This window comes from Myotis nattereri, assembly GCF_964212035.1.
Source record: "Myotis nattereri genome assembly, chromosome: Y".
Lineage (NCBI taxonomy): Eukaryota > Metazoa > Chordata > Mammalia > Chiroptera > Vespertilionidae > Myotis > Myotis nattereri.
Window position 1 is genome coordinate 8,794,488 of NC_138094.1, and position 274,684 is coordinate 9,069,171.

General features: G+C 43.2%; 2 protein-coding genes across 2 annotated transcripts; one reads left to right on the forward strand and one right to left on the reverse strand.

The window, feature by feature from the left end:
• Positions 1–86,483: 86,483 nt before the first annotated feature.
• LOC308512477 (melanoma antigen preferentially expressed in tumors-like) lies at positions 86,484–89,450 on the reverse strand (the record flags this gene model as incomplete). The annotated part of the gene is made up of 3 exons (XM_081082208.1): positions 86,484–87,039; positions 88,166–88,771; positions 89,158–89,450. 3 exons carry the CDS (start codon positions 89,448–89,450, stop codon positions 86,484–86,486), a joined length of 1,455 nt encoding a protein of 484 aa, XP_080938334.1.
• A 7,746-nt stretch (positions 89,451–97,196) lies between these two features.
• Positions 97,197–239,638, forward strand: LOC308512320 (centriole and centriolar satellite protein OFD1-like; the record flags this gene model as incomplete). The annotated part of the gene is given in 20 exon segments (XM_081082100.1): positions 97,197–97,239; positions 186,824–186,931; positions 188,172–188,308; positions 188,934–189,014; positions 189,018–189,055; positions 189,057–189,096; positions 203,801–203,899; positions 207,397–207,426; positions 207,428–207,492; positions 209,495–209,568; positions 211,148–211,242; positions 212,146–212,335; positions 213,763–213,893; positions 214,421–214,516; positions 219,432–219,556; positions 221,020–221,132; positions 222,129–222,242; positions 229,773–229,924; positions 230,580–230,732; positions 239,573–239,638. Coding segments are annotated over 20 exon segments (1,950 nt in total).
• Positions 239,639–274,684: the final 35,046 nt, after the last annotated feature.

Consider the following 274,684-nt stretch of genomic DNA (forward strand, 5'->3'; position numbering starts at 1 on the left):
GGACTGATGGCTATACTCTGAGTTTGGGAAAATACGGAAGGGAGAAGAACCGGGTACACAAGGCTCCAGAAGCACAAGCCCAAGTTTGTTCAGAAGTTCCTCATAGACTCCACATTCATGACACCTGTGGGTGGATGATTTTCTTCATGCTTTCATCCTGGCAAATTAGGTGAATGCAGTTAGGAGGAAGTTGCTCAACAGACAAAGCCCCATGCTATCTTTTGATAGATGGGGCAAAGGAGCCAATTGGGAAATATTTCATCAAGATGGAAAGGACACTGTGCCAAGCTTGGTACGAGGGCAGCGGGTAGGGCCTTGGGGAAGTCAGTTCTGTACAGTTCACAGGATTTGTCCCTCCAACTCTCCCCCAGCTCAGTCCTCATGAAATATTGACTGATTGTTGTGTCAAAGGAGACAGAGAGCCTAAAGGAAGTTCTCATCTGTGGTGTCTCTTGTGGTACGCTTCTTTTTCAAGGGGCCACCAAACTGGAGTAGGTTCCTCGTGTCCATGATGAGAGGTGAGAGGAGTTCAGAGAGAACTCCAGCCATGGAGACATAAATGTCCCTGGACACAGGGAAACAGGAATTCAGTGAGCAGGAATCCTGGGAGCTCAGGCAGGTTTGCTCTCATTTCCCCCAGTTGCTTGAGGCACTGTGGTAAGTGCCACAGATGGGATATTAAACAATGACATCAGCCCCCTTCCAAGCTGGAGCCTAGAGATGATCACAGGGGCTGGAGTGCCGAACCAGTAGCCAGAGGAATGGTCTGAGATCCCTGAAGGCTACAAACTGACAGGATCCATCAGAGGTTGAGAGGCAGTGGCCCTGCCTTATTGGTGCTAGGCCACCTCATTATAACCCGCACTCCTCCCCACCCAGTGTCACTGGCTCTTCTGGAGCTTCTGCTTCAGAGACCTGAATGCTGAGGGAGGTTGAGTCATGAAGAGAGAGTTCATGAACTTGAAAATGAAGACAAAGGCACAGGCAGATTGCAAGTCCAGGACCATGGCTCCAGTTGAGCCTCAATGAAATAACTGGTCACCCAAGAAACAAACTATGCCTGTGCAGTGATCAAGGGTGGTGAGGAGCACAGGAGCCCAGCCATGCTAGAGGCTCTCAGAGTGCCTCCTGAGCCCAGAGCTGGACAGGGCAGCCTACCCCTGGGGTTATTGGTCTCAGCAGGGTGTCCTGTGTTGGGGGTGGAGGTGGGAAGGTGTTCATGCCTATTCATTCAGAGGCCTTCTCTGAGCCTGGACTGTCTTCACTGTCCCCCCTCACTTCAGACCCCTAAAGGTGGGACCTCAAAGAGTGTCCTGCCTCCTTGGGACCTGGCCAAGAGGGTGTGTCTGGTATATATGTTTAAAAATAAATCTGGGAGGGGCTCCCCATGGAGACAAGGCCCCTGAGCAGAGTTATTCAGGGCGAAGAGCTGAGACCACAGGACCCAATAAGTGTGAGCCAAGGTTTGTTCCAAAGTTCCACAACTGTCTAAACCAGTGTTCTCAACATTCCTAATGCTGCGACCCTTTAATAAATTTCCTCATGTTGTGGTGACCCCCCACCATAAGATTATTTTCGTTGCTACTTCATAACTGTAAGTTTGCTACTGTTATGAATCGTAATGTACATATCTGATATGCAGGATGTAGTTCCATTGTTCCTGACCGAGAGGTTGACAACAGCTGGTAAACAAACATTCATGATACCTGCGCATGATTCACTTTCTCATCTATGGGTGCAAATCAAATATAAGGAGCAGTTTAGGGAGCCCGGAGCCTCACCCCACACCCCCCACACACACCCCACTTGGAGGTTTGCAGAGCCCAGAGACCTCTGCTCAGCACAAAACTTAGTGAGCCCTGGACTGAGGTTGGGGACACTGGGGCCCAAACAAAGGTTCCCTGCTGTGTCCCTAATTGTGGCTGCAGCTGCCACACAGGCAAACAGAGCTGCAGCATCTACCCTTGCAGTGTCTCCCCTTGACCAGTGCTTGCAACATCTCCCCTGGGACCAGTTTCACCAACAGCAGTCCCTCCCCACCCCTGGAAACAAGGTACTCAGCCTTGTAGTACCTGCTGTGCTGCACATAGCAGATGGTCAGGGCCTCCCTGTCCAGTACGGTAGCCACCAACCCCATGTGATGATTAAGCCCTTGAAATATATGCAGTGCACTTGAGGAGCTGAGTTTTTATTTTAATCTATCAAGGTAACATATACTTTGGTTATTGTTTAGAACACCTTGAGTGTGTCAATGAATCTATTTTATCAAATGTTAGGGAATGCAAATACAGACTCAGCATTCCTGATTTAAAAAGATACAATTTAGCACTCAATCCTTAGTGAGATGGCCTGTGAGAGACATCAAACTAAGAAGACTTTGTGCAAAACTTGAAGGTAAAATACCTCAATAACATTTTTTCCTTTTTTTTTTGTTGCTTAAAGTATTACAAAGAGTATTACATATATCTAATTTTTTCCCCCCACCCTTGACAATCCCCTGGCCTCCCCTACCCCCCAGTGTCTTATGTCCATTGGTTTTGCTTGTATGCATGCATACAAGTCCTTTATTTGTGGCTGCTTGGTTCTTCTAGGCCAGGCGAATAGACAAATTAACACACAGAGATAAACAGGAGAACATCAGGGGTTAGTACATGTGCAAGAAGGTTTCACATAGAATTGACGTAGCCATAAAATTACAAACACATTGAAGCAACATTGGGTATATGACATTTTTAAAGTTTTTAAAGCAAGTTTTTTATTGATATCAGAGAGGAAGGAGTGGGAAAGAGAGGTAGGAACATTAACTATGAGAGAGAATCATTGATCCTCAGCCTTCCGTGGGCACCACCCTGGGGATCCAGCCTGAAAACTGTCATGTGCCCTGATAGGAAAATGAATGCTGATGCCTGGCTCATAGGTCCATGCTCAACTACTGAGCCAGGCCGATTGGACTATGTAGTATATATTTTGAACAAAGGAGAACGGGGGGACGTTATTTTTCAGAAGTGAGAATGGGCAATTTGCAGGTAGTTGAGGAAGAACAGAACACACGTGTCAGGAAAATTAAGAAACCATGAGACACGGGTTATCTAGCCAACTGACACCAGTCTGAACCCTCTTAGCCAACGGTTAAGAAATAAAGGAAACCAAGTTTCTGCCACCCTGAAGCTTCTTTTGGGGATATTGATTTTCAGCTGTTTATTAAGTAGCCAAAGTGTCAGAGAGCACCTTTGGGCACCCCAGCACCCTCCTGGCCAAAAGAGAGAGAGGGAGAGACCTTCTTCAGAAGGTTGTTGCCTTTGCCTGATTGGAGTGAAACATGGTAAACAAGAGGGCTTCAGCACATGTCTATTAGCTAGATACCCCTCCTCCCCTGTCACCATCAATCAGGAGTGTGGGAGCCGTTCCCAGACATTGTTGGTCCCAGGAGGCAGGGTTATAAATTCCAGTGGCTGCTGTGTCCAGTACTGGAATTGGTGGCAGTTCAGCTCACCCAGCACACCTCGTAGGCCCACAGCTGGACAGGGCAGAGGCTGGGTCCAGGATGGCTGGGCCCAGGGCCTGGAGAAGAGGGGGAAATGCAGAGGAGAAGAGGGGGATGACTCAGGTGAACCTGGAGGGGAGGGAGAGGCGTCAGTGCAGGCACCCACATGAACTTGCCTTGGGAACGGTCACATGTGTCCTGAGGAGAAAGAAGGGAGTAGAGCCCAGGCCATGGGGGAGACCCCGCCAGGACAAATAATTGCCAAATGCATCTAGGAAAGAGGTGGGAGAGCTAGGCTGAATATGTAGTTCCAATCTACACTAATAAAAGAGAAACATGGTAATTGGCGTACGACCGCTACCCTTCCCATTTGCTAATCAGCGAGGTATGCAAATTAACTGGCAGCCAACATGGCCGCCGGCAGCCAGGCAGTTGATGCGAACAGGGAGGCTTGCTTGCCCCAGCATGAGGATGCGAAGGTTCCCCATCTGCAGCTGGGGGGCTCTGAGCTCCTGAAGCAACAACTCCAAAAGATACAATGTTTTAATTATAGAGGCTAAAGGATGGCGGTTAATTTGCCTACTCAGGCTGCAAGCTGAGCGAAGCCATACAGCCCTGAAGCGGCAGGGCAGAGAGGCCACAGGGCCCTGGGAACAGTGGAGCAGACAGGCCTCCTGGCCGGGGATAAGTGGAGCCAAGAGGAATCAGGAACCCGGGATCAGCGGAGCTGAGAGGCCTCAGGACCCCGGGATGAGCGGAGTCCCGAGGCCTCAGGACCCGGGGATCAGCGGAGCCAAGAGGACTCAGGACCCAGGGATCAGCGGAGCCGAGAGGCCTCCTGGCACCAGGATCAGCGGAGCCGATAGGCCTCCGGCCCAGGGATCAGCGGAGCCGAGAGGTCTCAGGACACCAGGATCAGCAGAGCAAGAGGCTTCAGGACCCGGGGATCAGTGGAGCCGAGAGGCCTCCCTGTACAGGTTATCAGTGGAGGTGAGAGGCGTCCTTGCCCCTGGGATTAGCAGAGCCAATAGGCCTCCCTGTCCAGGTTATCAGCTGAGCTGATAGACCTACCGGCCCCTGGGATTAGCTGAGCTGAGAGGCCTCCCTGTCCAGGTTATCAGCGGAGCCAAGAGGCCTCCCTATCCAGGTTATCAGCAGAGCTGAGAGGCCTCCCAGCCCCTGGGATCAGCGGAGCCGTGAGGCCTCAGGACCCCGGGATCAGCGGAGCGAGAGGGGTCCTGGCCCCGGGGTCAGTGGAGCAAGGAGACCTCCCAGCACCGGGATCAGCGTGACAGGGGGAGTGACCAAACCCCTGATCGCCCTGCAGCTCTGTGCATGACAGGGGGCGGCGCACCAACTCCCCAATAGGCCCTGCTCTGTGCATGACAGGAGGCGGCACCCCAACTCCCCAGTCGGCCCTGCTCTGAGCCTGACCAGGGGCTGCACCTAGGGATTGGGCCTGCCCTCTGCCACCCGGGAGCAGGCCTAAGACAGCAGGTCATTATCGCCCGAGGGGTCCCAGACTGCAAGAGGGCACAGGCCGGACTGAGGGATCCCCCTCACCCCTAAGTGAACAAATTTTTGTGCACCGGGCCTCTAGTATAAAATAATAGAGTTGGTTCTTGTTTGTTTGTTTGTTTGTTTCTGCTTTTTATCTGCTCTGCTCTAGGTGACAATCCCAGATCCACTGGGGCTGAGAGCAGTCGCCTCATTTGTCCACATTCCTCCATCTATGTAGCTGGAAACCTTAAACTCTGCTCGTTCATAGGCATGGGGAACGTCTGGAGGAATGGCAGGGTAGGGACACACAAGAAGCCAGCCTCACCACCCTGCTGTTACGCTCTGCCCCCACGACCTCCCCACAGCCTATGGTGAAGAGATGCAGGGTCACCTGCATGACAGGGACACAGTGTCCTCTGCCCACTCTCCCTCTCAGATAAGGTCTCACAGTTTGCAGAGTCTGAATATTCCCCAAGTCTGAGTGGGGAAGAGAAAGGCAGCACAATGTGTCTGAGGCTGCCTGTCACTCCTTGAGCCAAGTTAAGCAGAGAGAGGGTTGAACCACACAATGAGTATTTATCCAAGGATGCGGTCAGTATGGGGAGAGCAGTCGCTCACCCTGGAAATTCGGCTCTCAGCCTCTTGGGGAGAAGATAGCTACCTGTAGCTGCCAGCTGCAAGTGTCACATGCAAAGGGGAGGGGAGGGCCTACTATCTGCCCTTCAGGAGCTCAAAGGCTGACCAAAAGGTGGCTAATCTTCCAAGACTTTAGGAACAGCTCAGCCCTTTCCTGGGATGAGATTGGAATGGTCAGCCCTCCTGAGGAAGACCCCAGGAGGGGGTCAGGGTGCAGAACAGCTGCCAAATCAAAGCAGGTCCTGTGCCTGGTCTCTTCCCAAAATGCAATTCTTTTCTGAGTAATGGGCCATGGAGGCAGCCTATGTTTTCAGTAGAGCCTGTTTCATCCTCCAGTGTCGCAGGGCCTCGTATTTATAGTTTGTAAGTAATGATTAAACAACTGCGGCTCTATTCTTATTACAAGCCCTTCCTCACTAAGAGAAGCTGATTTCCAAGGACACCCAGGAGATGCCTCAGGACAGCTTGGATGACAGGGCTGGGCCTCAGCTTTGCTCTTACCCTATCCCTCTCTCCTCACAAGCCTGACTTTTGTCTCCTAAAGAGACTATGGAAAAGCAGGCAGCAAAACCTGCCAGACTGAGCATGCCAGGCCCCCTGTGTGCCCTGGAGGCGTCACCTGAGAGGAGAAACCTGGGTTAAGGTTCAGCTAAGGGGCAGCTCTGCCAGAGCCTGAGCACCAGGCTGTGGCTGGTGCCTCCCCACCTCTCCTCAGCTTTGTTGGCCTGCTCCTCCTCAGGAGCCCCCTGCCCACTCGTCTGCTTTCAGGCCCAGGTGTGACTTTGCCAAAGGGATTTGTTGGTGAGAGGAGAACCCCTTCCTGAGGGGGCAGGAATGCAGGGAGGCTGCCATCACCTGAAGGCTTAGGGGAGGTGAGCAGAGCAAAGGCTGGATTCGGGGCTTGTCAAAGAGCTCTGATGACCCAAACCCCAGGGGTAGACTGAGGAGGGCACCTGTGGAGAGAGACAATGTAATTGCATCTGGCCAGCTCTCCTCTGCCCCGGGGGTTACTAAAATGTCCCCATCCAGACAGTAGGGACAGTGGGCTAGCCCAGGGCAGGGCGCTCTTTTCTAGACAGAGGGCTGCGGTGGGGTGGGAGTGGGGCGCCAAGCCTGGCCCAGGGAACAAGGTAGGTAAGTGGCAGCCACAACCACAGAGGGGAAAGGGGTCCCCAGAAACACAGACCAGGGGTGGCGAGTGGGAGGTTAGCTGGGGGTCGCGGCCTCCTGTTTCTTCCTCCACTTCCGCGACCGCCCCCACCCTCATGCCTGGAAGCACAGGGTCCCCCTGACAGTCCCCCACCCTCTGCCACCCCTTGCAGCCTGGTGGGTGTGGCACAGGCGCCCCTGTCCCACCTTCTCTGGGCCTGTTAAAACACGCCCCCCCTTCTGCCCCCTGTTCTTGGTTTGTTCCTGATCTAGTGATCCCGCGAGATTTCGCCCTGGCAGGAACCAGGGCACAGTCCCAGGAAGCTTGCCAGGCGCAGCCCCCCACCTCTTCCTTCCCACCAGCCTCCCTGCTGTACAGGAGTCCATGTGGTGAGGAGCACGGCCTGTGGAAAAGGTAAGAGCACACTCTGGGTTCTTGCTGTCTCCGGGGGTGAACTTGCTGTCTCCAGGGGTGAACTTGCTCTAGTCACTGGCAACCCGCAGCCCCGCCCCAGTCGGCTTTTTCCATCTGGAAATGAGTTCCCACCTGGTTGGAGTGAAGGCCTGAGGTCCAAACCTGGCTCGCTGGCGTGAGGCCTTCAGCTTGCTGCGCCAGAGTGGGAGCTCGCTGAGGGGACTTACACGCAACAATTCATGGAACTCTGGCGTCGGCCTTTATTGGGTGACCTCAGCTGGCCGAGTTTGCAGTTGACCAAGGGGACCCCCACAGGCCCCGGCGCCAACTCCCCCGGGATCTGGGTCCTCAAGTCTGTGGGCTCTCAGGCCAGCCCAGCCCTGCTCAGGGCGTGGGGACAGAGAGGGCGCACAAAAGTGGCTGCTGGACGGTGGGAAGTGTCCGGGAGGGAGAGGTCGCTTTCCGCAGAGCACCAGGGCCATCACTCATCATTGTCCTCTGGTTCAGCTGGTGAGAAAACGCTGGTCAGGCTGGGACATAAGAGGTGACTTCCACTGAGAGCTGCAGAGCCCTCTCCTGGTGTGAGTGTGCGGGTGCCTGAGTGTGCGTGAGTGTGAGTGTGTGAATTCTCACCTAATGATATGTTCCTGGGTTCCTTTTCATTCCTATTACTGATTAAGGTATTACATATGTGTTCTTATCCCCCACTACCTCCACACCCCCACCCCCACCCCGCAAGCATGCCCTCACGCTCACCCCCTGGTGTCTGCTTCCATTGGCTAGGCTTATAGGCATGCATACAAGTCCTTTGGTTGATCTCTCCCCCTTAGCCCCACCCTCCCCTACCTTCCCTCTGAGGGTGATGGTCTGATCCATGCTTCTCTGTCTCTGGATCTGTTTTTGTTCATTGGTTTATGTTGTTCATTATAATCCACAGATGAGTGAGGTCATGTGATATTTCTCTTTCTCGGACTGACTGACTGACTAGCTTTGCTTAGCATAATGCTGTCCAGCTCCATCCATGCTGTTGCAAATGGTCAGTGCCCCTTCCTTTTTTGTGGCAGTGTACTATGCAGTGTGTAGATGTACCACGGCTTTTTAACCCACTCATCTGCTGACCAGCACTTAGGCTGTTTCCAAATCTTAGCTATTGTAAATTGTGCTGCAGTGAACATAGAGGTACATGTATCCTTTCAGATTGGTAATTCTAGGTTCCTGGGATATATTCCTAGAAGTGGGATCACTGGGTCAAATGGGAGTTCCGTTTTTAGTTTTTTGAGGAAACTCCATACTCTTCTCCATAGTGGCTGCACCAGTCTGCATTCACACCAGCAGTGAAGGAGGGTTCCTTTTTCTCCCCATCCTCACCAGCACTCGCCCTTTGTTGATATGTTGGTGATAGCCATTCTGACAGCTGTGAAGTAGTACCTCCTTGTCCTTTTGATTTGCATCTCTTGGGTGATCAGTGACTCTGAGCATGTTTTCATGTGTCTCTTGGCCTTCCTTTTGTCCTCTCTAGAAAAGTATCTATTTAGGTCCGTTGCCCATTTTTGTGATTGGGTTGTTTATCTTCCTTTTGTTAAGTTGTATGAGTTCCCTGTAAATGTTGGAGATGAAACCCTTATCAGAGAGAACATTGGCAAATATGTTCTCCCATGCAGTGGGCTTTGTTGTTGTCTTGTTGATGGTTTCTTTTGCTATGAAGAAGCCTTTTATTTTGATGTCGTCCCATTTGTTTGCTTTAACTTTATTTTCCATTACCCCAGGAGCTGCGTTGGTGAAGAGATTGCTTCAGCATATATCTGAGATTCTGCTGCCTATGGATTCCTCTATATATTTTTCTGGTTTCCAGCTTTCTGTTTAAGTCATTATCCATTTTGACCTTATTATTGTGCATGGTGTAAGTTGGTGGCCTAGTTTCATTTTCTGCATGTGTCTGACCAAATTTCCCAGCACCATTTATTGAAGAGACTGTCTTAACTCCATTGTATGTTTTGGCCTCCTTTGTCAAATATTAATTCAGCTTATTGGTTTGGATTGGTTTCTGGGTTCTCTGTTTTATTGCATTGGCCTATATGTCTATTCTTGTGCCAGTGTCAGGCAGTTTTGAGAACAGTGGCTTTGTAAAACAGCTTGATATCTGGTACTGAGATACCTCCTACTTTGTTCTTTTTTCTCAGGATCGCTGCAGCTATTTGGGGTTTGTTTGTTTTTTAAATATATTTTATTGATTTTTTACAGAGAGTAAAGGAGAGGGATAGAGAGTTAGAAACATCAATGAGAGAGAAACATAGATCAGCCTCCTCCTGCACACCCCCTACTTGATATGTGCCCCCAACCAAGGTACATGCCCTTGATCGGAATCGAACCAGGCACCTTTCAGTCTGGAGGCCGACGCTCTATCCACTGAGCCAAACCTGTTTGGGCTCAGGGTCTTTTTTTTCATTACAGATGGATTTTTGGAGAGTTCATTCTAGGTCTGTGAAATATGCTGTTGGTGTTTTAATGCGGATTGCATTGAAGGTATAGATTGCTTTGGGTAGTATAGCCATTTTAATGAGGTTGTTTCTACCAATCCATGAACAAGGTATGTCGTTCCATCTGTTTATGTCTTCCTCTATCTCTTTTTTCAACATCTTCTTTTCTGAGTGTAGGTCTTTTACGTCCTTAGCTAAATTTATTCCTAGGTGTCTTAATTTTTTTGGTGGGATGATACATAGGATTCTTTTTTCAATCTTCTTTTCTGTAAGTTCACTATTGGTGTGTAAAAATGCCATATATTTCTTGGCGTTAATTTTGCAGTCTGCTACATTGCCAAATTCATTTACTAAGTTTATTAAATTTTTGAAGGAGTGTTTGTGGTTTTCTATGTACAGTATCACGTCATCTGCAAATAATGACAATTTACTTCTTCTTTTCCAATTTGGGAACCATTTATTTCTTTTTCTTGTGTGATCGCACTGACTAGGACTTCCAGTACTGTGTTGAACAGGCGTGATGAAAGTGGGCGTCCCTGTCTTGTTCCTGTCCTAGAGGGAAATGGTTTTTGTTTTGCACTTTGAGTATGTTGTTGGCTGTATGTTTGTCATATAAGGCTTTTATTATGTGGAAGGATGATTCTGCTATTCCTACTTCGCTGAGTGTTTTTATCAGAAAAGGCTGTTGCACTTGGTCACATGCCTTTTCTGCACCAATTGATATGATTGTGTGGTTTTTCTCCCTCAAATAGTTTATGTGATGTTTCATGTTCATTGATTTGCAGATTTTGTACCATCCTTGCATCCCTGGAATAAATCCCACTTGGTCATGGTGTATGATCTTTCTAATGCAATGCTGAATCCAGTTTGCTGAATTTAGTTGAGGATTGCAGCATTAATGTTCATCTGGAATATTGGCCTGTAAGTCACTTTCTTTGTAGTGTCTTTTTCTGGCTTTGCGATTATGGTAATGCTGGCTTCTTAAAAAGAGCTTGGAAGTATGCCGTCCTCTTGAAGTATTTGAAATAGTGTGAGAAAGTTTGGTTTTCCTTCTTCTTTGAATGTTTGGTAAAACTCCCCTGTGAAGCCATCTGGTCTAGAGCTTTTGTTTTTTGGAAGCTTTTTGATTACTGTGTCAATTTTATCAGTATTTATCGGTCTGTTCAGGATTTTTGCTTCTACCTGATTGAGTTTTGAAAGCTTGTCTTTTTGTAGGAATGTGTCCATTTTATTGATCTTGTCCAGTTTGTTGTAGTAGAGTTGTTCATTGTAATTTTTTATAATCCTTTGTATATCTGTGGGGTCGTTTGTTACTTCACCTCTCTCATTTCTGTTTTTGTTTATTTGGGTGCTCTCTCTTAGTTTCTTGCTGAGCCTGACTAGAGGTTCATCAATGTTTTTTATTCTTTCCAAGAACCAGCTCTTGGTTTCATTGATCTTTTGTATTATTTTTTTTTTCATCCCTACGTCATTTATTTCTGTTCTGACCTTACCTTTATTATCTCTTTCTTTTTGTGTACTGTGGGCTTTTTTCTCTAATGGAGAGGCACTCTGAAGCCCAGGACAAAACAGCTTTTATTTACTTGAATACACATTTGTCCTTTAGCAAAGCAAACAGGCATATCAATGGTAAAGTTTGGTAAACAATAGAAGAATTTTCATGTTAGGAGGTTGCCTTCAGCCATTTTTCCCACAACAGGATAACAAAATGCTGATTTTCTGCCATGCTGAACATCAAAGTCCATTCGCCTTCTGTGGGACTTCTCCCATTGATATGTTAACTACTTTTGGTCTTCACCCCACAATTTCCCCCTTTTTGTTTTCTTAATTAATTTAGAAAGGTGTATGCCATCTTCTGGGCTCAGATTCTTTTAAGACTTGTGATTCTGCTTCTTCAGACTGGAAGAAAACATAGAAGAACAAGAAAGAGAGACAATATTGGTTATTCTAAAAAGCAAATGTAAGGAGATTCAATGAAAAGGATTGAGTTCTTTCATGTCCTTTTAAATATCGTTTTCAGGTATTTAAGGAATTTGTCCATAGTAGGCTTCTTTTTGGGCTATCAGTTCTTTATGGGTCCCTTTCCAGTCACTGTTCCCTTGTGACATGACAGCAATGATGTTCGAGTTTTGGATGGTGGGCAAACGGTGAGAAATGACAATGCAGGTCTGACCTCTTTGGGCTTTGTCAAGAGCCACCGGCACCTAGGCACAGCTGATGACTGCTAGCGTGGCAAGGCGTGGTCACCATCCCCCATCTCTAGATGTTTCTCCTCTGTCTCCTCAGCATGTTGCTTGGGGCACTGCTATCTGTGGTTGGAGTAGTCTGGTCAGTTCCTCTCTCAGATTCATGTTGCAGGAATCCACACAGGCTTGGAGGAGTTTTCTGGAAATACACAAGCATATCCTTGACCAAAGATTAATAAAGGGACCCTTCCTTAAACCAGACTCGGTACCTTTCCATTTAACCAGACCATTTTGCTTTGGCTTATTCTGACACCAGTGTAATTCTATGGGTGTCTTGCCATCAGCATTACAAGGGTAAAATTTAAAGTAATTAAGGCTTGGTGTGATCTACTTACAAGAGATGTCTTCACTATTCCGCCACTTTTGTTTTCCAAGTTGGGATTTTAGAGCCCTTGTAGTAGATGTAACATGCAAGGAGGGCATTTCTTCATAATCTGTTTTGCCGGCTGTACAATATTTTGGCAGGCTGATGTAAAAGCTTGTGAAATTCTGTGACTTGTTTAATAAAATAACTAACTGACAGGCATATTCATTTCCTTTTGTTAAAGGACCAGGACTTGTTCAAATAGTATAGAAAGGCTTTGGTCGCTGAGCCATTTAAATTGAGTAGTTGCAGTTCTGTTTACCAAGCCAGCAGCATAAGCAGATAAAGAGAGAATATGAAGAGGCTTTTGGAAATCCTGCGAGTCAGCCTTGGTCATTTCTAATTCAATTCTTTGCACAGAAGTATGACTGGTCTGCATGACTTGGTCTGAATTCATTGCAGTATAAGCAGCTTTACCATGAGATGAACTATCAGTAAAAACAGTGACTTCTCCAGGAATAGGTTTCTGCCTATTCCAACTATGTTCCCCTGAATATTCTTTTATTTCCATTTGCTAATTTAAATCAGTCTAAAACAAGGCTTATTTCCTATCTTCCTTTCTCATTGGGTGGGGACAGTGAATGACAGTAATTGGATTTCTGCTATCAGTCTTTGAGTATATTGACATAATATTTTTTTTAGGAAAGCATAATGCAAATTGTTTTCTTTTTGAGGCCTGATACATTTATTTTTATATGCAGTTTTCTAGATATTTGAAGGGAATCTCCTTCCGTTTCTTCTTCCAGAGAAATTTCTAGGCCACAGTTATGGAGTTTCTTTTAAAAGCCTTTTTCTTTCTTTTAAATAGTGCTACAAACTTGGTTTCTTTTCGGAAATACCAATTGGAGAGAGATATGCTGGCCAATGCTGTAATGCATACAGATTAAATAAAACTATCTTTTTACTTATCGTGTCTTATTTTTTTTTTTTTTAAATATATTTTATTGATTTTTGACAGAGAGGAAGGGAGAGGGATAGAGAGTTAGAAACATCGATGAGAGAGAAACATCGATCAGCTGCCTCCTGCACGCCCCCTACTGGGGATGTGCCCGCAACCAAGGTACATGCCCTTGACCGGAATCGAACCCGGGACCCCTCAGTCCGCAGGCCGACGCTCTATCCACTGAGCCAAACCGGTGCTGGCCTTATCGTGTCTTATTAATGGTGAGATTTAATGCTTGAATGAGTTTTTTTGTGTTTTTTTTTTTAAGATATTTTTATTGATTTTTAACAGAGAGGAAGGGAGAGCGATAGAGAGTTAGAAACATCAATGAGGGAGAAACATCAATCAGCTGCCTCCTGCACAGTCCCCACTGGGTATGTCCCCGCATCCAAGGTACATGCCCTTGACAGTCTTCTTTTTTTGCTCTGGTGAGACTTCTTCTCCAGATGTCCCACATTGGGCGCCAGAATGTTGCAACCTTTTGCTGCAATGATTCAGGATCTGGGAAAGGAGCTGCACACAAATGAATACATTAGACAACAAATATAAATTTAGAAGGCATTGGGGAGCCAGGCGGAGACCTTTTTCTCTTGGGGAGAGGCTCTCTGAAATGCAGCACCCATCAGCTTTCATTTACTTGGCTGTAGGTTTCTCACATATGCCCTTTAGCAAAGCAGACAGGCATATCAGTAGTAAAGTTTAATCATCAGGTTAGCAAGATTGCCTTCAGCCATTTTGCCAACAGCCGTGTAATATAATGCTGATTTTCAGCCCTGCTGAATATCAAAGTTCATGTCAAAGTTCATTAGCCCTCCATACATACACACACACACACACACACACACACACACACACACACACATATACATACACACACACATATACACACACACATACTACTGTTGGTCTTTGCCTCAAGCACTTTACTCTGAGGTTTGACAGTGTGATCAATGCTTCTTTGTGTCTGGATGTCTTGTTCATCAGCTAATGTTGTTCATTATATTCCACAAATGAGTGAGATAATGTGATATTTATCGTCCTCTGACTGGCTTAATTTGCTTAGTGTAATGCTCTCCAAGTCCATCCATGCTGTTTCAAATTATAAGAGTTCATTCTTTGTTACAGCAGTAGAGTATTCCATTGTATAGATGTTCCACAGTTTACTCATCCGTGCATCTGCTAATGGGCATTTAGACAGTTTCCAAATCTTAGCTATTGTAAATTGGGCTGGTATGAACATACAGTTGCATATATCTTTCCTGATTGGCCTTTCTCATTTCTTGGGATATATACCTAGAAGAGAGAACACTGGGTCAAAGGGCAGCTCCATTTTTAATTTTTTAAGAAATCTCTGTATGGTTTTCCCCAGTGGTTGCAGCAGTCTGCATTCCCACCGGCAGTGCACAAGGGTTGCTTTTTCTCTGCATCCTAACCAGCACTTGTGGTTTGTTGATTTTTCTCTGACAGCTATTCTGACAGGTGTGGATGGTACCTCATTGTCATTTTGATTTGCATCTCTTGGACTGTTCGTGCCTTTGAGCATTTTTCGTATGTCTCTTGGCCTTTTATAGGTCTCCTTTTAAAAAGTGTTAATTTAGGTCCTTTGCCCATGTTTTGATTGGATTGTTTATCTTCCTATTGTTAATTTTTTGAGTTCCCTGAAAACTTTGGAGATTCAACACTTATCCGAGATACCATTGGCAAATATGTTCTCCCTATGCAGTGGGCTTTCTGGTTGTTTTCTTCAGGATTTTGTTTGCTGTGCAGGTTTTTATTTTAACGTAGTCCACTTGTTTATTTTCCCCTCTGTGTGCATTGCCTTTGGAGCTGTATCAATAAAGATACTGCGAAGAAATATCTGATATATTGCTACATAGGCAATCTTATAAGTTTTTTTTCTTTTTATAGATTCTCATCTGATGTTTAAGTAGATCCATTCTGAGTTTATTTTTGTGAATGGTGTAAGGTGGAGGTCTAGTTTCATTATTTTGCATGTATCTTTCTAATTTTCCTAACATTTATTGAAGAGACTGTCTTGACTCCATTGTATGCTCTTACCTCCTTTGTAAATTAATAATAGAGCTTAATGACTTGGGTCCACTTCTGGGTTCTCTGTTCTGTTTCAGTGGAGTATATGTCTTTTCTAGTGCCAGTAGCAGGCAGTTTTGAGAATGGTGGCTTTATAATATAGCTTAATATCTGGTATTGTGAGCCCGCCAACTTTTTTCTTCTTCCTCAGACTATTTTTACACCATTTGAATTTTTTCAAGGATTTTTTTGTGTCTGTGCAATATTCTGTTGGTATATTAATGGAGATAACAATGAATCTATAGATTGCTTTGGGTGGTATGGACATGTTAATGAAGTTAAGTCTACCAACCCATCAACATGGTATATGAATCCATTGGTTGATATCTTTATCTCCATTTCAATGTCCTGTAGTTTTCCAAGTGCAGTTCTTTTACTTTCTTTATGAATCAATAAAAATGTACAGTTTTTAATTGTAAACCTTGTTTTCTATCAAAATTACTTCTTGCGTGAATTGTGGGACACCCTTTACTTAGGCGACTCCTGTGAAAGGGCCATTTGACCCACAAAGGGGTCGCAACCCACAGGTTGAGAACCGCTATTCTAAAATGTCACGTAAATCTAATAGATCCAGTGTGTCCTTTAGAGGCTCTGCATCCTTGTTATTTTTTCATATGGAAGATCTATCCAGTGATGTCAGAGGGGTGATAAAAGTCCCTTACTGTGACTGTCCTTTTGTCACACTCTCTGTTAAAGTCTTCTAGAATTTTTGTTTGTTTTGATTTTTTGTTTATTTGTTTGTTTGAGATATATATATTGAGGTGCTCCTATGTTGGCTGAATATATGATTACTAGGGTTATATTGTCTTGTTGGTTGGTCCCTTTAGTATCATGCAGTGACCTTTATCTCTTGGGATGGCCTTTATTTTAAAGTCTTTTTTTTCTGATATGCGTATTGTTACTTCGACCTTTTTTTTCCTTTTCCATTTGCATGGAAATTTTTCCCATTCCTTCACTCTCATCCTGTGTGTGTCTTTTGTTTTGAGATGGTGCTCCTGTAGACAGCATATACTTGCATCATGTTTCTGTATCCATTTTGCTCCACTACACCTTTAGATTGGAGCATTGACCTATTTACATTTAGGGTTATTATTCATAGGTATTTATTTCTTTCCATTTTGTTTCTGTGTGGCTAAGTTTCTGTCTCTGTTTCTCCTTCTCATTACAGCAATCTCTGTAGCATTTCTTGTAAAGCTGGCTTGGAGATGATGTACTCCTTCAGCCTTTTTCTGTCTAGGAAGCTCTGTATTTGACCGTCTATTTTGAATGAAAGAATTGCCAGATATAGTAATCTTGGTCTCAGATCCTTGCTTTCCATTAACTTGAGTACTTCATGCCATCTTCTTCTGGCCTGTAGAGTTTCTGATGAGAGATCAGGAGTCAGCCTTATGGGAACTCCTTCATAGCTAACAGTTTTCTTTTGTCTTGCTGCCTTGAAGATTCTGTCTTTGTCTTTAATTTTTGGCATTTTAATTATGATGTGTCTGGTCACGTGTTTGTTTGGGTACTTCTTCTTTGGGGTTCTCTTTGGCTCTTGATCTTGTGTGGGATTTTCCTTTACCAGGTTAGGTAAGTGTTCTGCCATTGTTTCTTCAAAGACCTTCTCTATGCCTTTCTCCCCTCCTGCCTCTTTTGGCACACTGGCTATTCTAATACTGTGATGTAAGTGGTCCTGATATTTGTTTGTTTGTTTGTTTGTTTTAAATCTTAATTTTTCTGCCTTTTTTTTATTGGGTGATATTTTTAACTCTGTTCTATATCAGTGATTGGATCCTCAGCTATCCCTAATATCTGCCTATTCCTTCTATGTGTTCTTTATTTGTATTATGTCATTTTATATCTAGGACTGTTCTTCTTTTCGTAGTCACTATATCTTTTTTCATGCTGTTGAGCTCTTTTACCTTCATAACTCTGAAGTCAGATTCAGATAAATGTCTTCTGTGTGCTTCAATTCTCTCAATATCTGGAGAATTCTCCAGTTCTCTCATTTGAGGATTTTTTATTTAATTTCTCTTTCTGGCTTTCTGTGTGGGTTTGTGGTGACAAGTTAGGCAGACCTGTCTGCCTATCAGTCTCTAGTGCAGAAAATAGTTAAAGGATGTTTCTGACTAATTAGGTCAGGCAAAGACTCAAAGCCTCCAGAGACCTCCTCTGTCTATAGACTGATAGGATTCCAACTTAACTTGCCTCCAAGGCAATGGTCCTCAGGTTATAGAAAGAGTTTGTTTCAACAGGGTTGGACAGTTGCCTCTGCGTGGAGGTTAATTGTTATTTATAATCTCTTAAGTGTCCTCAGGGCAAGGTGTTTCCCAGTAGCATGTGTTAATTGTCTCCCCTCCAGGAAAGGTAAATGTCTGCATGGGAAAGATTTTCTCTGCTGCATGAGGAAATGACTCCTCCAAGGAAACTTGAAGTGTCTGTCTTCTGTGCTGGAACCCTTGACTCCCCACTTCTGGCTTTTTCCCTCACAGCTCCAGTCCACTTCACCCTCCCTTTGCCAGGGCACAAGGTGTGTGGCTCCACAGGGAAATTTGTGCGCTGGCCCTTTAAGAGGATACCTGAATTTCCAGCTGTCTCTCACTGGCAGACAGTGTCCTGCTGCTATTCACATCCACAGGTTATATGGGTACCCTCCTCAGTTCTGTGCTCTCTGCTAGGAGGCGTAGCTTGGAGATTAGACCCAGAGTTCTCAGTGGCAGTCCTCCATAGTTGAGATATCTCTCCGAGACTTCAGTTGCTGTCTGTGGGTGTCAGGCCCGCCCCTTCAAGCCTCCTCTCCTCGTACCAGTGTCTACGGGGCCTCCACCTTCGGTCCTAGGTGTCAGGGTTCTCTCCTGTGAGTTTTCCATTGATTATTCCGGAAGTTGTTCTGTATTTTAGTTGGAATATCAGTTTGTTCCTGGGAGCATGTCCCTGTAGCATCCACTTATTCTGCCACCATGCTTTTACATATATTTTTATTTATCTCAGAGAGAAACAGAGAGCATGTGAGAGTTAGAAACATCAGTGATGAGAGCGATTCTTTGATCAGCTCCCTCCTGCAAGCCTCAGACTCGAGATTGATCCCACACTCAGGCAAGTGCCCTTGACCTGAATCGAAACTGGGGCCTTTCAGTATGAAGGTCGTTGATCTTCCACTGTTCCCAACTGGCTAGGGTTCTGCCACCTTTTACAATCTTCTTCGGAATCCCTCTGCATTGTAAAGTCCCTGCTAACATTCTTGTCCAATACGCTCCTTTTCATGTGGTTTCAGGATGGAGTTGTGCATGAAGGCCCTAATGTCCTGTGAGTGCACATTCTGATCAGTAGCACCATCAGGAAATATGCACTGAGGCATGCTCAATAGGCATATAGTAACAGAAACCTGCCATGTATCTTACTGTTTGTTTCTGTTTGGATCATGATGGAGCTCAACTAAGGCTCTTGTTTCAAGTAGGGGTAGGCAGGATATACTCTTCATTTCAACCCGTGTTCTTCTGAGAAACTTTGGTAGTCGTGCCCTACTCTAATATGTATTAGGCCATTCAATTATAAGGCCAGATCTTTTTGTAAGGACAAGGCATTTATTTTTATTGAGTGAAAATTCTAATTAACACATTAATATATAAAGATATAATTTGTACTTCCAACAACCATATATGTATTGAAGAAATATGGAGACCAAATAACTACATCTTAATCAACAGGATACAAGTCCAGTAGTTCCTCACGTTACATTGTTGACACGTTCCTGCAGTGGGATGTAATGCAATATTCGCGTAAGTCAGAACCCACCTACATAAGCACGTATGTCACTCACATGGAAACACATACACAGCAGTAATGGCGTGCAACAGTTAAAAAATAATTAAAAGAAAGATAACAATTGCTGACCTTTCTTGTGGTAAATGAATAATAAGAAAACATAAAGCACATATGTACATACGTAGAAATGCTCAAACTTTTTTTTTTTAATAAATAAATGGGGAATGGCAACGTAACCACAAAACTTATGTACCTCGAGTCCAACGTAACCCAAGGAATGTCTGAATTATCACAACAGGCTGAAAAGTGATCAGTGTGGATTCAGATGGCCTGTTTTTAATGAAAAGAAGGGTGTAAAGGGACACTTGAAAGAGTCAGACACTGAAAGTTGCTACATCAGAGCGTGCACATAGTTGTGAAGAAATAAGGTAAAAGTGACTTATTCATATTAGTAAAGAGATGTTTTAAAGTCTAACATAGAGACCCTCACTATAAATTATGTTGGAAAATTGAAAGTATTGATAGCATCAGTGTAGTTAAGAAGAATATGCCTCTGCACTTGAATATAGACAAGCAGCCTTCCCATTTCAATTTTGGATGAGCTAGTGAGCAAAGAAAATTAGTGAAAGGCTCACTTAGGGGCATTAGTGGAAAGAATTAGCACTGAAGCATAGTACTGTTTGTGGGACATGTAATAGTTCTCATATTTTGAGGGTGATTAGTGCCCTTCATATAAGCCATTAAATAATACCGCTAAAGAGCAGTAAAATCTGAATGGCCATCATTACCAAAATTCAGGTTATACCTTTAAATTATTCAGCATTAGAAGAGAACCATGCTAAATCGGTGATAAATAATAAAATGACTAGAAGCCCGGTGAATGAAATTCAAGCACCAGTGGCGTCCCACAACCTGGTCTGCACCCTGACACAATCTGGGACCCCTTGGGAGATGTGGGACTGCCAGGTTAGGTCTGACACCTCCTGAGGGATGTAGCAGTGCACGAAACGGCAGGCAGGTGGGCAGGAGCCCAAGCTGGAGTCAGGTGCTCTGTTCCCGCTCATCCAAGCCCCACTCCACCTGCCACCACTGCTTCGTAGCCTTGTCACATAGGCAGCAGAGGCTCTTGCTGTCACAGCTGCACTTTCCAGCCTTTAGCCCGCCTTCTGGCTGAGTGATGCTCTCGCTGTGGGAGAGCCTTGACCACCTGGGGGAAGCTCCTGTGTTGAGCATCTGTGTCCTGGTGGTCGGTGTGCATCGTACCAACCACTCATAATGTCGCTTACGCTATTATATATATAGATATGTGTGACCAATTTGGCATGTCCTGGCCCAATAGAATATTAGTATTTACGGATGATATCTTGCCACTATTAGAATACCAGTGGCCAGGTGCATGGATTTGTGCACATTGAAAGGAGATTAATTAGAAGAAATATTTTAGTACTGCTATTTGCCCTTTCTCTATAATAGCAGTGTCAACCAAATTCAGATTGACAATGCCGATTTGAAACACATGCATGCAATTGGCGCCAGCAAGAGGTTCAAAATTATGGCACATGCACGAGTCACCTTAGCCATATAAATATGTGTGTGTGTGTGTGTGTGTGTGTGTGTGTGTGTGTGTGTGTCTTTAGATAGATAGAGAATAAACTTGCTTAATTAGACCTGCTTTCTGATTTAGCTCAACTTTTTCCAACCCATTGAATCCCCTTAACTTCTCTTCCAGGTAATTGTCAGCAACACAGCAGTAAATGTCAACACAAAGCACAATATTATTGTAGTTCATGCGGGGAGAACAACGGGTAAAATATTTAACTGCAGCAGTTTTTGACTTCATTCAGCACAGTGAGAAAACCTGAAGTCATTTTCAAGTTCCACCATTTCTTCCTTCTTTTCAGTCAGGTCAAGATTCTAAGCTTTCAAAATCTCCATTTTCTGGCTAATGAAGAGATAATAGGATACCTCCGAGTTACCATCTACCTACAGCAGAACTTTGAGTGTGGGGCGGGGTTGCGCAGGGTGACACCCACTGCCCTGTCCGTGATTGGAGGAGGCTTTTGAGGAGCCCAACCAGAAACAGCAGGCTGGGCCTGGCCAGGTGCCTTCTGTACCACATGTTCACATGGCCAGCGCCTGTGCATGAGCCCAGTGTGCACCCAGTCAGCACACCAGGGCCTGGTTGCATACAACAGTGAGCAAGCACCTTGCCTGGACTCAGCAGGCTCTGCACCACCTGCTCCTTCACAGCACCAGTCTCAGAGCCAGGGGGCATCCAGAGTCAGGCTGTGTTGGGAGACTGAGGGGCTCCCGGGGGCAGCGTGCTTCCTCTCAGTTCCACTGGGGGGCCTTCAGCTGCAGGGCGCCTGAGGATTCACAGGGCTCCCCAGGGCCATTGCACCAGGAAGGACAGGGCAAGCAGGATGATCCAGGAGGCTTTTAGCTTCACCTCGGTGCAGGGAAGTGGTGATACCCAGGACACAAGGGCACAGGAAGTTCAGAGGGCAGCTTTGGGGCTGGAGTGGGAGGACTTCATGCAGGTGGGGGAGGCTGAGACCCTGGAGCTGAGGTTGGACACAGGCCAGGATGTTGGGATTGATCTTGAGTGCGGGAGAGGGGAGGACTGGGTGGCTGCAGAGCAGTGTGTGCAGGGAGAGGAGAGTGAGGTGCAGCAGGGAACCCAGAGTGAGGAGCAAGGGGAAGACAAGGAGGGCCTGGGGGAGGAGTTCCAGGCACAGGCTCAGTTTATCCTGTGGACCGAGGGCCTTCTGCAGGTGGTGCCATGGCAGGCCAAGTGGGCAGGGGAGGAGGTTTTCCCAGATCTGCAGGTGGGGAGGCAGGAGGAGGTGGTGAGTGAAGAGCTGAGGCTGGAGGCACAGGCTCCAGGTGACCTGCAAGGGAGTAACCACCAGGAGGAGGGGTGGATGGAGGAGCAATTAATTGCAGGGGAGCAGTTTGTCCTGCAGGGGGAGGGGAAGTGCACCATGGAGGCAGTGGAACAGGTGGGAGAGGTGGAGCCTCAGTCCAAGGCCAAAGCAAAGCCAGAAGAAGAGGAGCCAGTGCAGCAGGAGCAGGCCCAGTCAGGGCCCGGGGCCAAGTTAACCTGGTCCCCTCTGGAGGTGCTCCAGGCCCTTCAATTGGAGATGGAGCCCATGAACGAGCAAGCCAGCAGGGCCTTCTCTCGGCTCAGGTGCAGGACTCAGCAGAGGCTCAAGCCCTATTTCAAACGGAGAAGCCTCAATATCCGGCGCATCCCTGGGTTCTGGCTCACAGCTGTATCCTTGAGGGTAGAGGAGCAGGATCACAAGGAGCATGGGACAGTGCAGGAGAACGGTGTAAGCGGGGATGGTTCCCATAGAAAAGAACATTGAGGACAAGCTAGGGGCAGTGCATCCCGGTCTGGCCCAGGATCCTGGAGACACCCTCTGTCTTGTACAGGAACCATAGAAGCATTACCAGGGGGTTCAGGGGCAGAGCTCCAAGGCAGAGGCACGCATACACCAGGGGCTGATGCCCACAGACAGGGCTGTGTTGCACGGGCTGTTCTGGGACTAACTAATGCTGCCTTACAGGCCGTCTCTATGTCCAATTCCTCAGTCAGAAGCAGGAATATGTGATGTGTAGCCTGTCAAGCCCTCAGCACAAAACAATCTGGTGGGCATCAGGGTCTGTCAGGAAACAGAGTGGTGCTGTGCCCCTTCCTGCCCTTGATGGAGAAGGAGTGGCCTTAAGGGAAGGAGAGGCCAGGCCAGGCTGCTCTTTCTAGCTGGTCCATGCCCAGCTCCCAGGTTGCAGGCTCCTTGACCCAAAGCAGTTTGTCAACCACCCAGAGTTGTCGGCCATGATCAGCGTCCAAGATGAAAATATGCTCGGCCATGTGATTGATTTGAAGGTAAGTGCACCTGGTCCAAGGAGTAGTGGAGGGCAGGTGGGGAAATGGCCTGTCCCTGAAAACAGCTACAGGCGGCAGCACTGGGCTGCGATTTCACTCCCTGGATCCATTTCCTTCTGCAGGTGAGGGAAGTCAGGCATCCCTGTGGTTGCTGCACCATTAGCCTGTACTTCCGCAGCAACCCCTACTTCTGCAACCATGTGATTGTGAAGGAGTATCTCATCACCCTCACAGGTAAGAGGAGGCTCCCTGCATGGGCTGCAGCTGGTGGTGGGCAGGGATGGAAGGCGATGTACCCTGCTTCACATACCCCTCTCCTGCAGGATACAGGGTGTCCTGTGCCACTCCCATTCAGTGGTACCAGCATTGTGAACGAGAAGTCTACAGCCACAGGCTCCAGGACAGCAGCGCCAGCTTCTTCTACTGGTTCTCTGACCACAGTGTGACAACATCTGACAGGATTGCTGAGGTGGGATGTCACTGGCCATGCCAGATTCCTGTGTCCGCCTGCTGCTTGGGTTTCTATTTGGGTCCCTGTGTTCTCCTGACCAAGCTCTGTTTGCCCTACCAGATCATCACCAAGGACCTGTGGCTCAATCCCCTGAAGTACTATGAGAGGACGATGGCCCATAGTGAGCGGACAGGACGGGTGAGGAGGGGCTGCCTGGGCTCTCCCCTGGTGTGCTGCCAGGTTCCTGGGCCATTATTTTTCTCTCACAGGGACACCTGGATGCTGGGAGGGAAACAGCCTGTAACACCAGGGCCGCAGGGTGTGTGCCTTTGACAGGAACTACCAGTACAACAAGGGCAGTGCAATTCCAGCTCAGGCAGGGGGGCTTAGGCAGGAGGAGGGAGTGTGCATGTGCACTGTCACTCATAGTCAAAGCAGATTACCTCAGCCCCTCCTCTGAACTCTCCCTCTAGGCCACCCACAGCACCTTCAGGCCTTTCCACCTGCCCCTCAACAGGGGCTGGCATGACATGTTCTTCCTATACTCCTTTCCACAGGTGTCTGTGAATCTTCCTCATGCTGAGGCCTAGGCTGCTGTGCTGCCACGCCACATTGCCCTATTGCTGCTCACCACCATCTCCTATTTCCCCAGGGTCTCCACTTCCTCCTGGGGCCACTGGGATCGGCCTGCTCCTGATCAGTATCTTAGGGGGCAAAGTGTGGGCCACAGAGCTGGAGGAATCCTTGTTTTGCAGCCTTGTCAGAGGTTCTTCAATCCTTTTATCCATTTAGGTTTTCCAAGGAGAATACCTCATTTGTTTACCCTCCCTAACTGGAAAACAGGGCAGCATGCCATGACAAAATAACACAGTGCTTCATTTTGTATGCAGTTCACTTCAAAGACTTTATGCACATATGGTCATAGACACCCTGGGAAAGTTAGGGCCATGAATATAACTCACCATCCAAACAGACTGCTTTTCTGTGTTTGTAGTAAAATCAGACAAGAAATCCCATGTTGCAGAACACTTTCTTCTGAAAATTTTTTGCAATGTTAGTGTTTAAGGTTTTACAAAAAGTAATATATATGTCTCTTTCTTTTTTTCTACTTACCTTCCCTCCAGCTTCCTCTATCTCTAGTCTCTTGTTCTTGTCACCCACTCCCAGTGTCTTGCCTCTGTTGGTCTGTTGGTTGTGCTTATATTCTGAATATGTTAACAATACAATATGTAAAATTTAAACATTTAAGTATATTGTAATTTAAATCAGCACTTAGGAAGCAACCTTGTACAATTCAAACCTTGCCTCCAATCCTGAAACTTCATAATGGTACCTACAATTCTTGATGCTTCCCCCAAACCTACCATTTGCTTTTTGTCATTCTTAAATAACAGAAGCCAAATTGCTTACAATAAAATATTGTCTGTACCTTATCATTTTTATTTTCAGTGTCTAATTCTTCTGTCACAATTCTTCTGTCACAGGGGCTTCCCCTCTGACTCCCCGAGTGCCCAATCAGGTGAGCTACTGTACTGCATGATTCACTCTCTCTTGTGTACATGGTGTATCCTGTGATCGCTGCCAGCACCACACTCAGGACCTCTTACAGGGGTGTCCCATCGGCTGTTGCAGTAATTGCCATGCCCCCATCATACCCATCTCCTGTGTGGCTGTAATAATCATCACAGGAACTGGGCCACCATAAGTCACAAGGGGCCTTCGTGGTGGTGGTGCCCAGTTTTTTATTGGAATGTTGATCTTCCTTTTGTTTAGTGGATGAGTTCAGTATGAATTTTGGAGAATAGGTCCTTATCTGATATAACATTGGCAAATATCTTCTCCCAGGCAGTGGACTTCCTTGTTTTGTTGTTGTTGTTGTTGTTGTATTTGTTGGCCGCTTCTTCTCTGCAGAAGTGTTTTAATTTGACGTCGTCCCATTTGTTTCTTTTCTCCTCAGTTTCCATTGCCCTAGGAGCTGTATCAGTAAAGGTATTGCTGAGACAGATGCCTGATATTTTGCTTCTTCTAAGATTTTCATGGTTACCCACTTACGTTTAAGTCCTTTATTCATTCCCAATTTATACTTATGTATGGTGTAAGTTGGTGTAGACTAATTTTTTTGCATGTATCTGTGCTATAAGTCCAACACCAATTATTATTATGTTTTTATTTTGGCTTTGTAATATCTTCAATGAAACAAAATAAAATTTCCTCTATGTTAATTGAGCCATACTTTCTCTAAATCTGGCCTTTAAAAAAATCCCCTGGGGCACAGTCCCATCCGTTCTTTGATTTTCCTTCCACTGATCCCAAACCTCGGCTGTAGTCTGCGTTCTTTCAAAGGACAAAAGCAGACCCGGAGGCCTCAGAGCTGCCCGCAGCACCCTCCTGCCCACGGCACCCTCCTGCCCACGGGAGGTGCAGTGCCCATCCCCATCTGGACCTTGGCTGCCAGGGAGAGTCAAAGCCTGAGAATCAAAGTGGCAGCATGTCATCGCCTTCACCTGCCGGAAGGCGGTCCATCCTTGCTGCTTGACACAGTCGCTGCAGGAAAGAAATATCTGCACAGCATATGTTTCAAGGGACCTGGCGTATATAGCATACTGTTCTTAATATGTTTGCTCCCCTTAGCGCTGTGTGTTTTAACCAAGGTCACCTCTCCTAGAAAGGTTGTTTCCCCAGGTAGGAACTTTTCCCTGAAGTCAGGGAGGGGATGCCTCTCCTAGAAAGGTTGCTTCCCCAGGTAGGAATTTTTCCCTGAAGTTAGGGAGGGGATGAAACTCCTTAACTAAGTGCCAGGAGGGTAGTTAATAACTACAAACAATCATGCTTAAGCTACATAATCTTTACTCCCTGGAATGGAGATAAGAAACACCCTAACCTTTGTAATAGAAATTGATAGGATTAAAATCAACTGGGATAAATACTGATGTAACAAGACAATAAACAGCAGAACCTCTCTGGAGATCGAGGCCAGAACTTGCCTGAAGATCCTGGCTAGGCTGCTGATCAACTGAACACTGTCTCCGTGTCATTCCTTCTTCGCCGACTCCGTCTAACGCCTTTGGGAACCCCTGGACCTGCTGGGTTGGACCCCGGCATTCACTGGCCTGTCTCCAGCAGCACAAAACCAGTCCTCCCTGCCAGTGCTCTGGGGACCGGCCCTCAGGGCGATGTGGTGGCACTGTCCCCTGGCAGCCGAGTGTCCCAGGCTTGTCTTTGGGGATCTCTGTGTCCATGGTATAAATGCAAGTGAGATCAAACACAATGTTATCAATGATTGGCTTGGTAAGGTCGCCACTAAACACTTGCCACCATGGCTTCTCGGCCATGGCCTCGGCGGGCACCTGGACCCCACAGACCTGCAGGGCCAGGTGGAGCACCAGCACCGCTATGTGCTGAGCCTGGAACCAGAAGCACAGCCCCCCGCGGTAGCTGTCCCGCAGCAGGGCCCAGGCAGTGACGGAGATGGGGGTCCTTTGCCAGCTGTAAGGATTCAGCCAGTTCTTGAGAGAAATCAGGTAGTGGAGCAGGTACCTGTGTGGGTGCTGAAAGGAGACTTGGAAGCGCAGTACCCGCAGCACAAGGAGCTCGCACTGCACAATGCTGTCCCGGATCACCCAGACTAGGGAGTCCATCTCCAAGGGCTCGCTGCCTGGGTTGAAGTAACTGTTGGACACGTTGATGATGTCACGGGTTCGCAGGGGCTGTTCTTCCACTTTGCCAGCCACGTAAAGGGCAGACATGGTGACCAAGTAGGGGTCATAGGCGTCCAGGTTGATCTCGCAGAAGAACTTATGGTAAATGGCACAGGCGGTGGCGAGGGGAATGGACTGCATCCCTAGCTTGACACCTGCCTCCATGATGAACCTTGTCACGCGGAAGTGCACCCTCGCCTGGGGTTCGGGCCACCCCTTGGCGCCTGGCGCCGCGTCCTCCTCTCTGCAGCTGTCCAGGCTAAGGTCCTCCATGGGGCCCTGCTGGGAGGCCCCAGACCCCGCGGGAAGGGCAAGAGTCTCCAGTGCAGTGCCTGTGCCAGCAGAGTCCTAGCCCAGTGTGCAGCCGCCCCGCCATGCCCCGCCCCGCCCCGCGCCGCCCCACCTACCCAACCCTGCCTAGGCCTCACTGCCATCCAGGTTCCAACACCAATTATTGAAGAGACTGTATGACTCCATTCTATGCTTTTGCCTCCTTTGTCAAATATTAATTGAGCATAATGGTTAGGGTCGACTTCTATGTTCTCTGTTCTGTCCCATTGGTCTTTATGTCTGTTTTAGTTCCAGTAAGAGGCAGTTCTGAGAATGGTGGCTTGTAGTATACCTTGATATCTGGTACTGTGATCCCTCCAAATTTGTTCTTCTTTGTCCAGATTGCTGTAACTATTTGGGGTCTTTTCTTAAATTCATAGGAATTTTTGGAAACTTTCTTCTAGGTCTGTGAGATACGCCATTGACATTTTAATGGTTAATACATTAAAACTGTACATTGCTTTGGGTACTATGAACATTTTAATGATGTTGATTGTACCAAACCATGAATATGGTATGTTCTTCTATTTGCTTTAGTCTTCCTCTATCACTTTTTTTTCAATTTCCTGTAGTTTTCCAAGAACAGGTTTTTACCTCCTTAGTTTATTCCTAGGTTTCTTAAATTTTTGTTGCACTGCTAAATGGCATTTTTGTTTGTTTGTTTCTATTTCTGAGTTCATTATCCGTGTATCAAAAAGCCATAGAATTCTGGGTGTTAATTTTGTACCCTGCTACATTGCCAAATTCATTTATTAAATCTCCTAGTTTTTTTAGTGGAGTCTTTAGGTATTTCTATGGACAATACCATTCCATCTGCGAATTATGACAGTTTTACTTCCTCTTTTCCACTTAGCATGCCTTGTTTGACTTCTTGTCTGACTGCATTGCCTAGCACTACCAGTACTCTGTCGAACAGAAGTGGTGAGAGTGGGCATCCCTGTCTTGTTCCTCTTCTTAGAGTAATTGCTTTTGCCCATTGAGTATGATGTTGTCTGTAGTTTTGGCACATAAGGCTTTTTTTAATGTTGAGGTATGATCCCTCTATGCCCAGTTTGCTTAGAGTTTTTATCAAAATTGGGTGTTGGATTTTGTCAAATGCTTTTCCTGCACCAATGGATATGAATCTCTCTCCATTTGTTTATGTGATGCATCACACTTATTGATTTCTGGATGTTGACTCATCCTACTTCCCCAGAATATATCCGCTTTGGCATGGTGTATGCTCATTTCAATGTAATGTTGCATCGCATTTGTTAGAGTTCTGTTGAGGATTGTAACATCTATGGTCATCAGAGATATATTGGCCTGCATTTTTCTTTCTTTGTGTTTTCTCTATCTGGCTTTGGGATTAGAGTAATGCTGGCTTCATAGGAAGTGTTGGGAAATGGCACTTCCTTTGAGTTTTATGGAATAGTCTGAGGAAGAAGGTTTTAGTTTTTCTTTGAACACTTGGTAAAAGTCCCTGTGAAGCCGTCTCGCCCAGGCTTTTGTTTGCTGCAAGTTATTTTTGTGACTGCTTGAATTTCCTGAGTAGTTATTGGCGTGGTCCTATGTTTTATTCTTCCTAATTGAGTTTAGGAAGATTGTATTTTTCTAGGAATATGTCCATTTCTTCAGGGTTGATCAGTTTGTTGGAGTAGAGTTGTCCATAGTATTTATTTACAATCCTTTTTATATCTGTGGGGTCTTTTGCTATTTTGCCTCTTTCATTTCTGATTTTGTTTACTGGGGTCCTGTTGGTGAGCCTAGCTAGAGCTTAGTCAATCTGGTTTATCCTTTCAAAGAAATAGCTCATGTCTTTATTAATCTTTTGTGCGGTTTTTGGTCTCTATGTCATTTATTTCTGCTGTGATCTTCATTATTTCCTTCCTGCTGCTGAGTTTGGGCTTTGCTTGTTGCTCTCTCTAACTTTTTAAGTTGTGCGGGTTAGATAATTTGTTAACTGTTTTTCTTGTTCTTTGAGTTAGGCCTGTAATGCTATGAAGTTCCCTCTAAGGACTACTTTCAGTGTGTCCCATAGATTTTGGACTTTTATTTTTAATTTTCATGTACTTCCAGGATGATTTTAATTTCTTCTTTAATCTCTTCGGTAACCCAGTTATCTATCTTTGTACATAAAAGCCCTGTGACCGGAATGGCAGAATGACCAGAATAGCTGGTGGCTATGACTTGCATTGCGGCAGCCAAGCAGTCTTATCTGGGCCCCAATCGGCCATATCCCTGACCAGCCTTGCTTCCCATCTGCCCCCAATCCTCCATTCGGGGCAGGACTGATAAGAAAACCACTCACAGCCTTTCCCCTGGTCAGCCACACCCCCTATATGCGCTAACGCCCAGATTGGAGGCATGGCCTTCTGGTTAACCGCCAATGGCCACTAACTGCTTCAGGCCTGGCCCCATGTGCCCCCATCTGGGGAGGCCAACCAGACTGCTTCCATACAGGAATTCATACCCTGGGCCTCCATTTATTTAATAAAAGACTATTTAGCCTCCAAGTATTTGAATTTTGTTATATCTTATTGTAGTTTATTAGCAATATAAGAGCCCCAGTGAACGAACTTTGTACACTTTGCGGAGTCCCTCACCCTCTGGCAGCCTGGGAGACCTCAGGGGATGTCTGAATGATGGCTTAGGCTTAATCCCAGTTGCCAAACATGCTTAGCGCCTCTGTGGAGGTGGGAGAGATTCCTGCCACTGCTGCTCCACTGGCCAGTCGTCAGCACAGGATCCAGCTGAATGGCGCTGCCCTGTGGGAGCTCACTGATCCCCAAGGGCAGCTCTTGCATTGAGAGTCTACTCCCTTGGGTGGTAGAACACATCATAGCAATCAGTCTTATCTCTTTTTTATGACCTTTACTTTGAGATTTCTTTTTTCTCTCTTTTCTAAATTGTTTTATTGCTTAAAGTATTACAAAGGGTATTACATATGTCTCCTCTTTCTACCCCGCCCAGGCATTCCCCTGGCCTCCCCTAACTCCCAGTGTCTTATGTCCATTGGTTATGCTTATATGCATGCATACAAGTCTTTCGGGTGATCACTTACTCTCCCCGCCTACCCCCCAACACTCCCCTGCCTTCCCGCTGTAGTTTGACAGTCTGTTCGAAGCTGCTCTGCCTCTGTATCTATTTTTGTTCATAAGTTTATAATGGTCTTTATTATCCATAAATGAGTGAGATCATGTGGTATTTTTCCTTCATTGACTGGCTTATTTCACTTAGCATAATGCTCTTCAGTTCCATCCATGCTGCTGCAAATGGCAAGAATTCCTTCTTTTTTAAAACAGCATAGTATTCCATCATATAGATGTACCACTGTTTTCTAATCCATTCATCTGCTGATGAGCACTTAGACTGTTTCCAGATCTTAGCTCTGGTGAATTGTGCTGCTATGAACATAGGGGTGCTTATATCCTTTCTGGGCTCAGAGGTGTGGCAAACTTTCCTGCCCAGATCCCTGGTTTTTACCTTACCAGAGGAACCCTGCCCTTCCTGGCTGCAAACTGTCTCACCACCTGAGTGTACTTTGCCAATTCCGGGTGGGTGTTATTAGTTTCAGCTGCTCACTCCATTTGCTCCAGGACGTGCCCTGGGACATGTATGCCTATTCCATCACCGTCTTGGCTTCTTGAGATTTATATCTTCAAATATAATTATTGATCCCCTAGTTTTTTTCCCCTTCTTTGCCTGAAAAGTATTTCTCTCCTTCCACTTTCAGTCCATGTGAGTCCCTTATTCTGAGGTGGGTCTCTCATAGACAGCATATATATGGGTCTTGTTTTATTATAATTTTGGCCATTATATATCTTTTGAATGGAGTGTTTAGTCCATTTAGGTTTAAGGTTATTTTGATAGGTACTGATATGTTGCCACTTTTTTCTTCATGTCTGTGTTTCTTCTGTCTCTTCTATTCCTTCTTTTTACAACAGTCCCTTCAGCATTCCTTGCATTGATGGTTTAGTAGTGAAACACTCCCTTAGATTTTTTTTTTTTTCTGTAAAGACACTGAATTCCCCTATAGTCTTGAATGATTGCCTTGCTGGATAAGTATTCCTGGATTTGGTCCCTTGTTTTGCATCACTTTGTATATTTCCTTTCATTCCCTTCTGGCCTGATGTGTTTCTGTTAAAAATCATTTGATAATCTAACAGGAGAGCCTTTGTAGGTGACTCTCTGTCTCCCTCTTGCAGCCTTTAAAGTTCTGTTTGTGTCATTATTGTTTGCCATTATAATTACCATGTGTCTTGGTATAGGTCTTATTGGTTTCATCTTGTTTGGGACTGTCTGTGCTTGTGTGACTTTTTCTTCCCAAGATCAGGAAGGTTTTGTGATTATTTCTTCTAATAGGTTTCCTAATCCTTGTTCCTCATCTTGTCCTTCTGACACCCTTATTATACACATGTTATTTGTTTCATGTTATCCCCAATCTCCCTTAGGATATCCACCTGCTTTCTATTTTTTCTCTCAAGTTGCTGTTCAGATTGTGTTGTTCAGGGTGTGTTACTCTGCCCTGTCTCCTAAATCGCTGATTCAATTCTTTGCTACTTCTAGTCTACTATAGAAACCTTCCATCGTATATTTTATTGTAGCTATTATCAATGTTTTTCATTTTTCCTTGATTCTTATGTAAGTTGTGGATTTCCCATGCATCTGGTGTATCAACTTTATGACCCTTATTCTGAATTCCTTTTCGAAAATATTGTATGTCTCTATTTAATTGAGTTCCTCTTCTGGCAATTCCTCCTTTTCTGTCCTTTGGGTGTTGTTTGTTTGTCTCCCCATTTTAGCTATCATGTCAGAACCCAGGTGCCAGGGTGTGATGGGCCAATGGCCACAGAGTGGATCCGCAATTCAATTGTACACTCCAAGACTCACAGGAGGCAATGGCAGTGGTGGGGGGCTGGAGTCCCGGTGTCCGTGGGTCTGCTGCTGCCGTAAAAAGGTCTTTGGCCAGAGTGGCTCTCAGGTGATGTGTGAGGCCCATCTGGGTAGAGGTGAGGCTGGGTTCCTAGTCATAGCAGCTCTCCCCTTCAAGATGGTTTGTTTTCTTAGAACCATATTTAACATCAAACAGTGCAGTAACATAAAAATACTAAAGATTGTGCAAAGAGCCGATTAAAAATAGAATGGAGAAACAAATCAGAACTATGTATACAGAGTTGCATTCATACTGGACATTGTTTTCTGTCATTTTTACTGAAGAAATAGTAAAACTAAGAAACCTGAGAAGCGGTAGAGGAGGAATAAAGTACCTAATCATTTTGAATGAACGATTGTTTGTTTTAAAAAATAAATAGTTTATGTAAGCCGGGTGCACTGGAAAACATGAAATAGATGTGTCAAAACATAAATGAAGTAACAGACACATTCTAAAAAGTAATCCACATTGCCCAGTCAGTATTGCTCAATGGTTGAGGATAGAATTGTGAACCAAGATGTCTCATCATCTATATCGGGTGAGGACACATGCCCAGGGTGCTGGCTGGTTTGCCAGTAGGAGCCATTTAAGGAAGCCGCTGATCAAAATATTTCTCTTTCATCTATGTTTCCATCTCTCTATCCCTCTCTCCAGATAACCAAGAATAAGCCTACTAAAAAACAAGAATGGAATTTATGTGCTTTCCCCTGGAATGTGAGACGTTTTCGTCCTTATTACTAGGGGTCTTTGGAGGACTTTTATTAACCAACATACATTTTAGTCCTTATTACTAGGGGTCTTTGGAGGAATTTTATTAACCAACATATATGGTTCTGTGTTGAATACTTCAATGGAATATTGTTAATAATGAAGTGTTTCATAAACTTACCATGAAAAAGGACTCTGTCATTTTTGAAGGAAACACTTGGTTTGGGAGAAGAATTTGAGGTAGATCTTGATTTTAGTTGCAATAATAAGTAGGTTTCAAACAGTTGCTCATTTGTTCAGGTTAAATGTCATGTAGTGTTGATATTATGTGTACTCATTTTAGTCTGTGGGTGGAAAAACAACTAAAGTAGACTACACCAAGAAACCATCTTTTCAAAGTGGGGGTGGCTAGGGGGCACCACTTCCATCAAGAAATAGAGGTGATGTGAGAAGTCTGAGAAGTGGAAGAGGAGGAAGTAAGAGAAGCAAAAGGACCCTCAGGTGGAAAACACTTAGGTAATGTTTCAAAATCTAGGGATGGTAGGAGATCTGAGGTAGGTAAACACATAATACAATATGCAAATGAGGTATCATAGACTTGTGTACCTGAAGCCTATGAGATCATATTAACTTCCATAAATTCAGTAACTTTAAATTCATAAAGTTACTGTCAGTAACTCAAATGTTTTTAAAAAATTAAAAAAAGATATGAGCATGAAACCATTATTTATGTGAAAACAGTAACATTGAATGAAGAGATACACCTCAATTTCATTCATATCATTCAGAGCAAAAGAAATGATACCTTTCATTAGATTGAGAATGTATACTGATGATCAAGATGATTTGTAATTGCTAAAGAGGTATCGCACTTCTAATAGTGAATGCAATATGTAATGTGTGAAACACTCCTAATGACCTTACACGGATAGGATTTAAACCTCAAGCTAAATTCAGTCTATTTTAGCATTACTGTTTGCCTCTAGTCACTTCAACAGTTCTCTGAAGAACTTAATTCTATTGATCATATTTTAGAATGTTACACTTTGGGAACAGGAAGTCATGTAGGTTTAAAGTGAAGATTCATACTTATTGAACTACTAAGAATTTGTTCTGAAAGTACCCTTCTTTCGTCTCAAAAAAGGACATCAGTTCACCTTGGAAAATTCCCACTGAAATAAAAGTTGGTCTAACTATATAAACGTCAAGGACACACACTTCATTATTTAGAATTGGATTTGAAATACTAGTTTTGAGTATAGGAATGTGCAACCCTGTACTGTGTAAAGTAATAATCTCTATTATTAAATTGATAAGATGATCTTGTACTTAGGTTTGATGTAGAAAACTTTCCATTTGGAAACTACATAAGAGAAATGTCTATGGTATTAAATAGATTCACAAAGGGGACTCTGACTCAGGAAAAGGCTAAAAACCAATGATTCACCAAGTTTATTGGTCTTTCTTTCCTTCTTTCTTTCTTGTATATGAGGAATATGAAACATGAATAAAAATGTTGACGAGCTATTTTCAGGGAGTTGTCTTTTAATTAATTTATCTAATTACTTATTTGACTGACAATGAAAGGAAAGTATATTCATTTCAACATATCTGTAGGAGGAAAAGTTGGTTTCATATTAACCAGTTTTCCAAATTTCAAAGATTTAGTGTCCATTTGTGATAATTAGGTGTGTGACATTTCACGGGAAATTTCCTAGTGTTATTGCAGGGTTTGTGCAAGATGAAGGTGAATGTTCCTGTTTTTACCATCTGGGTGATACTGAGAAGAGTTTGGCAGTTCATATTTGGCCACATATGAGGATGCTCATAGTTCTTCTTTCCCATGACGAATTACAGAATTGGAAGATAAGCCTCTTTTCTATTTGAAAATGAAAACAGTGATTGTTAATTATGTATGATTCAACATGTTTTCTTTAAATGCTATTAAAATAGAGTGTAGTATTCTGATCAAAGAGTTATTTTATAAATGAACTGTAGGAATTATGTGATAACATTCGTGAAATAACACTTTTTTGTAATGCATCATGTTTTGACTTTTTATATTTTAATTTTTAACTATGACATTACATGTTTTAAAAGCTTTTATTGAGATGAAATTAGTTTGAAGACTAGTTGAGACTGTTTTCTTGTATTTTTAAATAACTTCTTTCACTTAGTATATCTGGATTCTCTGCATTCAAATTCTGGTGTGTGTGTGTGTGTGTGTGTGTGTGTGTGTGTGTGTGTTTTGTTTTGTTTTATTGGCATGTATATATAATTCTGCTTCAGTTCTTTCTCAGTTATCCAAACTGATTTTCAATAACTCTGAGCACTGTACTGAAGACATGTGAAGATAGAATTTTATCATTTTGTGCTAACCAGCATGCTTATGACCATGATCCTGTTTAGTAAATATTTATACACAATAACCAGACTTGACCATTGAACAAATGTTGACCCTACTCACGTAGAATGATGTTATTTATGACACAGAGGATGGCGGACATACAATTAATCTTCACAGAAGTGGCTGCAGGGTGGATTCCCTTCCACTGAAAAGAACTCCATCTTCAAGAGGTTGGGATCCTCCACCTAAAAGACCTGCCCATTCTGATCCAAGGCAAAGCATTACTGGGATGGGATTTCAAGGTAAATGGTTCAGTCTCTCATGGATTAGAGTAATGAGCTGTTTTAAAAGGAATGCTACACTTTAATTTCTGGAAGCCATGTGGAATGTTAGTAGTGGATGGGCATCTGTACTGAACACTATCTTATTGTTTCATTGTTAGGAATAATTCTTCATCTTCTGATTAGTGAGGTAATAAGTAGATAACACCAGAGTGAAGAATGCATTCCTTTTAATCCATGTTGATACAGTGTCCCTCTTTTTTATATTTACTTTTTTAATATTTTAAGAAAAATGGTTTTAGTGTCGTAATGTTACATTGAAGAAATGTTAATATTTCCAGGAAAACTATTTTAAATGTAATAATTTTACATGCAATAAGCATTAATATTCCAAGAAAAACAATTTTAAATATAATAATACTGGAGACCCAGTGTACAATTCATGCATGGGTGGTGTCCGGCCTGCACACCCCAATCGCCAGGTTGGCCAGGGGGAGGGGATACAGGTGTTTGGCCGGCTGGCTCCACCCAGATCGAGTGGGGGATCAGATGGGGGAAGATGAAGGCCAGGGGAAGGGGCTGTGGGCAGATTACTGGCTGGCGCGTCCTCGATCATTGCGGGGGTGGAAGGGGGCCGTGGACAGAACAGTGTGGGGCTGCCTGCAGGGTGCAGCCCTGGATGCTAGCCAGTCTGTCCCACCCCATGGTGGATCTCCTGGTCAAACTCCTGTTTGAAGGGACAATTTGCATATTAGTCTGTTATAATAAAGTGTTACATGCAATAAACATTAATATGTTAAGGAAAAAATATTAAATATAATATTACCAAAACAGTGCAAACCTATTTTATCACAAAAGTTGTAGGAATTATTAAATATATGAAAATAATAGGATTCCTTTTATTATATTCTAAAACATATATTTTTTACTCTGGCTCTATTTTATTCATCTGTTTATTCTTTTATGTTTTGAAATATTTTTTATTGATTTCACTGAGAAAGGGAGAGGGAGAGAGATAGCAACATCAATGATGCGTGAGAATCATTGATTCTCTGCCACCTGCATTCCTCACACTGGGGACCAAGCCCACAACCCAGGCATGTGTCTTTGGCCGGAATAGAACCTGGCACCCTTCAGTCTGGAGGCCAATCATCTATCCACAGTGCCTAACCAGCTAGGGCTATTTTTTTCTTTATTGATTAAGGTATTACATATGTGTCCTTATCCCCCATTTGTCCCTCCTACCTCCTCCTCATGTCATCACCCCCACTGGTGTCAGTGTCCATTAGTCAGGCTTATATGCATGCCTCAAGTCCTTTAGTTGATCTCTCTAACCCCACCTTCCCCTACCTTCCCTGCAGCAACCTTTTGCAGCAAAGATTCAGGAACTGCAAAAGTGTATGAACTGAAATGAATACACTATACGACAATTACATATTTAGAAGGCGTGGGGGAGCCAGGTGAAGGCATTTCTCTCTAGTAAAGAGGCTCTCTGAAACCCAGGACCCATCAGTTTTTATTTACTTTAATACACATTTGCCCTTTAGCAAAGCATACAGGCATATCGATGGTAAAGTTTGGTAAACAATAAAAGTATTATCATGGTAGGAGGTTGCTTACAGCCATTTTGCCAACAGCAGGGTAGCAAAATGCTCATTTTCCGCCATGCTGAATATCAAAGTCCATTCGCCTGCTGTAGGATTCTCGCATTGATATGTTCACTACTGTTGGTCTTTGATGGGCTGACATTTCCCCCTTTTTGCTTTCTTAATTAGTTTAGAAAGGTGTCTGCCATTAGCTGGGCTCAGATCCTTTTAAAACTTTTCATTCTGCATCTTCAGACTGGAAGCAAACATAGAAGAACAAGAAAGAAAGACAATAGCGGTTACTCTAAAAAGGAAACGTAGGGAGATTCGACGACAAGGATTGAGTTCTTTCATGTCCTTCTAAATATTATTGTCAGGTATTTAAGGAATTCATTCATAGCAGGCTTCTTTTGGGGCCATTTGTTTTTTATGGATCCCTTTCCCAGTCACTGTTAGCTTGTGACATGACAGCAATGATGTTCGAGTTCTGGATGGTGGACAAATGGTGAGAAATGACAATGTAGGTCTGAATTTTTTTGGCTTTGTCATGGGCAACCTGCACCAATGCACCGATGATGAGTGCTAGCATGGCAAGGCGTCTTCACCATCCCCTATCTCTGGATGTTTCTCCTCTGACTCCTCAGCGTTTTGCTTGGGGCCTCTGCTATCTGTGGTTGCAGTACTCTGGTCAGTTCCTCCCTCAGGTTCATGTTGCAGGAACCATCCAGGCTTGGAGGAGTTTTATGGAAACACACAAGTATATCCTCGACCAAAGGTTAATAAAGGGACCCTTCTATAAACCAGACTCGGTATCTTTCCATTTAACCAGACTATTTCGGTTTGGCTTATTCTGACACCAGTGTAATTCTATGGGTGTCTTGCCATCAGCATTACAAGGGAAAATTTTAAAGTAATTAAGGCTTGGTGTAGTCTACTTACAGGAGATTTCTTCACTATTCCCCCACTTTTGTTTTTCAAGTTGGGATTTAGAGGCCCTTGTAGCAGATATAACATGCAAGGGGGACATTTCTTGATAATCTGTTATGTCTGCTGTACAATATTTTGGCAGGCTGATGTAAAAGTTGATGAGATTCTGTGGCCTGTTTAATAAAATAACTAATTGATAGGCCTATGCATTTCCTTTTGTTAAAGGACCTGGACTTGTTCAAATAGTATAGATAGGCATCGGTCACAGACATTTAAATTGAGTAGTTGCAGTTCTGTTTACCAGGCCAGCAGCATAGGCAGATCAGAGATAATATGAAGAGGCTTTTGGAAATCCTGCAAGTCAGCCTTGATCGTTTGTAATTCGATTCTTTGCACAGAAGTATGACTGGTTTGAATGACTTGGTCTGAATTCTTTGCATTATAAGCAGCTTTACCATGAGATGAACTATCAGTAAAAACAGTGACTGCTCCAGGAATAGGTTTCTGCCTATTCAACTAAGTTCCCCTGAATATTCTTTTTTTTTTCATTTGCTAATTTAAATCAGTCAAAAATAAGGCTTATTTCCTAACTTTGTCATTGGGTGGGGACAGTAAATGACACTAATAGGGTTTTTGCTATCAGTCTTTGAGTATATTGACATAAGCGTTGTTTACGGAGGCAAAATGCAAATGGTTTACTTTTCTTTATGAGGCCTAATACATTTATTTTTAATTCCAGTTTTCTAGATCTTTGAAGGTAATCTGCTCCTGTTTTTTCTCCCAGAGTAATTTCTAGGCCACATTTAGAGAGTTTCTTTTAAAAACATTTTTTTTTCTTTTAAATATAACTTGGTTCCTTTTCAGAAATACCAATAAGAGGTATGCTGGCCAATTGTGCAATGCATAAAGATTAAGTATAAGTAATTCCCTTTTTTCTATGGTGTCTTATTAATGGTGAGATTTAATGCTCCAATAATAACTTTTTGTTTTCCTTGTAAATAGTAGCAGAAGAGATTTAAAAATTTCTCCTTTTTATTGAGCTTAAAATTTACTTTTAAACAGCATTCTTTTGGCTAGTGCTCATTTGTAAAGGTACAGAAATTTTACTCTGGACTGTGTTAGAACCAATTGCTAATAAAATATCTGCTTCTCGTATAACTGAGTTTATATGAGACCATGATTATATTGTAAAAAGCTAATTAATTTAGTGACTAAAGTACGCATCTTTATTGAGAAAGCAAAGTAAGTAAACTTATACATTTGACCTATGAAGTCCAGATGTTGCACTACCCCCTGGCCTGTCTAAAGATCTGGCTGTCAGGGCTCCCATCTTAAAATTCTGCTGCTGAATAATCTGATGTTGCTTAAGAAGTATTCAGCAACTTTGTCCTGCCCTCCCTTAGAGGGTGAAACTTTTATCACATTTAAAATACGTGCATGTAAAGAGAACACAGTTATTAATTTTTATTTGATGAAGCTTCAAGTGATTTCAAGTATATTAGATCGGCATAATTTGGTTTGAAAATATTTCTTTTCCTAAAATATTTCTTTTAAGAAGAGTAAACCCTTGAATTATTCCAGGGCACTTGACAAGTGTCAAAGCTACCTCTTCATTAAAGTGTTGAAATTTAACATGGAAAGACTATCACAAATATGTGTAACCCAAACATTACATTATATATTTGTTGTAATTACTCTAAAATAGATCAATAAAATTTAAACTGGTTTTATATTAAAAATTTGGTTCAGACCATAGAATTAATCCTCTTTTTTAATCAGTCCAATAAAATAGTATATCCTAGGTTGAAATTTTACCACACATAGTACACATAAGGACTACAATATATTTTGTGCTACTAAGTTTTTCCAGAGAAATCACAAGAATTATTTTTCTTGATAATGAATTTCTAAACTTTATGCATTGTATCATTACGAGCATATAGTTTCTCCCAATTTAATTTGAACTTTTAACTATTGGAAGCCTTAAATTTTAGGTGGTAAGTTAAATTCTTAGCATTTCTTAGTTTAGTAATACCTTCACATTTTTATGGATATATTTCCAATAAAATTAACAAAGACTTATTTAATTAATAGATTCAAATCTGTCCTTTGTTTTTTCATTCGAGTCAAATTCAAATAAATATTTCAAAATTTTGTTATTTCAAAACATTTAGAGTTTTAATAAGTTTTATTACTTAATGTAAGCAACTCCAATTTTTTAAGTTACCAAAGACTTTAGAAAAGTATGTTTAGACGTATGAGGTTGCCAAAGAAGTAGGGGGAGAAAGGAAGAAGGCCTGTAGCCATTGGAATTTTAAAACCACCACATTTTTCCTTCAGAGATAACATCTGAGAGTGCTTTTCCAGGTTCTCTGCTTTTACAGGGAGAAGATCCACTGGCCCTTTCCTCCAACAGAGAGTGCAGTCCGCCCTCTCCTCAGGGACTGCACCCTCACCATCAATATATTTATTTATAACTATGGGCCCGGTGCACGAAATTCATGCACTGGGGGGAGGGGGGGAGAGTGTCTCTCAGCCCAGCCTGCCCCCTCTCACATACTGGGAGCCCTCAGACGTTGACCCCCATTACCCTCCAATCGCAGGATCGGCCCCTTGCCCAGGCCTGACACCTACGCCAGAGGTGTCAGCGGAGGTGTCAGGCTTGGACAGGAGACCCACATCTCCCCCCATCACTGGCTCTGACCCCCGCCCATGCCTGATGCCTCTGGCCCAGGAATCATGCCTGGGCAGGGGACCCTCATCTCCCTCTGATCGCTTGCTCCACCCCGCGCCCAACCCTAACGCCTCTGACCCAGGCTTCAGGCCTAGGCAAGGGGAACCTCATATCCCCCCCATCACCGGCTCCACCTCCCTCCCAGGCCTGATGCATCAGGCCTGGGCAGAGGACCCCCAGCCCCCTACAATTGCTGCCCCCCCCCTGCCCAGGCCTGATGCCTCGGACAGAGGAGTTGACCCTCATCACCCTCTGATCACCAATCACCAGATCGGCCCCTTGCCCAGGCCTGAGGCCTTTGGCCGAGGTGTCAGGCCTGGGCAGGGGACGCCCAGCTCCCCACAGTTGCAGGTGGCTCTGCCCCTGCTCAGACCTAACACCTTTAGCCAAAGGCAGTAGGCCTGGGCAGGGGACCCCCAGCTCCCTACGATCTCCCGCTCTGCCCCTGCCCAGGCCTAATACCTCTGGCCGGGGCATTAGGCCTGGGCAGGGGACCCCGAGCTCCCCACGATCTCCCGCTCTGCCCCTACCCAGGCCTAACGCCTCTGGCTGAGGCATTAGGCCTGGGAAGGGCATCCCCAGCTACCCACCATTACAGGCTCTGCCCCTGCCCAGGCCTAACGCCTCTGGCCGAGGCATCTGGCCTGGGCAGCGGTGACCAGCAGCGGCAGTGGCCCCGTGATCGCAGGCACTGCTTTAGGCCCAGGCAAGGGACCCCTAGCTCCTGGGACTGCCAACTTCGCCCGTGCCCAGCTCCCCTCACCGGCTCCAACCCTACTTCCCGCTATCACTGGCCAGGGTGGCAAAGGTGCCCAATTCTCCGACCATGGCTTGCGGGCAGGGCTCTTAGCTCCCCCCTGGGTTTCTGATCACTGTCAGTGGCAGGGGGCTTCTTCCTGCTTTCCCTTTTGCCTCCCTCCATTGTGCCTACATATGCAAATTAATCGCCATCTTTGATGGCGGTTCACTGTCATCTTAGTTGGCAGTTAATTTGTATATCGCCCTGATTAGACAATGAAACGGTAGCGGTCGGATGCCAATTTCCATTTTTATCTTTTGTTAGATTAGATTATTACTGAAAAGATTTGTCACAAAGCCTTCATTTTAGTTATATCTATCTATTTAACTTTTAACAATTTTGAAATTCCAAAAGCCAGTTATCACCATCTAAGGGCGTTTCACTTTGGCAAATTTTGCAGCAGAGAAAACTTACTGGGTTTTCATTGGCTTTAATGTTATCCTTGGAATATGGTCCATTATTATTTAAGAACTGCCCCTTCTTATGGAAACACTAATCTTATTGCTTAAACACAGCCTGTATATTTTCCTTGTGTCATTTTCACCATCTTATAAAGAAAAACAGTCTTGGGTTTGTACTATAGCATCTGTGAAGAGATGGGGGTCAGTCCAAGAGGCCACCCAAAATTGGGTGGTGTGTGACTTCTCTTAAGCTAGTGTTTTTCTCTTCATGGATACAGAAATCCCAGAGATATCCCTTAAATTGTGAGGAATGTCTCATCTATCCAAATTTCAAATGACGGTCTGGGAAATAAAATGAGACTTTTAATAACACTCTCGAGAGTGGGCATACATTTTACAGGATCACCAAAAGACTAGTAATTAATGGGTTGGGAGGTGTTTTAGATATTTAGTAATGGCCTGTCCATCTACTGTTTCTTTTCTTATTAAATTAAATTGAAGGCATGCTGAAAAGACTAACAATAAATAACCAAAACAGATTAATAATAATCAACTGACATGCGCCCATAACATAGAGACAAGGCTTTATGAATCAGAGTAGTTTTCATGTATCTTATCCTATTGTGCTCTTCATGACATTGGCTGTCCTCTAAAGTTATTTTACCTAAAATCTGCCTGTCCCAAGGTGTCATATGGTAATATTCAGACAAAGCATTAAAGAGTCCTTTTGTAAAATGAATGTTAACCCCGTTTTCTCTAGATGCTGTGCCTTTCCACACTAGAGGTGGAGGACCCAGGGCTTAGGTATTACACACTTTTGATCCCCAATATGAATTAGGCATAATGCAGTGTGAACAAGAGTCCACATAGTTCAAGATGGCAATGTTACTTTTTTTCCTTGAGCCTGATTTCAGAGAGTACCTTTTGGTATTTTAATTTCTTTATCCTTGATCATACAAGTAAATGTTTACAATTATTTATTTAATTTTTTGCTTTATAATCAAACTTTCCCTCATTATAGCCTGGCAGAAATGAAAGATTTTCCGCCCACTTTATGTTTCACAATTTCCAAAGCTGGCATGGGCTTTGTGCACAGAGAATTTTCCCCACCTTTTCAGTGCACTTCTCAGCTTTCTGGTGAAATGTCTTCATTTTTCACTCTGGTGAAATTTCCTCTCCAGATGCCCCACATTGGGCGCCAGAATGCTGCAACCTTTTGCAGCAAGGATTCAGGATCTGGAAAAGGAGCTGAACACAAATGAATACACTAGACAACAAATAGAAATTTAGAAGACATGGGGGAGCCAGGCAGAGACCTTTCTTTCTAGCAGAGAAGCTCTCTGAAACCCAGCACCCATCAGCTTTTATTGACTTGGCTTTAGGTTTCTCATATATGCCCTTTAGCAAAGCAAACAGGCATGTCAGCAGTCAAGTATGCTAAACATTAAAAGGGTTATCAGGTTAGGAGATTTCCTTCAGCCATTTTGCCAACTGCAGGGTAATATAATGCTGATTCCCATCCTTGCTGAATATCAAAGTTCATTAGCCCTCTCTGAGAGATACATATAGATATGTATATCTATATCTATATATCTATATCTATATCTATATCTATATCTATATCTATATCTATATCTATATATACACACATATACATATACATATATATATGTATGTATATGTATATGTGTGTGTGCATATCCTATCTAATAAAAGAGAAACATGGTAATTGGCGTACGACTGCTACCCTTCCCATTAGCTAATCAGGGTGATATGCAAATTAACTGCCAGCCAAGAATGCGGCCGGCAGCCAGGCAGCTTAAACTGAACATGAGGCTTGCTTGCTTCCGTGCCAGAGGACTGCAACATTCCCCGCCTGCCTTGCCGGCCTCTGAGCTTGCAGTTTAAGAAACATTGTAACATATAGAAGCTAAACAAAACCCCAGAAACCAGCTTTCAGCCGGCTGGGATCTCAGAGCTGGAGTTGATGCAGAGTTTCGATTATAGAACCCAAACAAACCAGACACCTGCTTTCAAGAGCGGAGGCCTAAGAGCTGGAGCCTCAGAGCTAAAAGTGGCTCAGAATAAAAAAAAAACAAAAACAAAAAAAAAGGAGCAGTTGGGAGCTTCAGTCCCAGCCTGAAAACAGCCCTCAGCCCCTCACCCAGACTGGCCAGGCACCACAGTGGAGACCCCCACCCTGAAGGGTGTGTTACCAGCTGCAAACAGCCATCATCCCCTCATCCAGACTGGCCTGGCACCCCAGTGGGGACCGCAACCCTGATCCAGGACACCCTTCAGGGCAAACCAGCCAGCCCCCACCAGTGCACCAGGCCTCTATTCTATATAGTAAAAGGGTAATATGCCTCCCAGCACTGGGATCAGCAGAGCCAAGAGGCCTCCGGGCACCCGGATCAGTGTGACAGGGGGCAGCGCCCAAACCCCCTGATCTCCCTGAGGCTCTCTGTGTGACAGGGGGCGGGGCCTCAACCTCACTATCCACCCTAGTCTGTTCCTGACAGGGTAAGGTGCCCCACCCCCTTATCGGCCCTGCTCTGTGCCTGATAGGGGAGGCTCCCCAACACCCTGATCTTCCCTTATCTGTGTGTGAAGGGTCGGTGTCCCAACTCCCCTATCGGCTCTACTCTGTGAGTGACAGGGGGGAGCCCCTCAACCCCTTGATGGGCCCTGCTCTGTGCGTGATAGGGGGAAGCTCCCCAACCCCCTGTTCGGCCCTGCTCTGTGCGTGACAGGGTATGGAGCCCCAACCCACCTGATGGACCCTGCTCTGTGCTTGACAGGGGGTGGCGCCACAACCACCCCATCGACCATGCCTTGAGTGTGACTGAGTGTCGCATTGCAACTTCCTGATCCACCCTACTCTGTGAGTGACAGGGGGCAGCCTGGCCAGTCTGGGTGAGGGGCTGAGAGCTCGTCTCAGGCAGGTGGGTGACTGAAGCTCCCAACCTCTCCTTTTTTTAATTTTTTTATTCTGGGATTTATTTATCTTCTATGGCTGTCACTGGAACTGAGGGCTGGCTTTAGCTCTTAGGCTCAGCTCCAGCTCTGAGGCCTCGGCTGCTGAAAGCAGGTATCTGTGTTTGTTTGGGTTCTGTTATCGAAACTCTGTTGCAACTCCAGATCTGCTGGCTGGCTGAAAGCATGGGTTTGTTTAGTGTCTATAATTGCAACATAGTTGCTTAGAGTGCAAGCTCACTTTCCAGCAGTGGCAGGCAGGGAACCATGGCTTCCTCCTTCACTGGAGCAAGATAGCCTCCTGTTCGCTGCAGCTGCCTGGCTGCTTTTTCTCTGCATCCTCTCCAGCACTTGTGGTTTTTTATTTTTTATTTTTTTCTGACAGCTACTCTGACAGTAGTGGATTGGTACTTCTCTCATTTTGATTCACATCTCTTGGACTGTTATTGCCTTTGAGCATTTTTTCCTATGTCTCTTGGCCTTATGTAGGCCCGCTTTCAAAAAATGTCCATTTAAGTCCTTTGCCCATGTTTTGATTGGATTGTTTATCTTCCTATTGTTAATTTGTGTGAGTTCCCTGTCAACTTTGGAATTCAACACTTATCAGAGATACCATTGGCAAGTATGTTCTCCTATGCAGTGGGCTTTCTTGTTGTTTTGTTCAGGATATAGTTTGCCGTGCAGAAGATTTTTATTTTGATGTGGACCATTTGTTTAATTTCTCCTTTGTGTTCATTGCCCTCAGAGCTGTGTCAGTAAAGAGATGCCAAGACATATGTCTGATAATTTGCTGCCTGTGCAGTCTTCTGATATTTCTTCATATAGATTCCCAACTAACGTTCAAGTCCTTTATCCACTTGGAGTTTATTTTTGTGTATGGTGTAAGGTGGTGGTCTAGTTTCATTTTCTTGCATGTGTCTGTCTGATTTTCATCATTTATTGAAGAGACTGTCTTTTTTTTAATTTTATTGCGTAAAGTATTACAAAGAGTATTACATATGTGTCCTTTTTGTTTCTTTGTCCTTGGCAATCCACTGGCCTCCCCTACCCCCCTGTGTCTTATGTCCGTTGGTTATGTTTGTATGCATGCATACCAGTCCTTTGGTTGATCTCTTACCCCTTTCCCTTCTGCCCCCCAACCCTTCCCTGCCTTCCCGCTGCAGTTTGACAATCAGTTTGAGGCAGCTCTGCCTCTGTATCTATTATTGTTCATAAGTTTATAATGGTCTTTATTTTCCATGAATCAGTGAGATCATGTGGTATTTTTCTTTCATTGACTGGCTTATTTCACTTATCATAATGCTTTCCACTTCCAACCATTCTGTTGCAAATGGTGAGTTCCTTCTTTTCTACAGCAGCATAGTATTCCATCGTGTAGATGTATCACAGTTTTCTAATCTATTCATCTACTGATGGGCACCTAGGCTGTATCCAGATCTTAGCTATGGTGAATTGTGCTTCTATGAACATATGGGTGCATATATCCTTTCTGATTGGTGTTTCTGGTTTCTTGGGATATATTCCTAGAAGTGGGATCACAGTGTCAAATGGCAGTTCCATTTGTAGTTTTTTGGGGAATCTCCATACTGCCTTCCGTAGTGGTTGCACCAGTCTGCAACCCACCAGCAGTGCACGACTGTTCATTTTTCTCCACCTCCTCTCCATCACTTGTCGTTTGTTGATTTGTTGGTGATAGCCAAACTGACAGGTGTGAGATGGTACCTCATTGTTGTTTTGATTTGCATTTATCAGATGATTAGTGACTTTGAGCATGTTTTCATATGTCTCTTGACTTTCTGAATGTCCTCTTTTGAAAGGTGTCTATTTAGATCCTTTGCGCATTTTTTGATTGGATTGTTTATCTTCCTTTTGTTAAGTTGTATGAGTTCCCTATAAAGTTTGGAGATTAGGCCCTTATCTGATATGACATTGGCAAATATGTTTTCCCACGCAGTGGGTTTTCTTGTTGTTTCATTGATGGTTTCTTTTGCTGTGCAGAAGCTTTTTATTTTGATGGAGTCCCATTTGTTCATTTTCTCTTTAGTTTCAAGTGCCCTAGTTGCTGTATCAGTGAAGAAATTACTTTGGCATATACCTGAGATTTTGTTGCCTTTGGATTCTTCTGGAATTTTTATGGTTTCCTGTCGTACATTTAAGCCCTTTATCCATTTTGAGTTTATATTTGTGTATGGTGTAAGTTGGTGGTCTAGTTTCATTTTCCTGCATATATCAGTCCAATTTTCCCTGCACCATTTATTGAAGAGACTATCTTGACTCCATTGTATGTTCTTGCCTACTTTGTCAAATATTAATTGAGCATATTCGTTCGGGTCGAATTCTGGGCTCTCTATTCTATTCCATTGATCTATATGTCTGTTCTTGTGCCAGTACCAGGCAGTTTTGAGAACAGCGGCTTGGTAATACAGCTTGATATCTGGTATTGAGATCCCAACTACTTTGTTCTTTCTCAGGATTGCTGCAGTTATTCGGGGTCTTTTTTTATTATGGATGAATTTTTGGAGAGTTCGTTCTAGATCTGTGAAGTATGCCGTTGGTATTTTAATGGGAAGTGCATTGAATTTATAGATTGCTTTGGGTTTTGTGGATATCTTAATGATGTTGCTTCTACCAGTCCATGAACAAGGTATGTTCTTCCATCAGTTTATGTCTTCCTCTATCTCTTTTTTCAATGTCCTGTAGTTTTGTGAGTAGAGGCCTTTTACCTCTTGACTTAAGTTTATTCCTAGGTATCTTAATTTTTTTGGTGCGATGGTAAATGGGATTGTTTTTGTAATCTCTCTTTCTGAAAGTTGACTATTGATGTATCGAAATGCCTCAGATTTCTTGGGGTTAATATTGTATCCTGCTACATTGCCAAATTCATGTATTAAGTCTAGAAGTTTTTTGATGGAGTCTCTAGGGTTTTATATGTATAATATCATGTCGCCTGCAAATGACAGTTTTACTTCCTCTTTTTCAATTTGGTTTCCTTTTATTCCTTCTTCTTGTCTAATTGCAATGGCTAATACTTCCAGTACTATGTTGAACAGGAGTGGTGAGAGCTGGCATCCCTGTCTTGTTCCTGTTCTTAGGGGAAATGGTGTTAGTTTTTGTCCATTGAGTATAATGTTGGCTGTTTGCCTGTCATATATGGCTTTTATTATGGTGAGGTATGATCCTTCTACTCCCACCTTGCTGAAAGTTTTTATCAAAAATGGGTGTTGGGTTTTGTCAAATGCTTTTTCTGCATCAATTGATTGGACCATGTGTTTTTCTTCTTTCAATTTGTTTATGTGATGTATCACGTTTATTGACTTGCGGATACTCTGCCATCCTTGCATCCCTGGGATAAATCCTACTTGGTCATGGTGTATGATCTTTCTGATGTACTGCTGGATCCGATTTGCTAACATTGTATTGAGGATTTTTGCGTCTATGTTCATGAGGGATATTGGCCTTTAATTCTCTTTCATTGTGTTGTCTTTACCTGGTTTTGGTATTAGGGTGATGCTGGCTTCATAGAATGAGCTTGGAAGTGTTCCTTCCTCCTGAATTTTTTGTAGTAGTCTGAGGAGGATAGGTTTTAGTTCTTCCTTGAATGTTTAGTAAAATTCCCCTGTGAGGCCATCTGGTCCTGGGCTTTTGTTTGCTGGAAGCTTTTTGATGACTGCTTCAATTTCTTCCATAGTTATTGGCCTGTTGAGATTTTTAGATTCTTCCTGATTGAGTTTTGGAATGTTGTATTTTTCTAGGAATTTATCCATTTCCTCCAGGTTGTCTAGTTTGTAGGAGTAGAGCTGTCCACAGTATTTTTTAACAATCATTTGTATTTCTGTGGTGTCTGTGGTTATTTTGCCCCTATCGTTTCTGATTTTGTTTATTTGGGTCCTCTCTCTTTGCTTCTTGGTGAGCCTGGCTAGAGGTTTGTCAATCTTGTTTAACCTTTCGAAGAACCAGCTCTTGGTTTCATTGATTTTCTGTATTATTTTTTTGGTCTCTATGTCATTTATTTCTGCGCTAATCTTTATTATCTCCTTGCTTCTGCTAACTCTGTTTTTTTTTTGTTGTTGTTGTTGCTCTCTTTCTAATTCTTTGAGTTGTAGAGTTACATGATTTACTACCATTTTTTCTTGTTTTTTTGAGATAGGCCTGTAGAGCTATAAACTTCCCTCTCAGGATTGCTTTCTATGTGTCCCATAGGTTTTGGATTGTTGTGTTTTCATTGTCATTATTTTCCAGGATGTTTTTAATTTCTTCTTTGATCTCATTGGTAACCCAATCAATATTTAATTACGTGCTCTTCAGCTTTCAAGTGTTTGAGTATTTTGGGTTGTTTTTATTGTAGTTTATTTCTAATATTATGCCATCGTGGTCTGAGAAGATGCTTGGTATGATTTCAATCTTCTTGAATTTGGGGAGACTTTGTTTGTGACCCAATATGTGGTCTATTTTTGAATGTGTCTTAAGAGCACTTGAGTAGAATGTATATTCCTTGGCTGTGGGGTGAAGCATTCTGAAGATGTCAATTAAGTCCATCTGATTAAGTGAGTCATTTAGGATTGCTGTTTCTTTGCTGATTGTTTGTCTAGAGGATTTATCCAGTGATGTCAGTGGTGTATTAAAGTCCCCCTCTATGATTGTATTGTTGTCAATCTCTCCTTTGATATATTCCAGGAGTTTTTTTGTTTGTTTGTTTGTTTGTTTTTTGTATTTGGGTGCTCCTGCATTGGGTGCATATATGTTTACCAGGGTTATATCTTCTTGATGTATTGTTCCGTTTGGTATTATGAAGTGGCCTTCTTTATCTCTTGTTATGGCCTTCACTTTGAGGTCTATTTTGTCCGATATAAGTATTGCTACCCCAGCTTTCTTTTCCTTTCCATTTGCCTGAAAGATAATTTTCCATCCCTTCACTTTCAGTCTGTGTGAGTCCCTTCTTCTGAGGAGGGTCTCTTGTAGACAACAAATGTATGGATCATTTTTTTTTTTTTTTATCCATTCAGCCACTCGATGTCTCTTGCTTGGAGCATTTAGTCCATTTAAGTTTAAAGTTATTATTGAAAGGTACTTGTTTGTAGCCATTTCTTTTTTTGTGTGTGGCTGTTTTCTTTCTGAGCTTTTTGTTCCTTTTTTTACACCAGTCCCTTTAGAATTTCTAGCATTGCCGGCTTGGTGGTGATAAACTCTCGTAGCCTTTTTTTGTCTGTGAAGCTTCCTATTTCCCCTTCAATTTTGCATGATAGCCTGGCTGGATAGAGTATTTTTGGATTCAGTCCTTTGCTTTGCATCACTTGGTAAATTTCCGTCCATTCTTTTCTTGCCTGATGTGTTTCTGTTGAGAAATCATTGGATAATCTAATGGGAGATCCCTTGTATGTAACTTTCCATCTATCTCTTGCAGCCTGTAAGATTCTCTCTTTGCCCTGAACAGTTGCCATGATAATTATGATGTGTCTTGTGTCGGTCTTTTCGGGTTCACCTTGTTTGGTACTCTCTGGGCTTGTGTGACTTTTTTCTTCTCCACCGCAGGAAAGTTTTCTGATATTATTTCTTCCAATAGGTTTTCTAATCCTTGTTCCTCTTTCTGTTGTTCTGGCACCCCTATTATCCATATGGTGTTTCGTTTCATGTTGTCCCAAAGCTCACTTACGCTCTCCTCCTGTCTTTTAATTTTTTTCTCCAATTGCAGTACAGTTTGGGTGTGTTTGCTTCCTTGTCTTCTAATTCACTAATTCGGTCCTCTGCTTCTCCTAGTCTACTGTTGATACTTTCAATGGTGTTTTTTATTGCAGCTATATCACTCTTCATTTCTTCTTGGGTCTTACTTAAGTTGTTGATTTTTTCATCTCTTACTTCTTGATTCTTGCTTAAGTAGTTGATTTTTTCATCTGTGTTTTCTTGGTTCATCTATATGTTTTTCATTTTTTCCTCCATCCGGTTTATGCACTCTAGGACCCTTATTCTGAATTCTTTTCTTCTCATGTTGCATGCCTCTGTATCACTTAGCTGGTTTTCTGGCGAATCCTCCTTCTCTTTCCTTTGGGGGTTTCTTTGTATACCCATGTTTGTTCTCACTGACATATCTAGACGTTGAGTCATTCATGAGCTGCTCCCTGGGTGGCAGTGGCTCCTTGGGCTGCGGTTGCTCCTCGGGCGGTTGCGGTAGCAGCTTTTCCTCAGTTGGCAGCTCCTCTTATGTGTGCTGTTCACAGCTTTGGTGACTCTTCTTGCTGGTGGGGGGAGGCTTCACATACAGCTGCTGATCCTCAGAGGGTATAGTGATCAGGAGGCTGCTGCGGCTTGGATCTGCTGCGTTGATTTAAGGGCACATAATGCAACATGTCAAGGCACAATGTAACAGGCACTGAAAACAAATATATTCACAATATTAATAACCCCAAATAAAGGAGACTGCCCAAATTAAGAGGATTAGGGGATAAGGAAGAAAGAAGAGAAAAAGATAAAAGAGAAACAAGAAAAGAAAAGTAAGAATAAAAAAAGGAGTTCAAAAATGAAATTGGGAAAAAGGACGGGGAAAAAAGAAAAAAAAGATTGAAAAGAGAGAACGAAGTAGAAGAGGGGAAGAGACTATTTACATGAGTAGAAAACTCTGATAGAACCGCCACTAATCCCACCAGATTCCAGCAACAGATCACTGGAGATGAATGCAAACTACAAATAATCAATAATATCAAGAGAGGCAAGGGAAAACTGAAGCACAAAAATAACTGTCGTAGAGCGGGGGTGTAGAGAGGGGAAAAGCCAGCAACAGAAAAATAAAAGGAAAAAGCAAAACAACCTCACAACCAGTCCTAAACCACACACACACACAAACACACACACACACACAAACAAACAAACAAACAAACAAACAAAAAAACACCCAAAATACTCAACAATCAAGCAAACAGCACTAAACATAGAAAGATAACAGAAGGGAAAAAATTTTGGATAGTGAAGAAAGATAAGGGATAGGTGTATAAGGATTTAGAGCAGTGGAGTGGAAATAGGATATATAATTAGGGTGAAATTTTGACAGGGGGAAAAAGAAGGAATCAGGAAATCTAAAGCAGGAATAGGGTAAGAGACACAGGACAACAAAAAGGGAAAAGTGGGGAAGAGGGTTTTAGCACAGAGGTAAAATTGAGGTAGGGAAAATTGATGCTATAGGAACGATGAAAATAGAATGGAGAACACTAATCCCAAAATAAAATAGAGAGACAATAAAATGTCACTTTAAAAAAATCGCCGAAACCGGTTTGGCTCGGTGGATGGAGCGTCGGCTTGCGGACTGAGAGGTCCCAGGTTCGATTCCGGTCAGGGGCATGTACCTGGGTTGCGGGCACATCCCCCAGTGGGAGATGTGCAGGAGGCAGCTGATCGATGTTCCTCTCTCATCGATGTTTCTAACTCTCTATCTCTCTCCCTTCCTCTCTGTGAAAAATCAATAAAATATATATAAAAAAAATAAAAATAAAAAAATAAAAAAAAATAAAAAAATGGTAAAGTGGTAGCAGCAATAATACTGGTTAAACATAAAAATGTGGTAATTAAAAGGATAAAATCAGCTGATGGAAAAAGAAGAAAAAATTGCTTTCTTAGTTAAAAGGTGAAAAAAGAAAAAAAAAATTGCAGTAGTGAAGGTAATTTGGTTCTTCTCCCTTCTCCTCTTCAGTCTGGCTCGCCTTGGTCTTGCCAGTTATTCAGGAGAGTGTTGAATTTCCCTGCGATACACTGTTCCTCAGTATTGTAAACCATAGTCCTGATTTTAAAGCAGGCCGTATTTTTGTCCCAGACTGCCTTAATTTGTGTTTAGCTGAGATTAAGGTTGTGGCTCAGCCTCTGGGTGGCAGTATTTTTGGGTTGGCCTCTGAGGCTATACAGCTTCTCTATCCAGTAGCAAGGGTTTATTTTCTCTATTGCACTTAAAACTGGTTTGGGGAAGTCAACTCCCCAGAACCGGTTCTTTAATCGTGGCCCTGGTCTATGTTATTGCTGGGACTGAAAGTCCCTCTATAGGCCAGACCCTGTTAACGCCCAGGGACTGATCAGATTATTTTAATCCTTCATCTCGTTCAGGGTCTAATCTGGGTTTGGCGGTGCTCCTTGCCTGGGGGCTAGGTGGAGGAGTCCCACACTCCGGAAAGAATGGCTGCCCGAGTCCTGGTCCCAGGGGTGTCTCAGCACTAAATTCGCTGGCACCTCTCCCGGCGCCCCCTTTCTCCCCAGCCTCTCCCCAGATTCCACTCATCTGCACCTTCTCCCTCTCTTCAGCACAGGTGAGTGTCTGTATCTGAAATGTCCTATGAACAGGGTTTAGTGAAAATAAACAAACAAATGCTGGCCACAGAAACGGGGAAGTCTGAATTTCTGTAAGCTCCTCTCTTACCAGCACTGCATGGTCTGTTCAGCTGTTGAGGCAGCCCCCTCTAGGCTCAGTCCTCCGTAATCACAGAACCCAGATCTCAAATCCCCCTGTGCCAGGAATCCCGCGGATCTCTTTTCCCCAGTCAGGGGCTGTGCCTGTCCCAGTGCCATGCGGTCTCCCTCTGACCCTCTGGGCTCAGAGGTCTGGCAAACTTTCCTGCCCAGATCCCTGGTTCTTTTACCTTTCCAGAGGAGCTCTGCCCTTCCCTACTGCAAACCGTCTCACCAGCTGAGTAATTTCGCCAATTCGCGGTGGGTGTTATTAGTTTCAGCTGCTTACTCCATCTGCTCTGGCACAAGACCTGGGACGCGTCTGCCTATATCGCCGCCATCTTGTAGAAATCAAAGAGACTGTCTTGACTCCATTGAATGCTCTCGCCTCCTTTGTAAATTAATAATACAGCGTAATGACTTGGGTCCACTTCTGGGTTCTCTGTTCTGTTTCAGTGGTATATATGTCTTTTCTAGTGCCAGTAGCAGGCAGTTTTGAGAATGGTGGCTTTATAGTATAGCTTAATATCTGGTATTGTGAGCCTTCCATATTTTTTTGTAGTTCCCTTGATTGCTGAGGCTATTTTTACTCCATATGAATTTTTGGAGAGTTTGTTCTTTGTCTGTGAAATATTCTGTTGGTATATTAATGGAGATTACATTGAATCTATAAATTGCTTTGGGTAGTATGGACATCTTAATAATGTTAATTCTGCCAACCCATCAACACGGTATGTTAGTCCACTGGTTGATATCTTTATCTCCTTTTCAATATTCTGTCATTTTCCAAGTGCAGTTCTTTTACTTCCTTAATTGAGTTTTTTCTTTAATTCCTTTATTGCAATGGTAAGTGGGATTCTTTTCTTAGTTTATCTTTTTGGGAGTTCATTCTTGGTAAATAAAAATACATATATTTATGGGTGTTAATTTTGTATCCTGATTCATGACCAAATTCATTTATTATGTGCTTTTCCGGTTGGGATGACTTTTATTTCTTCATGTCCGAGCACTATGGTAGCACTTCCTGTAATATGTTGAACAGGAATGGTGAAAATTGGCATCACTGTCATGTTCCTGTTCTTTCATGGGAAATGGTTTTAGTTTTTGCCTATTGAGTATGATGTTGGCTGTGGGTTTCTCATATATGGCCTTTATCATGTTGAGTATGCTCCCTCTATTACCACATTGCTGAGACTTTTTATCAAAATTGGGGGTTGGGTTTTTTCCAATTCTTTTTCTGTGTCTATCAATATGATCACGTGATTTTTAACCTTCAGTTTGTTTATGAGTTGTATCACATTTATTGATTTGTGAATATCATACCAGCCTTGCATCCCTGGAATATATCCCACTTGATCATGTCATTTGGTCCTTTAATATAATGCTGGATGTGATTTGCTAATACTTGGTTGAGGATTTTAGTATCTGTCATCATCAGCTATAGTGGCCTGTAATTCTCTTTCTTTGTAGTGTCTTTACCTTCTTTTGGAATTAGAATAATGCTGACCTCATACAAAGAGTTTGGAAGTATTCTTTCCTCTTTGATTTTCTGAAACAGTTTGAGGAGTATAGATTGTAGTTTTCTGACTGTTTGGTAGAACTCCCCTGTGAAGCTGTCCAGACCTGAGCTTTTGTTGGTTGGAAGTGTTTTGATTACTGCTTCTATTTCATCAGTTGTTATGAGCCTATTGAGGTTTCTTAATTCTTTCTGAATCAGTTTTGGTAGTTTGCATTTTTTACTGACTTCATCTATTTCATCCACATTGTCCAGCATTTTGGCATATAGTTGTTCATAGTATTTTCTTACAATCCTTTGAATTTTTGTGGTGCCAGTGCTTACTCCTCCACTCTTGTTTCTGATTTTACTTATTGGAATCATGTGTGTTTGTTTCTTCATGAGTCTTGCTAATGGTTTATCAATTTTGTTTATCCTTTCATGGAACCAGCTTTTGGTTTCATTGAATTTTTTTTCTCTGTTATTTTTTCTACTGTAATCTTTATTTTTTCCTTCCGCTACTTACTCTGGGCTCCTCTTGTTGGTTTCTTTCTAATTATTCAGTTGTAGGGATAAATAGTTTATTGCTGATTTTTGTTATTTTCTGAGATAGGTCTATAGTGCTATGAAGTTCCCTCTCAGGACTGCTTTTGCTGTTTCCCAGAGATATTGTGTTGTTATTTGTTCATTTTCCTTTTTTTCCAAAAAGTCTTTGATATTTTCTTGATCTCATTGTAACAAATTCATTGTTTAATAGCATGCTATTTAGCCTCTAAGTGTTTAAATGTTTTTGGGTGTTTTTACGCTAGTTGATTTCTCATTTCATTCCACTGAGATCCAAGAAGATGCTTTATATGATTTAAATCTTCTTGAACTTGTAGGGACTTGTTATGTGTCCTACCATGTGGTCTATCTTTGGGAATGACCCCTGTGCACTTGAGAAGAAAGTATATTCTGCTCTGTTGGGGTGAACGTTCTAAAATGTCAATTAAATCCATCTGATGCAGTGTGTCCTTTAGAGTCTCTGAATCATTGTCTTGTCACATGGAAGATCTATCCAGTGAAGTGATAGGAGTGATAAAAGTCTGCTACTATGACTGTCCTGTTTTCAGGCTCTCCATTAAAGTCCCCTGGAAGTCTCTTTGTTTGATTTTTGTTTGTTTGTTTCAGATGTATAAGTAATTCTTTCTGAATCAATTTTGGTAGTTCGCATTTTTTACTGACTTCATCTATTTCATCCACATTGTCCAGCATTTTGGCATATAGCTTTGAATTGGCATGTATATACTAGAGGACCGGTGCACAAAAATTTGTGCACTTGGTGGGGAAAGGGGGGTCCATCAGCCGGGTCTGTGCCCCCTCGCAGTCTGGGACCCCTCAGGAGAAAACGACCTGCTGGCTTAGGCCTACTCCTGGGTGGCAGAGGGCAGGCCCAATCCCTAGGTTCAGCCCCTTGTCGGGCTCAGAGCAGGGCTGATTGGGGAGTTGGGGCGCCTTCTCCTGTCATGCACAAAGCAGGGCAGATTGGGAGGTTGTGATGCCACCCTCACTCATGCTCAGGGTAGGGCCGATTGGGGGGTTGGGACACCGCCCCCAGTCACACTCAGGGCAGGGCTGATGGGGAGGTTATGGCTCTACCCCATCACACACAGAGCAGGGCCCAAGGGGGAGGAGAGGGTTGGGGCCCAGCACCCTGTCAAACACAGAGCAGGGCTGATCAGGGGTTTGAGGCGCCGCACCCTGTCACACACAGAGCCGCATGGCGATCAGGGGGTTGGGGAGCTCCCCCCATCGGCACCAAGCAGGGCTGACCAGGGGGTTGGGGCGCCTTCCCCTGTCAAGAACAGAGCACAGCGGATAGGGAGGTTGAGGTCCCATCCCCTGTTACACATGGTGCCTCAGGGCGATCAGGGGTTTTGGGCGCTGCCCCCTGTCACCCTGATCCCCGTGCGTGCCAGGAGCCCTCTCAGCTCTGCTGATCCCGGTGCTGGGAGGCATATTACCCTTTTACTGTATAGGATAGAGACCTGATGCATGGGTGGGGCTGGCTGGTTTGCCCTGAAGGGTGTCCTGGATCAGGGTGGGGGTCCCCACTGGGGTGCCTGGCCAGCCTGGGTGCGGGACTGAGGGCTGTTTTCTGGCCGACTGAAGCTCCCAAATGCTTTTTTTTTCTTTTTTTTATTCTGGGCCAGCTTTAGCTCTGGCTCCAGCTCTGAGGCCTCTGCTGCTGAAAGAAGGTATCTGGTTTTTTTGGGTTCTATAATCGAAACAATATAGAACTCCAGCTCTGAGATCCTGGGCTCACTGAAAGCACGTTTCTGGGGCTTTGTTTAGCTTCTATATTTGTTACAATGTTTCTTAAACTGCAAGCTCAGAGGCCGGCAAGGCAGGCTGGGAACGTTGGTGTCCTCTGTCACTGAAGCAAGCAAGCCTCATGTTAGTTTCAAGCTGCCTGGCTGCTGGCCGCTATCTTGGCAGGCAGCTAATTTGCATATCTTGCTGATAGCCAAAGGGAAGGGTACCGGTCATATGCTAATTACCATGTTTCTCTTTTATTAGATAGGAGATATACATATATTCCTATGTTGGATGAATATTTGTTTCCTAGGGTAATATTTTCTGCTGGTTGATCCCTTTGGTATCATGCAGTGACCTTTCTGTCTCTTGTGATGGCCTTTATTAAAAAGTCTATTTTGTCTGATATGAATATTGGTACTCCAGCCTTTTTTTCTTTCCATTTGCATGGAAATTTTCCCATTCCTTCACTCCAATCCTTTGTGTGTCTTTTGTTTTCAGATGGCACTCCTGTATACAGCATATACTTGCATCATATTTTTGTATCCATTTTGATACCCTATGCCTTTTGATTGGAGCATTTACCTATTTATATTTAGAGTTATTATTGATAGGTATTTATTTCTTTCCATTATCTTTCTGTATGGCTAAGTTTCTGTCTCTGTTTCTCATTCTCATTACAGCAATCCCTTTGCATTTCTTGTAATGCTGGCTTGGTGACAATTTACTCTTTTAGCCTTTTTCTGTCTATGAAGCTCTGTATTTGACTGTCTATTTTGAAGGAAAGAATTGCTGTATATAGTAATCTTGGTCTCAGATCCTCTCTTTCCATTAACTTGAGTACTTCATGCCAATCCCTCTGGCCTGTAGAGTTTCAGATGAGATATCAGGACTCATCCTTATGGGGACGACTTCGTAGCTAACAGTTTTCTTTTTAATTGCTGCCTTGAAGATTCTCTCCTTGTCTTTAATTTTTGGCATTTTAATTATGATGTGTCTGGGCACGTGTTTGGGTACTTCTTCTTTTGGGTTCTCTTTGGCTCTTGACCTTGTGTGGGATCTTTCTTTACCACGTTAGGAAAGTGTTCTGCCATTGTTTCTTCAAAGACCGTCTCTAGGCTTTTCTCCCCTCCTGCCTCTTTTGGCACACTCGCTATTCTAATACTGTTATGTAAATGGTCCTCCTGTTTGTATTATGTCATTTTATATCTAGGACTCTTCTTCTTTTCATAGTCACTATATCTTTTTTCATGCTGTTGAGCTCTTTTACCTTCATAACTCTGAAGTCAGATTCAGATAAATGTCTTCTCTGTGCTTCATCTCCCTCTATATCTGGAGAATTCTCTAGTTCTCTCATTTGGGGGTTGTTTATTTATTTCCTCTTTCTGGCTTTCTGTGTGGGTTTGAGGTGACAAGTTAGGTAGATCCTCTGTGCCTCTCAGTCTCTAGTGCAGAATATTGTTAAAGGATGTTTCTGACTAAGTAGGTCAGGCAAAGACTCAAAGCCTCCAGAGACCTCCTCTGTCTATAGACTGATAGGATTCCAACTTAACTTGCTTCCAAGGCAATGGTCCTCAGGTTATAGCAAGAGTTTGTTTCAACAGGGTGGGGCAGTTGCCTCTGCGTGGAGGTTTATTTTTATTTATAATCTCTTAAGTGTCCTCCAGGCAAGGTGTTTCCCAGTAGTGTGTGTTAATTGTCACTCCTCCAGGAAAGGCAAATGTCTGCATGGGAAAGATTTTCTCTGCTGCATGAGGAAATGACTCCTCCCAGGAAACTTGAAGTGTCTGTCTTCTGTGCTGGAACCCTTGACTCCCCAGTTCTGGCTTTTTCCCTCACAGCTCCAGTCCACTTCCCCCTCCCTTTGCCAGGGCACAAGGTGTGTGGCTCCACAAGGAAATTTGTGCGCTGGCCCTTTAAGAGGATACCTGAATTTCTAGCTGTCTCTCCCTGGCAGACAGTGCCCTGCTGCTATTCACATCCACAGGTTATATGGGTACCCTCCTCAGTTCTGGTGCTCTCTGCTAGGAGGCGCAGCTTGGGGATTAGACCCAGAGTTCTCAGTGGCAGTCCTCCACAGCTGAGATATCTCTCCGAGATTTCAGTTGCTTTCTGTGGGTGTCAGGCCCGCCCCTTCAAGCCTCCTCTCCTCCTACCAGTGTCTAAGTGGTCTCCAGGTTCGGTCCTTGGGTGTCAGGGTTCTCTCCTGTGAGTTTCCCATTGATTATTCAGGAAGTTGTTCTGTATTTTAGTTGGAATATCAGTTTGTTCCTGGGAGCATGTCCCTGCATCATCAATGATTCTGCCACCATTCTTTTAAATATATTTGTACTTATCTCAGAGAGGAAAGGAGAGCTTGTGAGAGTTAGAAACATCAGTGATGAGAGCGATTCTTTGATCAGTTCCTCCTGCAAGCCCCAGGCAGGAGATTGAGCCCACACCCAGGCAAGTGCCCTTGACCTGAATCAAATCTGGGCCCTTCAGGCTGAAGGCCAGTGATCTGTCCACTGTTCCAAACTAGCTAGGGTTCTCCACCTTTTTCAATCTTCTTCAGAATCCCTCTGCATTGTAAAGTCCCTGCTAACATTCTTGTCCAATAGGCTTCTCTTTCATGTGGTTTCAGGATGGAGTTGTGCATGAAGGCCCTAATGTCCTGTGAGTGCACATTCTGATCAACAGCACCATCAGGAAATGTGCATTGAGGCATGCTCAGTAGGCATATAGTAACAGAAACCTGCCATGTCTCTTACTGTTTCTGTTTCTGTTTGGATCATGATGGAGCCCAACTAAGGCTCTTGTTTCCAATAGAGTGTTAAAGGATACACCCTGGATTTCAAGCCATGTTCTTCTGAGAATACTTTGGAAATGGTGCCCTACTCTAAAATGTATTAGGCCATTCAATTATAAGGCCAGATCTTTTTATAAGGATGAGGCATTTATTTTTATTGAATGAAAATTCTAAGAAACACATAAATATATAAAGATATAATTTGTACTTCCAACAATCATATATGTATTGAAGAAATATGGAGACTAAATAACTACATCTTAATCAATAGGATAGAAGTACAGTAGTTCCTCGCGTTACATTGTTGACACGTTCCTGCAGTGGGATGTAATGCAATATTCCCGTAAGTCAGAACCCACCTACATAAGCACGTATGTCATTCACATGGAGCACACATACACAGCAGTAATGGCGTGAAACAGTAAAAAAAAAAAAGGAAAATTAAAAGTAAGATAACAATTCCTGACCTTTACTTGTGGTAAATGAATAATAAGAAAACATAAAGCACATATGTACATAGGTAGAAATGATCAAACTTTTTTTTAATAAATAAATGGGGAATGGCTATGTAACCACAAAACTTATGTACTTCGAGTCCAACGTAACCCAAGGAATGTCTGCATTATCACAACAGGCAGAAAAGTGATCAGTGTGGATTCAGATGGTCTGTTTTTAATGAAAAGAAGGGTGGAAAGTTACACTTGAAAGAGTCAGTTATTGAAAGTTGCTAAATCAGAGTGTGCACATAGTTGTGAAGAAATAAGGTAAAAGTGACTTATTCATATTAGTAAAGAGATGTTTTCAAGTCTAACATAGAGACCCTCACTATAAATTATGTTGGAAAATTGAAAGTATTGATAGCATCAGTGTAGTTAAGAAGAATATGCCTCTGCACTTGAATATAGACAAGCAGACTGCCCATTTCAATTTTGGATGAGCTAGTGAGCAAAGAAAATTAGTGAAAGGCTCATTTAGGAGCATTAGTGGAAAGAATTAGCACTGAAACATAGTACTTTTTGTGGGAGATGTAATAGTTCTTATATTTTGAAGGAGATTAGTGCCCTTCCTATAAGCCATTAAATAATACCGCTAAAGAGCAGTAAAATCTCAATGGCCATTATTACCAAAATTCAGGTTATACCTTTAAATTATTCAGCATTAGAAGAGAACTGTGCTAAATCGGTGATAAATAATAAAATGACTAGAGGCCCAGTGAATGAAATTTGAGCACTGGTGGTGTCCCACAGCCTGGCCTGCGCCCTTGCGCAATCTGGGACACCTTGGGAGATGTGGGACAGCCAGTTCAGGTCTGACACCTCCTGAGGGATGTAGCAGTGCACGAAATGGCAGGCAGCCTGGCAGGAGCCCAAGCTGGAGCCAGGTGCTCTGTTCCCGCTCATCCAAGCCCCACTCCACCTGCCACCACTGCTTCGTAGCCTTGTCACATAGGCAGCAGAGGCTCTTGCTGTCACAGCTGCACTTTCCAGCCATTAGCCCGCCTTCTGGCTGAGTGATGCTCTCGCTGTGGGAGAGCCTTGACCACCTGGGGGAAGCTCCTGTGTTGAGCGTCTGCGTCCTGGTGGTCGGTGTGCATTGTACCAACCACTCATAATGTCGCTTACGCTTTTATATATATAGATATGTGTGACCAATTTGGCATGTCCTGGCCCAATAGTATATTAGTATTCACGGATGATATCTTGCCACTATTAGAATACCAGTGGCCAAGTGCGTGGATTTGTGCACATTGAAAGGAAATTAATTAGAAGAAATATTTTAATACTGCTATTTTCCCTTTCTGTATAATAGCAGTGTCAACCAAATTCAGATTGACAAGGATGATTTGAAACACATGCATGCAATTGGCGCCAGCAAGAGCTTCATATGTATGGCACATGCACGAGTCACCTTAGCCATATAAATATGTGTGTGTGTGTGTGTGTGTGTGTGTATTTAGATAGATAGATAGAGAATAAACTTGCTTAACTAGACCTGCTTTCTGATTTAGCTCAACTTTTTCCAACCCATTGAATCACCTTAACTTCTCTTCCAGGTAATTGACAGCAACACAGCAGTAAATATCAACAGAAAGCACATTATTATTGTAGTTCATGTGGGGAGAACAACAGGTAAAATATTTAACTGCAGCAGTGTTTGACTTTATTCTGCACAGTGAGATAACCTGAAGTCATTTTCAAGTTCCACCATTTCTTCCTTCTTTTCAGTCAGGTCAAGATTCTAAGCTTTCAAAATCTCCGTTTTCTGGCTAATGAAGAGAAAATAGGATACCTCCGAGTCTACCATCTAAGTACACCAGAGCTTTGAGTGAGGGACGGGGCTGTGCAGGGTGACACCCACAGCCCTGTCCGTGATTGGAGAAGGCTTTTGAGGAGCCCACCCAGAAACAGCAGGCTGGGCCTGGCCAGGTGCCTTCTGTACCACATGCTCCTTCACAGCACCAGTCTCAGAGCCAGGGGGCATCCAGAGTCAGGCTGTGTTGGGAGACTGAGGGGCTCCTGGGGGCAGCGCACTTCCCCTCAGTTCCACTAGGGGGCCTTCAGCTGCAGGGCGCCTGAGGACTCACAGTGCACCCCAGGGCCTTTGCACCAGGAAGGACAGGGCAAGCAGGATGGCCCAGAAGGCTTTTAGCTTCACCTCAGTGCAGGAAATTGTTGATACCCAGGACACAAGGGCACAGGAGGTTCAGAGGGCAGCTTTGGGGCTGGAGTGGGAGAACTTCATGCAAGTCGGGGAGGCTGAGACCCTGGAGCTGAGTTTGGACACAGGCCAGGATATTGGGCTTGATCTTGAGTGCGGGAGAGGGGAGGACTGGGTGGCTGCAGAGCAGTGTGTGCAGGGAGAGGAGAGTGAGGTGCAGCAGGGAACCCAGAGTGAGGAGCAAGGGGAAGACAAGGAGGGCCTGTAGGAGGAGTTCCAGGCACAGGCTCAGTTTATCCTGTGGACAGAGGGCCTTCTGCAGGTGGTGCCATGGCAGGCCAAGTGGGCAGGTGAGGAGGTTTTCCCAGATCTGCAGGTGGGGAGGCAGGAGGAGGTGGTGAGTGAAGAGCTGAGGCTGGAGGCACAGGATCAAGGTGACCCACAAGGGAGTGACCACCAGGAGGAGGGGTGGATGGAGGAGCAATTAATTGCAGGGGAGCAGTTTGTCCTGCAGGGGGAGGGGAAGTGCACCATGGAGGCAGTGGAACAGGTGGGAGAGGTGGAGCCTCAGTCCAAGGCCAAAGCAAAGCCAGAAGAAGAGGAGCCAGTGCAGCAGGAGCAGGCCCAGTCAGGGCCCGGGGCCAAGTCACCTGGTCCCCTCTGGAGGTGCTCCTGGCCGTCCAATTGGAGATGGAGCCCATGAATGAGCAAGCCAGCAGGGCCTTCTCTCGGCTCAGGTGCAGGACTCGGCAGAGGCTCAAGCCCTATTTCAAACCGAGAAGCCTCAATATCCGGCGCATCCCTGGGTTCTGGCTCACAGCTGTATCCTTGAGGGTAGAGGAGCAGGATCACAAGGAGCATGGGACAGTGCAGGAGAACGTTGTAAGCGGGGTTGATTCCCCTAGAAAAGAACATTGAGGACAAGCTAGGGGCAGTGCGCCCCGGTCTGGCCCAGGATCCTGGAGACACCCTCTGTCTTGTACAGGCACCATAGAAGCATTACCAGGGGGTCCAGGGGCAGAGCTCCAAGGCAGAGGCACGCATACACCAGGGGCTGATGCCCACAGACAGGGCTGTGTTGCACAGGCTGTTCTGGGACTAACTAATGCTGCCTTACAGGCCGTCTCTATGTCCAGTTCCTCAGTCAGAAGCAGGAATGTGTGATGTGTAACCTGTCAAGCCCCCAGCACAAAGCAGTCCGGTGGGCATCAGGGTCTGTCAGGAAACAGAGTGGTGCTGTGCCCCTTTCTTCCGTTTATGTGGAAGGAGTGGCCTTAAGGGAAGGAGAGGCCAGGCCAGGCTGCTCTTTCCAGCTGGTCCATGCCCAGCTCCCAGGTTGCAGGCTCCTTGACCCAAAGCAGTTTGTCAACCACCCAGAGTTGTCGGCCATGATCAGCGTCCAAGATGAAAATATGCTCGGCCAAATGATCGATTTGAAGGTAAGTACACCGGCTCCACAGAATGGTGGAGAGCAGGTGGGGAAATAGCCTGTCCCTGAAAACAGCTACATGCGGGAGCACAGGGCTGCGATTTCACTCCCTGGATCCACTTTCCTTCTGCAGGTGAGGGAAGTCAGGCATCCCTGGGGTTGCTGCACCATTAGCCTGTACTTCCGCAGCAACCCCTACTTCTGCAACCATGTGATTGTGAAGGAGTATCTCATCACCCTCACAGGTAAGAGGAGGCTTCCTGCATGGGCTGCAGCTGGTGGTGGGCAGGGATGGAAGGCGATGTGCCCAGCTTCACATACCCATCTCCTGCAGGATACAGGTTGTCCCGTGCCACTCCCATTCAGTGGTACCAGCATTGTGAACGAGAAGTCTACAGCCACAGGCTCCAGGACAGCAGCGCCAGCTTCTTCCACTGGTTCTCTGACCACAGTGTAGCAGCGTCTGGCAGGATTGCTGAGGTGGGATGTCACTGGCCATGCCAGCATACAGCTTCCTGTGCCTGCCTGCTGCTTGCGTTTCTGTTTGGGTCCCTGTGCTCTCCTGACGAAGCTCTGTTTGCTCTACCAGATCATCAGCAAGGACCTGTGGCTCAATCCCCTGAAGTATTATGAGAGGACGATGGCCCCCAGTGAGCGGACAGGATGGGTGAGGAGGGGCTGCCTGGGCTCTCCCCTGGTGTGCTGCCAGGTTCCTGGGCCATTACTTCTCGCTCACGGGGACACCTGAATGCTGGGAGGGAAACAGCCTGTAACACCAGGCCCCTAGGGTATGTGCCTGAGACAGGAACTACCAGTACAACAAGGCCAGTGCAATTCCAGCTCAGGCAGGGGGGCTTAGGCAGGAGGAGGGAGTGTGCATGTCCACTGTAACTCAGAGTCAAAGCAGATTCCTTGAGCCACTCCTCTGAACTCTCCCTCTAGGCTGCTCACAGCACCTTCAGGCCTTGCCACCTACCTCTCAACAGGGGCTGGCATGACATGTTCTTCCTATACTCCTTTCCACAGGTGTCTGTGAATCTTCCTCATGCTGAGGCCTAGGCTGCTGTGCTGCCACGCCACATTGCCCTGTTGCTGCTCACCACCATCTCCTATTTCCCAAGGTCTCCTCTTCCTCCTGGGGCCCGTGGGATCGGCCTGCTCCTTATCAGTATCTTAGGGGGCAAAGTGTGGGCCACAGAGCTGGAGGAATCCTTGTTTTGCAGCCTTGTCAGAGGTTCTTCAATCCGTTTATCCATTTTGGTTTTCCAAGGAGAATACCTCATTTGTTTACCCTCCCTAACTGGAAAACAGGGCAGCATGCCATGACGAAATAACACACTGCTTCATTTTGTATGCAGTTCACTTCAAAGACTTCATGCACATATGGTCATAGACACCCTGGGAAATTTAGGGCCATGAATATAACTCACCATCCAAACAGATTGCTTTTATGTGTTTGTAGTAAAATCAGACAAGAAGTCCCATGTTGTAGAACACTTTCTTCTGAAAATTTTTGGTAATGTTAGTGTTTAAGGTTTTACAAAGGTAATATATGTGTCTCTTTCTTTTTTTCTACTGACCTCCCCCGGGCTTCCTCTATCCCTAGTCTCTTGTTCTTGTCGCCCACTCCCAGTGTCTTCCCTCTGTTGGGCTTTTGCTTGTGCTCATATTCTGAATATTTTAACAATACAATATGTAAAAGTTAAATATTTAAGTATATTGTAATTTAAATCAGCACTTATGAAACAACCTTGAATAATTCAAACCTTGCCTCTAATCCTGAAATTTCATAAGGGTACCTACAATTCTTGATGCCTCCCTCAAACCTACCATTTGCTTTTTGTCATTCTTAAATAACAGAAGCCAAATTCTTTACAATAAAATGTTGTCTGTACCTGATCATTTTTAATTTCAGTGTCTAATTCTTCTGTCACAGGGGCTTCCCCTCTGACTCCCTGAGTGCCCAATCAGATGAGCTACTATACTGCATGATTCACTCTCTGTTGCGTACATGGTGTATCCTGTGATCACCGCCAGCACCACACTCAGGACCTGTCACAGGGGTGTCCCATCGGCTGTTGCAGTAATTGCCGTGCCCCCATCATACCCATCTCCTGTGTGGCTGTAATAATCATCAAAGGGACTGGACCACCATAAGTCAGAGGGGGCCCTCGTGCTGGTGGTGCTCCAACTGAGCCTTCTGTAAAGTCAGGGACCAAATAACAATACTTGAACCTCTTTATGTATAATTTTATGTCAGTATGACATGACACTAGTAAAGTCTTAACTATTTTGAACACCTATGCTTTTATCTGCCTGAGCTAAAAAGGTATCAATGAGGCTGAGGTAGACAAGGGAGCTTACATTTATTTAAAATACAGCTGAAGAATAATGTTTTAACTTAAATAATAGATTATGAATGAATATGAAGGCACATTCTCTGGAAATGGGCTGAAATTCTGACCTTCATATTATTTCTATGGTTCACGCTGTCCAATGCTCCTTCTGATTAAAAGTGTTAAATTATCTCTTGGCTGCTGTGCCTAAGTCGGTTGAGCACCAGCCTTGGCACTGCGGGATCCCAGATTTCATTCCAGGTCAAGGGAATGTTCCTGGCTTGTAGTTAACCAATGGATGGTTCCTTCCCTCTCCCTCTCATTTCCTCCCCCCTTCCTCTCCCTCTCCTTCTCCCTTGCCCTCTCCCTCTCCCTTGCCCTCTCCCTCTCCCCCTCCTCCCTCCTCCTCCCATTTTCCCTCTCCCTCTCCCCCTCCCCTTCCCCTCCCACTGCCCCTCCCCTTCCCCCCTCATGTTGAAATAGGTCAACAGTGGAAAAGTTCCTGTAATGTGGATTAGCAAAAACAAAACACACAGATACATCATGCCGCTTAAATATAATAAAACCACCATTGAAAAATTCTCCAGGCACCTAAAAGTGACAGAAAATCCCAATGCACCAATGTCTCAGGGGAAAAGAGATTGAGAGGCTGCAGGGCCACAACACAGGTGTAGAGCTGAGAAGTGGCTTGAAAGGGGCTGGAGACCCAGCTTCCTGCCTGAGGAGGTCCTTATGGTACAGAGCCCCAGTTTTAGTTTTCAGAGTGGTGGTGTTGACTTTAATAAAGGGAGATCTGCTCACTGCTTCTGCAATAACAAGGAGGCCCCCAGCTTTCTACTGTTCCTCTGCTCCTTGCTCATCCCTCCCGCAGGCATGATGGTCATCTTTCATATTCACCATGCCAGGCCCTTCCCTGCCCCAGACTGAGGGTCAAAGTATGTAGCAACAGGAACTGACATTGCAGCACCACCCTGCCAGGAGCTTCAGAGCAACAGCCCCCCTGAGACTGGGAAAACACCATGCCCTGGGATGTCTTGGAGGCTTGGGCCCAGTGGCCTCCTCTCACCACCACATGCAGGTGGCTGTGATATTCCTCCTGTGGGCCCTCTGCTTGTGCTTAAGCTCCGAAGGTACTGGGAAGCGGATGTCCTCTGTTCCAGACAGGGATTCTGCCAGGACATGGCTGTTGGTAGGGGATCCTCTGCTGAAAGGCACACCCTCATCTTGTCCATGAGTGCTGTTCCTGTGTGAGGTAGAACGTCTGGGGGTACAAGATGTATCAAAAGAGATTTTATTCTGGACACCTGGGTGCTGGTGGGTTGAGACAGAGAAAGTCATCAGTCATGAGAGCAGAGAGAGAGAGTTTTTATTTATTTTGCTGGCTGCAAGCCGCTCTGCTGACATGAGGGTCTGGTCTGTCCTTGGGTCCTCCCATGCCAGGTGTCTTCTGGTTATCTGGGCTATGCTGTGCTCAAGGCTGCAAGCTTCTGCAAGATATCTGCTAAGCAAAATAAGGTTTTCTCTCCCCTGTTTTATTCTCTTTAACCCTTTCTACAGCCCCTGGGAGGGGAAAAGTAGACGGTCTAAAATGGAGGACTGTGATGCCCGGGTGAAAAGGGAAACTCACAGCACCCACAAAGTGGCTCAGGATTACTAATCTTAACAACTGACGAGGGAGAGGTAGACGAGGCATGATAGAGGATGGCAGGTGGGTGATGCATGGTGGTTGGCACCCAGGACAGATAATGGGTGAAGAGATGATGTATGCAAGACAGTGAATGGATGGGTGCTAAGAGATGATATACACACAGACATATGTTTAGTCTTTTAATAAAATTCTAGCACTGTGGTTCAAGTAATAGTATTTCCAGGTTTCCATCTTCTTGTTTTTAAAGTTTGATAATGCCATATGAGCCATGATTATTTAGCCATCACTATCCTTTTCTTTTCTTTTTTTTTTCACAAAAGTGCTGGACTGTGGGGTTGGAAGGATGTTGAAATGTCCGTTTTGTGTAGCAAAATAGTACATTAAGCTTTGTTACTTAGGATATGCATACAAATGGAATCGGGCTTTAAGCCTTCAAAGCACTTTGTAATTTAGAACAGCCTGTGCACCCCAGACATATAATATCAGCAGAAATCAGGTCACTGTTGGTAAGAAGCTATTACAATTGATGCTAACATTTCCATAGCATTAAAAAGGGTCTTGAAAATATGGTATGTGTAGTCCCTTTACCCTCAAGTTGGTATACCTTTTTAAAAAAGTATTTGTATTGATTTCATAGAGCAAGGGAGAGGGAGAGAGAAAAAAAAACATGAATGATGAGAGAGAATCACTGAACGGCTGCCATCTCCTTGTCCCCCACTGGGGATTGAGCAAGGGGCTTGGGCTTGTTCTTTGACCAGGAATAGGACAGTGACCTCCAGGCTCACAATTGGATGGTCAACCATCACAGAGTCACAGCAGGCGGGCTAGGTATTTAGTTCTTCAAGACAGGAACTGATGTGAGTTAGGACATTGGGTGTGCCATAACTAATTGACCTTCCCGCCCCTAACTAACTTTTCTCTGGTTAATTATTTTTGAATCATGCAACAAGACTGATTTTTGTAAAATATATATATATATCCTGATTTATTTTAAAGTAGTGGATAAGAGTTCCTTTCAATGAGTCTTTAATGTACTAGTGAGGGAAATAGTCTTATTTCTTTTTAATCTTAAAGTCTAGCCAATGTAAGTGTGTCCCATATCCTTCAAAGTTGTCGGTGCTCGTTGCACAAGTATTCCTTAATATTACCCTGAAAGTCACACCATTTGGGCATCGTTTGGTGTGGGAAACTGATATAGGGTTAAGCCTTGGACTGACCTGCTGGCAAAGTCACAAGCAAGTCCTAGCTTAGAGGGCACAGTCCTCTTAGCATAATTAGGCTTGACCTTATAACACTCCCTAGATCTTATCTGGGAATCTAATGGGCTGAGGAAGTGAAAGAAGTATAACCACGGTGTGAACAAGTGAAACTCACATGAAAAGTGTAATTTTGGTAACCACTACCTTGTTTACCTCTCACTATAAAAAGTTTGGTGAGGCCTGAGCACAGTGGAAGTCCTTCCTCTTGAGTTGGACTCGCTCGCCTGGTCCCCCAATATTCCCAAATTATCTCGTGTCTTTTCTTTTTCATTTGTTGTGTGGCTCCTCTTCCAGACCCGAACCCTGAACCATGCAGGACGTGGAGGGTAACACTTACGATAGTTTGGGGTACATATTTTCTTTGGTTCTGTTATATTTTGAGATATTTCCAACATATTATACCATTACTTTAAGCTACGTTCTTTTGGATTTATTAAGAATCACTTTTCCCTGGGACAAGGTAACATATGCAGATTTCTATGTCAATAATCAAGTTTGTGCTTTGGCTACACTTTTGATCTTTATTTTTAAGTTAATTTGTGTGTATACTCGTTATACCATATATTAAGTTGTTGATCTTCAATGACTTTTAGTACATAACTCACTTATGTCCCTGTCCTTTATTTGGAGAGCCTGTTTTATGATACATTGAAGGGGGTCGGTACATATTGACCCTTTTACTTTACCTTTATCTTTTAGGGTTTGTCAACAGCCAAGAGTGGGATTTGCCTCATGATTTGTCTTGAGTTCAGAAGTCCATTTATTTGATTTATGAACAATGGTTGATGTTGTTTCCCTAGTTTCTAAGCAGAAGAAATGTAGTTTGTGTAGATATTATTTCTAAGTGTCTTCTTTCAAGTGATGTTTTGTAGCCTACACAATGATTCTGAATAAGACAAAATCCCTACTTATTGGACACTCATTTTCTATGGTAAAAATAACAAACATGCAAGGAAATGTAAATAAGTACAATCATGCACAAAAAAGATAAGAGGAAAAATATAGGGGGTAATTATTTTTAGAAGTGGTATTGGTAGGAGATAGTGTTTCTATTCATAAAATTAAGGGGATCAAGGGATGTTTGTTGAATCTCAAATGTCAGGAAGTAGGCCATGGTGTATAAATATGTGGAAAACTTTTTGGAACCAGAAAACTCAAGTGATTCCTTAAGGTGGGAACTGTGTCCAGTGGCTGTTTAGTTTGTGTCGCTGCCCATCAGTGCCAGGCATCTTGGTGGAATATGTGACTTCAGATTTGTTTCCAAAAAATAGGTCCAGACATCCAAACAGTTTATGTGGAGCAATTACAATGACCTGAGCTATGTTTACTCAAGTTACATTGATTTGGCTAAAAGATCAACCATCATGAAGTTATTGGGAGATTGAGGAATTTTAGTATGTTAGCCAAGTACTATAGTTAAAGGTATATTTCTAGGAACTCATCTTTTTATATTCTTTATTGTTTCAAGTATTACATATAGCATTATATATGTCTCCTTCTCCCCACATTGTGCTCTCCCTGGCCACTCCCACCCTCATCACATGCCCTCGCCTCCCTAGTGTCTGTGTCCCTTGGTTATGGTTATTTGCCTGCATACAAGTCCTTTGGTTGATTTCTTACCTCCCCTAGCCTCCTGCCTTCCCATACTTCTGTGTCTCTGGATCTATTTCTGTTGATCAGTTTCTGTTGTTCATTATATTCCACAAATGAGTGAGGTAATGCAATATTTTTTCTTTCTCTGCCTAGATTATTCCACTTACCATAATGCTGTCCATGTCCTTCCATGCTTTTTGGAAAGGGAAGAGTTCTTTCCTTTTTACAGCAGTGTAGTATTCTGTTGTGTAGATGTACCCCACCATTTTTAATCCATTTATCAGCTGATGGGCACATAGTCTGTTTCCGAATCTTAGCTATTCTAAATTGTGCTGCTATGAACATATGGGTGCATATATGCTTTCTGATTGGTGTTTCTAATTTCTTGGGAAAGACTCCTAGTAGTGGGAGTACTGGATCAAATGGCAGTCGCTTTTTAATTTTTTGAGGAAACTCCGTACTGTTCTCCACAGTGGCTTTGCCAGACTGCATTCCCACGAGCAGTGCACATGGGTTCCTTTTACTCCACATCTTCCTCAGCCCTTGTCGTTTGTTGATTTGTTGATGATAGCCATTCTTACCAGTGTGAGATGGTATCTCATTGTTATTTTGATTTGCATCTCTAGGAAGAATAAGGATTTTTAGCATGTTTTCTTATGTCTCTTGGCCTTCTGTATGTGCACTTTTCAAAAGTATCTATTTAAGTCCATTTTTTGATTGCATTGTTTATCTTGCTTTTTTTTTAGATGGCTGAGTTCCCTATAAATTTTGGAGATTAGGCCTTTATTGGATATAACATAGGAAAATATGTTCTCCCAAGCCATGGGCTTTCTTGTTTTGGTTTGTTTGGGTTTTTTATTTTTGGTTTTTGTGTGTGTGTGTTTTTTGTGTTTGTGTGTTGCTGATGGTTTCTTTTTCTCTGCAGAAGATTTTTATTTTGATGTCGTCCCATTTGTTTCTTTTCTCCATATTTTCTATTACCCTAGGAGTTATATTGGTAAAGAGCTTCTTGAAATATGTCTCATATTTTTCTGCCTATGGATTCTTCCAAGATTTTTATGTTTTCCCTCTTACAATTAAGTCCTTTGTCCATTTTGTGTTTATTTTCCTCTATGGTGTGAGGCGGTGGTCTCGTTTCATTATTTTGCATGTATCTATCCAATTTCTCCAACCTCCTGTATTGAAAAGACAGTCTTGACTCCACTGTATGCTCTTGCCTCCTTTGTCAAATATTAATTGGGCATAAAGGCTCAGGTCTATTTCTATGATCTCAGGTGTGTTCCATTGGTCTACTAGTACACGTCTATTCTTGTGCCAGTTCCAGCGAGCTTGAGAACAGTGGCTTTGAAATATAACTTGACATCGCAATTGTGAACGGCCAACATTGTTCTTCTTTCTTAAGATTACTGGGACTATTGCGGGTCTTTTTATTTTTTATTGAATACGAATTTCTGGAGACTTTCTTCTAGGTCTGAGAAATATGTCATTGGTATTTTAATTGGGATTACAGTAAATCTGTAGAATGCTTTGGGTAGCGTGGCCATTTTAATGAGATTTAATCTACTATTACATGAACTTGGTATATTCTTCATTTGTTTATGTCTTCCTCTACCTCTTTTTTCAATGTCCTATAGTTTTCAGTGTACAGATCTTTTACTTATTTAGTTAAGTTTATTCCTAGGTATCTTCATTTTTTTGTTGCAATTGTAAATGGGATTGTTGTTTTTGTTTGTTTGTTTCTTTTTCTGTGAATTCTTTATTGGTGTATCAAAAAGCCATAGATTTCTGGGTGTTAATTTTGTATTCTGCTACATTACCTAATTCATTTATTAAATGAAGAACTTGTTTTATGGAACACTGAAGGAGTTCAATACATATTGATCCTTTTACTTTGCATTTATCTTTTAGGATTTGTCGACAGCCAAGATATGGATTTGTATCATGATTTTTCTGTCTTTTTTTTTGATAGAGCAAATTACTTGATCTTTCTTTCTTTTTCCCAATGATTCTTTTTTTAATTTTTTTATTGCTTAAAGTATTACAAAGAGTATTACATATGTGTCCTTCCCCCCCGCACCGACCTGCCTTTGACAATCCCCTGACCTCCCCTAATCTCCAGTGTCTTATGTCTATTCGTTATGCTTATATGCATGCATACAAGTCCTTCGGTTGATCTCTTACCTCCCTCCCTCCTGCCCCCAACCCTCCCCGGCTTTCAAGCTGCAGTTTGACAATCTGTTTGAGGCAGCTCTGCCTCTGTCTCTATTATTGTTCAAAAGTTTATAATGGTCTCTATTATCCATGAATGAGTGAGATCATGTGGTATTTTTCCTTCATTGATGGGCTTATTTCACTTAGCATAATGCTCTCCAGTTCCATCTCATGATTTTTCTTGAGTTCAGAAGTCCATTTATTTGATTTATGAAGAATGGTTGATGTTGTTTCTCAAGTGCTAAGCAGTAGAAATTGTAGTTTGTGTACACAATATTCCTAAGTGTCTTCTTTCAAGTGATATTTAGTAGCCTACACACTATGCTGCATAATGACTATGAATAAGACAAAATCCCCATTTATTGGGCAGTTATCCTCTACCAGAGGCCTAGTGCTCAAATTTGTGCATGGGTGCAGTCTGGCCGGCCCGTCCCTGAACCAGTCCTTTGGTCATCCCTCAATTTGGTCATGCCACAAGCAGCCTGATTGATATGGTAGCACTTCCAGTACTCACTCAAACAGGAGTGGTGACAGTGGGTATCCCTGTCTTGTTCCTGTTCTTGGGTGACTTGGTTTTTTTTTGGCCTGTTGAGTATGGTGTTGGCTGTATGTTTGTCATATAAGGCTTGTATTATGTTGAGATATGATCCCTCCAGTCCCAGTTTGCTGAGACTTTTTACCAAAAAGTGTGTTGGGTTTTGTCAAATTCTTTTTCTTCATCAATTTATATGATTATCTTATTTTTATCTCTCGATTTTTTTTTATTTTTCTCTCTCAATTTGATGTATAATGTGTATTGATTTGAGGATGTTGCACCATCATTTCATGCCCAGAATAAATCCATGTGCTCATGGTGTATGATCTTTCTGATGTAATGCTGGTTCTGATTTGCTAGGATTTTGTTGAGGATTTTAGAATCTATGTTCATCAGAGATACATTGGCTTGTAATTCTCTTTCTTTGCAGTATCTACATGTGCTTTGGGATTAGGGTAATGCTGGCTTCTAGAAATTGCTTGGAATTGTTCCTTCCTCTTGAAGTTTTTTGAAAAGTGTGAGGAGGATATGTTTTAGTTTGAATGCTTTGTAAAACCTCCTGTGAAGCTGTCTGGCCCAAGGCTTTGGTTGCTGGAAGTTTTTCAATGACTGCTTCAATTACCTTCTGTTTATCCATCTATTCAGACTTTTTTATTCTTCTTGATTGAGTTTCAGAAGGTTGTACTTTTCTAGGAATACATCCACTTGTTCTAGGTGACCAGTTTGTTGGAATAGTATTTTTACAACCCTTTTTATTTCTTTGGGGTCAGTTGTTATTTTGCCTCTTTCATTTCTGATTGTTGTTTGGGTCCTCTGTGCTTCCTGGTAAGCCTGGAAGAAGTTCATCAATCTTATTTATCCTTTCAAAGAACCAGCTGTTGATTTTATTGATATTTTCTAGTGATTTTTTTGTTTGTTTGTTTTTTTTGTTTTTGGTTTCTATGTTATTTCATTCTGCTGTGATTTTTACCATTTCCTTCCTTCTGCTCAGTCTGGGCTTTTCTTGTTGCTCTCTTTCTAATTCTTTAAGTTGTAGAGTTAGATAATTTATTACCAGTTATTTTTTGTATTTGTTTTTTTGTGTCTGTAATGCTATGAACTTCTCTCTCAGAACTGCTTTCAGTATATACCATTGAATTTGAATTGTTGTGTTTTCATTGTCATTTCTTTCCAGGATGTTTTTCATTTCTTTTTTGATGTTTTTGATAACACAAACATTGTTTAATAACGTATTATTTAGCCTGCAAGTATTTGAATTTTTGTTAATTTTTATTGTAGGTTATATCTAATATTAGAATCCCGGTGCACAAAATTCTTCCATGAGGGGTGGTGGTGTTCCTTCAGACCAGCTTATACCCTCTACAATCCGGGACTGCTGGCTCCTAACTGCTGAAGTGCCTGTCTGCCTGCCTGGTCACCTCTAACTGCCCCCCCACCCCCGCCCCTACAGCCTGATTGACCCTCACTGCCTCTACTTGCTATTCTAATCACCCCTAACTGCCCTACCAGCTGGCCTGGTCTCCCCTAACTGCCCTGTGGTCGACCAGGTCACCTCCAACTGCCCCCTACCTACTAGCCTGGTCGCTGACAACTGTCCCTTAACCAGCCTAGTCACCTTTCACTGCCCCCCCCCCCACACACACACTACTGGCATAATCGCCCCCAACTAAGTGCCTGCCAGACTGGACACCCCTAACTAAGCCCCTGCCAGTATGGTCAACCCTAACTCTCTCCCTGCCAGTTTGGTCACCTTTTACTGCCCCATCACCCGCTGGCCTTGGCACATTCAACTGCTCCCCTACTGGGCTGGTTTCATTCTACCGTCCCACTTGTCTGCCTGGTTGCCCCTCATATACCCCCTCATAGGCCTGGTTGCCCGACACAACTTGCTGTTCAGTTGTTTGGTTTTCCCTCACCAAGACGCAACTGGCCTGGTCGCCCCATGTAGCCTGCTGTCCAGTCGTTTGGTAATGGCTCATTAACCCCCCCACCAGTCTGGTCTCCCCATGTAGCCTGCTTGTTCAGTCATTTGGTTGTCCCTCACTAAACCCCCTGACAGCCAGGTCATAGGCAGCCATCTTGTCAGGGCGTGAGGAATAATTTGCATATTACCTCTTTATTATATAGTAGTATGCCTTTGTAATCAGAGAAGATGCTTGATATGACTTCCATCTTGTTTAATTTGAAGAGACTTTGCTTGTGTCTCAAGTGGTCTATCTTTGAAAATCTCCCATGAACATTTAAGTAGAATGTATATTCTGTATCTTTGGGGTGAACTATTCTGAAGATGTCGATTAAGTCTGTCTGATCTAGTGAGTTGTTTAGGATTGTTGTCCCCTGTGATGGCCTTCATGTTAAAGTCTGTTTTGTCAATATGTTTATTTCTAGTCTATCTTTTCTTTTCTTTTCCATTTGCATGCAAAATTCACTCTCATTCTGTGTGAGTCTTTTGTTTTGAGGTGGGTCTCTTGATGACAACATATCGTTCAGTCATATTTTTGAATCCATTCTGCAACCCAACGCCTTTTGTTTGGAGCATTTAGTCCATTTACTTTAAGGGTTATTATTGATAGATACTGATTTATTGCCATTTTAATTCTGTATGCCTAGGTTTCCCTCTCATTTCTTCTTCTCATTACAGCAGTCCCTTTAGGATTTCTTGTAATTCTGGCTTTGTGGTGTTGTATTCTTGAGCCATTCTTTGTCTGGGAAGCTCTTTATTTAAACATCTATTTTGAATGACGGCCTTATTGGATATAGTAATCTTGGTCTCAGATCCTTGATTCCATTACCTTAAGTACTTCATGTCATTCCCTTCTGGCCTGTAGAGTTTCTGATGAGAAACCAGGTGTCAGCCCTCATTGGAACTTTATTGTAGGAAACACATTTCTTTTCTCTTGCTGCCTTGACAATTATCTCTTTTTCTTTAATTTTTGGCACTTTAATTATTATGCATCTGGAATGGGCCTGTTTGAGTTCTTCTTGTTTGTGGTTCTCTGTGGTTCCTGCACTTGTGTGACATTTTCCTTTAAGAAGTTAGGGAAGTGTTCTGCCATTGTTTCTTCAAACACCTTCTCTATGCCTTTCTCCCTTTCTGCCTCTTTGGACACACCCACTACTCTAATATTGTTACATTTCCGGTAGTCTCACGGTTCCTTTAACCTGTCCTCTTGTTTATTAATTGTTTTTTTTTTCTGGTTTTCCTAATTGAGTGATATTTTCTCTCTGACTAACAATTCACTGATTTGATCCTCAGCTTCCCAAATATGATGTGTATTTCTTCCAGTGTGTTCTTTACTAGTGTTATGTCATATTTTTTATCTAGAACTTTTCTTTTTTCATAGCTACTATATTTTTTTTCATGCTATTGAGCATTTTTACCATGATTGCTCTGAACTCTGATTCAGATAAATTTCTTATCTCTACTTCATTTTTCTCTTCTGAGAATTCTCTAGTTCTTTCATTTTGGTGTTTTTTGTTTGTTTGCTACTTTTGGCTTTCTGTTTGAGTTTGTGATGATGAGTTATGTAGATCCTCTATCAGTGGTTCTTAATCTTCTGGCCCTTCCTCATGTTGTGACCCAATCATTAAATTATTTTCGTTGCTACTTCATAACTGTAATGTTGCTACTGGTATGAATCGTAATGTAAATATCTGATATGCAGATTGGTCTTAGGCAACCCCTGTGAAAGTGTCGTCCGACCGCCAAAGGGGTCTCGACCCACAGGTTGAGAACCGCTGCTCTACACCTCTCAGCCTGTCATGCAGGACAGTGTTACAGGCTGTTTCTGACTAATTAGGTCAGGCAAAGACTCAAAGCCTCAGGAGACCACCTCTGGCTACACACTTATAGGCTTCTGACTTGAATTGCCCCTGTAGGCAGTCATCCTCAGGCAACAGATTTTTTTCAACATGGTGGGGCAGTGGCTTCTACTGGAGACCAATTGTCATTCTTAATCTCTTAAGTTGCCTCAGAGCAAAGTTTTTTACAATCGGGTGTGTCAACTGTCCTATTCCGAGACAGGCAAATGTCTGTGTGGGAAAGATGTCCTCCTCTGCATGAGGGAATGACTCCTCCCAGGAGTCATGGGTGTCTATCTTCTGAGCTGTATCCGCTGAGTCCCTAGTCCTGGCTTCTTCCCTCACAGCTCCAGTGCACTTCAACCTCCCTTTGCCAGAGCACAGGGAAATTTGTGTGTTGGCCCTTTAGGAGGATGCCTTGGTATCCATCAGTCTCTCCATGTTTGATAGCTGGGGGCAAGAAGGGCAGCGTGGTTGGGAGGTGGGAGGACAGTTGAGGGTGAGCAGGCCAGTAGGCAGAGTGGTTAGTGGAGATCAGGCAGGCAGGCGGGCAGGCAGGCAGGCGAGCTGTTAGGAGGCAGTGGTGCTGGATTTCAAGAGGGATATGTGACTTCTGGATTGGCTCAATTCATAAACTGGCAGTCAGACATCCCCCAAGGGGTCCCAGATTAGAGACAGTGCAGGCCAGGTTGAGGGACACACCCTCCTGTGAACTAATTTCATGCACCGGGCCACTGGTATATCCATAAAGATATATTTTGTGATTCCAAGAATCATATGCTTGTTGAGGAAATATGACAACCAAATTAACGCATCTTAATAAATACAATATAAGTATTTTGTCAACAGGCTGAAAAGTGATATGTGTGGGTTCATAAGGTCTGTTTTTAATAAAAAATGAGGGTGGAAAGGCACACTTGAAAGAGTCAGGCATTGCCAGTTGCTAAATCACAGAGTGCACATAGTTGTGAAAAAATAAGGCAAACGTGACTCATTCATATCAGTACAAAGATGTCTTAAAGTGTAACATAGAGTCTCTCACTATTAATTATGTTGGAAAGTTGAAACCATTGAGGGAATCAGTGTAGTTAAGAACAATATGCCTCTGCAGTTGAATATACACAAACAGCCTATCCATTTAAATTGTGGATGTGCTAGTGAGCGCATAAATTAAAGGGTCATTTGTGGACATTTTGGATAAGAATTAGTACTGAAACATGGTAATATTTATGGGAAATGTAATATTTCTCATATTTTGAAGGAGATCTGGGGCTCTTCACATGAGCTGTTAAATGCTCGTAGTACAGCTAAAGGCAGTAAAATTTATATTGCCATCATTACCAAAACTAAGTTTATACATTTAAAGTAGTCAGCAGTAGGAGAGAGCCATGCTAAATTGGTGATAAATTAGAAAATTGTATGTGTAATGAATTTGGCATGTACTGGCCCAATAAAATATTACTATGCACAGGTGATATCTTGCCAGTATTAGAATAGATGCAAGTGCACAACTAGCACATGTGGCTTTTCCTGAGTCCAAAATGTAGTTGAAAGCGTAGCATAAAAGTTCTAAGGTAAGTGAGACAGTCAATTTTGAAAGTAAATGGATATAACTTGCCTCTATATTGTGGGCATCCAGGAGCAATGAAAGTGTTTTAACCTAAATGCTAATAATTCAATACTTGCATACCGAAATAACTATTAGTTCTTAGGGGAACGTGCATGAAGAAGTGAGTGTAACGGGAAAATTAGGAAGTTTTTAGTAATGTCGAAAAGAGATTGTGAGCAACAGAGCAAAGTAGAGAAGGAGAAAAGTCGATAGAGGCTTGTCAAGCTATAGGTAGGCACTGATAAATATGTATGTGGACATCATGGAATTCCTTGCACTTTGTTCAGAATTGGAAAGGTTTTTCCCACCAATGGTCATTTAAGAAATTAAGGAAGATGTACAGGGAGGACAAGATGTCAGAAGATAATACATTCCAGAGTAACATATCACAGCACATACAAGCATGAGCCTAAATAGAGTCTAAGAGTAAATTTAAACATTGTTGTGGAAAGAGGAAATAAAGTGTTGTTTTGAATTATTGTTTTCCCATAAAACATTGCTCTCCAATGTGATATCCTCACATAAATATTTGTCATTTACAGGAACGCTGTCACGTGGGAGAGGAAGTTATGCAGGCGTTCCTTGCAAAGAGACAATCCCTTCCAGGAGAAATTACCATATATCTCCAAGAGATGATGATTGCACTACTAGTTATAGGTAATGGGCAATAAAGCGTAAGACACCTAAACTATACTATACACTGTTTGTTGTTGAGGTGAATTTCATCTATCATAACACTAAATATTTACCATTGACCAACTAAGTAGCATGTAGTATATTCAGAGTCTTATGTCACAACTGTATCTGAGTATGTCCAAAACATCTTTATCACTCATACATAAAAGCTCTCCAGGTAAAGCAGTCGCTACCATTCTCTTCCTCAGTCCAGCTTCTATGAAAAACCAACCAGGGTTCTGTCTGTATTGATTCACCTGTTTTCCACAGATCATAGTATCAGAATGATACAGGATAGGACATTTTGTGCCTGGCTTGTGTCCATTACCATAAATGTGTCCAAGGGTCATCCATATGGCAGTAATCAGTTCACCGCCACTTTTATGGCTGGTTAAATATTCCCTTGCAGCTCTAGTGAGTGCACACAGCTCGTTTACCACTTCAACCGTTGGGGTCCTTTCCACCAGAGGACTGATGTGAGCATTTTGGACTAGTATTTCATAGAAGTCTCCAGTTATTGTGGGTGCAAAATTTAGAGTGGAATTTCGGAGTCATATTGCAATTCAGTGTTAAATGTTTGTTGTAGGAGTTTCCATTATTTTCCACAGCAGCCACGCCTTGTCCCCTTTCTGTTCCTTGTGTACAGGATTCCAGTGGCTCTAAATTCCCAACAAGCCCTAGTATTTTCCTCTTCAAACATTGGGACCTACTTAGGAATAAAGTGGTATCTCACGTAGGTTTTGGTTGGCATTTCCCTAACTATCCATTATTTTGATGCTCTTTCCATGAGCTTGTTAGCTGTTTGTGTATCGTGTTTGGAGAAATGACTCTTGAAGCCTTCTGTCCATTTGCCTTTTCCTATTTTTACAGAGGTTCATATGACAGCTGTGGTATGTGTCCAGATATACTGCGTGTAAGTGACAGGATTGGAATTAACAGGCCATCTTGTGTTTAACTGGAATTTTACTTTTATTTGCCCCAGGGAGTACTATATGCAGTATGTGTTTTGTATTATCTTGGAAGTCTTGTATTCTTTTCTTAGTAGCTCATTTGGAACAGTCCAAATCTTTCAGGAGTGAAGGATCATACTCATTTATTTTCCTTATTAAAGAAATGAAGTGCAACATTTTCTTTTTTGTTGTTTCTCACCTGAGGATATATCTCTGCTGATCTTGGGAGAGTGGACGGAGGGAGTGGGGCTGAGAGAGAGCTACATCAATGTGAGAGAGATACTTTGATTGGTTTCCCCATGCATAATCCCCAACCAGGGCCAGGGATGGACCCTGCAAACCAGGCTCATGCCCTTAACCTGGAATCAAACCAGGGATCCTGCAATGCCAAGACCGGTGCGCGACCCACTTAGGCACACCAGCCAGGGGTGTATTGTATAATTTTTTAATCAGAAAGAGCTTTTGACAGCATGAAGCATAATAGGAAGGTCAGAATTCCAGCCCGTTTTCAGAAAATGTGCCTTCATATATATTCATAGTCAATTATTTCAGTCAAAACATTATTCTTCAGCTGTATTTTAAATAATTGTAAGCTCCCTTGTCTACCTCAGCTTTACTGACATATTTTTAGCGCAGATGTATAAAAGCATAGGTTTGCCAACTATTTAAGACTTTACTAGGTTCATGTCATACTGACATAAAATTATTCGTTAAGATGTTTAAGTATTGTTATTTGGTCACTGACATTACAGGATGCACAGGTGGTGCACCACCAACCCAAGGGCCTCCTCTGACTTATGGTGGAAGGAGTCACTGGGATGATTATTACAGCCTCACAGGAGATGGGTATGATGGGGGGGGGGGTGTGCATAACAATTACTGCAACAGCCGATGGGACACCTCTTTAAGAGGCCGTGAGTGTGATGCTGGTGGGGATCATAGGATTCACCATCTATGCAAGAGAGTGTGAATCATGCAGTGCAGTAGCTCAGCTTATTGAGATTCTCAAGGGCTGCCAAGAGGGAAGTCCCTGTGACAGATGAAATAGAAATTGAACTTAAAAATAATGCTATGTTATGGAAGGCATTTATTTGAAAAGAAATTGCCTTCTGTTATTTAAGAATGAATAGAAGCAAATGGTGGGTTTGGGGAAGAAACAAGAATTTTAGATCCCTTTGTGAAACTTCTGCATAGAATGCAAAGTTTGAATTCTTCAAGGTTGTTTTATAAGTGTTGATTTTAATAACTATATACTTTAATGTTTAAATTGAATATCTGTATTGTTAAAATATTCAGAATAAAGTTTTCCACTAAATGGGATTTCTTGTCTCATTTTACTACAAACACATAAAAGCAATGTGTTTGGATGGTGAGGTGAATTCTAGGCCCTAAATTTCCCAAGGTGTCTTTGGCCACAAGTGCATGAAGTCTTTGAAGTGAACTGCATACAAAATGAAGCGTTGTGTTACTTCTTCATGGCATGCTGCCCTGTTTCCAGTTGTCCGGGGGAGGTAATCAAATGACGTATTCTTGGAAAACCTAACTGGAAAAAAGAATTGAGGCACCTCCAACAAGGCTGTAAAGCAATTGTTCACCTCCTTCCTGTGGCATTTTGTATGTCCTCAATCTTTAAAGGAATAGTATATGTAGGAAGAAAAATTACATATGGAATAATATAAATGTTTGAACAAATCTAAATGTAAGCATCCTTTGGCTTATTGAAATGCCATCAGCACCTTTCTGAAGTGGGAATAACAAGACTGAAACAGAATTTGCCACTTAACAAGCTTTCCTGAATATACCTCTGAATTAAATAAACAAAAGTGCCCGTCGATTGAGATATGTATTTTTCTATAGAACTGCTCATGCACTTCCTCTTCAACTTTTTGACATTTAATATATGCTCTCCACACATCGAGTTATCTTGAAGCCTCAGTATTTTTATGAGTGAATGTCAACAAATGTCCCAACTGGGAAAATTTTTAAAAACTCACCTGTTGGACTGTTGAGTGTATAGTTATCAACAAGCTTTCCAACTTCAATTTTAAAAATCTCCCCCAAAATGTTTTGTTTCTTAGTTATTTTTACTGGAATACTGAATGGGAAATTAATTTTGGAAGCTGGAACCTCAACTGTTGAAGGACTTTAATGTCTATCCTGTTAGACTTGGGGATGGTAGTGGGACAAACCCTGGTCGGTATGGCTCAGTGAGCCCCTTTTTCATTGCCAGCTGGAATGCTGCTGGATTGGTGAAATACCTAATAAAGCCATTTGGATGCCAAATTTACTCAGCTTAATTTTACCACTGTAGGTTTGTACTGATAACGTACTATGGTGTAGAGAAATACTAGACAAACAATACAAAACTTCACATCATGAAATAGATCACTTTATATACAATCCCATGGGGAAGTGGACTAGAAAGGAAGATTAAAGGGGAAGAAGGAACAGCATAAAAATCCTGACCATGACAAAAGGCTACTTCTTGTATTTCTAAACAGATATTCTGGGTATCAAAACCTTAAGCTATGTACATACTTTTAGACATATTTATTGTCATTGATTTCACAGAGGAAGGGAAAGGGAGAAAGAGTTAGAACCATCAATGGTGAGAGAGAATCCTTGATTGGCTGCTTCCTATAAGACACCTACTGGGCTAAGAGCCCAAAACGGGGACATGTCCCAGTCTGGGAATTGAATACTGACCTCCTGGTTCACGTGTCAAAACTCATCCACTGAGCCAAGCAGGCCAGGTTTTGGCTCTTCTTTATTCAGAGTCTTCCCTTTGACATTCGTGTGCTCAAGCTGCCCTGTATCCAGCCTACCTGACTGCTGTGCAGATTGGTGGACTCTGGGGTACATTCTAGTAGTAAGGAACCTACTATGTGTGCCTTACTCTCCGTGCTTGTTTTCTAATGCCCTAGAGACTCTGCCCATAGGGCCTTCATGTACATGATCTCTGTGCACCAGCAGTCACCTCCTATCCAGGTCTCTTCTCTGCCCATCTTCATAGATGCAGTCTTTATCTAAGGTTTCTAAGCATCATTGCGTTGATACTATGCTTTTCTGAATATTTTGATGGAAAAGTCCAGATTCCAATATAGAATTTTTCTGGATTTCTCAGTTGTGGTCTCGAGAACAAATAAAGCGTCAAGTGCAGGACACTTGGTTTTAGAGGCAACATGCAGCAATGAGTTTTCTTTTGTTGTGTCTTAATATGGTGGGTTTTTAAAATTGATTCTTTAGAGAGAGGTGAATGGAGAGAGACAGGCACAGAAGCATGCATTCATGTGAGAGGGAAACAATGTTGGATGCCTGGGGACTTAACCTGCAACCTGGACATGTGCCCTGGCCAGAAATCAAATGGCTAAACTTTCTGGTGCACAGGACAATGCCCAGACACACTGGCCAGGGTGCACTGACTTTTATTTTCTTCCTTATCTTGCATCTGGTGGTTAATAAATACCATCAATGCTAATAACAGTGGGCAATTCCAGAGGAGGACATGCTGACAAGAGCTTTACATAAGTTGGCCCCACAGGTGAATCTCCCCACAAGGCAATGGGCATGATCTCTATGTGTGGAGGAATTAACACCCTGACCACAGGATGTTTTGCCTTTGCCCTTCCTCCCTCAGAACCTGCCAATTTTTATGATTTTCCTCAAATGCCAGAGGTTCTGATTCCCATCATGGACACTACTCCCTGTCAAGGTGGGGATGGGAAGAAAAGATGCATGTCAGACAGAGGGACAGGGAGAGGGAGAGGGAGAGAGAATAATAGAGAGGAAGAGAAAGAGAGCGTTTGCTGTAAGAGATATACATTTTCTGACCCATGTTCTCTTATACCCTTTTATGGGGGGTGGGGAGCTCACCGACGGTTACAGAGACTTTGGCATTTTCTCTTCCTACTAAAAGAAGCAGATTGTGCCTGGCCAGTGTGGCTCAGTAGGCCTATGAACCAAGAGGACTTAGTTCAATTCTCAGTTGGAGCAGGGGCTGGAGTTTACGCCTGGATCTCCAGGTGGATGTGCAGGAGAAAGCCAACCAATGATTTTGTCTCATTATTGATGTTTTATCCATCTCTCCCTCTCCCTTCCTCTCTGAAAACAATAAGAATTGTACTAACAAACAGAAAAATGTGCTTATATGCTGATGGGCCCAAGCTAGAAGAGTGGAAGGTAGAAGAAAAAGAAAGGAATGGCAATAAAAAGAGAACGAAGGGCCAGGTGCTGTATGTGACAAGCTAGGAAGCTGCTGACACCCAGCAGAGAGCAGCAAGCACATGAGTGGCTGGCACTGAATGAGAGGCAGTCGAAGGAGAAAAACCAGGACTGACTTCCTCACATTTAGGGAGACATACAGGCAAATGGAGCCGTGCCCCGGGCCTGGATGTGTGGCCTTCTCCCTAGGTGGTCCTCTGGCAGGCGACTCAGTGAGCAAACTGAGACAGCCTAGGGCCAGAATGAGGTGGCAGGTGGGCAGGGAGCCTGTTCCATGCTGAGCAGCTAACTGTCCATTGACTGTGGGATCCAACAGCACACTAGGACATCTCCCTTTCACTTGGTTGTATTGCCCCTCAGGGTGGCCCTCCATACCCCCATCTCCCCGGTGTGACCTTCACCTGTGTCCACTTAAGTGCTCTCCGGGAACTGGCTTGACGTTGTCCACTCTTTAGAACCGGGGTCTGTCACTGGCTCAGAGATGCTTTACCACCTCCTTGATTGATGGGAAGGAGGATCATGAGGGGAAAGTCTTCGAACATTAGACCATCCTCTACAAAAGGATGTCGTATTCTTAGGACAGGACACAGAACAAAGCAGAGGTTTATGCCAGCTTAGTATTTTGCTGAAAAGAATGTAAATGTGTTTACAGGCCACAGGAACTTGAATTCAAGAAGGGGATGTATCCAGGGGAATGACAGGCCTGGACTTGTGAGGCCAGTGGTCTGGGTCCCTGGCAGGCTGATATCCCTTTCAGTACTAGGGGCCTGACTGGTGCACAGGGAAGCCCTACCATGGAGCGGCCACAGGCCAGCGATGGAGGCTCCCAGTGGGGAGGAGTTTTAGTCCAGGGACTGGACTAGTTACCTGTGATGGCCCCAGAGTAGTTGTACCACAGTGGTGCTCACTGGAAGCCACTTTTTCCAATCCCTGTGGACGCACCTTGTGTGCGCTGACCCACTGAACAGTCACAGAGGTGAGTGAGTAGGTACCGGTGCACCAGAAAGAACCACCAAACCAGAAAGTATAAATGGTGATGTGATCTCCTGGGACCAACCTCAACCAGCCTAGTGTCTGCGCATCACGATGCTCATGCCTTCTTACTTGGCCAGTAACTGCAGGTGGGAGAGTTGGGTTAACATGTCATGGAGGACACCAGATGGTTAACATCCAGTTCTCTTTATTACTGACATTTATTCACAACCATTCAAGCAAAGGTAATCCCCGCATCTACCACCCAAACCTCAGTCTCTCCCCCTGAGAGATTCAGGTGGATATTTCTAACTCCTTAGGACAAATCTCCCCAAAGAAACCATTGAATCCCCTGTCAGCATTTCCCCCCACCCTGAGTATTTGTCTGAAACTGGCTGCTGTGTTCCTGTACGGTATACTTATGTCCGGGTTTCAGTGCCCAAGGGCCCAGAGTAAAGCCTATGAGATGTACACCCAGCTGGACACTCAAGCAACAGGATCACAGAATGGGAGTTGGGTCAAGGAAAGTACTACAGCCACAGTGAGGACAGGGGTAAGCGCAGAGCCAGACCATGCTGGGCCGCCCCAACTCCTGCAGCATATGCTTCAGCACGGCATGCATCTGGGCAAGTCGGCCCAGGTTGATGGTGCCGCTCCTTTCCTCGTAACTCTCCAGGGGGGCCGCATAAATCACGCAATTCAGCTTGCTCAGCCCAACAATGTGGCGAAGCAGGTCCTCCAGGACGATCATGGAGATGGGGTTTTCACAGAAACTTAGGGTTGTGAGCTGGGAACAGTGGCTCAGGGCTGGCAGGATGTCCAGGAACTGGGCATCCATGATCCCACACTTATCCAAGTCCAGGTCCTGGAGAGTGGGGGAGGCTCTCTCTAAAAGAAATCGGAGTGACCCAGAACTGATATTGGTCAGGTTGAGCCCACTGAAACTCAGGCCTTTCAGCTGGCTGACATTCAGTTGCTGGGATAGATGTCTCAAGTCTCTTTCGAAAAGCAGGCAGTTAGTGATGGACAGGGTCGCCAAGGGGGTCCTCAGGCACCTGGGGAGACATAGAACAGTTACATGTGGGGGATGGACCTGGTGGGCAGAGGCAGGTGAGGATGATGCAGGCCTTCAGGGTAAAGAGGCCCATGTCACCAAAGCCTAGAGTGTTCCGGATGATGATCAAACCCAGGATGTTGCACAGTGAAAAGTGACATTCAAGTCAGAGCAAATTTGAGTGGAATCTTTCCCCATCTGTTATCTGCTCCATGATGGATTCAACTGGATGAAACCTCACACACTCCATTTACTCATCCGTCAAGTGGAGCACATCATACAGCCAAGCCCAAACACACAGGTGTTCTGAACATAAAGGTGGGAGGTAAAGATGGGAGGAGCTCAGAAAGGAGCCTGACCCAGGGTCTGAAGCAGGAGGCAACCAGTGCATTTTAGTATTGGAGACATGTCCTGAAATGCCTGCAACTCGGGCTTCCTTCCAGCCACACCCTAGACCCCTGTCACCATCATCTCTTAGCCCAATGAGGCCTCTGGCAGTTGTGCAGAAAGGGCTAACCTGGGCACAGTCAGGCAACATCAAACGAGAGCTGACACCCTCCAGGAACTTAGATCACTGCACTGTTTACAAACCACCTATCCAATTTCGTAATGACTCCCTCAGGAACCCTGCATTTACCACGCATTCTGTTTGCAAGAGCCTATGGCAACCCTTGGCAGACAGGTGAATGATGCAGGTTTGGAGTGAAAGGCTGCCATGGCCAAATCTCTAAGTGCGGAACTTAACCCCTGAAACCTCACCTCTGATTGGCTTTCCCCTTGTCATTGCAATCGTCACTTGGTTCTATTGCATCATCTTCCCTTCCACACCACTTACAAGGATGCCCAAAGCTACCATCCCCTGGCCTGAAGCCTCCATTACGCCAAATCCTAGCAAGGAGTCCCTTTAGTAGCCTCTGTCCTAGTGCATATGTCCTACCTTTGTCTGGGGGGTTATGTGACAACATGCAAGGTGACAGAGCGGTGAACAAGACACTGACTGTGTGGCCCGTCTAGTGGCTCAGGCACTCTAGCACTGCTGAGGGACTGCACACAGGAGAGCCCATCACTGTGCACTGAAATGGAAAGGGACTCGATCTGGTCGTCAGGGAAAGCTCGCCACCCCTCACCTGAGGATCTCGTCCAGGCGGCCTCTGAGGATGGAGACATCATCCAAATTGAGCTCCTGGAGGTGGGGCAGGCTGAAGAACTGAGAGGTGACCAGGCTAACACACTGCTCCTCCTCCTCCAAGGTGGTGTGAGAAGACGTGAAGACATGGGAGAGACGGAACCGGCGCAGATTGCCCATCTGGCCCAGGTAAGGAGCGAACTTCCTCAGGGTGGACAGCTTCCAGGTACAGTTTACCTCCAAATCCTGGACAGAGTCCAGCTGCACCATATCCAGGATGTTAGTGTTTTGCTTCGACATCGCAAAAACCTTCAGCTTCTTACAGCAAAGGTGCAGCAAACCTCTCCTCTCGCTGATTTTCTTAATCAGGTAGCTGAGGGACTCATCAAGGACACCTTTCTTGAGGCAAAGGTCTACTAACAGCTCCACGGGGGCCAAGGGTGGACTTGGCCTGGCTGTTAAGCTGCGCACTTTCCTCCTCTTCCTCATGGGCTGCGGGGCCTCAGGCTCCAGCAGTGAGCACAGATGGGCTCTGGTTCCGGCCCACACAATCCAGAACTCCTGATGAACTCTCTTCTGTAAATTAAGCACCTGCAGTTTCCATCTCCTGTGGAGAAAATAGGAGTTATGCTGGGGTGCATTATGATAACAAGGAATAAGACCATGAGTCTAGGAATCTGGGCAGCTGGGCCAGACACCTGACTGGACTTTTGACTCAATGTCCCAGAATCACCTGCTCCTGGTGCTACTGGGATCCTTCATGGTCCCCATTCCTGGTACATTTAGGTGCCACCAGGAAGGAGTGGGCTCATGTCCCTTCGGTCACCCTCGGCATTTTCACCAGCCGTATATATCCGAAGCCTGTTCCCACAATGACCCCAGCAGTGGCTCCAAGGCCTGCCTCAGTTCTCCCTTTGGCCCTGCACACTCCCGGATCCCAGCTGTAACTGCTCAGATCCCCAGGGTGCTACCAGGCAACTGAATCCCCCATACCTGTGTCGAGTGTCCTGGGCAAGCAGGACATCGAGTCCCTCGAGCACAGCCTGCAAGATATCCTGGTAAGGCTGCCGATGGTTCATCAGGGCCCCCAGAGGGAGGCAGGGGAAGGGCCAAGCCTGCACCATGGCCTTCAGGACTCTGCTGTGCTTCCCAGCGAAGGCTGCCATGAACAGAGGTGGGAAGAGCTCCATAGGAAGCCACTCCAGAGCAGCGATGGCTGAGGCTTCATCCCGCAGCAGGCTCTGACATGCCAGTTCCAGGAGTCTGCGTGGAGCTGGGAGGCTCATCCCCATGAAGCTGCTATGAAAGAGATCATGGGAGACAGTCAGGAGCAAGGCATCTTGTCAGGCTGAGCATGAGCAAACCCGGCCCTTCTCCCTTCAGAGGGACCAGCTGAGGGCCAAAGGCACTCCTCCAGCAACAACTGGAGCGCCCCCCAAATTACCCCAACCCCGTTTTCTGCTTAGAATCTCAAAGCCACTCAGCCCTGCCTCTCCTCTGCCACTGGCAGGACAAGAACCAGGCACCAAGGAGGGGTGAGATGACAACTGGACACCTCCCGCATCTACCCACTGGCTAGCTGGAATTCTGCTGTGCAGTGAGTACTGGGACACCATAGAGAGGATTCCACCCTTTACAGAAAAAAAGTTTCTGAGGATCACTGAAGGACTGAAAACGCCTGGAGTAGGGAGCAGCCCGTGGCCCAGGACTGCCTCTTGCTAATTTCCAGGAAATAAAACAGATGTGGAAGATTAAGGAACACCCACACAATGGGTACCATTGAGGCTTTTGACGCATTTTAAATGAGGAATATAAAAGCAGCACAAACGTTTCCTGAAGCAAGGGGGAGCTGGAGGTGAGAAAAATAACGATTAATTCCAACATGTACATTTTACTGTGTGTCCCTTCTCTGAATATTAGAATGACCACTTTATCCATGACAACAGATGGCTCACATGTCACCACTAAGGCTCCTCTCAATGAGAGGCTGCAAGCCCTGGTCAGTGTTGCTCAGTGCCTTGAGCCTCCTCCCGTGCCCGCCAAAGGTCTCTTGAGGGCTCCATTCCTAACCCCTGTAGGGGGTGGGCAGGAGCCAGCTGATGGATGTTTCTCACATCAATGTTTCTCTCTCTCTCTCCGCCCACTCCCTTCCTCTCTTTCTAAACATCAATTGGCTGTTATGAAAGACTTTCATTAAGACCTGTTTTCACACAGACAGCCCAGCCGCTAAAAACTACAAAAAGGATTTTGCCACTTTGGCCTACAATAGGTTCCTTAGCAATACTTGACTTTCAGACACAGCAAAAACTTACCCTATGAACCTCTATGAATGGCAAATACCAAAACAGAAATCAAAACATTTTAGAATAAGGCAAACCTGCATCCAGAGGCAAAGGCAAAGTCTGCTCATTTGTATGGAAGAAAGGACAAATCTCTGGGTTCTTGGCCTACAGGTCATTGGGGACCGCCTTAGGCTCCTGACTCACCAGAGCAGCATGGTGCAGGGAGCCCTGTGCTCAGAGCTGGACATTGACTCTCACGCTCTAGATTCTGTTTCCTCCTCTGCCTCCTCAGAAGCCATTATGCCCCGTCTGACCACACCTTCCTTCTGAGGTCCTAGCTGAAATGGCTACTTCCACCTGAGAGCAAAACCTTAGCCCTGGATCTCCAGGCATTTAATCCTGATGGGGTTTTGCACTCTCCACACCTCCAACTGAACCCTAGGTCCATTCATGAAAGGAAAAGAAAAGGAAACCAGCCTGGAAGTAGACTTGATGTGGGTGTTGGTGCCACATCAAAATTCCCTAATGTTCCCGTTAACACACCTTTAGGGAGACAGTGTATCATCTGAAGAGCGAAAGGATTTCAATGCAACTGTATTGAGTACCAAACAGCCCCTGAGACTTGATGTTACCTACAATTGCAAATCCCGTACCCATTCAAAGGGGAACAGAGGGACAGCTGGTCTTCCAGATTTTGAGGAGCAAGCCTTCCCTAGAGGAGGTCAGGCCAAAATCACATCTAGGGATTGATCAGGAGAAGGGAGGGGCTGCACGTTTGGAATGAGACAAAGGGAATTACCCAGGACAAGGTGAACATTGGGGAAACTCAAAGACACTGACTGCATCAACTTGAGAACTTAAAAGGCTAGTGGTGAAGTAGGAAACTGGGTGGATCCCTTAAACCCAAGCTGACGGGGCGTATAGGCAGGAGATTCTGTCACCCTTCCTCTGTGGAGGTAAAGGGCGTTTCCTCTCAGAAGAACCAGATCAGCTCAGCAACCTGGCTTGAGAAAATTAAATGTGAAAATGTGGGTTGTGGTGAGGCCAGAGGAGGGGTGTGGCAGCTGAACCTGGGATGTGACTTATACAATTCTGAAAGCCACTGAGGGCTGAGAGTCGTGGCTCTTTGGAATCTTGGAGGCACAGTAAAAAATAAATGTGGGGCAAAATACCTGTGTATCCTTACCAAGGAGCTACTACAAAGGGCATTCATTTTAGCTCAGGAATCCTATTCTACATCCCAACCTTTCACAGGCAACAGGTTATTCCCAGCCAAATTCCAGGGCCCGGGGCCCTAAACATGACTGCCAAAGTCTGTATAAATAACTAATGTTTTCTCAACCCCAGGGAACAATCCATGCAAATTTGGCTTCAGAAAGCTCCTTCTGGGCCCAGGCCTACAACTCTCACTCAGATTGTGAGGGAAAATGTCCTCTCTCAGGATTAAGCACAGTGCACTGATACACCTTCCCCTTCAGAAGATTTGAAGCTGTACTTGGCATGTAAGGATCTGCCATAGTTTGGGATATCCCCATGCTGTACTGAGTCACACATTGGATCTTTTGAAATCCAGGGAGACACAGACAGAGAGAGAGCCAGAGGGCGGGGGGAGCGGGGGGGGAGGCAAGAGAGAGAGAGACAGAGGCAGAGAGGAGCAACTTTTCTGTAGGCTCTTCTGTACCCCCTGCATTGTGATGCCCAAACAACTTTCATATTCCAGGCAGAGGGACCACGTGACAGATTACCACAGTGGTGTTGACCTGAAAATTCCAGACTGGCTGATGAGGTTTCTGGAAGTGGTTCAAACTGTAATGAGGTCAGCAGTTGAGTCTAGACTTGGTATCATGGGCTTAAAGCCGGAGTGGTGCCACCTGGGGTGAGATTTTCTCTTTAACACAAACATTACATGCACCAGGCAGAAACTGGAAAATTGGAGGAGCCCAAGCTCAGGCAGCTTCTATGAGATTCCAGTGTCCAGGAGATACAAGGAGGCAGGAGGGACCACTTAGAATGACCTAGAAACAAAGTGTGAGCGAACATGCCTTCTTCATGAGCAAGAAATACTCCTCTATCCACCACCCCCCCCCCATACGGAGCCTGCTTTCCCAGGGCATGTGCTGTGGCACTGGGGGCAGGAGAACTTCATGCCCAGTATTGGACAGGCTCCGCCGACTCCCAGCACCCACACATGAATTTGGGGGATGTTTTCACCACATCCTGGTCACCTGCCACCTGCTCTCATCATGGCACTCACTTATGTACAGGACACAGTAGCCTCTGAGCCCATGAGAAGGGCCATCCTGTGCAACCGCCTTCTCCAGTCAAAAAATTGCTACTGTGATCCCAGGTCATCTGCCCTTGTGACCTCTTTTTAAGAAAGGGGGTCCTTAGAATGTGCTCCAAGTCTGGGACCCTCTTTATGCATCCCTGGAATGTCAGTCAGCCCATCAGGAACCTGATGCTGGGGACACCCACTGACAACAGAAATCAGGAGTTCTCCCCAATTCTTCTGAGCTGTTTTGGAGAACGTGACAAGCTACAGTGTACAGAAGGAAAATCAACATCCCAGCTGCCTTTCTGGATCCAAAGAGGCACCAAAGAGGCAGGACGATGCCCTTCCTGGGTTCCACAGCAAGCCCTGCCTCTGTGGGCCTTCAGAGGCCCTGGGGACCAGTCCTCATGCATGGGCCTTCCCATCGTCCAATCTCTTCACCCAGCCTTTGAGCAGATACCCTTCCAGCTGGCTTCTTTCCCTCTGCAGTCAGACCTCTTCCTACACTGACCTATTTTGTCCTCTGTGCCTTTTTCAAACTCACAAGTCTCTGCTGGCACTACCTGACCTGCCTGTGCCCAACAATACCTGGTTTCACTTCAGACCCAATGACATCTAGACCTAAACAAAGGATTGCCTCTCTTTCTTGCTCCCCAAGGAGAGCATGCCTCACATCCAGGACATGCCTGGGTCTAGCCATTGAATGCCAAGGACGTTGTAGGAGGGCTGGCAGGAGGCACTGGCACAGAGTGGACATGTTCTCAGGGATGTCCACGGGTCGGCCGATCCTCGCCCACCAAAGACAGACTCCTCTCCTCTCTCTCTTCAATACATGATTTACTCAAGAACAGTCACTGAGTGCCTAAGGTGCATTCACTGCTATTCCGGGTGACCTGCAGGGACACTTCATGAGAATGTCACGGTCTTCCTCAGAGTATCTCTGAGGCACGAACCCTCACTTGTCTGAGTAGAGAAATGAAAAAACAAAACAACTGGGCGGGAAAATGTGTAAATCACAGGCTGGTCTTGCTTTGCCCTGTAGAGCATGCCTCACAGAATGGTACCTCCAGGTATAACCTGCCCAGCAATCCTAATAACCATAGGAAAAGTTGTCATTTTTCAATGGCCATTACAAATTTTTATCACAACATTAAAAGCTCTGTTAGAAACATACCATACATGCAAATAAATAAAGTTTTAAAATCACTACTTAGCACCCTGTGATTTTAAATATTTGAGAATTAAAAACTGACATGCGCTTTGCAAACTATTTCCTGAGTAGTTTAAACATGGCTTGCGGGTCTTCTGCTCATACAACTTTCCACACAGAGTGAGAGTCTTTTCCATGCCCTGGTCAACTGTCACATTCTTTCTAGGTTTGGATAAGCTTCCAAGGTCCCATTCCTTCCTGCTGCCTACGTGGGCACATGTCTCTGGGAGAGTTCCTTTAGTGTGAAGCTCTTTGGCCTCATGGCTTACCCTGGGACCTCTCCATCCTTTTTTTTGGTCACAACCATGTCGCTCATTTACACTTCTCTGGGAGCTGGCCGTTGTGAACCAGAAGCTGGGTTCTGAGTCACAATGATGAGTAAAAGTAATTCCTCATGTTTGGCAGAATTTAAGAAACTATGGAAGCATTTCACTTTCCAAGTCTCATTACTTCTCTCTCCAGACAAGGGACCTTGGCCGGGGCCATCAACTGACTACCTTCTCCATGTGCAGTAACTGAGGCCTGAATCAGTCGCCTGCACTCGTATCTCTGAGTGAGTCATGGGACGGTGACAAAAGAACAAGGCCCTGGTTCCTGATGTACGGCTACCATGGCCATCACCTGGGCCAGCCTGATGGGAGTATGCCTAGAGAAGTCACCAGTGAATGGGAACATGCCACTCTCTGTGTGGCAGCGGTGGACACAATCAGGGTCATGGGCAGAGAGCAGGAGTACCCATTTAGGTGACAATCACCTGCCACAATCCAGGTGCTCAGCAGGTCTGTGCTCAGCCATGGTGTAGGGACCCAGTCAGGTCTTCAGGAGGATAGGGTAGGTGATGGTTTGATATTCTCAGGGAGAACTAGGAATGACCTGAGAGTATGTAAATTTACTGATGAGGTGCCACCCACAAGATCTGGGTAGCAGTTGTGCATGGAGCCCCCTCCAACAACTGAGGTAGAGGGAAAGAAAGGGGTGGGGGACCCAGCTCAGCGCTGGGGCCACAGGAGGCATAGCTCCAGAGTGTCTCCCTCTTGGCCTGAGCTCCGCTATGCCCCGCCGCCTCATCCTCTGCACAGGTGGATCATACTAAGGAGGGCACCTTCCGGCAGCCCAGGGCTGACAATTCTCCGAGCCCAAACTACTCTGGAGTCATGGCCTTGATCTCTCCTCTCAGGGTCCTGCGACCAGTATGTCCTTAAATAGCCACTCTCAATGTGGCTGAGACACTAGTAACACGAGGGGTTACCACCAGGTGACCTTAGTACCAGCAGCATCTGTGTGAGGCCTGATACTCCCAATGCATGAGGGCGAGGTCTCTCCATCCCCATTCTGTAGCTCCCAGGCCTCCCTGACCTCCTTGGGCTGTAGCCAGGGGACAGGTGGTGCACTACTGTTACTTTGTTTCAAGAACCATCCCTTACCCTCAGTGGTGCAAGCTCAGTGGAAGAGACCAAAACTTACCTGTCACCAAACACCAGTTAAGTCAGTCTGTGGGCTCTCATGCCAGCCCTGCTCCGAACAGAGTTGCTGAACAAGGGGTCCCTAACACACTACAACTTCTTGTCTCACGCTCGCTCTCTTTTACCCCATGAAAACACAGGAGAACAAATGAGTTTTGGGGGACATGACCTGATAATACAACGGCTGCTCCTGTTTCTGCTCCCCCAGGAGGAGCCTGAGGATGCAGATCCCACCTCTTTCCCTAATGATGAGAATGGAAGAGGTTCAGGGCTTCTCTAGACACTCAAGGAGGCTCCCGTAACCAGCACACCTGAAGATGTCTTCCTTCCATGCTAGTTCAGCTCAGAATGGCCTCACGCCCTCCAGTACTTGGTTGCCCTGGTGGTCCATGGTCTCAGCCACCTGTGTCAACCCAGGTCAGAGTAAGAACCAAATGGTCCCCAAATAAGGAAACACCATGTTAACGCATGTACGTAGGAAGCCATGGGCTCCTGGGGAAATCTTCTAGAACACCGTGGAGGAATCTGAAAACTGGAGATGTGCCCTGGCTGGTTGGGCATCGTCCTACTAGTGGAAGGGCACAGGGTCGGGGCACGTACAGGAGTCAACAGTATTTCTCTCCTGTCTCTCCCCCACTCCTCTCTCTCTGTCAAATGGATGAAAAGAAAAGAAACCCAGATTACTTGAGAAGGTGGCAGCTGGCAGGACAGAGGGGAAAAAGGTGATGTGAGTGAAAGGGGAAAGGAGAGTGTGTGGATGTGTGTGTGTGTGTGTGTGTGTGTGTGCGTGTGTGTGTTTGTGTGTCTGTGTGTGAGTCAGGGACAGTTAAATATGGCAGGAGTATCAGAGCCTGGCAGAACCAGTTCTCCTGGACAGGGAGCACCTACCACCTCTGTGGACATTCCACACCATCCGGAAGTGAGGAGCAGCCTCTTGTAGGAACTCATAAACACCACTGCCAACACAGGCCTTAAACACTGCCCGCAACCCGGCAGCCATGCCAGCCCAAATCCTGCTGCCCCACCCAAAGACCAGTAGACCCTAGGACCTCCACCTCCAAAGGTACTGGCCTCCCATAACAATATGTGAGACATCGCCCCACCCCAGCAGCAGATATCTGGACACCACAGTTGCGCTTTGCCTGAGCGCAGGCCTTCTGAGCCCACCCTCCACAGGCCTCTTCTGGGTGCTGCTGAGAGCACCTGCTGGGCACACTCTTAGCCAAACAAGGGCGCACTGCTCCAGCAGTAGAAATTCTAAATTCCCTCTCCCTGGATACCTGCCCACAGACACCTCAGTCGTGCGGCTTCAGAGCCAGGGCCTTTCAGTTTGCGTCAGTGCGCCGCACTGACAAATGTACCTCAGTTGCCCCTGTTAGCCGCCACTGGACGTGCATATCCAACCACGGACACCGCAGCAAAAACTGAGTCTTCCCACCCAACAGCTGGAGAACTCTGGACACCACAGTTGCACCTTTCCAGTGTCCAGGCCTCCTGAGCCCAACCACCCCAACAGACATTTCCTGGGTGACTCTGTGAGCCCCTGCTGGGCACACACAATTTCAACCAAGACCACAAGGCAGCAAAAACTGGGATATACCCCTTCCTATAGCTGACTTCTGGACACCGCAGTTGCGTCTTTTCAGCACACAGGGCTACTGAGACTGCTGCCCCTAACGGCAGCTCCTGATGCCACTTTGAGCCCCAGCTGGGCGTGCTCATATCCAAACAAGGCTGCACAGCCCCAGCAGTAGAAATGTGGACTTCCCCCATCCCGACTGCCAAACACCATACACCATGGTCGCATGGTTTTAGCACGCAGGCCCCCTGAGGCCACTGCACCAGCAGGTAACTCTCAGGGCCTCTGTGACCTGCCACTGAGCACACTAGTATCCAACCAAGTGCTGAATGGCCCAGCAGAAGATAGTCGGACTTCCTCCTTTCCATCTGCAGACCTCTGGTCACTGCATTGCACTGATCCAGCACGCAAGTCCCCTGAGCCTGCTGCAAGGCACAACATGCTGGCATCCAGTCCCCACAGTAGCGCTGCTCCAGCACAAGGGCCCCCTGAGCCCACTGCCCCAGTAGACGATACTTGGGTACCTTTGTAAGCAGGCATTGGGCATCCAATTCCAATTATGGATGCTCATCCCCCAAAGCAGAAAATGGGACTTCTCCCTACACGGGCCAGAGGCACAGCACAATCACTCGGATCCAGTGTGTAGGCCCCACAAGCACACACCACTTGCAGACAGCTCCTGGTGCTATCACTGGGCATATGCCTTTCCAACTGAGGGTGCATGGCTCCCTCAGTAGGATGCAGGGCACCACCCCTCCCCCCCACACACCCCGGGTTACCTACCTCTGGACAGTCTGCTGCTGGATCCTAAACCCCTTTGTGATTCAGAGGGAAATCACACTGGCCAGAATCCCACTGCCTCAACCACAAACTACGAGATACCCGCCTCCGCACACTCATAGGCCTGGGACCTCATAGTGAGTTTCAGAGTAATGCTAATCCAGCGACGGTCACACCACACCAGCTAAAGTCACAGTTCCTGAGCCGCAGGCCCCAAGACTCCTTAATCCCAGGCAATGGTCTTTGGGAACAAACAGTGAGCACATACCAGTGAGACCTCAGAAAACCTTTTCCACCAGAGCCGGAACAATAATCACATCCAAAACACCTTGCAAAACAATGCTGGGGGTCAGTCACATTGCTAACCCGTGATAACACTTCATCCACAAATAAGACACTAACAGTCAAGACCCAACTACCTCAAGAGAACCCAAATAGCTCAAGTAGGGAGCTCCACTAGATGACCTATCCCAGAAGACCTGAGAGATCACACCATTAGAAACACCCCCAAAAGAACCTGCGTAGCAAAGCAGTTGAATCTAGCTCACAGATACAATACCAATATTACAACAAAACATAGGGAGACAGAAAAGCAATCCCCAAAGGAATGAATAAAGTGAAAACTACGGAAAAGGAGTTAAATGAAATGGAGGCAACTAACGTGTCAGATGAAGAAAGTTTAAAATGCAAGAGGAGTGCCTATGGGAGCTTTGTGACAACACCCAACAAAACAACATCTGCATCATAGGCATATCAGAAGGAGAAGAAGTGAAGCAAGGAATAGAAAACATGTTGGAAGAGATAATGACAAAAACTTCACGGATATTGGCCAGAAAATAACTATGCAAGTGCAAGAACCACACAGGGTCCCAAACAAGATGAACCCAAAAAGACCAACACTAAGACCCATCATAATTAAACATCAATGCCAAACTAAGAATCATAAAGGCCATTAGAGAGAGACAGAAAGTTAACTACAAGGGATCTCCCATTAGAATATCAACTGATTTCTCAACAGAAACACACCAGGCCAGAAGGGGATGGAATAAAATATACAAAGTGATGTGAAACAAGGGACTGAATACATACCCAGCAAGTCTACCATTCAAAATTGAAGATGGAATCTGGACATTCACAGACAAAAAAGGGCTAAGAGAGTTTATTAACACCAAGCCAGCAATGCAAGAAATGCTAAAAGGACTGCGTAAAAAGAAGAAACAGAAAGGCAAGATGAAACAAATATATAAGAATAAAAATGATGACAAACAAGTACATATCAATAACAACATTAAATGCTTCAATCAAAAGACATAAGGTAGGTGAATGGATAAGAAAACATGATCCATATATTTGGAGTCTGTAAGAGACCCACCTCGGAGCTAAGGATTCACACAGACTGATAGTGAAGGGATGGAAAATAAAAGTGTTTCAGGTAAATGGAAATGAGAAAGAAGCTGGGATGGCAATACTTATATCTGACAAAATAGAACTCAAAGTGAAGGCCATAACAAGAGACAAGGAAGGCCACTACATAATACTAAAGGGGGAAATTCAACAAGAAGATATAACTCTGGTAAACATATATGCACCCAATACAGAAGCACCCAAATACATAAAATACACACTTCTGGAAGGTATTAAGGGACACATAGCAATAGAGTCATAGTTGGGGATTTTAATACCCCATTGACACCACTGGATAAATCCTCTAAACAAAAAAAACTCCAAAGAAACAGCAATCCTAAATGACTCTCCAGTTCAGATGGACTTGACATCTTCAGAACATTTCATCCCAAAGCTACTGGATATACATTCTTCTCCAGTGCACATGGGATCTTTTCAAACACAGACTACAGATTAGGACACGCAACATCTCTTCAAATTCAAGAGCATAGAAATCATAATAAGCATCTTCTCAGGTCACAATGGCATAAAACTAGAAATCCACTGCAATAAAACCAATGAAAAAATCAAACACTTGGAGGCTAAATAGCATGCTATTAAACAATGGTTGGGTTATCAAAGAGATCAAAGAAGAAATGAAAAGCATCCTGGAAACAAGTGACAATTAAAACACACAATCCTAAAATCTATGGGATACAATGAAAGCAGCCCTGAGAGGCAAGTTCATAGCTCTACAGGCCTACCTCCAAAAACAAAAAAAAAATGGTAATGAAGTATCTAACCTTGCAACTTAATCAATTAGAAAGAAAACAACAAGAAATGCCCAAAGTACTCAGAAGGTAGTAGATAATAAAGATCAGAGCAGAAAGGAACAACAAAGAGACCAAAAAAATATAAAAGATCAATGAAACCAGGAGCTGGTTCTTTGAAAGGATACCAACAATCATGAACTGCTAGCCAGGCTCAACAAAAACAAAAAGAGATGACCCAAATAAACAAAATTATAAATGAAAGAGGTGAAGTAACAAATGACCCCACAGATATACAAAGGATTGTAAAAAATTACAACAAACAACTCTACTCCAACAAACTGGACAACCTGTGTAGCTGGACATTTGTAAACAAGGATCTGATGTCCTGCCAAGAAGAAGCGAATGTTCTATCAGGAGCACAGCGAGAACTGCAAGCGAGTCACGCTGGGTCAACATTGCACACAATCTTGAGTTCCAAGAACATTTACGTCCCTGAGAAAGGCTCAGATTAAATAGTTGTAGGTGTAAAACAGAAAGGGAGGGCACAGCTGCAAGTTGTCTTCAATATGCTATAGTAATCCTATATAATAAAAGGCTAATATGCAAATAGACAAGAAGCAGAACGACCGATTGCTATGCTATTCACTGACCACCAGGGGGCAGAAACCCAATTCAGGAGCTTCCCCTGGTGGTCAGTGCGCTTCCACAGGGGGAATGCCACTCAGCCAGAAGCCCTGAGCCCGGCTCATTGCTGCCAAGTGCAGCGGTGGTGGCAGGAGCCTCTCACATGGGGAGTGGGCCTAACCCATCAGTTGGACATCCACTCAGGGCTCCTGGACTGCGAGAGGGCACAGGCTAGGCTGAGGACTTCCCCCGCTAAGTGCACGAATTTCGTGCACCGTGCCTCTAGTAATAAACAAAACAAGATTTATTTTTTTATTTTATTTTTTATTGATTTTTTACAGAGAGGAAGGGAGAGAGATAGATCGATGAGAGAGAAACATCGATTAGCTGCCTCCTGCACATTCCCTATTGGGGATGTGCCCGCAACCAGGGCACATGCCCTTGACCGGAATCTAACCTGGGACTCTTGGGTCCGCAGGCTGAAGCTCTATCCACTGAGCCAAACCAGTCAGGGCACAAAACAAGATTTAATTGATTCACTGCTGACACATGACCTTGTACCAAACCCCAATAAAAACGATGGTGAGAGTGCAAGGTTTGCTGCATGCCTGAGCGAGCTGTAGCCCTCTGTCTGGCATCAATCATCCTGAGTGCTCATCTTACCTCTGCGTCTTTGGTTCAGTAAACATCCCTCAACTCTTGGCGCCCAAATAGGGACCTTAAGGTAAGTACTGGGAACGCACAGGACTGAAAGGCAAAAAGTCTGCAATGGTATACGCAAAACTTTCGGCAAGCCAGGCAGCGCATTGGGGAACTCCCCAACGGCAGAGAGTCAATATATGACTCTGCTGCGTTCAGTGCTTAAAAGCACTGGGGTTAGTGTGTCTCAAGACACTTTTAGGAAATTAGCTAGAGAAATAAAAAGGCATTGTTATTGGTTTGAGCTGACAGGCAGAAATCAGTTAAATCTAAAGGTTCATGCGCTACATCACGCTCATCAGAATGGAGATCCTATAGGACAGGAAGTTTGGTCCTTGTGTACTTTGATTACTATGGCTCTTAAATCTTTGCAGTCAAAAGCAGATTATAAGGCTACTCCAATTAAAGTTACTAGCTCTCGTTCTTACTCTGCTTGTGAAACTGATAAAGACATGCCTTCTTTGCCTCCTGGAAATAATACGGACCAAAAAAGGAAAGATTTTGAACGGAAGTTGAAGGGATATGAAGATATAGAAGAGACTGATAAAGAGGACATCCAGGATTTGTCAGAAAGTGAAACTAGTAGCACTGATTCAAGTGGTAGCGAACAAACGAGATTAAAAAAGAAAATCAAAACAAGGGATGACAAACAAGAGTTCTTAAAAGATTTGCTGACTCATACGAAGGCTTTAATATGTGGTATCCCACCGCCTCATGTTAAACCCACTAATAAGTTACAGGAATTAATCAAAAATGCTTTTCCAGTTCAACAGCCACTGTCAGAGGAGCCCGGAGTAACTCCCTCGGCTCCTCTTCCAGACCCACCACATTATTCCACAGGGGCACATAGGCAATTCCAGCTGCCCTTGCCTACTGAAATAAACAAAATATTATTTGATTCAGAACCTGGAGATGAGATTGTTCCTCCCACATGGAGAGAAGAGATAATGATTTCCTTGCATTTCTGATACAGCGGCAGCCAATGCCACAGGATCTGCAATAATATCCCCAATATCCAAATGGTTATGCTAATGTGGCTCATAGTCCTCAGTCCTCATGAGTTTAAACCTCTCAAAAGTTTAAAAGAGGCAATTAATTCTTATGGCATGCATTCCCCGTTTGTGATGGGATTACTTACTAGTTATGCCTCGGAATTTTTGCTAATTCCCCTCGATTTGGAAGCTTTGACCTAAACTGTACTGGATCCAGGAATATATTTACAATTTAAAACATGGTGGAGAGAGGAAGCTGACGTTATGGCTAGAGAAAATGCAGCAAAACAGCCTCCAGGACAAACATTTCAGGAATTAACTGGGTCTGGACAGGATGGGCGATTGCAAGCACAGGCACCTTTTTCAGATTTGCATATCACTCAGATAAATTATGTTGTTTAAGAGCTTGGCAGAGAGTGGATACACCTGGAAAGGCATCTTCTGCTTTTACTAAAATTACTCAACAAGCAGGGGAGCCTTACACTGACTTTCTGTCAAGATTAACAATAGCAGCTGAAACCGGTTTGGCTCAGTGGATAGAGCGTCGGCCTGCGGACTGAAAGGTCCCAAGTTCGATTCCGGTCAAGGGCATGTACCAGGGTTGCGGGCACATCCCCAGTAGATGTGCAGGAGGCAGCTGATCGATGTTTCTCTCTCATCAATGTTTCTAGCACTCTATCCCTCTCCCTCCCTCTCTGTAAAAAATCAATAAAATATATTTTTTTAAAAAAGATTAACAATTGCAATTAGAAAGGCTCTCTCTCAGGAAGAGTCATGAAGATTATTTCTTCACTATTTCTTTACAACCTCAAGACTATGAGAAATCTGCATTTACTGTCCCGGCTTTAAATCAAGCTCAACCCACTCAACGGTATCAATAGAAAGTCTTACCACAAGAAATGTTCAACAGTCCTACTATATGAAAGGCATATGTGCATCAGCCTTTAGAAATAGTCAAAAAAAGATTTCCTAATACTCTAATTTATCATTATATACATGATATTTTAATAGCTTCTGAAATTCAATCACAATTACAGGAGATTTACCAATACCTCCTTGAAAAATTCTAAGACTATAGATTAGAAGTAGCCCCAGAAAAGAAACAATGGCAGGAGCCATGGAAATATCTTGGGCAAAAATTAACAGATGTCTCCATTATTCCACAGAAGGTTCAAATTAGAAGAGGCAGTTTAGAGACTCTAAACGATTTTCAAAAGTTATTAGGAGACATTAATTAGTTGAGACCCAGTCTTGATATACCTACTTATCAATTGACTAATTTATTTCAAATCCTAAAGGGGCCACCTGAATTAAATAGCCCACATGTTTTAATCCCTGCTGCAGAAAAATAATTAACTTGGATAGAACAGCATATACAACAAACACAATTAAATAGACTTCTCTCCATAGACAATTTTAAATTATTAGTTTCCACACTGAGCATTCTCATACAGGGTTACTTGTTCAAGATAGTAATGTTATTGAATAGATTTTCTTGCCTCATAAATCACAGCAAAATAAAACAGACTTATATTCAAACAATTTGCCAAATTATTTACAAGGGGAGATTAAGATTAAGACCATTATGTGGTTTAGATCCAGAAGAAATTATAGTACCTTTTACTGTCAAAAAAATTCAAAAATTGTTTCGAATATGTGATAACTAGCAAACTGCTTGTGCTCATTTTTTAGAGAAAATACATAAACATTATCCTACAAATAAAAGGTGACAATTTCTTAAGAAAACTGAATGAATATGGCCTCATCATATTATAACTAATGAACCAATTCAAGGCCCCACTGTTTATACCAATGCAAACAAGCTAGGAATAGCTGGTTTTCATTTTCAACAGCTAACAAAGGTAATTCAGTCTCCATACACTTCAGTACAATGCGCAGAACTATTTGCCATTGTTTTATTACTACAACATTTTCCTCAAGCTGTAAATATTGTCACTGATTCTCAATATGCAGTAATTACTCACTTACTAAAAGCTTTTGCAGTAATGGAAATACTTCAAAATATTAACACTGATAATGGTTCTGCATATCTATCTACAAAATGTCAAACATTTTTTTTCAATTTCATCATATCACTCACATCACTGGCATCCCTTGTAACAATACAGGACCAGCTATTATTAAAAGACAAAATCACACCTTAAAGGAAATGATCAAAAAACAAAAACAGGGAGAATCCCCTAAATGAAGACTATTAACAGCTCTATTTACTTTAATTTTTTAAAATCAAGATGAGACTGACAGTACTGCTGCTCAGCGACACTGGGTAAAGGATGTTTCACAAGAATTCAATCAACCTGTGTTTTATCATAATGAGTCCTCTCAGTCATGGGATCCTGCATGGGTCCTACGATGGGGGCAAGGATATGCTTATATTTCCACAGGTAAAGAAAAGTTCTGGGTTCCTGAGAGGTGTCTTCAGCGGAGACATGGGAACCAAAAGGAAGTTCTACTTAAGTGCCCTGACTAAGGATTTCTCAGAGATGACCTTGATGGGGTCTCCTACCCGCAAAGCTCTATGTTCAACGCAACATTCATCTGTACCAACCTGGGGTCAGGTGAAGAATCTTACGAAAGAGGGAGAACAACTGGTTTGGCATCATGGTAAAGAAGTGACGCCATCGACTTTGTTCCTTGCTATACTTGCACTAATAACCACTCAGGTAAATGCTAAGAATCATATATACTGGGTTTACAGTCCTAATCCCCCACCGAATAGAGGTGTTTCTTGGTTGGATTCAAAGGTTCGAATTTATGTTAATGACTCAAATTGGTTACCCGGACCTTATGATGATCGAGGTCCATTAAAACCAGAAGAGGAAGGTAGAGTCATAGAAAATCATACCACTGGAACTCAGCGAGTGCCAATATGCTTAGGTCAAGGAGACCATTGTTCAACAATACAGGCACAAGCCCTGCTGAACATTTTGAAAACACTATTACCGCAACAAAAAACAGGCATTTGATTCTTCTGAGTGCCCATGGGTTTAAAAATGTTAGTAGGGATAACAACAGTACACCTCCATTACTTCCACCATGTCATGTTCCTATGTTTACACACTTGTCTGATTGAGTCCATTGGGAATCCTGTAGAGGAGAGACAGTTTGGGTTTTATCTAATACTTCCTATGGAAGCATCACTGATTGGAGCCCTTCAGGTTCTGCCCCTTCCAAAGCCAATGGAGCTGATCTACGATGGCATAGAGGAGAGAACAAGTCCATATCCACGCAAGCGAATGTAAGCATCGTATGGCATGATGGAGGATTTGCTCCCCCAACACCTCATCAAGAAGGACATCCTGCTGAATCTGACTTATGGAAACTGGGGTCTGCCTTACACTCTTTGAAAGCATATATTTGCATAAAATAAGCAAATCTATAAAAATAACTCTGGGATATACACCTTACAATTTTATGCTAACAAAACTGCGTTTGCACAAGCCTGTGTTCGATTACCATTTTTATTAATGATAGATGATCAAATTGTAAGTCTGCAGAGAAAATTCATATGAAATATAACTAGAATTATTCATCAATTTGCATTACTCCTGTACCTTAGAATGAAAGTCTGTTTCCATGGGAAAAGGTTAAAAAACATATGTTCAATCATAAAAATCTAACAAAAGAAATTCTAAATTTACAATCTCATATACAAAAAATATTTCAAAAGAAATTGCATAAATTAACTGGGAAAAAAGTGTTAAAAATATGGTTAAGGAATTGCAACAATTAAATCCTATACCCCATTTACAAGCTACTTTAGGAGCTCCTGCTGGAATACTATTATTGATACTCTATCTCTGTATCATTTTATATTTAGTCTTCCAAGGACTCGGGAAAACCAAGCAACTAATTGCAACTAATTAGGAGAAAAACAGCTGTGTTTTCACTGATGCTCCATCAAATGAAGCAAGAAAAAAAAAGGGGGGTTTGTAGCAGGACATTTGTAAACAAGGATCTGAAGTCCTGCCAAGAAGAAGTGAATGTTCTATCAGGAGCACAGCGTGACTTTCAAGTGAGTCACGCTGGGTCAACACTGCACACAATCTTGAGTTCCAGGAACATTTTCCTCCATGAGAAAGGCTAGGATTAAATAGTCATGGGTGTGGAACAGAAAGGGAGGGCACAGCTGCAAGTTGTCCTCAATAAGCTATTGTAATAATATAGAACAAAACAAGATTTAATTGATTAACTGCTGATTCACTAACCTTGTACCAAACCTCAATAAAAGCAATGGTGAGAGTGCAAAGTTTGCTACATGCCTAAGAGAGCTGTAGCCCTCTGTCTGGCATCAATCATCCTCTATGGCCGTCTTACCTCTGAGTCTTTGGTTCATTAAACATCCCTCATTAATCTGGACAAAATAGACATATTCCTAGAAAAATACAAGTTTCCAATACAAAATCAGGAAAAAGCAAACAACGTGAACAAGCCGAAAACTAGTGAGAAAATTGAAACAGTAATCAAAAAGCTTTCAGAAAACAAAAGCCCTGGACCAGATGGCTTCACAGGGGAGTTTTACCAAACATTCAAAGAAGAAATAAAACCAATTCTTCTCACACTCTTTCGAAAAATTCAGGAGGAAGGCACGCTTCCAAGCTCTTTTTATGAAGCCAGCATTACCCTAATTCGAAAACCAGAAAAAGACAACACAAAGAAAGAGACTTACAAGCCAATATTCCAGTTGAACAGTGATGATGCAATCCTCAACTAAATTCTAGCAAACTGGATCCAGCATTACATTAGAAAGATCATACACCAAGAACAAGTGGGATTTATCCCAGGGATGCAAGGCTGGTACAATATCCTCAAATCAATAAGCATGATACATCACATAAAAAAAAATGAGAGACAAAAAAAAAAACACAATCATATCATTTGGTGCAGAAAAGGCATTTGACCAAGTGCAACAGCCTTTTCTGATAAAAACACTCAGCAAAGTGGGAATAGAAGGATCATCCCTCCCCATATAAAAGCCTTATATTAAAAGCCTACAGCCAACATCATACTCAATGGGCAAAAACTAAATCCATTTCCCTCAAGAACAGGAACAAGACAGGGATGCTCGCTTACACCACTTCTCTACAAAATGGTACTGGAAATGCTAGCCACAGTGATCACACAAGAAAAGGAAATAAATGGCTCCCAAATTGGAAAATAACAAATAAATTGTCATGATTTGCAGATGACATGATACTGCACATAGAAAACCCCAAAAACTCCTTCAAAAAATTAGTAAACTTAATAAATGAATTCGGCAACGTAACAGAGTAAAAAGTTAACACCAAGAAATGTATGGTATTTTATACACCAATAGTGAACTTACACAAAGAGAGTTTGAAAAACAATCCCATTTATCATCCCACCAAAATAATTAAGATACCTATGAATAAACTTCGTTACAAAGGTAAAAGACCTCTACTCAGAAACTGCAAGACGTTGAAAAAGAGATAGAGGAAGACAAAACTGATTAAAGAACATGCCATGTTAATGCTTGGTAGAATCAACATCATGAAAATTGCTGTACTACCCAAAACGAACTATCGATTCAATACACTCCACGTTAAAATACCAACAGCATATTTCACAGACCTAGAATGAACTCTCCAAAAATCCATCTGTAATAAAAATAAAATGACCCTGAACCCGAACAGGTTTGGCTCAGTGGATAGAGCGTCGGCCTCCAGACTGAAAGGTGCCAGGTTCAATTCTGATCAAGGGCATATACCTTGGTTGGGGGAACATCCCCAGTAGAGGGTGTGCAGGAGGCAGCTGATCCATGTTTCTGTCTCATCAATGTTTCTAACTCTCTATCCTTCTCCTTTACTCTCTATTAAAAACCAATAAAATATATTTAAGAAACAAACAAACCTCAAATAGCTGCAGCGATCCTGAGAAAGAAGAACAAAGTAGGAGGGATCTCAGAACCAGATATCAAGCTGTTTTACAAAGCCACTGTTCTCAAAACTGCCTGACACTGGCACAAGAATAGACGTATAGACCAATGGAATAGAATAGAGAACGAAGAAATCAATCGAAACCACTAGCTCAATTAATATTGATAAAGGAAGCAAAAACATACAATGGAGACAAAACAGTCTCTTCAATAAATGGTGCTGGGAAATTTGGTCAGATACGTGCAGAAAATGAAACTAGGCCACCAACTGGCACCATACACAAAAAACAAACTCAAAATGGATAAAGGACTTAAAGATAAGACAGGAAACTAAAAATATTAGAAGAAACCACAGGCAGCAGAGTCTCAGACATATGCTGAAGCAATATCTTCACCGAACCAGCTCCTGGGACAATGGAAAATAAAGTTAAAATAAACAAATGGGATGGCATCAAAATAAAAAGCATCTTCATAGCAAAATAAACCATCAACAAGACAACAAAGCCCACTGCATGGGAGAACATATTTGCCAATGTTCTCTCTGATAAGGGTTTCATCTCCAACATTTACAGGGAACGCATACAATTTAACAAAAGGAAGATAAACAACGCAATCACAGAAATGGGCAATGGAACTAAAAAGATACTTTTCCAGAGAGGACTAAAGGAAGGCCAAGAGACACATGCTCAGAGTCACTAATCATCTGAGAGATGCAAATGAAAAGGACAATGAGATACCACCCCACAGCTGTCAGAATGGCTATCATCAACAAATCAACAAAGGGCTAGTGCTGGTGAGGATGGGGAGAAAAAGGAACCCTCCTTCACTGCTGGTGGTAATGCAGACTGGTGCAGCCACTATGGAAAACAGTATGGAGTTTCCTCAAAAAACTAAAAACGGACTCCCATTTGACCCAGTGATCCCACTTCTAGGAATATATCCCAGGAACCTAGAATTACCAATCAGAAAGGATACATGCACCTCTATTTCACTGCAGCACAATTTACAATAGCTAAGATTTGGAAACAGCCTAAGTGCTGGTCAGCAGATGAGTGGGTTAAAAAGCCGTGGTACATCTACACACTGGCATAGTATGCTGCCGCAAAAAGGAAGAAACCCTGACAATGTGCAACAGCATAGATGGAGCTGGAGAGCATTATGCTAAGCAAAGCCAGTCAGTCAGTCTGAGAAAGATAAATATCACATGACCTCACTCATCTGTGAATTATAATGAACAACATAAACTGATGAACAAAAACAGATCCAGGATTCTGAAGATGGCGGCGATATAGGCAGACACGTCCCAGGTCGTGTCCCGGAGCAAATGGAGTGAGCAGCTGAAACTAATAACACCCACCCTAATTGGTGAAATTGCTCAGCTGGTGAGACCGTTTGCAGCTGGGAAGGGCAGAACTCCCCTGGAAAGGTAAAAAAACCAGGGATTTGGGCAGGAAAGTTTGCCAGACCTCTGAGTCCAGAGGGTCGGATCGAGACTGCGTGGCAGACAGCCGTGTCCCTTGGGACAGGCATAGCCCCTGACTGGGGAAAGGAGATCCGCGGGATTCCTGGTGCCATCGGGGGATTTGAGAGCTGGGTTCTGTGATCACAGAGGACTGAGCCTAAAGGGGGCAGCCTGAAGAGCTGACCAGACCATGCAGTGCCGGTAAGAGAAGAGCTTACAGATACCAAGCATTTCCCGTTTCCGTGGCCGGCGTTTGTTTGTTTTCACTGAATCCTGTTCATAAGATATTTTGGATACAGACACACACCTGTGCTGAAGAGAGGGAGAGGGTGCGGAGGAGTGGAATCTGTGGAGAGACGGAGGAGAGAAGGGGGGCCGGGAGAGGTGGCAGTGAATTGAGCGCTGAGACACCCCTGAGCACAGGACTGGGGCATCCATACGAATAACAGGGGTGCAAGAACAACAGGAAGAAGAACAAGGATCAGAAAACCTATTTGAAGAAATAATATCAGAAAACTTCCCTGAGGTGGGGAGGAAAAAAGTCACACAAGCCCAGAGAGTCCCAAACAAGGTGAACCCGAAAAGACCCACACCAAGACACATCATAATTACCATGGCAAATGTTCAGGACAAAGAGAGAATCTTACAGACTGCAAGAGAGAGACGAAAAGTTACATACAAGGGATCTCCCATTAGATTATCAAATGATTTCTCAACAGAAACACATCAGGCCAGAAAAGAATGGACGGAAATTTACAAAGTGATGCAAAGCAAAGGTCTGAATCCAAGAATACTCTATCGAGCAAGGCTATCATTCAAACTTGAAGGGGAAATAAGAAGCTTCACAGACAAATAAAGGCTAAGGGAGTTTATCACCACCAAGCCAGCATTGCAAGGAATGCTAAAGGGACTGATATAAAAAGAAGAAATAAAAAGCTGAGAAAGAAAACAGCCACACAAAAAAAGGAATGGCTACAAACAAGTACCTTTTAATAATAACTTTAAACGTAAACGGACTAAATGCTCCAACCAAAAGACATCAAGTGGCTGAATGGGTAAAAAAAACATGACCCATACATCTGCTGTCTACAAGAAACCCACCTCATTAGAAGGGACTCACACAGACTGAAAGTGAAAGGATGGAAAAATATCTTTCAGGCAAATGCAAAGGAAAAGAAAGCTGGGGTACCAATACTTATATTGGACAAAATAGACCTCAAACTGAAGGCCATAACGAGATAAGGAAGGCCACTTCATAATACTAAAGGGATCAATACAACAAGAGGATATAACCCTGGTAAACATATATGCACCCAATGCAGGAACACAGAATTCATAAAAAAACTCCTGGACGATATCAAAGGAGAGATCACAAACAATACAATCATAGTAGGGGACTTTAATACACCACTGACAGCACTGGATAAGTCCTCTAGACAAACAATCAGCAAAGATACAGCAATCCTAAATGACTTACTATATCAAATGGACTTAATTGACATCTTCAGAACACTTCACCCCAAGGCCAGGGAATATACATTCTACTCATGTGCTCATAAGTCATATTCAAAAATAGACCATATATTGGGTCACAAGCAAAGTATCCCCAAATTCAAGATGACTTAAATCATAAAAAAGCATCTTCGCAGACCACGATGGCATAATATTAGAAATAAACTACTATAAAAACAACCCAAAATACTCAAACACCTGGAAGCTGAATAGCATGCTAATTAATATTGATTGGGTTACCAATGATATCAAAGAAGAAATTAAAAACATCCTGGAAACTAATGACAATGAAAGCACAACAATGCAAAACCTATGGGACAAAATGAAAGCAGTCCTGAGAGGGAAGTCTATAGCTCTACAGGCCTATCTCAAAAAACAAGAAAAAATGGTAGTAAATCATCTAACTCTACAACTCAAAGAATTAGAAAGAGAGCAACAAGAAAAGCCCAGAGTGAGCAAAAGGAAGGAGATAATAAAGATTAGAGCAGAAATAAATGACATAGAGACCAAAAAAACAATACAGAAAATCAATGAAACCAAGAACTGGTTCTTAGAAAGGGTGAACAAGATTGAAAAACCTCTAGTCACACTCACCAAGAAGCAAAGGGAGAGTACCCAAATAAACAAAATCAGAAACGATAGAGGCAAAAAAACAACAGACCCCACAGATATACAAATGATTGTTAAAAAATACTAAGGACAGCTCTACTCCAACAAACTAGACTACCTGGAGGAAATGGACAAATTCCTAGAAAAATACAACATTCCAAAACTCAATCAGGAAGAATCAAAACATCTCAAGAGGCCAATAACTATGGAAGAAATTGAAGCAGTCATCAAAAAGCTTCCATCAAACAAAAGCCCAGGACCAGACGGCTTCACAGGGGAGTTTTACCAAACATTCAAGGAAGACCTAAAACCTATCCTTCTCAGACTACTACAAAAAATTCAAGAGGAAGGAACACTTCCAAACTCATTCTATGAAGCCAGCATAACCCTAATACCAAAACCAGGTAAAGACAACACAATGAAAGAGAATTACAAGCCAATATCCCTCATGAACATAGATGCTAAAATCCTCAACAAAATCTTAGCAAATCAGATCCAGCAGTACATCAGAAAGATTATACACCATGACCAAGTAGGATTTATCCCAGGGATGCAAGGATGGTACAATATCCGCAAATCAATAAACGTGATACATCACATAAACAAATTGAAGAAAAAAACCACATGGTCATATCAAGTGATGCAGAAAAAGCATTTGACAAAATTCAACACACATTTTTGATAAAAACTCTCAGTAAGGCGGAGTAGAAGGATCATACCTCAACCTAATAAAAGCCATTTATGAAAAACCCACAGCCAACATCATACGCAATGGATAAAAACTAACACCATTGCCCACTCTCACCACTGCTGTTCAACATAGTACTGGAATTGTTAGCCATTGCAATTAGGCAAGAAGAAGAAATAAAAGGCATCCAAATTGGAAAAGAGGAAGTAAAACTCTCCTTATTTGCAGACGACATGATATTATACATACAAAACCCTAGAGACTCCATCAAAAAACTGCTAGACTTAATACATGAATTTGGCAATGTAGCAGGATACAAAATTAACCCCAAGAAATCTAACGCATTTCTATACACCAATAGTGAACTTTCAGAAAGAGAGATCAAAAAAATTAAGCTACCTAGGAATAAACTTAACTAAAGAGGTAAAAGACCTCTTCTCAGAAAACTACAGGACGTTGAAAAAAGATATAGAGGAAGACATAAACAGATGGAAGAACCTACCGTGTTCATGGATTGGTAGAATCAACATCATTAAAATGTCCATACTACCCTAAGCAATCTATAAATTCAACACACTTCCCATTAAAATACCAACGGCATACTTCACAGATCTAGAACGAACTCTCCAAAAATTCACCTGGAATAAAAAAAAGGACCCCAAATAGCTACAGCAATCCTGAAAAAGAACAAAGTAGGTGGGATCTCAATACCAGATATCGAGATGTATTACAAAGCCACTGTTCCCAAAACTGCCTGGTACTGGCACAAGAACAGGCATATAGATCAATGGAATAGAATAGAGAGCCCAGAAATCGGCCTGAACCAATATGCTCAATTAATATTTGACAAAGGAGGCAAGAACATACAATGGAGCCAAGATAGTCTCTTCAATAAATGGTGTTGGGAAAATTGGACAGATATATACAAGAAAATGAAACTAGACCACCAACTTACACCATACCAAAAATAAACTCAAAATGGATAAAGGACTTAAATGTACGACAGGAAAACATAAAAATTCTAGAGGAATCCAAAGGCAACAAAATCTCAGACATATGTCGAAGCAATTTCTTCACTGATACAGCTCCTAGGGCACTTGAAACTAAAGAGAAAATGAACAAATGGGACTAGATCAAAATAAAAAGCTTCTGCACAGCAAAAGAGACCATCAACAAAACAACAAGAAAGCACACTGCATGGAAAAACATATTTACCAACATCATATCTGATAAGGGACTAATCTCAAAAATTTATAGGGAACTCATACAACTTAACAAAAGGAAGATAAAAAACCCAATCAAAAAATGGGCAAAGGATCTAAATAGACACCTTTCACAAGAGGATATTCAGAAAGCCAAGAGACATATGAAAACATGCTCAAAGTCACTAATCATCTGAGAGATGGAAATCAAAATAACAATGAGGTACCATCTCACACCTGTCAGACTGGCTGTCATCAACAAATCAACAAACAACAGGTGCTGGAGAGGATGTGGAGAGAAAGGAACACTTGTGCACTGCTGGTGGGAATGCAGACTGGTGCAGCCACTATGGAAGACAGTATGGAGTTTCCTCAAAAATCTGAAAATGGAACTCCCATTTGACCCTGTGATCCCTCTTTTAGGAATATATCCCAAGAAACCAGAAACACCAATCAGAAAGGATATATGCACCACTATGTTCATAGCAGCACAATTCACCATAGCTAAGATCTGGAAACAGCCTAGGTGCCCATCAGCAGATGAATGGATTAGAAAACTGTGGTACATCTACACGATGGAAAACTATGCTGCTCTAAAAAGGAAGGAACTCTTACCATTTGCAAAGGCATGGATGGAACTGGAGAGCATTATGCTAAGTGAAATAAGCCAGTCAATGAAGGAAAAATACCACATGATCTCACTCATTCATGGATAATAGAGACCATTATAAACTTTTGAACAATAATGGATACAGAGGCAGTGCTGCCTCAGACAGATTGTCAAACTGCAGCGGGAAGGCCGGGGAGGGGTGGGGGACAGGAGGTAGGGGGGTGAGAGTTCAACCAAAGGACTTGTATGCATGCGTATAAGCATAACCAATGGACAGAAGACACTGGGGGATAGGGGAGGCTAGGGGACTGTCTAGGGCGGGGCGGGGAAAAATGGACACATATGTAATAACTTATGTATTACTTTAAGCAATAAAAAAAAGAAATATAGCTAACAAAACAATTTAAAAAGCCTCAGCCCTCAATTTAGATATTCTAATAAAAATTTAATTAAAAAAAAAAAAACAGATCCAGAGAGAGAGAAGCATAGATCAGACCAACACCCTCAGAGGGAAGGTAGGGGAGGGTGGGCTTAAGGGGGAGAGATCAACCAAAGGACTTGTATGCATGCCTATAAGCCTAGCCAATGGACGCAGACACCAGGGGCTGAGCGTGAGGGCATGCTTACCGGGTGGGGGTTGGGGTGTGGGGGCAGTGGGGGATAAGAACACATATGTAATACCTTAGTCAGTAATATGAAAGAAAGAAAAGGAACCCAGGAACACAGAATCAGTTGAGAATTCACACACTCACACTCACGCACACTCAGGCACACGCACACTCACACCAGGAGAGGGCTCTGCTGCTCTCAGTGGGAATCACCTCTTATCTCCCAGCCTGACCACTGCTTTCTCACCAGCTGAACCAGAGGACAATGAGGAGTGACAGGCCTGGTGCTCTGTGGAAAGCAACCTCTCCCTCCTGGACACTGCCCACTGTCCAGCAGCCACTTTTCTGCCCCCTCTCTGTCCCCCACGCCCTGAGCAGGGCTGGGCTGGCCTGAGAGCCCACAGACTTGAGGACCCAGATCCCGGGGGAGTTGGCGCCGAGGGCTGTGGGGACGCCCTTGGTCAACTGCAAACTCGGCCAGCTGAGGTCACACAATAAAGGCCGACGCCAGAGTTCCATGAATTGTTGCGTGTAAGTCCCCTCAGCGAGCTCCCACTCTGGCGCAGCGGGCGGGGTTTGGACCTCAGGCCTTCACTCCAACCAGGTGGGAACTCATTTTCAGATAGAAAGAGCCTGCGGGGGAGGGGTTGTGGGTTGCCAGTGACTAGAGCAAGTTCACCCCAAGAGACAGCAAGTTCACCCCCGCAGACAGCAAGAACCCAGAGTGTGCTCTTACCTTTACCACAGGCCAAGCTCCTCACCACGTGGACTCCTGCTCAGCAGGGAGGCTGGCGGGAAGGAAGAGGTGGGGGCCAGCACTTGGCTAGCTTCCTGGGGCTGCGCCCTGTTTCCATTGGGGACGAATCTCGCGAGATCATGAGATCCAGAGCGAACCAAGATCTGGAGCAGGAGGCGGGGGGGCGTGTTTTAACAGGCCCGGAGAAGGTGGGGACAGGGGCGCCTGTGCCACTCCCACCAGGCTGCAAGGGGTGGCAGAGGGTGGGGGACTGTCAGGGGGAACCCTGTGCTTCCAGGCATGATGGTGGGGGCGGCTGTGGATGTGGAGGGAGAAACAGGAGGCCGCGACCCCCAGCTTACCTCCCACTCGCCACCCCTGGTCTATGTTTCTGGGGACCCCTTTCCCTCTGTGGTTGTGGCTGCCACTTACCTACCTCTTTCCCTGGGCCAGGCTTGGCGCCCCACTCCCACCCCACCGCAGCCCTCTGTCTAGAAAAGAGCGCCCTGCCCTGGGCTAGCCCACTGTCCCTACTGTCTGGATGGGGACATTTTAGTAACCCCCGGGGCAGAGGAGAGCTGGCCAGATGCAATTACATTGTCTCTCTCCACAGGTGCCCTCCTCAGTCTACCCCTGGGGTATGGGTCACCAGAGCTCTTTGACAAGCCTGGAATCCAGCCTTTGCTCTGCTCACCTCCCCTAAGCCTTCAGGTGATGGCAGCCTCCCTGCCTTCCTGCCCCCTCAGGAAGGGGTTCTCCTCTCACCAACAAATCCCTTTGGCAAAGTCACACCTGGGCCTGAAAGCAGAAGAGTGGGCAGGAGGCTCCTGAGGAGGAGCAGGCCAACAAAGCTGAGGAGAGGTGGGGAGGCACCAGCCACAGCCTGGTGCTCAGGCTCTGGCAGAGCTGCCCCTTAGATGAACCTTAACCCAGGGCTCTCCTCTCAGGTGGCGCCTCCAGGGCACACAGGGGGCCTGGCATGCTCAGTCTGACAGGGTTTCCTGCCTGCTTTTCCATAGTCTCTTTAGGAGACAAAAGTCAGGCTTGTGAGGAGAGAGGGAGAGGGGACGAGCAAAGCTGAGGCCCAGCCCTGTCATCCAGGCTGGCCTGAGGCATCTCCTGGGCGTCCTTGGAAATCAGCTTCTCTTAGTGAGGAAGGGCTTGTAATAAGAATAGAGCCGCAGTTGTTTAATCATTACTTACAAACTATAAATACGAGGCCCTGGGACACTGGAGGATGAAACAGGCTCTACTGAAAACATAGGCTGCCTCCATGGCCTACTACTCAGAAAAGAATTGCATTTTGGGAAGAGACCAGGCACAGGACAGGCTTTGATTTGGCAGCTGTGCCCACATCCTGCACCCCCCCTGGGGTCTTTCTCAGGAAGGCTAACCATTCCAATCTCATCCCAGGAAGGGGCTGAGCTGTTCCTAAAGTCTTGGAAGATTAGCCACCTTGTGGTCAGCCTTTGAGCTCCTGAAGGGCAGACAGCAGGCCCTCCCCTCCCCTTTGCATGTGACACTTGCAGCTGGCAGCCACAGATAGCTATCTTCTCTACCAAGAGGCTGAGAGCTGAATTTCCAGGGTGAGCAACTGCTCTCCCCATAATGACCGCATCCTTGGATAAACACTCCGTGTATGGTTCAACCCTGTCTCTGCTTAACTTGGCTCTAGTAGTGACAGGCAGTTTCAGACACATTGTGCTGCCTTGCTTTTCCTCACTCAGACTTGGGGAATATTCAGACTCTGCAAACTCTGAGACCTTTTCTGAGAGAGAGCATGGGCAGAGGACACTGTGTCCCTGTCATGCAGGTGACCCTGCATCTCTTCACCATAGGCTGTGGGGAGGTTGTGGGGGCGGAGCGTAACAGCAGGGTCTTGAGGCTTGCTTCTTGTGTATCCCTACCCTGCCATTCCTCCAGACATTCCCCATGCCTATGAACTAGCAGAGGTTAAGGTTTCCAGCTACATAGATGGAGGAATGAGGACAAATGAGGCGACTGCTCGCAGCCCCAGTGGATCTGGGATTGTCACCTAGAGCAGAGCAGATAAAAAACAGAAACAGAAACAACTCCACTATTTCACCTGGGAACTAGAGATTCAGCCTAGCACTCGCACCTCTCTCCTAATGCATTTGGCAACTATTAGTCCTGGGGTGGCTGCTAATATCATGCTCTGAGCTACACACAGTCTCTCCTCACAGAGTTTAGGATGAAAATAAAACACACACACACAGACACACACACACACACACACACATACACACTCACACAGCTAAACCCAACAAGACCATTGTCTACAAATGGCTCTTTGTAACTAATTCTGCCATGAAAACAAAGGGGCTGGTATGGAAAGTTACAGAGGCAGGAGACTCCTGCCTGAGGGTTGTACAAGGAGGGGCCATCAGGGGCTTGGAAGGATCCTGTTCAGGGCTTGAGGACAGACTGCACAATTTCTGAGAGAGTAAAGTGCTTGGCCAATTTGAGAATGCAAGAGACACTGGGGCACAGGGGAGGTTGATAGAGTGACACAGAGGGCCATGGATGTATCGTGGAAGGCGAAATTCAAAGGGAATCTATTTGAAGTTTGTCCACCCTTATGTTCATGATGATCCGGTTGCTTGTCAGCATTGCAGAGCTTGATGCACTAAAAAGAAGAGGTCTGTTATATGAAAAGCAAAATGCAGGCCACCTGACTGATTACATAATGCAACCCTATTCTTGTAAAATTAAATGTGAATGTAACATTCATTTATTTCATTGCCTCACCCATTGCCTCACAATGTTCACCATGTTCCTAGGTGACAGTAAGCCTGCATAAGGAAGAGAGACTGAAAGTTCCCGGGCCCCACTCTCCTGGGAAATCAGCAATTCCTATTTATGAACCTCGTAAAGCAGTCCACATGGCCACTAAAAGTGATAATGCTAGTTATCGTAAAATATCTTCCTGTAGTTTTTACAAGTTTGTCTATCACAATTGCCTCTCCTGGACTAGTGGTGAAGAGCTATTTTCATTTTAGAAAGATTAAAAGTGTCAGTCAACCAGCACTGCATTATAATGATCACCATTGTGACTTAAAAACCCTTCAGTGATGGAAGAGAGGGAAGCCGGATGCTTTTGAAGGAGCTGCTGTCTGTGTGTGTGTGTGTGTGTGTGTGTGTGCGCACACACACTCCTGCACAGCTGAGAAAGGCTGAGTCTAGCCTGTCCTGTGAGGGGATGAAATAGAGATGAGGTGAAAGGGGTACATACTTTTGTCTACAATCACCTACAGTAAGCCTAAGGGGGAAAGAAGCTGCATTCTCAAACTAAGCATGCTTGATGTGGATGTGGATAAAACATACAGCCCTTTTTGACTAAGGAATATTTAGCCTTTTGATTTTGTAGCCAGACTCCTGCCAGGACATTTTGAACTTTAATGCTGTCAGTTGTTTTCAGGTGAAGATACTAAGATGAGGAAGATTAAACATGGGTCCAAAGCAGGGAGGGAAAATCAAGAAGGAATTTGTGGCTGATTTGTGCTTCCATGACACCCACTGTACAACAGGCTCCTGATGTCCTTAGAGGCACCTGCAATGGCCTCTGGACGTCCAGTTCTCTGCAGGAATAGATGTTGTGAAAGTTCTTGGAGAGAATTCAGGGTGACCAGAGTGCATTCGCCACAGTGTGTGGCCCGATTTGTGTGAACCACACCTTTTGAAAATTCTTTTGGCGTAGCTCTCGAGGAGCCCAGTGGGAAAGGTAGGAACCTTCATCCCTGGGCGGCATCCCTTCTCCCAGATTCGGGCCTCCCAGAGACTGGACTTGAAGAGGATAGAACCCTCCCCATGTGAGTAACTGTTGGGGGAGGGGTTGGGTGTGTGGAGAGGAACACTCAGCTGAAGGCCAGCTGCTCACTGAGATACAGGGTTCTCATAGCTCCAGGGCCTTGGCCCAGCCTCAAAGCAACTTCTTGGGATGGCGATGTAGGCTGCCCTACCGGTCCTGGTCCAATCCTACTTGTACAGGTTGTCCACTGTTTGCTCCCCTGGTTGCTAAACCTCAAGCTTGGAACAAAATACTTAGAATCCTCAGACTGCAGGAACAATTTGCATGGATATCCCTCCTCACCTGCGAACCTGGTTGGGGAGGGGATGAAAGAGTCAGTGGTCAGTGTCCTTTCAAGTGTCAGAGTGTCAGAGGGCAGAGGCCTGAGTGGCTTCCCCATGGCTGGGCTCTACTCCCCTCTCTCTACTCAGGACACACGTGAACTTTCCCAAGGACAGTTCTTGGGTACCAGCACTGACGCCTCTCCCTCCCCTCCAGGTTCACCTGAATCATCCCTCTCTGCATTTCCCCCTCTTCTCCAGGCCCTGGGCCCAGCCAGGCTGGACCCAGCCTCTGCCCTGTCCAGCTGTGGGCTCATGAGGTGTGCTGGGCAAGCTGAACTGCCACCAATTCCAGCACTGGACACAGCAGCCACTGGAATTTATAACCCTGCCTCCTGGGACCAACAATGTCTGTGAACCGCTCCCACACTCCTGATTGATGGTATCACAGGGGAGGAGGGGTACCTTGCTAATAGACATCTGCTGAAGCCCTCTTGTTTACCATGTTTCACTCCAATCAGGCAAAGGCAACAACCTTCTGAAGAGGGTCTCTCTCTCTGAATCTTTTGGGCAGGAGCAGGTAGGGGTTGCCCAAAGGTTCTCTCTGATTCTTGGCTTCTAAATAAACAGCTGAAAATCAATATCCCAAAAGGCAGCTTAGGGTGGAAGAATCTTGGTTGCCTTTATTTCTTAACTATTGGCTAAGAGGGTTCAGACTGGTGTCAGTCAGGTATATATATATATATATATATATATATATATATATATACACAATCAAATGAGCAAACACAAAATAAACAATAAAACTTCTAGAGATCTTTTATGGAGAGCCTGAAAACAGGAGAGTCATAGTAGTAGACTTTTATCACTCCTCTGACTTCACTGGAGAGGTCTTCCATGTGACAAAATAATGATACAGAGACTCTAAAGAACACACTGCATCGGATGGATTTAATAGACATTTTGGAACGTTTCACCCCAACAGAGCAGAATATACATTCTTCTCAAGTGCACATGGATAATTCCCAAAGATAGACCTCATGATAGGACACATAACAAGTCCCTACACGTTCAAGGAGATTTAAATCCTATCAAGCATCTTCTTGGATCACAGTGGAATGAAATGAGAAATCAACTAGAGTAAAAACACCCAAAAACATTAAAGCACTTAGAGGCTAAATAGCATGTTATTAAACAATGAATTTGTTACAATGAGATCAAGAAAATATCAAAGACTTTTTGGAAAAAAAGGAAAATGAACAAATAACAACACAGAATCTCTGGGAAATAGCAAAAGCAGTCCTGAGAGGGAAGTTCATAGCACTATAGACATATCTCAGAAAATAACAAAAATCAGCAATAAACTATTTATCCCTATAACTTAAGAATTAGAAAGAGACCAACAACCAGAGCCCAGAGTAAGTAGAAGGATGGAAAAAATAAAGATTACAGCAGAAAAAATAACATAGACAAAAAATTCAATGAAACCAAAAGCTCGTTCCATGAACGGATAAACAAAATTGATAAACCATTTGCCAGACTCATTAAGAAACAAACAGACATGATTCCAATAAGTAAAATCAGAAACCATAGTGGAGGAGTAAGCACTGGCACCACAGAAATTCAAAGGATTGTAAGAAAATACTATAAACAGCTACTTGCCAAAATGCTGGACAATGTGGATGAAATAGATGAAGTCAGTAAAAAATGACATCTACCAAAAGTGATTCAGAAAGAATTAAGAAACCTGAATAGGCTCATAACAACTGCTGAAATAGAAGCAGTAATCAAAGAACTTCCAATCAACAAAAGCTCAGGTCCAGACAGCTTCACAGGGGAGTTCTACCAACCATTCAGAAAACTATAATCTATACTCCTAAAATTATTTCAGAAAATCAAAGAGGAAAGAATACTTCCAAATTCTTTATATGAGGGCAGCATTATTCTAATTCCAAAACAAGGTAAAGACACTACAAAGAAAGAGAATTACATGCCGATATAGCTGATGATGACAGATACTAAAATCCTCAACCAAGTATTAGCAAATCGCATCCAGAATTATATTAAAAGGACCAAATGCCATGATCAAGTGGGATATATTCCAGGGATGCAAGGCTGGTATGATATTCGCAAATCAATAAACATGATACAACTCATAAACAAACTGAGAGATAAAGATCACATGATCATATCGATAGACGCAGAAAAAGAATTGGAAAAAACCCAACACCCAATTGTGATAAAAACTCTCAGCAACGTGGTAATAGAGGTAGCATACCTCAACATGATAAAGGCCACATATGAGAAACCCACAGCCATCATCATACTGAATGGGCAAAAACTAAAACCATTTCCTGTAAAAGAACAGGAACAAGACAGTGATGCCAATTTTGACCATTCCTGTTTGACATAGGACAGGAAGTGCTACCATAGTGTTCATGAAGAAATAAAAATCATCCCAACCGGAAAAGCACAGGATAAATGAATTTGGTCATGTATCAGGATACAAAATTAACACCCAAAAATATATGTCTTTTTATACACCAAGAATGAACTCACAAAAAGGGAAACTAAGAAAAGAATCCCACTTACCATTGCAGTAAAAGAATTAAGGAAAAATCTCAATGAAGGAAGTAAAAGAACAGCACTTGGAAAACAAAGGAACATTGAAAAGGAGATAAAGATATCAACCAATGGACTAATAAACTGTGTTGATCCGTTGGGAGAACTAACATCATTAACATGTCCATACTACCCAAAGCTATTTAGAGATTCAATGTAATCTCCATTAATATACCAACAGAATATTTCACAAAGAACAAACTCTCCAAGAATTCCTATGGAGTATAAATAGCCTCAGCAATCCAGGGAACAAAAAAAAAAATATGGACGACTCACAATACCAGATATTAAGCTACATTATAAAGCCACCATTCTCAAAACTGCCTGCTACAGGCACTAGTAAAGACATATACACCACTGAAACAGAACAGAGAACCAAGAAGTGGACCGAAGTCATTATGCTCTATTATTAATTTACAAAGGAGGCAAGAGCATACAATGGAGTCAAGACAGAGTCTTCAATAAATGATGAAAATCAGACAGAAACATGCAAGAAAATGAAACTAGACCACCAACATACACCTTACACAAAAATAAACTCAAAGTGGATAAAGGACTTGAACGTTAGTTGGGAATCAATAAAAAAAAAAAAAAAACTTAGCAGACTGCATAGGCAGCAAAATATCAGACATATGTCTTAGCATATCTTTACTGACACAGTTCCGATGGCAATGCACACAAAGGGGAAAATAATCAAATGGACTACATCAAAATAAAAATCTTCTGCACAGCAATCTAAATCCTGAACAAAACAACAAGAAAGCCCACTGCATAGGAGAACATATTTGCCAATGGTACCTCAGATAAGTGTGGAATTTCAAAGTTTACAGGGAACTCACACAAATTAACAATAGGAAGATAAACAATCCAATGAAAACATGGGCAAAGGACTTAAATGGACACTTTTTGAAAGGGGACCTACATAAGGCCAAGAGACATAGGAAAAAATGCTCAAAGGCACTAACAGTCCAAGAGATGCAAATCAAAACGAGAGAAGTACCAATCTACACCTGTCAGAATAGCTGTCAGAAAAAAATAAAAAAATAAAAAACTACAAGTGCTGAAGAGGATGCAGAGAAAAAGCAAACTTTGTGCACTGCTGGTGGGAATGCCGACTGCTGCAACCATTGTGGAAAACAGTATAGATTTTTCTCAAAAAATTGAAAATGGAGCTCCCATTTGATTAAGTACCCTCTCTTCTAGGTATATATATATCCCAAGAAATAAGTAACATTAATCAGGACAGATATATGCAACTGTATGTTCATACCAGCCCAATTTACAATAGCTAAGATTTGGAAACAGCCTCAGTGCCCATTAGCAGATGAACGGATTAAAAAACTGTGGAACACCTATGCAATGGAAAACTCTACTGCTGTAACAAAGATTGTACTCTTATAATTTGCAACAGCACAGATGGACTTGGAGAACATTATGCTAAGCAAAATAAGCCAGTCACAGAAAGATAAATATCACATTTTCTCACTCACTTGTGGAATATAATGAACATTAACTGATGAGCAACAAGACATCCAGACACAAAGAATCATCGATCAGACTGTCAAACCTCAGAGTAAGGCAAAGACCAACAGTAGTTAATATATATATATATATATATATATATATATATATATATATATATCCTTTCCAATAACAGACAAACATGGTAATTAACGGTACCTCTGGCATGCTTCCCATTGGCTCATCAGGGCAATATTCAAATTAACTGTCAACCAAGATGGTGGCCGGTAGCCAGGCAGCTGAAGGGAACAGGAGGCTAGCTTGCTCCAGTGAAGGAAGAAGCCAAGTTTCCCCACCTGTCACTGCTGGGCTGTGAGCTTGCACTCTAAGCAGCCATGTTGCAATTATAGACACTAAACAAACCCCATGCTTTCAGCCAGCCGGCAGAGCTGGAGTTGCAACAGAGTTTCTATAATAGAACCCAAACAAATCCAGATACCTGCTTTCAGCAGCCGAGGCCTCAGCGCTGTAGCCAAGCCTCAGAACTGAAGTTGGCTCTCAGTTCCAGTGACAGCCATAGAAGGTAAACAAATCCCAAAATAAAAAAAGAAAAAAAGGAGAGGTTGGGAGCTTCAGTCACCCGCCAGCCTGAAAACGGCCCTCAGCCCCTCATCCAGACTGGGCAGGAACCCCAGTGGGGAACCTGACCCTGAAGGGGGTGTGACCAGCTGCAAACAGCTATCATCCCCTCATCCAGGCCCGCCAGGCACCCAAGCGGGAACCCCACCCTGATCCAGGACACCATTCAGGGCAATCCAGCCGGCCCCCACCTGTGCCCCAGGCCTCTATCCTGCATAGTAAGAGGGTAATATGCCTCCCAACACCGGGAAGAGCAGAGCCGTGGGGCCTCCTGAACCCGGGATCAGTGGAGCCAGGAGGCCTCCTGGCACCGGAATCAGTGGAGCCTGCCAGCACCGGGATCAGTGGAGCAGTGAGGCCTAACTGCCCCTTGTCAAGGGGAGCCGTGAGGCCTCCCAGCAATGGGATCAGAGGAGCAGCGAGGTCTCACTGCTCCTGTGTCAAGCGGAGCTGCGACGCCTCCCAGCACTCTGATCAGCGGAGCCGCGAGGCCTCCTGGCCCCTGGAGCAGCATGACAGGGGGCAGTGCCCAAACCCCCTGATCACCCTGTGGCTCTGTGTGTGACAGGGTGAGGCACCCCAACCCCGCCATGGGCCCTGCTCTGTGTGTGACAGGGTGGAGCCACAACCACCTCCTCGGCCCTGCCCTAAGTGTGACAGGGGTAGGCACCCCAACCCCCTGATCTGCCCTGCTCTGTGTGTGACAGGGGGCAGTGCCCCAACTCCTCTATAGGCCCTACTCTGTGCGTGACAGGGGGGAGCTCCCAAACACCCTGATTGGCCCTGCTCTGTGTGTGACAGGGTACAGAACCCCAACCCCCTTGATGGGCCCTGCCCTGTTCATGACAGCAGGTGGTGCTGCAACCTCCCCATCGTCCCTGCCTTGAGTGTAACAGGGGGTGGCACCCCAACCCCCCAATCGGCCTTACCCTGAGCATGACTGGGGGTGGCATCGCAACCTCCCGATCCGCCCTGCTCTGTGCATGACAGTGGGCAGCGCCACAACTCCCAATCGGCCCTGCTCTAAGCCCCACCAGGGGTTGCACCTAGAGATTGGGCCTGCCCTCTGCCACACCGGAGCAGGCCTAAGCCAAAAGGTCATTATCTCCCGAGGGGTCCCAGATTGTGAGAGGGCACAAGTGGGGCTGAGGGACATCCCCCCACCAGTGAACAAATTTTTGTGCACTGAGCCTCTAGTATATATATATATATATATATATACACACACACACATATACCTACATACATATATCTCTGTGTATATACATATGCATATGCATACGTATACGTATACGTATATGTATATATATCTCCCATAGAGGGCTAATGAACTTTGATATTCAGCAGGGCTGAACATCAGCATTATATTACCCTGCTGTTGGCAAAATGGCTGAAGGTAATCTCCAAACCTGATAACCCTTTTAATGTTTAGCAAACTTGACTGCTGATATGCCTGTTTGCTTTGCTTAAGGGCATATATGAGAAACCTAAAGCCAAGTCAATAAAAGCTGATGGGTGCTGGGTTTCAGAGAGCTTCTCCACTAGAAAGAAAGGTCTCTGCCTGGCTCCCCCATTTCTTCTAAATTTATATTTGTTGTATAGTGTATTCATTTGTGTGCAGCTCCTTTACCTGATCCTGAATCCTTGCTGCAAAAGGTTACAACATTCTGGCACCCAATGTGGGGCATCTGGAGAAGAAATTGCACCAGAGTGAAAAATGAAGACATTTCACCAGAAAGCTGGGAAGTGCACTGAAAAGGTGGGGAGAATTCTCTGTGCACAAAGCCCATGCCAGCTTTGGAAATTGTGACATAAAGTGGGTGGAAAATCTTTCATTTCTGCCAGGCTACAATGAGGAAAGTTTGAGTATATGGCAAAAAAAAAATTGTAAACATATAGCTTGTACGCTCAAGGTTAAGGAAATTAAAATATCAAAAGGTACTCTCTTAAATCAGGCTCAAGGAAAAAAAAGTAACATGGTCATCTTGAACTATGTGGGCTCTTGTCTGCACTGCATTATGCCTAATTCGTATTGGGGATCAAAAGTCTGTAATACCTAAGCCCTGGGTCCTCCACCTCTAGTGTGGAAAGGCTCAGCAGCTAGAGAAAATGGGGCTAACAGTCATTTTACAAAAGGACCCTTTAATGCTTTGTCTGAAAATTACCATATGACACCTTGGGACAGGCAGATTTTAGCTAAAATAACTTTAGAGGACAGCCAGTGCCATGAAGAGCAGAATAGGATAAGATTTATGAAAACTACTCTGATTTATTAAGCCTTGTCACTATGTTACGGGCACTTGTCTGTTGATTACTATCAATCTGTCTTGGTTGTTTATTGTTAGTCTATTAAGCATGCCTTCAATTTAATTTAATAAGAAAAGAAAGAGTAGATGGACAGGCCATTATTAATATCTAAAACACCTCCCAACCCATTAATTACTAGTCTTTTGGTGATCCTGTAAAATGTATGCCCACTCTCGAGAGTGTTATTAAAAGTCTCATTTTATTTCCCAGATCGTTATTTGAAATTTGGATAGATGAGACATTCCTCACAATTTAAGGGATATCTCTAGGATTTCTGTACCAGTGAAGAGAAAAACGCTAGCTTAAGAGAAGTCGCACCCCACCCGATTTTGTGTGGCCTCTTGGACTGACCCCCATCTCTTCACAGATGCTATAGTACAAACCCAAGACTGTTTTTCTTATTAAGATGGTGAAATGACACAAGGAAAATAGACAGGCTGCTTTTAGGCAATAAGATTAGTGTTTCCATAATAAGGGGCAGTTCTGAAATAATAATGGACCATATTCCAAGGTTAACATTAAAGCCAATGAAAGCCAGTAAGTTTTCTCTGCTGCAAAATTTGCCCAAGTAAAGCACCTTAGATGGTGATAACTGGCTTTGGAATCTCAAAATTGTTAAAAGTTAAATAGATAGATATACCTTAAATGAAGGCTTGTGGCAAAGCTTTTCAGTAATAATTATAAATAAATATATTGATGGTGACGGTGGAGTCACTGAGGAGAGGCTGACTGCACTCTCTGTTGGAGGAAAGGGCCAGTGGATATTCCCCCTGTAAAAGCAGAGAACCTGGCAGAGCAACCTTATATCTTATCTCTGAAGGAAAAATGTGGTGGTTTTAAAATTCAAATGCCTACAGGCCTTCTTCCCTTCTCCCCCTACTTCTTTAGCAACCTCATATGTCTAAACATACATTTGTAAAGTTTTGGTAACTTAAAAATCTGTGTTATTTACATTAAGGAATAAAACTTATTAAATCTCTGTTTTGAAAGAACAAAATACTGAAATATTAATTTGAGTTTGACTCGAATGAAAAAATAAAGGACAGATTTGAATCTATTAATTAAATAAGTCTTTGTTAATTTTATTGGAAACATATCCTTAAAAATGTGAAGGTATTACTAATCTAAGAAATGCTAAGTATTTAACTTACCACCTAAAATTTAAGGCTTCCAAGAGATAAAAGTTCAAATTAAATTGGGAGAAATTAAATGCTTGTAATGATACAATGCATAAACTTTAGAAATTCATTATCAAGAAAAATAATTCTTGTGATTTATCTGGAAAAATTTAGTAGCACAACATATATTGTAGTAATTATGTGTACTATGTGTGGTAAAATTTCATCCTAGGGTATAAAATGTAATTGGATTGATTAAAAAAGAGGAATAATTCTCTGGTCTGAACCAAATTTTTAATATAAAAACGAGTTTAAATTTAATTGATCTATTTTAGAATAATTACAACAAATGTATAATGTAATATTTGGGTTACACATATTTGTGATAGTCTTTCCATGTTAAATTTCAAGACTTTAACCAAGAGATAGCTTTGAAACTTTTCAAGTGCCCTGGAATAATTCAAGGGTTTACTCTTCTTAAAAGAAATATTTTAGGAAAAGAAATATTTTCAAACCAAATTATGCCGATCTAATATACTTGAAATCACTTGAAGCTTCATCAAATAAAAATTAATAATTGTGTTCTCTTAAAATACACGTATTTTAAATGTTATAAAAGTGTCACCCTCTAAGGGAGGGCAGGACAAAGTTGCTGAATACTTCTTTAGCAACATCGGATTATTCAGCAGCAGAATTTTAAGATGGGTGCCCTGACAGCCTGATCTTTAGATAGGCCAGTGGGTAGTGCAACATCTGGACTTCATAGGTCAAACGTATAAGTTTACTTACTTTGCTTCCTCAATAAAGATGCATGCTTTAGTCACTTAATAAATTAGCTTTTTACAATATAATCAAGGTCTTATATAAACTCAGTTATATGAGAAGCAGATATTTTATTAGCAATTGGTTCTAACACAGTCCAGAGTAAAATTTCTGTACCTATGCAAATGAGCAATAGCCAAAAGAATGCTGTTCAAAAGTAAATTTTAAGCTTAATAAAAAGGAGAAATTTAAAAATCTCTTCTGCGACTATTTACAAGGGAAACCAAAAGTTAGTATTCAAACATTAAATCGCACCATTAATAAGAAAACATAAAAAAAAGAGTTACTTTTACTTAGTCTGTATGCATTGCGCTATTGGCCAGCATACCTCTCTCTGATAGGTATTTCTGAAAAGGAACCAAGTTTGTAGCTCTATTTAACAGAAAGAAAAAAAGCTTTTAAAAGAAACTCCCTAATTGTGGCCTAGAAATTACTCTGGAAGAAAAAACAGAAGGAGATTCCCTTCAAATATCTAGAAAACTGTAATTAAAAATAAATGTATTAGGCCTCAAAAAGAAAAGTAAACAATTTGCATTTTGCCTCCTTAAAGAAAGCTTATTTCAATATACTCAAAGACTGCTAGCAGAAACCCTATTAGTGTCATTTACTGTCCCCACCCAATGACACAGGAAGTTAGGAAATAAGCCTTATTTTAGACTGATTTAAATTAGCAAATGAAAATAAAAGAATATTCAGGGGAACTTAGTTGTAATAGGCCAAAATATATTCCTGGAGCAGTCACTGTTTTTACTGATAGTCCATCTCATGGTAAAGCTGCTTATAATGCAGTGAATCAGACCAAGTCATTCAGACCAGTCATACTTCTGTGCAAAGAATCAAATTAGAAACGATCAAGGCTGACTTGCAGGATTTCCAAAAGCCTCTTCATATTATCTCTGATCTGCCTATGCTGCCAGCCTGGTAAACAGAACTGCAACTACTCAATTTAAATGGCTGTGACTGACGCCTATCTATACTATTTACAAGTCCTGGTCCTTTAACAAAAGGAAATGAATACGCATATCAATTAGTTATTTTAAGGAAACAGGTCAGGGGAATCTCATCAACTTTTACATTAGTCTGCCAAAATATTGTGCAGCAGACAAAACAGATTATCAAGAAATGTCCCCCTTGCATGTTATATCTGCTACAAGGGCCTCTAAATCCCAACTTGAAAAACGAAATTGGGGGAATAGTGAAATCTCCTATAAGTAGACTACACAAAGCCTTAATTACTTTAAATTTTTCCCTTGTAATGCTGATGGCAAGAAATCCATGGAAAGACACTAGTGAAAGAGTAAGCTAAAGGAAAATGTTCTGCTTAAATGGAAAGATACCGAGTCTGGTTTATAGAAGGGTCCCTTTATTAACCTTTGGTTGAGGATATACTTGAGTATTTCCAGAAAAATCCTCCAATTCCTGCAACATGAATCTGAGAGAGGAACTGACCAGACTACTGCAACCACAGATAGCAGTCGCCCCAAGCAAAATGCTGAGGAGTCAGAGGAGAAACATCCAGAGATGGGGGATGGTGAAGACGGCTTGCCATGCTAGCACTCATCAGCTGTGCATTGGTACAGGTTGCCCATGACAAAGCCAAGAAAGGTCAGACCTGCATTGTCATTTCTCACCATTTGTCCACCATCCAGAACTCGAACATCATTGCTGTCATGTCACAAGCTAACTGTGACTGGGAAAGGGATCCATAAAAATCTAATGGCCCCAAACGAAACCTACTATGAACGAATCCTTAAATACCTGACAATAATATTTAGAAGGACATGAAAGAACTCAATCCTTGTCGTCGAACCTCCCTATATTTCCTTTTTAGAATAACCACTAGTGTTTTTCTTTCTTGTTCTTCTATGTTTGCTTCCAGTATGAAGATGCAGAATGAAGTCCTAAAAGATCTGAGCCCAGCTAATGGCATACACCTTTCTAAATTAATTAAGAAAGCAAAAAAGGGGGAAATGTTGGAGAAAAGACCAATAGTAGTGAACATATCAATGCGAGAAGTCCCACAGAAGGAGAATGGACTTTGATATTCAGCATGGCTGAAAATCAGCATTTTGTTACCCTGCTGTTCGCAGAATGGCTGAAAGCAACCTCCTACCATGATAATACTTTTATTGTTTACCAAACTTTACCATCGATATGCCTGTGTGTTTTGCTAAAGGGCAAATGTGTATTCAAGTAAATAAAAGCTGATGGGTCCTGGGTTTCAGAGTGCCTCTTTACTAGAGAGAAATATCTTCACCTGGCTCCCCATGCCTTCTAAATTTGTAATTGTTGTCTAGTGTATTCATTTGAGTTCATCCACTTTTCCTGATTCTGAATCTTTTCTGCAAAAGGTTGCTGCAGGGAAGATAGGGGAAGATGGGGTTAGGGGGAGAGATCAACCAAAGGACTTATAGGCATGCATATAAGCCTAATGGACACAGACACCAGTGGGGGTGATGAGATGAGTAGGAGGTAGGGGGGACAAATGGGGGATAATGACACATATGTAATACCTTAATCAATAAAGAAAAAAATAGCCCTAGCTGGTTAGGCACTGTGGATAGATTATTGGTCTCCAGACTGAAGGGTCCCAAGTTTGATTCCGGCCAAAGACACATGCCCGGGATGTGGGCTTGGTCCCCAGTGTGAGGCTTGCAGATGGCAGAGGATCAATGGTTCTCACTCATCATTGATGTTGCTATCTCTCTCTCCCTCTCCCTTTCTCAATGAAATCAATAACAAATATTTCAAAAAATAAAAAAAGGAACAGATGAATGAAATAGAGACAGAGTAAAAAAAAAAAAAAATACGTTTTAGAATACCATAGAAGGAATCCTATTATTTTCAGATATTTAATAATTCCTACAACTTTTGTGATAAAATAGGTTTGCACTGTTTTGGTAATATAATATTTAAATTATTTTTCTTAACATATTAATTTTATTGCATGTAAAACTGTATTATAAAAGGCTAATATACAAATTGTCCCTTTAAACAGGAGTTTGACCAGGAGATCAACCATGGGGTGGGACTGTGTAGCTGTTGTCCCCAGCTGCACCCTCCAACCAGCCCCACACTGTTCTGTCTGCCCCCCCCCACCCCCTGCAATGATCGAGGACCCACCAGCTAGTAAGCTTCCCACAGCCCTTTCCACTTACCTTCATCTTCCCCCATCTGATCCCGCACTCAATTGGGGTGGGGCCAGCCAGCCAAACACTTGCATCCCCTCCCCCTGACCAACCCGGCAATTGGGGTGTGCAGGCCAGACACCACGCATGCACGAATTTGTACACTGGGTCTCCAGTATTATTATATTTAAAATAGTTTTTCTTGGGATATTAATGCTTATTGCATGTAAAATTATTACATTTAAAATAGTTTTTCTGGAAATATTAACATTTATTGAATGTAACATGACACTAAAACCATTTGTCTTAAAATATTAAAAAAGTAAATATAAAAAAGAGGGACACTGTATCAACATGGATTAAAAGGAATGCATTCCTCACTCTGGTGTTATCTACTTCTTACCTCACTAATCAGAAGATGAAGAATTATTTCCTAACAATGAAACAATAAGATAGTGTTCAGTACAGATGCCCATCCACTACTCACTTTCCACATGGCTTCCTGAAATTAAAGTACAGCATTCCTTTTAAAACAGCTCATTACTCTAATCCATGAAAGGCTGTACCATTTACCTTGACTTCCCATCCCAGTAGTGCTTTGCTTTGGAACAGAATGGGCAGGTCTTGTAGGTGGAGGATCCCAACTTCTTGAAGATGGAGTTCTTTGCAGTGGAAGGGAATCCACCCCGGAGCCACTGCTGTGAAGATTAATTGTATGTCTGCCATCCTCTGTGTTATAAATAACATCATTCTACTTGAGTAGGGTCAACATTTGTTAAATGGTCAAGTCTGGTTATTGTGTATAAATCTTTACTAAACAGGATGATGGTCATAAGCATGCTGGTTAGCCCAAAATGATAAAATTCTATCTTTACATGTCTTCAGCACAGTGCTCAGAGTTATTGAAAATCAGTTTGGATAACTGAGAAAGAACTGAAGCAGCATTATATATATGTGCCAATAAAAGAAAACAAAACACACATACACACACACACCGGAATTTGAATGCAGAGAATCCAGATACACTAAGTGAAAGAAGTTATTTAAAAGATACAAGAAAACAGTCTCAACTAGTCTTCAAATTAATTTCATCTCAATAAAAGCTTTTAAAACGTGTAACGTCATAGTTAAAAATTAAAATATAAAAAGTCAAAACATGATGCATTACAAAAAAGTGTTATTTCACGAATGTTATCATATAATTCCTACAGTTCATTTATAAAATAATTCTTTGATCAGAATACTACACTCTATTTTAATAGTATTTAAAGAAAACATGTTGAATAATACATAATTAACAATCACTATTTTCATTTTCAAATTGAAAAGAAGCTTATCTTCCAATTCTGTAATTTGTCATGGGAAAGAAGAACTATGAGCATCCTCATATGTGGCCAAATATGAACTGGCAAACTCTTCTCAGTATCACCCAGATGGTAAAAACAGGAACATTCACCTTCATCTTGCACAAACTCTGCAATAACACTTTAGAAAATTTCCCGTGAAATGTCACACACCTAATTATCACAAATGGACACTAAGTCTTTGAAATTGGGAAAACTGGTTAATATGAAACCAACTTTTCCTGCTACAGATATATTGAAATGAATATATTTTCCTTTCATAGTCAGTCAAATAAGTAAATAGTTAAATTAAAAGACAACTCCCTGAAAATAGCTCATCAACATTTTTATTCATGTTTCACATACCTCATATAAAAGAAAGAAAGAAAGAAAGAAACACCAAGAAACTTGCTGAATCATTGGTTTGTAGCCTTTTTCTGGGTCAGAGACCCCTTGGTGAATCTATTTAATACCATAGACATTTCTCTTATGTAATTTCCAAATGGAAATTTTTCTACATCAAACGTAGGTACAAGATCGTCTTATCAAATTAATAATAGAGATTATTATTTTACACAGTACAGGGTTGCACATTCCTATACTCAAAACTAGTATTTCAAATCCAATTCTAAATAATGAAGTGTGTGTCCTTGAAGTTTATGTAGTTAGACTAACTTTTATTTCAGTGGGAATTTTCCAAGGTGAACTGATGTCCTTTATTCAGACGAAAGAAGGGTACTTTCAGAACAAATTCTTAGTAGTTCAATAAGTATGAATCTTCACTTTAAACCTACATGCTTCCTGTTCCCAAAGTGTAACATTCTAACATGAGATCAATAGAACTGAGTTCTTCAGAGAACAGTTGAAGTGACTAGAGGCAAACAGTAATGCTAAAATAGACTGAATTTAGCTTGAGGTTTAAATCCTATCCGTGTAAGGTCATTAGGAGTGTTTCACACATTATATATTGCATTCATTATTATAAGTGCTATACCTCTTTAGCAATTACAAATCATATTGATCATCAGTATACATTCTCAATCTAATGAATGGTATCATTTCTTTTGCTTTGAATGATATGAATGAAATTGAGGTGTATCTCTTCATTCAATGTTACTGTTTTCACATAAATAATGGTTTCATGCTCATACCTATTTTTAATTTTTTAAAAACATTTGAGTTACCGACAGTTTATGCACTCTTTATTGAATTTATAGGAGTTAATATATCACATAGGCTTCAGGTACACAAGTCTATGATACCTCATTTGCATATTGCATTATGTTTTTACCTAAGTCAGATCTCCTACCATCCCTAGATTTTGAAACATTACCTGTTTTCCACCTGAGGGTCCTTTTGCTTCTCTTACTTCCTCCTCTTCCACTTCCAGACTTCTCACATCACCTCTATTTCTTGATGGAACTGGTGCCCTCTGCCCACCCCCACTTTGAAAAGATCGTTTCTTGGTGTAGTCTACTTTAATTGTTTTTCCACCCACAGAATAAAATGAGTACACATAATATCAACACTACAGAACATTTAACCTGAACAAATGAGCAACTGTTTGAAACTAATTATTATTGCAACCAAAATCAAGACCTACCTCAAATTCTTCTCCCAGACCAAGAATTTCTTTCAAAAATGATAGAGTCTTTCTCATGGTAAGTTTATGAAACACTTCATTATTAACAATATTCCATTGTAGTATTCAACACAGAACCATATATGTTGGTTATTAAAAGTCCTCCAAAGACCTCTAGTAATAAGAACTAAAATGTCTCACATTCCAGGGGAAAACACATACATTTCATTCTTGTTTTTTAATAGGCTTATTCTTGGTTATCTGGAGAGAGGGATAGAGAGATGGAAACATAGATGAAAGAGAAATATTTTGATCAGTGGCTTCCTTAAATGTCTCATACTGGCAAACCAGCCTGCAACCTGGGCATGGGTCCTGACCATGTATAGATGATGAGACATGTTGGTTCACGATTCTATCCTCTACCATTGAGTAATACTGACTGTGCACTGTGGATTACTTTTTAGGATGTATCTGTTACTTCATTTATGTTTTGACACATCTATTTCATTTTTTCCAGTGCACCCGGCTTAAATAACCTATATTTTAAAACAAACAATCATTCATTAAAAATGATTAGGTACTTTATTGCTCCTCTACCACTTCTCAGATTTCTTACTTTTACTATTTCTTCAGTTAAAATGACAGAAAACAATGTCGAGTATGAATGCAACTCTGTATACATAGTTCTGATTTGTTTCTCCATTCTATTTTTAATCGGCTCCTTGCACAATCTTTAGTATTTTTTGGTTAGTACACTGTTTGATGTTAAATATGGTTCTAAGAAAACAAGCCATCTTGAAGGGGAGAGTTGCTATGACTAGGAACTCAGCCTCACCTCCACCCAGATGGGCCTCACATATCACCTGAGAGCCACACTGGCCAAAGACCTTTTTAAGGCAGCAGCAGATCCACGGGCACCGGGACTCCAACCCCCCACCACTGCCACTGCCTCCTGTGAGTCTTAGAGTGTACAATTGAATTGCCGATGCACTCTGTGGCCATTGGCCCATCGCACTCAAGCACCTGGATTCTGCAATGATAGCTAAAATGGGGAGACAAACAAACAACCCCCAAAGGACAGAAAAGGAGGAATTGCCAGAAGAGGAACTCAATTAAATGGAGACATACAATATGTTCGAAAAGGAATTCAGAATAAGGGTCATAAAGTTCATACACCAGATGCATGGGAAATCCACAACTTACATAAGAATCAAGGAAAAATGAAAAAAAATTGATAATAGCTGCAATAAAAAAATATGATGGAAGGTTTCAATAGTAGACTAGAAGTAGCAAAGGATTGAACCAGTGATTTAGGAGACACGGCAGAGTAACACACCTGGAACAACACAATCTGAACAGCAATTGGAGAGAAAAAATAGAAAGCAGGTGGATATCCTAACGGAGATTGGGGACAACATGAAACAAAGTAACATGTGTATAATAAGGGTGTCAGAAGGACAAGATGAGGAACAAGGATTAGGGAACCTATTAGAAGAAATAATCACAAAAACTTTCTGATCTTGGGAAGAAAAAGTCACACAAGCACAGACAGTCCCAAACAAGATGAACCCAATAAGACCTATACCAAGACACATTGTAATTATAATGGCAAACAGTAACAACACAAACAGAATCTTAAAGGCTGTAAGAGAGAGACAGAGAGTCACCTACAAAGGCTCTCCTGTTAGGTTATCAAATGATTTTTAACAGAAACACATCAGACCAGAGGGAATGAAAGGAAATACACAAAGTGATGCAAAACAAGGGACAAAATCCAAGAATACTTATCCAGCAAGGCAATCATTCAAAACTATAGGGGAATTCAGTGTCCTCACAGAAAAAAAAAAAAAAATCTAAGGGAGTGTTTCACTACTAAACCATCAATGCAAGAAATGCTAAAGGGACTGTTGTAAAAAGAAGGAATAGAAGAGACAGAAGAAACACAGGCATAAAGAAAAAAGTTGCAAAATATCAGTACCTATCAAAATAATCTTAAACCTAAACAGACTAAACACTCCATTCAAAAGATATATAATGGCCAAAATTATAATAAAAAAAGACCCATATGTATGCTGTCTATGAGAGACCCACCTCAGAATAAGGGCCTCACATGGACTGAAAGTGGAAGGAGAGAAAATACTTTTCAGGCAAGGAGGGGAAAAATCTAGGGGAGCCATAATTATATTTGAAAAAATAAATCTCAAGAAGCCAAGATGGCGATGGAATAGGCAGACGCGTCCCAGGGCTTGTCTGGGAGCAATTGGAGTGAGCAGCTGAAACTAATAACACCCACCCGGAAGTGGCAATGTACACTCAGGTGGTCAGACAGTTTGCAGCCAGGAAGGGCAGAGTTCCTCTGGTAAGGTAAAAACCATGGATCGGGGCAGGAAACTTTGCCACACCTCTGAGCCCAGAAAGGATATAAGCACCCCTATGTTCATAGCATCACAATTCACCATAGCTAAGATCTGGAAACAGCCTAAGTGCCCATCAGCAGATGAATGGATTAGAAAACGGTGGTACATCTACACGATGGAATGCTATGCTGTTGTAAAAAAGATGGAATTCTTGCCATTTGCAGCAGCATGGATGGAACTGGAGGGCATTATGCTAAGTGAAATAAGCCAGTCAATGAAGGAAAAATATCACATGGTCTCACTCATTTATGGATAATAAAGACCATTATAAACTTATGAATAAAAATAGATAGAGGCATAGCAGCTTTGAACAGACTGTCAAACTACAGCAGGAAGGCCGGGGAGGGTTTGGGGGCAGTCGGGGAGGGTAAGAGATCACCCGAAAGACGTGTATGCATGCATATAAGCATAACCAATTGACATAAGACACTGGGGGGTAGGGGAGGCCAGGGGATTGTCAGGGCGGGGAAGAAAAAGGAGACATATGTAATACCCTTTGTAATACTTTAAGGAATAAAGCAATTTAGAAAAGAAAGAAAAAAGAAATCTCAAAGTAAAGGTCATAAAAAAGAGATAAGACCAATTGCTATGATGTGCTCTGACAACCAGGGGGTAAACTCTCAATGCAAGAGCTGCCCTTGATGGTCAGTGAACTCCCACAAGGGCAGCAACACTCAGCTGGATCCTCTGCTGACAACTGGCAAGTGGAGCAGCAGTGGCAGGAATCTTTCCCACCACCACAGAGGTGCTAAGAATGTTTGGCAACTGGGATTAAGCCTAAGCCATCATTCTGACATCCCCTGAGGTCTCCCAGACTTCCAGAGGGTGAGGGACTCTGCCAAGTGTACAAAGTTCGTTCACTGGGCCTCTAATATTACTAATAAGCTACAATAAGATATAACAGAATTCAAATACTTGGAGGCTAAATAGTCTTTTATTAAATAAATGGAGGCCCAGGATATGAATTCCTGCAAGGAAGCAGTCTGGTCGGCATCCCGAGATGGGGGCACATGGGGCCAGGCCTGCAGCGGTTAGTGGCCATTGGTGGTTAACCAGAAGGCCATGCCTCCAATCTGGGCGTAGGCGCATATAGGGGGTGTGGCTGACCAGGGGAAAGGCTGTGAGTGGTTTGCTTATCAGTCATGCCCTGAATGGGTCATTGGGGGCAGATGGGAGGCAAGGCTGGTCAGGGATATGGCCGATTAGGGCCCAGATAAGGTTGGTTGGCTGCTGCAATGCAAGTCATAGCCACCAGCTATTCTGGTCATTCTGCCATTCCGGTCACTGGGCTTTTATGTACAAAGATAGATTATTGGACTACCGAAGAGATTAAAGAAGAAATTAAAATCATCCTGGAAATAAATGACAATTAAAAATAAAAATCCAAAACCTATTGGACACACTGAAAATAGTCCTTAGAGGGAACTTCATAGCATTACAGGCCTAACTCAAAGAACAAGAAAAACAGTTAACAAATTATCTAACCCGCACAACTTAAAAAGTTAGAGAGAGCAACAAGCAAAGCCCAAACTGAGCAGCAGGAAGAAAATAATGAAGATAACAGCAGAAATAAATGGCATAGAGTCCAAAAACCGCACAAAAGATTAATAAAGACATGAGCTATTTCTTTGAAAGAATAAGCCACATTGATTAACCTCTAGCTAGGCTCACCAACAGGACCCCAGTAAACAAAATAATACATTCTGAATATTTTAACAATACAATATGTAAAAGTTAAACATTTAAGTATATTGTAATTTAAATCAGCACTTATGAAACAACTTTGAATAATTCAAACCTTGCCTCCAATCCTGAAACTTCATAATGGTACCTACAATTCTTGATGCTTCCCCCAAACCTACCATTTGCTTTTAGTCATTCTTAAATAACAGAAGCCAAATCCTTTACAATAAAATGTTGTCTGTACCTTATCATTTTTAATTTCAGTGTCTAATTCTTCTGTCATAGGGGCTTCCTCCCTGATCATTGCCAATAAGTCTGGGTGGTGGACAAACAGCTTTGGGTCAAGCAACCTGCACCCTGGGAGCTGGGCATGGACCAGATAGAAAGAGCAGCCTGGCCTGGCCTCTCCTTCCCTTAAGGCCACTCCTTCCACTTTAACAGCAGAAAGGGGCACAGCACCACTCTGTTTCCTGACAGACCCTGATGCCCACCAGACTGTGTTGTGCTGAGGGCTTGACAGGCTACACATCACACATTCCTGCTTCTGACTGAGGAACTGGACATAGAGATGGCCTGTAAGGCAGTATTAGTTAGTCTCAGAACAGCCCGTGCAACATAGCCCTGTTTGTGGGCATCAGCCCCTGGTGTATGCGTGCCTCTGCCTTGGAGCTATGCCCCTGGACACCCTGGTAATGCTTCTATGGTTCCTGTACAAGACAGAGGGTGTCTCCAGGATCCTGGGCCAGACCGGGGCGCACTGCCCCTAGCTTGTCCTCAATGTTCTTTTCTAGGGGAACCATCCCCGCTTACGCGGTTCTCCTGCACTGTCCCATGCTCCTTGTGATCCTGCTCCTCTACCCTCAAGGATACAGCTGTGAGCCAGAACCCAGGGATGCGCCGGATATTGAGGCTTCTCTGTTTGAAATAGGGCTTGAGCCTCTGCCGAGTCCTGCACCTGAGCCAAGAGAAGGCCCTGCTGGCTTGCTCATTCACGGGCTCCATCTCCAATTGGACGGCCAGGAGCACCTCCAGAGGGGACCAGGTGACTTGGCCCCGGGCCCTGACTGGGCCTGCTCCTGATGCACTGGCTCCTCTTCTTCTGGCTTTGCTTTGGCCTTGGACTGAGGCTCCACCTCTCCCACCTGTTCCACTGCCTTCATGGTGCACTTCCCCTCCCCCTGCAGGACAAACTGCTGCCCTGCAATAAATTGCTCCTCCATCCGCCCCTCCTCCTGGTGGTCACTCCCTTGCAGGTCACCTGGAGCCTGTGCCTCCAGCCTCAGCTCTTTACTCACCACCTCCTCCTGCCTCCCCACCTGCAGATGTGGGAAAACCTCCTCCCCTGCCCACATTGCCTGCCATGGCACCACCTGCAGAAGGCCCTCTGACCACGGGACAAACTGAGCCTGTGCCTGCAACTCCTTCCCCAGGCCCTTCTTGTCTTCCCTTTGCTCCTCACTCTGGGTTCCCTGCTGCACCTCACTCTCCTCTCTCTGCACACAGTGCTCTGCAGCCACCCTGTCCTCCCCTGCCCCCCACTCAAGATCTAGCCAAACTTCTTGCCTGCATCCAACCTCAGCTCCAGGATCACAGCCTCCCTCACCTGCATGAAATCCTCCCTCTCCAGCCCTATAGCTTTCCTCCAAACCTCCTGTGTCCTTGTGTCCTGGGTATCACCACTTTCCTGCACCGAGGTGAAGCTAAAAGCCTTCTGGGCCATCCTGCTTGCCCTGTCCTTCCTGGTGCAAAGGCCCTGGGGTGCACTGTGAGTCCTCAGGCGCCCTGCAGCTGTAGGCCCCCAAGTGGAACTGAGAGGAAGCGCGCTGCCCCCAGGAGCCCCTCAGTCTCCCAACACAGCCTGACTCTGGATGCCCCCTGGCTCTGAGACTGGTGCTATGAAGGAGCAGGTGGTGCAGAGCCTGCTGATTCCAGGTAAAGCGCTCGCTCACTGGTGCATGCATCCAGGCCCTGGTGTGCTGAGTGGGTGCACACTGGGCCCATGCACAGGCGCTGGTCATGTGAGCATGTGGTACAGAAGGCACCTGGCCAGGCCCAGCCTGCAGTCTCTGGATGGGCTCCTGAAAAGTCCCCTCCAATCAAGGGCAGGGCAGTGGGCGTCACCCTGCGCAACTCCACCCCCCAGTCTCAGCACTGGTGTATGAACCTGGCCCCTGCAGCCCAAGGTTCCTGAGGAAGCCCACCCACTTTCACACACGAAAATCCTCCCCCAAAAAAGCTGAGTGTGAAAGCTGGAATGGAGAAAGGCATGCCAGTCCCCCACTTTAACAAAAGGCAAGTTTTGTTCATGTGATTGCCTCCTTTGGGAATGGGTTTCCCGTTTCATTCTTGCTTGACAGGAAAATAAACTTTGTTGTGTTGAGGTTCCCCCCTCTAGAATGTTCTGATTGGCTTATGCGGTTGTCTGTGTACAGGGAAGGCTTTGGTCTACTGGCAGAGTTTTGACCTTTTCCCTTTCCCAAGTGCAACCCATGCAGGGTGCTGCAGTGCGCACCTGCCTCCATACACCCCAGGCCTTAGCACCCTCCCTGGCGTGTAACTCCTCTCCTCTGCCCCACACCCCTGCTCACTTCATTGCAATCCTGCCCCACACAGGGAGGGTGGCTCTACCTGTAAACTTTCACGTTCACAGGACAGGCCAATGGCTTCTGTTGAGCAGTGCCTCCATCTTGAAAAGGCCAGCTGTCTTCTGTCTGACCATGGCATGTCTATGTGAGTGACCACCCAAGCCAAGGGAGTTGAGACCCTAAGGGTCAGGATCTAAAGTCTGCCCCCTGCACTCCTGTAGTGTACAAGGTCCCTGTACCCTGGCCAAATTATAATACTTGTCAGCAGAAGTCAGCCATTCTTCCTTCCTCCTCCCAGACAACACGCTGAAAGAAGAGGCCTGCTGTCTCCTCTTCTGTAGCCCTGCCTCTTTCCAGGCAGGCTGAAATGCTGGAGATGCTGCTCCCACAGCCCCTTGTGAGGTCTTTGCCCAATACTTTTACATTTCCCTGCTACCAACAACGCAGAGTCAGCAACACCTTGCAAGCTTCTTTATGGTTCTTTCAGTGACACTCATGTTAGGTGGCATATGCTCTCTGACTCTTCCGCAGGCGATCCTTTTCTCCTCTTTTCCTCCTGTGTAAAGGGAATGGACAGAATCCCTCAGCCAACCTTGGTGTGTGCCCACACACTGCATCGTTTCTGTCCTTCGGGGCCATATTTGATGTTCTGCTCCCTCTCCTCTGAATCTGGAGTGTCCCCTTCTAAACACACAACCCACACTCACAGACACTGGCATGCGCCTGAAGGTGTGTGGGGCCCCTCTGAAGCACATGTGCACAGTCAGTACACCGTGCCTTTTCCGGGCCTGTTTAACTTTCCTACCCCAGGACTTCAAAAGTCTCGTCCAGATCCTCCTGCCATTGCCAGCATTGTGGGCTCAGCTCAGCGGAACTGAGCGGTGGGTATAAAAACTGAAAGAAATGTGAATTAGAGGCACTGAAAACTGGTAAGGCATGGGAGGGTAGGACTCCGCTGGAGTGGCAAGAGGCCTAAGTGAGTGACGAAAGCACCGAAAACAGGATTGCAGAAACATGATGAAGAACCATGTTTGTTGCCCAGGGCCCGAGGCCAGTCATCCTGAAAGCCATGGTGCTTACAGCACCCCCATCTGCTTACATTCTGTGGGCACCAGGACTCCCAGTTTCCCTTTGCTGCTCTCACACACATTCCTGGCGCACTGGGGTACCTCCAATTTACCCAGGCCTGGTTTTCCATATTCACTTTTCTAAGGAGATTCACAGGGGCAACTACTCACCTTTTAATGCCCAGCAGGGGGGCTCCTCCTCTCCAACAGGTCCCCTCTGCAGCTCCCTCCTCTGGGTCCTGCGTCTGCGGGGTAGTACTGCAGAGGATTGGGCCAGAGGTCCTCGCTGATGATCTGGGAAGGAACACAGGGCAGAGGGGGACCAGACCAGTCTGCTAGTCTGCTTTTCATGCACGTGGGGCTTCCACCATCACATTTTCTGACAGTGGCCAGAGCAGTATCAATCACCTCAGCAATCTTGCCTGACCCGGGCAGGGTATGTTCAGACAACCAGTTGAAGAAGCTGACGCTCCTTGTATCTTGCCAGCGGCTGGGGGCTCCACGTTCATAATCCCAGAACCAGAGGATTGGAGTGGAACTAGAGGCCCTGTACCCTGCCAGAAGGCTGGATTCCCATCGGTCCAATGTCCACACCCACCCACCATTTTCCTGCTCTTCCAAAGGCCCATCCTGGGAACTGTCACTCACCTGCAAGGCTGACATCATATTGCTTAATGATCAGGTCATTCAGGAAGTAGGGGTTGCTCCAGAAGAAAAACATCAACCTGCAGCGGTATTTGGGAAGGCTCACTTCCTTCACCTGCCAAGAGATGCAAATAGTAAAGTGTCTTGTCTGCCAGCTTCTGGAGTGAGCCTGCCTGCAGGAATCACCCACCTCCCCTCCCTTTCTTTCTGCTGGGACACGTCCCACTGGGTGCCAAAGCCCTCATCCCAGGCTCCACTCTGCCTCCCAGTCTGACCTCCACATTGATCAAGTAGTTCAGCAGGTCTTCATCTTCCTCAGTGATGATGGCTGATATCTGCGGGTGGTTCCGGATCTGCTTTTGGTCAAGGAGCTCTCAGAGGCTGTGAAACGAAATGGGCAGCTAAAAGCCACGGAGCCATCCTGGGGGCATACGAGAGTTGGCCGTGGATGGCAGACATTGCCCCTGTTCCAACCTCCTCACCGCCTACCTTTCTTCACACATGCTCACAACAATGGTACCTGTGGGTTCATGTTCACCTGAGCATGAACCTGCCCTAACAATCGGAGGGTTCATTTCCAGACATGTTCTGAGACCTCCCTGTCCTCTGTGTGCCTGTGCAGATGACGCAGTGCTTAGGGCAGCGGTTCTCAACCTGTGGGTCGCGAACAATGAAAATACATCCTGTCTATCAGATATTTACATTATGATTCATAACAGTAGCAACATTACAGTGATGAAGTAGCAACGAAAATAAATTTATGGTTGGGGGTCACCACAACATGAGGAACTGCATTAAAGGGTCGTGGCATTAGGAAGGTTGAGAACCACTGGCTTAGGGTGTCTGCATGGACTCTGGCCTTGTCCCTTGGGATCGCCTACACGAAATGTTTGGTCTCCATAAACAGTGGCAGCACACAACTTCTAGAGGTCCATGTGGGTCACAAAGGCTTCATTCCGGGTTGGAAATAAGCCTTTTATTGCACACGAGTTGCAATAAACGGGTGTGTGTGTTTGTGTGTGTGTATACCTCTGGTCCTTTGTGTATACCTGTGTGTGTGTCTGTGGAAGAGGGAGGAAGCCTGCCTGGAATTCCTATGGGCATCTGATGTGTTGAGAGTGGACACTGGAAGCATTCGCCTTAAACCTGGCTAAAACGAGCTGAGTGTTTACACTGAGCTTTTTGGTCAAAAAGGAAGAAACACAAAACACTACCTCCAAAGATCTTTCCACTGCCCAGAAAAGGTGCCCTTCCACTATCTGATTGTGGTGTGGTACGTTGTGCCCATACTTCCTGACCTGACACCTAGAAGCCGGCCATCGCTTTGCCCAGTGCTGTGCCACTGGGGAGGGGAGGCCCTTTCCTCTGTCCTCCTCCCTTTCACCTTCTCCTGGCTCCTCCTCCACTTACTTCCTGTGGTCTTTGTCAGCAGTGAAGCTGGAAGGGCTCAGGCAAGGATACAGCTTGGGCCCAGAAGTTGGGGATGCACTGGATGATGGCCCTTCTGCACTCAAGAATGGGCTTTCTACGCCAAGAGGTCTTGCGCTTCACCTGAACGTAGGCCCTTCTGGCTCGGGCGCTCTCAGTGCTCAGCTGGACCTGAAGGGCCGCCAGCACCTCCAGTGTGGGCCAGGTGCTTGTCCCACTGGGCCCTGGCTCTGCTCACTGCTCCTCAGGCTTCGCCTCTGCTTCTACCTGGGACACCGCCTCCTCTGCTGCACTCATTTTGTCCCCAGCCTCAGCTTCCACCACCTGGGAGAGAAGGTCCACGTCCAGTAGCTGCCCCGCCCCAGCAGCACCTGGGCCCTCGCCTCCTAGGGCCTTGGTTTCTGCACAGCCTCACGCTTAACATGGAGGTTACCTCGCCACCCATCCTGCCCTGGCCTGCGTGGTCCCTCCCACGCCCCACCCTGCACCTGTACACACAAGCTCCTGTGTTCACCCGAAGGGCCCTTGCGGGTACACTTCTGACACAAAGTGCTGGCGAGATCCGCAGTGTACTGACCCAGCAGGACCCGCCCCCCTCCCCCGAACCCCCCACCTCCAGATGGCACTGGTCCTGCACTGTGCAGCTGCCAACAAGCAGGTGGCAGTGTTTGGAGCTCACTGCATGTGCCCAGGTCCCTTATCTGGATCCTTCAGGCATAGTCTTGGTTTCACAGGGTAATTCTCCTACACAGGGGGTTTGGGGCCATCTCATGGAAAGGAGGATGCACTAGCTATGCTGGGTGCGCTGGCCATGCACAAGATGCTCTTTGCACATGAACTTCAATCAGTGAGGGAGACTGCACTTGACCCCATTCTGCTCCGCCCCTCCCTTCTCCAGCACCACTGCTGGCCACCAATCTCCATGCAAACTCCTCCTTGCCCCCCCTTCTGAAGTATATATAATCCTCTGGCCTTTTCCTGGCTGTCACCACCTGCTTTTCGCATTGATGCAAGCGCCAGAGTTTGCACATGGAGAATTTGCTTTCTGTGTCACTTACAGACTGGTACACATTTGCCCCTGGTAGAATGGACAGTCACAGTCCTGGCTGGTGTCTCCATGAGCTGGAGCCTGATCCCAAACACCAGAGGTTGCTAGTCTGGCAGGTAAGGGAATTCACCTCGGTTTTGTGTTGGATTCCTGGTCAGGGTGATTAAGGGAAGAAAGGGATCTCTTCTCTTCTTCTTCTTCTTCTTCTTCTTCTTCTTCTTCTTCTTCTTCTTCTTCTTCTTCTTTTTCTTTCTTTCTCTCTCTCTCTCTCTCTCTCTCTCTCTCTCTCTCTCTCTCTGTCTCTCTCTCAGCAGTAAACATATCCTGGGGTGAGAAATAAAAATGTAATAATAAACAGGTTCATAGGACCTGGGCAAGAGAGTGTGGGAAACTATTTATTGCCTTCACTATCTGATAAGCATAGACAGAGAACTCCCGGAAACCCCCGAAGGCTGGGTGCCTTTGAAGCCCTCCCAAAGGTGGGAGCTAGGCGCCACCTCTGTTTGTCCAGACAGTGGTAGCTGAAACTACTCCCCCATTTATTATTATGTAAATCCTTGCTGATGGGCTAGTCTGCCTGTTACTAGGGGGTCACCTGCCTAAGGGCTATGCTATGGGTGCATCCCAGATCAATAAAAGCTTGGTGAGGCCTGAGCAAAGAAGAAGTCCTTTGGGACTTGCCGCCTGGTCCCCCAATTTTGCAAAATTATCTCGTGTCTTTTTCTCTCATTTGCTGTGCGGCTCCTCTTTCAGATACCGAACCCTACTCCACGCAGGGCGTGGAAGGAAACACTCAACAAGAGAGGGCACCCCAACCTGGAAGGTCTCTGAGGTCCAAGCTGGAGCCAAGGGCAAGGCCTATGGCTATAGGGGACTGTAGCCTCTATTCTTGCAGATCCAAGGCTTAGGAGAACAAAGCCAAGAAAAGGGCTCATTCTCTGGGCCTGCAGGTGATTGCTTTGCTATCTGCATCTCATTTCTTTCATTCTCACTGTCTTTTCTTCTGAATATGTGGGTGCATATGCCCTTTCTGAGTGGTGTTTGTCATTTCTTGAGATATGTTCCTAGTAGTGGGATTCCTGATCAAATGGGAGCTCCGTTTTTTCAATTTTTTGAGGAAACTCCATAGTATTCTGCATAGTTGCTACACCAGTCTGCATTCCCACCAGTAATGCAAGAGGATTCCTTTTACACCCCATCCTCGCCAGCACTTGTTGTTTGTTGAATTGTTGATGATAGCCATTCTAAACAGTGTGAGATGGTATCTCATTGTCCTTTTGATTTGCATCTCTTGAATGATTAGTGATTTGGAGCATGTTTTCATATGTCTCTTGGCTTTCTGTATGTCCACTTTCGAAAAGTGTCTAAGTCCTATGCCCATTTTTTGATTGGAATATTAATCTTCCCTTTTGTTTAAATGAATGAGTTCAGTATGAATTTTGGAGAATAGGTCCTTATCGGATATAACATTGGCAAATATCTTCTCCCAGGCAGTGGACTTCCTTGTTTTGTTGTTGTTGTTGTTGTATTTTTTGACTGCTTCTTCTCTGCAGAAGCATTTTAATTTAACGTCGTCCCATTTATTTCTTTGCTCCTCAGTTTCCATTGCCCTAGGAGCTGTATCAGTAAAGATATTGCTGAGACAGATGCCTGCTATTTTGCTGCCTATGGATTCTTCTAAGATTTTCATGATTACCCACTTACCTTTAAGTCCTTTATCCACTTTCAGTTTATTTTTGTGTATGGTGTAAGTTGGTGGTCTAGATTCATTTTTTGTTTGCATGTATCTATGCTATTTGTCCAACATTAATTACTGAAGAGACAGTATGACTCCATTGTATGATTTTGCCTCCTTTGTCAAATATTAATTGAGCATAACTGCTTGGATTGAGTTCTGGGTTCTCTGTTCTGTTCCATTGGTCTATATGTCTGTTTTAGTGCCAGTAACAGGCAGTTTTCAGAATGGTGGCTTTGTAATATAGCTTGATATCTGGTATTGTGATCCATCCAACTTTCTTCTTCTTTGTCAAGATTGCTGTGACTATTTGGGGTCATTTTTAATTTCATAGGAATTTTTGGAGACTGTGTTCTAGGTCTGTGAGATATGCCATTGGTATTTTAATGGGGAATACATTAAAACTATAGATTGCTCTGGGTAGTATGAACGTTTAATGATGTTGATTCTACCAATCCATGAATGTGGTGTGTTCTTCTATATGCTTTTGTCTTCATCTATCTCTTTTAAATTTCCTGTAGTTTTCTAAGAACAGGTCTTTTACCTCCTTAGTTAAGTTTATTCCTAGGTATGTTAACTTTTTGTTGCAAATGCAAATGGGATTTTTTGTTGTTGTTGTTTTAGTTTTTCTTTCTGTAAGTTCATTATTGGTATATCAAAAAGCCATAGAATTCTGGGTGCTAATTTTGTATCCTGCTGCATTGCCAAATTCATTTATTAAATCTCCTAATTTTTTGATGGATCCTTTAGGTATTTCTATGGACAGTACCATGCCATCTGTGAATAATGACAGTTTTACTTCTTCTTTTCCAGTGGGCATGCCTTGTTTGACTTCTTCTTGTCTGATTGCATTGGCTAGCACTACTAGTACTCTGTCAAACAGAAATGGTGAGAGTGGGCATCCCCGTCTTGTTCCTCTTCTTAATATTTTTTGCCCATTGAGTATGATGTTGTCTGTAGGTTTGTCATATAGTGGGTATGATCCCTCTATTCCCACTTTGCTGAGAGTTTTTATCAAAAGTACAGTCCCAGTGTAGAAAAATTTGTGCACTCGGTGGGGCGGGGGGGGGGGGGTAGTCACTCAGCCTGGCCTGTGCCTACTTGCAGTCTGGGACCCTTGGACGATGTCCACCTGCTGGCTTAGGCCTAATGCCTGAGGGATCAGGCCTAAGCTGGCAGTCAGATCTCCCTCTGGCAGCCCGGGAGCCCTTGGGGATATCCACTTGCCAGAGGGTGCAGGCAAAAGCTGCAGTGGGATATCCTTAGCGGTGCTGAGGAGGCGGGAGAGGCTCCCACCACCACTGCTGTGCTGGCAGTCATCAGCCTGGCTTGTGGCTGAGCAGAGCTCCACCTGTGGGAGGGTACTGACCACCAGGGGGCAGCTCCTGCATTAAGTTTCTATCCACTGGTGGTTAGTGTGCGTCATATTGACCAGAAATTCCCAGTCGTTTTGCTGTTAGGGTCAATTTTCATATTACCCTTTTATTATATAGGAGGACAGAGGCCTGGTGCACGGGTGGGGGCCGGTCGTTTTGCCCTGAAGTGTGTCCGGATCAGGGTGGGGGTCCCGCTGGGGTGCCTGGCCAGCCTGGGTAAGGGGCTGATGGCATTTTGCAGTCTGTCGAAGCCCTCCAGTGGGGATCCTCAACCCGTGGGGGTGCCTGGCCCACCTGGTTGAGGGGCTGAGGGCTTTTTTCATGCTGGCCACATCCTCTCCAGGGTTGGGGGGGTCCCTACTGAGGTGCCTGGCCACCATGGGTGAGGTGCTGATGGCTATTTGCAGGCTGACCAAGCCCCGCAGTAGGGACCCTCACCACATGGTTGTGTGGCCAGCCTGGGTGAGGGGCTCAGGGCCGTTTTCAGGCTGCTCACAGCCCCTTCAGGGTGGGAGAGTCCCGCTGGGGTGCCTGGCCAGCCTGGGTGAGGGGCTGATGGCCATTTTCAGGCCTGCCAGGTCCCTGGGCAACCTACGCTCCCAGCCTTTCTCTTTTCGCTTTTTCTGTTTTTCTGGCATTTATTTATCTTCTATAATTAAAACTTTGTAGCCTTGAGCACAGCCCAGGTCTGGCTGGAAACCTGCGTTGCCTCTGGCAACCCAGGCTCCCAGCCCTGCCTTGAGCAGAGGCTGGCTGGAAGCAGGTATCAGAATTTATTTATCTTCTATAATTGAAACTTTCTAGTCTTGAGTGGAGCCAAGCGCTTGCCAGAGCAGGCGGGAAGCTTGGCTTCCTCCATTGCCGGGAGCAACCCAAGCCTCCTGCTTACTCTAGCTCCGTGGCCACCATCATCTCAGTTGGGTTAATTTGTAAACTCACTCCTGATTGGCTTGTGGGCGTGGCGTGTAGGTGTGGCTTGAGCATAGCAGAGGGATGGTTAATTTGCATGTTTCTGTCTTATTATATAGGATTGGGTGTTGAATTCTATCAAATGCTTTTTCTGCATCAATTCCTATGAATATTTCTCAATTTATTTATGTGATACATCATGTTTATTGATTTCTGGATGTTGTATCATCCCTACTTCCCCAGAATATATCCACTTTGTCATGGTGTATGCTCATTCTGAAGTAATGTTGTATCCAATTTGCTAGAGTTTTGTTGAGAATTTTAACACCTATGTTCATCAGAGATATATTGGCCTGCATTTTTCTTTCTTTGTATTGTCTTTATCTGGTTTTGAGAATTAGAGTAATGCTGGCTTCATAGAAAGTATTTGGAAATGCTCATTCCTTTGAATTTTATAGAATAGTCTGAGGAAGAAGGTCTTAGTTTTATTTTATTGTTGAAACACTTGGTAAAAATCCCCTGTGAAGCCATCTGGCCCAGGCTTCTGTTTGCTGCAAGGTTGTTATTGGTTTTGTTGTCGTTGTTGTTTTTTGACTACTTCAATATCCTTAGTAGTTATTGGCATAGTCAGATGTTTTATTCTTCCTGATTGAGTTTAGGAAAGTTGTATTTTTCTAGAAATATGTCTACTTTTTCAAGGTTGATCAGTTTATTGGAGTAGAATTGTTCATAGTATTTATTTACAATCCTTTTTATATCTGTGGGGTCTTTTTCTATTTTTCCTCTTTCATTTCTGATTTTTTAAATTTCGGTCCTCTCTCTTTGCTTCTTGGTGCACCGACCTAGAGGTACATCAATCTGGTTTATCCTTTCAAAGAACCAGTTCATGGTCTTATTGATCTTTTGTAGCTTTTTTGGTTTCTATGACACTTATTTCTGCTATGATCTTCATTTTCTTTCCTGCTGCTCACTTTGGGATTTTCTTGTTGCTCTCTCTCTCCAACTTTTTAAGTTGTAGAGTTAGATAATTTATTAACTGTTTTTCTTGTTCTTTGAGTTAGGCCTGTAATGCTATGAAGTTCCCTCTAAGTCTGTTTTCAGTATGTCCCATACATTTTGGATTTTTATGTTTTCATTGTCATTTGTTTCCAGGATGATTTTGATTTCTTCTTTGATCTCTTTGGTAACCCAGTCATCTATCTTTATACACAAAATCCCTGTGACTGGAGTGGAAGAATGACCAGAATGAACAGTGGCTAAGACTTGCATTGCAGCAGCCAACCAGGCTTATCTAGGCCCTGATTGGCCATAGCCTTGGCCAGCCTGACCTCCCATCTGTCCCCAATAACCATTTCAGGGCGGGACTGAAAAGAAAACCACCCATGGCTCCTCCACCTGGTTAACACCACCCCTATATTCCCCTAACACACAGATTGGAGGCATGGCCTTCTGGCTAAATGCCAGTGGCCACTAATCCCTGCCAGCCTGGCCCTGATGGGCCCCCATCTGGGGAGGCCGACCGGACTGCTTCCATGCAGCAATTCATACACTGGGCCTCTAGTTATTTAATAACAGACTATTTAGCCTCCAAGTATTTGATGTTGTTACATTTTATTGTAGTTTATTTCTAATACTAGAGGCCAAGTGCATGAACTTTGTACACTAGGAGTCCCTCACCCAGTCCTGTACCCTCTTGCAGTCCAGGAGCCTTCAGGGGATGTCCGACTGACGGCTTCGGCCTAATCCTGCTTGCCAAACATTACTAGCACTGCGGCGGAGGTGGGAGTGATTCCTGCCACTGCTGCTCCACTTCCCAATACCTGCCGAGCTTAAGCACAAGCAGAGGGCCCAGAGAACAAACATCACAGCCACTTGCCTGTGGTGGTGAGAGAAGGCCACTGGGCCCAAGCCTCCAAGACATCCCAGGGCATGGTGTTTTCTCAGTCCCAGTGGGGCTGTAGCTCTGAAGCTCTCGGCAGGGTGTGCTTCTAGTTGGTCAATGTCAGTTCCTGTTGCTACATACTTTGATCCTCAGTCTGGGGCAGGGAAGGGCCTGGCACAGTGAATATGAAAGATGACCATCATGCCTGCGGGAGGGATGAGCAAGGAGCATAGGAACAGGAGAAGAGTAGGGGAAGCTGGGGGCCTCCATGTTATTGCAGAAGCAGATCTCCCTTTTATAAGAGAAACAACACCACTCTGAAAACTAAAACTGGGGCTTGGTACCATAAGGACCCACTCAGGCTAGAAGCTGGGTAAGCAGCCTCTTTCAAGCCTTCTACCATCTCTAAACCTGTGCTATGGCCCTGAAGCCTCTCAATCCCTTTTTCCCTTAGACATTGGTGCACTGGGATTTTCAGTCACTTTTAGGTGGATGGAGAATTTTTTCAATGTGGGTTTTATTATATGTAGGCAGCATAATGTATCTGTGTGTTTTGTTGTTGCTAATCCAAGTAGAGGACCTTTTTCTAGTGTTGTCCTTTTTCAACAGAAAGCATGGAAGGGGAGGTGGGAGTGAGAAAGATGAGAGAGAGAGAGAGAGAGAGAGAGAGAGAGAGAGAGAGAGAAACATCATGGTTAACTAGAACCCAGGGACATGTCCTTGACCTGGAATCAAATCCGGGATCCTGCCATGCCAAGCCAGATTCTCAACCCCCTTAGACACAGCAGCCAGGGGGCATATTTTAACATTTTTTCATCAGAAGGAGCATCTGACAGCGAGAAGCATAGAAATAATACGAAGGTCTGAATTTCAGCCCATTTCCAGAGAATGTGCCTTCATATTCATTCATAATTAATTATTTAAGTTAAAACATTATTCTTCAGCTGTATTTTAAATAAATAAATATCTCAGCATCACTGACACCTTTTCAGCACAGGCAGATAAAGGATAGCTTTTCTAAATATTTAAGACTTTACTAGGGTCATGTCATACTGACATAAAATTATTCATAAAGAGGCTCAAGTATCATTGTTTGGTCACTGACTTTTTAGGAGGCTCATGTGGAGCACCACCAACACAAATGCCCCCTCTGACTTACAGTGAACCAGTTGCTGTGATGATTATTATAGCCGCACACTAGGTGGTTATGATGAGGGGCAAGGCAATTATTACAACAGCAGATGGGACACCTCTGTAAGAGGTCCCAAGCATACTGTTGTCAGAGATAACAGAATTCGTGAATTATTCAGTACAATTTCTCAACTTATTGGGCTCTTTCTGGGGGAGTCAGGGGGAAAGACAGTTAAATTAAAAATAATGCTAAGGTACGGGTGATATTTAATTTTTAAAAAATAGGTCTTCTGTTAGTTAAGAATGGGTAAAAGCAAATGGTGGGTTTGGGGAAGAAGCAAGAATAGTAGGTCCCTTTATGAAATTTGTGGATAGGATGCAAAGTTTGAATTACTCAAGGTTGTTTCATAAGTGCTGATTTAAATTACAGTATACTTAAATGTTTAAACTGAACATATTGTATTGTTAAAATTTTCAGAATATAAGCACAACCAACAGAGGCAATACACTAGGGCGAGGGTTGGGGAGACCTAGGGGAGGTCATTGGGGACAAAGAATAAAAAGAGTGACATATGTACTACTATCTGTAATACCTTAAACAATAAAATTAAAAAACAACAACTTCAGAATAAAGTTTTCCACAAAAAGGGAATCCTTGTCTTATTTTACTACAAACACATAAAACCAATGTATTTGGATTGTGAGTTGAAGTCTTGCCCCTAAAGTTCCCAATGTGCCTTTGACCATAAGTGCATAATTCTTTGAAGTGAACTGCATACAAAATGAAGCAGTGTGGGATTAAAAGTAACAATTCGAAGAAGTAGCAGCTGCTTGTGTAGCCCGCCCCCATCCAAGGAACAGCAGCAATCCTGATCTCCACACCCTCTGTCTGAGGAACAGCAGCTGTGTGTGAAGTCTCCCCGAACAAGCCCAGAGGAGCCAGCGCAACTGTGAACAGCACCCACCAGAGGAGCTGCTACCAACTGAGGAGCAACTGCTACCACAACTGCCCAAGCAGCAACCGCAGCCCAAGGAGCCACTGCCACCCAAGGAGCAGCCACTGAAAGACTCAACATCTAGATATGGTGGTATGATAAACATTGGTAGACAAAGAAACCCCCAAAGAAAAGAAAAGGAGGACTCACCAGAAAAGCAGCTAAGTGATACAAAGGCATGAAACATGACAGAAAAAGAAGTCAGAATAATTGTCCTAGAGTGCATAAATCAGATGGAGGAAAAAATCAACAACTTATGCAAGAAGCAAGAAGAAACAGATGACAAAAATCAGTAAATTATGTAATAAACATGAAGAAATGAAGAGTGATATAGCTGCAAGAAAAAACAGCATTGAAAGTTTCAACAGTAGACTAGGAGAAGTGGAGGACCGAATTAGCAAATTAGAAGACAGGGAAACAAAACACACCCAAACTGAACAGCAATTGGAGAAAAAAATAAAAGAGAGGAGGAGAGCCTAAGGGAACTATTGGACAACATGAAATGAAAGAACATATGAATAATAGGGGTGCCAGAACTACAGCAGAGGAACAAAGGTTAGGAAACCTATTGAAAGAAATAATATCAGAAAACTTCCGAGAGGTGGGGAAGAAAAAAATCACTCAAACACAGAGTGTCCCAAACAAGGTGAACCCAAAAAGAACCACATCAAGACAAATCATAATTACCATGGCAAATGTTCAGGACAAAGAGAAAATCTTAAAGGCTGCAAGAGAGAGAGACGGAAAGTTACATTCAAGGGATCTCCCATTAGATCATCAAATGATTTCTCAAGAGAAACACATCAGGCAAGAAAAGAATGGACAGATATTTGCAAGGTCATGCAAAGTAAAGGACTGAATCCAAGAATACTCTATCCAGCAAGGCTACCATTCAAATTTAAGGGGAAATAAGAAGCTTCACAGACAAAAAAAAAAAAATGCTAAGGGAGTTTATCACCACCAAGCCAGCAATGCAAGAAATGCTAAAGGAACTGGTGTAAAAAGAAGAAATAAAAAGCTCAGAAAGAAAATAGCCACACACAAAAAAGAAATGGCTACAACAAGTATCTTTCAATAATAACTTTAAACGTAAATGGACTAAATTCTCCAACCAAAAGACATCGAGTGGCTGAATGGATAAACAAAACATGACACATACATTTGCTGTCTACAAGAGACCCACCTCAGAAGAAGGGACTCACAGTCTGAAAGTGAAGGGATGAAAATATATCTTTCAGGCAAATGGAAATGAAAAAAAAAGCTGAGGTAGCAATACTTATATCAGACAAAATAGACCTCAAACTGAGGCCATAACAAGAGATAAGGAAGGCCACTTCATAATACTAAAGGGATCAATACAACAAAAATATATAACCCTGATAAACATATATGTACCCAATGCAGGAGCACACAAATACATAAAAAAAAAAATCCTGGAAGATATCAAAGGAGAGATCGACAACAATACAATCATAGTAGGGGACTTTAATACACCACTGGCATCACTGGATAAATTCTCTATACAAACAATCAGCAAAGACACAGCAATATTACATGACTCACTGAACCCGATGGACTGAATTGACATCTTCAGAACACTTCACCACAAAGCCAAGGAAAATATATTCATTTCAAGGGCTCATGGGACATATTCAAAAATAGACCACATATCGGGTCACAAACAAAGTCTCCCCAAATTTGAAAAGATTGAGATCATACCAAGCATCTTCTCAGATCACGATGGCATAATATTAGAAATAAACTACAATAAAAACAACCCAAAATACTCAAACACTTGTAAGCTGAATAGCATGCTATTAAATATTGATTGGTTTACCAATGAGATCAAAGAAGAAATGAAAATCATCCTGGAAACTAATGACAATGAAAACACAACAGTCCAAAACCTATGGGACACAATGAAAGCAATCTTGAGAGGGAAGTTTATAGCTCTACAGGCCTATGTCAAGAAACAAGAAAAAATGGTAGTAAACCATCTAACCCTACAACTCAAAGAACTAGAAAGACAGCACAAGAAAAGCCCAGAACGAGCAGAAGGAAGGAGATAATAAAGATTAGAGCAGAAATTAATGATATAGAGATCAAAAAACAATATATAAAATCAATGAAACCAAGAGCTGGTTTTTTGAAAGGATAAACAAGATTGATGAACCTCTAGCCAGGCTCACCAAGAAGCAAAGACAGAGGACCCAAATAAACAAAATCAGAAATGATAGAGGCAAAATAACAACACTCCCCACAGAAATATAAATGATTGTTAAAAAATACTATGGACAGCTCTACTCCAACAAACTAGACAACCCGGATGAAATGGACATATTCCTAGAAAAATACAACATTCCAAAACTCAATCAGGAGGAATCAAAACATCTCAAGAGGCCAATAACTATGGAAGAAATTGAAGCAGTCATCAAAAAGCTTCCAGCAAACAAAAGCCCAGGACCAGACGGCTTCACAGGGGAGTTTTACCAAACATTCAAGGAAGACCTAAAACCTATCCTGCTCAGACTACTACAAAAAATCCAAGAGGAAGGAACACTTACAAGATCATTCTATGAAGCCAGCATCACCCTAATACCAAAACCAGGTAAAGACAACACAATGAAAGAGAATTTCAGGCCAATATTCCTCATGAACATAGATGCCAAAATCCTCAACAAAATCTTAGCAAACCAGATCCAGCAGTATATGAGAAAGATCATACACCATGACCAAGTTGGATTCCAGGGATGCAAGGATGGTACAATATCTGAAAATTAGTAAATGTGATATATCATATAAACAAATTGAAAGAAAAAAACCACATAGTCTTATCAATTGATGCAGAAAAAAAACATTAGACATAATCCAATACCCATTTTTGATAAAAACTCTCAGCGAGGTGGATTAGAAGGATCATTCCTTAACATAATAAAAGCCATATATGAAAAACCCACAGCCAGCATCATACTCAATGGATAAAAACTAACACCATTCGCCCTAAGAACACGAACAAGACAGGGATGCCCACTCTCACCACTTCTGTTTGATATAGTACTGGAAGTATTAACCATTGAAATTAGACAAGAACAAGAAATATAAGGCACCCAAATTGGAAAAGAAGAAGTAAAATTCTCCTTATTTGCAGATGACATGGTATTAGACATACAAAACCCTAAAGACTCCATCAAAAAACTATTAGACTTAATAAATGAATTCGGCAATGTAGCAGGATACAAAATTAACATCAAGAAATCAATGGGATTTCTATACACCAATAGTGAACTTACAGAAAGAGAGACTAAAAAAACACTCCCATTTACCATCACACCAAAAAAATTAAGCTACCTTGGAATAAACTTAACTAAGGACGTAAAAGATGTCTACTCAGGAAACTACAGGACGTTGAAAAAAGAGATAGAGGAAGCCATAAACAGATGGAAGAACATACCATGTTCTTGGATTGATAGAATCAAGATCATTAAAATGTCCATACTACCCAAAGCAATCTATAAATTCAATGCACTTCCCATTAAAATACCAACGGCATATTTCACAGACCTCTCCAAAAATTCATCTTGAATAAAAAAGGACCCTGAATAGCTGTAGCGACCCTGAGAAAGAACAAAGTAGGTGGAATCTCAATACCAGATATCAAGATGTATTACAAAGCCACTGTTCTCAAACCTGCCTGGTATTCCCACAAGAACAGACATATAGATCAATGGAATGGAATAGAGAGCCGAGAAATTGGCCCAAACCAATATGCTCAATTAATATTTGACAAAGGAGGCAAGAACATACAATGGAGTCAAGATAAATGGTTTTTGGAAAATTGGACAGATACATGCAAGAAAATTAAACTAGACCACCAATTTACACCATACACAAAAATAAACTCAAAATGGATAAAGGACTTAAATGTAAGACAGGAAACCCTAAAAATACTAGAAAAATCCAAAGGCAACAAAATCTCAGACATATGCGGAAGCAATTTCTTCACTGATACAGCTCCTAGGGCATTGGAAACTAAAGGGAAAATAAACAATTGGGACTAGATCAAAATAAAAAGCTTCTGCACAGCAAAAGAAACCATCAACAAAACAACAAGAAAGCACACTGCATGGGAAAACATATTTGCCAATGTTATATCTGACAAGGGACTAATCTCCAAAATTTATAGAGAACTCATACAACTTAACAAAAGGAAGATAAACGATCCGATCAAAAAATGGGCCAAGGGCCTACACACCTTTCAAAAGAGGACATTCAGAAAACCAAGAGACATATGAAAACATGCTCAAAGTCACTAATCATCCAAGAGATGCAAATCAAAACAACAATGAGGTACCATCTCACACCTGTCAAAATGGCTATCATGAACAAATCCACAAACGACAAGTGCTGGAGAGGAGGTGGAGAAAAAGGAACACTCATGCACTGCTGGTGGGAATGCAGACTGGTGCAGCCACTATGGAAGACAGTATGGAGCTTCCTCAAAAAATTAAAAATGGAACTCCCATTTGACGCTATGGTCTCACTCTAGGAATATATCCCAAGAAACCAGAAACACCAATCAGAAAGGATATATGCACCCATATGTTCATAGCAGCACAATTCACCATAGCTAAGATCTGGATACAGCCTAGGTGTCCATCACTAGATGAATGGATTAGAGAACTGTGGTACATCTCCATGATGGAATACTATGCTGCTGTAAAAAAGAAGGAACTCTTACCATTTTCAGTGGCATGGATGGAACTGGAGAGCACTATGCTAAGTGAAATAAGCCAGTCAATGAAGGAAAAACACCACATGATCTCACTCACTCATGGATAATAAAGACTATTATAAACTTAAAAAAAAAAAGAAGAAGAAGACTATAGGATTATGAAAGAGTGCATTCATTCATTCTTTTAAACACATACTGAGATCTTACTGTTTCCAAATAATACATATAGTTACCAAAAAAGAAAGAGAACTGTGCTTGCTTCGGCAGCACATGTACTAAAACTGGAATGATACTGAGCAGATTAGCCTGGCCCCGCGCAAGGATGACATGCAAATTCATGAAGCGTTACATATTTTTTATATGAAATGCTGAAAGGTATTCTTTAAGAAGGGGAAGAAGGAAAGGTAAAGATAAAAATTATGAACAACAAATACATATCTATCAACAAGTGAATCTAAAAATCAAGTGAGTAAAAAATCTGATCAGAGTAAACTGGTGAATATAATAGAATTGGGCATAGAGAGGGGGTGGACTGACAATTCTTGAGGGGGAAAGGGATGTGGGGGGTGTGGGGAGTGTGGGAGGAGACTGGACAAAAATCGTACACCTATGGATGAGGACAGTGTGGGGGTAAGGGCAGAAGGTGAGGTGGGAACTGGGTGGAAGGGAGCTATGTGGGAAAAAGAGGAACTGTAATAATCTGAAAAACAATGATAAAAAAAATAAATGAAGCAGTGTGTTACTTCTTCATGGCATGCTGCCCTGTTTCCAGTTAGGGAGGGTAAACAATTTGCATATTCTCCTTGGAAAACCTAAATGGAAAAAAGGATTGGGGAACTCCACCAAGGCTGCAAAACAATTCTTGACCTCCTTCCTGTGACATTTTGTATGTCCTCAACCTTGAAAGGAATAATATAAATAGGGAAAAATTGCATATGGAATGATATAAAAGTTTGATGAAGTCTAAATGTAGGCATCCTTTTGCTTACTTAAATGACATCAGCACTTTCTGAAGTGGTTATACTAAGATTGAAACAGAGATTACCACTTAAACGGAACCAGTTAGCTTTCCTGACTATACTTCTAAACGGAGTGAACTAAAGTGCCCCTAGATTGTGATATGTATTTTATTGGAGAACTATTAATGCACTTTCTCTGCAACTATTTGATATTTAATGTACCACAAAGGGTATGATCAGTCAAACTATGAGTTATCTCGAATCCTCAGTATTTTTATTAGTGAATATAAACAAACATCATGAATGGGAAAGGTTTTTAGAAACTCACCTCTTGGACTGTTGAGTGTATAGTTATCAACAAGCCTTCCAACTTCAATTTTAAAAATTACCCCAATAATGTGTGGTTTTTAACATTCTTTTTATTAAAATAGTGTATGTGAAATTAATTGAAAATTTAGGAAGCTGGGACCTCAACTTTTTAAGGATTTTAAAATCTAGCCTGTCAGATTGCGCGTTGTGGGGTGGCACAAACCATGGATGGTATGGCTCAGTGAGCCCATTTTCCAATGCCAGCTGGTATGCTCCTGGATTGGTGAAATACTTAATAAAGCCATTTGGATGCCAAATTTACTCAGCCTAATTTTTCCAATGTAGGTTTGTACTGATAACGTATTATGGTACAGAGAAATACAACAAGACAAACAATACAAAACGTCCCAGCATGAAATAGATCACTTTATATACAATCCCATGGGGAAGTGGAATACAAAGGAAGATTAAAGGGGAAGAAGGAACAGCATAAAAATCCTGACCATGACAAAAGACTCCTTCTTGTATTTCTAAATGGATATTCAGTGTATCAAAACCCTAAGCTATGTACATACTTTTAGATGTATATTTTTATTGATTTCACAGGGGAAGGGAGAGGGAGAAAGAGTTACAACCATCAATGGTGAGAGAGAATCATTGATTGCCTGCCTTCTACAAGACATCTACTGGGCTAAGAGCCCACAACATGGGCATGTCCCGGCCTGGGAATTGAACCCTGACCTCCTGGTTCACAGGTCGAAACTCATCCACTGAGACAAGCAGGCCAGGCTTTGGCTCTTCTTTATTCAGAATCTTCCTTTTGACATTCGTGTGCTCCAGCTGCCCTGTATCCAGCCTGCCTGACAGATGTGCAGATTGGTGGACTCTAGGGTACATTCTAGTAGTAAGGAACCTACTATGTGTGCCTTACTCTCCCCGCTTGCTTTCTGATGGCCTAGAGACCCTGCCCATAGTGCCTTCATGTACAAGATGCCTGTGCACCAGCAGTCACCTCCTATCCAGGCCCCTTCTGTGCACATCTTCACAGATGTGGTCTCTATCTAAGCTTTCTAAGCCTCATTGCCTTAATATTATGCTTTTATGAATATTTTGATGGAAAAATCCAGATTCCAATAAAGAATTTTTCTAGATTTATCATTGTGGTCTCCAGAACAAATAAAGCGTCAAGTGCAGGACACTTGGTTTTAGAGGCAACATGCAGCAATGAGTTTTCTTTTGTTGTGTCTTAATATGGTGGGTTTTTAAAATTAATTCTTTAGAGAGAGGTGAATGGAGAGAGACAGACACAGAAGCATGCATTCATGTTAGAGAGAAACAATGTTGGATGCCCGGGGACTGAACCTGCAATCTGGACATGTGCCCTGGCCAGAAATCAAATCGGTGAACTTTCTGGTGCACAGGACAATGCCCAGACACACTGGCCAGGGTGCACTGACTTTTATTTTCTTCCTTATCTTGCATCTGGTGGTTAATAAATACCATCAATGCTAATAACAGTGGGCAATTCCAGAGGAGGACATGATGACAAGAGCTTTACATAAGTTGGCCCCACAGGTGAATCTCCCCACAAGGTAATGGGCACGATCTCTATGTGTGGAGGAATTAACACCCAGACCATGGGATGTTTTGCCTATGCCCTTCCTCCCTCAGAACCTGCCCATTTGTGTACTTTTCCTCAAATTCCAGAGGTTCTGATTCCCATTATGGACACTATTTCCTGTGAAGGTGGGGATGGCAAGACAAGGTGCATGTCAGAGGGACAGGGAGCGGGAGACAGAATAGGAGAGAGAGAGGAAGAGAAAGAGAGTGTTTGCTGTAAGAGATACACATTTTCTGACCAATGTTCTCTAATCCTCTTTTTGGGGGGAGTGGGGAGCTCACCGACTGTTACAGAGACTTCAGCATTTTCTCTTCCCACTAGAAGAAGCAGAGTGTGCCTGGCCAGTGTGGCTCAGTAGGCCTATGAACCAAGAGGACATAGTTCAATTCTCAGTTGGCGCAGGGGCCAGAGTTTACATCTGGATCCCCAGGTGGATGTGCAGGAGAAAGCCAACCAATGATTTTGTCTCATTATTGATGTTTTATCCATCTCTCCCTCTCCCTTCCTCTCTGAAATCAATAAGAAATGTACTTAAGAAATGGGAAAATGAGCTCCTACACTGATGGGCCCAAGGTAAAAGAGTGGAAGGTAGAAGAAAAAGAAAGGAACAGCAATAAAAAGAGAACGAAGGGCCAGGTGCTGTATGTGACAAGCTAGGAAGCTGCTGACACCCAGCAGAGAGCAGCAAGCACATGAGTGGCTGGCACTGAATGAGAGGCAGTCGAAGGAGAAAAACCAGGACTGACTTCCTCACATTTAGGGAGACATACAGGCAAATGGAGCCCTGCCCCTGGGCCTGGATGTGTGGCCTTCTCCCTAGGTGGTCCTCTGGCAGGCGACTCAGTGAGCAAACTGAGACAGCCTAGGGCCAGAATGAGGTGGCAGGTGGGCAGGGAGCCTGTTCCATGCTGAGCAGCTAACTGTCCATTGACTGTGGGATCCAACAGCACACTAGGACATCTCCCTTTCACTTGGTTGTATTGTCCCTCAGGGTGGCCCTCCATACCCCCATCTCCCCGGTGTGACCTTCACCTGTGTCCACTTAAATGCTCTCTGGGAGCTGGCTTGGGGTTGTCCACTCTTCAGACCAGGGGCCTGTCACTGGCTGAGAGTTGCTTTACCACCTCCTTGATTGATGGGAAGGAGGATCATGAGGGGAAAGTCTTCGAACATTAGACCATCCTCCACAAAAGGATGTTCTATTCTTAGGACGGGACACAGAACAAAGCAGAGGTTTATGCCAGCTTAGTATTTTGCTGAAAAGAATGTAAATGTGTTTATAGGCCACAGGAACTTGAATTCGAGAAGGGGCTTGATCCAGTGGAATGACAGGCATAGACTTGTGAGGCCAGGGCTCTGGCTCACTGGCAGGCTGATGTCCCTTTGAATACTGGGGGCCTGACTTGTGCACAGGGAAGCCCTACCATGGAGCGGCCACAGGCCAGTGGGGAGGAGTGTTTGAGTCCAGGGCCTGGACTAGTTACCCGTGACGGCCCCAGACAAGTTGTACCTCCGTGGTGCTCACTGGAAACCACTTGTTCCAGTCCCTGCGGATGCACCTTGTGTGCGTTGACCCACTAACAGAGAGACAGAGAGGCACAGCATTTCTGTAGGCCCTTCTGTCCCCCCTGCACTGTGATGCCCAAACAACTCTCATATTCCAGGCAGAGGGTCCACGTGACAGACTACAACAGTTGTGTTGACCAGAAAATTCCAGACTGGCTGATGAGGTTTGTGGAAGAGGTTCAAACTGTAATGAGGTCAGCAGTTGAGTCTAGACTTGGTATCATGGGCTGAAAGCCTGAGTGGTGCCACCTGGGGGCTGAGATTTTCTCTTTAACACAAACATTACACGCACCAGGCAGAAATTGGAAAATTGTAGGAGCCCAAACTCAGGCAGCCACTATGAGATCCCAGTGTCCAGGAGATACAAGGAGGCAGGAGGGACCACTTAGAATGACCTAGAAACGAAGCCTGAGCGAACATGCCTTCTTCATGAGCAACAAACACTCCTCTATCCACCCCCCAAATGCAGATCCTGCATTCCCTGGACATGTGCTGTGGCACTGGGGGCAGGAGAACTTCATGCCCAGTATTGGACTGGCCCCGCCGACTCCCAGCACCCACACATGAATTTGGGGGATGTTTTCACCACATCCTGGTCACCTGCCACCTGCTCTCATCATGGCACTCACTTATGTACAGGACACAGTAGCCTCTCAGCCCATGAGTAGGGCCGTCCTGTGCAACCTCCTTCTCCAGTCACAAAATTCCTAGTGCGATCCCAGGTCATCTGCCCTTGTGACCTTTTTTTTGAAGGAAGGGAGTCCTTAGAATGTGCTCCAAGTCTGGGACCCGCTTTATGCATCCCTGGAATGTCAGTCAGCCAATCAGGAACCTGATTCTGGGGACACCTACTGACAACAGAAATCAGGAGTTCTCCCCAATTCTTCTGAGCTGTTTTGGAGAACATGACAAGCTACAGTGTACAGAAGGAAAATCAACATCCCAGCTGCCTTTCTGGATCCAAAGAGGCACCAGAGAGGAAGGCGGATGCCCTTCCTGGGTTCCACAGCAAGCCCTGCCTCTGTGGGCCTTCAGAGGCCCTGGGGACCATTCCCCATGCATGGGCTTTCCCATCGTCCGCTCTCTTAACCCAGCCTTCGAGCAGACAGCCTTCCACCTGGCTTCTTTCCCTCTGCAGTCAGACGTCTTCCTACCCTCACGTATTTTGTCCTCTGTGCCTTTTTCAAACCCACAAGTCTCTGCTGGCACTACCTGCCCTGCCTGTGCCCAACAAGACCTGGTTTCACTTCAGAGCCAATGACATCTACACCTAAACCAGGGATTGCCCCTCTTTCTTGCTCCCCAAGGAGAACATGCCTCACGTCCAAGACATGCCTGGGTCTAGCCGTTTAATGCCAACAGCAGCGCTTCTAGAGGCACAGGGGAGGTGCATGACGAAGAGCACTCACTCTGGGCTAGAGCGACAGGGCAGAAAATGGCCCAGAGAATCCCATGAGGAACCCAGAATGGGGGACAAAAGGGAAATGGCAGCAGAGCATTGGCCAGTCTTGCTGAATCTGAGATCTGCATCCCTTAAATATCAGAGACATAATCTACCAGATTATGCAGACCACGGTGGTGGCGGGAGGGGTTGGGGTGCAGGGGTGGCCTGGTGTAGATGAGGTGCCAGTGACATTCCCAGATCCCAACCCCAAAGGCACTGGGTCATTCCAATAGAGAGTGCATGGCAAGGTGGGGAGAATGGCACACACCGATCCTGGACACAAAGACGAGGAGAGGGCTAGAGGGAAAGGGAGGGCCCAACCATGGCATTCAGGCCTGCAGAGGGATGCTTCTGGTGAAGATTGCACTTCTGCCTCATCAGATGGTAAGAATTATGCTTCTGACCAGAGAAGGAGAGAATGGTTCCTGCTACTGCATCCCTGTCATCCACTGACCCTAAATCTCCAACTCGAAGCCAGAGGAAGACTATTGTGGCTGAGAGGAAAACCAGATGCTATAGGCTGTACAGCCCGTTCCACTGCTGATTGTTCCCCTGGGGACGGTTCCATAAGCCTCAGGGTCACAGAAGGTCTGTCTCCATACTTGACAGAAAATCCCTCTATGCCCTATGTGAAGGCTGGCAGGACACACTGGCACAGAGTGGACATCTTCTCAGGGATGTCCATCGGTCAGCTGATCCTCATCTGCCAAAGCCAGACACCTCTCCTCACTCTTCAATCCTTGATTTACTCCAAAAAATTTACTGAGTGCCTAAGGGTACATCCACTATTATTCTGGGTGATCAGCTGGGACACCTCATGAGAATTTCATGGTCTTCCTCGGAGTATCTCTGAGGCATGAAACCTCACTCGATTGAGGAGACAAACAAACAAAACAACTGAACTGGAAAATGAGTAAATCACAGACTAGTCTTGCTTTGCACTGTAGAGCAACCCACACAGAATGGTACCTCCAGCTAATACCCTGCCCAGCAATCCTAATAACCATAGGAAAAGTTGTTATTTTTCAATGGCTATTACAGAGTTATGTCACAACATTAAAAAAACTCTGTTATAAACATAACATACATGTAAATAAATAAAGTAGTAAAATCACTACTTAGCACCCTGTGATTTTAACTGTTTGAGAATTAAAAACTGACATGCGCCTTTGCAAACTATTTCCTGAGTAGTTTAAACATGGCTTGCGGGTCTTCTGCTCATACAACTTTCCACACAGAGTGAGAGTCTTTTCCATGCCCTGGCCAACTGTCACATTGCTTTCTACATTTGGATAAGCTTCCAAGGTCCCATCCTTCCTGCTGCCTACGTGGGCACGTGTCTCTGGGAGAGTTCCTTTAGTGTGAAGCTCTTTGGCCTCATGGCTTGCCCTGGGACCTCTCCATCCTTTTTTTGGTCACAACCATGTTGCTCATTTACACTTCTCTGGGAGCTGGCCATTGAACCTGAAGCTGGGTTCTGAGTCATGATGATGAGTAAAAGTAATTCCTCATGTTTGGCAGAATTTAGGAAATTACAGAAGCATTCCACTTTCCAAGTCTCATTACTTCTCTCTCCAGACAAGAGACCTTGGAAGGGGCCATCAATTGACTTCCTTCTCCATGTTCAGTATCTGAGGCCTGAATCAGTCGCCTGCACTCCTATCTCTGAGTGGGTCATGGGACGGTGACACAAGAACAAGGCCCTGGTTCCTGGTGTAAGGCTCCCATGTCCATCACCTGGGCCAGCCTGATGGGAGTGTGCCTAGAGAAGTCACCGGAGAATGGGAACATGCCACTCTATGTGTGGCAGCGGTGGACACGATCAGGGTCATGGGCAGACAGCGGGAGTGTCCATTTAGGTGACAATCACTAACCGCAATCCAAGTTCTCAGCAGGTCTGTGCTCAGTCTTGGTCTATAGACCCAGCCAGTTCTTCCAGTCAGATGGGGGAGGGGAAAACATGTTGGAAGAAATAACGACAGAAAACTTCCCTTTTACAGGCCAGAAAATAACTATGCAAGTTCAAGAACCACACAGAGTCACAAATAAGATGAACCCAAAAAGACCAACACCAAGCCACATCATAATTAAACATCAATGCAAAAGTAAGAATCATAAAGGTTGACAGACAGAGACAGAAAGTTACCTACAAGGCATCTCCCATTAGAATATCAACAGATTTCTCAACAGAAACACACCAGGCCTGAAGGGAATGGAATGAAATATACAAAGTGATGTAAAACAAGGGGCTGAATCCACACCCAGCAAGGCTATAATTCAAAATTGAAGAACTAATAAGGAAATTTACAGACAAAAAAGGGCTATGAGTGTTTAATACCACCAAGTCAGCAATGCAAGAAATGCTAGAGGGATGGAAGTAAAAAGAAGAAACAGAAAGGCAAGAAGAAGCACACACATTAAGAATAAATATGACAAACAAGTACTTACAATAATAACATTAAAGGTAAATGGATTCAGTGCTCCAATCAAGACATAAGGCAGCTGAATGGATAAGGAAACAAAACCCATATTTTGCAGTCTGCAAGAGACTCACCTCTGAGCAAAGGATTCACACAGATAGTGAAAGAGGGAAAAATAAATTTTCAACAAATGGAAATGAGAAAAAAGCTGGGGTGGCAATGCTTATATCGGAACAAAATAGAACTCTAATGAAGGTCATAGCAAGGGATAAGGAAGGCCACTACACAATACTAAAAGGAGCAAATCAACAAGAGGATATAACTCTGGTAAACATATATGCACCCACTACAGGAGTGCCCAAATACAAAAAACAACTTCTGGAAGGTATCAAGGGATAGATAGATAGCAATAGTATCAAAGTAGGGTACTTCAATACCTCACTGACACCACTGGAAAAATCCTCTACACAAAAAACCTCCAAACAAACAGCAATCCTAAATGACTCTCCAGTTCAGATGGACTTGACATCTCCAGAACATTTCATCCCAAAGCTACCAAATATACATTCTTCTCCAGTGCACACGGGACATTTTCAAAGATAGGCCACATATTAGGACACAGGCAAAGTCTCTTCAAATTCAGGAGGATAGAAAACGTAATAAGCATCTTCTCAGGTCACAATGGCATAAAACTAGAAATCAAGTGCAATAAAAACAATGAAAAAAATCAAACATTTGGAGGCTAAATAGCATGCTATTAAACTATGGTTGGGTTACCAAAGAGATCAAAGAAGAAATGAAAAGCATCCTGGAAACAAATGACAATGAAAACACACAATCCTAAAATCTATGGGACACAATGAAAGCAGTCCTGCGAGGGAAGGTCACAACTCTACAGGCCTAGCTTAGAAAACAGGAAAAAAAATGGTAATAAATTAAGTAATCTTCAACTTAAATAATTAGAAAGAGTGCAACAATAAAAGCCCATATTACCAAAAAAGAAAGAGATAATAAAGATCAGAGCAGAAATAAAAGCCATAGAGACCAAAAAAATAATACAAAAGATCATGAAAGCAAGAGCTGGTTCTTTGAAAAAAAGAAAAAAAAAATTGATGAACCTCTAGGGAGGCTCACCAAGAAACTAAGAAAGGGGACCCAAATAAACAAATTCAGAAATGGAAGAGTTGAAGTAACAAATAACCCGGCAGATATACAAAGGATTGTAAAAACTATAAGAACTCTACTCCAACAATTGGAAAACCTGGACAAAATGGACACATTTCTAGACAAACACAAGCTTCCAATACTCAATCAGAAAGAAGCAAAAAAACTGAACAGGCCGATAACTACTGATAAAATTGAAACAGTAATCAAAAAGCTTCCAAAAAACAAAATCCCTGGACCAGATGGCTTCACAAGGGAGTTTTTCCAAACATTCAAAGAAGAACTAAAACCAATCTTTCTCACACTATTTCAAATAATTCAAGAGGACGGCATACTTCCAAGCTCTTTTCATGAAGCCAGCATTACCATAATCCCCAAACCAGAAAAAGACACCACAAAGAAAGGGACTTACAGGCCAATATTCCAGATGAACATTGATGCTGCAATCCTCAACTAAATTCTACAAACCGGATACAACATTACATTAGAAAGATAATACACCATGACCAAGTGGATTTATTCCAGGGATTCAAGGATGGTACAATATACACAAATCAATGCACATGAAACATCACATAAACAAATTGAGAGAGAAAAACCACACAATCATATCATCCGGTGCAGAAAAAGCATTTGACCAAGTGCAACAGCCTTTTCTGATAAAAACACTCAGCAAAGTAGGAATAGAAGAATCATCCACATAATAAAAGCCTTATATGACAAACCTACAGCCAACATCATACTCAATGGGCAAAAACTAAAACCATTTCCCTCTAGAACAGGAACAAGAGAAGGAAACCCACTTTCACCACTCCTGTTCAACACAGTACTGGAAGTCCTGGTCACAGTGATCACACAAGAAAAGGAAAGAAATGGTTCCCAAATTGGAAAAGAAGAAGTAAATTGTCATTATTTGAAGATGACATGATACTGTACATAGAAAACCACAAACACTCCTTCAAAAATTTAGTAAACTTAATAAATGAATTCGGCAAAGTAGCAGACTACAAAATTAACGCCAAGAAATATATGGCATTTTTATACACCAATAATGAACTTACAGAAAAGGAGATTAAAAAAAGAATCCCATTCATCATCCCACCAAAAAAATTAAGATAACTGGGAATAAACTTACCTAAGGACGTAAAAGACCTCCACAGAGAAAACTAGAAGATGTTGAAAAAAAGAGATAGAGGAAGACATAAACAGATGGAAGAACATACCTTGTTCATGGATTAGTAGAAACAACATCATTAAAATGGCTATACTACCCAAAGCAATCTATACATTCAATGCACTCCGCATTCAAATACCAACAGCATATTTCACAGACCTAGAATGAACTCTCCAAAAATCCATCTGGAATAACAAAAAAGATCACGAATAGTGGCAGCAATCTTGAGTAAGAAGAACAAAGTAGGAGGGATCTCAATACCAGATATCAAGCTGTATTACAAAGCTACTGTGTTCAAAACTGCCTGACACTGGCACAAGAATAGACATATAGGCCAATGGAATTGAATAGAGAACCCAGAAACCAATTCAAACAACCAAGCTCAATTAATATTTGACAAAGGAAGCAAAAACATACAATGGGGATAAGACAGTCTCTTCAATAAATGGTGCCGGGAAATTTGGTCAGACAAATGCAAAAATTAAACTAGGCCACCAACTGACACCATGCATAAAAATAAGCTCAAAATGGATAAATAACTTGAACATAGAGCTGGAAACCATAAAAATAGTAGAGGAATCCATAGGCAGCAGAGTCTCAGATACATGCGGAAGCAATATCTTCACAGACACAGCTCCTGGGGCAATGGAAAATAAAGTTAAAATGAACAAATGGGAAGACATCAAAATAAAAAGCTTCTTCATAGCAAAAGAAACCATCAACAAGGCAACAACAAAGCCCACTGCATGGGAGAACATATTTGCCAATGTTCTCTCTGATAAGGGTTTCATCTACAACATTTATAGGGAACTCATACAACTTAACAAAAGGAAGATAAACAACCCAATCACAAAAATGGGCAACGGACCTAAATAGATACTTTTCCAGAGAGGACTAAAGGAAGGCCAAGGGACACATGAAAACATGCTCAGAGTCACTAATCATCTGACAGATACAAATCAAAAGGACAATGAGATACCACCTAACAGCTGTCAGAATGGCTATCATCAACAAAGGGCGAGTGCTGGTGAGGATGGGGAGAAAAAGGAACCCTCCTTCACTGCTGGTGTGAATGCAGACTGGTGCAGCCACTATGGAGAAGAGTATGGAGTTTCCTCAAAAAACTAAAAACGGAACTCCCATTTGACGCACTGATCCCACTTCTAGGAATATATCCCAGGAACCTAGAATTACCAATCTGAAAGGATGCATGCACCTCTATGTTCACTGCAGCACAATTTTCAATAGCTAAGATTTGGAAACAGCTTAAGTGCTCGTCAGCAGATGAGTGGGTTAAAAAGCCGTGGTATATCTACATAGTGGAATAGTATGCTACATCAGAGCAAAAGCTGGCCCAGTATAAAAAAAAAAAGGAGCTGTTGGGAGCTTCAGTCACCCGCCAGCCTGAACACAACCCTCAGCCCCTCACCCAGACTGGCCAGGAACCCCAGTGGGGACCCCCACCCTGAAGGGTGTGTGACCAGCTGCAAACAGCCATCATCCCTCCACCCAGGCTGGCCAGGCACCCCAGTGGGGATCCCCATCCTGATCCAGGACAGCCTTCAGGGAAAACCAGCCGGCCCCCACCCGGGCACCAGGCCTCTATCCTATATAGCAAAAGGGTAATATGCCTCCCAGCACTGGGATCAGCGTGACAGGGCAGAGCGCCCAAACCCCCTGATCGCCCTGCAGCTCTTTGTGTGACAGGGGGCGTGGCCACAACCTCCCTATCTGCCCTGCTCTGTTCATGACAGTGGAAGGCGCCCCAACCCCCTGATCAACTCTGCTCTGTGCCTGATAGGGGGGAGCTCCCCAACCCCCTGATTGGCCCTGCTCTGTGTGTGAAAGGGGGGAGCTCCCCAACCCCCTGATGGGCCCTGCTCTGTGCATGACAGCGTATGGAGCCCCATATGGAGCCCCTCTGTGTGGGATGCAGCACTCCAACCCCCCTTCTCTGTGTGTGATGGGGTATAGAGCCATAACTTCCCCATTGACTCTGCCATGAGTGTGACAGGATGTGGTACTCCAACCCCCTAATCCGCCCTGCTCTGTGTGTGACAGAGGGCGGTGCCCCAACTCCCCTATCTGCCCTACTCTGTGAGTGACAGGGGGGAGCTCCTCAAACCCCTCATGGGCCTTTTCTGTGCATTACAGGGGGAAGCTTTCCAAACCCCTGATGGGCCCTGCTCTGTGCGTGACAGAGGGGAGCTCCCCAACCCCCTGATGGGCCCTGCTCTGTGCGTGACAGGGTATGGAGCCCCAACCCCCCTGATGGGCCCTGCTCTGTGTGTGACATGGGGTGGCTCCACAACCTCCCCATCGATGCTGCTTTGAGTGTGACAGGGGGCGGTGCCCCAATCCCCCAATTGGACATACCCTGAGCATGACTGAGGGTGGTATCGCAACCTCACAATCCACCCTGCTCTGTGCATGACAGGGTGCGGTGCCCCAACTCCCCAATCAGCCTTGCTCTGAGCCCGACCAGGGGCTGCACCTAGGGATTGGGCCAGCCCTCTGCCACCCGGGGGCAGGCCTAAGCCTGCAGGTCATTATCTCCCAAGGGGTCCCAGACTGTGAGAGGGCACAAGCCAGGCTGAGGGACCACCCCCCACCCCCCAGTGCACAAATTTTTGTGCACTGGGCCTCTAGTTCAAGTATAAGGGGCTTTCAAAGTTGCGGAGGGAGGTATGAGAGGAAATCAGGGGGAGATGTGACTTCAGTAGAGTCACAAGATGCAATATTCCTGGCTTTTAATGATGAAGGAAGCGGTCACCAGTCACAGAATATGGGTGGTCTCCAGAAGCTGGAAAGAAAGTCTCCCCAAGAGCCTCCAGAAGAGAATGCAGCCTCCTGATACCTGGATTGCAGCCTGGTGAGCCCCACATCAGACTTCTGTGCTAATAACTGTAACACATTTGCATTGTTTCAGGCCACTAAATTTGTGATAATTTTTTACAGCAGCAGTAGATAACTAACACACATGTCAAAGCTTAAAAAAAGCCTTGCAGGCATGAGGAAAAAATATTTAAAGAAGTGTCAGCAAAAAGGTAAAAGAAAGTGAGGATAGAGGGAGTTCATTTACTATGGCACATGGATTGTAAAACTTTGTCAGAAAGGTTGGTCTGAGCACAATGCTGCATCAACGTGGAGCTACTTACAGCAATATGGAGAAAGAGTATGGAAAAGAACAGCGTTGTGTTTTTTTCCAGCCTGATTCCCTAACACTGAGACCAGGATATAATAAGTGCTCAATGTTTGCAGAATGCAGCTGCAAGGAGGGGACTGTAATTTAGACAGTATAAGATGACCCTGAGATTAGGGCAGAGGTAATGCTGGCATGAAAGGCAGGGTGGGATTGACTAGCTCAGTTGAGGACCTTTGAGGGCATGGAGGAAAGGGGTGGTCTCAGGCCTGAGAGCTGAAGTCTGTGTTTGAACAATTATCACCACCTTTTTGAGAACCGGCTGAAGTTGTTAAGGTCCTTACATAAAGCAATCCTCATTACAAGGGCCGGGCCTGTTGCCTAAAGGTAGGGGAGCCCTGACTGGCTCCTGTGGGGAAGATAGCATCTGTCTCGAGTAGCTAGGGTGACTTTGTTAGGGGCAGAAATAGAACATTCAAGACTAGCTATCCTATATAATAAAAGGTTAATATGCAAATCAACGAAAAGGTGGAACAACAAGTTGCTATGACATGCACTGACCCCAGGGAGCAAATGCTCAATGCAGGAGCTGCTCTCTGGGGGTCAGTGCACTCCCACAGAGGGAGCACTGCTTGGCCAGAAGCCGGGCTCATGGCTGGCAAGTGCAGTGGCAGTGGCGGGAGCCTCTCCTGACTCCATGGCAGTGCTAAGGATGTCTGACTGATGGTTTAGGTCCACTCCCCAAGGGCTCCCGGACTGTGAGCGGGTGCAGGCCAGGCTGAGGGACCCCTCACCCCTGAGTGCCCAAATTTCGTGCACCAGACCTCTAGTTAATTATAAAAAACATTAATCATGTTCTGCTCACTGTGATTGTTTTGTCCTGATTGAAGAAGGCACATTCTAACCTGGCTGGGAGTTGCAAGCAGGACCTAGGACCTCACTTGGAAATACGGCCCATCCTCCACATCCAGTGATGCCTTCCCCAGGATATAAGTGACACATTTTCCCATGGAACTCTGAATTAGTACCTTTCCCTCTAACTTTCTTCAAATTAAGAGAATCTATGGAGTTCCCTATACTGCACAGTTTTAATGAAAGAAAATAAGACTTTCTAAGAGCATCAAATACATTTTTTTTTTATTTATAAACATATATACTCCTCTCTCTCTCTCTCTCTCTCTCTCTCTCTCTCTCTCTCTTTCTCTTTAAAATATATTCTTACTGATTCAGAGAGGAAGGGAGAGGGAGGGAGATAAAAACATCAATGATGAGAGAGAATCGTTGGTCGGCTGCCTCCTACACACCCCGTATAAGGGATCAGGCCAAAACCTAGACATGTGGCCTGACCTGGAAACAAACTGTGACTTCCTGGTTCATAGGTTGATGTTAACCCACTGAGTCACACTGGCCGGGCTCAATTCTTATTTATAAATTCATTCCAAGGACATATACAGCTTGAAAAGCTTTGAAAGCAGTTTTAAAAAAAACAACAACTAGCTTTTAAGTAGCAAGAAAACAGTTATAGAAGAAAGTTTAAATTAAAAGAAAAAATAATTGTTTTACTTTATTCAAGAGTGGGAACATCCTCCATGAAAATGTGTACCTTGACTGAGGATGGCTGGGTGGCCTTATCACACCTTAGGAAATCAAATGCTTTTTACAATGACAAGAAAGAGAGTTTCATTTAATTTCTCTCCCAGGGTAGATGTCTGTCAACAGAAGGTGGACATGAATAAAAGGAGGGGCTTGCACAATCAATCAGGAAATCAGCAATCTATGAGTAATCCAGAACCCAGTATTTATCTCCTCTGCCACACACCCTCCCTCCCAGCCAGTGAGCAAGACAATTACTCTCAAGTCAAGCTAAGTGAACCCCCACTCACAGTGGCCCAATGCTGACATACAAAGCATACAAATAATTCTCACTCTGGCATAAAAGTGACAAATTTCTTGGAAGAAAAGCAGATACTGTAAATTTCTCAAAGTCTTCCTGAAACATTTTCTAAAGTAATTTTTACTTCTTTAGAAAAAAATGCATACCTGGCAAACCATCTGTAATAAAAGGCCCATTCTATAAAACCTTACCTGATCCTACTCATATCTGCAATCATAATCATATCTACAGACAAATATATCTATACTAAGAAAAGAGCAATATGCTAATTAGACTGGGAGACCTTCCAGGAGACCTTCCAGATGTTCTTCTGGACAAAGCCATGGTGATGGGGCCAAGGTAGAGGCGGTTAGAGGCCAAGAGGGGAGGGCAGTTGTGAGTGATCAGGCTGGTGGGGGGCGGGGCTGTTGGGGGTAAGCAGATCAGCAGGGGGGCCATGTGGGGGCAAGCAGGCCGTCAGAGGGGGTCAGTTGGAGGTGATCAGGATAGCGGGGGTGGGGGGCAGTTTGGAGTGAGCAGGCCAGCAGGGGACAGTTGGGGATGAGCAGGCCAGTGGGAAGGGAAGGAGGGACAAGCAGGCCAGCAGGGGGGGAAGTTTGTGGTGATCAGGCTCATGGGGGTCATGTGGGTGCAAGCAGGCCAGCAGCGGGGGGCGAGGGGAGGTCAGTTGGGGTCGAGCAGGCCGGCAGGCAGAGTGATTAGAGGCAACGAGGCAGGCAGGCAGGCAGGTGAGCGGTTAGGAGCCAGCAGTCCCAGATTGTGAGAAGGATGTGTGACTGCTGTAAACTGGCAGTAGGACATCCTTCGAGGGGTCCCAAATTGGAGAGGGTGCAGGCCAGGCTGAGGAACACACTGTCCCCCGTGCATGAATTTCATGCACCGGGCCACTAGTAAAAATATAAACAAACAGATAAAAACAAAGATAACATGCTAAAGACCACAAATTTATTATATGGCAAAAGTCAAGATTCAAAAATATCTCCCCTACCAGCAGAATTAGGTGGGAAATTAACAAAGTAGAATTTAATAGGATGCAAAATAAAGTCTCGTACTAGGGCTTTAAAAAAAAAAAAACCTGCACAACAGGATAACCTAGTTTAAGACCAGTGCATCTACAAAAACACATTTTCGTTTATTGCAAGCTCAACAAGAGGCAGCAGTCTGAAACAGTGGTCCCAAAAAGCTAATGCAATTCTAAGTTGCATTAAGAGAAGACAATGTCCTCTTCACAAATAATATCATCCTGGGGACCATACTCAGTTCTGGGAATCACATTTTAAAAGAATCAATAACTGAACTGTGTGTTGGGAGAAGGGTGGGATCTAGCCTAGGGAATATTCTGCACAAAAGCTAGTGAAGGAACTGGGGATGTTTAAACTGTTTTATTTTGTTTTTCATCTCATCTGTAAAGAGGATATGCTGCATAATGGAAAAGGGAGTGGACTAGGAATGGCAAATGGGTTTCCTTTCCTGAGCCAGTTCTAATCAACTGGTAGTGACTCCCAGGACCTGGTGCTGAGAAAGATTCTGAGAGTAGAAAGGAGGGAGTGAGGGCAGAGAGAGAGACACCAACTGGTTGCCTCCCACATTATCCCAATCTGGGGATTAGGGGAGTAGAGGAGCAAACTGCAACCAAAGTAGGTACCTCTGACTGGGAATTGAACCCAGGACCCTTGGGTATGCTGCAATTCTCTAACCACTGAACAACACCCGCAAGGCTTCAGTGCATCTTAGTTCTTATACCATTCTCTGGCTATGGTTTTATTACCGTGTTAACATAAGAAACATTCAAACCTGTAAAGAATTTTGTGTCTATTTGAGCAAACTGTCGACAAGTGCCTGGAAGCAGTACCTCAATGGATTGGGAAAGTGCTCTGGAGAGTGGTGGGTTTTCTTCTATTTTTATACATTACAACCAAAGGAGGAGACATAGGTAGGTTACAAGAAATTCATTGGTGATAGATTAGAGAGGCGGGAGAAACCAAAGGGGTCTTGGGGGTGAGGGAGAGAACCTGTGGGACTGGATAAAAAATAAAATGATAGACACATACTTAGAAGGGTGTAGGATAGCCAACAGTCAACAATTAACATGAGAACAATGAAGGAATTAGTGGTAACTGTCTGGGAGCCCACACACATTAGGTTGTGCCACAAGGGGCCCAGAAAAAGGGAAGTTACAAGTTACCCAGATATTTCAAGGGTATCCTAGCTAATAAAAGACAAAAGGGTAATGAACAGTACCTCCGCTATGCTTCCCATTGGCTAATCAGGGCGAGATGCAAATTAACTGCCAACAAAGATGGCGGTTAATTTGCATACATAGGCACAATGATGGGAGGTGAAAGGGGAAGGACAGAGGAAGCTGCCTGACGCTGACAGTGATCGGAAACCCAGGCAGCAGGCAAGAGCCGGGTGGCAGGGCAAAGGTGGAGAACCTGGGCCGCCTTTGCCCTGCATGAACTATGCAGCTGGGAGAGGGGTTTGCGGCCACTGGGAGCAGGGCGGGAACTTCCCAGGGTTTGCATCAGGCAGCCGGGAGAGGGGCGAGAACTATGCAGCCAGGAGAGGGGCACCAGGTGGCTGGGAGCAGGGCGGGAACTTCCCTGGGTTTGCAGCAGGCAGCTGGGAGCGGGGCGGGAACTTCTGCCGCATTGTCATGGCAATGCGGCAGAAGTTCCCGCCTCGTAGCTGCTTGCTCATTCACTTACTCACTCATTCATTCACTCATTCACTCACCCATTATTCACTCACTCACTCACTCACTCAGCAAACCCTCTCAGGTCCCTGGCACCAGGCCAGGCACTGAAGTTGAAGCAGGATAAGACAGAGCAATGTCCTCAAGATGTTAGTAATTCAGTAGGGCGAAGCAGGCACATGAACAAGGCAGTTGTACGCACAGATGCAGTGTACTGGGTTCAGTGAGAGCAGTAACTAATGCCGACTTTGTTCTCTTGATACAATGGGGCCTCGGGAGCCAGGCCGCCCCAAGCCTGTAGGCCTGTGCCTAGGCCAGGAGTGGCTGGGGTCCAGGAACATGACAGAAGGCGCAGGTCGGGCTGAGGGGTCTGACCCCACCCCTCACCCTCACCCCCGAGTGCACAAATTTTTGTGCACCGGGCTACTAGTCTATCTATATAAAAGACTAATATGCTAAGTGTCCTGCCGTCAGGGTAATATGTTATGTCGCAATGCCCAGCTTCCTCTCCCTAGCGACTAGCCTCCTAGAAGTTTCTTCAGCCCAGGAACACAAGTTGCTTTATAGCCAGGTAGAAACATTCACAGTTAACCAAATGTCTGTGAAGTATTTTCCTGTGCCTCATCTCATTTGATCCTCACACAAGTCGTGGAGTAGGTAGATTGGAGACTTGGTAGAATCCTATTTTCTTTTCATTAAACAGAAAATGAAGATTTAGAAAGTTTAGAAACTCGACCCAACTGAAAAGAATTGAGAAATGGTGGGCCCCCACCCCCCCCTCCACCCCCCCTTCCCCCGCTCAAAAAGAAATAAAGAAAAGAAATGGTGGACCTTAAAAATGACTTCAGGTTTTTTCACTGCACAAAATATAGTCAAACACTGCTGCAAATTAAATATTTTACCCTTTGTTCTCCCTGCGTGATCTACAATAATAATGTGCTTCTTTGTGTTGATATTTACTGCTGTGTTGCTGACAATTACCTGAAAAGAAGTTGGAGTGCTTCACTGGGCTGGAAAAAGTTTAGCTAAATCAGAAAGCAGCTCTAATTAACAAGTTTGTTTTATATCTATAAAAGGCTAAGTTGACTCGCACATGGGTGATACATATAAAGCTCCCATTGGCAGCAATCACATGCATTTCAATCTGTCATTGTCGATCATGAATTTGGTTGACACTTCTATTATTGAGAAAGGGTGAACAGGGATATTAAAATATTTCTTCTAATTAATTTCCTTTCAATGTGCACAAATTCATGCACCAGGCCTCTAGTGTTATTATAGATGCAAAAAGACAGATAGGCTCAGTGAAGATACTGTCCTAGAATGTAACTACCCACTATCACTGCTTTTGGTTAAAGTTTAATTTCCGATCGTCCTTTGTGGTTACTTCAGGTCTTTGAGTTTGCAAGACCATCATACAGGCCTTCCCTGAGCTTGTCAGGTTACCATGTGGCCCCTTTCACCCACAGCATCTTGGTAAGCCAGCTTACCTTTATCTTCCTCGGTATGCACAAGAGTGGGTACTTGCCATGGCCTGTGTTGCTCGGTGGTTAGAGCATCAACCTGAGCAGCAGAGTCACCTATTGGATTCCTGGCCAAGGGCACATACCTGTGTTGCAAGCCCAAGCCCACAGTGGAGTGGAATGGGGGTGCTGCAGGAGGCAACCTATAGATGTCTCTTTTACATTGGTGTTTTCCTGACTCCCCCCCCCCCTGCCACCCCCCCTTTCTTCCAGTCTCTAAAATCAATGGAAAATATGTCCTTACTCCTTGGGAGAGGTACAAAGAAAACCAAAAACCAAAAAACGATAAAAAGGTAGATACTTAAAGTTTAGCTCACTGATTTTCAACCAGTGACTTTTGCCTCTCCAAGAACATCAGGCAATGTCTGAGACATTCAGTAAGGTCAGAACTGGTAAGAGGCGCTGCATTTAGTGGGCAGAGAGGCCAGGGATGCTGCTAATCACCCGGCGGTGCACAAGACGGAGCCCCCTACAAAGGGTTTTCGGGTCCCAAAAGGCAACAGTGCCGCGGTTACTGCGTGACTTAATGAAAGGCAAAATAAGCAAAGCCCAAGCTGGCGGAGCTCGCTGGGTGCAATGCCTGGGCTGTGATGGGACCAGCTGGCCAGGGGATAGCCAGGTTGGGTCCAGCGCCCTAGGCCCAACAGGATGAAGACACAGGGTTAACACCCAGATCCCGCAGGCCCCGGATGTGGTGCAGAGCACATGGCTTCTCCTCCAATCCCCGCTCCAGCCCAGGGGTCCTCCTGGGACTCGGAGGCCAAGCTCTCGCGAGAAGTGGGCGGAGCTTCCGGCGGTTGTTGGCATTGACTTGGCTGTAAAGCTCTGGGTTCCCGGATTCCTGGATTCCCGGATTCCCGTGCTGGGCTGGCTGGGTCTCGGGGAGAGGGCGGGATCGGCTGTGAGGCCCCCACCCGCCGCGAGGTGCCTCCACTTCCAGGGCCGCGGGTTTCACAGCCTCGCTCCGTATCTCTACTCTCCAGCCGCTGGTGAGAGTCGCGCCCGGTACACAACCCGCTCACCTTGGCAAGCCGAGGGGAGGAAATGTGTTTATCTGCCATTTCCTAGTTCGAGTGGGCGGGAGAGCCTTGAGGTATACCCGTTCCTCTTGATTCCCGGCCCGCGGTTGGGCTCTGAGGACAGGTGAGGAAAAAGTACCGGGAGCACACGTGAGGAGATGTAGCATCTTGTTTGTTTCCGTTAAAGCACCAACCCGGTGCGCGGGTGAGGAGGCGAACCTTCTTGCTTGTTGTCGTGCAAGCGCCGTCCCCGCTGGGCTTTCGTGCTTTCCCGCTTTCCCGCAGGTCAGCCACTGTTCCGTCTTCAGAAATTCCCGTGCCCGCTGCCTGCCTGGTAACCGTTGGCATCTTCTCTTCCAGCTCACCGTGCCCCCCAAATATGACGTGTTGAGTCAAGACGAACTACGCACAAAGCTGTCCCAGACCTTCAAGCGCCGAGGTATCCTGGACTCCCTCAAGGTGTCGGCTTGAGGCATATCTGTTCTGTAACTTTTACAAGTGGAAGCGGTGACAGGGAGTCCGCATTTAAACCCACTGGGTCTTGGTTTTAAAAATAATATGATATGCAGGTGGTATTGGGGAGTGACGCTTTTATGTTTTGTAGAACTCGTTATCCTGGAAAGCATTCTCAAACGGTTGAGAGTTTGCCCGGTCTTCATATTCAAATAGATTTATTGACTGACATTCAGGTAGGAGCGAGTAGCTGTATAAAATGAAAACATTTTAGCAACAAGGCAAGTTTTGTGAAACTGGTTTGTAGGTTCTTGAATTAATACGTGGTTTTGTAATAGTCATGTTTGGATGAAGGATATTGAGACAATATAATAAGCATTGTGTGCTGCTTACAGTACAATAGTCTGGAGAATGACAGCTTTTTTCTTTAAAATATAATGAAAGCTCTGAAGGTTTCACTTGGGCAGCACATACGTATAGTATGAATTAACAGCAAGGAGTAGGGTTACCTCAAATGTGTTTTCATTACTATATACAGTTAGACGTGTATTTTACACTTATCAGGGGAAATACTGAGTTTTTCCTTCTCCCCCCATTGTTTTCGTAACTTAAAAAACAAAACAGAACACTTTATACCTATCTGAAAAACCCATAAAAACATAGAGGAAGAGAGTCTTTTCTGATTCAGCTATTATTGGCACAGTGGTGTGTGTGTGTATTCTTAGTTCACTGTTGTATAGTGAGCATTTTCCTGTGACCCGAAAAGTTCCTTGAAACCCTCCATTTAAGTGTCCCATGATTGGATGTATGGGTAATTTATGTAGCAGTCCCTGGTGAATGTTTAATCTTGGCAGAGAATAATTTACTAATACACTTTACATGTAAAGTAACATCAGGAATAGAATTGGTTTAAATGTGTTTTCATTACTACATATATTTCAGAAGTATATCTGAAATATAAATGCTGAATAGGTTATAACCAGGTCTGTGCATCCTTCAGTTGCATTTCTCATTTTTGCCTAGGTTACGTGGCATTCTTACATTCTTGTATGACTTTATCTATATAGAAAAGGCTAATATGCAAAGTGTTTCCTTGGAGGTTAGCCCAGGAGACCGGGAATTCGATTGCTCACTATGATGTGGGCTGACCATCGGTGGGTCGCACAGAAAATTGCAGGCAGCGAGCTGGTGTTGGCGGGGTACTGAGGGAGCAAGGAAAGGGGGAAGCAGGAACAGGGGAGAGGGGAACCGCGTGGTGGTGGTGCATGAGGGAGCAGGAAAGCAGGGAACCTGATCAGCCGTGATTGCCAGCCAGGCCTAGGGACCCTACCTATGCACTAATTTCTTGCATCAGGCCTTTAGTCCTGGAAAATAAAAGGCCATAAGCATTTTTTAAAAAATACATTTTATTGATTTTTTAAAGAGAGGAAGGAAGAAGGGTAGAGAGTCAGAAACATCGATAAGAGAGAAACATCGACCAGCTGCCTTCTGCACACCCCCTACCCAGGTACATGCCCTTGACCAGAATCGAACCTGGGACCTTTCAGTTCTCAGGCTGATGCTCTATCCACTGAGCCAAACCGGTTAGGGCCGTGGTCGCCAAACTGTGGCTCGCGAGCCACATGCGGCTCTTTGGCCCCTTGAGTGTGGCTCTTCCTAAGCCTTAGGAGTATCCTAATCTACACTAATAAAAGAGAACAATGGTAATTGGCATACGGCGATACCATTTTTATTGGCTAATCAGGGCCATATGCAAATTAACTGTCAACAAGATGGCGGCTAACTTGCATATGTAGGCACAATGCAGGGAGGCGAAAGGGAAAGCAAGAAGAAGCCCCCTGCCACTGACAGTGATCGGAAACCCAGGGGGGAGCTAAGAGCTGGGGGGCAGGGCAAAGGCGGCCCTGGGGCCGCCTTTGCCCTGCCTCCCAGCCATGATCGGAGAATCAGGCGCCTTTGCCGCCCTGGCCAGTGATAGCAGGAAGTAGGGGTGGAGCCAGCAATGGGAGCTGGGCATGGTCAAAGCTCGTAGTCCCGGGAACTAGGGGTCCCTTGCCTGGGCCTAATGCGAAGCCCACGATCACGGCGCCCCCCGCTGCCACTGCAGGTCCCCGCTGCCCGGGACGGACGCCTAGGCCAGAGGCGTTAGGCCTGGGCAGGGGCGGAGCCTGCAACCGTGGGGAGCTGGGGTTCCCCTTCCCAGGCCTGACACCTCTGCCGGAGGCCTCAGGCTTGGTCAAGGGGCCGATCCGGTGATTTGTGATCGGAGGGTGATGAGGGTCAACTCCTCTGGCTGAGGCGTCAGGCCTGGGCGGGGGTTGGAGCAAGCGATCAGAGGGAGGTGGGGGTCCCCTGTCCAGGCATGATTCCTGGGCCAGAGGCCTCAGGCCTGGGCGGGGGCCAGAGCCAGTTATCGGGGGGCAATAGGGGTCCCCTGTCCAAGCCTGACACCTCTGGCAGAGGCGTCAGGCCTGGGCAAGGGGCCGATCAGGCGATCGGAGGGTGATGGGGGTCAACGCCTGAGGGCTCCCAGTATGTGAGAGGGAGCTGGCTGGGCTGAGGGACACTCTCCCCCCACACACACACCCAGAGCACGAATTTCGTGCACCGGGCCCCTAGTTACGTTACTAACAATGTACCTACCTATATAGTTTAAGTTTAAAAAGTTTGGCTCTCAAAAGAAACTTCAATCGTTGTACTGTTGATATTTGGCTCTGTTGACTAATGAGTTTGCTGACCACTGGGTTAGGGCAAAGCATTTTTTTAAGGCTCTTTGGCAGAGCATGTGTATTCTTCTCAGTATAAATGTCTTTTGTACTATAGGATTTTTGATGTGTAAGTACTGTTCTGAACTTGTAGTTATATACTCTTGTTCTTTTCAGGTGTAGGGTAGAAGATAGAGTTATAGCAACTCTATTTGTTTCCTGCTTGTATAGTATTGATATGAATACGTTGCGTGGATATAGGCAACATAGTCTTGAGCTCTGCTCAATTAATATGTTTCCAGATTATATGCAAAGTAGATTAGGACAATATTCAGTAGTTCAGTTAATTTAGAGGTTTTCTTAAAACTCAAAGGAAAACTAACACATTATAACCTTGAAGAAAATTACCCACTTTGAACCTAAGTTTTCATATTTATAAAATGTGGGAAAATTACTGTATTTCACAGTGCCTTGAGATGTAAATAATATATATGGAAGTGCATTTTTAAAAATATATTTTTATTGATTTCAGAGAGGAAGGGAGAGGGAGAGAGAGATAGAAAAATGAATGATGAGAGAGAATCATTGATCAGCTGCCTCCTGCACACCCTCAACTGGAGGTGGTGTCCTGCAACCTGGACATGTGCCCTTGACCAGAATCGAAACCAGCACCCAATATTTCTTCCAATATTATTTTCATATTCTTCATCAATCCACAGAGAGTTGAGGAAGCAACAGAATTTTCTCTTATACATGCTATCTGAATCAAAGACTGCTGAAATGGACTCATAGGGAAGATAGTTAGAGTCTTCATGTGTTCTGACTAAGCAGCAATTCACTTGGAAGCAGGTGAAAACAGCTTCTCTGGCCAGAATCCATGGGCTGCTTATCTCATAGAGTAAGACAAAGTGTGCAGCAGAGTAGTACTAACTTTTGGCCATGGATCTAAAACAACTCCCCCATCAGACCTGCCTTGAGTGTGACGGGGGGCGGTGCCCCAAACCCCCAATCGGCCCTACCCTGAGCATGACTGAGGGTGGCATCACAACCTCCCAATCCACCCTGCTTTGTGCATGACAGGGGGCGGCGCCCCAACTCCCAAATCAGCCCTGCTCTGAGCCGGACCAGGGACTGCACCTAGGGATTGGGCCTGCCCTCTGCCACCCGGGAGCAGGCCTAAATAAAACGATTCTAATAAAATGATTCTAATTTGTGTGGCAAATCTGTGTATTCCTAGTGCAGCAAACCTGAAAGTTTGTTCCCATTTGTTTTTTTTTTTGTTTTTTTCTTTTTTGTCATTGAGCTAGACACAACTGAGAAAGCAGGTCATTCACGAATTGATGCACCCTGTATTGAGTGGAAGTCCTCCACCATTTCAGTGGAAGGGAGTGCCCTCTTCTTTTTAAAACATATTTTATTGATTTCAGAGAGGAAGGAAGAGGGAGAGAGAGAGAGAAATATCAATGATGAGAGAGAATCATTGATTGGCTGCTTCCCGCATGCCCCCCTACTGTGGATTGAGCCCACAACTTGGGCATGTGCCCTTGACTGGAATCGAACCCGGACCCGTCAGTCCCCAGGCCAACGCTCTATTCACTGAGCCAAGCCAGCCAGGGCAGGAGCACCCTCTTAATAGGCAGGTATACCTGTGTCCCACATGAGAAACCAGAGTCTGCAGAAGTGGGTAATTTGCTTAAGGTCACAGGATTTCAAGATGGCAACACAGGGCAGTAAATCTAGATCTCTAAAATGTGCTCTTTAGATAAGAGAAATAAAGAATACATTAATTTTTTTGAAACCTGTTTTAATCCTCAAGTATTAAAACATATGTTTACCACTTCTTAATTATTTTAACTGTATTCCTACACCATTGCCTTTGAACATATTAGTTACATTTTATCTTAAAGGCAGATATAGCAAACTTTCCATATATTTTTTAAATTGACTTAATATTTTAGAGCAGCTTCATAGCAAAATTGAACAGAACGGAGAGTTTCTGTATGTCTCCTCCTCCTTCATGCACAGCCTTCCCCATGATCAACATTTATACAGTCAATGAGCCTACATGGTGGCATCATTGTCACCTAAAATCCATAATTAACATTAGGGTGCACTCTTTATGTTGTCCCTATGTTTTAATTCTCTTTCTATTAGCTGTAGTTGTCCAAAAGTTTCTTATTCAGAAGTTTTAAGAAATCTTGAACAGTGTTAGTATTTGAAAAACTTGAAACTTAAATATGCTGTATTTAAGTTTGCCTGAGCATTAGTCAATTACATAGTTACTAGAGGCCGGATGCACAAAAATTTGTGCACTGGCGTGGGTGGGGGGTGTCCCTCAGCCCCACTTGTGTCCTCTCACAGTCTGGGACCCCTCGGGAGATTACGACCTGCTGGCTTAGGCCCACTCCCGGGTGGCAGAGGGCAGGCCCAATCCCTAGATGCCTGCACCGCAGCTCCTGGTCGGGCTCAGAGCAGGGCCGACAGGGGAGTTGGGGTGCCGCCCCCTGTCATGCACAGAGCAGGGCAGATCAGAAGGTTGCGATGCCACCTCCAGTCACGCTCAGGGTAGGGCCGATTGGGGGGTTGGGGCACTGCCCCCTGTCACTCTCAGAGCAGGGCCCATCAGGGGGGTTGGGGCTCCATACCCTGTCACACACAGAGCAGGGCCCATCAGGGGGTTAGGTAGCTCCCCCCTGTCATGCACAGAGCAGGGCCGATTGGGGGGTTGGGGAGCTCCCCCCATCATACACAGAGCAGGGCCGATCAGGGGGTTGTGATGCCACCCTCAGTAATGCTCAGGGTAGGGCCGATTGGGGGGTTGGGGTGCTGCCCCCTGTCACACTCAGGGCAGGGCTGATGGGGAGGTTGCGGCTCCACCCCGTCACACACAGAGCAGGGCCCATGTGGGGGTTGGGGCGCCACACCCTGTCACACACAGTGCAGGGCCCATCAGGGGGTTGGGGCGCTGCCACTGTCACACTCAGGGCAGGGCCAATGGGGAGGTTATGGCTCTACCCTGTCACACACAGATTAGGGCCCTGCTCTGTGCGTGACAGGGGGCAGCGCCCAAACCCCCTGATTGTCCCGGCTCTGTGCGTGACAGGGGGTGGCGCCGCAACTTCCCCATCAGACCTGCCTTGAGTGTGACGTGGGGTGGTGCCCCAACCCCCCAATCGGCCCTGCTCTGAGCCGGACCAGGGACTGCACCTAGGGATTGGGCCTGCCCTCTGCCACCCGGGAGCAGGCCTAATCCAGCAGGTTGTTATTTCCCGAGGGGTCCCAGACTGCGAGAGGGCACAGGCCGGGCTGAGGCATCCCCTCTTCCCCCCCACCCCCCCCAAGTGCACAAATTTTTGTGCACCGGGCCTCTACTACTAATATAAGGGTAATACGCTAATCAGACTGGATGTCTTCCAGACATCCTTCTGGACAAAGCCATGTTGGTGAGGGCCGAGGCAGAGGCAATTAGGGGCAATCAGGCCAGCAGGGGAGAGCAGTTGGGGCAATCAGGCAGGCAGGTGAGCGGATAGGAGCCAGCGGTTCCAGATTGGGAGATGGATATTGGACTGCCGGTTTAGACCCATTCCTGGCAGTTGGACATTCCCCGAGGGGTCCTGATTTGGAGAGGGTGCAGGCCAGGCTGAGGGATCCTCCCTCACCACTCCCTTACCCCACTCTTTCCCCCTACCCCGTGCATGAATTTTGTGCACCGGGCCTCTAGTATTATATATTTAAATGAATTAATCATGAAGAGCATAGTTAATTAAGCACCTGTTGATTGAGATTTTGTTGTTTTATTGTTTGGGTTTTGCCATTAGAAGCGGTGTGCAGTGTACACTCTTTGTTTCCCTGTGGAAGTGTAGCTGTGTGAATTACTAGAGGTGAAAAGACTAGGTTAAAGAACACATGTCTTTTTGAATACACAAACACTAACAAATTTCCCTCCTGAGTGATTGAACCTGCCGACTTCCCCGCTTTCTTGCCAGCACTTCACGTATGATCAGAGTTTTAATCTTAGCAGTCTTATTGGGAAAATAGGACCCCTTTGTTTTAGTATTAACTTGCATTTTCTTAGGATTTTGTTTATCGACATTAAATTGTCTTACTGATTTATTAGATCTCTTTAATATTATGAAAGTTAGTGTGCTTTCTCCTCATTATAGCAAATATTTTCTTCCAGTGTGTCATTTGTCTTTTGACTTTATTTCATGCCATATATAAGTTCTTAATTTTTATGTTATTAAATATTTCTCTTTATCACTTCTAGATTTTTGTATCATGCTTGGGAAGGACTTCCTTCAGAAATTATTCTTAAGAGATACATAACGTACAACAGGATAATGTCATAAGTCCAAAATTTATAAAGTGACTGAGTAATGGTTGAATGAAAGTTGTGAGACAAAACTATGTACATTGTGTTTTTTAGGTTTTCTCGTGGAGTTTTTAAAAGAAATGGCAGAATATCATCAGGCTAAAGAGACTTGTGACATGGACCCTCAGACAAGTGCAATTTTGCCTAGCAAAGACTCTCTTGGTAATTTCAGGCTTTTTTCCTGATTCCAGGTTTCTATTTTCTTTTTGAATGAAGAAAAAGATCTGCTTTCCTATGTTGTGTGTGTTCCTAAACTGTGTGCAGGTGGAGTGCTCATTTCCCATTGTGTCAGCACAGTCCTACCTTCAGTGCTGCCCCTCCCTCTGTGATCACCAGGTGGATGCAAAGGCCCATGTTCTTGTTTGTTGGGTCAACCCCTCAACTGGCAGGCTCTTCCCTGTGACTCATCTAACTTTATCGTAGAGCCATTAACGTGAGAAGATCCTAGACTATTTGCATTGCGGAAAACTAGAGAAGTCAGTGGCCCGTCACTTCATGTTATAGTTGAGGAAACCAAGGTCACCAGATGAAGGAAAAGTGATACTGGAGTCCAAGTTTTCTGGTCCATGATCCAGATCCTTTTCCATGGGACAGCCTTTCTACATACAGTACCATCCTGCCTTTAGGCGTATGCTCAGAAGGGAAACAGGTGGCTAAAATGCTGTGATTAATCCTGGCTCCTCCTTACTCATTAAAAGCAATAACTTGTTAGACAATAAATTCAAATATCTTAATCTGATTCTGCCAGTCTTTTTTTCCTGTGCATACTTTTTAGTGGGCACTGGTGTTTACATGATTGAGATTGCACTCTCGTGTGGGTTTTGCACTCTGTTAATGTTTGATTCTAATCCACATTTGGTTTGAGGGCTTCGGGTCTGCTGCAGAGAGCACTGGAATGAGAGGAATAGCAGACCTGGCTTTTGTCCCAGTTATGCCGTTGTGTAGTTGCTAAGCCCTCTGGGAGTCACCTACACTGTGTGGGCACCTGTGTCCTCTGTAAAATGGAAGACTTAAAACTAAGAATCTCTGATTCATTTTAAGATCAGTGTTTTGAACATGTGACTCAGCTTTCACCAAAGACCATAAAAGAACTCTTTGGCACTTGGAGACTGGAAAAAGATGCCATTGTTTTCTGACCTACCTTTTGCTTTCTTTTCCCCTGACTTTTATGATGGAAATTTTCCAGCATTCAAAAAAGTTGAAAGTTTTACAGTTCACCAGTAAGTTTGTATTATGTTTGCTTGATCACTTTCTGTTCATCCAGTAATCTATCTCAATTTTTTGAATTGGTTCAGAGTAAATTGCAGATGCCCCCTGTCCGTATCCCTGTACTCTTTGCTTTTGAACAGACTTCTTGCTCACCTACCCTGAGTCCTCTGCCCTGTTTGTGTTTTTTTAATAGCTGAGAAGCTTCAACATATTGATGATCAGTTTTCAGGTGCTTACCCTCAGCATCCAACATTAGGAACTTTAGAAATAAAGTTAAATGAATATAAGAGAGAACTAGAACAGCAGCTTCAGGCAGAAATGCATGAAAGGGCAAGTTTATCTTGTTGCTGTTAACAAAAGTGATATTTTTGCTTATCTTTTCATTCTTAATCTTAGGTATATAGGAAAATATCTAGAATCTTTAATAAACTAGAGGCCCAGTGCATGTGTAGGTTCCCTAGTAGCTACCTGCTGGTGGGGCCTCCCTTTCCCTGGCCACCTGCTGCCAGGTGGGGCTGGTCTCAGGGGACGGGCTGCAGGTGGTTGGCCAGCCCCGCCCCTGCTTGAACTCCCGGTGAAGGGGACAATTTGAATATATGGCTTTTATTATATAGTTAATATGATATGTACTCTTGTGCATGTTATTATTTCTCTTTCCACTTGCTGTTGTTTCTTTTTGCCTTTTGAATGAGTTTTACAGGAACAGTTAATGAGACCAAAGATGAATTAAACTATAAATATAGGGTGTCCCAAAAATATATAAACACACCTTGAATAATTATAAAGGCAGTGTATATTAAACAACATTTTCACAATTGAGCTATCGGCTGTTAGAGTGTGTATACATTTTGGGGGGGATACCCTGTATAATTAATGAATATTGAACTTAAACATGGAGAATTTGTTACTAATTGTTTAGTATTATTATTTACAATGATTTGTAGTTAATTTGCAGTTGAAGCATTTTAAAAATACTGAAGTAGTACAAATTAAAATGGAAGAGAAAGGAAAGTCTGAGGAGTTAGTGGTTTGGGAATGATGTTGGAGAGCTTGTCAAGCAAGATCGGAAGCCTTCTTGGGAAAAGATGTTCCTTGAGAGAATTCAAAAGCACCAGAAGGCAATATTTTAAAATCATTTACTGGATGGCTCCTTCCTGCAGCTGCTTGTAGATTTGCTAAAAGTCCAGGGGTGAGATGAGACATTTGCTGGAACACTTGAGGACCTAGAGCAGTGATGGTGAATGTTTTGAGCTTGGCGTGTCAAAAATTTTGAAAAACCCTAACTTAACTCTGGTGCCATGTCACATATAGAAATATTCATATATTTTTTTGATATTTGCAACCATAATAAAAAAAGATTTATATTTTTGATATTTATTTTATATATTTAAATGCCATTTAACAAAGAAAAATCAACCAAAAATATGTATAAAATGAACAAAAACAGAAAAACAATGTACATTTAAGAAAAAATAATAATAAAAACAATGATAATCATTACCATTTGCAACGTCATGGATGGAACTGGAGAGCATTATGCTAAGTGAAATAAGCCAGTCAATGAAGGAAAAATACCACATGATCTCACTCATTCATGGATAATAGAGACCATTATAAACTTTTGAACAATAATAGATACAGAGGCAGGCCTGCCTCAAACAGATTGTCAAACTGCAGCGGGAAGGCCGGGGAGGGTTGGGGGGCAGGAGGTAGGGGGGTAAGAGATCAACTAAAGGACTTGTATGCATGCATATAAGCATAACCAGTGGACATAAGACATTGGGGGATAGGGGAGGCTAGGGGACTGTCTAGGGCGGGGGAATAAAATGGAGACATATGTAATACCCTTTGGAATACTTTAAGCAATAAATTAAAATAAAATAAATAAATAAATAAATAAATAAATAAATAAATAAATAAAAAATAAAAAATTAAAAAACAAACAAACAATGATAATCAAATGGTACGAAAACTAGAAATTAGTGACTTTTTTGGTGCTGAAGTTTGTCTGCTAATTCTTCGATTGCAGGTTCATACTTGGTGCACTTCAAAGCCAAGCAAGCGCCACTAACATCATGTTAGCCGGTTCCTTTTGTTCATTTTAATATTATTTAATGCTGAGAACAAAGTCTCACAAAAATATGTTGATGAAAAAATTGTTAGCAAAGCCATCGCTAGATTTTTTATATTGCTAAAAGTGTCAGGAACTCTGTTCCAAGCACTCAAAATTTCTTCTTCATAGTTGCACTCTTCATGTTTCAAACGATTTCGTTCCAGATTTTCAAGTTTCGACCTTAAGTCGACAAACACGAGTCCAAATGCTACCTTGAAAATCTGCAAGTTGCATCTCTAAATCATCAATTTGCATCCATTGGAAATTATTCAATTCCAAAGTACTGTAAACTACATCCAGATACTTAATTATTTTAATGGTCTGTTCTAGGCTTCTAAATTGGTTGAATCTTTCGCTGAACTGTTCAAAGAACGTGTTTACTATATTCTGGTACATAAGTATAGACTCCATTACACTTGTAGTAGCCTTCTCGAAATACTTTTTCATCTGAGGAAAATACGAGTTTTAGTTTCAATATCTCGCTTGAAAATTTTAAGTTTACTTTCAAAAGATTTGATGTATCCAAACATAACGTCAATATTTTTGCCAAAACCTTGTAATTTTAAGTTCAGTTCATTCATATGAACAGAGAGATCTGTAAAAAACATCAAATTGCTGACCGACTTATGATCATTGATCTGAGGAAAGTTTGCCAGATCCTTATTCTCAATAAATACCATAATTTCTTCAAAGCACTCCACAAATCGCTCAAGTAGTTTTCCTCGACTTAGCCATCTCACACGATTGAACATCAGTAGTCCACTGTAGGTTGAATCAACTTCCTGTAAAAGTACAGAAAATTCTCGCTTGTGAAGGGGTCGAGAAGCTATAAAATTCACAATTTTTGTTACAACTGACATTAAATCATTCAATTCAGAGAATCCCGATTTGGCACACAACACCTCCTGATGGATAATGCAATGAAAAGGTGCAAGTGGATGTCTAATAGCTTCCATAAACAATTTCAGGAATCCCACTTTTTTCCCACCATCTTTGGTGCCCCGTCTGTCGTGACTGACACAATTTTAGAGATATCAATGTTTAGGACACTGAATGTTTTTATAACAACTTTACATATTTGGTTTCCTGATGTACTCATTGGCACTTATTCTAACTTTATCAACTCTTCTCTCATAGTGAGACCATCAGAATATCTAGCAATAATGGCCAACCGAGCATATGATGTGACATCAGTAGTTTCATCAAGAGAAATCAAAAAATATTTACATCTATTTAAGTCTTTTTTTTATTGACTTTGTACGTTTTTGTCAAGATTTGTTATTCTACCTTTTTTTTTAAATTAAATCTTTATTGTTCAGATTATTACAGTTGTTCCTCTATTTTCCCCCCATAGCTCCCTGCCACCCAGTTCCCACCCCACCCTCTGCCCTTACCCCCACCCCCTACTGTCCTCACCCATAGGTGTATGATTTTTTTTTCTATGTCCCTGATTCTATTATGATCACCAGATTATTTATTCACTTGATTCTTAGATTCACTTGTTGATAGATGCATGTTTGTTGTTCATAATTTGTATCTTTACCTTTTTCTTCTTCTTCCTCTTCTTAAAGGATACCTTTCAGCATTTCATATAATCCTGGTTTGGTGGTGATGAACTCCTTTAGCTTTTCCTTATCTGTGAAGCTCTTTATCTGACCTTCAGTTCTGAATGATAGCTTTGCTGGATAAAGTAATCTTGGTTGTAGGTTCTTGGTATTCATCACTTTGAGTATTTCTTGCCACTCCCTTCTGGCCTGCAAAGTTTCTGTTGAGAAATGAGCTGACAGTCGTATGGGTATTCCCTTGTAGGTAACTGAGTTTCTTTCTCTTGCTGCTTTTAAGATTCTCTCTTTGTCTTTTGCTCTTGGCATTTTAATTATGATGTGTCTTGGTGTGGTCCCCTTTGGATTCCTTTTGTTTGGGGTTCTCTGCGCTTCCTGGACCTGTAAGTCTATTTCTTTCACCAGGTGGGGGAAGTTTTCTGTCATTATTTCTTCAAATAGGTTTTCAATATCTTGCTCTCTCTCATCTTCTGGCACCCCTATAATTCTGATGTTGGTACGCTTGAAGCTGTCCCAGAGGCTCCTTACACTATCTTCGTATTTTCGGATTCTTTTTTCTTTTTGCTTTTCCAGTTGGGTGTTCTTTGCTTCTTCGCATTTCGAATCTTTGACTTGATTCTTGCGCTCCTCTGGTCTGCTGTTGGGTGTCTGTATAGTATTCTTTATTTCAGTCAGTGTATGCTTAATTTCTAGTTGGTTCTTTATCACAACATCGAGGGTCTCATTAGATTTCTTGAGGATCTCACTACATTTATCGGCGGTCTCACCAGTCTTTTCGAGGGCCTTACTAAGTTTATCAGCAGCTTCTAGACAGTTCTTGAGAGACCTTAAAAGTGTGGTTTTGAGCTCTATATCTTCCATTTCTGACATTTGCGTCCTATTTCTTTGCCTCCGCATTTTTTTATCTTTTCTTGGTGCACCCCCTAGTGGTCTTTGTGCGCAGTCTTGTTGTAGTTAAGCCTTGATTGTTGTCGGCAATACCGGGGGTGATTTGGCCTCCAGGCTAACTGGCTATGAGAGCTATTCTGCCTTTGATAGTATTTCTACTGAGTGGTAACTTAGAAATTCTTTTAATAACATCATCTTTTTTTTTTTCATATCGTGAAATAGAGCTGGTGCACCTCTTAGAAATGTTTCCTTACTAAATTCTCTGTCACTGAGGGTTTTTTCCATGCTGAGCTATGGAGAGAGCAATATAGTAACTTGCTGATATTAAATTTGTAGAGCATCTTACAAATTTAATGATGGAATTTGATTGACTTTTATAGAGGTGTAGCTGCCTAGAAATGCATTCCTTCCTCTCATCAATACTTTTTTTCAAGAACTGACAATGATTAGTTTCAAAATGTCTCTTTACATTCCACGTTCTGCTTACTACTGTTTCATTAAACACTATGCACAATGAATTGTTGTTTCTGTTGACAATCCCGTACATCTCAGTGCATATGTCTTTTTAAGGGTCGGCTACTGCTACTTCCACTTCCCTTATCATTCAATCTTGCTTTTTTATTTTTTTGATTCTCCATCACAAGGCTGCAAAAATAAACATAAATGACGGCATTTTTTATAAAAGGTTGATAGTTTTCTTACCTATTAACTTTTTGCAGTGTTGTTGCACTGACTCCTGTTGCAAAACAATTCAAAAACAGTACGTATAACCAACAAATATATGGTGCTGTAATCAATTATCTGACACTCAGAATGTCTCGTTGAGCACTGTTGCACTGTATATCTTTTTGTTTTTTTTTTATTAGGTAAGGTATTACAAATGTGTCCTCTTCCCCCCCATTATCCCCAGCCTCCCCAACCTCCCCACACACTCATGCTCCCATCCCCCTGTTGTCCATGTCCATTGGTTTGGCTTATATACATGTATACAAGTCCTTCGGTTGATCTCTTCACCTTACCCCCGCCCTCCCCTACTTTCCTTCTGGGGATTGATAGCCTGATTGCTGTTTCTCAGTCTTTGGATCTGTCCCTTTTCATCAGTCTATGTTGTTCTCTATAATCCACAAATGAGTGAGATCATGTGGTATTTATCTTTCTCTGACTGACTTATTTCACTTAGCATAATGCTCTCCAGTTCCACCCATGCTGTTGCAAAAGGCAAGAGTTCCTTCTTTTTTACCGCAGCATAGTATTCCATTGTGTATATGTACCACAGTTTTCTAATCCACTCATCTGCTGATGGGCTCTTAGGCTGTTTCCAAATCTTAGCTATGGTGAATTGTGCTGCTATGAACATAGGGGTGCATATATCCTTTCTGATTGGTGTTTCTGGTTTCTTGGGATATATTCCTACTAGTGGGATCACTGGGTCAAATGGGAGTTCCATTTTTAGTTTTTTGAGGTGGCTACATACTGTTCTCCACAGTGGCTGCACCAGTCTGTATTCCCACCAGCAGTGCAGAAGGGTTCCTTTTTCTCCACATCCTCTCCAACACTTGTTGTTTGTTGATTTTTTGATGATAGCCATTCTGACAGTTGTGAGATGATAACGCGTTGTCGTTTTGATTTGTATCTCTCCTATAATTAGTGACTTTGAGCATGTTTTCATATGTCTTTCGGCCTTCTGTATGTCCTCTTTCGAAAAGTGTTCATCTAGGTCCGTTGCCCATTTTTTTATTGGATTGTTTATCTTCCTTTTGTTAAGTTACATGAGACCCCTGTAAATGTTGGAAATTAAACCCCTGTCGGTGGTATCATTGGCAAATATGTTCTCCCATACAGTGGGTCTTCTTGTTGTTTTGTTGATGGTTTCCGTTGCTGTGCAAAAGCTTTTTATTTTGATGTAGTCCCATTTGTTTATTTCCTCTTTAGTCTCCATTGCCCTAGGAGCATTATCAGAGAGGAAATTCCTTGGGCATATGTTTGCAATTTCGCTGCCTGTGGATTCCTCTAGTATTTTTATGGTTTCCCATCTTACATTGAAGTTTTTATCCATTTTGAGTTTAATTTTGTGTCTGGTGTGAGTTGGTGGTCTAGTTTCATCTTTTTGCATGTATCTGTCTAATTTTCCCAACAGCATTTATTGAAGAGACTGTCTTGACTCCATTGTATGCTCTTGCCTCCTTTGTCGAATATTAATTGGGCATAGTGGTTTGTGTCGATTTCTGGGGTCTCTATTCTATTCCATTGACCTATATGTCTGTTCTTGTGCCAGTACCAAGCTGTTTTAAGAACAGTGGCTTTGTAATACAGTTTGATATCTGGTATTGAGATCCCACCTACTTTGTTCTTCTTTATCGGGATTGCTGCAGCTATTCGGGATCTTTTTTTTATTCCAGATGAATTTTTGGAACGTTCGTTCTAGATTTGTGAAATATGCCATTGGTAATTTAATGGGGATTGCATTGAATCTATAGATTCCTTTGGGTAGTATGGACATTTTGATGATGTTGATTCTACCAATCCATGAACACGGTGTGTTCTTCCATCTGTTTCTGTCTTCCTCTACCTCTGTTTTCAGTGTCCTGTAGTTTTTTGCATATAAGTCTTTTACCTCCTTAGTTAAGTTTATTCCTAGGTATTTTAATTTTTTTGGTTCAATGGTAAATGGGATTGCTTTTGTAGTTTCACTCTCGGTAAGTTCACTTTTGGTGTAAAGAAATGCCATGGATTTCTTAGCATTAATTTTGTATCCTGCTACATTGCTGAATTCATTTATTAAGTCTAATAATTTTTTGATGGAGTCTTTTGGGTTCTGTATGTACAGTATCATGTCATCTGCAAATAAGGACAGTTTTACTTCTTTTTTTCCAATCTGGATGCCTCTTATTTCTTCTTGTCTGATCGCAATGGCTAGTACTTCCAGTACTGTATTGAACTGGAGTGGTGAGAGGGGGCATCCCTGTCTTGTTCCTGATTTTAAGGGGAATGATTTTAGTTTTTGCCCATTGATTATGATGTTGGCTATTGGTTTGTCATATATGGCTTTTATTATGTTGAGGTATGATCCCTCAATTCCTATCTTGCTGAGAGTTTTTATCAAGAAAGAGTGTTGGATTTAGTCAAATGCTTTTTCCGCATCAATTGATATGATTATACGGTTTTTTTCTCTCAATTTGTTTACGTGATGTATCACATTTATTGATTTGCGGATATTGTACCATCCTTGCATCCCTGGGATAAATCCTACTTAGTCATGGTGTATGATCTTTTTGATGTACTGCTGGATCCGATTTGCTAGGATTTTGTTGAGGATTTTGGCATCTATGTTCTTGAGGGATATTGGCCTATAATTCTCTTTCATTGTGTTGTCTTTATCTGGTTTTGGTGTTAGGGTGATGCTGGCTTCATAGAATGAGCTGGGAAGTGTTCCTTCCTCTTGGATCTTTTGACATAGTCTGAGGAGGATAGGTTTAGTTCTTCCTTCAATGTTTGGTAAAACTCCCCTGTGAAGCCGTCTGGCCCCGGGCTTTTGTTTGCTGGAAGCTTTTTGATTACTGCTTCGATTTCCTCCATAGTTATTGGCCCATTGAAATTTTTAGATTCTTCCTGATTAAGTTTTGGAATGTTGTATTTTTCTAGGAATATGTCCATTTCCTCCAGGTTGTCTAGTGTGTTGGAGTAGAGTTCATAGTATTTTCTAACAATCCTTTGTATTTCTATGGGGTCTGTTGTTATTTCTCCTATTTCATTCCTGATTTTGTTTACTTGGGTCCTCTCTCTTTGTTTCTTGGTGAGCCTGGCTAGAGGTGTATCAATCTTGTTTATCCTTTCAAAGAACCAGATCTTGTTTTTGTTGATCTTTTGTATTGTTTTTTTTGGTCTCTGTGTTGTTTATCTCCGCTCTGATCTTTGTTATTTCCTTCCTTCTGCTTAGAGTGGGCTTTTTTTGTTGCTCTCTTTCTAACTCTTTGCGTTGTAGAGTTAGGTCATTTATTCTCATTGTTTCTTGTTTCTTGCAGTAGGCTTGTAGAGCTGTGAACTTCCCTCTCAAGAGTTCTTTCACTGTGTCCCATAGGTTTTGGATTGTTGTGTTTTCATTTTTGTTTGTTGCCATGATGTTTTTTATTTCTTCTTTGATCTCTCTGGTAACCCAGTCGTTGCTTAATAGCATGCTATTTAGTCTCCATGTGTTTGATTTTCTTGGATTGTTTTTGTTGTAGTTGATTTCCAGTTTTATGCGTTTGTGGTCTGAGAAGATGCTGGATATGATTTCAATTTTCTTGAATTTGAAGAGACTTTATCTGTGACCCAGTACATGCTCTATCTTTGAAGATGACAAATGTGCAGTTGAGGAGAATGTGTATTCTGTGGCTTTGGGGTGAAATGTTCTGAAGATGTCAATTAATTCCATCTGATCTAGTGAGTCATTTAGGATTGATGTTTCTTTGCTGAGTTTTTGTTTAGAGGATTTGTCCAATGGTGATAATGGGGTGTTAAGGTCCCCTACTATGATTGTATTGCTGTCAATCTCTCCCTTGATCTCCTCCAGAAGTTTTCTTACATATTTGGGTGTTCCTATATTGGGTGCATATATATTTACCAGAGTTATTTCTTCTTGTTGGACTCCTCCGTTTAGTATTATGAAGTGGCCTTCTTTATCTCTTTTTATGTCCTTCACTTTGAGATCTAATTTGTTAGATATAAGTATTGCTACCCCGGTTTTTTTTTCACTTCCATTGGCCTAAAAAACCTTTTTCCATTACTTCACCATCAGTCTGTGTGCGTCTTTTTTTCTGAGTTGGGTTTCCTGTAGACAGCGGATATATGGGTCATGTTTTCTTATCCACTCATTTACCCTATGCGTTTTTACTGGGGCATTTAATCCATTTACATTTAAAGTTATTATTGATAGAAACTTGTTAGTCACCATTTTTGATCTTTACTGTTGCGTTCCTTCTTTGTTTCCTATTTTTTCTTTTTACAGCAGACCCTTTAGCATTTCTTGCATTGCTGGCTCGGTTGTAATAAACTCCCGTAGACCGTTTTTGTCTGTGAAGCTCCTGATTTGACCCTCAATTTTGATTGATAGCCTCGCTGGGTACAGTATTCTTGGATTCAGACCCTTCCTTTGCATGACTTTGTATATTTCATTCCATTCCTTTCTTGCCTGATGTGTTTCTGTTGAGAAATCGGTCTCTAGTCTGATGGAGGATCCTTTGTAGGTAACTTTCTGTCTCTCTCTGGCTGCTTTTAATATTCTTGCTTTGTCGTTGGTGTTTGCCAATTTAATTATTATGTGCCTTGGTGTCGGTCGTTTTGGGTTCATTATGTTTGGGACTCTGTGAGCTTCTTGGATTTGTGTGAGTTTTTTCTTCCCTATCTCAGGGAAATTTTCCGTTATTATTTTTTCAAACAGGTTTTCTATTCCTTGCTCAGTTTCCTCTCCTTCTGGGACCCCTGTTATTTGGATGTTGTTTCGTTTAGTGTTGTCCCAGAGTTCTCTTAGGCTGTCCTCATGCTTTTTAATTTTTTTTTCTAGAAGCTGCTCTGTTTGGGTATTTTTTCCTACCTTGTCTTCTAGCTCGCTTATGTGGTCCTCTGCTTCTCCTAGTCTACTGTTGATGCTTTCTATTGAGTTCTTTATAGCAGTGATGTCATTTTTCATTTCTTCTTGGTTTTTCTTCATTTCCTCTTGGTTCCTACACATATTGTTGAATTTGTCTTCCATTCTTTTCATCCACCTTATGGCCATTTCTCTGATTTCTTTCTTTGACAGGGTGCTTGCCTCCATTGCCCCCATTTCGTTTACTTCCTTTTCTGATGATGCCTGTTTTTCTTTCATATGTGGGTTGGTTCTTTTTTCACCATGATCTCTCTTCTCCAGGTGTTTGGTTATGTAGTTCTCTTTCTGATGCGTTGATTTAAAGGCACAAAATACAACACAACAAGGCACAACATACAAGGCACCGAAAACAAATGTATTTACGATATTAATAACCCCAAATAAAGGTGACCACTGAGCGAAGAGAATTAGGGGATAAAGAAGAAAAAAGAGAAAAAGATTAAAGAGAGAAAGAAAAAAACAAAAAGGAATGCCGAAATGAGATTGGGAAAAGGGAGAGAAGAAAGAAGAAAAAAAAAAGTGAGAGAATGAATTAGAGGTGGGGAAGAGGCTATTTGGGGAGAAAACTCTAATAGAACCACAAATAATCCCAATGAATTCCAGCAGCAGATCCCTGGAGATTAATGCAAACTACAATCAACCACTAATATCAGGCAAGGCAAGGGAAAACAGAAGCACAAAAATAACCAGAGAAAGAAAAAGCAAAACAGGAAAATAAAAATGAAAAACAAAACAATCTCCCAAACAAGCATAAAAAAAAATATACTCAAAATCAAGCAAACACTAGCAAAACGACAGACAGAGAAAAAAAATTGGGTAGTGAAGAACGAGAAGAGAGAGGTGTGTATGGATTTAGAGCAAGGGATTGGAAATTAGGTATATAAGTAGGGTGAAATTTAGACAGTGGGTAAAAAGAATGAATAGGGAAAATCTAAAGCAGGAATAGGGTAAGAGGAACAGGACAACAGAAGGGGAAAAGTGAGGAAGAGTTATGGCTTAAGGGTAAAGGTGAGATAGAGAGAACTGATGCTAAAGGAACGATGAAAATAGAGTGTAGAACACTAATTCCAAAATAAAATAACGAAAAAAAAATAAAATGACACTTGAAAAAGTGGTAAAATGATAGCAATAATACTGGCTAAAAAAATGTAGTAATTACAAAGGTAAAATCAGGTGATGAAAAAAAATAATAATAGGTTCTTTATGAAATGGTGAAAAAAGAATTAAAAAGAAAAAAAGATAAAAATGTGCAGTAGTGAAGGTGCTTCAGATCTTCTACTCTTCTTTTTGGCACGCCTTAGTCCTGCCAGGCATTTAGGAGAGTGTTGAATTTCCCTGCGATACACTGTCCCTCCGTGCTGTAAACCACAGTCCTGATTTTAAGGCAGGTTGTATTTGTTTACCAGACTGCCTTTATTTGCATTTACAGAAGAGACAGTTCGTGGCTCTGCCTCTGGGTGGCAGTGTGTCTGGATTGACCTCCGAGGCTATAAGTCCTCTCTATCCAGTAGTTAGGGTTTATTTTCTCTATGTTACTTGAAACTGGTTTGGGAAAGTCCACTGCCCAGAGCTGGTTCTTTAATCATTACTCCCCGCTCTGTTTCCCAGGCTCCCCAAAAAGATCTTTCCCCTACAGGCTATGTGAATGACCCCACCTGGGGAATCCCATTCACTGGGTTTAATAATCAAACACACGGATCTAAGGGGAACTGTAACAACAAGAGCCTGAGAAGTTGTGCGAATTTGCAAGCCTCCACCTTCCAGGTCTGCGCACAGTCTCCACGCACCCACTCGCCCCTGGCACCAAGCACCCGGCAGACTGGCAGAATCCGAGGCTGCTTTTTTGCATCCAGTCCAGCTATGTGCTTATTTTTATCGTTCCCTTCTGCCAGCAGCCCTGTGGGGCCCCTTCCCCACTTGAGGGTCACGCTGGTCCCAAGGGCCACGGATTCTGTGGGGCGCAGATTTCACCCCGCGCGGTTCTCTCTCCAACCTGAATTGCAAACCGCACCTTTAGGGGAAGTCTAACCTTTCTGTGAGAAGAAGCAGTGCTCGTCTGAGTTCACGCAGTCACGCTGCTTGAGATCCCTTGTTTCCAGGTTAGTAGCTGATCTCTGGTTGTCTGTAACAGCCACTCAAGATGGCACAGTCTCCGCTGCTGAGCCGGCACACAGGGAGACGTTTCAGCCGCAGTCTCCAACCGTCCTTTTTTTTCTGGGAGTTCTCTGTCTTTCCCAGCTGCAGACTGTCTCTCAGCTGAATATCCTCTGCCTATTCGGGCTGTATGTTACCCGTTTCAGCTGCTCACCCTTATCTGCTCCAGGACAAGGCACAGGACACGTCCGTTTATACCTCCGCCATTTTTCTCCCCTTATATCTTTTTCTTCTAACCTTCCCACTCCTGTCTCCTAATGAACATGGCGATCAAGTGCGTCCGTTTGCCGAATGCACCCGAACGCACAGGAAGCTTACCCGAGGCACATGTTGACAATAATGAGGCCGTTTCCAGAATTGGGCATTTTGTCACTCGAGTAAAAATAAAGTGTCTTGAGTAAAGATTAATCTCTTTATAGTGCAATTCTTAACCTTTTCATATTAATGCCAATATTGGAACAGTGTATCTTGGATGTTTTCACAATGTATCTTTGCTACGCAACACTGATGTACATGCTTACATCTGGTTTTAGAATTGTGTAATTGATCATGAGTAACATGAGTAATAATATTACTCGAGTGATGCCCAGCTCTGGCCATTGCGAGAGACAAATATATGAATACGCAATTTTTTGTCTCTTTCGATGCGTGTCACCCAAAATGGTACGCGTGTCATAGGTTCGCCATCACTGGCCTAGAGGACTAGTAGGGACTGCGGTCAAGAATACACCTGGAAGAATCAGCTTTGAAAAGGATACTAAGACTTCTTTTTTCGAGATTACTGGAAGGAAGAGTGGAAGTGAATGTCCGAGTCAGGGGCGTGAGACAACCTCACTAAAATTGCAGCAGATGTGAGAATTAAGTGATAAGGAGAGGACCAGAGGTATGGAATGGCCACTGGGTGGCGGGGGGTTGCAGAAGGAGCAGAGCAGCTCTCTGAAGCTGATAGGATTCTCGAGCTGTTTTGAGGGTACTGCTGAAGTGGGCAACCTGGAATTGAAGTAGACCAGACCAAGTGCATGTAGGTGAAGAATTTCAAACACTAACACGAACCAAGTTTATGTGGGCTGCAAAACAAAAGCTTCAATTTTCATAGAAAGGTTTATTTCGATAAAGACATGCTGGATACAAAGGGCTAAAATAAATGAGTAATCGTTAACAAAAAATAATAGAACGTTTTAATAAAAATTAGTATTTTGCATTGAACATTAACTTCCCAGACACTGAATAACTGGACAGATTAATAAGCACAATGCAAATAAACCTACTTTTCTCATTCTCCAAAAGCAAAGTATTTCCTGTTGCACATACCAAACAAGTCAGTACAAGACTAATGATGTGGTCATCGGGTGCTAAAATATTGTCTGCTAGTATTAATGGAGAGAAATGGCACGCCTGCGCGTAAGGCGCACAAGGGAAATGAATGCAACACAATTATAATCAGTCATTAGCAAATGTAGTTAGTAATTAATAATTATGTAAATCAGGTTATTGTAAAAATCAGGTTACGAAATTTTTATTAATACGCTACATACTGTTATATTCGCTGAGCCACAAACATATTCATTGTGGGCCACGTGCGGCCTGTGGGCCATGAGTTTGACATGCTTGTTGTAGGTGATTGTTCTGTTGCAGCTCTTGGGAGGATTTGGAAGGTCATTGAGGGCAGAAAAATGGTCGTAGTTGAGGAGTGTAGCTTTATAGAGCTGAATTTATTTCATTTGAGAAAGGCAGCCTGTTTAGTTGAAGACATTGGGGTTCAGCATGATGGTGAGCGGAACCAGAGCAGAGTGTGGATGACTAATAATCCAGGAGAGAAGGGAGAGCTACGTGGCAGTCTCAGACATCAAGGAGTAAGTCTGGGGATACAGACAGATGGAAGAATAAGGGTGGACCAACAGGACAGAGTTGCAGGTTGGGGTTCTAGGTGAAGTTGGAAACCAAATGCAATGTGCTTCCATCTGAGCAAAGGCAAAGGTCCCTGCAGTAGAAGGGCCTGGGGCTTATAAGTGTCATCCATGTGGCCATTTGATCTTGTCACCCAGAAAATGACTGGACAGGACATGAAGAGGTTGAGGAATGGTGGGGAGTGCATGCCAGCAAAAGAGATTGGATTGTTTCTTTTGGAAAAACAGTTCCTTTCCCAAGGGTTGTCAGACCTAACTAGGTTGGGGTCATGGTTTCCTCAGCCAGGACTACTGATACCAGGAGATGGTTGAAGTTAAAAGGCTTCCTTCCAGTGTCAACCTTTCTTGGAGCTTCTCAGTAAAACCCAGTTATTAATGGTGACCACACCCCCTCTCCAATTTTTTCTGGCATTTCTGGGAATTGGGTTAATTTTAGCTATAAAAATAAATGGAAGCACTGGTCTTTGAGATGATGGGTTGTGTTCAGACTAACACTTTGAACCTTAAAATGAGTGAGTGACTAGATCAGATCAACCAGTTGACAGCCTGTCTCCATTCAGTCAGATTCTCTGAAGGCACTGGAGAAGCTTGGCATCCTCATAAAAGGCACCATACTTTTACTCTGCCACCCAACTGTTCACCCCCTTCTCTCCCTGATAAAACTGTCCTGTCCTTCAAACTTTAGCTTCAATGATGCTTCCTGGTGACGCCTTCCCTGAATCCCATTGATAGACTCATTTAGGCATCATTCCTGCCGTGGAGACTGGACTCTGGTTGTGAAATTATCACATTGTAGTATTATTTCTCTCTCCCTCAGTAAATTGTGAATTTTTTAAAAGATGGGGACTGTAGCTGTTCATCTTTTCATATCCAGCTCACTGTGCTTTTTGACATGATATTCAGTAAATCCTTGCTCAGTGAACACGCAAATGTAAGTGTGATCTATTTTTCACAGTTTCATTCCAGCTTGTTCATTCTGAGTCAGAACCGCCCATGAATTGAAACTTTCAGACGACTATTGAACCATGGGGATTCTACTTTGTTAAGTTACCCCATTTTGTTTTTTGTTTTTTTTTTTCTGGAGAACTTACAAAAATGTTAAGGAAGTGTCAGGATATTCTGCACAAGGGATATTAGGGTAATATAGCGTAACAGTCATTGGGCTAGGGAAGCCATGGGCAAACTACGGCCCGCGGGCCGGATCCGGCCCGTTTGAAATGAATAAAACTAAAAGAAAAAAAGACCGTACCCTTTTATGTAATGATGTTTACTTTGAATTTATATTAGTTCACACACACACTCCATCCATGCTTTTGTTCCGGCCCTCCGGACCAGTTTAAGAACCCATTGTGGCCCTCGCGTCCAAAAGTTTGCCCACCCCTGGACTAGGAGGTAAATTCTTGTGTAACTAGAATAGGCAAAATGCATACCTTGAGATGGAATGTTTTAAAAGTGAAATTGTTCCTCTAATTGTCTGTACTTTGTTCTCTGGAATGTAGGAAGCAGTCCATTAGTTCAAATCTGTCTTATTTTCCTCAGCTTGCTTGCTACAATTAATGCTTTCCTATACAGATGGAAACAAAAGAAAGTTATGCTCAAATACAGCTTCTACTGGAAGATATCGATTTCCTAAAAGGCAGAGAAGCAGAACTGAAGCAAAGAATTGAAGCTTTTGATTTGTAAGTAATGTTTTCATTTTGACTATTCAGAGTCTGTGAGTTTAAAACAAATACTACTAATTATTCTAATGCTAATTGCCAAGTAGAGTTCTTGGATGTAAAGGTGCATTCGGCTAGTTTTAAAAGGCATAAGTTGAGAGAAACAAAGACTAGGATTTTGCTTTTGAAATATTAGTTATTGGGATGAAAAGCAGTGAGACACCATCATCAGGCTACAGTAAAACCAGACCAGTACTTTGAAGAAGCTAACAACTGTTAACAAATTATGTTCAGTCACACACTTATGTTTAGTCATTGAGATCTAACGGTTCCATGTGCATGTAGTAACTCAATGCAGTGGCTCTGACTTGATTTGTACTGGGTGATGGATGTGTGTGTACTAAGTGCTCACCACTATTTCATTCTTCACATTGTACCTGCCATTAATGGCAAGCTCACCAGTCTAGTTTATGAAACAGGTTTCATTTCCATTAGGTTCTACTGTTAGTTGACTCTTACTTCCTTAGTGGATTTGCCCTGGTCTTCATTAATGTGGTTAGATCATTTATATAGGCTTTAATTCATTTTATTTTTCATCTCTGCTACATTACTCTGTTCTAAGCAGTACTGAAGTGGTAAATTGATCATGACAGAAAAGGAAAGTGACAAATAAGCCATCGATTTTCAACTGGTGTGCTGCAAGAATATATAAAAGATGACATACCTGACTGTAGTCAAGGGCGTTAACCTCTTTTTCCTTAGATTTTCAAATAAAAAAAAAAGACAACAGTCAACACAAAATAGCGGTTCATTGTGAACGATTCAAAAATATACCTGTTGTGTTTTTTTTAAATGGGCAAATATATTTTTGGCATGCTGCAGAATTTTAGTAGTTTATGTGTGTCAGAGATAAATAAGGTTGAAAATCGCTGATATCTTACATAATAAAAGCCTAATATGCAAATTATTCCCTCTACTGGAGTTCCACTGTGAGTTTGACCACTGGATCAGTCGATCAGTCACTATGACGTGCACTGACCACCAGGGGGCAGACGCTCGGACCAGTAGGTTAGCTTGCTGTGGGCACTGGTGGGCTGGACTGGAAAGTGAGATGTGAGGTGAGAGCTGTCAGGAAGTTCCTGGGGTTTGTCTTGAGCCCTGGGCAGAGGCAGGTGGGGGCGGGAGCCAGCAGGGACCGGGTGGCTGGGGAGGCTTCTATGCTGAGAGCCTGGACTATGCAGCCCTCCGCAGCCTGTGGCCTTCTCAGTGCTCAATTTATAATCTTCAGAGCTGCTTATATTTATTTAAGTTTCACTAACTACTCCAGGAGAGTGGGTAACACCATTATAGGGGGCAGGCCAGGCATAGCTGCCCAAAGCCAAGGTGCAGCCTCAGGCTCCTGGAACGCAGCTGAGAGGGGGGTGGGGCTGAGTCAAAGAAACTGAGTCCAAAACTTGAGGCGGAGGCAGCAAGAGGTGGAGGATGATAGCTGTGCAGGGGCCTAGAAAAGCTGTTGTGTGGGGACAGCCAAGGAACCCAGTGCCTCTCCCACGGAACAAGGTCTACATCCCTCCCTCCTCCTCCCGGTGACCTGTCACCCCAGCTCTTCTCCAAAGGTTGGACTTGGCCCACAGAGCTCTCCACCACTGCACACCCTGTACTGCCTTGTCTGCCCCACCCCACTCTGCACAGCCCGCTCCATTCCCACACAGCCTTTGGAGAGCTCTGCCCCCAGAGGAGAAAGTGGGAGGCTGCAGACAGGAGGTCACATGAGGAGGGGGCAGAGCAGGGCCCACCAAGTTAGATGGAGGGGAAGGAGGGAGAAACCCCACAGGACTGGGGGCAAAGACAGTCGGGGAAGGAGGGCCATGTGGAAGCTTTGCCCTTGGTTGAAGTAGAAATCCTGACCCCATTTTACAGACCGCAGCAGAGTGTGTGTGTGGGGAGGGTCAAAGCAAAAGAGGGTTTGAGGGGACTGGATGGAGAGCAGCAACGTTTGATTAATGGCCTACTTACTATTTTTATTGATTTCAGAGAGGAAGGCAGAGTGAGAGAGAGAGAGAGAGAAACATCAATGATGAGAGAGAATCCATCGCCTCCTGCATGTGCTCCATACTGGGGATTAAGCCCGCAATCCAGGAATGTGTCTTTGACCGGAATCAAACCTAGGACCCTTTAGTTCGCAGGCTGCGGCTGTACCTACTCTACCAAACCATCTAGGGCGACCCATGGCCTATTTAAAAACCACTGCAGTAGGCTGAGCAGGGGTCTTACCATGATGGTGTTACCTGATAATGAGGGTGTCTGTCTTTATGTTGGAGTAATTGGAACTGCAACGAAGTAAAGACACAGCAATGGAGCCTACAAAGGGTTTCCACGCACACAATGCAATTTACTTCATGTGGCAGCTGAATTTGGTGAGCAGAGCCTTAGAAGAACATGCGGTCTCCAAGACCAGGGGCAGGGGAAAGTTCATGCTGAACATTCTGTGCTGTGAGTTACAACCTATATATATAAAGGCATGATATGCTAAGTGTCTGACCGAGTGGTCAACTGACTGGTCGCTACGACTTGCACTGACCACCCGGGGGCAGATGTTCCAACCAGTAAGTTGCTTGCTGCTGGGGTGGGGCCCATCAGGACCAGGCAAGACAGGACCAGACTTGCCCTGGAGCCCTCCTGTGATCCCACCCCAGCCCCAATTGGGACTGGGTGAGAAGATCAGGACTGTGTGAGACCACCGTGATCAGCCAGGTGGAGGGACCCCTGCCATTCATGAATTTGTGCACCAGGCATCTAGTAAGCTAATAAGTATAGTTTACTGCTCCTTTGCTTTACATGTTAGTCAGCAGAGGGTGCTAACACATAGAGCTTTTATCCTTTGCTTGGAATGGTCAGCATTCCCTAGCACTTACCTGGCTCGATCAAAGGGAAGACCATTCCATTCTTCAGTATTTGGAAGTTCTGATTGACCTATCTATCTTTTTCTATTGTTCAGCACTCTTCAGTATTCAATCACTAGATTATTAAATATCAGAAACAAATCTTTTGTCTTTCATACCTATGGGCTGATCAGTTAAACCTCACAGAAATAATCTTACTGAAGAAATAAGTACTAAAGCAAAAGTACACTAACTTAAGTTTGGTATGTAGCTTTTCTCTGAATTTATTATGGCCATTTATTACCTGCAATCATTTTTTAAGTGTTCATCATCTTCTATGAAAAGCACTTTGGTCTTGAAACTTGCACACTCCCTGCAGCCTGGTGCACCATGCTGCTCCATCTGCTACTTCAGATCCCACATAACTTGGTCAGTTCATAAAATAGATGGAGAACTCCAGCTCTTTCCAGTTACTTCCCAGCAGTGACAGTCACATAACAGTTTTAGCTTGTGGAGCTAAAATTATGTTATTTTTTTCTCCTAAAGTCTTTACTTCAGCAATTACAGTTTTATTTTTTTGCTTTTTATATTTTTGCTAATATCAGAGGCTACAGAAGAAAATCATAAAAGTGTGGCTGATGCACTTAGGAGACAGGATCCTGAATATAAAGAGCATGGAGGAGACCTGTGACCAAAAGCTCAAGAATGAAATTCTAAAGAAATTGTTTGGTGTTCTTAAACAAGTAATAGATTTGGAATAAGTTGATGGAAACACAGCAATACTAGTGAAGTAGATAAGACTTAACATTTTATGGTGATAGTGTTTAAAAAAATACGTGTTTTTTATTGACAGTCAAGCCTTTCCCATGAATATTTAAGATAATTTTACAGAGTTACAGTATAGGGAATAGCATCCTCTGCTCTTTCTTACTCATAGCTTTTCTAACATGTATTGAGGGTCTGTGATTTGCTTTCATTTTATGGCACATTGTGAGTTGCTCAGCTCACATTGTAGATAAACTATAAAAGTGGTTGATCTAAGGCAGTTATTCTCAACCTTCTGACCTTTTAAATACGGTTTCTCATGTTGTGACCCAACCATAAAATTATGTTCGTTGCTACTGCATAACTGTAATGTTGCTACTGTTATGAATCGTAATGTAAATAGCTGTTATGCAGGATGGTCTTAGGCGACCCCTGTGAAAGGGTCGTTCAACCACCAAAGGGGTCGCGACCCACAGGTTGATCAACTTTTTAAAAATTCACTTTTTAAAAAAAAAATAATAATTTTAGGGAGGAAAGGAGAGAGACAGGTAAAAATCAGCATGAGAGAGAAATATTGATCTGTTGCCTCCTGTATGTGCCCTGATCAGGAATTGATCCCATGACCTTCCAATGCACTGGACAGTGCTTCAACCATCTGAATCAGGCTGACCAGGGCTGGAATTATAATCCCTTTTAGTTCTCTTTTCCTCTCCCGCCTCATACTTGCCACTACGATGGAGGTATCTATCAATTTATAAATTATTCTGCCTAGTGGTTTTAGTGCTTATCAGGTAACATGTGCCCTGTATTCCTTCAAGATTCTGCAAAGCCAGAATCAAAAGAAATAAATGGAAATTAACAATGGAGCAAAAAAATTATACAGGAAAAGGAAAATATGATAACTGTGGTTACTATGACTTCCCTATAATCTGAGTTTTAATGTGTTGCAGTGATTAACTACTCAGTGCAGACATCAAGCCCATATGGTAACTTTTCTCTACAGTGCTCAGTGTAGTGTCTAGCACACAGGTGTTCATATAATATTCATTGAGTAAATGAATTTGTGGTGAAGAGATGACTCAACTAACTTTTGGTATGTCTTAATAAGTGGTCTCTTTTTACTGCCTTGCCCGTAATTTGTCATGAGATTACATTACATAGTACTTACATTACATAGTACTGAGCTTATTCTTTAAAAGAATTCTAATTAAAATATAGTACCTTTCCATGTATAGATTTTGAAATGATGACATACATATAGTATGTCAGCTTCTCGAGTATAATAGCAAATGCTGACATGTCTGTAGTTGTTAAACCCTTAGGGCTAAATGAATGAGTAAATGTGTATGTTAATTTTCCCACTGCTTCGCAGATCATGTACTGTTTGATGTTGTCTGGTTTGGGTATCCTCTATGACTTGAGCAAGGGTGGGAATTCACAGGATACTCACCATCTCTCTCAACTGAAACGTCTGCTAGTGGCAGTTGGTGGAGATAAGTAAAACTTGAAAGTGTGCTTTTGGTATTGCTAACCCAGATATGAGGGTGGTCGAAGTTGGCCCCGAACCCTATGCCCAGCCCTTGAGGGCAAAAGTTCTTTGGGGTGGGGATGGGGTGCAAGGCAAGGCAGGTGGATGTGACTGACTTCTTGTTCTTGGGATTTAGAGTCAGTTGTACCAGTGTAAATTGAACTTAATTTACTTTTGTGTGCCAATCCAGACCACCATGGAATAATTGTTCTCAATAACCTCACAATAACGAGTTTTGGGGACCAAGTTAAAGGATTGTAGCAGGTTTTATATTCAGAATTTGGATCTCTGGGCTTTGGTACTGATAGTCCTTGAAGTTATGCATGGCCATGTTCATGCCCTTAGGTGCCTGGGTGCCACAGAAACCCATACATTGATAGGAATCTGTTCAGGAAAGTGACAAGAAAATCATTTTGGTCATTCTAATTCTCAGGTATCAACTTGAGCTAAAGGATGACTACATCGATAGATCTAACAGACTGGGTGAAGAGGACAGGAAGAATAAAGGTGATTCTTGTGGAGAAGAAAGCTGCATTTGTAAATTTCTGGTATAGGTTATTAGCTTCCTAAATTGGGCCTGTTCTAAATTTATATGTGTGTGTGTAGCTTACATTTTACTTTTACTACAAAATTAATCATTATTTTGTTCTTTTAATTTTACGTATCAAAAATGACCTTAACCTGAGAGAGGTAGGGTATTCAGGAGGTTTTTCTTCCCCCATCTACTTTCCTCCCTCCCCTTTGACCACCACTTGCTTGTTATCAATATTTATGGGCCTGTCTGTTTTGTTTTGTTTATTTTTATTTCTTAAGATTCCACATGTAAGTTAAATCATAAGGTATTTGTTTTTCTCTGTAACTTATTTCATCATAATATCCTTTAGATTCATCCATGTTGTCACAGGTGGCAAGATTTTATTCATTTCAGTGGCTGAGTAATATATCACATCTTCTGTATCCACACATTCATTTATTGATGGTAGTCTAGGTTGCTTCCAAATCTTGTCTGTTACTAGTAATGCTGCCGTGAACATGTGGGTGCACATGTATGTCTTTTCAAATTGGCATGTTGTTGTTTTTTACATATACTGAGAAGTAGAATTATTAGAACATATGGCCGCTCTTATTATTATTTTTTTTTGGGGGGTGGGGGTGGGGAGAGTGACTTCACACTGTTTTTCCATAGTGGCTGCACCAATCTGCATTCCCACCAACAGTGTATGAGGGTTCTCTTTTTTCCACATCTTGGCCAGCACTTGTTATTTATCCATTTATTGATGATAGCTGTTCTAACAGGTGGGAGGTGATAGCTCATTGTGGTTTTAAGCATGAGAGACTTCATTTTTTACTTATGGAAAATTTTAACTTCTCCATTCCCTGTGACCTGTTTCCTTATTTCTTTTACTTGTAACATGTGTTTATGCCTCATGATATTTTTACCTGACATATAACTTCCTAAACTGTTTTATAACTAACCCAGGAGTAGGAAAGTTGAATAATTTTTCAATCTCTTGATATTTTATGTCTCAGTATATTTGTAGAAACTTGTCTATGAAAAGAAGTGAACTTAAGTAGAAATTTCAAAGGAACCAGAGCTGGGTACTTGATAAGGACCCATAAGGTCACCCAGTGTGTGGCTGCTCCTCTGTGACTATCTTGTGAAAACTAGACTAATACTTCTTAGGAATTAGTACCATCATGTAGTCAGCTAATTTTTTTTTAATGATATATCTGCATAGACTCATATTGAATGAAGTGGAAATGATGAAATAGACATTAAAATCATAAGACAAATCTTTGTATTTAAGGAAATTCAGATCTTTGTGTATGAGGGCTCTGAGCAGCTGGTGCAACTGGTGGGTATGTGTAGTGGAAGAAAGTTCACAATATATGTGACCATTAAGACTTCCCATCACCTGTTGGGTAATAGGACTTATTTCTTACTTTCCCTACTGATTTTTGACTATGACACCTGCTATTTTAGATGATGAAATAATCGTCATTAGGTCTGACATTGTACATAAATTCTTAAATGAGTTTTTATTCACTAGAAAAACATCTTTAATTGGTTGGCTTTCTCTTTCAGTAAAACCTATTCTTGTGCAAGAGCAGTCCATGGCTACCAATTCAAAACAGGAAGAAGAATGCAATCATTCTGCAACTCGTGTGAAAGAACTTGAGGTAATTGCTAAGCCTATTGTTTTTTGAAGTCGATAAAACTTCAAGGCAGTAGATGAAATTTTAGTTTCAGCCATACATTATTTAGCTTGATGTGTTTAGACTGTTTATTTTATGACTAAGAAGGCCCAACTTAAGTTAATTTAGTAGTTCTTCCTTTTAGTCCTTCCTGCTTGTTGCCTGGAACAAGTTCCTTAATCATTGGGGTGGTTGAGGTTCCGTGGTGAGCTGACCTATGTGCCTAGCCCATAGCAGGTGGCCAGTGCTTTTAGTTTCTGCCTTAGCCTCTCCTTCCTTCCCATCAGCAGAAGGTGAACATTCCTGTCATTACATTGGGATCTTACAGGATAAAACAGAATGAGATGTGTTTTTCACATGCCATTTATTTTCTTGCTGTTCATCACGTGTGCTCTCTGAAGGACAGAGCTGGAACTTGATGTACCTGGATATATCCTGCACATAAAATGTATTTTTGCAGCTGTAATGATCTATTTATTTGAGAACATTGTAGACTTTTGTATGTAAACATGAAATGTATAAAAAAAGGAAAGCACCACAGCATGTTTGTGATAGCTCAGCTTTTCATTTTTATAAACATTGCTGCAGTCTGTGATTGCTATTGGGACCTTAGTTGTATCTGGAAAATGGGCAACAAACTTAATCTGAAGCACTTGCTTTGTAGGCCAGGGTTCTTCTGCATAAGTATAAGGTTGGATGAACTTCCCCCGCCCCTTCTAGGGCAAAGATGAGCTTCCATGTTGGAATCAGGTTCTTCTTACTGCAGAGAATGAGTCCTCTGTCCAGTGACCTTACTTACTATGACACCCAGTTTATAGCAGCCTGCCAGTTTTTGCATAAGAAGTACTGCAGTAACTGTTCAAATGCAAGTTTTTTTTTCAATTCCAGCTTGAACTCGAATCTCTCAAGGCCCAGTTCTTGGCAATAACCAAGCAAAACCACCTGCTGAATGAAGAGATGAAAGAGATGAGTGGCTATTCGCTTCTAAAAGAAGAGAAATTAGAGCTTCAGGCTCAAAATAAATTACTTAAACAACAACTGGAAGAGAGCAGAAATGAAAACTTGCATCTTTTTAACCGTATGTCTTTTTCCTGATTTGCATGTCTTTGTAATTCATATTAGCTTAATATTATGAAACTATGCTTTGTATCTGTAAGGAAGGCCTCAATCAGGAAAATTTTTATAAAATTAAGATTCTCAATTTGAAGTTACTTCCTTTTTTTTGCTTGCTATTACTATAGTATATTATTAGTGTCACTAAGAAGTATCTTTAAACTACAAATCTGCCTTCTGGGTTGTACAAATCTCCCCTCACTTTCTGCTGCTCAGATTTGGCCATTGAGAAGGAGGAATGAGAGTGAGGTTGAGGTTATTATTCCCTCTCCACCATTGCATCCTCACCCCCACTGTATATATTGGCTGTGGGCTGGCCCTGTGCCTCTCAGCAAGGCAAGATCCAGTGCTTACAGGATGACCTCTCACCATTGCTCTGTGCCTGTGCCAGATCTTTCTCTCCCAATTCTGGGAATTCTTCCCTCCCTGATGGTTTAGGCCAAGTGTGGAGACTGTCCTGCCCACAGGCTATAGAAGACCCATAAAATCTTTTGATCTGGCCCTGCCAAGGCATTAGGGGTGAGTTAATTAAATGTTTGACCAAATATAGGAGGCTAATTAAGTTGATAATTTTGTATGACCTGCAAATGATGTTATAAATATCCATGTCAAAACCGGTTTGGCTCAGTGGATGGAGCGTCGGCCTGCAGACTGAAGGGTCCCAGGTTCGATTCCGGTCAAGGGCATGTGCCTGGGTTGCGGGCACATCCCCAATGGGGGATGTGCAGGAGGCAGCTGATCGATGTTTCTCTCTCATCGATGTTTCTGGCTCTCTATCTCTCTCCCTTCCCCTCTGTAAAAAATCAATAAAATATATTTAAAAATAAATAACTAACTAAAAATAAATATCCCAATGGCCCTTGGCAGAAGTAAGTTTCCCCACTCCTACTTTGGGCCCACGGAGTTAACAGCATGGCCCGATTACTAGCCCAGAGAACTATACCACCCTTAGTGGCTAACCTACATGAATCACCCTTTAGTGGTTCTTCAGTGACTGAAATGGTGGAACTCCATCTGATGTCTGCTTGAACCCTGAGTGTTGCTGACTGGTGCACAGATCAGATTAGACCTAGGGGTACTTAACAGGTTTTGATGGAGAACTCCTTTTATGCCTCCTGTGTGTGATAGAGGAAAGAGGTGGGCTTTCAGGTTAGTTAAAGGATTTGAAAGAATTTCTTTCATTTGCATTAGAAAAGAGTAGTGAACTTTGCCTCTGCATGCATTAAACTCTTCTGAAATTTGTGCTCTTAGTCCATTCCATAGAATTAATATGGTATTAACTACATGTGTACAAAGAAAAGAAAGAACAATTTAAAATATCTTTAGCTGCTTTTGCTAAGTGAGATGGGAAAACTTACTGTTGATAATCACCAGGCTTTTTTACCTTCTTAGTTATAGCTCAACCACCTCCTGAACTGGTAAATTTGCAGAAACAGTTGAAGGAAGCAAGAGCTGCTTTCGTGTTAGGGCATAAGAAGTTTGAAACTCACAAGGAGGCTCTGCAGAGACAGCTGCAAAGTGAAGTGAGTACTGATCTTTATTTGGTCGGGTGTTAGTCTGATCCACTGTGTACACATGTAAGCTTGGTGTGTGTCACACCAGTGTAAATCAGATTGGTTTTAACATCAAAAATTATCCCCCCACTATTCTAAGGTAACCTTCTCACCTGAGAAATTCTTGGGTGATGATATAACTATATTTATAACAGTAATAAAATCCCAAGGAAAGCGCACTCATAAACAAAAATTGTCCCAGTCTCGATTGTGCCCTCTAGTAATGTCTCTTGATTCTTGCCCTGTGACTTAGAATTGTTGACACTCTGGTGTCTGCCTCATACCTTATAGAACTGTTCTTAGAGATGAGTGCAAATGGAGGTGGCAAACTTGTTTGTGTGCTCTATTGTTTTCTAGGGACCTGTGGACTACATGCATGAAGCTGCTCAGAATGGGCAAAATGGAAAAGAGAATAAGCCCTATAAAAGACTTGTTCCTTTTGAAGTGAACTGGGATTTCTTTTACATTGATTTCTTCCCTTCTTTAAATCTTTTCAGATTGAGCATTCTGCAAAGCTGAAGGCCCAGATATTAAATTATGATGCTTTTGTAAGGAGGTTAACTATGCAGGTGGCTGATTTAAAATTGCAACTGAAGCAGATTGAGACAGGTTAGAGAGATTTTTAACTTACAAATGTGTATGTGTAAAACTTCCAGTATATATGGAAATGTAATGATCATTACTTAAGTTTCAGTAATTCTCATAGTAGGGGAAAAGCCATAGAAATATGTCATCTTAGAAGTAAAAACTCTGTCCATTTCAGGAATACCAACCAGTCAGTCATCAGCTAACGTGACTTGCTTTTATAGGTTCCTTTGGCTTGGAAGAGCCTTGTACCCCAAATAAGAAAGGTGTAATGGCACAGAGGTTCCCAAATTCATGGACCTTGGTTTTTCTTTTATATTTGTTACCTTGATAATAAGATCAATCTGACCCTTCAGGGTTTTTACGTGTTCCTTGAGAGATGAGTAAAATATGTGAGAAGCAGGGTGACTTATGTCACTCTAGAGGCCTGTTGCATAAATTTGTGCATGGGTGGGGTCCCTCAGTGTGGCCTGTGGGGATTGTGCTGAAACTGGCAGTCCAGCGCCACCTGCTGCTACTGCCTACCACTCTCGCTCATCCTGATCCTGCTGCACCTGCCGCAGGCTCATGCCCAGTCAGTCCTGATCAGGAGAAGCTCCTCTGCTGCAGTGGTGCTTGCCTGCATCTGGCGCCTGTCCCAAAGGGTATGGGATGGAGGGGCGGTGGGGGGAGAACGCAATCTGCCCTTTGGGCAGGTGGTGGGATGCCCTTGCCTGCCCAGGATCCAGATCTGTCCCTGACGTTCGCAGGGATTGTCAAGATTTCTTCCTTGCAGAGTGTCTAGGGAGGGGAAGCAGCTGCGGTGCCTGAGGCCAACTTTCAGGAGGCTAGTGGCCCTGTGCTGGTGGTACTGGTCTGTTGGTGCCTGGCCTGTTCTCTAGAGATTGGACCTGCAGGACTACTGAGGGAGTGAGTGGCTACTGCTGCTGGCTGGTGGGCCTCCAGGAACAGGTCAGTCAGCAGAGCGGCACTCCCCCTGTGGGAGCGCACTCACCACCAGGGGGCAGCTCCTGCGTTGAGTGTCTGCCCCCTGGTATCAGTACATGTCAGAGTGACTGGTGGACCTGTCATTCAGTTGCTTTAGATAGAGGTTAGTATATATCACATTGATTATATACAGTGTTTATGTTTTTGCACCTCAATTTTGAAGTTACTGATTAACCTTGGTTGGACACATTTAACTTCTTTGTGATAACCATTATAATAACCTGGTTATTAACAGGGAAGGAGTAAAAGGAAGATTAGGTAATAGAGACATGCCGTTTATACAGCTTTGCCAGGGAATTGCAGTTAATAGTCTCCAAGTTTATTACCTAAAGATCACTGTGGGAAGGCACTAGACAATGGACCCATGCCCAGTGAGGTCTGCATGACGTGTGATGTTGCTTATCTGTTAGTCTGTCACACCAGGGAATAAGTCAGTAGCCAGAAATAGGCATGCCACCGCAAGTACAGGAATATTTAATTTTTAAGCTCCTGAACAAAGAAGCCCCTCTCTCTCGCTGCTCACCTCAGATTCCCAGCTTATGGTGTTCTTACCTCCCTCTACTCACCCTGTGACCCACAGCCATGTAGACTTCACACAGTGTACTGATGTACTAAATGTAGCCTGACACTAAATCATGCCCTGCTCCACCATGGAATGGACACTCTGGATACTGGCCCTACTCTTTGATTCTGCTGGAGCCCCGTCTGCACTCTTTTCAGGACTAGGCTAAGGGACAGTGAACCCTGCAGACCAGAAAATATAATTACACACCAATAAAATACATTCATTCTCCCATGGGAGTCTTAGAAAAGTCTTTTTCTAAAGATACTGCAAGAGCCACCCACTACCACTAAAGTCGGAAAAATTTGACCCAGTGATTTCTCCAGCTACAGTTGGACCTCAGTTTCCTCATTTGCAATGGGGATATGAATATCTACTTTGCCATGGTGAAGAAGGCAAAATGAGATGGCTCTCAGTTGAGTGCCTGCAACACATCAGATACTCAGAAGGATTACTGCTATCATGTTACTGCATGTTTGCCCTGAGGATGCATACTGCCTGCCTCTTCTTCATAACAGGTGTACTGAAGCTGAGATACAAAGCTCAAAAAGAAAGTTTCTGTGTGTTAGCAGTTGAACTGGTTTCCACATTTCCTGGCCTGGAGCCTTCCTCAGTTCCTATTTGTACTCACTCCTCCTCAGTTCCTTTTCCCATCTTCCACACTAGTTTCATTTTTATCTCTTGACTCCTTCCCTGTTCCTTATTTTCTCTCACGCCTATTTGCTAAACTGCCCACAGCTGAAATCACAGTGATCTCGAAAGATGAATAGTTTGAGGATGGAACCTTTTCAAACACATGCATTGCCCTGGAGGCATTGCTGGAGAGTAGCGGCCACAAGACTGGCTATGCATGTTCAGGTTTTGCTTAGGGAGTCCCAGCATCTGTACACCTCCCTACCTGTATATCCTAGCCTTAGCTCCCCAGGTGTAATGTGGGAGGAGCAGAGTTGTTAGTCTTGTTGTGGCTGCAGGTCCTCATACCCTTATCTGAAAACTAGAGGCCTGATGCATGAAATTTGTGCACTCACCTTCGGTGGCTCGCCTCGGACCTCGCAGCTGTGGCTTTGTCTGGAAGGTTGTCCAGAAGGATGTCTGGAAGGTCATTCGGCTGTCCGGTCTAATTAGCACATTATGTTTTTATTATCGACTAGAGGCCTGGTGCACAAAATTCCTGCAGTCAGGCGGAAGGGGCCCCCCAGCCTGGCCTGTGCCCTCTCAGTTCTGGAGCCCCACGATAGATCGCCCCAAAGATGTAGGCTCCTGGATGAATTGCCCCAAAGAGGTAGGCTGGAGTAGGGTCCCTGCCTGCAGGCATGTAAAGCCTCGGGACCCCCAGTGCTAGAAGCTAAGACCAGCAGGTCATAATAAATGCGAGAAGTTAACCAGAAGGCTGATGGGCTTCGATATTCAGCAGGGCTGAAAATCTGCAAATTATTACCTGCTGCTAGAGGAAAGGCCAAAAGCAGTTCCCCTAACCTGATAATTTTTTCCTGTTTATCAAACCTGACCTTTGATATGCGTGTTTATTTTGCTAAAGGGAAAAATGTGTAAATAAAAAGCCATGGGTCCAGAAATTCGGCAAGCCACTCCACTAGAGAGCTGGTTTCCGCCTGGCTTTCCCCCATCCCTTCCAAATTTATACTTCTTGTCCAGTGTATCCATTTATGTGTCAGCCCCTTCTCCAAATTCCTGAACCCTTGATGCAAAAAGACTGCGGCACCCCAGGCCACGCCATGTGAAGCTAGCTGCCAGGCCCCACCTCCGTGCACACAGCATCAAGTCTGCGCCCACCTGTGCACGCAGCCTCCTGATGATGGATGTGATGGGCATGAGGGCATTGCGGCGTGAGGGCTTAACAACCACATAAACTTGTATTAGCATAGATAGATTGGGCCCTATAGTGGTTTTGCCACAGCCCTGGGAGTTCTGGGGCAGCATCCTTTAGTGAACCATGTTTGCAGTCAAATATGTGACTATCCATGCTGGGTAGAATAAATAAAGGTAATGAATGGATTTGCATCAGTTCAGGTAAAGTTTATCAACAGTGAATTCAGGTCTGCTTAGGCTTTGTTACCAAATTTATGAATATGATTGTGGATCGTGGGTTGTGAAATAATATCATGCATTAAGAAGGAAGGCCTAGCTCTGGCTAATTTTATTCAGTGGTTAGAGCAATGGCTTGCAGACCAAAAGATGGTGGGTTCCATTCCTGTCAACCACATATACCTCAGTTGTGGGTTTTCTCACCATCTTTGGTTGGGGGTGCATGTGGGAGGCCAAGTTGAGGTGTCTCTCACATCAGTGTTTCTCTTCTCTCTCCCTATTCCTCTACTCTTCCCTTTCACTCTTCAATGGAAAATACATCTTTAAATGAGGACTAAAAAAAAAAGGCCTAAAAACAAGGTCTATGAAGTTATAACTGGTACATAAAGCTCTCAAAAAATGCTAATAAATAAGAATTGGCTTCAGAAATTGTTTAGTGTGCATATTTGTTCTTATTAATACCTCTCTCTTCATTTAAAAAAAAATATCAAGCATATTTGAATTTTTTTTCCTGCTCATTGGTCACATTATTTTCATTTAGCCCCCAGCCAAAGCCATCTCTGTTTCATCATTCTGCCAGCAGATTTATGGTGTCTCCTACTGGTGAAACAAGCAGGGATTTCTTGAAAAAAAAATCATCTCAAACAGGAAAAGCTGATGGGAGAGACAGTTACACCAAGGATCATAAATCATCCAAATACAAGCACAGTTGTTTGCTCCCACATTTCTGATCTTTAGTTTGTAATCACACCAAGGCAAGAATGAAAGAGCTAGAGCAAGAGATTGATTGCTTAGAAAAAGCTTTCTTCGGTATTCTGTTGCTAGAAGCCCACTAGCATCTAAGAGTCTGCCTCCACTCATGTAGGTAAGCTTCTGCAGAAAGGGTTTCAGGACTTTCATGGTCCTTTTATCTGAGTACGAGTGAGTGAGCTGTAGAGAGCAAGAAGGAGGAGAAGTCTATGCTTGCTGTACCTGGGAAATCTTTAGCCTGAGTAGCTTCATCCTCACTGCACCTATGGTTGCCTGCTTACCAGAGACTTCTCCCCTGTGACATAACATTGTGGGAGGCAACGGGTTAGAGCAAGTTTAGCATTTTGCTTGACATGCAGACGTGTTCAGAGAATGGTAATCAATGGCTTTTCCCTTACTGCTGATTAGTTTTATTATTAATGCTGAATCCTTAATAATGTGGGTCAGTTATACATCATACTCAACTATTTGCAAGGATAGTAGAATTTCTTTTCAAATTAAACTCCTTAGGAACCATGTTGCTGTTTTCACTGTGTAATTTGTAATACTCTTGTCCTGATACCTTTTGCCCTTTAGGTCTGGACCAATCCCAGGCCTTTGCTTTTCCCAGTCCTTGTCCTGAAAGAATGCTTCCGCCTTCAGCAACTGAATCTAGGCACAGCCTTTCCATCCATTCACTCTCAAGCCTTCTGGAGCAGAAAGCCAAGTAAGTTCCACATTCTGATTGGCCCAGCCAAGTCTGGTTAGCTGAATGGCCCTGACTTTGCGTTGTTTTAAAGTGACGCTCAAGACCATGTGGAGTGTAGAATCAGATTGTAAGATGATGTGTAATCTTCAAGAATCATCTGAATTATTTGGGGAAAATTCCTTTTAGCAAATAATTAATTTTTCCTTGTTTGCTAAACCTGATGTGTACACAGTGCACTATGGTAGCAGTAAGCATTTTCATAGTTCTATGAATAGACTTGGTTTATAGAAATAAAAAAGCAACATACAAAATCTACAAAAGCAAATTCAGTTTATTTTTAAACTTGAAGTAGTTTCACACATTTTAATTTTAAAGTCCTTCAAAAAAAATAAGTCAGTTAAAAAATATTTGGGCATTTAGTCCAAACAAAAGTCTAATTTGTCTATTGAGATAAATACTGAATTGGTAGTGGGTTGTAGGGTCTGATTGCTGAAGTAGAATGGCGTATGTAGAAGTTGGGTGGCGGGTCACCCAGGCTGGGATTGAGGCGCATAGGAGACTCCTGTCTGTGCTTGATCCATATGGACGGCACTCTGACTCCTTAGTTCTGGGCTCCAGGCTGGACATCTGTCTGCATATTTTGATTCACTCCCAGTGTACAGAGTTGAAAACTGCCACATGTGTCCATCATGGTCCTAATGCGTGTAATGTGCATTTATTTATATTGCTTTCTCATGATAAAGCCAAGAGGAGAAACAGCACACCCATGTGGGAGTTAGGGCACTTGGATGCACATGGGGCTTGTAGTTTTGCATCTTCAGCTGACTCATACTGATGCTGTGCAGAATTTGTTCTTTTCAAAAACGTTTTGTGGTTCTTGAAAATATAAAAGCATTGAGAGTGCCACATTATTTCTTGTCAGCAATATAATACCTGCCTCACAGTGTAAGGTGGTTCTGCAGAGTGCCCAAGCTAATGTCTTGATTACTTGGAATGATGCCAGTTGCATGGAGCGTGCCCAGTGCAGGACAGCTTTCATTTTCACAGAGCACAGTTCATTCTCTAGAGCAGCGGTTCTCAACCTGTGGGTCGAGACCCCTTGGGGGTCAAATGACCCTTTCACAGGGGTCGCCTAAGACCATCGGAAAACATATATATAATTACATATTGTTTTTGTGATTAATCACTATGCTTTAATTATGTTCAATTTGTAACAATGAAAATACATCCTGCATATCAGATATTTACATGACGATTCTCAACAGTAGCAAAATTACAGTTATGAAGTAGCAACGAAAATAATTTTATGGTTGGGGGTCACCACAACATGAGGAACTGTATTAAAGGGTCGCGGCATTAGGAAGGTTGAGAACCACCGCTCTAGAGCCTTTTCCAGAGTCACAAAGGCTTTTCATAGCCCTGTGCTCTTGGTTTTACCTTATTACAACTTCACACTCATGAATTTTATTCTTTCAACCCAGTCTTTATCAAAGACAAACTGAAGTTCAAGACAGACATAAATTTTCAAATGTGGATGAACTATCTTTTGAGGATAATGAGGAATTTGGATCATCTTTTGAACGTAAGTTTAAATGTAAGTACCAGTTTTTAACAGTTGAAAATGTAGAAAGCTAAGTCTTGGTGAAATATATCCATTGTTAAATCAAAGGCCTTAAAAATTACAACATTTGTATTTTGTGATAAAAACATGGATACAGATGTATTACCTTTTTTATATCACAGATTTTGATGGGTCTATTTGAGTGTTACTTTTTTTTAATTTTCAAGATAACCAATAATTTCAAAGTTGGAGCTAAGCTCACAAGTGAACCCTTAACTTAATTTACCAAGTTTGGGATTGCCTCAGATTAAAATACCTGATTCTTAATTTTTTTTTCTTTTTATGGAATATGAAGATGCTAAGTTATTTAAGTTATACAGATTCTGATGACTGCATCAGATGTAGAAACCTCATTCTTAGTGAATGAATGGAGGTGGAAGTATATTAGCTTCCTTATCTGAAAACTGGAGGCCTGGCTCTGGCTCTGCCTTAGATTGTTCTCTGGGAGCATACTGCTTAAGTATAAAATTAGGATATAGAAGTCAGTCAGCTCTAAGGTTCTCTCTAGCCTAGGAAATCTTTATATTTGCATATAATCTGTAGTTTTGCATTGTGAGCTTCATTGTCAAATCTGAAAGTACTCTACTTTGAACAGTTAAATGAAAGAGCTTAGTAAAATTGGTAAATTCTTTGCAACTAACTTTTTAACAATTTTGTTAAGGCTTTACTATCTAAATGGAGTTCATATAATTATCAGCAAGTCAGGTGAATTCTGTCACTTTCCTGTTGGGTTATAAATCTAGTTTTGGAAACAAATCTAATTCTTTTAAGTGTAATAACACTTTGAGAAGCAAATAGATTGTCAAGTGGTATGCTGAAAGTCTTAGGATTAATTCTGTAGGAAAAGATCTGGCTTGGTTGCTTTGGCTGAGACTTGAGCGCAGCCAAAGTTACCCCCATACTGCCCTGCCTTCTTTTGCTGTTGTTAAGGACTCCTGGGACACTCATTTGTACCTATTATAGATGCAGCAGACATGCCGATACAGTTTGAAGTGAATGGCCTCCATCCTGCTGGTGACATGCCCCTCTTGGGAACTGCCTTGGGTGCTCCTCCTGCCAGACCTATCTCCTCTCATTACCCAAGTAAGTTTTCCTTGGTTGTAACTACAGATAGTATGATAGCTACTAAATGCCAGCCTGTTCCTAGTGAGTTATTTCATTTATTGAGGGAGGACCTTTATAAGCATAAATTATTCAAAGTCTTAGAGTTGAGTATTGCCATTGTTAATACATTTCTGAAATAAATTTGAACATGTAAAGAGGAGAAAATTAAAGGAGTTGCTTCTCATTAATCTTCCCCAACAGTGGCTTTTTTTAAAAAAAAATCTTTATTGTTGAAACTATTACAGAAGTCCCCTTCTTTCCCCCATTGACCTCTTCCAGCCTGCTCCTGGCACACGCCCGCCCCCCCCCCACACACACACACAGGCCCTCACCATCCCATTATTTGTGTTCACTCATTATGCATATATGCATACAAGTTCAATGATTGAGCTCTTCCTACCCACCTCCCCTCCCCTGACTTCCCTCTGAGGGTTCACAGTCTGTTCCATGCTTTTATGTCTCTGGGTCTATTTTTGTTCATCAGTTTATTTTGTTCATTAGATTCTACACATGAGGGAGATCATGTGATACTTATCTTTCTTTGACTGGCTTACTTCACTTAGCATAATGTTCTCCAGGTCCATCCATGCTGTTGCAAATGGTAAGAGTTCTTTCTTTTTTACTGCCACACAGTATTCCATTGTGTAAGTGTACTATAGTGTTTTTTATCTACTCATCTGCTGATGAGCACTTAAGGCTCATTCCAAATCTCAGCTACTGTAAATTGTGCTGCTATGAACATAGGGGTGCATTTATTCTTTCTAATGAGTGCATTGGGTTTCTTAGAATATATTTCTAGAAGTGGGATCACTGGGTCAAATGGGAGTTCCATTTTGAAGTTTTTGAGGAAACTATACTGTTTTCCACAGTAGCTACACCAGTCTGCATTCCCACCAGCAGTGTACTTTTCTCCACATCCTCGCCAACAGCTGTCATTTGATTTCTTGATGATAGCCACTCTGACAGGTGTGAGCTGGTACCTTATTGTTGTTTTGATTTGCATTTCCCAGATGATTAGTTACTTTGAGAATTTTTTCATATGTCTCTTGGCTTTCTGTATGTCCTCTTTGGAGAAGTGTCTATTTATGTCCTTTGCCCATTTTTTAATTGGACTGTTTACCTTGTTTTTGTTAAATTGTATGAGTTCTCTATATATTTTGGAAACTAACTCCTTATTGGATGTATCATTGGCAAATATGTTCTCCCATGCAGTAGACTCTCTTGTTATTTTCTTTTTAAAAAAATACTTTTATTGATTTTTTACAGAGAGGAAGGGAGAGGGATAGAGAGTTAGAAACATCGATGAGAGAGAAACACCAATCAGCTGCCTCCTGCACACCCCCCACTGGGGATGTGCCTGTAACCAAGGTACATGCCCTTGACCAGAATCGAACCTAGGACCCTTCAGTCCACATGTCAACGCTCTATCCACTGAGCCAAACCAGTCAGGGCTCTTGTTATTTTCTTGATGGTTTCTTTTGCTGTGCAGCTGCTTTTTATTTTGATGTAGCCCCATTTGTCTATTTCCTTCTTAGTTTCCTTTGCCCTAGGCATTGTATCCATAAACATGTTGCTGTGTAAGATGGCTGAGATTTTGGTGCCCGTGATTTCTTCTAGGATTTTTATGGTTTCCCAACTTAAATTTAAGTCTTTTATCCATTTTGAGTTTATTTTGTGTATGGTATAAGTTGGTCTTATTTCATGTTTTTGCATATATCTGTCTAATTATCCCAACACCATTTCTTGAAGAGACTGCCTCTGCTCCATTGTATGCTCTTGCCTCCTTTGTCAAATACTAGTTTAGTATAGTGGTGTGGGTCAATTTCTGGGTTCTTAGTTCTGTTCCATTGCTCTGTATGCGATACTTGTACCAGTACCAGGCTATTTTGATTACAGTGGCTTTCTAGTATAACTTGATATCTAGTATTGTTATTCCTCCAACTTTTCTCTTTCTCAAGCTTGCTGCAGCTTTTGAGGTCTTTATTGGTATAATTTTTAGAGTATTTTTCTAAGTCTGTGAAATATGCCATTGGTATTTTAATAGGTATGCATTGAACCTAAAGATTGCTTTGGGTAGTATGGACATTTTGATGGTATTTATTTCTGCCAATCTATGAACATGGTATATTCTTCCTCTAGTTTATATCTTCTTCTACCTCTTTTTTCAATGTGCTATGGTTTTCTGAGTATAGGTATTTTACCGCTTTGGTTAAGTTTATTCATAAGTCTCAATTTTTTGTTGTTGTTGCAGTGCTAATTGGGATTGTTCTTTTATTTCTCTTTCTGAGCGTTCAATATTGGTATATAAAAATGCCATAGTTTACTGGGTGTTAATTTTATATCCTGTTATGTTGCATCCCTGTCTTCCTATTCTTAGGGAAAATGGTTTTAGTTTTTAGCCATTGAGTATGATATTGGCTGTAGGTTTGTAATATATGGCTTTTTAATATGTTGAGATATGATCTATTTCTACTTTACTGAAAGTTTTTATCAAAAAAGGGTGTTGGATTTTGTCATGCTTTTTCTGCATTGATTGAAATGATCATGTGATTTTTGAGTGTTGCAGTCTGTTAATGTGATATATCACATTTATTGATTTGTGGATATTGTACCAGCCTTGCATTCCTAGAATAAATGCCATTTGGTCATGATGTATGGTCTTTTTAATGTATTGCTGGATCTCATTTGCTAAAATTATGTTGAAGATTTTAGGGTCTGTATTCATCGGGGATAATTCTCTTTCTTTGTAGTGGCTTTATCTGGATTTGGGATTAGGGTAATGCTGTCCTCATAGAAAGTGTTCCTTTCCCTTGGATATTTGGAATAGTTGAGGAGATTAGGTATTAGTTTTTCTTTGAATGTTTGATAAAACTTCCCTATGAAGCCATCTGGACCAGGACTTCTGTTTGCTGGAAGTTATCTAATTACTGCTTCAATTCCATCAGTACTTACTGGCTTATTCAGGTTTTCTGATTTTTCCTGATTGAGTTTTGGAAGATTGTATTTTTCTTATTTGTCCATAGTCTGACAAAGCAGTTACCTTTTTGCTTAAGACAGTTCTTCAGAAACCATTCCATTTTGGGAAATCATAGTATAAAATTGAAATGGCGGTTAATACCCATATACATCTTCAATGTGATTGTAGTATGTTAATAATTCTTTGTTTCCTTCATGTCTTTAAAAAAAAAATAAGGACAGAAGAACCTTTATATTTCAGTTTTCAGAAGAGCTGATGACATTGGAGGAAAACTCGTCATCAAACTTGTCTGGCCCACTTTCTCTTTCTTCTTACTGTCTCTAATTTACACACTTCCCTCCCCTGTGTGGAATCAGGGAGGAAAGCTCTAGGGGGAGATTAGAGCTTTGTCTCATACTCCAGCCAGATCTTTTTCTCCTTGAACTAAAGAGTTTAAGCCTCAAGCTTGAAAGGAGATTTCTTAAGTAAAACCACCTCTTGTTTTTCCAGTGTTTGGATGGGACTATCATGTTCAACGCCTCTTGTAAGTAGTTTCTTGGTTCAAGTCAGCATACTCAGGGAGATGAGGAATTGCCAAAGGAAACAAGACTTTGAAAGGATTGTTCTCACTGATTCCAGGGTACACCATCCTGTAAAGCACTCATTCAGCGAGACTTCATTGAGAACCTTCACTTCATATATGAAAACTCTATCACCCAATATCACCTCATTGATTTAATTGTGAAAAAAGAAAAACAAACACCTCCTGTGTGCTGGGTGCTGGGCATACTGCAGTGGGACAACCCAAGCCCTTTCTTCATGGAGCTTCTAGTGGGAAAGTCAGCAGTCAGCTAGCCATCACCAAGACCTCTGATGGGATAGATACTGAGTAGGGGCAGTGGCCACCCAAGAGTGGCTGTGATAGGTTGTTTCGCAGAGACCTGGGTGAGTAGGAAATAAAAATAATACAATAAAGGAAACCAACTGAGTTCATAGGTGTTCTATCTCAGAGATAGAATGAAAATTATAACAATGGCTTTTAAAATTATTCTTAAGTAATGTTTACATTGATCATTGAAAAATTCTCTTATAATCATCATTTCCCCTCTTCGTTTGGATACAAAGGGAAGTGAAAAAATCCAAAACTTGATATCTTTGAGATGTCCAGTGGAAATACTAATTAGGTAGCTACAAAGTACAGTCATGCACCATTTAATAGCAGGTATATATTCTAAGAAATGTGTCCTTCGGGAATTCATTGTTGTGTGAACATCAGAGTGCACTTTTGTAAATCTAGGTGGTACAGCCTCCTGTACATCCAGGTAGCCTATTGCCCCTCCGGTGCAAGCACATACAGCATGTTACTGTACAAAACAAGATTAAATCAAGCACAGGAGAAAATGACGCCATCGAGAGATGTAATAAACATGAGGTATATGAAGTTGCTGCCCATATAACATGGGATGCTGTTTCACAGCACACTTTTCTTTATCATTAGAAAAAAAAAAAACCACTATAAAACAGTGATTAAAAGGGTAGTGTAGTAAATACATAAACCAGTGACATGGTCCTTTATTATATTTATTAAGTATTAGGTACTAGACGTAGTTGTATGTGCTGTACTTTTATATGACTGGCAGCACAGTGGGTTGGTTTACATTAGCATCTCCATAGACACGGGAGTAATGCATTGTATTACATTACCATGTGGTGATAGCCACACCACTTAGACAGTAGTGATTTTTCAGCTCCATTATAATCTTACCAGAGGCCTGGTGCATGATTTTGGGGGGTCCCTTGGCCTGGCTGGTGAACAGGGCCATCTTGTCCACTCCTGATCGGGGCCTACTGGCAGGGGTGGGGTCGCGGGAGCAACCATGGGAAGTTGTCTGGTCGTGGGAGCTTGGCTGTGGGAGCACACTGACCACCAGGGAGCAGATTCTGCCTTGAGCATCTGCCCTCTGGTGGTCAGTGCACATCATAGCTACCGGCCAGTCTTAACCGTTGCTTGGACTTTTATATAGAGAGAAGATGGGACCACTGTCATATATGTGGTCTGTTGAACGAAATGTTGTTATGCAATGCACAGCAAAGATATAGTCCTTTTTTCTTCTTTATTGTTTAAAGTCAGCAACCAAACAGCATTTCTATTTTGAGATTGCTATTCCATGTGATAAAGTGATGGCATTTAGGTCTGCAAGCAAGAAGAAGATTGCATTTCTGCCTGTGAAAATGATCAACTGCCTCCTCTGGTATTTGAATTTCATGACCAGGAGTATGAGTCCGAAATGACTGTGTTGTTTCTGTCCTGTTAGCAAAAACCTTCAAAATCCTTTGGTGAACCTATGAATTTGTCTCTTAGCATTGCTGGGGGGAAAGTGTAGCCTACAAAAGTTTAGGCTCTTCCAGAGCCAGAGGAGAAAGGCAAGCATAGCCATCTGTGGGATTGACATTGAGTTAAACCTGTGACAGGTGAGGACTTTTGCTTTGAGCTACAGGGAATAGACAAATAAAGCCTGGAACAATAGATGTAGAACAAACAGATTCATGTGGTTGTGAGAAGGCAGGTACAAAATACTGTGTAAATGTGGTGGTGGAGAGGTGTCACTTTAGGAATACTGTTTTACTTAGTGGCTGTATCTTGTATTCCTTAGCCAGAAGTGTGCTAAGGTTCCTTCTTATCCACAACCTCACCAGCACTTATTGTATGACTTATTAATGGTTGCTATTCTGGCTGGTTTGCAGTGGCACCTCATTGTCATTTTAATTTGCATCTCTCTAATAATTAGTGACATTGAGCCTATCTTCATGTCTCTTGCCATTTGTATGTTGTCTTTGGAGAAGTATCTATTTAGATTTTCTATCCACATTTAATGGGGTTGTTTTTCTTTTGGTGGATTATAGGAGTACTTTATGTGTTTTGGAAATTAACCCCTTACCATATGTATTATTGGCAAATATGTGCTCCAATACAGTGGATTCCCTTTTCATTTTGATGCTGATTTTTTTTTGCTTTGCAGAAGTTTTTTTAGTTCAATGTAGTCTCATTTGTTCCTGTTTCTCAAGAATGTTGAGGCTAGGGGACCCTACCCCCCTCCCTATGTGGGAGTCTGTTCTGTGGTACTCTTTCCCCCTCCCTACTTTGGAGTCTGTACTTGTTCTTTAACAAATCTCCGCCTTTGCTATACCGAAAAAAAAACAAAAACACAAAAACAAAAACGAATGTTGTGGCTATTTTGGGGTCTTTTTCAGTGTTCTGTATCTCATTTGAATGTTCAGAACATTCAAATTTATATGCAAATATAAATTTTTTGCATATTTCTAGATCTGTGAAATATGCACTTGGCATTTTAATAGTGATTGCATTGAATCTAAGGATTGCTTTGGATAGTAGGCACATTTTAATGATATTAATTCTACCAGTCCATGAACATGGTATATTCTTCTGTTCGTTTATCTCTTTTTTCAGGGTCCTGGGCGCTTGCTCAGTGGTGGGGTTGTGTGGGAGAGGTGGGAGGAAGTGAGTATTAGGTTAGGGAGAGATTGAAAGCAAAGCACAGAGCAAGGGAGGCACAAATATACCCAGGTAGCATGAGTCTGCTGCTGGAGGTGCAGTGTTCCCAGTGCAGAAGTAGTGTACTATTTCAGGTCAGTCCGGAAAGAAGGTGTGGACACCACCAGAGCAGAGACAGCAACAGAAATCCAGGTCTTCTTTTCAGGAAATGAAGGGTGCTGCTGATGGTGGTTGCTTGAAGGCAGAGAGACTGATGTCAGGGTGAGCACATTGATTAGGTTATTTCAGCTCAGCTGTCCAGGTAAAAGGTGAGAGGTAGTCTTATTGCAGTATCTGGGGGAGTTAGAGCCTGTAAGCCCTGGTGGATGAGTGAATGTAGTGTAGAAAGGCATGATAAAAAGGGACAGGAATGATAACTTCAGGTCTGAAGCTGATGCTGTGGGATTTCCAAGTGTTGATGGTAGGGAACTGGCCAGAAATGCGGATGAGACTCGGGGAGGGATCTGTGCTAGAGAAAAAGATGTGAGAATGATCAGGGCAGAGGTAATAGCTAAAACTCCAGGAAGGGATCGGCCCAGGGCAAGTGGGAAATGTTGGTAAGATGACTAGGGGGGTTCAGGGGCGGGGTGCTGGTTTTGTACTAATTTTGTACTGTTCTGGGCGGGAGAGGCTCGATTGCTTTTGTGGGAATTAGGGGAAGAGTTATACAACTGCTGTATAAATACAGACTAATGTTTAAGTTAGAATCCTAAATAGAGAGTTACAACTGAGGATAGAGGCAGAAATGCAAGGCTTGCGAAGGGCAGAGTACAGAAGAAGGGGTGAGGAAGATAAGGAAATGTGTTGTGGCAGGAGGACAGTTGAAGTTGTTCATGGCAAGGGTGACTTGTTTTCATCTAAGTAAAGTAAAAGGCAGATGCTGTGCCAGGTGTGGGGCTGGAGGCTGCGAGACCATGAAGATGGATCAGCAGGCCAACACAATCAACTGAGAGTTGAGCTGTCTCCCTGGGCCTCTGCTCTTTATTTTCTGTCTCTTTAGGTGCAGATGAGAAAGAAGTTAGAGAAGAGAGTGAAGAAGCAAGAATATGGAACCTGCTGAAAGAACAGAAGCTGAGAGAAGAAAGAAGGCAGAATGAACAGAAAGCTTTGGAAAGAGAACGGAGAAAACTAGAAAAACTGGATCGAGAAAAGGTATAATAAGCATAGCTCAGTTCTCCATGCTAGTAGGTAACTTTTAAAAAGCTTGCTGCAGGCATCCCAATCCTCTCCTGTGCTTAAGCCCACTGAAAAGGGCTGTACATGGGCATAATAGGAGTCTCATAGGAAAAGGGAGCTTTGCAAGTCTGTGAGCATGCATTCTCATGTTCCTGAAAACACACTCGGAAAGGAGATGGACTCTGCTTTGCTGTAGAACTTCCCTGTGTAAGGGGTTTCAAGGTCAGCTGGCTAGGACCAGAAGAAACTGGGGGAGGTGGCTGCCAATCTGGTGGCTTCCTCAGGCTGCCCTGCCCTCCTCCCTCCTCATTGTCTTTGACTTTCTATGTCCTGATTCTGGTCCCAGGCAGATGGATTACCCTGCTACTTCTCATGCCTGCTGGACCTTACGTAGATTAATCTTCTGTATCATGTTCCTTGAATTCCTGGCTCATTTGATCTGGAACACAGACACTTTAGGCACAGTAATTCCTATTCTTCATTACATGATATATTTGTGCCACTTTGATAGTAGCAACGAATGAAACAGTTTTCTGTCATGCACATGTCACATAAAGAAACAGAGTTATAGTACTATGTGTTTTTAAAATGTATATGTGTATCTCCTATTTTGCTGGTCATCTATTTACAGCAGATTATTGAAGAGTCTTTCAAGACGGAAATGGAGAAAGAATTAGAAGTGAGTGCTCAGGAAATGAAAGACAAATCTGTTTGTGGTGAATATGCTTTAAAGAAATACATGCATATCACCCAAAAGGACCAAGACCTGAAGAAGGTGGATAAGGTACTGATGCTATGGACCAGTGGTCTGTATGTGAGGATGTGAGGGCTTCTGTGGTTTGTTAGAAAACCTTGGGACAGGAGTTGGAGACAAAAGGTAACAGCAGAGGAAATCCAAAATTCAAATGGAGCCTCAAGTCGTATGTATATTACACTTCTGACAAAATGTTATCTCCTTTGCTTGGGCCAAAGAGTGAACAGATCTTGATTGGTAAGGTTTGTAAAATTGGAGCTATCTCATTATTTTCAGAACAAGAATGAAAGTGCTATCAATGAAAAACAAATGGATTGGTACTATCTGAGACATGAATTCTATATAATAAAATCCTAATATGCAAATGGTTGAACCGCAGAATGACCAGTCATTATGATGGGCACTGACCACCAGGGACCGATGCTCAATACAGAAGCTGCATCCTGGTGATCAGTGCGCTCCCATAGGGCTCATGGCTGGCGAGCGCAGCGGTGGTGGTGGGAGCCTCTCCCACCTCTGTAGCATCGCGAAGCGATCAGTGGGACATCCCCCGAGGGCTCCCAGAATGTGAGAGGGTTCTGGCCGGGCTGAGGGACCCCCTGAGTGCACGAATTTCATGCACTGGGCCTCTAATATATTACATAAGTCTAGAATACTATGGCTATTGAGAATGCGCACAGGACAGTTAGAGTGCTTGCTAAATTTCACATCTAAAAGTCAACGTTTTGGACTCAAATTATATTTAGGCAGTCCTCGGGTTACGTTGAACTCGATGTATGTTGTTTTGCGGTTACATCACTATCTCCCATTTACAGTGTTAATAAAAAAAAGTTCCGTCATTTCGACATATGTACATATGTGCTTTGTTTTTTATTATCTGCCACAAGTAAAGGTCAGGAATTGTTATCTTGCTTTAATTTTTTTTTTCACTCTTTCACTTCATTACTGCTGTGTATGTGCTCCATGTGAGTGATGTAGGTGATTCTATAGGTGGGTTCCGACTTAACGGGGAAAATCGCGTTATGTCGCGATATAACCCGAGGACCTACTGTATATTTCAAAAAGTTTTCAGCCCAACCAGCATGGCTCAGTGATTGAGTGTTGACCTATGAGTCAGAAGGTCACAGTTTGATTCCTGGTCTGGACACATAACCCAGGTTGCTGGCTCAATCCCCAGTGAGGGACGTACAGGAGGCAGCCAATCAATGATTCTCATTGCTGATGTTTCTATCTCTCCCTCTCCATTCCTCTCTGATATTTTATTTTATTTTATTTTTTATTTTAGTATTTTTTATTGTTTTATTGCTTAAAGTATTATAAAGAGTATTACATATGTCTCCTTTTTTTCCCGCCCTTGACAATCCCCTGGCCTCGCTTACCCCCAGTGTCTTATGTCCATTGGTTATGCTTATATGCATGCATACAAATCCTTCAGTTGATCTCTTGTCACCCCTCTCCAGCCACCCAGCCCTCCCCGGCTTTCCCGCTGTAGTTTGACAGTTTGTTTGAGGCAGCTCTGCCTCTGTATCTATTTTTGATCATAAGTTTATAATGGTCTTTATTATCCATAAATGAGTGAGATCATGTGGTATTTTTCCTTCATTGACCGGCTTATTTCACTTAGCATAATGCTCTCCAGTTCCATCCATTCTGTTGCAAATGGTAAGAGTTCCTTCTTTTTTACAGCAGCATAGTATTCCATCGTGTAGATGTACCACAGTTTTTTAACCCATTCATCTACTGATGGGCACTTAGGCTGTTTCCAGATCTTACCTATGGTGAATTGTGCTGCTATGAACATAGGAGTGCATATATCCTTTCTGATTGGTGTTTCTGGTTTCTTGGGATATATTCCTAGAAGTGGGATCACAGGGTCAAATGGGAGTTCCATTTGTAGTTTTTTGAGAAACTCCATACTGTCTTCCATAGTGGCTGCCCCAGTCTGCATTCTCACCAGCAGTGCACGAGTGTTCCTTTTTCTCCACATCCACTCCAGCACTTGTGTTTTGTGGATTTGTTGATGATAGCCATTCTGACAGGTGTGAGGTGGTACCTCATTGTTGTTTTGATTGGCATCACTCGGATGATTTCAGTGACTTTGAGCATGTTTTCATATGTCTCTTGGCTTTCTGAATGTCCTCTTTTGAAAGGTGTCTATTTAGGTCCTTTGCCAATTTTTTGATTGGATTATCTCCCTTTTATTAAGTTGTATGAGTTCCCTAGTTGGAGATTAAAAACTTATCGGTGATAACATTGGCAAATATGTTCTCCCATGCAGTGGGTTTTCTTGTTGTTTTGTTGATAGTTTCTTTGCTGTGCAGAAGCTTTTTATTTTGATGTAGTCCCATTTGTTTATTTCTGTTTAGTTTCCAATTCCATAGGAACTGTATCGGTGAAGAAATTGCTTTGGCATATGTCTGAGATTTTGTTGCCTTTGGATTCTTCTAATATTCTAATGGTTTCTGGTCGTATATTTAAGTCCTTTATCCATGTTGAGTTTATTTTTGTGTGTGGTGTAAGTTGGCGGTCTAGTTTCATTTTCTTGCATGTATCTGTCCAATTGTCCCAACACCATTTATTGAAGGGACTATCTGGACTCCATTGTATGTTCTTGCCTCCTTTGTCAAATATTAATTGAGAATATTGGTTCGGGCCCGTTTCTGGGCTGTCTGTTCTATTCCATTGATCTATATGTCTGTTCTTGTGCCAGTACCAGGCAGTTTTGAGAACAGTGGCTTTGTAATACAACTTGATACCTGGTATTGAGATCCCACCTACATTGTTCTTTCTCAGGATCGCTGCAGCTATTTGGGGTCTTTTTTCATTCCAGATGAATTTTTTGAGAGTTCGTTCTAGGTCTGTGAAATATGCCATTGGTATTTTAATGGAAAGTGCCTTGAATTTATACATTTCTTTGGGTATTATGGACATTTTAATGATGTTGATTCTACCAATCCAAGAACATGAATATTTTCTGAATAGAGGTCTTTTACCTCTTTAGTTAAGTTTATTTCTAGGTAGCTTAGTATTTTTTGGTGCGATGGTAAATGGGATTGCTTTTTAAGTCTCTCTTTCGGTAAGTTCACTATTGGTGCATAGAAATGCCATTGACTTCTTGGCAGTAATTTTGTATCCTGCTACATTGCCAGATTCATTTATTAAGTCTAATAGTTTTTTGATGGAGTATTTAGGTTTTTTTTATGTATAATATCATATCATCTGCAAATAAAGACAGTTTTACTTCTTCTTTTCCAATTTGGATGCCTTTTATTTCTTCTTCTTCTTGTCTAATTGCAGTGGCTAATACTTCCAGTACACTGTCAAACAGGAGTGGTGAGAGTGGGCATCCCGGTCTTGTTCCTGTTCTTAGGGGAAATGGTTTTAGTTTTTGCCCATTGAGTATGCTGTTGGCTGTGGGTTTGTCATATATGGCTTCTATTATGTTGAGGTATGATCCTTCTATTCCTACCTTGCTGAGAGGTTTTATCAAAAATGGGTGTTGAATTTTGTCAAATGCTTTTTCTGTATCAGTTGATATGACTGTGTGTTTTTTTTCTTTCAATTTGTTTATGTGGTATATCATGTTTATTGATTTGCGGATATTGTACCATCCTTGCATCCCTGGGATAAATCCTACTTGTTCATGGTGTATGATCTCTCTTATGTACTGCTGGATCTGATTTGCCAAGATTTTGTTGAGGATTTTGGCATCTATGTTCATGAGGGATATTGGCCTGTAATTCTCTTTCATTGTGTTGTCTTTACCTGGTTTTGGAATTAGGGTGATGCTGGCTTCATAAAATGAGCTTGGAAGTGTTCCTTCCTCTTTAATTTTTTGTAGTAGTCTGAGGAGGATAGGTTTTAGTTCTTCCTTGAATGTTTGGTAAAAGTCCCCTGTGAAGCCGTGTGGTCCTGGGCTTTTGTTTGCTGGAAGCTTTTTGATGACTCTTCAATTTCTTCCATAGTTATTGGCCTGTTGAGATTTTTAGATTCTTCCTGATTGAGTTTTGGAATGACGTATGTTTCTAGGAATATGTCCTTTTCCTCCAGGTTGTCTAGTTTGTTGGAGTGGAGTTGTCCATAGTATTTTTTAACAATCATTTGTATTTCTCTGGGGTCTGTTGTTATTTCGCCATTATCATTTCTGATTTTGTTTATTTGGGTCCTCTCTCTTTATTTCTTGGTGAGCCTGACTAGAGGTTCAACAATCTTGTTTATCCTTTCAAAGAACAAGCTCTTGGTTTCATTGATTTTCTGTATTGTTTTTTTTGTCTCTATGTCATGTATTTCTGCTCTAATCTTTATTATCTCCTTCCTTTTGCTCCTTCTGGGCTTTCCTTGTTGCTCTCTTTCTTATTCTTTGAGAGGTAGTTTTAGATGATTTACTACCATTTTTTCTTGTTTGTTGAGATAGACCTGTAGAGCTATAAAGTTCCCTCTCAGGACTGCTTTCATTGTGTGCCATAGGTTTTGGATTGTTGTGTTTTCATTGTCAGTAGTTTCCAGGATGTTTTTAATTTCTTCTTTGATCTCATTGGTAACCCAATCAATATTTAATAACATGCTATTCAGCTCCTAAGTGTTTTTATTTCTAAGTGTTTGAAAATGTTGAGTTGTTTTTATTCTAGTTTATTTCTAGTATCATGCCCTTGTGGTCTGAGGAAATGCTTGGTATGATTTCAATCTTCTTGAATTTGGGGAGACTTTGTTTGTGACCCAGTATGTGGTCTGTTTTTGAATATGTCCGATGAGCACTTGAGAAGAACGTATATTCCGTGGCTTTGGGGTGAAATGTTCTGAAGATGTCAATTAAGTCCATCTGATCTAGTGAGTCATTTAGGATTGCTGTTTCTTTACCATTTTTTTTTTTTGTCTAGAGGATTTATCCAGTGATGTCAGTGGTGTATTAAAGTCCCCTACTATGATTGTATTGTTGTCAGTCTCTCCCTTGATATCTTCCAGGAGTTTTTTTTTATGTATTTGGGTGCTTCTGTATTGAGTGCATATATGTTTTTCAGGGTTAAATCCTCTGTATATTCAATCCTTTAGTATTATGAAGTGGCCTCCCTTATCTCTTATTATGGCCTTCACTTTGAGGTCTATTTTGTCAGATATAAGTATTGCTACCCCAGCTATATTTTCATTTCCAGTTGCCTGAAAGATATTTTTCCATCCCTTCACTTTCAGTCTGTGTGAGTCCCTGATTCTGAGGTCAGTCTCTTGTGGACAGCAAATGTATGGGTCATGTTTTTTGTTTTGTTTTTGTTTTTGTTTTTGTTTTTTTTCTTTTTATCCATTCAGCCACTCGATGTCTTTTGGTTGGAGCATTTAGTCCATTTACCTTTGAAGTTATTATTGAAAGGTACTTGTTTGTAGCCATTTCTATTTTTTCTGTGTGTTTTCTTTCTGAGCTTTTTATTTCTTCTTTTTACACTGATCCCTTTAGCATTTCTTGCATTGCTGGCTTGGTATTGATAAACTCCCTTAGCCTTATTTTGTCTGTGAAGCTTCTTATTTCCCCTTCAATTTTGAATGATAGTCTTGCTGGATAGTGTATTCTTGGATTCATTGCTTTGCTTTGCATCACTGTGTAAATTTCCGTCCATTCTTTTCTGGCCTGATGTGTTTAGTTGAGAAATCATATGATAATCTAATGGGAGATCCCTTGTATGTAATTTTCCGTCTCTCTCTTGCAGCCTTTAAGATTCTCTCTTTGTCCTGAACATTTGCCATGGTAATTATGATGTGTGTTGATGTGGGTCTTTTAAGGTCACCTTGTTTGGGACTCTCTGTGCTTGTGTGACTCTTTTTTCTTCCCCACCTCAGGGAAGTTTTCTGATATTAGTTCTTCAAATAGGTTTTCTAAGTCTTGTTCCTCTTTCTGTTGTTCTGGCACCCCTATTATTCGCATGTTGTTTCGTTTCATGTTGTTCCATAGCTCCTTTAGGCTCTCCTCCTGTCTTTTAATTTTTTTTCGCCAATTGCAATTCAGTTTGGGAGTTTTGCTTCCCTGTCTTCTAATTCGCTAATTTGGTCCTCTGCTTCTCCTAGTCTACTGTTGAAACTTTCAATGGTGTTTTTTATTGCAGCTATATCTCTCTTCATTTCTTCTTGGTTCTTACATAATTTATTGATTTTTTTTATCTGTTTCTTCTTGCTTCTTGCATAAGTTGTTGAGTTTTTCCTTCATCCGGTTTATGCACTCTAGGACCCTTAATCTGAATTCTTTTTCTGTCATGCATGCCTCGGTTTCACTTAGCTGCTTTTCTGGCGAGTCCTCCTTCTCTTTCTTTCGGGGGTTTCTTTGTGTACCCATGTTTGATCTCACCGACATATCTAGATGTTGAGTCATTCAGCGACTCCTCCTTGGGTGGCAGTGGCTCCTCGGGCTGTGGTTGCTCCTCTGGCGGTTATTGTAGCAGCTGCTCCTCAGTTGGCAGCAGCTCCTCTGGTGGGTGCTGTTCACAGTTGTGGTGGCTCCTCTGGCTGGTGGGGGGAGGCTTCACACACAGAATCTGTTCCTGAGACAGAGGATGTGCTGATCACGAAGCTGCTGTTCCTTGGTTGGGGCTGGCTACGCACGCAGCTGCTACTCCTTGACCTGGAGCGGACTGCTCACGTGGCCGCTGAACCTTGATTGGGGGCTGGCTGCATGCTGCTGTTGTTCCTCTGTGGTGGGCTGCTTGTGGGGCTACTGCTCCTAGTATCGGCTGCTGCTCATCAGACAGGTGCAGGCTGTTGTGGCTCTGCTCCTCCGGTGCATGCTGTGTAGAGCTGCCACTCACCAGATGTGGCCGGTCTGCTCATGTGGTTGCTGTTTCTTGGACCGGGTTCGGCTGCCGCTGCTCCTCGAATGGGGCCAGGCCACTTGCAGAACTGCTGCTCCTCGGATGGGCACACAGCTGCTGTTCCTTGGATTGGGCAGGCTGCTTGTGCGGCTGCTGCTGCTTGGACAAGGGCAAGATGCTTGTTCAGCTGCTGCTCCTCGGACAGGTCAGACTGCTCATGTGGTTGCTGCTCTTCGGATGGGGAAGCGGGCTGCTCACACAGCTGCTGCTCCTTGGATAGGGGCAGGCCACATGAGGCTGCCTCTCTTTGGCTCGACGCAGGCTGCTCACGGGGCTAATGCTCCCTGGACAAGAGTGCACCGCTCACATGTCTTTTGCTCACGTGGTTGAAAAAATAATGTGTACAGAAGTAGGAAATAAAGGAACAAACAACAAAAAAAGGAGAACAAAGAAAGAAGAAAGAATAAAAGCAACAAACAAAAAAAAGGGGGGGGAACAAAAAAGAAAAACAAAAGCTAACAAAATAATAAATAAAATTGAAAAATTGAAATGTCATTCCTTTGGCTGGGTTAAGATCCCAGTTTTCTGGAATGTCTGTGATCTTCTGATATTTTCAAAATCATTTTTTTAAGAGTTTCAGAGAAATCAAAATCTACACTAATAAAAGAGAAAAATGGTAATTGGCGTACGGCACTACCCTTTTCATTGGGTAATCAGGGCTATATGCAAATTAACTGCCAACTGAGATGGCAGTTAACTGCCAACAAGATGGCGGCTAATTTGCATATGTAGGCACATGCAGGGAGGCGAAAGGGAAAGCAGGAAGAAGCTCCCTGCCACTGACAGTGATGGGAAACCCAGGGGGGAGCTAAGAGGTGGGGGGCAGTTCAAAGGCGGCCCTGGGGCCACCTTTGCCCTGCCCCCCAGCCATGATCTGAAAATCAGGCGCCTTTGCCACCCTGGCCAGTGATAGCAGGAAGTAGGGGTGGAGCCAGCGATGGGAGCTGGGCACGGTCGAAACTGGCAGTCCCGAGAGCTAGGGGTCCCTTGCCTGTGCCTAAAGCGGAGCCCATGATCGCGGGTCCCTGCTACCCGAGCCGGATGCCTCAGCCAGAGGCGTCCTGCAGGGGCAGGGGCGGAGCCCGCGCGATGGCGGCGCCCCCCGCTGCCACTGCGGGTCCCCGCTGCCCGGGCCGGATGGCTAGGCCAGGGGCGTTAGGCCTGGGCAGGGGCGGAGCCTGCAACCACTGGGAGCTGGGGGTCCCCTGCGCAGGCCTAATGCTTCGGCCAGAGGTGTTAGGCCTGGGCAGGGGCAGAGCGGGGGATCACGGCGCTGCTGCCGCTGCGGGTCCCCGCTGCCCCGGCCGGACGCCTCGGCCAGAGGCATCAGGCCTGGGTGGGGGGCGGAGCCGGGGATTGGGGGGATATGATGGTCCCCTTGCCCAGGCCTGAAGCCTGGGTCAGAGGTGTCAGGCTTGGGCGAGGGGTGGAGCAAGCGATCAGAGGGAGATGGGGGTCCCCTGCCCAGGCATGATTCCTGGGCCAGAGGCCTCAGGCCTGGGCGGGGGTCAGAGCCAGTGATCGGGGGGAGATGGGGGTCCCTTGTCCAAGCCTGACACCTCTGGCGGAGGCGTCAGGCCTGGGCAAGGGGCTGATCAGGCGATCGGAGGGTGATGGGAGTCTACACCTCTGGCCGAGGCATCAGGCCTGGGCAAGGGGCAGAGCCAGCAATCGGAGGGGTCTGGGGGTCCCCTGCCCAGGCCTGACGCCTGGGCCAGAGGCATCAGGCCTGGGCTGGGGGCAGAACCAGTGATGGGGGGAAATGTGGGTCCCCTGCCCAGGCCTGACGCCTCTGTCAGAGGCGTCAGGCCTGGGCAAGGGGCCGATCCTGCGATTGGAGGGTGATGGGGGTCAACGCCTGAGGGCTCCCAGTATGTGAGAGGGGGCAGGCTGGGCTGAGGGACACTACCCCCACACACACACCCGGTGCACGAATTTCGTGCACCGGGCCCCTAGTTGTTTAATAAAATTAATACATTAATACACCTCTAATTTCAAAATTATTCTTTCTCCTCTTTTCAGAGCTCAATAAAGAGTGTCAGAGAAGACTCACAAGTGGACAAGCTGCTCCCTAGTGATAAAGATTAAAGGTATCCTTTCCCCAACATTGTGTTCTTATGCAAATCATTCATCACATTGCTGACTTTGTTAGCCCAAGAGCATTGTTCATATGTTGAGGTCTGCCTCTAAGAAACTATTGAATTAATCAAAATTACTGACTGCCAAAAGAATCTTTTACATTTTGAAGTTATGATATGGCTACTGATTAGGAAAGGAATGAGAACATTAGAAAGGTCCCCTAATGAACTGACAAGAATTTAACAAATTTTTAAAATTTTTGTCTTTCTCTAATTTAGTTTCACAGGGCTGTCTCATGAAGAACCAGATGACTTCTGGTAACCACCTGTGTTGCCCAGCTTTTTTCTCATGTAACACAATGTAATAAATACAATTCTCAATAAAAAATGTTTGTTTAATACAGGGTGGTTTCTTTTTCATCATTTAATTTGGTACTCTAGTGTATAAAATTAAAAATAATCAGAATTTCTCATACTTAGACCTTTCATTACACTAGAATGAGCTGTTACGTGTTTTTTTCCTCATTTTTGTGTTAGATATTTCTTTGAAAATCATGTTATTGGTCAAATTTCCGGACTGCATTTTGGTCGTTTCTTCTGTGTTCCTTGCTCTCCAGAGTTGGGCTATTGCCTGTCAAACCAGAGGCCATCTTCCCCAGCACCATCCTTCTGATTTGTCCCTCAAAATAAAGACAAAGTTTTTTCATTCTAGGTGCCAGAAACAGCATAGTACACTGGGCTTTATTTCTGACATCTTTGTCTTGAGAATGAACCCAAACCCTGAGAAGAAAAGGTAACAGTTACTGAGCACTTACTGACTGTGTGTCAGGTATTCTTTAAACTTGTACCTGTATTAACTCACTTAATGCTCATATCAGCCATATGAAGTGTGACTGCCTGCATTTTATAGATTAGGGAACGTGGGACACAGAGGTTAGAGACTTGACCAAGGTCTTGTGACCATCCAGTTGTGCAGCCAGGACCCAGGTGTCTAGACCAGCATCGCTGCCTCTAGCCTGGGCTGTGCTGGAGCTGCTTCTATGGAATACATCCCAGGACTGGGAATGGCTCAGCCCCTAGAAGCTCTTCCAGAATGGCCTTTAGAAAATGCACTTCACCCAAATCCAGCCTAACACAGGAAGGATTTATCTGGTCAGTCCTTCCATGAAAATCCTGGAGTGGATCATCTTCCTTTACAAATACAAGCTAAGCTGAATTGTTTTTGCCATTAATACTTGTCTAGCCCTTGAGTTCTACAACAAAATGATAAGGCTTTGTAGTGTTATTCTTTAGGCTTTAAGAAATTTATCTTTGAAGTATTTTTAATCCTTGACAATATGTTTTTCATTTCTTAGTTTTTTAATTTTAGAGACGGGGACAGAGACAGACATCAGTTTGGTTGCCTCCCCTACGTGCCTGACCAGGGATCAAATCTGCAACCTGGGTATGTGCCCTGACAAGAAATCAAACCTGTGACCTTTTGGTGCACTCCAACCAAGTGAGCCACACCAGCCAGGGCTATTGAAGAATATTTTGGAAAGTAATTGAAAGAATTTAAGCACTATTTTTTTTTTTGTCACAATTAGCATAAGCAAAACATTTACTCATGTTGCCACCAAGAATTTGACATCTCTTGCAACAGCTCTTAGATAACATTATTTTTCTTCCAGCTTTATTGAGATAAAATTGACAGAAGATTGTGAGTTTAAGGTAAGGTATATAATGTGTTCATTTGGCACACTACTGCAGAATGTTTGCCACCATGGAATTCAATGACACCTGCATCATGTCATATAATTATCAAATATTTGTGGTGAGAACATTTAAGACCTACTCTCATCAATATTCAATTATACAACATAGCATTATAACTATAGTTACTATAACACATAATAGATTTCCCAATCTTACTCATTCCCTAACAGGGAGTATATGCTTTTTGGCCAACATCTCTTTTTGCCCACTACTCAGCCTCTGGTAAACCCTTACTTTAGTCTCTGTTTATATGAGTTCTTTTTAAGATTCCACATATAGAGATTTAGCATTTGTCTCTGTAATTTATTCACTTAGCATACGAATCATCCATGTTGTTGCATATGCGAGGATTTCCATGTCTTCTCATGGCTGTGTTTCTAGGAATTTATCCAGGATGTTCAATTGTTGGCCTATAATTGTTCATAGTAGTCTCTTACACACACCCACACATATTTTTCTCCATTCATCCCTTATAGACACTAGGCACTTAGGTTGTTTCTATATCTTGGCTATTGTGATTACTGCTGCATTATACCTGCTAACATTGGAGTGCAGAGTCTTCAGTATTCTGTTTTCATTTTCTTTTGATAATACCCAGAGGTGGAATTGCTGATCATATGGTAGTTCTATTTTAAATATTTTGAGGGACCTCCATATTGTTTTTCATAGTGGTTGGACCAATTTACATTCTTACCAAGAGTGCACAAGGGTTCCCCTTTTCTCCATATTATCACCAACATTTGTCTTCTTTATGATAGCCAACCTAAATGTGTGAGGTTATAGCTCATTGTGGTTTTGATTTTGCATTTCCCTGATTAGTGATTTTGAACACATTTTCATGTACCTGTTAGCGATTTGTATGTTTTCATTGGAAAAACGTCTTCAATTCTGCCTATTTTTTGGATTAATTGTTTTTTGTTTGTTTTGGCTTAGGTGCATTTTATTGGTTTTCTGTCAGAATCCTTCTACAAAAGGGCAAAGTTAAAATCCAAGTCCCTAGTAAGGCAGTGAGAACCCTCCCCTTTACCCAGAGCCCTCCACCCTTCTCATGTTCATGGAGGTGGAGAGGGGGCTAATTCCATCCCACTTAGTGGGCTCCGTTAACGTCATAGGTAACATACAAGTTTTACATTTGTCACAGACGTGTTAGAAACCCCAAAAGGGGAAAGACCTTCCCCCTAACTCACCCTGCCCCTCAACCCCACCCCTCACACGTTGGTCCTGGCTGCAGGAGCCTGTGGTTAAGAACTGGTGCCATCCAGCAGGAGTTCTAACCCCAAGAAGGCCGCGGCCAGGTTATAATCCAGGAACATCCGTCCTCCAGCAGCACTGCGGAGCCCAGCACCATCTCACTCCCGGAGGCCGGCTATGTGCAATCTGGGCCAGGGAGAAGCCGAGGATGGGCAGGGAGAAGCCGAGGATGGGGCCGTGTCCGGGAGCTGGTGCAGGTAAATGCAGTCAGACTTGAAGGGGCAGCGGTCATTCCCCCGCGCAAAGTACCAGCATCGGATCTGGCTGGTCCGAGCCTTGAAGTTCCTGATGATTTGCACCTTCTCTGCCCCCCTCACTCACCCAGAATTTGTGGGGGATGATGTAGCTGGAATAGACACGGCACTGGGGACAGGCCTTGATGACATTCAGCGGGAAGTGCTGGCGGCTCATCCGCCAGGTGCTCAGGCAGCCCAGGCAGTGGGCTTGTGTGCAGTTGGGCAGGATGCCGAAGATCCGCTTGCCCTCCGGCTTGTCCCACACCTTGTCCATGCAGATGCCACACACGACATCGCGGCTGTCTTGCTCCCTCGCAAGGTCCGTGCTCTGAAGTGGGGCCCAGAGCCCCTGGGCAGGGTCTGACTTAGGCCGAGACTTCTGGGAGTAGCCGTGATCTCCATCAGGTGATGTCAGCCACCAAGCTCCTCATTCCGGCTGGCCAGCCCCTCGAGGCCAGGCTCCGTGTCCCAGATGGCCTCAGCCTCGGCCTCAGCCCCTCCCTAACCCACAGCCACTGTGGGCAAGTAGGTGGGCTCGGAGCCCCTGCGGGTCAGCCCCAGCGGGAGTCCTGGCTGGGTGACAAGCGGCTAGGAATGGCGGCGGCCCCCACTGCACGTGGCCCGGGGGCTGCGGGTGCTGATAGCTGCACCAGTCTCCATGGAAGCAGAATCCTCGCTGAAGTACCTGCAGTCCTGGGACGCCTTCCTGTCTTGAGCAAAATGGCAGCTGGATCCCGAGTGATGGGCCCGTCAGGTAAAGGTCCTGAATGGCCACTGGGAGTGGGGTCTGTCCTCCTCACCATGGCTGCCGCCACCGCCACCGCCATCCAGTCCTGCAGGGTCCATGCCAGCTGTAGCTCCTAGTGCCTGGATTAATTGTTTTTAATGTGTTTTGCTGTTGAGTTGTATGAAAGGGACAGAATATATACTTTGGATATTAACCTCTTATCATATAATAGTAGATGAATTGTGAATACTTCCTCCCATCCTATCTAGTTTGCCTTTTTATTTTGTTGATGATTTTCTTTGCTGTGCAGAAGCTTACTTTGATGTAGTCCCACTTATCTGTTTTGGCTTTGTTAGCTTTGCTTTTGGTCTTAAACCCCCCCCCCCCCGCCCCCCCAAAAAAAATAATAATTGCCAAATCTGTTAAGGAGCTTGCTTATGTTTTGTTCTAGGAATTTTACTGTTTCAGGTCTTACATTCAAGTCTGTATTCCATTTGGAGTTGATTTCTGTATAGGGTGTAAGATAGCGGTCCAATTTTTATTCTTTTGCATGTGCCTACCCAACTTTCCCGATAAAATTTGTTGAAGAGACTTCTTTCCTTATTGAACATTGTTGGCTGCTTTGTCATAACTTAATTGACCATATAAGCGTGGATTTATTTCTAGGATCTCCATTTTGTTTCATTGATCTATGTATATTTTTATGCCAATACCATACTATTGATTACTATATCTTTGTAACATATTTTGAAATCAGAAGTGTGATGCTTCCAATTATGTTCTTAACATCATTTTAGCTATTCAGATTTTTGTTGTTTTGTGATTTTATACAAATTTTAGGATTTTTTTTCTATTGCTATGAAAAAAAATGACTTTGTAATTTTGATAAGTGTTACATTGACTTTTTAGATCTCTTTGGGTAATATGAACATCTTACCAGCATTCTTCCAGTTGAGCATGGAATATTTTCCATGTATTTGTGTCTATAGTTTCTTTTATCAGTGTCTTACAGTTTTCAATGTATAGATGTTTTATCTTTGTTAAATATACTCCTAAGTATTTTCTTATTTTTACTAGAGGCCCAGTGCACGAAATTCTTGCACTGAGGGTCGGGGGTCCCACAGCCCAGCCTGCCCCTTCTTATAGTCCGGGAGCCCTAGTGGATGTCCTACTGACAGGGAGTGGGCCTAAGCCACAGTCTGGCAGCAGAGGCTCGGAGCAGGCCCTCTGTGTGTGTGTGTGTGTGTGTGTGTGTGTGTGTGTGTGTGTGTGTACTCTGGGGGCCTGCCCCCAGCCGCGTCGGAGGCTTGGCGAGCAGGCACCCCGTGTGTGTGTGTGTGTGTGTGTGTGTGTGTGTGTGTGTGTCCGTGTACACTGGGGGCCTGCCCCCAGCCACACTGCTGAGGATTGGAGCAGGCACCCCTCTGTGTTGATCTCTCAGGCTCCTGGCCGCGGCTGCGTGTTGTTTCCTCCCTTGAGCGTGGCCAGGGTAGGGGGGAAGCTTGGCTTCCTCCATCACCGGGGGCAACTCAAGCCTCCTGCTCCATGGCTGCTGGCATCTTTGTTGGGTTAATTTGCATACTCTCCTTGATTGGCTGGTAGGTGTAGCTTAGTGACACCAATTTGCATGTTTCTCTTTTATTGGTGTAGATACTGTTGTAAATGATAGTTTTCTTAATTTTTCTTTCTGAGTTTTCATTGTTAGTGCATTGAATTTTATATATTGGTTTTTCATTGTTTACAGATTTTTCTTATTGGTTCCAACAGTAGTAGGGTACTTAGGGATTTCTATATATGATACCATGTCATTTGCAAATAGAGACACTTTTACTTCTTTCTGATTTGGATAGGTGGGTTATTTATTTCCTAATTGTTTTGGCTGGGTCTTTCATCCTGTGTTGCATAAAAGTTACAAGAGTACACATCCTTCTGATTTTAGAGGAAAAGCTTCCGGCTTTTCACTGTTGAGTATGATGTTAGTTGTGGATTTGTCATATATAGCCATTGTTGTGTCTCAACAAACTGGTATTGGCACAAAAACAGGCATAGATCAGTGGAATAGAATAGAGAGCCCAGAATTCAATCCACGCCTTTATAGCCAATAAATATTTGACAAAGGGGGCAAGAGCATAGAAGGGAGTAAAGACAGTCTCTTCAGTAAATATTGGGAAAACTGGACAGATACATGCAAAAAAAAAAAATGAAACTAGACCACCATCTTAAGCCAATCACAAGAATAAACTCAAAATGGATTAAAGACAAATATAAGTTGTAAAATAATAAAAATCTTAAAAGATTACAAGTAGTAAAATTTCAGACATCTCTTGAAGCAATATATTTTCTTATTTGTCTCCAAGGAAAGAGAAACAAAGGAAAAAGAGACAAATGAGACTACCTAAGAGCAAAAAGCTTCTGTACAGCAAAAATGTGGCAGAAATCATGGGAGAACAATCAGTTAACACTCTGAGGGAGGAAAGTTTAACCTTTATTTCACAGATCTTCTAGTCCAAGGAATTCCAGATTCAAAGCCGGAACTGAACTAGTGGGGAGGCTCTGACCTATATATCTCCTCCTGTGATGGGCCCCAGAGTCCCCGCAGCTCTGTCAGTCTTGGCTCCGCCCAAGTGGGCTGTGGCGGGGACCTGGGATTAGGCTCTGCTGCTCCACCCAAGTTCAATACTCATTCTGCAATCAGAGGCATCAGATACTGAAAGCATGTTCTAGTAGAGTCAATATTAAAAGGCAGAAGAAAAGTTATACAGATATAATGCACTTGGAAAAATGGCCAAAGTTATTAAAAGGCAAATATAAAACAAGAGGGTGCTTTTACCATAGAGTAATTTCATAAACTAATGCAGAAATTAAGAAACATTGTGGTTATTTTCAAGTAACTGTAGAGCAAATATCTTTCCTATGAAAGGTCTTTTACACAATAAAAATCAATTACACGAAAGACCTAAAAAATGTAAACAATGTTTATTTTGGGTAAATAATAACTACATAATTAACATAAAATAATTAAGTGAATTTCAAAATCAAACTTAAAAATTACAAGCAAAGCATGCAGTCTGTGTTAACTAATTTCTAGTAGTAAAAATACATTTTTCATTTTATAACTATTTCATTCCAAAAAAGTAAAAATTCTGATTGGGAATTTTTACAGTTGATGTGGCAACACTTTTTCACATTTATTTCCCTCATCTTTCCTACAAAATCTACATTTCAAGTTCCTTATATTTCAACATATTTAACACTTTCAGATGCAGGAACAGTTTTTCTTCCCATAAAAATCTTACATGTAATTTGAGAACTGGCTTTGATAAATCAGCTACTACTCAAAAAGAATTTACAGTTACCAATTTTGTGGGCTCTGCAAGGAAAGACTGTGTTGGGGGAAAAACAGGCCCGCCCATAAAAGTCCTTTATCACAGAAAATAAATGGGTGGTCTTTATTTTACTTCAAATCTTTATCTGATTTATTCAAGGGGCATTTATTTGGTAGTGATCCATGTAATCAAAGAGCTAAGTAATATTGAGGCAAACAACTTATCTGACAGTTCAGGAAAAGGTTATAAGGATGCTCAAAGAACTTAGAACCACAAGGTACTTAATGAAAACTACAACCACATGAAAGAGAATATAGAAACCATAAGAAATAACCAGTCAGAAATAAAGGATACAATATCTGAACCTGGCCAGTGGCTAAATTAGTTGGAATATTGTCTCATAAACTAAAAGTGGGTTCAATCTCCAGTCGGTACATTTGAAGGAAATCAATTATTTTTCTTTCACACTGACATTTCTCTCTCCTGAAAATACATTTAAAAATACCTCACTTTTAACTGCTCATTAAAAAAAAAGAATACTAGTATGATATTTGAAATGAGGAATACACTGAAAGGAATAAATGGTAGGTTAAATGAAGCATAGGTTTGATTCACCAATTTGGAAGATGGGGTATAAAAAAACACAATCAGATGAACAGAAAAAATGATAATTAGCCCTGGCTGGTTATCTCATTGGTTAGAGCATCAACCTGCACACCATGTTCCTGGTTGAGGACATGGGCCTTGCTTGAGGGTTTGTCCCTGCCCCTGTTTAGAATGCATGCAGGAGCAATCAGTTGATATGTCTGACATTGATCTCTCTCTTTTCCATGCTCTGAAAAGCAATGGGAAGAATACTATTAGGTGAGGATTAACACAGAGAGGAAGGGAGGGAGGGAGGGAGGGAGGGAGGGAGGGAGGGAGGGAGGGAGGGAGGGAGAGAGAGAGAGAGAGAGAGAGAGAGAGAGAGAGAGAGAGAAGGAGGAAGAGGATAATTCAAGGGAACTTAGGGACAATATAGAATGTACCAACATCTGCATCACAGGGGAACCAGAAAGAGAAGGGATTGAGTAAGGGAATGAGAACCTATTTTCAGAAATAATGAACAAAAACTATACTAGCCTGGTGAAGAAAAACAGCACAGTCATGAAGCACAGTCCCAAACAAGAGGAACTAAAGAAGCCCACACCAAGACATATAGTAATTAAAACTGCAAAGGTTAAGGACAAATAGAATATCTTAAAAGCTCCAAGATAAAGATAGTTACCTAAAAGGAGGGTCCTGTAGGACTATCAGCTGAAACACCAGGTCAGATGGGATTGGCATGAAATAGTCAAAGAGATGAAGATAAAGGACCTACAAACAAGGCTACATTATCAAGAAATGCAATTATTTAAAACTAGTGGCCTGGTGCACGAAATTCGTGCAATGAGTAGGGGGTGTTCCTCATCCCAGGCTGCACCCTCTCCAATCTGGGACCGCTCGAAGGGATTGGGCCTAAAATGGCAGTCGGACATCCTTCTCACAATCCAGGACTGCTGACCCCTAACTGCTCACCTGCCTGCCTGCCTGATTGCCCCCAACTGCCCCCTCTGCCAGCCTAGTCACCCCCAACTACCCTCTGTGCCAGTGTGCTTGCCCCCAACTTCCTGCCTTGCCAGCCTGCTCACTCTCAACTTCCCCCTCTGCGGGCCTGCTTGTCCCCAACTTCCCTCCCCACTAGCATGCTTGCCCCCAACTGTGCCCCTGCTGGTCTGCTCACTCCAAACTGCATTCCCCCTCCCCCCGCACTGTCCTGATCACCTCCAACTGACCCCCACTGATGGCCTGCTTGCCACAACTGGTCCCCCTGCTGGTCTGTTACTCCCAATAGCCCTGCCCCCCACCAGCCTGATCACCCACAAATGCCCTCCCCTCTTGGCCTCTAACCACCTCTACCTCAGCCTTGCCACCATGGCTTTGTCCGGGAGGATGTCCAGAGGTCTCCTGGAAGGTCTCCCAGTCTAATTAGCATAGTACCCTTTTATTAGTATAGACTAGAGGCCCGGTGACAAAAATTTGTGACCTTGTAGGGGGAGGTCCCTCAGCCTGGCCTGTGCCCTCTTGTAGTCTGGAACCCCTTGGGGGATGTCCACCTGCTGGCTTAGGCCCAATCCCCAGAGGATCAGGCCTAAGCTGGCAGTCAGACATCCCGCTGGCAAGCCAGGAGCCCTAAGCGGATGTCCATTTGCCAGTGGGGAGCAGGCCTAAACTGCAGTTGGACATCCTTAGCGCTGTTGAAGAGGTGGGAGAGGCTCCCACCACCACCGCTGTACTGGCAGCCATCAGCCTGGCTTGTGGCTGAACAGAGCTCCCCCTGTGGGAGTGCACTGACCACCAGGGGACAGCTCCTGCATTGAGCATCTGCCTCCTGGTGGTCAGTGTGTGTCATAGTGACCAGTCATTCCCAGTCATTCTGCTGTTAGGGTCAATTTGCATATTACCCCTTTATTATATAGGATAGAGGCCTGGTGCATGGGTAGGGGTTGTCTGGTTTGCTCTAAAGGGTGTCCTAGGTCAGGGTGGGGGTCCCTATGGGATGCCTGCCAGCCTGGGTCAGGGGCTGAGAGCTGTTTTTAGGCTAGCCACACCCCCTTCAGGGTGGGGGTCCCCACTGGGATGCCTGGGCAGCCTGGGTGAGGGGCTGATGGCTGTTTGCAGGCTAGTCAAGCCCCCCAGTGGGGACCTTCACCCCATGGGGGTTTGGCCAGCCTGGGTGAGGGACTGATGGCTGTTTCCAGGCTGGCCACGGCCATGGCTGGAAGCAGGTATCTGGGATTTATTTATCTTCTAGAATGGAAACTTTGTAGGCTTGAGCAGAGCTCAGGGCCGGCAGGGCAGGCTGGAAGCTTGGCTTCCTCCATTGCCGGGGCCAACCCAAGTCACCTGCTTGCCCCAGCTCCGTGGCCGCTGCCATCTGAGTCGGGTTAATTTGCATATTTGCTCCTGATTGGCTGATGGGCGTGGCTTGTGGGTGTAGCAGAGGTACAGTCAATTTGCATGTTTCTCTTTTATTAGATTAGCTAGAGCCCTGGTGCATGGGTGGGGGCCTTCTGGTTTGCCCTGAAGGGTGCCCTGGATCAGGGTAGGGGTTTTCTTCGTGCATGGGGCAGCCTAGGTAAGTGGCCTGTGGTGGTTTGCAGGCCGGTCATGCCCTCATGGAGTGAGGATCCCTGCTGGGGGAGTGTGGACAGCCTGGGTGAGGGGCTGAAGGCTTTTTTAAAGCTGGCCACATCCCCTTCAGGGTGGGCGTCCTCACTGGGGTGCCTGGCCAGCCTGGGTGAGGGCCTGATGGCTGTTTGCAGGATGGCCATGGCCCCAGTGACCCAAGCTCCTAGCCCCTTCTTGCCGGCTGGAAGCAGGTATCTGGGATTTATTTATCTTCTATAATTGAAACTTTGTAGCCTTGAGGGAGGCCAGGGACTGTCAGGGCAGGCCAGAAGTTTGGCTTCCTCCATCACCAGGGGTAACCCAAGCCTCCTGCTCATTCCAGCTCCATGGCTGCCACCATCTTGGTTGGGTTAATTTGCATACTTGCTCTTGATTGGCTGCTAGGCGTGGCTTGTGGGTGGAATGGAGTGATGGTTAATTTGCATGTTTCTCTTTTATTAAATAGGATTAAAGGAAAAAGAGCTTCCCAGGCAAGGAAAATCAAAAGGAGTTTGTTACCACTAAGTATTACAAGAAATGTTAAAGGGGCTGCATTAAGAAGGAGGGGAGAAAGGGAAGAGGAAGAGGTAAAGAAGAAAAACAAAGGAACATAGTTAAAAGACTAAAATGGCAATATATATGAAACATAGTATTTACTTTAAATGTAAATAGCTTAAAAGTTTCAAACATAAGACATAAGACAGCTGAATAGATAAGAACAGAAAAAGTATACATATGTTGTCTACAAAAGATACATACACTAAAAGCAAAAAAAAAAAAAAAATTAAGATATTTCACACAAATAGAAAAAATTGCTGGGTGGCAAAACTTATATCTGATAAAATATATTTTAAAGCAAAAGTTATAGTTAATACAACTAAAACACTATAAAATGATAACAATAACAATCCAACAAGAGGATATAATCCTTGTAAATATTTATGTACCAAACATAGGAGCACTAAAATATGTAAAGCAAATCTTGATGGACATAAGGCAGGAGGTTACCAGCAATACAGTCACAGTAGGGGATTTAAACACCTCATAGATATCAATGGATAGATATTCAAATCAGAAAATCAGTAAGGATATGGTGGCTTTAAATGACACACCAGATCAGATGGATTTAATTGATATCTTCAGAAAATTTCACCCAAAGCAGTACAATATACATTATTTTCAAGTGCACTTGAAATATTTTATAGGTCAGACACATGTTAGGACACAAAATAAGCCTCAATAAATTTAAGAAGATTGAAGCATATCAAGCATCTTCTCTGACCGTAATGCTATGAAACTTGACATTAATCACAACATGAAAACTAAAAAACACAAAAAGATAGATGCTATAGGCCTACCTCAAGAAACAAGAAAAAACACTAATAAACTCTTTAACCCGCAATACATAATTAGAAAGAGAACAGCAAGAAAACCCAGTGCCCTGACCGGTTTGGCTCAGTGGATAGAGTGTCGGCCTGCAGACTGAAGGGTTCCAGGTTTGAATCCTGTCAAGGGCATGTACTTTGGTTGCAGGCACATCCCCAGTTTGAGGTGTGCAGGAGGCAGCTGACTGATGTTTCTCTCTCAACAATGTTTCTAACTCTCTATCCCTCTCTCTTCCTCTCTGTAAAATATCAATAAAATATATTTGAAAAAGAAAAGCCCAGTGGAAGTAGAAGGAAGGAAATAATAAAGACCAGAATGGAACTAAATTATGTAGAGAATAAAAAAAAACCAGTACAAAAGATTAATGAATATAAGAGCTGGGTGGTTGGTGTTTTTTTTTTTTTTACAAGATAAACAAAGTTGATGAAAATCCTTAGTCAAAATCATCAAGAATCAAAGAGAGAGGATCCAAATAAATAAAATCAGAAATGAAAGTGGTGGTATAATAACAGACACCACAGATATACAATGAATGGTAAACAAATACTACGAACAATTATATGCCAACAAAATGGACAAATCCCTAGAAACATACAGTCTTATAAAATTCAATCAAGAAGAGCCAGAAAAGCTGAGTAGGCCAATAACTATTGATGAAATAGAAGCAGTAATAATAATAAAAACACTTCCAGCAAACAAAAGTCCTAGGCCAGATGGATTTACAGAAGAATTTTCCCAAATGTGCAAAGAACAAACACATATCCTCCTCAAACTATTCAAAAAAATTCAAGAAGAAGGAACACTTCTAAGCTCTTTTTACAAAGCCAGCATTATATCAATTCCAAAACCAGAAACTACAAAAAAAGAGAATTATAGGACAATATCCCTAATGAACACGGATGCTAATATCCTCAGCAAGAGGAGAATCAAGATGGCAGGTTAGGTAAATGCCTGTACTTGCTGCCTCCCACAACCAAATCAAAATTACAGCTAAAATACAGAACAACCATCCTCCAGACCATGAGAAAACTGGCTGAGTGGAAATACTACAACTAGAGAGGTAAAGAAGAAAGTGCATTGAGACTGATAGGAGGTTCAGAGGCATGGAACGGGCTGGTCTGGCACCTAGGTGTGCCACTTTGTTAATCAGGAGGGAGATTGCCTCTGCAGAGGCCACCTGAAGGAGCAAGAGGTCCCAGCACCATATCAGACACCCAGCTCAGGGTTCCAGAGCTGGGGAAAGAGGTCCCTACAGGAAGTAAGAAATATGGGCTGTAAAAACCAGTGTGGATTGGGGCTGAGTAACATACAGGTTGCTGGAGACCTAGCTGCTCCTCTTAAAAGGCTGACACCACAAACTGAATTTATAAGCTCTGAGCTCCTCTGCTGGATGAGGCTGTCGTGGTCCCAGACATATACGGAGAGAAATGGGACTGTTTAGCAGCAGGGCAGGAACTCAGAGGTGGCTTTCTTCCAGATGGAGGAGCTCTCAGTGGTCATTGTTCCCAAGCTGAGACCTCCCTGGTGCAGAGCTGACTGGCAGCCATTTCTCTTTGCTCCACCAAGGTGAATACCTAAGACCCCACCCCACCCAATTTATAACACCACCCAAGCTCTGTGCAGCAGCTTTTGCATATGAATGGCCTGTTCTTTCTCAGGCTAAAACCTGTCAAACAAGCTGCAGCTGGGTCAGGGAGTCCCAAACTTATAAATAAAAGGCATCAAAACTGGCATCAGAACCAGCCTGCCTTGCTTCACAGCTGGGCCTCCTCTGGACACTTCCAAACCTGATTCAAAGAGGAGGAATCTGCATATGTCTCTGTAGCTCCTGCTGGATGGCTCCAGGCAGAGGCTGTCTTTCCACCGCCCTGGAGACCCAAGAACCAGTGTACCCAGTAGTCAGTATGAGACCATACCAGATTACAATGTTTCACATCCATAAGAGATACACTCAAGGGGCAGACTCAGTGAGCACCAAAGTCCCACTAAAGCAAGTCCTGCTCCATAAGGGTGTCTCCTGCACACCAGCTCTCCCACTCTAGTCACAGCTGGTCCCTACAGCCAATTGGCCTGGAGGTCAATTCCTCTAAATAACACCAACAGCAATTAAGGCTTAACTGCAACAAAACTGTGCGCACAGCATACAAAGGATGTCCATATCAGGTGATTGGGTAGGCTGAGCCACTGGGCCCTATAGGACACCTACTACACAAGGCCACTCTACTAACTCAAGGAGACTTAGCAGCAACCTAATACATAGAAACAAACACAGGAAAGCAGCCAAAATGTGGAGACAAGGAAACATGTCACACATGAAAGAAATGGAAGAAAACAAACTACTAGATATAGAGTTCAAAACCACAGTTATAAGATGACTCAAGAATCTTCTAGAAACCTCTGAGGAACTTTGCCAGAAGCCGGTCCATCCTGGCTGCTTGACACAGTCGCTACAGGATAGAAACATCTGCACAGCATATGTTTCAAGGGACCTGGCGTACATAGCATACTGTTCTTAATATGTTTGCTCCCCTTAGCGCTGTGTGTTTTAACCAAGGTCACCTCTCCAAGACAGGTTGTTTCCCCAGGTAGGGATTTTTCCCTGAAGTTAGGGAGGGGATGAAACTCCTTAACTAAGTGCCAGGCGGGTAGTTAATCACTTTAACTACAAACAATCATGCTTAAGCTACATAATCTTTACTCCCTGGAATGGAGATAAGAAACACCCTAACCTTTGTAATAGAAATTGACAGGATTAAAATCAACTGGTATAAATACGGATGTAACAAGACAATAAACAGCAGAACCTCTCTGGAGATCCAGACCAGAAGTTGGCTGTAGATCCTGGCTGGAGATCCTGGGTAGGCTGCTGATCAACTGAACACTGTCTCTGTGTCCTTCCTTCTTCGCCGACTTCGTCTACGCCTTTGAGAACCCCTGGACCTGCTGGGGTTGGATCCCAGCAGAACTTGGTGATACTTACAGGGATCTTAGGGAGAATGCCAAGAAAATTGAAAAGGACCATACACTGAAATAAAAAATAATATACAGGTATTCAACAGTAGACTAGTGAATCCGAAGAATCAAATCAATGATTTGAAACATGAGGAAACAAAAAACACCCAACCAGAAGAGAAAAAAAAAATTATTTATTTATATTTTAATTAAATCTTTATTGTTCAGATTATTACATTTGTTCCTCTTTTTTCCCCCATAACTCCCCTCCTCCCAGTTCCCGCCCCACCCTCCTCCCTCACTCCCCACCCACTGTCCTCATCCATAGGTGCACGATTTCTGTCCAGTCTCTTCCCGCATCTCCCACACCCCTTTCCCTCCCAAGAATGGTCAGTCCATTCCCTTTCTATGTCCCTGATTCTATTATAATCACCAGTTCATTCTGTTCATCAGAATATTTATTCACTTGATTCTTAGATTCACTTGTTGATAGATGCATATTTGTTGTTCATAATTTGTATCTTTACCTTTTTCTTCCTCTTCCTCTTCTTAAAGGATACCTTTCAGCATTTCATATAATCCTGGTTTGGTGGTGATGAACTCCTTTAGCTTTTCCTTATCTGTGAAGCTCTTTATCTGACCTTCAGTTCTGAATGATAGCTTTGCTGGATAAAGTAATCTTGGTTGTAGGTTCTTGGTATTCATCACTTTGAATATTTCTTGCCACTCCCTTCTGGCCTGCAAAGTTTCTGTTGAGAAATGAGCTGACAGTCGTATGGGTATTCCCTTGTAGGTAACTGAGTTTCTTTCTCTTGCTGCTTTTAAGATTCTCTCTTTGTCTTTTGCTCTTGGCATTTTAATTATGATGTGTCTTGGTCCTCTTTGGATTCCTTTTGTTTGGGGTTCTCCACGCATCTTGGACCTGTAAGTCCATTTCTTTCACCAGGTGGGGGTAGTTTTCTGTCATTATTTCTTCAAATAGGTTTTCAATATCTTGGTCTCTCTCATCTTCTGGCATCCCTATAATTCTGATGTTGGTACGCTTGAAGCTGTCCCAGAGGCTCCTTACACTATCCTCGCATTTTTGGATTCTTTTTTCATTCCGCCCCTCCGGTTGGGTGTATTTTGCTTCCTCGCATTTCAAATCATTGACTTGATTCTTGCGCTCCTCTGGTCTGCTGTCGGGAGTCTGTATAATATTCGTTATTTCAGTCCATGTATGCTTAATTTCTAGTTGGTTCCCCATCATAACAACGAGGGTCTCATTAGTTTTCTTGTAGATCTCATTAAGTTTATCGGCGGCTTCTAAACAGTTCTTGAGAGACCTTAAAAGTGTGGTTCTGAACTCTATAGCTTCCATTGACAATTTTGTCCTGTTTCTTTGTCTCCGCATTTTGTTATGCTTTCTTGGTGCACCCCCTAGTGGTCTTTGTGCGCAGTCTTGTAGTTAAGCCTTGATTGTTGTAGCTAATACCAGGGAGGGTTTGACCTCCAGGCCAAGTGGCTGTAGAAAAAAGAATTAAAAAATATGAAGATAGAGTAAGGAGCCTCTGGGACAACTTTAAGTGCACCAATATCCAAATTATGGGGGTGCCAGAAGATGAAAGGGAGAGCAAGATATTGAAAACTTATTTGAAGAAATAATGGCAGAAAACTTCCCCTACCTGGTGAAAGAAGCAGACTTTCAAGTCCAGGAAGCTCAGAGAACCCAAAAGAAGAGGAATCCAAAGAAGACCACATCAAGATACATGATAATTAAAATGCCAAGGCTATAGATAAAGAGATAATCTTAAAAGCAGCAAGTTAATTACCTACAAGGGGTGCCCATATGACTCAGCTGATTTCTCAACAGAAACTATGCAGGCCAGAGGGAGAAGCAAGAAATATTTAAAGTGATGAATAGCAAGAACCTATGACCAAGTTTACCCAGCAAAGTTATCATTTCGAATTGAAGGTCAGATAAAGAGCTTCAGTCAAGAATAAGCTAAAAGAGTTTATCACCACCAAACTAGTATTATATGAAATGCTGAAGGGTATTCTTTAAGAAGAGGAAGAAGCCAAAACCGGTTTGGCTCAGTGGATAGCGTCGGCCTGCGGACTGGAGGGTCCCAGGTTCGATTCCGGTCAAGGGCATGTGCCTGGGTTGTGGGCAGGAGGCAGCTGATCGATGTTTCTCTCTCATCGATGTTTCTAACTCTCTATCTCTCTCCCTTCCTCTCTGTAAAAAATCAATAAAATGTATTAAAAAAAAGAAGAGGAAGAAGAAGGAAAGGGTAAAGATAAAAAATATGAGCATCAAAGTGACAACAAAGATATATCTATCAACAATTGAATCTAAAAATCAAATGAATAAAAAATCTGCTGAACAAATTAAACTGGTGAATGGCATAGAATTAGAGGCATGGAAATGGGACAGACTGACAATTCTTATAGGCAAGGGGATTTGGAGGGATGGTGGGAAGAGATTAGACAAAGATCTTATATGCATTACCTATGGACACAGACAATAGGATGGCGAGGGCCTGGAGTAGGGTGGGAACTGGGTGGAGGTAAACTATGGGGGGAAAAAAGATGGGCATCTGTAATAATCTCAACAATAAGTATTAATAAATGAAATAAATAAAAAATAAATCCTCAGCAAAATATTAGCATATCAGATCCAACAATATTTTGAAAAGGCTAGAGACCCAAGCACAAAATTTGTGCAAGGGGCTTGGCCCTTGCAGCTGCCTTGGCTTGCCTAGGCCTCACAGTCCTGGCTTCGTCCAGAAGGCCATCTAGAAGGATGCGAGGAAGGTTGTTCAGCTGTCCAGTCCAATTACCACATTATGCTTTTATTATTAGAGATCATATACCATGATAAAGTGGGATTTATTCCAAGGTTATAAGGCTGGCACAATATTTGCAAATCAATAAGTGTGATACATCACATAAATAAAATGAAAAATAAATACCACATGATCATATCAATAGATGCAGAAAAAGGATTTGATAAAATCAAGCACTCTTTTTTGATAAAAACTCTCAAAAGAGTGGAAATAGAGAGATCATATCTCAACATAATATAGGCCATATATAACAAAACTACACACAACATAATACTGAATGGACAAAAACTAAAAGTGTTTCCCTTAACAAGAGGAATAAGAAAAGGATGTCCACTTTCACCACGCTTACTCAACACTGCATGAATCCATGCATGGTTGGGGTCCCTCTGCCTGTCCAATGATTGGGGCTGATCAGGGCTCTCTCACCCACTTCTGATTGGGGCCAGTAGCTGGAGAGAGACCAAGGGAGGGCTCCAGGGCCTGTCTGGCCTAATCTCACCCAGTCCTAATTGGCGGGACTCAAGCTGCAAATTAACCTAATGGTCCAAGCATCTGCCCCCTGGTGGTCAGCACATGTCATAGTGACTAGTCGGCCAACTGCACAGTCCGACACTTAGCATATTAGGCTTTATATATATACTAGAGGCCCTGTGCACAAAAATTTGTGCACTTGGGGGGGAGGGGGGTCCCTCAGCCCGGCCTGTGCCCTCTCGCAATCTGGGACCCCTCGGGAGATAACAACCTGCTGGCTTAGGCCTGCTCCCAGGTGGCAGAGGGCAGGCCCAATCCCTAGGTGCAGCCCCTGGTCAGGCTCAGAGCAGGGCTGATTAGGGAGTTGGGTTGCTGTCCCCTGTCATGCACAGAGCAGGGCGAATCAGGAGGTTGCAATGCCACCCTCAGTCACGCTCAGGGTAGGTATGATTGGGGGGTTGGGGCACCGCCCCCTGTCACACTCAAGGCAGGGTCAATGGGGAGGTTGCGGCGCCACCCCCTGTCATGCACAGAGCAGGGCCAGTCAGGGGGTTGGGGAGCTCCCCACTGTCACGCACAGAGCAGGCCCATCAGGGGGTTGGGGCTCCGTAACCTGTCACGCACAGAGCAGGGTCGATCAGGGGTTTGGAGAGCTCTCTTCTGTCACACACAGAGTAGGGCTGATAGGGGAGTTGGGGCGCCACACTCTGTTACACTCAGGGCAGGACCGATCAGGAGGTTGGGGCGCCACACCCTGTCACACACAGAGCAGGGCCGATCAGAGGGTTGGGGTGCCGCACCCTGTCACACACAGAGCTGCAGGGCGATCAGGGGTTTGGGGAGCTCCCCCAATCAGGCACAGAGCAGGGTTGATCAGGAGGTTGGGGCGCCTTCCCCTGTCACAAACAGAGCAGGGCGGATAGGGAGGTTGTGGTCCCGCCTCCTGTCACACACAGAGCCACACAGCAATCAGGGGGTTTGGGCGCTGCCCCCTGTCACGCTGATCCCGGTGCCAGGAGGCCTCGCGGCTCCGCTGATCCTGGTGCTGGGAGGCATATTACCCTTTAACTATATAGGATAGAGGCCTGGTACATGGGTGGGGGCCAGCTGGTTTGTCCTGAAGGGTGTCCTGGATCAGGGTGAGGGTCCTGCTTGGGTGCCTGGTCAGCCTGGATGAGCAGATGATGGCTGTTTTCAGCTGGTCACACCCCGTTCAGGGTGGGGGTCCCCAATGGGGTGCCTGGCCAGTCTGGGTGAGGGGCTGAGGGCCATTTTCAGACTGGCAGGTGACTGAAGCTCCAAACCTCTCCTTTTTTTCTTTTTTTTTTTTTAATTCTGGGATTTATTTACCTGCTATGGCTGTCACTGGAGCTGAGAGCCGGCTTTAGCTCGGAGGCTTGGCTCCAGCTCTGAGACCTTGGCTGCTGAAAGCATTTATCTGGGTTTGTTTGGGTTCTATAATTGTAACACTTTTGCGGTCCTGCTCGCTCCAGCTCTGACACCTGAAATCAGGTTTCTGGGGATTTTTTAGCTTCTATAATTGCAACATTGTTTCTTAGAGTGCAAGCTCAGAGGCTGGCAGCAGCAGGCGGGGAACGTTGGCTTCCTCCTTCACTGAAGCAAGCCTCCTGTTTGCTTCAGCTGTCAGGCTGCCGGCTGCCATATTGGTTGGCAGTTAATTTGCATATCTTGCTGATTAGCCAATGGGAAGGGTAGCGAAGTTACTGTTAATTACCATGTTTCTCTATTATTAGATAAGACTAGAATCCCAGTGCACAAAATTCATGCAAGGGAGGGGGGGTCCCCTCAGCCCAGCCTGCACCCTCTCCAATCTGGGATCCCTTTCACAATCTTGGACCTCTGGCTCCTAATCGCTCATATGCCTGCCTGCCTGGTTGCCCCTAAATGCCTCCTACTGCCGGCCTGGCCACCCCCAACTGCCCCCATGCTGGCCTGGTTGCCCCCAACTGTGCCCCCTGCCAGCCTGGTCACCACTGATGCCTCCTCCCCCACTGGCCTTGTCGCCCAACGCAGCCTGCTGTTTATTTATTTGGTCATCCCTCACTAACCCCCCTGCCGACCTGGTCACACCATGCGACTGCTTGTTCAGTTGTTTGGTTGTCCCTCACTATCCCCCCTGCTGGCCTGGTCTTGTGAGGGTGTGAGGGTTAATTTGCATATTACATCTTTATTATATAGCAATAGATAGTAACTCAAGGTGCGGAATGCCCCGCATGCACTTTCTCCTGCCCCTGGTCTTGGAGACCGCATGTCTTTCCAAGGCTCTGCTCACCATCATCAGCTGCCACATGAAGTAAATTGAATTGTGTGTGTGTAAACCCTTTGCAGGCTCCATGAATGTGTCTTAACTTAGCTGCAGTTCCAATTACTCCAACATAAGGAGAGACACCCTCATTATCAGGTAACACCATCATGGTAAGACTCCTCCTCAGCCTACTTCAGTGGTTTTAAATAGGCCATGAGTTTCCCTAAATGGTTTGTCTCAGTGAATAGAACCACATCCTGTGGACTGAAGGGTCCTGGGTTTGATTCCAGTCAAGAGCACATTCCTGGGTTTCAGGCTTAATCCCCAGGAGGTGGTGTGTGGGAGGCAGATCGATTCTCTCTCATCATTGATGTTTCTCTCTCTCTCTCTCTCTCTCTCTCTCTCTCTCTCTCTCTCTCTCTCTGCCTTCCTCTCTGAAATCAAAAAATATATATTAACAAAAATAATAAATAGGCCATTAATCAAATGTTGCTGCTCTCCATCCAGTCCCCTCAAACCCTCTTTTGTCTTTGACCCTCCCCACACACACACTCTGCTAGGGTCTGTAAAATGGGGTCAGGATTTCTACTTCAACCAAGGGCAAAGCTTCCACATGGCCCTCCTTCCCCGCCTGTCTCTGCCCCCAGTCCTGTGGGGTTTCTCTCCTTCCCCTCCATCTAACTTGGTGGGCCCTGCTCTGACCCCTCCTCATGTGACCTCCTGTCTACAGCCTCCCACTTTCTCCTCTGGGAGTGGAGCTCTCCAAAGGCTGTGTGGGAATTGAGGGGGGTTGTGTAGAGTGGGGTGGGGCAGGCAAAGCAGTGTGGGGTGTGCAGTGGTGGAGAGCTGTGTGGGGCAAGCCCAAGCTTTGGAGAAGAGCTGGGGTGACAAGTCACCGGGAGGAGGAGGGAGAGATGTGGTGCTTGTCCCATGAGAGAGGCATTGAGCTCCTCAGCTGCCCCCACCCATTAGCTTTTCTAGACCCCTGCACAACTATCACCCTCCACCCCTTGATGCCTCCACTTCAAGTTTTGGACTCAGTTTCTCTGACAGCCCCACCCCTCTCTCTGTTGCATTCCAGGGGCCCGAAGCTGCACCTTGGCTTTGGGCAGGTATGCCTGGCCTGCCCCCTGTAATGGTGCTACCCACTCTCCTGGAGTAGTTAGTGAAACTTAACAAATAAAAATAAGCATCTCTGAATATTATAAATCGTGCACTGAGAATGCCACAGGCTGCAGAGGGCTCTTGAATCAAGTGTAGCAGCCTTCCCTCCCACTCCATCCCTCCTGGCTCCCACTGCCATCCTCATCCATCCAGCGGCCAAACCCTGGGAGCTTCCTGACAGCTCTCTCCTCACACCTCACTTTCCAGTCCAACCCACCAGCGCCTGCAGCAAGCTAAGTTACTGGTCCGAGCGTCTGCCCATTGGTGGTCAGTGCATGTCATAGAGACTGGTTAAGCTGTCAAACTCCCAGCCAAACTCTAGTCGAGGAAACAATTTGTATATTAGGCTTATATTATATAGGACTAGAGGCCTAGTGCACAAAAATTCATGTATTTGGGTGGGAGGGTTACCTCAGCCCGGCAAATCCTGACCTTTACTTGTGGTAAATAAATAATAAAAAACATAAAGCACATATGTACATACATCGAAATGACGAAACATTTTTTTATAAATAAATGGGAGATGAAGACTAACCACAAAACGGTAAGTCGAGACCTACATAACCCAAGGATTGACTGTATTTAGGTCCGTTCCCCATTTTTTGATTGGATTGTTTATCTTCCTTTTGTTAAGTTGTATGACTTCCTGTAAACTTTGGAGATTAAACCCTTATCTGAAATAACATTGGCAACTATATTCTCCCATGCAGTGGGCATTTTTATTGTTTTGTTGATGGTTTCATTTGATGTGCAGAAGGTTTTTATATTGATGTAGTCCCATTTGTTTATTCCCTTATTAGTTTCCATTGCCCTAGGATCTGTATTGGTGAAGACACTGCTTTGATTATGTTGAGCTATGATTCCTCTATTCCCACTTTGCTGATGGTTTTTATCAAAAATCACGGCATATGTCTGAGATCTTGCTGCCTGTAGATTCCTCTAAGATTTTTATGGTTTCCCATCTTACATTTCAGTCCTTTATCCATTTTCAGTTTATTTTTGGGTACGGTGTACGTTGGTGGTCTAGTTTCATTTTTTTACATGTATCAGTTCAATTTTCCCAACACCATTTATTGAAGAGACTGTATTGATTCCATTGTATGCTCTTGCATCTTTTGTCAAATATTAATTGAGCATACTGGCTTGGGTAGAATTCTGGGTTCTCTATTCTATTCCATTGTTCTATATGTCTGTTCTTGTGCCAGTACTGGGCAGCTCTGAGAACAGTGGCTTTGTAATGTAGCTTGATATCTGGTATTGAGATCCCACCCACTTTGCTCTTCTTTCTCAGGATTGCTGTGGCTATTTGGAGTTTTCTTAATTCTATATGAATTGTTGTTTTCTCTAGGTTGCAAAATATGCTGTTGGTATTTTAATGGGGATTGCATTGAATCTATAGATTGCTTTGAATAGTATGGACATTTTAATGGTGTTGATTCTACCAATCCATGAACAAAGTGTGTTCTTCTATCTATTTATGTCTTTATCTATTTTTTCAATGTTCTATAGTTTTCTGAGTACAGGTCAATTTCCTCCTTAGTTATCAGCCTGTTGAGATTTTTTGATTCTTCTTGGTTGAGTTTTGGAAGGTCTTATTTTTCTAGAAATGTGTCCATTTCCTCTAGGTTGTCAAGTTTTTCATAGTATTTTTTTTAACAATCCTTTGTATTTCTGTGGGGTCTGTTGTTATTTTGCCTCTTTCATTTCTGATTTTGTTTATCTAGGTCCTATCTCTTTGTTCCTTGGTGAGCCGCCTAGATTTTCATCAATTTTGTTTATTCTTTCAAAGAACCAGCTCTTGGTTTCATTGGCCATATATATTTGGTCTCTAAGTCATTTATTTTTGTTTTGGTCTCTATTATCTCTTTCCTTCTGTTCACTCTGGGCTTTCCTTGCTACTCTCTAATTCTTTATGTTGTAGAGTTAGATAATTTATTAACATTTTTCCTTGTTTATTTTGAGGTAGGCCTGTAGAGCTATAAACTTCCCTCTCAGAACTGCTTTCACTGTGTCCCATAGATTTTGGATTGTTGTGTTTTCACAACAATGGATTGTCATTTGTTTCAAGGATGTTTTTAACTTCTCTTTGATCTCTTTGGCAACCCAATCATTATTTAATAGCATGCTATTCAGCTTCCAAGTGTTTGAATTTTTTTGATTGTTTTTATTGTAGTTGATTTCATTTTTAAAAAAAATTCTTTATTACTTAAGGTATTACAAATGTGTCTTCGTCCCCCCCATTAAACCCCTTTTCTCCTCCCCCTCCCCCCACTCATGCTCTCATCCCCCTGTTGTCCGTGTCCATTGGTCTGGCTTATATGCATGCATACAAGTCTTGCCCCCTCCCTTGCCTACTTTCCCTCTGGGGATTAATAGCCTGATCGCTGTTTCTCAGTCTTTGGATCTGTCCCTGTTCATCAGTCTCTGTTGTTCTCTATATTCCACAAATGAGTGAAATCATGAGGTATTTATCTTTCTCTGACTGGCTTATTTCACTTAGCACACTGCTCTCCAGTTCCATCCATTCTGTTACAAAAGGCAAGAGTTCCTTCTTTTTTGCCGCAGCATAGTATTCCATTCTGTAAATCGACCACAGTTTTTTGATCCACTCATCTGTTGATGGGCACTTACACTGTTTCCAAATCTTAGCTATAGTAAAATGTGCTGCTATGAAAATAGGAGTGCATATATCCTTTCTGATTGGTGTTTCTGGCTTCTTGGGATATATTCCTAGAAGTGGGGTCACGGGGTCAAATGGGAGTTCCATTTTTAGTTTTTTGTGGAAGCTCCATACTGCTCTCCACAGTGGCTCACCAGTCTGCATTCCCACCAGCAGTGCACGAGAGTTCCTTTTTCTCCACATCCTCTCCAGCACTTGTTGTTTGTTGATTTGTTGATGATAGCCATTCTGACAGGTGTGAGATGGTACCACATTGTCGTTTTGATTTGCATCTCTCATATAATTAGCGACTTTGAGCATGTTTTCAAATGTCTTTGGCCTTTTGTATATCCTCTTTCGAAAAGTGTCTCTTTAGGTCTGTTGTCCATTTTTTGATTGGATTGTTTATCTTCCTATTGTTAAGTTTCATGAGTTCTCTGTAAATGTTGGAGATTAAACACTTATCCGTGATATCATTGCCAAATATCTTCTCCCATGCAGTGGGTCTTCTTGTTGTTTCTTTTATTTCTCTGCTTTTCTTTTTTTATTTTTTTAAGTTGTTTTATCGCTTAAAGTATTACAAAGAGTATTACATATGTCTCCTTTTTTCCTGCCCTTAACAATCCCCTGGCCTCCTGTACCCCCCACTGTCTTATGTCCATTGGTTATACTTATATTCAAGTCCTTCGGTTGATCTCTTACTCCAACCCCTTCTGCCCCACAACCCTCCCCGGTCTTCCCACTGTAGTTTGACAATCTGTTCGAGGCTGCTCTGCCTCCATATCTATTTTTGTTCATAAGTTTATAATGGTCTTAATTATCCATAAATGAGTGAGATCATGTGGTATTTTTCCTTCATTGACCGGCTTATTTCACTTAGCATAATATTCTCCAGTTCCATCCATGCTGTTGCAAATGGTAAGAGTTCCTTCTTTTTTACACCAGCATAGTATTCCATCGTGTAGATGTACCACAGTTTTCTAATCCATTTTTCTACTTATGGGCACTTAGGCTGTTTCCAGATCTTAGCTATGGTGAATTGCACTGCTAAGAACATATGGGTGCATATATCCTTTCTGATTGTTGTTTCTGTTTTCTTGGGATATATGCCTAGAAGTGGCATCATGGGGTCAAATGGGAGTTCCACTTTTAGTTTTTTGAGGAAACTCCATACTGTCTTCCATAGTGGCTGCACCAGTCTGCATTCTCACCAGTAGTGCACGAGAGTTCCTTCTTCTCCACATCCACTCCAGCACTTGTCATTTTTTGATTTGTTGATGATAGCCATTCTGACAGGTGTGAGATGGTACATCATTACTGTTTTGATTTGCATTTCTCTGATGATTAGTGACTTTGAGCATGTTTTCATATGTCTCTTGGCTTTCTGAATGTACTGTTTTGGAAGGTGTCTATTTTGATCATTTGTCCATTTTTGATTGAATTGTTTATCTTCCTTTTGTTAATTTGTAGGAGTTCCCTGTAAATGTTGGAGATTAAACCCTTATCGGAGATAACATTGACAAATATGTTCTCCAATATGGTGGGCTTTCTTGTAGTTTTATTGATGGTTTTCTTGGCTGTGCAAAAGCTTTTTATTTTGATGTAGTCCCATTAGTTTATTTTCTCTTTAGTTTCCAATGCCCTAGGAGCTGTATCAGTGAAGAAATTGTTTCAGCATATGTCTGAGATTTTGTTGCCTTTGGATTCTTCTAGTATTTTTATGGTTTCTCTTCGTACATTTAAGTCCTTTATCCATTTTGAGTTTATTTTTGTGCATGGTGTAAGTTGGTCGTCTAGTTTCATTGTTTTGCCTGTATCTGTCCAATTTTCCCAACACCATTTATTGAGGAGACTATCTTGACTTCATTGTATGTTCTTGCCTCCTTTATCAAATATTAATTTTGCATATTGGTTCGGGTCAATTTCTGGGCTCTATATTCTATTCCATTGATTCTTCTTGTTGTTTTGTTGATGGTTTCCTGTGCCATGCAAAAGCTTTTTATTTTGATGTAGTTCCATTTGTTTATTTTCTCTTTAGTTTCCATTGCCCTAGGAGCATTATTAGAGACGAAATTCCTTCAGCATATGTTTGCGATTTTGCTGCCTGTGGATTCCTCTAGTATTTTTATGGTTTCCCATCTTACGTTTAAGTCTTTTATCCATTTTAAGTTTATTTTTGTCTATGATGTGAGTTGGTGGTCTAGTTTCATCTTTTTGCATGTATCTGTCCAATTTCCCCAACACCGTCTTGACTCCATTGTATTCTCTTGCCTCCTTTGTCCAATATTAATTGGGCATAGTAGTTTGGGTCGATTTCTGGGTTCTCTAATCTATTCCATTGATCTAGATGTCTGTTCTTGTGCCAGTACCAAGCTGTTTAAGAATGGTGACTTTGTAATACAAGTTATTATCTGGTATTGAGATCCCACCTACTTTGTTCTTCTTTCTCAGGATTGCTGCAGCTATTCGAGGTCTTTTTTTATTCCAGATGAATTTTTGGAACATTTGCTCTAGTTTGTGAAATATGCCATTGGTAATTTAATGGGGATTGCATTGAATGTATAGATTGCCTTGGGTAGTATGGACATTCTGATGATGTTGATTCTACCAATCCATGAAGATGGTATGTTCTTCCTTCTGTTTATGTTTTTCTCTATCTCTATTTTCAGTGCCCCGTATTTTCGCACATAGGTTTTTTACCTCCTTAGTTAAGTTTATTCCTTGGTATCTTAATTTTTTTGGTGCGATGGTAAATGGTATTGCTTTTTTAATCTCACTTTCTATAAGTTCACTATTGGTGTATAGAAATGCCATAGATTTCTTGGTATTAATTTTGTATCCTGCTACATTGCCAATTCATTTATTAAGTCTAATAAATTTTTGATGGAGTCTTTAGAGTTCTCTATGTACAGTATCATGTCATCTGCTAAAATGACAGTCTTACTTCTTTTCCAATTTGGATACCTTTTATTTCTTCTTCTTGTCTGATCGCAAATGCTAGTACTTCCATTACTATGTTGAACAGAAGTGGTGAGAGGGGCATCCCTGTCTCGTTCCTGTTCTTAGGTGGAATGGTTTTAGTTTTTGTCCATTGATTATGATGTTGGCTTTCGGTTTGTCGTATATGGCTTTTATTATGTTGGGGTGTGATTTTTCTATTCTTACCTTGCTGAGAGTTTTTATCAAGAAAGGGTGTTGAATTTTGTCAAATGCTTTTTCTGCATCAATTGATATGACTGTGGTTTTTTTCTCTCAATTTGTTTATGTGATGTATTACGTTTATTGATTTGCGGAGATTATACCTTCCTTGCATCCCTGGGATAAAACCTACTTGGTCATGGTGTATAATCTTTCTTATGTATTGCTGGACATGATTTGCTAAGATTTTTGTTGAGGATTTTGGCATCTATGTTCATGAGGGATATTGGCCTGCAATTCTCTTTCATTGTGTTGTCTTTATCTGGTTTTGGTATTAGGGTGATGCTGGCTTCATAGAACGAGCATGGAAGTGTTTCTTCCTCTTGAATTTTTTTGAATAGTGTGAGGAGGATAACTTTTATTTCTTTCTTGAATATTTGGTAAAACTCCTCTGTGAAGCCGTCTGGCCCTGGGCTTTTGCTTGCTGGGAGCTTTTTGATGACTGCTTCAATTTCTTCCATAGTAATTGGCCTGTTGAGATTTTTAGATTCTTCCTGATTGAGTTTTGGAATGTTGTATTTTTCTAGGAATATGTCCATTTTCTCCAGGTTGTCTAGTTTGTTGGAATAGAGTTGTTCATAGTATTTTCTAACAATCCTTTGTATTTCTGTGAGGTCTGTAGTTATTTCTCCTCTTTCAGTTATGATTTTGTTTATTTGGGTTCTCTCTCTTTGTTTCTTGGTAGCCTGGATAGAAGTGTATCAATCTTGTTTATTCTTTCAAAGAACCAGCTCTTGGTTTTGTTGATCTTTTGTATTGTTTTTTTTTTTTTTGTCTTTTATCTCCGCTCTGATCTTTATTATTTTCTTCCTTCTGCTTACACTGGGATATTCTTCTTGCTCTCTTTCTAAATCTTTTAGTTGTGGGGTTAAGTAATTTATTCTCATTGTTTCTTGTTTCTTGCAGTAGGCTTGTAGAGCTACGAACTTCCCTCTGAAGACTGCTTTCGCTGTGTCCCATACATTTTGGATTGTTGTGTTTTCATTGTCATTTGTTGCCATGATGTTTTCTATTTCTTCTTTGATCTCTCAGGTAACCCAGTCCTTGTTTAATAGCGTGCTATTTATTCTCCATGTGTTGATTTTTTTTGGATTGTTTTTGTTGTAGTTGATTTCTAGTTTTATGCCAGTGTGGTCTGAGAATATGCTTGATATTATTTCAATCTTCTTGAATTTGAGGAGACTTTGCCTGTTACCCAATATATGGTCTATCTTTGCAAATGACTAATGAGCACTTGAGAAGAATGTATATTCTGTGGCTTTGGGTGAAATGTTTTGAAGATGTCAATTAATTCCATCTGATCTAGTGAGTCATTTAGGATTGATATTTCTTTGCTGATTTTTTGTTTAGAGGATTTGTCCAATGGTGATAGTGGGGTGTTAAAGTCCCCTACTATGATCAATCTCTCCCTTGATCTCCTCCAGAAGTTTTCTTACATTTTTGGGTGCTCCTATATTGGGTGCGTATGTGTTTACCAGAGCTATTTCTTCTTGTTGGATTGCTCCCTTTAGTATTATGAAGTGGCCTTCCTTATCTCTTTTTATGTCCTTCACTTTGAGATCTAATTTGTCAGATATAAGTATTGCTACCCCAGCTTTTGGTTTTATTTTCATTTCCATTCACCTGAGAAACCTTTTCCATCCCTTTACCCTCAGTCTGTGTTCATCTTTTTTTTCTGAGGTGGGTTTCCTGTAGACAGCAGATATATGGGTCATGTTTTCTTATCCACTCAGTTACCCTATGTCTTTTGATCGTGGCATTTAATCCATTTACATTTAAAGTTATTATTGATAGACACTTGTTTGTCACCTTTTTGTTCTTTACCCCTGTGTTCCTTCTTTGTTTCCTATTTTTTCTTTTTACAGCAGACCCTTTAGCATTTCTTGCATTGCTGGTTTGGTGGTAATAAACTCCCGTAGACCTTTTATGTCTGTGAAGCTCCTGATTTGACTCTCAATTTTGATTGATAGCCTTGCTGGGTACAGTATTCTTGGATTCAGACCCTTCCTTTGCATGACTTTGTATATTTCATTCCATTCCCTTCTTGCCTGATGTGTTTCTGGTGAGAAATCAGTCACTAGTCTGATGGAGGGTCCTTTGTAGTTAACTTTCTGTCTCTGGCTGCTTTTAAGATTCTTGCTTTGTCATTGGTGTTTGCCAATTTAATTATAATGTGCCTAGGAGTCGGTCTTTTGGGGTTCATTTTGTTTCAGACTCTGTGAGCTTCATGGATTTGTGAGTTTTTTCTTCCCTATGTCAGGGAAGTTTTCTGTCATTATTTTTTCAAACAGGTTTTCTACTCCTTGCTCAGTTTCCCCTCCCTCTGGCACCCTTATTATTCGGATGTTCTTTCGTTTTGTGTTGTCCCAGGGTTCTCTTAGGCTCTCTTCCTTTTTTTTATTTTTTTTTCTAGAAGCTACTCTGCTTGGGTATTTTTTTCTACCTTGTCTTCTAGCTCACTGATGCGGTACTCTGCTTCTTCTAGTCTACTTTTGATGCTTTCTATTGAGTTCCTTATAGCAGTGATGTCATTTTTCAATTCTTCTTGGTTTTCATTCATTTCCTCTTGATTATTACACATATTGTTGAATTTGTCTTCCATTCTTTCATCCACCGTATGGCCATTTCTCTGAATTCTTTCTCTGGCAGGTTGCTTGCCTCCATTGCCTCCATTTCGTTTACTTCCTTTTCTGGTGATGCCTGTTTTTCTTTCATATGTGGGCTGCTTCTTTGTTTCACCATGATCCCTCTTCTCCAGATGTTTGGTTATGTAGTTCTCTCTCTGTTGTGTTGAATTAAAGACACAAAATACAACAAAAGGAGTGCAAAAATGGAATTGGGAAACGGGAGAAAAAAAAGTAAGAGAGAAAAGACAGAGAATGAAATAGAAGAGGGGAAGAGAGTATTTATATAGAGACAAAACTCCAATAGAACCACCACTCATCCCAACCAATTCCAGCAACAGATCCCTGGAGATGAATGCAAACTAAAAACAACCACTAATATCAAGGGAGGCAAGGAAAAACATAAGCAAAAAAATAACCGGAGAAAAAAATACCAACAGGAAAAGAAAAAGCAAAAGCAAAACAATCTCACAAACAAGCATAAAAAAACCCAATATACTCAACAATCAAGCAAACAAAACTAAACAACAGAGAGAAGAAAAAAATTTGGATAGTGAAGAAAGATAAGAGAGAGGTATATATGGATTTAGAGCAGGGGATTGGAAATTAGATATATAAGTAGGGTGAAATTTAGACAGGGGGTGAAAAAGGAATAGGGAAAATCTAAATCAGGAATAGGGTAAGAGTAACAGGACAACAAAGGGGAAAAGTGAGGAAAAGAGTTTTGGCATAACAGTAAAGTTGAGGTAGAGAAAAATGATGCTAAAAGAACGATGAAAATAAAATAAAGAGAAAATAAAATGACACTTTAAAAAATGGTAAAGTGGTAGTAGTAATAATACTGGTTTAAAATAAAAATGTAGTAATTAAAGAGGTAAAATCAGGTGATGAAAAAAGAAAAAAAAATAGTTTCTTAATTAAAAGGTGAAAAAAGAACTAAAAATAAAAATGTACAGTAGTGAAGGTGCTTCAGGTCCTCTACTCTTCTTTCTGGCATGCTTTAGTCCTGCCAGGTTTTCAGGAGGGTGCTGAATTTCCCTGCGATACACTGTTCCTCTGTGTTGTAAACCACAGTCCTGATTTTAAGGCAGGCTGTATTTGTTTCCCAGATTGCCTTTATTTGTATTTACAGAAGAGTCAGTTCTGGATCAGCACCTGGGTGGCAGTGTTTCTGGATAGACCTCCGAGGCTATAAGTCCTCTCTGTCCAGCAGTTAGGGTTTATTTTCCCGATCACACTTAAAACTGGTTTGGGAGCGTCGACTGTCCTAGATCCTGTTCTTTAATTGTTACTCCCACTCTGTTTCCCAGGTTCCACAAAAACAACTTTCCCCTGCAGTCTGTGTGAGTGACCCTGACTGGGCAATCCCATGTACTGGGTTTAATAATCAAACGCAAAGATTTAAGGGGAAGAGAGAGAACAAGAGCCTGAGAAGTTGCGCGAATTCACAACCCCCCACCTTTCAGCTCTGTGCGCAGTCCCTTCCGTGCACCCTCTCTTCCCCAGTGCAAAGTAGCCGGCACACTGGCAAAATCCAAGGCTGCTTTTTTGCATCCAGTCCAGCTATGGACTTATTTTTAGCTTTCCCTTCTGCCAGCAGCCCTGCGGGAGCCCTCCCACACTCACAGATCACGCTGGCCCCAACGGCCGTGGACTTTGTGGGGCTCAGATTTCCCCTGCGCGTATGCATGTTCCTCTCTCCAACCTGAATTGCAAACCACACCTTTAGGGGAAATTTGACCTTTCCATAGAGAGAAGCAGGGATCCTCTAAGTTCATGTAGTCTCGATGCTTGGGATCCGTTGTTTCTGGGTTAGTAGCCGATATCTGGATGCTGTGGATGCCTGGTCTTTTGATGGATATGCTTCCAATAACAGCCACTCAAGATGGCATGGTCTCCAGCAGCTGAGCCAGTGCTCCGGGAGAGATTTCAGCCGCAGTCTCCAACTTTCCCCTTTCTCCGGGAGTCCTCCGCCTTTCCCAGCCGCAAACTGTCTCTCAGCTGAATATCTTCTGCTTATTAGGGCTGTATGTGACCCGTTTCAGCTGCTCACCCTTATCTGCTCCGGGACAAGGCACAGGACATGTCCCTCTATACCTCTGCCATTTTCTTCTCCCCATAAAATTATTTTCTTTGCTACTTCATAACTGTAATTTTGCTACTGTTATGAATCTTAATGTAAATATCTGATATGCAGGATGTATTTTCATTGTTACAAATTGAACATAATTAAAGCATAGTGATTAATCACAAAAACAATATGTAATTATGTTATGTGTTTTCTGATGGTCTTAGGCGACCCCTGTAAAAGGGTCATTTGACCCCCAAAGTGGTCGTGACCCAAAGGTTGAGAACCACTGGTCTAGAAGATCTATCTAGTGTTGTCAGTGGAGAATTAAAGTCCCCTACTATGATTGTATTGCTGTTGACACTCTCCTTTTAAATCCTTCACAAGTTTTCTTTTCTTTTTTTTTTCATAAATTGGCTGCTACTATAATGGGTGCCTATATGTTTTCCAGGGTTATATCCTCTTGTTGAATCATTCCTTTTAGTATTAGGAAGTGGCCTTCATTGTCTCTTTTTATGGCCTTTATTTTGAAGTCTATTTTGTCAGATATGGATATTGCTCCCCATCTTTTTTTCCCCCAATTTGATTTGTTTGGAAAATATTTTTTCTATCTCTTCACTTTCATCCTGTGTGAGTCCTTGTTCTGAGGTGGGTCCTTATGGAGAGCATATATATGGGTCATGTTTTCTTATCCATTAATCTACCCTATGTCTTTTGGTTGGAGCACTTACATTTAAGGTTATTATTGATAGGTACTTTTTTGTTGTCATTTATATTTTTACTAGAGGCCTGGTGCATGAAATCCATGCCTAACTGGTGATCAGGCCTATCAATGGAGCGACCAGCAGGGCAATCGGGGGTCGCGGGGCCTGATGGCACCCACCTTGGCTGGCCTGAGGCCTATGGGCTGGTGGCAGCTCCTGTATTGAGTATCTGCACCCTGGTGGTCAATGCATGTCATAGCAACCAGTCATTCTGCCAGTCCTTCGCCATTTGGTCTATTTGCATAATATATGAAGAGAGATTACTTTCCTTCATACTTTCCAATTTGGATGCCTTTTATTTCCCTTTATTGCCTAATTGCTCAAATACTATGTTGAATATAAGTGGTGAGAGAGGGAATCCTTGTCTTACACTTCAACTTTCACCATGGAGTATGATATTACATAAAGGTTTGTCATACGTAGCCTTTATGATGTTGAAATAGTTCTCTTCTATTCCTACTTTTATAATTCTTATGTCATCAGTGTTGACTTTTTAAAAATCCTTTCCTTGTATCATGTCCTTTTAATGATTATATTTATTTCCTCTTTATTATGTCAATGTGGTAGACTACATTGGTAGATTTTCTTACATTGAACCTTATTTTCATTCAAGGAATCAATCCCACTTGATCATGGTGAAAAACATTAAAATATGTTGCTGAATTCAGTTTGCTAGAATTTTGTTAAGAATTTTGTATCATTGTAAATATTGGCTATTGGTCTGTGATTTTACTTGTTGTGGTTTTGTCTGCCTTTGGTGTCAGGGTGATGTAAGATTCATAGAATGAATTAGGAAGTGTTAGGAAGTGATTTTCCTAATCAAGTTTTAAAAACATTTAAGAAGGACTGGTGTTAGTTTTTGAAATTGGTGTTAGACTTTGTAGAATTCTCTGGTGAAGCCATCAGATTCAGAGCTTTGATTTATTGGGAGATATATTCTTATTACTGATTGAAAAGTCTTACTATTTATAGGTCTATTCAGATCTTCTATTTCTTTGTGGTATAGTCTTGGTAATTTTTCTGATTATAGGAATTTGTCCATTTTACCTAAGTTACCCAGTTTGTCAGCGCATATTTGCTCATACAGAGGCAGGAAAATCCCCAGGCAGGTGGAATAGAAAAACTGAGATAAGAAGATTAAATGGGCCAAACACTTTGAACAACTTAAAGCCAGCTAGTAAATCCTAAGACCATATTTTCCCCAACCAAGGACACTTGAGAACCAATGGTTTATATCTCTCCTCCACAAATAGGTAATACATAGCTTAAATCACTCTGGTCAGGAAAATAGAGAATAGAAAGTCAATTAATGACTTTGTTCTATCTAAACTTAAGGACAAATAAAGTCATGGGGACAATAACAAAATCCCAATTAGATCCAGGTAGACCCAAGATAAAAGTAAAATAGTAAAGCAGACGAAAGAATAATCCATATAGGGTCATTTTAATGCACTAGCATATTTGTAAAGCACCTGAAAAGCTAATGAATATTTTGATGAAATCCCCCCTAAGATTCTCACCCCCAAAGGAAAATTCAACAATCAATCCAATGATATGTGTGGGTTCGCTCTAGACTAGAGAAAGCCCATGCTGTTGTCTGCCAAAAACTTTTTCCTTCCTCCTAAACTCTAAGTGTCCTCATGAGACCTGCAATGGAGAGATCAGTGGGCAGTGGCAGCTCATCCTTGGCTTACCCACTGATCGTGTCTCCAAGGCCCCTTCTTTTCTGACTTCTCAGTGGGATAAAAGCAGCCCCGCCTTGGCTCACTTCTTTCCTATAACATTTCTAGAGAGCTAAGAAAAGAATTGCCTGGGCTCTCTCCTGTTGCTTCTTTTACCCAGAGTCCTTCCTTCATTTCAATATTTACAGCTTTAATAAATGTAATCTCAAAATCACCTGAACTTATTTTGTGAAATCTTTCCTGCATGGCTGGTATGATGCAAACCTGCTCTGGGCCAGTCCATGTCCAGCAATAACTCTTCTTTTTTTCATTTAAATTCTTTATTGTTTAAACTATTACATAAGTCTCCCTTTTCCCCCATTGACCTCTCCTTAGCTGCCCTCAACGCCACCCCGTCTGTGTCCATTGGTTATGTTCATATACATGTATACAAGTCCTTTGGTTGATCTCTTACCTCCTCACCTTCTGCATTCCCTTATAGGTTGGACAGTCTGTTCGATGCTTCTATGA